This window comes from Bos mutus, chromosome X (assembly GCF_027580195.1).
Source record: "Bos mutus isolate GX-2022 chromosome X, NWIPB_WYAK_1.1, whole genome shotgun sequence".
NCBI classification, from domain to species: domain Eukaryota; kingdom Metazoa; phylum Chordata; class Mammalia; order Artiodactyla; family Bovidae; genus Bos; species Bos mutus.
The window spans coordinates 7134712-7398046 of record NC_091646.1 but is presented as its reverse complement, the minus strand read 5'-3'; the positions used below and the strand labels follow the sequence as shown (position 1 = coordinate 7398046).

The 263335-nt window shown below is 39.5% G+C and overlaps 1 protein-coding gene, 1 non-coding gene and 1 pseudogene across 13 annotated transcripts; 2 read left to right on the top strand and 1 right to left on the bottom strand.

Moving 5' to 3' along the window:
* Window positions 1-31432: 31432 nt before the first annotated feature.
* Window positions 31433-149996, bottom strand: THOC2 (THO complex subunit 2). 12 transcript variants are annotated; one of them, XM_070366240.1, is made up of 39 exons: window positions 149888-149996; window positions 134831-134889; window positions 130165-130256; window positions 127811-127862; window positions 121693-121763; window positions 120716-120837; window positions 120032-120165; window positions 107731-107897; window positions 88760-88852; window positions 85668-85823; window positions 84917-85089; window positions 83437-83632; window positions 73384-73425; window positions 72812-72942; window positions 72611-72712; window positions 68662-68758; window positions 67930-68023; window positions 67437-67517; window positions 64473-64569; window positions 62938-63055; window positions 61765-61944; window positions 60533-60697; window positions 55872-56147; window positions 54721-54862; window positions 53904-54061; window positions 52878-53006; window positions 52382-52513; window positions 52108-52292; window positions 51421-51599; window positions 51070-51172; window positions 49968-50398; window positions 49749-49807; window positions 48238-48369; window positions 43346-43483; window positions 42941-43010; window positions 42701-42858; window positions 40755-40831; window positions 40230-40275; window positions 31433-34453 (listed from the first exon to the last, which is right to left on the bottom strand). In XM_070366240.1, exons 1-38 carry the CDS (start codon window positions 149956-149958, stop codon window positions 40248-40250), a joined length of 4890 nt encoding a protein of 1629 aa, XP_070222341.1. In that variant the 5' UTR covers window positions 149959-149996; the 3' UTR covers window positions 31433-34453; window positions 40230-40247. The 12 variants fall into 12 exon arrangements, with proteins under 12 accessions (XP_070222341.1, XP_070222342.1, XP_070222344.1 ...); XM_070366241.1 differs by having other exon boundaries at window positions 31433-32224; XM_070366243.1 differs by having other exon boundaries at window positions 40230-40270; window positions 40756-40831.
* Window positions 33890-34704, top strand: LOC106701759 (tyrosine-protein kinase Fer pseudogene; annotated as a pseudogene).
* Window positions 105081-105187, top strand: LOC138986589 (U6 spliceosomal RNA). The gene has a single exon (XR_011463393.1). It is a non-coding gene; the product is annotated as a U6 spliceosomal RNA (small nuclear RNA).
* Window positions 149997-263335: the final 113339 nt, after the last annotated feature.

The following is a 263335-nucleotide window of genomic DNA, read 5'->3' as shown; positions in this document are numbered from 1 at the left end:
TTGTATGATAACTGATCACATTTATAAATTTTGTAAAAGATTACCATGAAATCTGTGTTCTGAAGAATGCCACCCTCCTTTCTAACCTCTGAAGAGAAAACCTCTTTCACTTAAAAATTTAATAGCTTTCTGGCTTACTTCAGTCTGTATAATAGGCTCCAGTTTCATCTACCTCATTAGAACTGATTCAAATGTATTCTTTTTAATGGCTGAGTAATACTCCATTGTGTATATGTACCACTGCTTTCTTATCCATTCATCTGCTGATGGACATCTAGGTTGCTTCCATGTCCTGGCTATTATAAACAGTGCTGTGATGAACATTGGGGTACACGTGTCTCTTTCCCTTCTGGTTTCCTCAGTGTGTGTGCCCAGCAGTGGGATTGCTGGATCATAAGGCAGTTCTATTTCCAGTTTTTTAAGGAATCTCCAGACCATTCTCCATAGTGGCTATACTAGTTTGCATTCCCACCAACAGTGTAAGAGGGTTCCCTTTTCTCCACACCCTCTCCAGCATTTATTGCTTATAGACTTTTGGATCACAGCCATTCTGACTGGCGTGAAATGGTACCTCATAGTGGTTTTGATTTGCATTTCTCTGATAATGAGTGATGCTGAGCATCTTTTCATGTGTTTGTTAGCCATCTGTATGTCTTCTCTGGAGAAATGTCTATTTAGTTCTTTGGCCCATTTTTTGATTGGGTCATTTATTTTTCTGGAATTGAGCTGTAGTGGCATTGAAACATGTATAAATATCATATATGAAACAAGTCGCCAGTCCAGGTTCAATGCACGATACTGGATGCTTGGGGCTGGTGCGCTGGGACGACCCAGAGGGATGGTACGGGGAGGGAGGAGGGAGGAGGGTTCAGGATGGGGAACATGTGTAATACCTGTGGCAGATTCATGTTGATATATGGCAAAACCAATACAATATTGTAAAGTTTAAATAAATAAATAAAACAGTAAAATTTTTTTTAAAATAAATGTTAAAAAAAATTTAATAGCTATAACTATCCTCTTCTTTTTTAAGCAATTCAAAAGAATACTTTTCCTATCCTTCAAGACATTGATTTAGTTCATTTTCCTTTGACTTTCAGGTATTCTCAAATAAACATAGCCTGCTGGTGCCTTGTGGAGTCTTCATGAATTAATATATCCATCCAGTCTGTTTTGCTGAGAAGAGTTTATAAACAAATAAAAGATTTTATAATATCCATTTTAAATTATGTTTGATTCTCTGTAAATACTATTGAGATAATGACTTGGGGGAAATCTGTCTTTTCCTAAACAATATTAAATAAAATTATTGTTCATCATAAAGACCACAAGGAAAACTCTTAGTTTTTATTGGTGTTAATGAATTCTAACATTCATATATGCTCTGTTGATTCTACAAATTGTGTTTTACTTTATTATCCACTTTTTCACTTCCTCTCAATGTGTGTCTAATGCTTATAATCTTCTTTCCTTTCTTTTTTCATCATTTCATTATCTATATTTTCTTGGTTATAGTGGTTCCTTTCTTTAATTTGTGACTTTTGATCTTCAGAGTGTTTGGTTTCTGTTGGATATAATGGACTTTTTAATATGTTGAAGTTCCTGCCAGTCTTCTTTTCTTCAGTTGTTGGTTTGGGCTGGCACTAGGATAGTTCCTTCCTGTCACATCCAAATTTTGGTTGGTCAATTAAATATTGAAGGAACATACACAAAATTAGGATAAAATTAAGGCATTTACAAGAGGATTTCTTATGCTACTGAATTATACTGAGCTACATAATCATTCGTTTTATATCAAATTACTCTTATGTTCTACACAATGATAGCTACATGTAGGCATTTTGTCACTGGAACACATTTCTTCAAGCCATTTTGTTGCATTAGTGGTGATTTTACATGCTATCCCATGCAAAACTTCCAGACTCCATCCAGACAACATGGATCATATATACTAAAATACAGTCCAATACATTGGGATGCATAAAACATGAGAATTCATACACATATGTATTGCTGGTAATGTTGCCATAGGTTTGAGCTTGCAAACACAGGAATTCTGATAAATTCTCTTTAGTTAGATTTCCACCAAAAAAAAAAAAAATAGAGAGAGAGAAAAATGTTTATGGTACATTTGTAATCATTCATCAGCATTATTGATTTTATTTCTGTCAGGCAAGAATTTATGTTTCGATTAGGCACTGATAAGAACCAAATGCTTCACATAAAATTTTTCATGTCTGGTAACTAGAATAACTTTCCACAGACTTTCCATAGTTTCTGGCTCTGCACATTTCAAATTCTACTTCTCTTCCACTAGCCACACTCTCTCTGTGCCAGATGACAAAGCTACTTTTCTTATTGCAGCCCAACCTCTGACCTTGCTGATTGGGCAAAAGGAGTATTCCTGAAAAACATTCCTATATTATCAGTAATTAACTATATACATAAATTATTTTGACTCTCATAAATAATATCTTACTAAACCCAAACTCAATGCATTTCCATCAACTGTTCAGTAGCCAGATCCCCAAAATTCTCACAGCCAGTTAAAGGCCAACAATCAACAACAGGGAAAATCCGATAGAAGGGAAGGTGGAATGGAAAGAGATGGAAGCCATAATTGGTTGCTATTAAAATATCTTCTGCAAATGTTTTTTAATTTGTTTTTAATTAATTAATTAATTAGGCTTGCTGGATCTTAGTCACGGCACACGGGATCTTTAGTTACAACATGCAAACCCTTAGTTGAAGCATGTGGGATCTAGTTTCCTGACCAGGCATCAAACCAGGGCACCCTGCACTGGAAGCATGGATTCTTAGCCACTGGATCACCAGGAAAGTCCCTGTAAACACTTTTTAAAAATGATAATACCATTTGATATATGTATACCATATTTCTGGTATGATATTGGTATATCACACCACTGTTTTTCCTTTCTGAAAAGAATTAGCAAAGAAACACTCCTTTTTATATTGAGATATAATTTACATGGAGCATTGTTGAAGTTTAAAGTATATGTGTTGATTTGATACATTTATATAATGCAATATGATGACAATGAAGCTTTAGCCAACACCTCTGTCATGTCACATAATTATAATTTCTTTTTTTATGGTTAGAACATTTCAAATCTAGTCTCTCAGCAATTTTGAAGTATAAAAGCATTATTGACTATAATCATTATACTCCGCATTAGACATGTAAAACTTATTATCTTCTAATTGTAAGTTTGCATCCTTTAACCACATCTCCCCAATTCCTTACCCTTTGGCCACTGGGCACTAATTATGTGAAAAATCTGAAGAATTATTGAATACATTCATTTTCCTTTTTTTCTCCCTTTTAAGAATTGAAGGGGACATATGTATACATATGGCTGATTCACGTTGATATATGGCAAAAACCAACACAATACTGGAAAGCAATTATCCTCCAATTAAAAATGAATAAAATTTTTAAAAAGAAATAAAAGAACTGAATCCTTAAAAAACTAAAAATATCAACAGAGCTACCATATAACCTAGCAATCTGGGAATTCCTGGGCATATACCCAGAGAAAACCATAATTCAAAGAGATATATGCAGTCCAATGTTCATGGCAGCACCATTTACAATAGCCAGGATATAAAGGCAACCTAAATGCCCAGCAACAGAGGAATGGATAACGAAGACATGGTACATGTATATAATAGAGTATTACTCAGCCATAAAAAATAACAAAATAATGCCATTTGCAGTACCAGAGATGGACCTAGGGGGACTTCCCTGATAGCTCAGTTGGTAAAGAATCCGCCTGCAATGCAGGATGCCCCAGTTCAATTCCTGGGTCGGGAAGATCCTCTGGAGAAGGGAAAGGCTACCCACTGCAGTATTCTGGCCTGGAGAATTCCATGGACTGTATAGTCCATGGGGTTGCAAAGAGCTAAGCACGACTGAGTGACTTTCACTTTCTTTCTTTCAGATGGGCATAGAGATTGTCATACTGAGTGAAGTAAGTTAGACACAGAAAGACAAATATCATATGATATCACTCATAGGTGGAATCTAAAAAAAGAGAGGTATAAATGAACTTATGTACAAAACGGCAGTAGAGTCACGGATACAGAAGACAAACTTAGGGTTACCAGGGGATGGTAGGGGCAGGGATAAATTAGGAGACTGGGCCTGACATACACACTCTACCATACATAAAATAGATAACTAATAAGAATTTGCTATATAGTATAGGGAATTCCACTCAATACTCTGTAATGGCCTATATGAGAAAAGAATCTAAAAAAATGGATATATGTCTATGTATAACTGAATCACTTAGCTGTACACCTGAAACTAACACAACATCGTAAATCAACTATATTCCAATAAAATTTTTAAAAAATACAACTGAGGAAATACTATCAGATCAGATCAGATCAGATCAGTTGCTCAGTCGTGTCCGACTCTTTGCAACTCCATGAATCACAGCACGCCAGGCCTCCCTGTCCATCACCAACTCCCGGAGTTCACTGAGCCTCACGTCCATCGAGTCGGCGATGCCATCCAGCCATCTCATCCTCTGTCGTCCCCTTCTCCTCCTGCCCCCAATCCCTCCCAGCATCAGAGTCTTTTCCAATGAGTCAACTCTTCGCATGAGGTGGCCAAAGTACTGGAGTTTCAGCTTCAGCATCATTCCTTCCAAAGAAATCCCGGGGCTGATCTCCTTCAGAATGGACTGGTTGGATCTCCTTGCAGCCCAAGGGACTCTCAAGAGTCTTCTCCAACACCACAGTTCAAAAGCATCAATTCTTCAGCACTCAGCCTTCTTCACAGTCCAACTCTCACATCCATACATGACCACTGGAAAAACCATAGCCTTGACTAGACGAACCTTTGTTGGCAAAGTAATGTCTCTGCTTTTGAATATGCTATCTAGGTTGGTCATAACTTTCCTTCCAAGGAGTAAGCGTCTTTTAATTTCATGGCTGCAGTCACCATCTGCAGTGATTTTGGAGCCCAGAAAAATAAAGTCTGACACTGCACTGTTTCCCCATCTATTTCCCATGAAGTGGTGGGACCGGATGCCATGATCTTCGTTTTCTGAATGTTGAGCTTTAAGCCAACTTTCTCACTCTCCACTATCACTTTCATCAAGAGGCTTTTGAGTTCCTCTTCACTTTCTGCCATAGGGCAGTGTCATCTGCATATCTGAGGTTATTGATATTTCTCCCGGCAATCTTGATTCCAGTTTGTGTTTCTTCCATTCCAGCGTTTCTCATGACGTACTCTGCATATAAGTTAAATAAGCAGGGTGACAATATACAGCCTTGACGAACTCCTTTTCCTATTTGGAACCAGTCTGTTGTTCCATGTCCAGTTCTAACTGTTGCTTCCTGACCTGCATACAAATTTCTCAAGAGGCAAATCAGGTGGTCTGGTATTCCCATCTCTTTCAGAATTTTCCACCGTTTATTGTGATCCACACAGTCAAAGGCTTTCGCATAGTCAATAAAGCAGAAATAGATGTTTTTCTGGAACTCTCTTGCTTTTTCTATGATCCAGCAGATGTTGGCAATTTGATCTCTGGTTCCTCTGCCTTTTCTAAAACCAGCTTGAACATCAGGAAGTTCACGGTTCACATATTGCTGAAGCCTGGCTTGGAGAATTTTGAGCATTACTTTACTAGCGTGTGAGATGAGTGCAACTGTGTGGTAGTTTGAGCATTCTTTAGCATTGCCTTTCTTTGGGATTGGAATGAAAACTGACCTTTTTCAGTCCTGTGGCCACTGCTGAGTTTTCCAAATTTGCTGGCATATTGAGTGCAGCACTTTCACAGCATCATCTTTCAGGATTTGGAATAGCTCAACTGGAATTCCATCACCTCCACTAGCTTTGTTCATAGTGATGCTTTCTAAGGCCCACTTGACTTCACATTCCAGGATGTCTGGCTCTAGGTCAGTGATCACACCATCATGATTATCTGGGTCATGAAGGTCTTTTTTGTACAGTTCTTCTGTGTATTCTTGCCATCTCTTCTTAATATCTTCTGCTTCTGTTAGGTCCATACCATTTCTGTCCTTTATCGAGCTCATCTTTGCATGAAATGTTCCTTTGGTATCTCTGATTTTCTTGAAGAGATCCCTAGTCTTTCCCATTCTGTTGTTCTCCTCCATTTCTTTGCATTGATCGCTGAAGAAGGCTTTCTTATCTCTTCTTGCTATTCATTGGAACTCTGCATTCAGATGTTTATATCTTTCCTTTTCTCCTTTGCTTTTCACTTCTCTTCTTTTCACAGCTCTTTGTAAGGCCTCCCCAGTCAGCCATTTTGCTTTTTTGCATTTCTTTTCTATGGGAATGATCTTGATCCCTGTCTCCTGTACAATGTCACGAATCTCATTCCATAGTTCATCAGGCACTCTATCAGATCTAGGCCCTTAAATCTATTTCTCACTTCCACTGTATAATCATAAGGGATTTCATTTAGGTCATACCTGAATGGTCTAGTGGTTTTCCTTACTTTCTTCAATTTCAGTCTGAATTTGGCAATAAGGAGTTCATGATCTGAGCCACAGTCAGCTCCTAGTCTTGTTTTTGCTGACTGTATAGAGCTTCTCCATCTTTGGCTGCAAAGAATATAATCAATCTGATTTCAGTGTTGACCATCTGGTGATGTCCATGTGTAGAGTCTTCTCTTATGTTGTTGGAAGAGGGTGTTTGTTATGACCAGTGCATTTTCTTGGCAAAACTCTATTAGTCATTGCCCTGCTTCATTCTGTATTCCAAGGCCAAATTTGCCTGTTACTCCAGGTGTTTCTTGACTTCCTACTTTTGCATTCCAGTCCCCTATAATGAAAAGGACATCTTTTTTGGGTGTTAGTTCTAAAACCCAAATACTGTAGATGTATATAAATAAGCCAATTTAAAATGTTAAGGGGAAAAAAAAAAAACCCTTTTGGTGCTGATATTTAACCTCTAGTTCAAATCACATATCGACTGGATAAGTGCTACAGAAAACAGCACATAACAACATAGAGAGGGAAAACTCTTTGACTATAAACTTCAACTTGGACAAAGTCTAGCTTGTCCAAGAGTGTAATATGATTCTTCCTCTATATGAATGTGAAGGATTTTCCAGGAAAATAATTTAGAACACTTCTTCCTATCTCCAGAGAGAATTAATAAATTTGATAATAAAGACATTCTGTTCTTCTTAACTTGCTGAGACTAACAAGTGCTTTTATAAACCTAAAAGAAAAGAACTCAAGAATTCCCACAGAAGAAACTGGACTCTTGATGCTTTAAATGTACTGACCTTTAAGAAAACTCTTCACACATAAAAACTTCCAATTCAGAAACTGACAGGCTTAGGTAGTCAAATGCTTGGATTCTAGGTTACAACGAAAGATTTTGGAATCTTAGTTGCAAACCATTAGTTGTAAAGGGTTGTAAAAAGACAGAAATGAAAATAGATATCAAGCTAGCACCAGTAATCATACACAAAAATATCTGTGAAGTATTTTTAACATTTTAAAATAACTATAAAAGAATTAATATATAATTCTATTTATCTAATATTCCTAATCAAGATGAATCCTCACACAAATCAGAGTGATTCAATAAATTTGGTTTTAAAAAAGCTAAATCTCAACTATATTTCAATTAAAAAAATGTTTAACTTATTTCATATTCAGAATCCCCTTCAAAACAAAGCTAAGTGTCTTCTTCCTGATTTTAGCAACATTGCATTATATGAAGTGAAAGTGAAAGTCACTCAGTCGTGTCCGACTCTTTGAGACCCCATGGACTATACAGTCCATGGAATTCTCCAGGCCAGAATACTGCAGTGGGTAGCCTTTCCCTTCTCCAGGGGATCTTCCCAACCCAGGAATCAAACCCAGGTCTCCCACATGCTTTACCAGCGGATTCTTTACCAGCTGAGCCACTGGGAAGCCCAATAATACTGGAGTAGATAACCTATCCCTTCTCCAGCAGATCTTCCCGACCCAGGAATGGAACCTGGGTCTCCTGCATTGCAGGCAGATTCTTCATTGCATTATATAAATGCAACAATTTTTAAAGAAGTTAAAATGAAGAGATCCAAGGACTACCCTGATGGCCCAGTAGTTTAGAATCTGCCTTCCAATGCAAGGGACGTGGGTTCAGTCCCTGGTGGGAGAACTATGATCCCACATGCTGTGGGGCAACCAAGCCCACATGCCACAGCTACTGTGCCCGTGTACCCCAACTACTGAGCCTGCGGAGTGGAGAGCCAGTGTTCCACAACAAGAGAAGCCTGCCCAGCACAATTAGGGAAGCCCCTGTGCGCCACAACTAAAGAAAGCCTGCAGCACCACAATGAAAAGCCCACTCACCACAAGGAAGATGCAGCGCAGCCAAAGGTTTTAAAATAAAATAGACTGAAGTGATCCAGAAAAAGTTAAAATGCTTGGTAACCATAAAAGTTTATTTTTAATTGACTATAACATATAAATGTATTTATTCTTCATAATGCTTAGATTATGGAGATAGATTAAACAAAAATCCAGGCAATGAAATGTCTTATAAGATTAACTTGAAAACTAATGTTTAAAGCTTTAGTGTGGTCATCTTTCATTATTTAATGTATGTGCATGCATCCAGATGTGTACATACTGAAATCCATTAAAACTATTTGATTTTAAACATAGAAACTTTGTGTAGTAGAGGACTGGGAACTCAGAAAGAAAAGTGGTCTTTGAGGATATGATTTGTTCTCAAACATGAGGGTATAAAATGTTATTTACTTTCTGCATGTTCTACCCAGATGGCAAAAGTTTGTTTGTTTTTCTCACCCTACCCAAATACAATCACTCAAAAGGGACTGTTAACTTTCTTGTTTTCATGCTGATTTTGCATACTTCAAAACTGTAAATGATTGTAATTAAACAGAACAATAAGGACTTTCACAGTTGTAAAGTGGCCAAAATTATTATTAATCTTCTTCATGTTACTTTAGTTACTATATTTTTTCCTGGCTAGTAACGCAGACAAGGCTGGGGCCACTTCTTTTTGGGGACATCTGTGTTATTAACTGGAAACTCTTGTTAAGGTTGCCCTTCTCTGAGATGGGCCACAAACACAAAGATTCGAAGTAATAAAATCATCAAGGTGTTCTTTTATACCCAAATTATAATCGGAACTTCCTAGATGACCACTAGGTAGCACCAAAGGCCTGCTCCTCCGCTTTGTAACCTGTTGCAAATCACTCACAAAAAAGATGTCAGAAATACTTAGGTATATTTGATATCCTTTAAATTGTTCAGTCACTATTTCTTCAAATATTTTTTCTATCCTTTTTTTTCTTCTCCCCATCTGGGACATCAATTACACATTCGTTGGACTGCTTAATATTCTCCCGCATTTCTCTTCATTTTTCTTGTCTTCTTGTTTTTCAAATTGATTCTTGAAACTGAGTCCATAAATTCTTTCTTCTGCCATCTCCTGTATGCTATTGAGCCCATCTAGCAAATTTATTTCAGTCATTATATTTTTCAGCTCTAGAATCTTTGTTTTTTGTTGTAGTTTCTATATCTCAACTGCAATGTTCTCATTCATTGGTACATATTCTCCTTTAATTCTTTGAAAATTTTCCTTTAATTCTTTGAACACACCTACAATAGACATCTTTTTTTTTTAATTATCCTTCAATTAAAAACAAATTTTTTTTTTCAATTTTAATTTAAAAAAATTATATATGTGTTCCCCATCCTGAACCCTCCTCCCTCCTCCCTCCCCATACCATCCCTCTGGGTCGTCCCAGTGCACCAGCCCCAAGCATCCAGCATCGTGCATTGAACCTGGACTGGCATCTCGTTTCATACATGACATTTCACATGTTTCAATGCCATTCTCCCAAATCTTCCCACCCTCTCCCTCTCCCACAGAGTCCATAATACTGTTCTATACATCAGTGTCTCTTTTGCTGTCTCGTATACAGGGTTATCGTTACCATCTTTCTAAATTCCATATATATGCATTAGTATACCTCAATGGTGAAAAATTGAAAGCATTTCCTCTAAAGTCAGGAACAAGACAAGGGTGCCCACTTTCACCATTACTATTCAACATAGTTTTGGAAGTTTTGGCCACAGCAATCAGAGCAGAAAAAGAAATAAAAGGAATCCAAATTGGAAAAGAAGAAGTAAAACTCTCACTATTTGCAGATGACATGATCCTCTACAATAGACGTCTTTAAGTCTTTGTCTGCTAAATCTTATATTTGGGCCCACTCAGAGTCAGTCTTTATTGACTGCTTTTCCTCTATCTCTGGGTCTTGCTTTTCTGTTTCCTCTCAATGGTTAGTATTTTGGGTTGAAAATCAGACATTATAGAAAATATGGTGATTCTGAAATCTGATACGTTCTGATTACTGAGTTTTGATTATAGTAGACAGTTAAGTTACTTGAACCGAAACTGCAAACTTTGCGTTGCTAGTGGTATGCAGCAACTTATATATCTACTTTGTTTTTATGGCTATCCACTTGTATTTTTAGCCTGACCCCCTGTGGAGTCTCCCATGTGTCTGCATAATTTGACAGTCTACTAAGAATTTGGACATAGGTGAAGTTCCACCTTTCCTTGCCTCTAAGGTTTCACGCCTAACTACCAGCTGTCCTGCTGGCATTGAGCTCTATCTATTGGCACTTCAAGTCCCTGGGCTTCAGTTTTCTGCTGCTTCATCTAAGCACAGATGGGAATACATTCAGTTAAAAAAGAAAAAAGCACTGCTAAGTATATATCCAAAAGAACTGAAAGAGGTGCTCAAATCAGTACACGTGCATGCATGTTCATAGCAGTACTGTTCACGATAGCACGAAGGTTGAGACAGCCCAAATGTCCATCAGTGGATGAATGGGTAAACAAATAGTATACACAGGCAAAGCAATATAATTTGGCCACTAGAAAAGAAATGAAGTACTGGTATCTGTTGCAACATGGATGACTGTGAAACCATTGGTTGTTGTTTCAGGAGCTCTGAAGAGCTCCAGTATCATAGTCCTTTATGTCTCAGTGCAGAAAGAATTCAGCAAGAGGCAAAGTGATAGATAACAAGTGATTTATTAGAATAGGAAGCTTATGAGGTTTACAAGAAGGTTGGTGAGAAATGTCATGCCCCAAGAATTTACCGAGCTACAGTTTTATAATCAAAGGAAAAGTGGGGAGGGGGAAAAGAACTTCTTTGTCTTTCTTGAGTAGATGTCATGCTTCCATCATCAGTTCCTCCTCCAGGTTGGGCAGAGGAGTTTTCTTGTCCCTCCATGGTCAAGCTAGGTCCACAAATTATTGTTTTTGTGTGTGCAGAGAGCATGGCCTAGGGCTCATTAACTAACTGAGCTCACTGGGCAGGATGTGGGGCTCATGTCGCCATTGTTTTATTGTTTGGGGGCATGTCACAAGTTTCTGCTGCATGGTTTTGTTGCTAAACAAGCCTGTTTGGTTTTGTGGTTAAGCAAACCTGCTCTCTTGACTAATTATTAACTTACAGAGGTCTCCTATATTTTTTTCTACCTGTAATCCCCTAGTGGGATTAATTATTTAATGATCTACTCTGTCCCTTTATTACTTTGTCCCTATCAACTGTAAGTGAAATATTATGCTAAGTGAAAGAAGCCAGACAAAAAGGCCACATATTACATGAATCCATTTATATGAAATATCTGGAATACATAAATCCATAGAAGTAGAATATAGATTGGTGGTTGCCAGGGGCTGGGGGAAGGGGAGGGTAGACTGAGTAGAAACTGCTTAGTGAGTAAGAAGTTTTACTTTGGAGAGACGGAAATGTTTTGGAATTAGATAGAGGTGGTTCACAACATTGTATACATATTAAATGCCACATTCAAATGGTTAGTTTATATTGTATGAATTTCTCTTCAATTATTTTTTAAATTATTTTTCAACATCACTAGCCATTAAGAAATGCAAATTAAGACCACAATGATATATAAATACATACCTATTAGAACAGCTAAAAGAAGATAACAACAATATCAAATGCTGGCAAGGATATGGAACAACTGGATCTCTCATACATTACTAGTAGGCATATTGAATGGAAGATCATAGTTTGGCAGTTTCTTATAAAATTGAATATCCAACTACCATATAACATGCAATCATATACCTGGGCATTCATTCCAGGGAAGGGAAATTTTACATCTACACAAAAATCTGTACACAAATCTTCACAGGAGTTTTATTTGTAATAGTCCCAAACTGCAAACAACCAAAATGACCCTCAGTAGGTGAATGGTTAAATAATCTGTGGCACATCCATTCTATGGGATACTAATCTGAAATAAAAAGGCATGAAATATTGAAAACACACAGATCTCAGGGGTATTATGCTAAGTGGGAAAAAAGCCAATTTCATAGGGTCAAAAAATCCACATGCTGTATGAATACATTATTTACATTCTAAATGTGATAAAATTGTAGTGATGGAAAAAAGATTTTGGTTATCAGAGGTTAGGAATGGTGAGGAGGGAAGGGTGACTATGATTATAAAAGGGTAGCATAAGGGAGATCTTGTGGTAACAGGATCGCTATTCATCTTGATTGTGATGGAAGTTACCAAAATCTACACGTGACAAAATGACATAGAACTATGCATGCATAGTCTATTGATGTCAATTTCCTGGTTTTGATACTATTTTACAATTATGTAAGATATAACCATTGGGGAAAACTGGGACTCATTGCAACCCCATGAACTGCAGCACGCCAGTCTTCCCTGTCCATCACCACATCTCGGAGTTTACTCAAACTCATGTCCATCAAGTCAGTGATGCCATCCAACCATCTCATCCTCTATCGTCTCCTTCTCCTCCCACCCTCAATCTTTCTCAGCATCAGGGTCCTTTCCAGTGAGTCAGTTCTCTGCATCAGGTGGCCAAAGTATTGGAGTTTCAGCTTCAGCATCATTCCTTCCAATGAATATTTAGGACTGATTTCTGTTAGGATTGACTGGTTGTATCTCCTTGCAGTCCAAGGGACTCTCAAGAGTCTTCTCCAACACCACAGTTCAAAAGCATCAATTCTTTGGTGCTCAGCTTTTTTTTTTAAATTTATTTTAATTGGAGGCTAATTACTTTACTTGGAGGCTAATACTTTACTAATGAATTTAATTTAATTAGTATTTAAAGTAAATACTAATTTAGTTTTTAAATACTAATAGTAATACTAATTTACTAAATTAACTATTTTGCTATTTACTTTACTATTATTTATTTACTTTCCTTTATTTACTATTATTTATTTTACTATTTCAGAGAAGGTGATGGCACCGCACTCCAGTACTCTTGCCTGGAAAACCCCATGGACGGAGGAGCCTGGTAGGCTCTTTCCATGGAGTTGGAAAAAGTCGGACACGACTGAGAGACTTCACTTTCACTTTCCACTTTCATGCATTGGAGAAGGAAGTGGCAAGCCACTCCAGTGTTCTTGCCTGGAGAATCCCAGGGATGGGGGAGCCTGGTGGGCTGCCGTCTATGGGGTCGCACAGAGTCGGACACGACTGAAGCGACTTAGCAGCAGCAGCAGCATTTACTATTTATTTTACTATTTACTACTAATTTACTATTTACTAAATAGTAAATACTAATTTAATTAGTATTTAAAGTAAATACTAATTAATTTACTTTACTTTAGTAATTAATTACTTTAATTGGAGGCTAATTATTTTAATTGGAGGCTAATATTGTGGGTTTTGCCATATTCACATGAATCAGCCATGGGTGTTTATGTGTTCCCCATCCTGACCCTCCCTCCCCATCCCATCTCTCAGGGTCATCCCACTGCACCAGCCCTGAGCACCTTGTCTCAGGCATCAAACCTGGACTGGCGATCTATTTCACATATGATAATATAGAGGTTTCAATGCTCTTCTCTCAATTCATCCCACCTCGCCTTCTCCCAGAGAGTCCAAAAGACTGCTCTATGCATCTGTGTCTCTTTTGCTGTCTTGCATATAGGGTCATCATTACTATCTTTCTAAATTCCATATATATGCATTAATATACTGTATTGGTGTTTTTCTTTCTGACTTACTTCACTCTGTATAATAGGCTCCTGTTTCATCCACCTCATTAGAACTGATTCAAATGCATTCTTTTCAATAGCTGAGTAATATTCCATTGTGTATATGTACCACAGCTTTCTTATCCATTCGTCTGCTGATGGACATCTAGGTTGCTTCCATGTCCTGGCTATTATAAACAGTGCTGAGATGAACATTGGGGTACACGTGTCTCTTTCCCTTCTGGTTTCCTCAGTGTGTATGCCCAGCAATGGGATTGGTGGGTTGTATGGCAGTTCTATTTCCAGTTTCTTAAGGAATCTCCACACTGTTCTCCATGGTGGCTGTACTAGTTTGCATTCCCACCAAGAGTGTAAGAGGGTTCCTTTTTCTCTATACCCTCTCCAGCATTTATTGTTTGTACATTTTTTGATAGCAGCCATTCTGACCAGCGTGAGATGGTACCTCATTGTGGTTTTGATTTGCATTTCTCTGATAATGAGCGATGTTGAGCATCTTTTCATGGGTTTGTTAGCCATCTGTATGTCTTTGGAGAAATGTCTGTTTAGTTCTTTGGCCCATTCTTTGATTGGGTCATTTATTTTTCTGGAATTGAGCTTCAGGAGTTGCTTGTATATTTTTGAGATTAATTCTTTGTCAGTTGTTTCATTTGCTATTATTTTCTCCCATTCTGAAGGCTGTCTTTTCACCTTGCTTATAGTTTCCTTCATTGTGCAAAAGCTTTTAAGTTTAATTAGGTCCCATTTGTTTATTTTTGCTTTTATTTCCATTACTCTGGGATGTGGGTCATAGAGGATCCTGCTGTGATTTATGTTGGAGAGTGTTTTGCCTATGTTCTCCTCTAGGAGTTTTATAGTTTCTGGTCTTACATTTAGATCTTTAATCCATTTTGAGTTTATTTTTGTGTATGGTGTTAGAAAGCATTCTAGATTTGTTCTTTTACAAGTGGTTGACCAGTTTTCCCAGCACCACTTCTTAAAGAGATTGTCTTTTCTCCATTGTATATTCTTGCCTCCTTTGTCAAAGATAAGGTGTCCATATGTGCGTGGATTTATCTCTGGGCTTTCTATTTTGTTCCATTGATCTATATTTCTGTCTTTGTGCCAACACCATACAATTTGATGACTGTAGCTATGTAGTATAGCCTGAAATTAGGCAGGTTGATTCCTCCAGTTCCATTCTTCTCCCTCAAGATTGCTTTGGCTATTTGAGGTTTTTTGTATTTCCATACAAATTGTGAAATTATTTGTTCTAGCTCTGTGAAAAATACCGTTGGTAGTTTGATAGGGATTGCATTGAATCTATAGGTTGCTTTGGGTAGTATACTCATTTTCAAAATATTGATTCTTCTGATCCATTAACATGGTATATTTCTCCATCTATCTGTGTCCTTTTTGATTTCTTTCACCAGTGTTTTAAAGCTTTCTATATATAGGTCTTTTGTTCTTTTAGGTAGATTTATTCCTAAGTATTTTATTCTTTTCACTGCAATGGTGAATGGAATTGTTTCCTTAATTTTTCTTTCTGTTTTCTCATTGTTAGTGTATAAGAATGCAAGGGATTTCTGTGTGTTAATTTATATCCTTCAACTTTACTATATTCATTGATTAGCTCTAGTAATTTTCTGGTGGAGTCTTTAGGGTTTTCTACGTAGAGGATCATGTCATCTGCAAACAGTGAGAGTTCTACTTTATCTGGATTCCTTTTATTTCTTTTTCTGCTCCAATTGCTGTGGCTAAAACTTCCAAAACTATGTTGAATAGTAGTGGTGAGAGTGCACACCCTAGTCTTGTTCCTGACTTTAGCGGAAATGGTTTCAATTTTTCACTATTGAGGATAATGCCTGTTGTGTGTTTATCATATATGGCTTTTATTATATTGAGGTATGTTCCTTCTATGCCTGCTTTCTGGAGACTTTTTTATCATAAATGGATACTGAATTTTGTCAAAGGCTTTCATTGCATTTATTGAGATAATCATATGGCTTTTATCTTTCAATTTGTTAATGTGATGTATCACATTGATTGATTTGTGCATATTGAAGAATCCTTGCATCCCTGGGATAAAGCCCACTTGGTCATGATGTATGATCTTTTGGTGCTCAGCTTTCTTTATAGTCTAACTCTCACATCCATACATGACTACTGGAGAAACCATAGCTTGACTAGATGGACCTTTGTTGGCAAAGTACTGTCTCTGCTTTTTAATGTGCTGTCTAGGTTGGTCATAACTTTTCTTCCAAGAAGTAAGCGTCTTTTAATTTCATGGCTGCAGTCACCATCTGCAGTGATTTTGGAGCCCCCAGAAATAAAGTCTCTCACTGTTTCCACTGTTTCCCCATCTATTTGCCATGAAGTGATGGGATTGGATGCCATGATCTTAGTTTTCTGAGTGCTGAGTTTTAAGCCAACTGTTTCACTCTCCTTTTTCAGTTTCATCAAGAGGCTCTTTAGTTCTTCTTTGCTTTCTGCCATAAGGGTGGTGTTATCTGCATATCTGAGGTTATTGATATTTCTCCCAGCAGTTTTGATTCCAGCTTGTGCTTCATCCAGCCTGGCATTTCGCATGATGTACTCTGCATAGAAGTTAAGTAAGCAGGGTGACAATATACAGCCTTGACGTACTCCTTTTCCTATTTGGAACCAGTCTGTTGTTCCGTGTCCAGTTCTAACTGATGCTTCTTGACCTGCATACAGATATCTCAGGAGGCAGTTAAGGTGGTCTGGTATTCCCATCTCTTTAAGAATTTTCCACATAGATAAAAGCATTATCAAGATCATATGTACTGTCCAAAAAAACTGACCTTTGGTGGGGGGGTTAATAGCTGTATTAAAATATAATTCACATAATACACAATGTGGACTACTAACCACTACATGATCATGGCCATATACCACATATTTCACACATGTAAATTGTACTGTTCAGTGTTTTTAGTGTATATACAGAGTTATGCAATCATTACAATAATCAATTTTAGAACATTTTCATCGCCCTCAAGAAGTAGGCTCTATATCCTTTATCTATGACCGTTTTACCTCCTAGTCCCCACAGACCTATACAACCACTAATTCACTGCCTACTTTGGACATTTTTTATCATTGAATCATAATACATGGTCTTTCAAGACTAGGTTCTTTTACTGAGCATAATGTTTTCAAAGTTCATTCATACTGTAACTCCATTCCTTTTTTATGGCTAAATATTATTTCATAGTATGGATATGCCATATTTTGTTCATTCATAATTTTTAATTGCATTGTATCTTTTTTATTATTGAACTATAAATTTGTTTATGTCATCCAGATACAAGTCCTTTATCAGATATATGATTCACAAATATTTTATTCCATTCTTATGAGTTGTCTTTTCACTTTGATAGTATCCTTTGAACCATAAAAGTTTTTACTTTTTATCAAATCCAAATTATGTATTTTTTTCCTTTTTTTGCTAATGCACATGGTGTGATATCTAAGAAACCACTGACAAATTTAAGATCATGAAGATTTACTTTTTTTCTTCTACAAGTTTTATAGCTTTAGCTGTTACATTTAGGTCTTTGATCCATTTCAAATTAATTCTTGTATATCAGATGAGGCAGGGGTCTGACTTCATCCTTTCACATGTCAATATTCAGTTGTCTCAGGACTACTTGCTGAAGAGACAGTTTTTCCTTCGTTGAACTGTTTTGGCAATCTCGTTGAAAATTAATGGACTGTAAACGTGAGGGTTTATTTCTAGGTTCTCAATTCCATTCCATTTATCTATGTTTATCCTTAAACCTGTGCCTCACTGTCTTGATTATTTTTGCATTGTCAACACTTTTGAAATCAGAAAATGTGAGGCCTCCAACTTTGTTCTTCCTCTTCAACATTATTTTAGTCATTCTGGGTCCCCTGAACTTCCATAAGAGTTTTACAACTACCTTGTCAATTTCTACAAAGAAGCTAGCTGGAATTCTGATACAGACTGGGTTGAACCTATAGATCAGTTGGGGAAGTGCTGCCATCTTAATGACAGTAAATCTTCTGATACATGACTATTGAATGTCTTTCTATTTATTTATACCTTATTTAATTTCTTTCAATAATGTTTTATAGTCTTAAGAATATAGTTTGCATCCTTGTTATATTTATTCCTATTTTAATCTTTTCCATTCTATTATAAATGAAATTGTTTTCCTAACTTCCAGCTTGTTCATTGCTGTTGTAGAGAAATGCAATTGATTTTTGTACATTAATTCTGTATCCTCCAACTTTGCCAAACTTGTTTACTAGTTCTAACAGTTTTTAGTGTACTAAATCATGTCATCTGCAAATGAGATAGTTTTACTCCTTCCCTTACAATTTAAATGCCTTTAATTTCATTGTCTTGTCTATTTGTCCCAGCAAATAGTGAAATGTTAAATAGAAGCAGTAAGAATGAACAGTCTTGTCTTGTTCCTCATTGCAGGGGGAAATCACAGTGGCATACACCCTTTACTTTTTGTTCATGTTACATGTAAGCCATGGGCTATTGGAGGGTCATTGCAACTATGCTCATTTCTTTTAAGCTTTACTCTGTAGACATAGATATCTTCTCATTCTAGGACCCAGCCTGACGTCTTACCTGAGCTATACTATTCTCTTGGCACAGGACAAAAACAAGAGGCCAAGCCAAACCACATAGTCACCTTAAACTGCTACTTGGATATGCCATGTGCCAAAGCCTATCAGTGGAGCTCAAAGTCAAATCTATACTCCTCCCACAAGAGGCATGGCAAGCCATCTGGCAATGGGTAAGGATCACAATCATCTTACAGGAATGGCGGAGAGTAAACAACTGTGAACAATGATATCATCTCCTCTATTGAGTCTATATTTAATTTCCATCATCTCTAAGAATTACAGAAAATGATTAAGCAATAAGTTCAGTTAATATCTTGACACAAAACACAATGAGTCCAGCTATTTTTTTATGACCTAGACCACTCTTTAGAAATTGTCCAATGTCACAGAGAAGACTAAGAAAAGTGATCTAAAACTTCAAAATAAGGAAAAATGATTGCATGACCTGTTGAATATCATGGCAGTACATTTTCTAATAAGCCTTTTGGTCACCTGACTCTCTCAAGGTTTATAACTTAAACTATCCACAGCGGATCAGAGTCCAGAAAATAATGTACTACAGTTCCTGAAAGAACAGAATCTCCTTCTGTGTTCAAACACCTCTTATTAAATATCTGACAGTTTTAGAATCTGTTGACAAATGAAGATCAGAAGTGAAAATGTGAGTCAATGAGAAAATTATTTAATTTATGCATGTGTGCACTCTAGAACACTTTATAGGAGCGTATTTATTGTGTAAAGTGAACCAGGAGTACCCAGGATAATGAACAAGTTAAACTTATAGGCTAATAGCTCTCTTGCCTCTAAAGGTCTTTGGATATAAAAAGAAAAAAAGGGGGGAGGGAATGAGTGTGCTCTTTTTATGCTTCGTTTTAGCACCTCTAATGTTTGCCATCTTACTTCACTTTCTCCCTGATCAAGCACATCCTCCCCACCCCAAAACAAAGTATCCTTCCATCCTCAAAAGAGGACATATTGCTAATAATGCTAACATTTAACTAAGCCACATTAATCAGAATTTTAATGGAAATTTATCACTTTAATTTTAGCATGTGTCTCAGTTAAGCCATTGAGTATGTTCTCCAAATTCAGTAGGTAAGTGTAAGTTTTGTTAACTGAACTGTGGTTTTAAAATGTCCTAAGGAAGCTTTCTGATGAAACATAAACCAAATCACTTATTTCACACCTCAGCAACTTTCATGCTTCACCAAGGCAGAGAATGCATGTTGGATATATATTTCTCACTTTGAGAAAGAGTTTAAACTCTGTTTGGACTGGTAGACAGTCAGAATTTCCCTGGACATATCCCACAGGGAACACTAAGATGTGGCTCCTGAAATATTCCTAATGACTTCATCTTTAAACATACTAGCTCTAAAATGATTGGGAGTGTGACTGCATGAAAAGTCCCTCTGGCTTAAATCTTCTATTACCCATAATGTTCTTTCTTCAAAGGTTAACCTATTCTTGTTCCTAGGACATTAGACATCTACCTTTTATGTCTGCCAAAAGAACTGAACAATTAAAAGAGACCCTGGGAAAATGTGCCATGTAAATTACCTCAGTGAGTGTTATTTAAATTAGAAAGAGAAAAAGAAGTGTTAGAAAAAATTTAAACTCCAATATATTTTTTTTATTTTATTTTATTTTTAAACTTTACATAATTGTATTAGTTTTGCCAAATATCAAAATGAATCCGCCACAGGTATACATGTGTTCCCCATCCTGAACCCTCCTCCCTCCTCCCTCCCCATACCATCCCTCTGGGTTGTCCCAGTGCACTAGCCCCAAGCATCCAGTATCGTGCATCGAACCTGGACTGGCAACTCATTTCTTACATGATATTTTACATGTTTCAATGTCATTCTCCCAAATCTTCCCACCCTCTCCCTCTCCCACAGAGTCCATAATACTGTTCTATACATCAGTGTCTCTTTTGCTGTCTCGTACACCGGGTTATTATTTTTAAGTTGCTTTAAACTCATATCAATCTCAAATTAATGGCCATTTCCCTGGTGGCTCAGACAGTAAAGAATCTGCCTGCAATTCAGGAGATCTGAGTTCAACCCTGGATCAGGAAGATCCTCTGGAGAAGGAAATGACAACCCACTCCAGTATTCTTGTCTAAAGAATCCTATAGACAGAGGTTACAGTCCTTGGGGTTGCAAAGAGTCGGACACAACTGAGCAACTAACACACAACTCCATCAAAATAAAAATAACCAGAAAGATAATTTTCTTTAGCAAACTCATCATCTGTCAAAAATAATAACATCAACCTTGAAAAGAAAAACCTCTATTTTTTATTAAAAAATATAGAAAAGGAGTGGCACCCATTGTTATATAGAGACCATTCTGGAAATTCATTTACTCAGGCTCCCTGGTGAAAACAAGCATGGCTGAATTAGCCTACCAGTCAGCTCTAATTTATCAACGGGTTGTGTCCCAAAATTTATCTGTAAGTCAACTGTTTGAAACTCACAACATATTTTCCCATGAGAACAAAGGGTAGTTAGGGTCTTAGACCAGCTCACAAAAGCTTATAGACTGGAAATCTATGTCAACTCTGGAACTTCTAATACCAGTCTGCAGGCTGGATCCTGATAAAAGTGCAGGAGGGAAAAGGAAAATGATTTCTTTTTCCCTTCCTGTTGTAAAGCAATTTAAAGAAGACTCCTCCAAAAGGCCAAACTTAGGTATAATGCTATCTGTTCCCCTAATAATCCTCTTCCAATGTCTTAAATCGTTTAAGGCTAACACAACCCCTAGTTTTATATTTGGTTGACATAGAAGAGAACAGGCTAAGCAGCAGGTATTTAGGGACTTGGCTATGATTTCTTGTATATGACATATAGACACCAACTCTAGATAAACTGGAATACAGAAAAAAGACCCTGTTTATGAATCTTGGGTGCATAGGTAGGGCCAGCCACAGGGGCAAGAGAAAAGTCCTGTTACCAAACCTGTACTCGGAGCAGAACCAGTAACAAAGCTAATGCTTGAGTTGTTGAAACACTTGTCTAGCGCTTTTCATACTCCTGTAGCTCAGGGTAGGTTTGGGTCCAGAGACCATGTCTGGGATTCAGTTTAGAGGTGGTTAATGGTCCAAGTGAGATGAGCTGAAGAACAGTGAGGACAGGGAGTCAAGCAGGTGATAATGACTTGTTGATTTGATTCAAAAGTTTCTATTCATTTGGAAGAAATTACAAACAGGTCAAATATTTATTGTGTACCCACACCGTGCCATGCACTGTGTTCAGTTGAGTTCAGTCGCTCAGTCGTGTCCGACTCTGCGACCTCATGAACTGCAGCACACCAGGCCTTCCTGTCCGTCACCAACTCCCAGAGTCCACCCAAACCCATGTCTATTGTGTTGGTGATGCCATCCAACCGCCTCATCCTCCATCATCCCCTTCTCCTTCTACCCTCAATCTTTCCCAGTATCAGGGTCTTTTCAAATGAGTCAGCTCTCCGAATCAGGTGGCCAAAGTACTGGAGTTTCAGCTTCAACATCAGTCCCTCCAAATAAACACCCAGGACTGATCTCCTTTAGGACGGATTAGTTGGATTTCCTTACAGTCCAAGGGACTCTCAAGAGTCTTCTCCAATACCACAGTTCAAAAGCATCAATTCTTTGGCAGTCAGCTTTCTTTACAGTCCAACTCTCACATCCATACATGACTACTGGAAAAACCATAGCCTTGACTAGATGGACCTTTGCTGGCAAAGTAATGTCTCTGCTCTTTAATATGCTGTCTAGGTTGGTCATAGCTTTTCTTCCAGGGAGTTAGTGTGTTTTAATGTCATGGCTGCAGTCACCATCTACAGTGATTTTGGAGCCCAGAAAAATAAAGTCAGCCACTGTTTCCACTGTTTCCCCATCTATTTGCCATGAAGTTAGGTGCTGGTATTAAATAGTCCCTACTTGTGGTGCTCATATTCCACAACAGTGTTGAAGAGTTCACAGGAACCAAACAAATCCTCATTTAAGAGGGAAAAGCACAATTGTCTCCAACCCACTATGACTTAGACTTCCAAAGTAGTGGCCTTATGTTTTGGAGGTGAGTGAACTGTTCCCTTGTGGCTCAGACAGTAAAGCATCTGCCTGCCAATGCAAGAGATCCAGGTTCAATCCCTCGGTAGGAAAGATCTCCTGAAGAAGGAAATGGCAACGCACTCCAGTATTCTTGCCTGGAGAATTCCATAGGCAGAGGACCCTGGTTGGCTGCAGTCCATGGGGTCACAAAGAGTCGGACATGACTGAGCATGCACAGATGATGAGAGATGAACTGTAAAAATATGACCAAGTTAACTATTGCAAGAATCAAACAATATCAACTGTGTCATATTCCTACAGTGAAACTGAAGGAAACAAACAAGTACAAAACCCAGAAGCTTAACTCCACAAATATGCCCAAGGCAAAACCACCAAGTGAGCTAGGTCCTTTTTGGCACCTTTCCTACATGTCCTTTTACCTTCAAGTAGCCATTATGCTGTGGCACTCTCCCAGGATCAGGCCATGTCCCTTTCTCTGACTTTCGCCCAGGTAAAATCTCTCAGTGCTTTCCTAGGTAACATGAGAGTATGAGGTACTATCATCAGAAACCATTTGTGCTTCAGTGCTAGTGAGAAAACTGACTGCCCTCTCCCACAATGCCTTAGTTTAATGAATAGGCACAACTCCAGAAGTGCTTGTAAAGTGCTTAATTGTGAGAATTTCACACACCACAGCTATCTGGTAGGGGTGATATTTTGGAATCAGGGCCTTTCAGTGCCCACTTAAACTTACCCATAGACAACTAACCACTTCACCTACGTATGTACAAAACAGATCTAGAATTAAAAACCTCTGGAGAGTTGATATCCCTTGGAAATCTCCATCCTCAGATTGTTAAAACAACCATTTGTGGAGCTCTGCATAAATATGGGGCAAGCACTACTGTATGAATGAACTCACTTAATCCTTAGGATGACCTTACGAAATGGTTCTCATTATTAGCCTCACTTTACCAATGAGGAAAAAGAGGCACAATTCATCTAAAAAAAAAGGCAGAGGAAAAGTAAAAAAAATGAGACAACAGGACAAATAGAAAACAAATAGCATGAAGTCAGATTTTAGCTTAACTATTCAATAATAACATTAAATGTACTGTCTAAACACTTGAATTAAAAGGCAGAGACTGTCATTGGATTGAATTAAAAAGCAAGAAAACCCATTTCAAATATAAAGGTAAAGGATGGAAAAAATATACCATGCAAATGCAATCAAGGGTATTGGCAGTCCAGTGGGTAAGACTTCATGCTCCCACTGCGGGGAGCATGGGTCTGATCCCTGGTAGGGGAACTAAGATCCCACAGACTGCACGGTGTGGCCAAAAGAAAAGAAACCTTCCGAAACTGTATTAATTTTAAAGTTGGTTTTAGAATGAGGAGTATTACCAGGGGGTATAGAAGAATACTTCATTTTGATAAAGAGGTCAATTCACCAAGAATATATAATCCAAAGTGTGCATGCACCTAATCGTAACGGTTCAAAATACAGGAACCAAAAAATGACAAAACTAAAAGAAGAAATAATTGTCACAATTATATTTGTAAATTTCAAAACACCTCTCTCAGTAATTGACAGGCAAGGCAGACAGAAAATCAGCAAGGGTACAGAAGATCTGGAATGCCACCAACCAACTTGACCTCATTGGCATTTATAGAACACTGCATCCAGCTAAAGCAGAATGCACCATCTTTTTAAGTGCATGCGGAATAGTCTCCATGGTAGGCCATAAATCAAGTCTCAGTAAATTTAAGAGGATTTAAATAAAGCAAAGGAAGTGCTTTGACCACAGTGCAACTAAACTATATATCAATAACAGAAGGATGTCTGGAAAATCTGCAAATATTTGGAAATGAAGCAACAAACTTCTAAATAACACATGGGTCAAAGAATAAATCCCGAGAGAAAAAATATTAATATTGTTATTAGTGGTAATATTTTGAGCTGTAGGAAAATGAAAATACCACACATCAACCTTGTGAGATGCAGCTAGATCAATGCTTAAAGAGAAAGTTATAGCATGGAATTAGTAAATGTTTATATAACCGCCTCACTAACCAACATCAGAATATGATGCAAGGAAAAGTAAAGAACAGAGTACAAAACCCAGGCCCAAATGCAACTCCAATCATAAAAAAATGAACCACTACAGATAAGAGCTAAAGAAGGTATAAGCGAAACCAAAAGTAGGTCTGAATTCCAAACTGCTTACCTTAGTAGTAGATGTTTGTTGATGATTCATGTCTAGGCTAACAAGAGGTTAGATCCAGGAAGGTAAGTGAAGGTAGGCTGGGGAAGGCAAGAGTGTTAGAGTGAACAAGAGCAGCATGTACTGGCTGAACCCAGGACAGAGGCTGTTACTCTTGACTTTAAAATATGTCTTGCTAATGATGGGTTTTCCCTGGGGCCTAATACACTTCTCTCCCCAAGCAACAGCCTCTGGATTGGTTCTGTCCCTAACTGAAGTAAGAACACAGGTGCTTGGGATTGTAGGCTAGTTAAACTGTTAATTCCCAAATATCATCTCCACATTATAATCACCTGAGGAACTGCCTTTAACACTCCTCCAGGCCTGCACTCCAAGAGACTTTGATTTAGTATATTTGGAGTGCAGGGTGCCTCCAAATATTTTTGATAAATTCTGACTCTGATGACCCCCCTGGTATAAATATTACCACTAATAACAGCTGCCATCAGTTACCGAGGACCTGCTATGTACTAGGTCCTCTTTACGTGCTTTTACATGCATTGTGAGATTTAACTCATGGGCAAAAAGGGCATTGTGAAGAGCAAGTGAGGAAGTTTAAGTGGAACTCATCCTCACTCAGAGAGGAGGAAAATCATCTTGACACAGAGGCAATAACTTTTCAATGATCTGTAATATACAAAAAATATGATTAAAACTTATTATGGTGATAAAAAGATTGGTGACATGAGGGTTAGTCATGAAAAAAGACTGAAAAAGTCTTTAGGAAGTGTGAAACAGTATATAAAGAGGTAAAGAGGTACAATCCAATCCCATGCTAGTATTGATAACAGGCTGGTGTGAGGGATTCTGCTGCTGCTAAGTCGCTTCAGTTGTGTCCAACTCTGTGCGACCCCATAGATGGCAGCCCACCAGGCTCCCCCATCCCTGGGATTCTCCAGGCAAGAACACTGGAGTGGGTTGCCATTTCCTTCTCCAATGCATGAAAGTGAAAAGTGAAAGTGAAGTCACTCAGTCGTGTCCGACTCGTAGCAACCCCATGGACTGCAGCCTACCAGGCTCCTCCGCCCATGGGATTTTCCAGGCAAGAGTACTGGAGTGGGCTGCCATTGCCTCTGGAGGGATTCTGCACTTTACCGAAATGGGCCTGAATTCTCGATCTCTTCTAGAGACACTCTCTCCTCCAGTGCCAACTTAGGGTGGAACCAGATCCCAAAAGACCTACACCCTCTAGGTCTGAACTGAAATAGGTTGGCTTCCTGAATATCTAAATCCTTCACGAAGTCTTCCCAGATCAACCTTTTGAGAAAAAGACTTCCCAAATCACACATAGTCTAAGGTCATTCTCACCCTGAGTACTCACCATCAGTTCAAAATGTAATTGGACCTCAGATAACATGTGATATGTATATCTTACTCATTTTACATTTCCTGCTGTATATCCCATAAGCACAACCTTTTGTCTGTATTAGTGACGCCTTGGATGAATTATCCTGGAAAGCACAAAAGGTGCCTGCATAGTAGTACCTAGCAGTGGTATATCTAATTACAATTTACAAATGTTTTTTAATAATGATGAAATGTAACTAGAAGGTAAGTACCACTACACACTGCACTGAAATAAAGATCATAAAAGCCTTGAATATAGTACAATATATCATTCTGGTTAAAGTTTCATGAGGACAGGGGTAATAGCTCTTTATCAGTCTGATACTCAAGTCCAAGGACATCTGTCATCTGACAAAAATCCGAGGTCATCTAAGTTAAAGTAACAGGTCATTTTCTAGCTCCTATCCCTGAAAAGAAGGCTATTTCTCATTTGCAAGGATGATTTCTCACGTTTATGTGCTCTGTACTCAGTCAAAATCTCCTCTTTCCTTTCTCCATTAAATACCTCCAGGACTTCCTGATGGTACAGTGGATAAGAATCCGCCTACCAATGCAGGAGACATGGGTTTGATGCCTGGTCCAGATTCCACATGCCGTGGAGCAACTAAGCCTGTGCGCCACAACTACTGAAGCCCGTGTGCCCAGAGCCTGCGCTCCACAAGAGAAGCCACGGGAATGAGAAGCCTATTTACCACAAGGAAGAATAGCCCCCGCTCACCACCACAACTAGAGAAAACCCAGGCGGAGCAACAAAGGCCCAGCGCAACTGAAAACAAACCAACAGAAAACTCCATTGAACAACACATCAAAGGAATTAAACTTTTGTTAGCCTGACCCATGCAGAAATGGTCATTATAGTCAATATTCCCACTATCCTCCAATATCCTCCTATTGTTATTCTCAATTACCATGTCAATTTGTGTTTATAACCCCAACAAAATCTGTATCCAATTAGCATGAATTAGCATCTTTTAAAGAAATCCTTCTTTTATTCTCAGCTCTAGAACAAATAAAGTCTCTTTGCCCCTGACAGGACCTCTAGAAATGTTATTAAAATTTTCAATTAAAAAAATTAAACATTTAAACTTGTTTCTGATAAGCAGTAAGATAGAATATTAAATGGCTGTAATATTAAAAGCTTCATTCTACCCAAGAGGCAGTCTTTAGAGATCAGCATCCACAAAAATGTAAACAAAACAAAGGCCAGGCACAGCTTGTAAACTAATGAGATCTTATGCTACTTGGATCATGAGAATCAAACAAGGATCACATGAGTTTTCGGATTTTTACAAACATGCTTATAAAAAGTAAGGCCACCATAAATCCCAGTTTAAGAACCTGGTCTCAAATATTCAACTGATTTCCTGGACTAAACCAAAGCATCAGAGACCTAGGTGCCTGAGATACGTATTTTGGTGTCATTGTAGAAATAGCCTTCATTTGAATGAACTGAGCTGTTGCCCATCAGCTAACATTCAGGGCTATTACAAGATACAATCCCTTCATCTCATTTACTGAAAAGACAAGGCTGTTTCTTTATGAGAATACAAAAGAGAAGCTCCTTTAGGTTTAACTGCCAGAAAATGTTATTCTCCACCATGACTCGCTTTTTATATGATGGACACTGCAATTTCTCTAATTGACCACATTAAATTCTCTGTGTGGCCTGCCAGGTTTTTCAGAGCCAATTCATGAATAAAGTGTACACAACATTTTGGAGTGTTGGCTTCACTTGGGGTATTATTTTCACCCCAAATTTGATGAGAAATCAAATTTTCTTATTTACTTTTAAAATATTGTACTGTATGCTTTTTTTCATAAATCCTTCTTGAAACATGGTAGAGTAGAAATAAAACCAAATCCAGGTTCGGTTAGAATAAGATCGAACCCAGGTCTCCCGCATTGCAGGTGGATTCTTTACCAGCTGAGCCGCAAGGGAAGCCCAAGAATACTGGAGTGGGTAGTCTATCCCTTTTCCAGGGGATCTTCCCAAACCAGGAATCTAACTGGGGTCTCCTGCATTGCATGTGGATTCTTTACCAACTGAGCTATCAGGGAAACCTGAGAAATAAAACAATTGCAACAATTACTGAAAAAAAATAAGCATGCTGGGATTTCCACTCATACTTGGTTAAAGCGTCTCCTTGAAATAGAAAATGGCTCTATTCCACTGACAAGTGACTTTCCAACAATAAACTGCAGATAGCCTCCAGATAATTTGACAAGGCAAGATGTTTTAACTTTTGCCACTACCACTTAAAACAATACAGATGAATGGATGACCATCTTCCAAGTTATGATCAACTTAAGATGGATTCAGGATTGATTGGGTATAGAGGCTTTTTAGAGTTCTTTAGAAGACCCTGAAAAACAAACCTGCCATCTTGAATCCATCTTTTAGAGACTCTGGGGCAAGTTACCAACCCAAGAAAATGCACATACCACAAATTGCATTCAATTTCTGGAGAGCCCATAGATATCCTTCGATTCCATTTATGAACCTAAAGTTAACAACCACTAGAGCTTACAGCCTAGGTCCTGAGAAATCCTGCATACATGATTCTCATGTAAAAGGTTCAAAGATAGATGAGAGATTAGGGATAGCTCCTGCTCACATTATGTAGTAATAAAAGTCATACTGCAATAACCACCTCAAAATATCCTGCTTTGTACGTCTTCATTCCACCTGATCACTGTTATGTAGAGTAAGTCCTGCCCCATCCAATCTCCTTACCTGGTTCCCCCACCTCCAGTGTTTGTTGTTTGCCTCCACTTTGCATTGTTGAACTTTGCTGTTCGATATTGGGATACATTCTTAAATAATTGTGGTCATGTTATACATTTCAGTGCATATTTCTTGCTTTATGTTTTTCACTAATGACATTACTTGCTGTGTATTTTACATTTATTTTAGACTAGGGAAATGATGTTAGACAAAGAGCAAATCCGAGTGAATTTTCTTATTCGAATTCAAAACAGGTCATAAAGCAGAGAAGACAATTCGTAACATCAAGAAGGCATTTGGCCCACGAACTGCTAATGAACATACAGTGCAGTGGTAGTTCAAAAGTTTTGCAAAGGAGACAAGAGTCTTAAAGATGAGGAGCATAGTGGCTGGCCATCAGAAGTTGCCAACAGTTGAGTGCCATCATCAAAAATGATCCTCTTACAACTACACGAGAAGTTACCCAATAACCTCAATGTCAACCATTCTACAGTTGTTCAGCATTTGAAGCAAACCGGGAAGGGTGAAAAAGCTTGATAAGTGGGTGCCTCATGAGCTGATGACAAATCAAAAAAATCATCATTTTGGAGTGTCTTCTCTTATTCTACACAACAGTGAACCATTTCTTGGATTGTGATGTGCGACAAAAAGGATTTTATATGACAACCAGTGATGAGCAGCTCAGTGATTAGACAAAGAAATTCTAAAGCACTTCCCAAAGCCAAACTTGCACCAAAAAAAAGTCATGGTCACTTTTTGGTGGTCTGCTGCCAGTCTGACCCACTACAGCTTTTTGAACCCCAGTGAAACCATTACAAATGAGAAGCATGCTCAGCAAATCGATGAGATGCACTGAAAACTGCAATGCCTGCAGCTGGCACTGGTCAACAGAATGCAGGGCACACAACCAGTGGTTCAAAAATTGGATGTATTGGGCTAAGAAGTTTTGTCCCATCTGCCATATTTACCTGACCTCTTGCCAACCAACTACCACTTCTTCAAGTAACTCGACAACTTTTTGCAGGGAAAACACTTCCACAACCAGCAGGAGGCAGAAAATAGCTGTTGACTCCTGGAGCATGGATTTGTATGCTATAGGAATAAACAAACTTATTTCCCATTGACAAAAATGTGATTGTAATGGTTCCTATTTTGACTAATAAAGATGTGTTTGAGCCTAGTTATAATGATTTAAAATTCAGGGTCCAAAACCGCAATTACTTTTTCACCAACCTAATAGAATAGGAAGTTCCATGAAGGCAGAAACTGTTTTTCTCAAGGCTGTACCTCTGGTGCATAAGAGGTACTCAAATATTTTTTTGAATAAATCTTCCATAGGATTCTCTGGAGCAGGTTTTTGGAAATAAAATTTTACTGGAACTCCATCATGCTCATTTATTTACATACATCCTATGGCTGCTTTCATAGTATAATGCTGAGCTGAGGAGTTCCAAATGGGTTAATATAAACCCACAAAGTCTCTAGTTCCTTACAGAAAGGTTGCTGACCCCTAACAGCACTCAACTGGCCTTTATCTCTCAAGCTAGAATTGGAAGCACTGTAGATATAGGAGTTAGGTCTTAATACTTCTTTGCCTGTAGAACAGAGGTGCCTTAAAATAGCTATCAAATACAGATTTTCTTCTTGAAACATAAATTTCTGCACAATTAAGTTCAAAGTTAGTACTTTTCATCCTCAATGCATTTCTAGCAAGGCCAAAAGCAAAAAAGCAAAGGTTACCTATGTCCAGTAAATTGGAGAACACAGCGAAGAGATTCTGATGCTAAGTTCTGGCAAATTTTCACAATCATGAAATCTTTAAAATACCAATGCAACATACCTACTGGAAAGCTTTTCCCTGGTATGTTTCAAACAAATGATTTTGAGGTGAACCATAGTTATTTTCTCACTGGCATAATCATTCGAACAATGTATCGTTTTTGTTTTTTTTTAAATGCCAGGCACATCATAGGTGCTCAACAGCCACTGAGTGGATCACTCTACAATAATCACTGTGCTCATCAATTTGCGAATTATAATTACCTGAAAGGGGGCATTGAGATTTATATTCCTTTGCCAATTCTAAAATATACTCAGCATGTCTCAATCCTTTTAAAAATCAAACCCTTTACTGTCATTCTCTACAAAAAAATTTATTTGTATAGGTATCATTGGGGTTCAAGAAACTGAAGAGTAAATGAATAAGTCTGGGCATGACTTCAGCCCACTTTCTACCCCAGGTGCAGAGGAAAGAAAATAGGATTTTCTCATATTATTGGATAAGATGTCTGTCATTTGGAAACATTGTGGTCCATGGACTAAGACACAAATAAGAAGAAAAGGGCTAGGAATCTTAGCTATTTTGAATAAGCAACAATATACACAATGATATACAATCATTTGAAAAAACTATTGTTTATTTAGAAAAAAAGGTTACATGGGTAGAATTAGATAGATAAAAAAATTTCCTTTTAAAAATGTCACTGTGAAACTTTTCCAGATGAAAGTTCAGCAATACAAAGCTTCTCTAACTGTAGAATTAAAACACATTTTTATTCCCCCCAACCCCTTGGTTTTTCTAACATAATTACAAGAAAAAATGGCAAGGGACAAGTGAGTGCTGGTACCATTTTTTTTTCAAACATGTTTTAATGTCGTACACGAACTATATAAAATGATTCCTAGGCATTGCATAAGACACTGCTCCCACTTTGTTTTTTTACTGACTAAATATAAAACAGGCCAAATAATAAGTTAAAATTGAGTTTTTAAATGAGGTAAATTCAAAATGGTTCAATAATTGTTTATTTTCCATTTCAAACAATAAAAAGGAAGCATCTCATATTGAAAAAAAAAAATAAACCCAGGCAATATTTAGTTACTCTAAAGTGAAATTCTGTACATATGTAACCTTATTTGCTTGTTGGAAACTGTATGCAGCACATTGTGCTAAAAATATGAAACAGTTAACACTTTCAGCCATTTACTGAAAATAAACATGTAGAAACTAAGCAACAAGTTAAATACAGTAATGCACAACTCAACAATTTTAAGTTTTCAGCATGGAGCAATAAAGCAGATAACTGAATAATTTAAGGAGATGCAAATGGGCCCTCTTCATTCATAATTCTTGGCAATCTACTCAGGAAAATAAATTTCTGGTCACAGCTGAACAATTCATTCCAATCTCACCTGAAAGAAACAAAGTGATTATATTGATAGATAAGAAAGGAAGCAGGGTGAGAGAAGTGACGGATGGAAGGCAGAGGAAGGACAGACCAAAGGAGAAGGGAGGAGAGAAGGAAGAAGGAAGAAAAAAGAGAAGGAAGATTTAAGAACGAAAATCAATGAGTTCTGTGAATAACCAATGCTTGAATTAAGTTCCTAGATAAGGATAAAATATTTGTGTATTTGTTATTGCCTACTTGGCATACTATGATAACTTGTATTTTATCTGAGAGAGAGGAAAGAGGGGAATGGGGGAAGGGAGGAAGGAAAAAATGAAATAGAAACAAGTAAAACATTCCACTGGGACAAGCAATAGCTTGTCAAAAGTAAACAACACATAGCAATGAAAAGGAACCAATTTTACATGATCAATAAAAAGAAAAATGACATCACATTTTTTCATAAGGACATGATTTTAATAGTTACTTATATTAAGATGCAATGTCTGCTAAATTATAAAAATTGCTTTAAAAATATATTGACTTAATTATACTCGTTTCCTTTATGTATTGACATTTTTCAAATACTGCATATTTGAAATAAATCAAAACATGATTATTACAACATGTGGCAAATAAGTTATCTGCCTAACATTGTTCTCATTCAAATTTTAAATTAATGCTTAAGGCATTAAATTTTACTGATGAAATACTACATTCACACATTTCATAAAATCAGAGCTAGAAGGGTCTTAGAAAATAATCACACTTGCATGAAATGCTGACAATAATTTACATATCATTTCTATACAGCATTCTGTTCACATCATGTATAATCTTGACATTACCAATTATAATTATAGATACACATATGTTGAACTTACAATTAATTTTAATACTTAAAAATCATTGTTCCTGTTCATCACTGATGAATGGATAAACAAAATGTGGTACACATTCATACAATGGAATAATATTCACTTATAAAAAGAAAAAAAGCTCTTATACATGCTACAACATGGATGAATCTTGAAAACATGATGCTAAGTAGAAGAAGCTAGACACAAAAGGCCACATATAGAATGATTTCATTTTTATGAAATGTCCAAAATAGGCAAATCCAAAAAGAAAATACTTTAGTTACTTCCAGGGGGAGGGGAAAGAGAGAACTGGGAGTGACTCTAACAGGTATGGGGTCTCTTTTGGGGAAGATGCAGATGTTCTGGAATTAATGGTGATAGTTACAACATAGTGATATATTAAAAACCACGTTGGCAAATTTTATTTTATGTGAATTTAACTCACTTTTTTAACTGCCAAAAAAGTTCATGTTACAATAAAGAGTATTGTATAATAAATGGTATCAGTATAAGAAATGGGTTCTCAATCATGCTGCTGCTGCTGCTAAGTCGCTTTAGTCGTGTCCGACTCTGTGCGACCCCAGAGACGGCAGCCCACCAGGCTCCACCGCCCCTGGGATTCTCCAGGCAAGAACACTGGAGTGGGTGGCCATTTTCTTCTCCAATGCATGAAAGTGAAAAGTGAAAGTGAAGTCACTCAGTCGTGTCCGACTCTTAGCGACCCCATGGACTGCAGCCCACCAGGCTCCTCCATCCATGGGATTTTCCAGACAAGAGTACTGGAGTGGGTTGCCACTGCCTTCTCCATCTCAATCATGAAGCTGTCATAATTACTGGGCAAGGGAAATTTTGATGACACATTTAGGGATACATTAAAACATAAAATTGGTATCACTGTTAGAACATGTGAAGATGATCTTTCCCAGGAACTGAAATTAAAATTTTTACAAGAGCCAAAATCCTCAAGCAATATAATCATACCAATATTGTAAAATTCATAAAAGTTAGCACACAAATACAGCCTATCTACAAAATTAAGAGACTTGTTCCAGGACGTGATTTCCTCTCCTTTCTGAGAAAGAAGGATGACCTAAACAGTGACATTTTTATTAGATGCTGCTTCTGGATGGCAAATCTCAGGTAAAAATTGTATACACAGGGACCTTGCTGCAAGAAACTGCCTGGAGGTGAAAATAATGTTCTGAAAACCAGTGACTTTGGAATGTCTCGTCAAGAGGATGGTGGTGTGTATTCATCTTCTGATTTAAAGCAGATTCCCATTAAATGGACAGCACCAGAAGCTCTCAATTATGGGAGATATCGTTCTGAGAGTGACGCATGGAGCTTTGGCATCCTCCTCTGGGAGACCTTCAGCTTAGGGGTCTGTCCACACCCTGGAATGACAAATCAGCAAGCACAAGAGCAAGTGGAAAGAAGATACTGGATGTCAGTCTCTCAGCAGTGTCCAGAATGTATTTACAAAATAATGCTGAAGTCTTGGAATTACAAACTTGAAAACCACCCCAAGTTCAGGGAACTTGAGAAAGAAATGTCATCAAGAAGAAAGTCACACAGTGATGAAACACTGCTAAACTCAGACTTTAGGACTCTATCTTCCAGCAGAGTAATATTTTCTTCTCATTAACAAGTCTATAAGGTTATTTTTTTTTCAACTATTTTTAAGAAATGTGTACAGCTTTAACCACTGTAATAAGAAAGCACAGGTTCTAAATGCAAGAAATCCCACAGATCTTTTCACATCGAGGACTGCTGATATTTCTCAAAGAGTTTCTACTTTAGGCTCAGTTCAGAGTTGGCTGTCCTTGACCCTAGACAGCTTTCCTCTCCCAGTACTATAAACTGCATTGGTAATACCATCTTTGCAGGACACATTTCCAAAAAAGGTGGCCTTTCACTGTGCTAAGACAAGATTACATTTGTAAACATCATTTTCCATTGGGAATTATTTGGACATCCTGGGGTTTTTTCTTCTTTGCTTTTGCCAGAAATAGGCCTTGCTGTTTTAGTAAGGTTGTCATTTCCCTATGTTCCACCACACCCTTCTCCTTTGTCTGGGTATCAGAAAACTATGTATGAAATGCCTTCAGAGAGTACCCTTTCAGAGCTGAGGTAGCTGATTTTCAATGCAGTTACTTTATAGAGAGCTGTGGCAGCAAGAAGGAAGTCTGAAACATAGGTCTGGGTGAAAGAGCAGCTAAACTGTTGATCAAAGTAGAGAACAAAGACAAACAGAATATCAGCCTTGTTATCAGAGCTACCCCTTTATAAACACATACACACACTAATTTTATGATTAAATTCACCAAAAAGTCCTAAGAAATGTTTCAGTAGTTCTTCATAAAAGAGCCCTCTGGATGGCAACAAAAGTTATGAGGAGAAACTACATAATACAAGCCCAGCAAATTAAAAGCTTATTCCTGGTTAATCCTAGTACCTGTACATACACATACACACACACACACACACACACACACACACACACACACACAGAGAGGCACCCACAAGCCAAGTAGAAAGGCACACATGGATAAAATTGACAGTTAAAAAGTCCAATGAACATTTACAAGGAAGAAAGAAGCTATAGGAGAAAGACAAAAGGACAGCCATCCTAAGCCCACTTTACTCCTTCACCTACCCTTAAACTGCTCCCTAGCAATTTTTATCATCACAAACACACTTCCTGAGGTATTCCAACTGGATAAAATGAATAGTTAAAACTAGGATTCTGTTGAACTGAATCTCAGCACATCCTGGGGTACCTCTCAAGATAAATGTGTGTATGGGGAGTAGCCACTCAGGGGTAAATGCGGCATTGGAGTCTTTGGGAAGTGCTCATGCCTGTGTACAGAGAAAGAACAGCATAGCACCTGAGTGAATATTTTGTCTGCCTTAAGTGGAAGAAAGGAAATGGAAAATCCCTCCTGTTCTCTCCAACTGTTTAGTGCCTATGAATATCAGTGCACAGAATTCAGTGATACTTTAAAGGATAAAAATGAAAAGAAAAGTAGTTTGGGTCTATCATTTCAATCTCCTAACAAAACTTTTGTATACCTTTAGTGGCAGCTACACACAGACCCAGATGAAAGCATAATAAACATGCCCTCAAAAAATATGTTGCAGCGCATAAAGCAACTTCTTAAACAGTATACTATCAAATGTTATGAATAAACTGAACCTTCCTATTGAGGGGAAAAAAAAGTCAATGATGTTTCTCAATTCCAAAAAGATACAGTTAACACTCTGAGTACATAATTCTTCATGTAAAGTTAAGAGTATCTGAAGCAGGTGGCTCAGTGGCAAAGAATCCACCTGCCAAGCAGGAGATGAGGGTTCCATCTCTGGGTTAGGAGGATCTCTTGGAGAAGGAAATGGCAACCCTCTCCAGTATTTTTGCCTGGAAAATCTCATGGACAGAGGAGCCTGGCGGGCTATAGTCCATGGGGTCGCAAAGAGTCAGACACAACTTAGCAACTAAACCAACACCCCTTGAAACATAGTAGGTAATAAAGAAAAATACTTGGTTGTCTGATTAGAAGGAACTGCCTTCAACAAGATCAACATCTAAGGAAAGGGATATGCAACACACTCATATATACATAGGAATCAGTGACTAGGATTCTAGGCAAGCTGATATACGCTTGTAAGCAGCGGGAAACTACTGAGAAAGTTAACTGAACACTCCCTACTCTACATATTCCTAAAATAAGCAATCTTTGAGCACTTAGGAGGTCAGTTTCTAAGTATGGACTGAAGAAGACTCAGAATGGGGATTACAAAATCAGTTGTTTATAGGGGCTACTATAAAGTGGAAACAAATGCAAGTGCCTGGGGCCTGATTGAGGCAAACTACAAAAAAAGACCCATTCTATTTAAGGGGGACAAGCACCTAGGCAGGTCCAGCTGATTGCTGCCATGCAGAAATGAGAACACAATGTTGCCAGGTGTGCCGGTTCTTCAATAGAAAGTAACATTTGGATTTTGTGTAACTATTCTGAAAATGTTAAATAACTATGCAAGGCCAAGAAGCTGCTGCTGCTGCTGCTGCTGCTAAGTCGCTTCAGTCGTGTCCGACTCTGTGCGACCCCATAGACGGCAGCCCACCAGGCTCCCCCGTCCCTGGGATTCTCCAGGCAAGAACACTGGAGTGGGTTGCCATTTCCTTCTCCAATGCATGAAAGTGAAAAGTGAGAGTGAAGTCGCTCAGTCGTGTCCCACTCTTCGTGACTACATGGACTGCAGCCTACCAGGCTCCTCCATCCATGGGATTTTCCACCCAGGCAAGAGTACTGGAGTGGGGTGCCATTGCCATCTCCAAGGCCAAGAAGGTATGTCTAATAATCCACATTCTGCCTAAGGGCTGAAAATTTGCAACCTTGGGTTTAAATGTTAAGAGTTAGGTTACACATAAGAGACAGAGATGACAGACAGACCTGAAAATATATTAGGCCTCGCTGGAGTGGAGTATTAGAATAGGAATGTAGTATACTACAAATACAGATGGGTAGCAGAGAGTTAATTGTTAATATTCTTTGAAATCAAGAATCCAGGATCGAAGTGCAAGTAGATTGAGTTTCTCAAAACATAGAAGCAAGTCTCAATTTAGCAATGTCTGGCTCACTAAAGGACTCTCAAAAGATAGCTGAACTCAATATTAATGAATTGAAGACCATATATATCAATTTAAAACTGAGACTCTAAAGAATGGTTCTAAGTGGAAATTTTTCATAGACAGGAATTTTTAAAGATTAAACTAGGGGAAAAGGTTAAAAGCAAAGAAGTTAGTTGTGTTCCAGAGACCAAATGAAAGAGAGGTAAGATGAATTTGGACAAAGACGTTAGCAAAAACAAGTAACAGGAAATACAGAGAACAGGCAAAAAGGATTTTGCAACTAAAAATTATGAAACAGGAAAAGAAGACTTTGGAAGGAATTTAATCTGGGTCACATTCATATATTGTATTTTCTTAACTCTAACATGATCATTTTAATGTTTCTGAAATCAGGGTGATACTTACAAATCAATGTCATTTCTCTATGTACTTTTCTCAAAAAAAAATAAACAAAAAACAGTTCTAGAAAGCAACAATGAATCTTACAATTAACGACATCTCTGAATCATGGAAATGTGACATATGTAGCAGTTCTCCTTTCTGTATAATATAAATTAAAAAGGGAGCAAGGAGCAGCAGATTTGAAGTGGCCTAAAGGTAAGAGATCAGTCCTGGGTGTTCATTGGAAGGACTGATGCTAAAACTGAAACTCCAGTACTTTGGCCACCTCATGCGAAGAGTTGACTCATTGGAAAAGACCCTGATGCTGGGAAGGATTGGGGGCAGGAGGAAAAGGGGACGACAGAGGATGAGATAGCTGAATGGCATCACCTACTCGATGGACATAAGTGTGAGTAGACTCCGGGAGCTGGTGATGGACAGGGAGGCCTGGCGTGCTGCAATTCATGGGGTCACAAGGAGTCGGACACGACTGAGTGACTGAACTGATACTGATACTGAAAGGTAAATGATGCCAATCAGAAATGATGAGAACTCTAAATGAAAAGGAACAGCATAAAGACTTGACCAACCCTAGAAGGTAACCAACAGAAGACAGCCAGAATAGCTTAAAAAAAAGGAAAAGTCTACCAGTGCTTCACAAAGAGTCTATGCAAGAAGAGAGATGTATAAAACCACAGTGACAGCTGTCAATGACAGTGACTGGCCCATTCCTAGTGAAGATACAAGAGGTAGAGCTTTTTTTTTTTTTTTTTAAGTAAGGGGACCAGGTGACAGCAAGAAGTTAAAAGCAAAAAGCAAAATGCCAACTAAAAGGAAGGTTATGGTGAAGAATAAAAAAAAGATTAAGAGTTTATCGTTCATCAGGGAAGACAGCTAGTTGTTAGGTAAAGGGATAGCTAGAATTTAAGAATAGGTAATATTTCTTTTATAATCTTCCTAATTTAAAAAAATCTACTAAATTCTTAAAAGCTCTCTCACAACTCTCATCTTCCCTTCTATGCTACTACGTAGAAAACAAGCACAAACTAACAAAACAGAAAAAGCACATAATCTGTCAGGAAATTACCTACCTGGCAACCTCAAATCCCTGCTTTGTAGCCAAAATAAACAGAGGACAAAATCCATACTCTAAAGTTCACTGCTTTATATGGAACAGGCTCTCAGACATTTCTCACTCAAACTGTAAACAGCCTTGGTTATCTATCCAGTTTCATAAAAGATTAGAAGCAGCAAATAATATTAGGAGGAAGGTAGAGAATGTAAGTACACTTGATGTCATTAAGAAGTGACAGCTAATACAGAAACAAGAAAATTGGCTATAAAAGATTCAAAAACTTCAATACTGCCATCTCAAACCATTAGCTGTAGAGGGCAAATCATGCTACATACCTCAATAATCCTAAGGCATCAGCAAACAATAACTTTTCAAATGATGATCTGAGTGCTCAAAAAAGATCATATTAAGTGTTCTGAACACTCTGTCCACTTAGATGGATAAAACATTTTTTAAAATTCATATAAGGTATAACTACTTTGAAAACAAAATTGCCTATTTTAAATTCCAAAACTAAAAGCACAGACCATATTTTTGGCTTTGAAAAACATGGGCAGTGATAGAGAAGCAAGAAACTTTAAGACAAAAAAAATCTCTGAACAACATGTCGGCATGAAAGGCAAAAAGATGAGAGAACACTAGCAGGCAAAAAGATCTACGTTTATGTATTGGCCATGTCAGGTAATATCTCTGTCACCCCCTTCATCTTAACCTCTAAAGAGTCTCAGTTTCTTCCCCTGTAAAATGCAGATACCACCACCACCTATAAGGTACTTTAAAAAAGTGATTAATTATCCAGAGAAGATGGGAATGAGTGGTGAAGAGAAAGCCAGATGTTTTTAAACACATCTTGATGCTTTAAAAAAGAAAAAAAAAAGGCATGACTAATCAGCAAGCTTAAAATGAAAACAGCTTAAAAATAACCATGAATCTTGTTTCACATCTTTACCCAAAGACCTGAGCATTATATTTAGGTGAAAAACTATAGTTGTGTCTTGCAAAAATGGATCTAGTTTCTTCAACATTATCATATCTCATTTTATATTTCTATCTTTAAATGAAAAAGAGGTGAGAGAACACTCACCTTGATTGAAAGTCTTCATTATCTGTGCTTGTCCGAGGACTTATGAGTAGATGACAAATTAAGGGAAAACAACTTTTCGGGGGGGCGGCGGGGGGGATTGTGTCTCGTCTTTTAGTCCAATCCCTCAGCCTACAGGCCTAACTGACTTTTACCAGCCTGGCACTCTCAGACTCTCCCAGCTCTGCTCACCTGCAGCATCATCTTGCCCTGCCATTCCCCATGCCCCCAGCCCAAGGGACTCTGTTTCCTTTCTTCCTCTTGGTGACAGAGCCAGAGGGACTTTAAATCCCTTGGTGGCATAAAACCACCTCAGTTACCAAAGAAGTTTAAAAAAACAATCAAGTCTCCCATTTCCATGTTTTATACATTTGAGAGGGTTAACTAGAGAGACTATTTAAAAGGTAGACCATTTTAAAAAGTCCTTAAGCATTTAGACACATATTACAAGGGTACAATTCTAAATAAGATCAGTATCAAAGTTTTCCATTATACTGATTAAAAAGATCTATAAGATGAAAAGGATATTGTTTCTTCTCTTCCTTTCCTCCTGAACTGTCCCGTTTCTCTTTCTTTTCTATCTTTTCTTTATCATGCCTGGACTCCTATAACGAATGGTAAATTAGTTGAGGAAGGGAAAACCAAATATAAAAATCAGCTTAAAATCCCTTTTCATCACCCACCAGCCATAAATTTTTCTTCAGACTTATTTAATATAACACCAAACGCACAAGCAAAACAAAACTGGACTTCATCAAAAGTAAAAACTTGTATACATCAAAGAACACTATCAAGAAAGTGAAAAGACAACCTACAGGACAAAATATTTGTATATACGTATCTCATAAGTGTCTAATATCAAGACTACATAAAGAATTCTTACAACTGGGCAAGAAAAAGACAAACAATACAATTTTTAAAATGGCCAAAGCATCTAAATAGATTTTTTCAAAAGATATACAAATGACCAACAAGTACATGAAAAGGTGCTCAACATCATTAGTCATTAAGAAAACACAAAAACAAAATGATAGTGAGATACTAATTCACACCCACTAGGATGGCTACAGTAAAAACAAATAGAACAGAAACGGAAAATAACAAGTGTTGGCAAGGATGTAGGGAAACTGGCACTCTCCTATATCGCTGGGAGAAATGTAAGCTGTGCAGCCACTATGGAAAACGGTTTGGTGGGCCCTCAAAAAGCTAAACATAGCATTACCATATAACCCAGATATTTCATTCCAGGGTATATACACAAGATCACTGAAAAAAGACATTCAAACAAACAATTCATAGTAGCACATAAATGTTCATAGCAGCACAATTGACAACAGCCAAAAAGTGGAAAACAGGACAAAAGTCCATCAAGTGATGAATGGATAAACAAGTATCATATATTCAAACAACGGAATGTTATTTAGCCATGAAAGGAAATGAAGTACTGATACATACACCACCATGAATAATCTCAAGAACATTACACTAAGTGAAGAAGTTAGAGACAAAAGGCCACATTATTATATAGTTCCACTTATAGGAAACAGCCAGAGTTTTTGATAAGCTCATAAAGAGTTCATAGAGATAGTAAGCAGATTCAGAGTTGTGAAAGGCTAAAAGGAGGGGGAAATGGGGAACGACTTGATGAGTATGTGGTTTCCCTTTGGGGTGATGAAAATGTTCTGGAACTAGACAGACGATGAGTGCAAAACACTGTAAATATATTAAATGCCACTGAATGATATACTTTAAAATGGTTAATTTTATGTTATATGAAATTTTACCTCAGTTTAAAATACTTATTTAAAAGGAGCAGCCTCCCTTTAAAAACCATCACCTTATAATTTTCAAAAACTGCTTTGAAGAACTATGAATATATGGCATATATGTTGATTAAATATAATGATGCTTTGTAAACACCTTAGTAATGACTTGCTTACTTTACGACAGATGCATGGGATATATTCTGAGTATTCTCCATTAGTATCTAAGAGAATGCACACTACACTTAATTTTAAAATCAAATATAAGATGTAAACATAAGTTTACTAGGAGAAAATGTTATAAAAGTGTGTTGAAAAATGAGAAAGACTTTATAACAGTGTAATGATCAGGGAGAATACATGTGACCATATTTTAATCTCATGACTAAAGAGAAACTGTAATAATTGTTGTCAGAGAAAAAAGAAAACACACTGAAACTCAATGATAAGAAGTAGGTGTGAGTGGAATGGAGAAGAAAGGAAATTCAGAAGTAATCTAATTCTACCCTCCCAGCAATTTGGGACTAAACTGCTTCAAGTTCTCCAAGAAAACCTGCCCTCCTCCAAAACCTCCTCTTCCCACCCCCAAATAATTAACAGAAAACTATTTGACTACCAAAAAAAAAAAACAAACCTCAATATTGGTTAAATTTTCTAATGGGAGATTTTCTAAGAAAATGTTTCATTGTTCCTTTTGTTCTCATAATTTACCTTTTTGCCACCAGAGGAGATTTTATCCATCTTTTCAGATTTAAATGAGTCGCCGCCTTTTTCTTTGCCTGAAGATTTTGACTTATTTTTTTCCTTGTCTTTCTCATTTGGATAAGGAGACTCACATGGACTTTCACTTTTGTGTTTTGAAACCCCCACTAAAATGATAAAAGAGAATCATGAAAGCCTTTTTCAATTCAGTTTGATGACTACTCGGAAAGTATTAATAAGTCTACCTACTTGTTCCATTTTCCTCTTTCCGCCTCTTGGTTAAGTCCGGTGGCACTTCTCGGTCATTGTTTGAGTGATCCTAGAACCAAGAATTGTGAACTACGTTGATTGAGAGTTTTTATTTTAAAGTACTACTTTTCTACAAGAAGAGCATAGCTAACTAGCATTGGAGAATATCTGCAGTAGTTTCACATACTTGGTAAAATGACATGATAGGCAAGAAGAGCTGGTAGAGATTATTAGGCTGAAGATCCTTATACTGTAGAAGATTCAAACACACTTTAGGGTGAAAATACCAGTTAAACACCAAATAATAGACTGTCATGCAACAAACCAGAACTTTAAATAAGACAACAGACACACTACCGTACATGATAATGAACTTTCCAAACTAGTTTTTAAAAAATTACAAACCCTTTTCCGCTCTTTCCTGTCCTTTTCATCTTTTTTTTCTCTTTCTCTGGATCTTTCCCTTGACTTGTCCAAATCTTTCTTGTCCATTTCTCTCTCCTTACTCTTGGACAGTGGTGGAGGAGTATGATTAATGTAGAGCTGTTAAATTAAGGCAATATTACTAAAGATTATTAGTTTTCCAGTATTGACATTTGCTCGATTGTTTATTTAACGAAAGACATTTGGTAGTAGACCCAAAGTCAAAATTGGTCAGCTGTATGGACTATGAGAGTTAAAATAAAAGGGCATGGCACAAATTATGCAAAGACTTCAATTCTTGACCTGGTAAATGTTTATCATTTAAACTCAACCAGTTCACTCCTCCCTCAACTGAGATTTTTATTAGTAAATTCACAAGCTACAGGTCCTTATATAGTTCTACTGTGAAGACCTATAGCCACCATCATTACAAGGGTTCATGTGTGAAAAATAGTTACTGGGCTTTCTCTACTATTAAAAAAAAAAAAAAAAACTCTACACAATCATGGGAATTTTAAAAAGTTTTACCATTCACTGATAAGCAATTGATGACAGTGAGGAAAATATAATATAAAACCTAGCTATGACTTTACTAATAAGTCTTTTCTGCCTCAGTATAAATCATAAATAGATTATTCCTTAATCACCGTTAAAGGCTGCATATTCTCTACTTCTGAAAGCACTCCAGTTTCTGTCAAGTAATCACAATTGACTGTAAAATTTGTCTTGCGCTGAGCTGTGTTTAGTCGTTCAGTCGTCTCCGACTCTTTGTGACCCCATGGGTTGTAGTCCGCCAAGCTCTTCTGATCATGGGATTCTCCAGGCAAGAATACTGGAGTGGGTTGCCATGCCCTCCTCCAGGGGATGTTCCTGAGCCAGGGATCGAACCCAGGTCTCCCACATTGCAGGTGGATTCTTTACCATTTGAGCCACCAGGGAAGCTCAAAACTTGTCTTACTGGCTCTAAAAAGCTCAGAAAGCCATATTGTCCATTGAGGTTGATGAAACAGACTGAAAAATAATGAACCAATGTTCTCTTTTGCCTATTCTTTCTCCAGTGAAAGGCCCATAGGCCATAAAATAGCCAAAGATCAAGGATGTGTTAATTCTAAAGAAGAGGTAATCTTACTTATACAAGTTGTAAATATGGAAATCTATTAAAAAAGAAAATATTAAGGAAATAATCAGACACCTAACCTTGTAGCATTTATAACTGTGCTATAAGCTTACATTTAACTTAAGACATTAAAAATGATTAGGCAGGGTACTGAACATAACTCATTACATAACTACACAATTCTAGATATACCTTGAGAATGAAAAGAACAGTGAGTCAAAAGTCAGATATTTTTACACAAACAAATCCTTTGGTATTCAAAGGAATACACAAAAAAAGACGGCCAACAGTTTGAGAATTAACACTTGTTTTTTAACACCACCAAATATTTTCAATTCAATTTGCTCAGAAATACTGCGATAGCAATGCATAAGTAGATTCTTTAAAAATTCAATGTATAAAAGTTGATGATCAACTGAAATAGACAAAATGTTTATTAATAACAAAGAGCAAGAGAATGAGAAACAATCATAAAAGTGCTTGTCCAAAAGGTACTCTTGCCAGGTACGTGCCCTAAATGACACTAAGATTTTCTAACTGAGGAGTTTATTCACACCTTAAGTCAATATTACTCATGAAACTGACAAGACAAAGAAAGCAATGTTATTGCAATACTCTTAGTGTAGTACTGCTTAGTTCTTCCAGTAAAATTTCTGTTTGTGATTATAAGTAAGTATGTGCACGCATGCACACGTGTGCACGCAGGCATGCACACACGCACACTCCTCCACAAGAATGAAATGTACCTAACTTGAATTCTGTATTGCAAGGAATTGGGAAACCTAGAAACTCTTAGTTTAGAAATGTACCAGTTCTATTCCTTCTTTCTATCCTTCTAAGAATAGTTGTGATGACAATACTCTTTTCTACAAAAACAGTCTCTCATTGCCTACAGAATAAAATGCATATTCCTTAGCTTGAGCAGTCCAAGCTCTTCACAAGCTTTGCACAATTCTATTCTACTATGGAGTAATCCAATGTACTCTAGGCTGTGGCTGCTGCTGCTCCCTAACACCCTGTACTTCCCAGCAGGTCTCTTCACTGGAACAGGTGTTCATTTTTATCTTAATCTCTTAAACTACTTTGACTTCAAAAGCCATCAGCACTTCAACATGCCCTCAACTCCACAAATCACTGTCCAGTGAACTCTTATTTTATATTAGCCTTTTTGGTGGCATGTATTCCTAATTAATATCATGTCATTTACTTTTGTCCATAACACAGTTTACAGGACAGCAGGGAAGCTAATTTCCCTTTTTCTACTTTGACATACTTCCCAGTGCCCTGGACACACAGTGAGTACTCAATACATATGACGATGGCCTGACATGTAGGCTCAGGTTTGGTTGTAGACCCTTGTTTTAAGATGATGAACAGAATTAAAAGCTGAAGTTTATTTTTTGAGGGGGGTTACTGCTCCACTCTGAAATTACAGAGAAGCTTGGTTTAAAGGAGCCTGCTATGCATACTTTATCCAATGTAAGTGCTAAGATTGCTAAATAAAAACACAATGGACCAAAACTAGAAACATGCCAACTGGAAACTGGGGGTAGAAGGTGAACTGACAGAAAAGATTTGGATACTAATTCATCTTGAAAAGCCAGGTCCATGTATTACTTTCACTATGGATTGAAAAATGAAAATAGCAACTATTTAATTTTTTAAAAAAAGAGGACCCTGGACAAAGTATAACTAAAAGATGAAACTAAAGCAGGGCAACATTTGTACATGTACAATAACAAAGTGACCTGAAAATATAGACACACACCTTTCAAATCCTCTATAAAGTAAAAGCTACCACAGGAACAGTGAGTTTATTTATAGATCATTCATATTAGAAAGCACTCAAAATCCAGAAAAAAAAAATTTTCTAAGACATTTATATGCTAGTAAACTTTCCTAGACACACAAAAAGCAACATCAACTACCATTCAGACTAGTGAACTTTGGATGCTTTAATATGTCCAAAGGCATAGAAGTTCATTTTAAATATTTACTGAACATCTAATCATACTGTCAGGCACTAAGGATCTGAAAAGTGGTATGTATCAGTCACAATTTTTACAAGTATATTCATATGCCATTTCTAAATGTTCCAACTGAATATGGAATAAATCTATGAGTTTTAAATGCCCACAAAATCACTATCTTTTTTTTAAGGGGAACAGGATCACCCTTGAATCACTATAATTTAAAAAATAAGACAAACACACAAAAGAAGTTAAGAACGCTTTCAACTACTATTGAAATATGGGTGCTAGGAATCAAGGAACTATTTTTTTGCAACTTTATTTTCATGGTGGTAAGAATACTTGAGGAACCTTAATTTTAGTACAAGTTCTGGTACTAACAAGTTATATGCCACTGGGAAAAGATCAGAAACTTTAGGCTGTTATTTGTTAAAAAAAGACACTGCTACTTGCCCTTCCTGCCTCACAACATCTATGATGAGTATGAAATGAGATAACATATGCTTATCTCATATGTTTTATTTTCAAAAGGCTTTCACAAAATGCAAGGAACCATAATCTTCATCATTGATTTAAAAATCCAGTTAAGTGTAACAGCAGGTTTCCAACTGCTTCAAAATATGTTCCAGGAAATATTCACAAGGTAACATTGTAAACCCATGAATTTAAAACAGCCCACACAAGCCACTGACGGTTAAGACTGACATACATACACAATCCCACTCTGGTTATAAAAATCTACTATACTGGAATACATAATCGATATAGCAAAATTTTTACTTTAAAAGAAACCATTCACATTTGATTAATACAGTATATTCTAAAAACAATGCTACAATTTCAGGACAGGCATATTGGCTAATCTAAGCTGTTAAAAATTAGTGCTTACTTGCCCAATATCCACAGACATTTCAATTTAAAGCTATAGTTCTAAAAGTGGTTAGTACTGTCAACTGGCTTTGTTCCCAAGATATAATTTTTTTTACTGGTCCACCAGTAAGGAATCATACTTAGCAGATATAAGAGGAGGCAAAGTAGAAAACCAAAGTGAAACAGGGTACAAATTTTATAATAATAAAGACAAAATAACATGAACATTGGACAATTCAACTATAATCATGAAATGAATGAACTCTGTAATAAGATACACAAACTGCACATTATTTTTAGTAGCAGAATATTCAAGAATAGGCAAGAATTAATACTGACATGTAAACACAACCATTGAGTTGAATATTCCCCTCCAAGAGAATGATTAGCTTACATTAACCATATTTTTTGATAATATGCCACAACTACCAAAAAGGTAGCTCGGCAGAAGTGACATAAAATGGGTTGACGTTTATGGGTTGAGATGGGCTCGGTTTTTAGAAGAGTTATGTGAATGCATCAGATATATCTTTTGGTCTTCTGGGTTATCTAAAAAAATTAGAAAACAGTCTGACAGATTTGTTTTGAGAAATTAAATAAGCCTACTCCCCCTTAAAAAAACCAACTCCCTCCGCATTATCTTAAACTTATTTTCAGATTTTGAAGCATAAAAGGATAAGGCATTAACAGCAAGCAAGGAGAGATTATAGGAAGGTTGCCACATTACATACATTTTGTAACAATTTCACTTAAAGGGATCATCCCCATTGTCATCCACTGTTTCAGTTTGTGATAGGTATTTTTAAAGGTTATTCCACTAGCTTACTGAATTTATTAGAGTGAGGGTATACTAAACAAATGAAGTAACGAATTTTTCTTTGTTTTACTTAGGCATGATGATTTTAAAAGACTCAAACCTTTGCTGAAGACTCCTTGAGTTCGATGAGACTGTCCTGTAGAAAATGAATGGAGATGACAGGTGAGCTGGCATAGTTCTCAGAACCCAGAGGAACTTTGGGAAGTATGGCTGTAACCTGGAAATAAACCATCTACTTCTTGTGAGGATAAATCTCGTGATGTCATTATTATATGAATATCAACAGTTAAAAAAAAAACTATGTAATGGAATTGTAATGTTTAAAAAAAACTCAATTATATGTACTCATTGTAACAAATAAAAATCTTTTTCTGCTCAGAATTTAAAAATAAATGTCAATGCCACATTTTTTTCAGAATACTGTATTTAAGCTACAGGTAACATTAAGCTTAAGAAAGCAAAATATTTTTTCCCCATAAAAAAGTTTAAGAGTGGAGATCACAACATTGTCTTATATTTTCATACTTTTTCTTTAATAGAGAGGTTTCAATCTTTACTTGTGACTCTATCATAAACATACACAAATTTTATTCTAGGCAGAAAACTCAGTGGCATTACATTAACAAGAAAACAAAATATATTCTATAAAAGAGTAATTAACTCTTTTCTTTTGCAAAGTGCCTCTAATTGTAAATCTCATACCTCCACAAAAAAAAAAAAAAAAAAAGACGTTAAAAAAAAAAAGAAAATGAAATTACGGTATTCAACCACAGTGCTCTTGATGAAGAATTAGTTAACTTACAGGTTTAAAAGTTCAACGTACTGCAAATTCAAAGATTCCATGAAATTAGATGACTTTAGAATTAAAATTAAATATGGAGCAAGGAATGGCTACCCTGAGTCTTCAAGAAGGCTACACCCACGATTTTGTGCTGCAGTTGAATGCCTGGGGTTTCTCTTTGCTGGGTGGTAGGATTGGATGCCACATCTGCAAGGTTCAACTTGTTGGGAACCCAATGGGTATAAACAAACCTCCAAGGGAAGATACAACAGAAGCTGCATGCTCACTGAATATACACAACTACAGGAGAACTGATCACCAAGGAGACTTTAAAATGGAACTCCTTTCAAGACTCCTTCTTAGAAGGCACACATCGGTGTGATGCTCATCAAGAAGCTTGATGAATTCAGAGGTATCTTGTTTATCTTGTATCATCCAGGAAGTCTTCAGTGATATATATTCTTCAATATTTATGCCGGAAAATAGGCTTCATTCTGCTGCAAAGATTCATTTGCTTGTAGCTACCATTGCACTCCAAAAAAAGACTGCTTAAAGCAGTGAGGCACTTCTGGGAAAAATTTCTCTTGCACTTTGAAACACTACAAAATTAGTGCTAGGTCCTTGAAGTTTTAATATTCTTATAAGAAAAATACTTGATAGGAAAAAAATATCAGTCCATCAATATGTAAAAAAAAAAATCATTTTCTAATGCAATATAAAACCTCCAGTGGCTCCAGTGAATACTTGGCACAAGACTTGAAGGAAGTCAGGACATGTATTCCAAACAGGTGAGCCTAACATGGACGCTGCCTTCCTCAGGCTATACTAACCTTTACTGTTGAGGAATGTGATGGAGAAGGATGGGTATCAATTTTGCGACGTTTCTGTTCTGTTGGGATGAAAAGAAATAGTCACAATTAAGGTATGTTTCCACTTTTCCCAAACACTTAAAAAAAAAACACCAACTTCTAAGATTCTTAAGTATTAGTTTCTCCCTTTAAATTACACCAAAGGTAAACAAGTAAAAAGAAAGACAAACTTAAACTTGCCCCTTTCAGGCTCTGTAATATCTGATCGGGGAACAGGTGATTTCAAGGACCCAGAAACTGGTGTTTTCTCTCCTCCTTTAACATTTTCCTTTGATTTCATTTCCTTTGCTATATCTCGTTCTCTGGATGGCTCCTTCTCTCTTTCCTTTTCTTGAGTTGACTTTGATTCTACATTCGGGACAGTGGTCTTGAATTTCTCATCTTTAGCTTTTTCTTCCTTCTTGAATTTTTCTTTCTCTTTGTCAGATTTAGGTGTTCTTTCCTTTGTCTCTCTTGCTTTTTCATCTTTATTTGGCCGTTCTTCCTTTGGTTTTTCTTTACCATCTTTACCAAGTACTCGGGCCTCTGGAGTAGTAGCTGGAGTCTTTTCTTTTTTCTCTTTTTCTTTCTCTTTTCCTTTTTCTTTGTCGTTTTCTTTAACAGTTTTGCTGCTTAAGAAGGAAAACATGAGATTTTAAGACAAAACGCCATAAAATATATTCAGTTATAAATCATAAAGCCTTTTTTTTTTTTTTTTTACTAACTTCAAAAATTTCAGAACTAAGAGTAACCCTTTGAAAACTAAAGGACAACTTTAAGACAAAAGGGAAGTACTTCTCTATCCAATAAATAATAACCAAATTCACAAACAGTAGATTAAGAAAGAGTAATTAAAGTGATGCTGGGCCTTTTTGTATATGTTCATAACCTTTGAGAATTAAAAGTAACAAAAACTATCCCATAAGACAACCCAGGGTGCTATGATCAGGAACTGGATCACTTAGTTGGATGGATCATTGGTCTAAATCAGTGTATGCTTCTCTCATATTAATTATTCTTACCTAGACTGTCCACAGCAAACACCCAATCATAAAAAAATTTTTTCAACTTCAACACATACATTCCCCTGCATATTCCAGTAGAGGAAACAAAGGCAGTTTCAACATTATAAAAAATGTGAGGAAGGTAAGCATATCATCAAATAGCAGTATATAGAAAATTTTTAAGTTCAACATAAATGAGTTTAATAGTATTCAACTATCATCCTCTTTCATTCATGTCTAGTGAGGTTGGTTAATCATATAAGAATTCAGAATTTTGGTCCAGAGCACAGTGTTCCTACCTGTTAGAGCCACTATTTCCATTACTTGAATTCCCTTTTGGTGTGGCACTAGAAGCTTTATTAACAGCTTTCACACCACACTGAGATCTCTCCCTTGATTTATCTGAAATAAAGGTAAAGCTTTATTTGACAAGCCCCAAGATGTAAATAAGTTACAATTTCACAGCAAAATGATTAAAGACTAGATAGAAAGAAACAAAGGAATGATCACTTCTTGGCAGTAACATACTCCTACTCAGGAAACAAAAAAGTAACACTAAGCCAGCATTTTACTTGTCATGGGATACAAAACATATCAGTTTCCTGGAGCAAAATGTATTACTTATAAATTCATACAAATAATAAGCATACCAGTGTCCTCGGTACTGCTTTCGTCTGACTTAGATACACTTCCGATCGACGATGAAGAAGGCCCACCACCAGGCCCATTTTGTACACTGGCAACTGCATTCCTCGGAGGGGGGTCTTTGTGATGAAACTCATTTTCAGGTATCATGTATGACTTTCTACTTTTCAACTGCCCAGAGTAGCTGAAAGTCGCACAAAGTGTTTAAATATACAAATACAAATCAAAAGGCACAAACATGGGGTTTAAAAGAATAAAATTAGCAAGTTATTCACTCTGATACTTGGTTCCAAAGAATAAAATAATATTAACTTTCAGTAAGTTCCTAAAGGTCTTTATGGAGAGCCTAGATGCTTTCTTAAAAATAAAAACCTCAATGTAAACTAATCCTTCAACTAAAATGCCTTTTTTCCACGACTGAAGAGCTGATAATTCAACTAATGATAAAACTGCATTTCCTTCAAGCCAAAATATGTTATGTATGACTTTTGAAACTATCATCCAGTACAGACCGGAAGCTAGTAATCAGAAGTGACAACTCTCACCAGCCTGTGGGAACATGATCGCATAATCTCCCATAATCTCCTGAAGTAAGGCAGAAGATAAACTTCAACACTGTAAAACATTTTAGAGTCTTCAGAATCCTTCTGTAATCTAGTCTCATAAATCACATTAAAGTATAATTCTGTTACCCCATAGCCAATGCATATAGATCTGGCCTCTTCTCTTTTTCCTCTTGGCAGATTTTATGCACTCTTCTTTCCAATGCCTGACCCAGATTCAAAACTTTTGGGTACCAAGGAAGTATTTTTGTTAGCACAATCAAGATATTCCTGATGTGAGTATATTCGCCTGTTTCAAGGCAATGTACCGAGGCCTACAACAAACATTTTAAGATCTGTTGTTATAAAAGCGTCAGGATGAAGGAGGAAAAAACACCTTTGAGAAGTACACATTTTTTCTTACCTTGGTTAGTTTGTAATGCCATTTGTGTACAACATGTCGAAAATTTTCATAGTCTAATTGATCAGCTTTATTTCCACCATCAAATCCAGTTGCTCGTAATATAGTAAGGAATCCTGGATAATTTCCACATTCCTAAGGGAGAAAATAGGCTGTCACTTTTAAAGAAAGATTCTGTCCTCCAAAACAGCAGAAGCTGAAACTGAAGTAGACTAGATTAATGATTCCATGGGAAAATATGACGTGTATCTAAATTATAGGTAGTTTTCACAGAAAGATTGTTGATTCAGTGACATTAACTTGAAATATTAGTTTGAGATAGGATAAAAATATAGCACTTTTTAATAATGAATGAACTGTGCTTAAATTTTAAACATTGTTTTACAACTGTATCTTGAACTCAGCTTCCCTTTTAAAACCAAACAACCCAGAACTTACTGGAAGTGGTCATTATATACATGGTAAATGGGTAAAATTTAATAGTCTTTGTTTCTCATACCTTTTCATATGTGGCTCTATCACTGTGCCACCTGGTCACAGTCTCTAACATGCAGCAAAGGAATCTCCCATATCGACTAGCTTCATTTTCAGTACAGCTTGCGACTGTGTAAATTATATCAGAGAAAACCTACAGAAAACAATGTGTGAAATGTGAAGACAGATCAAGTTCAAAATATTAAAAGACCATGTAATACCAATCATAATAAACTAAACAGGTAGGTTTAGTCTAAATGCATCATCCCCTCTTATCACAATTCCAAGACCTTTAAAGATTTTGGCTTTTGTGAAAAAATAGTACATTTATAAAGCAACAATAACAACAACAACAAAAACCCACTTTTATGAAGAAAGCTGATTTACAATGACAAAAGAAAAAAAATATCATTGTTATTACATCATAACTTTTTAACAGACTTAGCCATAGATATTAACGGGGTTACAGGGAGCAGTTAAGCAGGGTTAAGCAGAAGCAAGGCTGACAGAAACTAGAAATAGGCAGCTAAGAGGCTGTAACATAAATCAGATTTTTAAACCATAAAATGCAGTAATTTATTATTAAGAAAAAAGCCAGATGCAAAAATCTGTGAATGTGACCATACTAAAAAGTGTCCCGGCTTTTATATACGTGCAAAAGTGTAAGCTTTTTTGTTGTTTTTTGAGGGGTGAAGGTTAAGAATGCATAAACTCAAATGTAGAGTTAATGGATTAACAAGGGGGTGCTTATTATATATACCAGGCACTAATCAAAGTGCTTTTGTGTGTAATGACTCATTTAATCCTCACAACAATCTTATGAATCAGGTACTATTATCCCGTTTTACAGATAGAAAACTGAGGCACAGAGAGATTAAAAAACTTGCCAAAGATCATATAGCTAGAAAGGAGCAGAGCTAGGATTCAAGTTCAGGCACTTGGCTCTTGAGCTCATACTTTTAACTACACACAAATAATACCTCCACAGATTATAATGTTTAGCTATCTTTGTGTGAGACTTTTTTTAAAGGTTGCAATAAAAAGAACTTACTCGATCATAGCAAAGAAGTGTGGAAAAATTTGGAGTTTTCTGTTGATGTACCAATTCAACAAAACGAGCACAGTAAACAGCATCAATTGCTGAAAAAATACATCGAGGAAATATACACAGCTGTAGAAATTTTGTGATGGTCTCATTTTTGGTAGATTCTAAAAATAAGGGAAGAATATATTAAGTGGTAAACTTCTTCCTCAAGTGCCTCAAGGTCACTAAACATGACAACATTAACTTTAGTGTAGAGAATGCTATAAAACCACAAACTATTTATAGTTTGTAACCAAAAGGTCATGCCTGGGATAAGACTTTCATTTTCACTCTGTGGACATTTTTCTACCTATAATTTCTCCAGAAATAAGATTTTATACATACGAATTGAATGATAAGCTGCCAATATGATCAATTAATTTCATCACAAACTAAATCTGTTCTTTCAGTGAACATGTGAAGTCAACTCTGCATTAATGAATAACCAAAGAATGGGATGGGCTTCCCTTGTAGCTCAGTTGGTAAGGAATCTGTCTGCAATGCAGGAGACTCGAATTTGATCCCTGGGTCAGGAAGATCCCCTGGAGAAGAAAATGGCAACCCACTCAGTGTTCTTGCCTGGAGATTCCCATGGACAGAAGAGCATGGTGGGCTACAGTCCATGGGCTCGCAGAGTCGGAGACAACTTAGCAACTAAACCAAACAATGGGATAGTGAACACTGAGTTGAAATACAAACATAATACACTTCAGTACCTCCAAAGTTATAAACCTCTGCTTTTTTAATGTTAAGTGGCAGAAATGTAACAATTCCAACAACTTACTTGCTAAAAGCCAGTTGTCCTTTTCCAGTTTCAGTCTCTGCAGAACTCGCTGTACATGTTCCATCTGTTTCTTTTCTTCTTCAAGAAGCTTGTCCTGAAGGGCAGTACATCGCTCCTTCTCTTTTTTCTTTTTATTTGGAGGCTACAAAGTATAAGTTAGATACTTTTCTAACTATAGGCACATTACTTCTCCTTCTTTTAATTAAAAAATGTAAGGAGATAAATGCCAGTGTTTTATACTAATTACTTCAACAGGGATGTTTAGGAGTCCACTTGGATGTGCTTTCACCTCCAATCAATAAAGTCAGTCTTTGTACCCTACCAAAATAGGCTACCTTCTCAACAGGGGTACTTTTAGTCTGAGTCATAGAGTCATCTTGGATCCCTCCTTCTCTGTTTCAACATTCTAATTGCTTACAAGTCCCTTGCATTCCCACTACCTCCATCATAGTCTATGCTCTCAGTACCTCATAATGAATTACCCAAAAGCCACCTAGGTGGTCTACTGCCCCATGCCAATCCCTTGGCCTACCAAATGAATCCTTCATACCACTGTTATGAGCAAGCTTTTTAAAGTACCATTTTTACCATTATTGCTTCCCTGCTCAGGAATCTAAAATAGCTCTGAATTTGATCAAGCCTTCCTTTCTAACTTTCATTGCTCTACAGCACTGGGCACCATCCTAATCATTCAAATTTATCACTATAGTACAAATGGTCTCTTTAAACCTTAGATTACTTCACACCTTCGCTGAAGCTCTAGAGTCGCCAATTTGCCTCCATATTTCTAAATCTAACCTATCTTCAAGGCCTATTCAGTTTAAGACTCACCTCTTCAATAAAGTTTTCTCCTAAAGAATTCTCCTCTGGGGAATTCCCATTCTTCATGCAATTAGTAACACAGACCATTTTAAGTTGCTAGCACAGCATTCAGTAGAAACGCAAACTTGAATACCTTATGATTGATCATAACCTCCATGCACTCACCAAACCCCTGCCCCCACTCATGGAGAGATCATTTCTAAACCCACTTAGAAAAACATTATAAAATAACAAGATAGAAACCTGAGCTACTATAATTCCAAGATACAGAAAGTGTTGAATTAATACCATGAAGTTATTCTTCTTGAGCTACTAGAACAAAAACCTACCATTTCCTGATTGTCATCAATTGCTTTCATCTGGATTTTAAGTTTATTGACTTCCCGTTCATAGCTGGTATGTGGAACTGCAAGGTCATACATTGTCAATGACCAGAATGTAGCATAGAATTGAGGACTGATGTCATCCCAGACTTTGGAAACGTGTAAGGAAACCACTGCTTCATGAACAGGAGCCATCACCATTTCACATGATGTGATGTACTTATGGACTTTATGCTGCTGTTTACTTCCCTTCTCTGATTTTTTAAGTTCGTCATACTTTGACTGGAGATAAAAAAGTAAAAACACATACATACAATATTTATACCAATGACTTTCATAGTATAAAAACCTAGGTTCCCTTGAATGGATACACATATATATCTATGGCTGAATCCCTTCACTGTCCACCTGAAACTATCACAACATTGTTAACTGGCCATACTCCAGTAAAAAATAAAAAGTTACCAAAAAAAAACCTAGGTCCCCTTTTCAAGAATCAGAAAATAACCAATCAAAAATGTTGCAGGAAATCTAATTTCTTACCAACAACATTAAAGATAAATCATCCCTGGAAGCTGTTTCAATATTTAGTCCTATGATCTTACTAGGAGCTTTTCAGAAGATTCCTATTGCACAAGTTCCTGCTGAGTAAGTGAATAGGGTATGTGAGCCCCTTGACCGTTTCCTCCACTATACTCTTGCTGCTGCATCAAGGACTGAACAGGTGGGGTTTCCACTCCTGCTTTTGAAATATTCAAGGGAACCAAGTAGATGGTCTTAACACTAGGAACTAAGCAGGACAGCAAACCAAGACAGAATGTTTTATCACTACATGTAGCCCCTGTCATCTGTTATGATCTGTCAATTAAGAAGCTGGATTAACACAAAGAAAGGTTATGAGAACATTACCATAAGACTGCTAAGTAGGAGAACCAACTGTCCAGATCTCCCTGTGATTGAGAGGTTTCCAAGGATGCAAGACTGTAGTGCTGAAACTGGGAAAGTCTTGAGCAAACAAGGACCTACGGGTAATCCTATTGCTAAGCCAAATAAGATTTTCTCTGAATGACTACGGTATACTGAAGTTTAAAGCATATGGGAACTGACTTCCTAAAGCTTATTTTTTGGCTTGATTGGTTTGGGGGAGAGTCGGGATTAATTGTATGAAAAAAAGAATCTGTTAGTACAACAGAAGGGACCACATATTATCAATAGTTCATAAAATATATGCCAAGCATAAAAAAGAAAACAATACAAAGTAGAGTTGTTGCTACTGTCTCATGTCCTTCAGTTTAAGACGAAAGAGCTCTCATCCAGAAAACTGTCTGGGTTAGGCATCATCCCTGAAGATGAACCTAAGATGACATCTAAAACTAGCTGCTTCTTTATGCTAGAAAAGCACCTAAATCATTCAGTTTTTGCTAAACATGGAACCCAGAACTAGAAGGTCAGAAGTCAAAGGTCCTACTTCCAATTCTGCATCATGACAAGCAGAGTCTTGGCTCCTTACAATCCGGCTGCTGTTCCCACTGAGTGCTGCCATACTCTAGGCTCATTGGCTTGAAGGCACACCAAGTGCTCTTTGTTTCACAGGATATCTCAAGCAGAATAGAGAATCATACAATTATTTTAGAAGTGGGAAAAATTATCTCTTGTTATCCCCATTTTAGAGAGCACACTGATAACTACTGAGGCTACACATGACAAACCTATAAATAAAAAGAACATTACTTAGGAGAGAGGTCCCAATTACACCAGAAACCTGAGAGAATAGCAGCTGTGATAAGAAAGACTTTAAAATTTTTGATCCTACTGAAGTCCTATTGAAGTTAACTAATATGAACCTATGTGTGCAGAATGATATCTGCTGAGGTTCTAACAAAACAGAATAAAACAGTGCTGAAATTACCTGCATAAGATAGCTTATCTACCTGATTTGGTCATATTTAGAATATGAACTAGAGGGAAAGCCTTTCCTTGAGACCAGTGTTGCAAGGTGGGTCTCAACGATTAAAACCAGTATTCTTGCCTGGGAAATCCCATGGACAGAGGACCCTGGCATGCTGCAGTCCAAGGGGTGGCAAAGAGTCAGACAAGACTTAGTGAATAAACAATAACAACATGAGAATGTTATATGGTAGCCCTAGTCTCCCTAATCCTTTCATTCTGAATCTGTGACTTCTATTGCCAGGCACCCTCCTGGTTCCTATCTAGCTGAAAATAAAACAGGCTCAATCAGAAAAGATGGCTATACTTCATATTTGTTGAGGACAAATACTTCCTTGCCTAAAGTCAGTCTAACCCCTCTTCAAGCTCATATCTTCAGTCAAATTGATAAGTTTAACAGTTCTACAAAGTCACCTGAGGAACTAGACCTACGGAATAGAACTGATACTCACTGTTATTGCTGTTTTTTCTGGCTGTGCCTCATGGCATATGGGATCTTAGTTCCCCAACCAGCAACTGAATCCATGCCCCCTGCACTGCAAGCAGAGCCCTAACCACTGGACTGCCAGGAAGTCTCTGCTGTACCTCTAATTACTCTTTAACACTCTAACAATCTGAGCAGTATTTGGTTGGCTTAATTATTCCCAGGAGAGTCTGCAAGTAATCACTTTATGGAAGGGACCCAGCTGCCCTCTAATACTCATACTCTCTCATCAAAGGTTCTTCAAGGGGCTTCTCTGGCAGTCCAGTGGTTGGGACTTCACCTTTCCAATACAGAGCATGCAGGTATGGTCCCTGGTTTGGGAACGAAGATCCCACATGCTTCTCGGCATGGCCAAAAAACAAAATAGGTATTTTTAAGAGTGAGGGGTGGGGGGCGGTTCTCCAAGAGGGGCTTTTGCAAGAGGCAAAGTAAGGATCCCAAGGGAAGCTTGGCTGCCCAATCCTGTGCAACCAAGGTTGCCGAGGAATTCCCTTTCCAGGGGGTGGTATGTGGCCTACCTCTGACTTGGTTGTACAGCCACCTCTGTAGTTCTGAACTGTTTTCCTCTCAACCCTGAGAGGGGAATGACATTTCTTTGTTTAGATATTTTTATCTCTTAAGCAATATTTTCTACAGACTATGGAAAAAGTAGCTGTTGGTATGAATGATCTGCTCCATTTTCTGACCTGGAAATGCTTAGCCAACATCAAGCAACCAAGTTTTCCTCTTTGCTAGGGTTCAATATCACTGATTAGTGTGTTCACTTCTCAGTATAGTACACAGTAGGTCAGAACTTCTGAGATGAAGCAATTCTACCACCTCAGTCCCTCAAGAAATCAGGTCCTCTGTTGTATAGCTGAGACTGATATACTGGGGGTGGAGCAACAACACAAAATATACCTACACAAAGACAATATAAATTTTCTGGATTGAGAAGAGTCTGAAGGAGAAGCAACAACCCAATCTTACTCCCTTATTGTCTTTTTCCCTCTAGAGAGTAAAGCACAGTATTGCAAGCAATAGTTGAATCAATTAACATTTAGTTAGTTGTTAGAAGTTAAGTGTGAGACTGTAGCAGTTGATATGTAAACACTAATAGCTAGGTTTACAACTAAATAGGTTGATCAAATGATCAGTTAGATCCCAAATTTCTCAGCATGTTTTGCCAAACTCTAATATACAGCCCTGTATCCCTACTGGAACAAAGAAGGGATCCTAGTTAAAGAGAGGGGAACCAAGATCTTGCCTCAAATATGTAATGAAAGCCTTGCATAGTACAGACTTAAAAACAACAGATAAACAGAAGGGCCAGAATCCAAGCCTACACAAAAATGAAGAACATGCTTAGACTCTAGTCAGAGTGGAGAAGACCACAGTTTCCAAACAGAGGACTGACCATGGCCATGAGGAAAAAGGACAAGTAAATTCCTATTAGAGGTAATGGCTTTGAAGGGAAGAGTCCAGGTGGCAGATAGACAAGAAGAGGAAGGGCTTTCTCCTCTTACCCCACATCCTTACTTGATTTTCAGTACAGTCACTAAAGAGAGAACCTACTTGGGGGGACTCTAGTTTGCTTTTTGTTGTTGTTTGTTTTCATTTGTTTTTTATGTAGGTGGAGAGAAATAAAACAGGAACCATGAATATACCTTTCCTAGAAGTTACACAACAGAGAGTGCAGGAGTATTTACAATGTTTGGGGGTGGTTAAGTCTTTCAGTCTTTTCTTCCAAGGCAGTATGTGTAATAGCAAGTCAACTATCTGACAAGGATAACTGTCACTAAGGAAACTCACTAGGGGTGTTTCTCAGAATGATATGCCACATTCATCTGCATCAGAATCATCTAGTCTTATTTAAAAAAAAAAAAGCAAAAATTCTCTGGTAGCATTCAAATTTCTAAATCAGAATTTATGGACATGGGGTTAAGTTTTTAAGATGCTTCCCTGGTGGTTCTCTAATAATTTCCTGATGATCTGCACTAATGTTTAAAAACTATAGTTCTAGAGGATCTATAAGATATCAACTTGGACAACTGGTAGTGTAGTAACAGTAAAATTATAGAAGTAGAAGGACTTTCCTTTTTAAAAGGGTTATGTTCATTGACCACTGCTCAGAGCTGAATACTAACAAAAGAGCAACTCTCTAATAACCTATGTCAAACTACGCACTTACAAATAAAACAGTTAAGAAGTAATGTGGAATCATTCTTGAAATGGCAGCAAAAATACTTATACTTACCGAAATATGGTGTGCATACATTGGCCTAGACAGGAAAAATGCTGCATCATGAGGTGTGTGAAATTCATTACAGAGCACATCAATTGAAGGCACTCGCTTTATATAATCTTCTGTGCTTAGATTAGATGCTAAAAACCCACCAAACTGTACCAGGGTATCATGACACTAAATTTAAAAAATAAGACAAAAAACACAAATGTGCTAACATTTTATTAAACCAACGTAATGTTTTCCAAAATGACTAAGATGTTCTTTTTAACAATATTTTGATTAACAATTAAGAATTCAAATATTACTACTTGAAAGAACTTTGGAGATAATCCACAAACTTAATCATATAACCATATTACAAAAAATACACTCAGGTCCTGAAAAGTTGACTAATTTGAGAATTTTTTTAATATAAATTTATTTATTTTAATTGGAGGCTAATTACTTTACAATATTGTATTGGTTTTGCCATACATCGACATGAATCCGCCACAGGTGTTTTGATAGTCGACCAGGGTCTCAAGTTCACCACTTTTAGTGGTAAAATATATTTACCTAAATTTTATAGAACAATATTATGTATATACAAGTCAATTCTCTTGGCCCTTAAAAGTAGAAAATTTTATAAAACACGTGTGATTTTTTTATTACCTTGTAATATGGTGATAGTTAAACACATTTTTTAGGTTAGCCATAGGTTTTGGTGCTTAACGCATTATTGACTAGAGACGTATTACTACGTCTTTTGTCACCTGAATGTTATCGACCAGGAACACATCAATACATTCTTAGAGAGTGCTACAATTAACATCACTATGTAAAGTTGTTAAAGCTTAAAACTGATCAAGGGTTCATTGTACAATCTATGATTATCATTATTCACATTTTGTTAGGGTTTTGTTCTAAACTTGTGTATATTATAAATACAAGTTTATTACCATAAAATTTCCAAAAATGACAGAAAACCTTATACTATTATATCCCTAGAGCCATCTCTTAAATATCATAATTTGCACAGAAATTGTCCCTATTTCTAGAATGTCTATTTTATATATACATCATATGCCATAATATATATCATATATAATATATACCATAATATATATATATAAAATATATATACCATGGTATATATAATATATATGATGAGCAAAATGACATTTTCAAATTACATAACATTCTATATTTTCCATTATCAAGATTTAAAAACCCACAGAAACACAAAGGCCACTTTAACTTGCCTGATCATAGAGTTTTCCCACAAGTTTCAAATGTTTCTCTCCACCTTCCTGAAAGATTACCCCATTCCTCTGCTGAGCCATAAGCAAGCAGAGAGGAAGAGCAAGATCATGGTCTAATAGTGCATCCTTTAATCTCTGGGAGGATTTTTTCGTGTTTCTTATCTGGCCAAAATAACCACCCTGCAAAAGAGAAGACATACATTTTACTAGCGTACCAGTACATAACACATACCATCTGATTTGAAAAAAGAAAACAGGAAAGGTTTGGTTACAATCCTGAAGATAAAAAATCTCACACACCTTACAATCCTTCCCTCTCCTGACAAATTTATTTTATTGACACTATTACTGCCACTGGCTTTAGTCACTGGCTTAAAGATAACTGCCAATTGTCTTTAAACTTCTACATATTTTCCACTTTCTACCATGTGGTTCCTTATAAAGGATTATTCTTTAGTCAGTTCGGAGCAGATTCAACAACAGAGTAACTATGCTCAGATTTATGCCAGCTGGAGTATCAAGGACCACAGAAGATTTGATATTTATTTCCTTTTAGATGTATTACTATCTTTTATACTTTGTTTCAGCTTTTTTAAAAGGTTTAAATAACTAGAACATTGCCATTTTTAAAAAGGAGGTGGGGACGATTATAAGAGAAGGGTATGGCTTTGACATTTAGCTTTATGTACTTATTTGATGTTTAAATTCTTTATTATGCACAAGCATACATTTTTATTACTGTAGCTTTGTAGTACTGTCTGAAGTCTGGGAGGGTTATGCCTCCAGCTTTGTTTTTTTTCCCTCAAAATTGCTTTGGCAATTCTGGGTCTTTTATGGTTCCATATAAATTCTAGGATTATCTGTTCTAGTTCTGTAAAAAAAAAAAAAAAAAGTCCTAGATATTTTGACAGGGATGACATTAACTGTAGATTGCTTTGGGTAGTATGGCCATTTTAACAATGTTAATTCTTCCAATCCAAGAGCATGGAATATCTTTCCATTTCTTTGAATCATCTTCAATTTCCTTTATTAATGTTTTATAGTTCTCAGCATAATAAGTCTTTCATTTCCTTGGTGAGGTATATTTCCAAGTACTTTTTTTAATGTGAATTTAAAAGGTAGCATGCACCCAGTTTGAATTTTAAGTCACTAAACAAAAAGAGCAACTCTCACCTCAGCTTTTAGTTGCTCTCCACCAGTCATGGCTTCTAGTTGCTCCATTGTCATTTCTTCTGTAATTTCTATTCCTGCCATTTTTTGTACCACTTCTTTCAGTATAAGCAGGTCAAAACTATTTAGGAAAAATAAGAAACAGTCTACAGTTGAAACTTCAAATGTAAATCAGTTGTAATTAATACACTAAGAAGGAGGAATGGAGGCAGGGAGAGGAGAAAGGGAAAAAAGGAAGGAAATCCAAGTTCAAAGTTGCAATATTTGAGCCTAAGATGACAGTTTGGAGGTCTGCCTTAAGCATATTTATTACTGTGCCAACAGTCATTCATTTGAATTCTCTAAGTTTATGACTACTGATGAAAATGACACCTTATGACTTCTAAGATCTTCCTTAATTTGTTGAGTAATGAAGTAAAAACATACTTTTCTACAAAATAGATGCAGATGTGTTTCCAAAGAAAGGTAAACCTAAGCATACCCAAGATACAAGTTAACAGACAAAGGAACAGTGGTTTTTCTAAGACTCCTTTTTTCTTAGAAAGAAGAATGGTGGTTTTTCCAAGAGAGGAAGTGCTTACTCTCTCAACTTGCCTTGCTTCTCTAAACATAGTTTTTGAAAACAAGAGGGCCCTCATGCAAATTAGTATGCAACAAGTACCAATAAAATCTTTCCATTAGATGGTCACAAAAACTATATCACAGTACAGAAGACTGAACTAGAGATTTTAAAGTAACATGATTATTTTCCTGGCCTAAATAGTCACAGAAGAGTGAAATGTATGGGAATGGCCAACAGATCCTTAACATAGTTTTGTTTTTCTTTTTTAAATTTTTCCCTAAACCAAAACAATCTGTCAAGAATTACTTAGATAATACTTGTTTGAAGCACCAGAGAGCTTTACAGATTTGTTTGCTTTCTACCAGAAAGCTTTTGAAAATATTTTTCAATTCTTAGTCTAGTCAGTCTATTGCTGATGGGGTTTAATCTACATTCTAATTCAAACTCTAAGCACTGATATTAGTCCAGAATAAAATAATAAAACTGTTTATACAGAAAAGAGGACAGTGTCCAAAGATACATTAATGTTACCTATCTCTAAAGTTTAAATTCAAAAAATAGTTGTTTTAAAGATAGTACATACACCTTCAAAATAAACACATTCCTACCAAATGCTCAATGTAAAGGCTAATTCCTGCCCAGTAGCATAATCAATAGTGCAATATGTTTTGCCATAAGAGGATTTAAAATATATCAATCATTTATTCAAAAGTCTAATGCATAGTCAATATGAATTTTTTAATGAGTTACATATATAGCCAAATATTATAAAATTATAAAATTGTTTATATATGTAAGTTATAATTTCTTTAATTTCTTTTAATTAAAGAATTCCATGTAAATAAGTGAACAACTATTATTCTTAAGTCTACAACCAACAAATAGTTTTTCAAGATACTAGCAACCTCAATATCCCAATACCAGCAGAAGCAAATTAATTATTGAATTTCATTTACATATAATTTGCTATGAATACCTTTTGCCTGCCTTTAGCTGATTAGCCACATACTGAAGAAGACCAGCAAGATCAATTGGATATTTACGAAAAACTGCACCACAGAAACTAGCCAGACCTATATGAAAAAAAAAAAAAAAAGAAACAGGGCTTTTAAAAAAAACAGTTCGTAAAACAAAGAGCACAATATTAAGTGTCATTTCAACTAACTCAATTTCCAAAACAAAATGAGCTGGGAAAAACTGTTGCTGATGCCACTGAATAGAATTTTATAATTAATAATATTAAGGTTGGTACAAAAGCAACTGCGGTTTCAGACAGTGAAATTTTAAATCATTATAACTAGGCTCAAACACATCTTTATTAATCAAAATAGGAACCACTACAATCAACACATTTTTGCCAATGAGAAATAAGTTTGTTTATTCCTAAAGCATAAAATATCCATGCTTCAGGATTTGGCGAACTTCTGGAAAGCATTTTCTGCATCCTGCTGATTATGGAAGCATTTACCCTGCAAAAAGTTGTCAAGATGCTTGAAGAAGTGGTAGTCAGCTGGCGACAGGTCAGGTGAACATGGCAGATGAGGTGAAACTTTGTAACCCAATTCATTCAACTTTTGAAGTGTTGGTTGTGTGCCATGCAGTCAGGCATTGTCATGGAGAAAAACCGGGCCCTTTCTGTTGATCAATGCCGGATGCAAGCACTGCAGTTTTCAGTGCACATCATCAATTTGCTGAGCATAATTCTCAGATGCAATGGTTTCACCAGGATTCAGAAAGCTGTAGTGGATCACACCAACAGCAGACCACCAAACAGTGACCATGACCTTTTTTGGTGCAAGTTTGGCTTTGGGAAGTGCTTTGGAGCGTCTAGGTTCAACCACTGAGCTGGTCATCCCCAGTTGTCTTACACAATCCACTTTTTGTCACAGGTCACAATCCAATCAAGAAATGGGTTTTTGTTGTTATGTAGAGAAAGAGAAGACAACACTTCAAAATGATGATTTTTTGATTTGCCGTGAGCTCATGAGGCACCCACTATCAAGCTTTTTCATCTTTCCAATTTGCTTCAAATGCCAAACAACCACAGAATGGTTGACAGAGTTCTTGGGAAACTTCTTGTGTAGCTGTTAGAGGATCAACTTTGATAATCCTCTCAGTTGGTCACTGTCAACTAGATGGCCCGGCAGTGTGCTCCTTATCTTCAAGGCTCTTGTCTCCTTTCCAAAACTTCTTGAACTACCACTGCACTGTACATTCATTAGCAGTTCCTGGGCCAAATGCATTGTTGATGTTGCAAGTTGTCTCTGCTGCTTTACAATCCATTTTGAACTCAAATAAGAAAATCACTTGAATTTGTTTTTTGTCTAACATCATTTCCCTAGTCTAAAATAAATATAAACAGCAAGTAGTAAGTCATAAGCAAAAAAATAATAAAGTGAGAAATGCACATTAAAATGTTATATAACATCATTTTATACAAGTGTATAACCACATTTAAGAATGTATTTCAATATCAAATGGCAAAGTTCAACAATGCACAACTGCAATTACTTTTGCACCAACCTAATAGCTAATATTCATTGATCATACATATGCCAAGTAACTACTAAGCTCTTTATGTAATTATCTCATTTAATCTTTGCAATAATCATCTCAAGTTAGTATAAACCTATCAATAAGGAAAATTCTGGAACAGTTATGTCATGAAACTAGCTAAGGGTCACAGAGTTGGGTATGAGGTAGAACAGTGATTCAAATATTTAGGCCTGATTCCACAACCTGTGACATGAATTAGGACACAACGGAATCTTTCATATAACTCAGACTTGAATGATCAACAAAACACTTGCCCCTCAAAAGTCTGAGTCACAAAAAAAATCTCACTTTATCTAGGAATGTGCCACCAGTTGTGGAGGTGCAAGGAAACATCACCAGACCAAGAAGCAAACAAAAGACCAATGTAGCCAATAGTCTTTATCACATTAGTAGGGAGAAAATCCCAGTCAAGACAAGAGGAGGATACCCTAGTGAAGTCAAGTGATCTGCATCCTTTTCAATAATTATTTGCTGAGCACCTAAAGGATAATGCACAAAACACAGGTCCTGGTCTCAAGGAGCTTACATTACAGAAAGATACAGAAAAGTAAACTAAAATAACTATGATGAATCAAAAGCTACACAACAGTACCAAAGAGGGACATTTTATTCCGACGTTTCGGGTGGGAGGTGTTAACAGGGAAAGCTTCCCAAAGAAAGTGACCTGAAATCTACTGAATAAGTAGAAGTGTGCTGGAAGAGATGAGTGGGCATGGATGTGTACCCCCAAGAAGAGGGAACAATATGTGCAAAAGGGCCATGGAAAGTGCAAGAAGTTCACTTTCCATGTGAACTAGAATATTAGGGAGGGGCAAAAGATGAGGCTAGTATAGAAAGAGGACCTGATTCCAAAAGAACTTACTTGTATGATATAGTACAGATTGCAGACTTCAAAGGGCAATGGAGAGTTACTGAAGATTCAGCTATTAGAGACACAACTGGTTGAAAGAAAATGTAAATGGCTGCTAGAAATCAAAGGCACAAGGGGAAAAAACCCAATGCTAGGGCTTTTTATGAAACAACCAAGTTTTTGTTCTTTTAAGGTAACTGGAACCTCAGGATAGAAAGGAGAGATGGAAGAAGAGTTCCCTTAAGATTAATTCTTCTAAAATAATAGAATGGATGGGAACTTTCATCTCCCAAGTAATGTTTCTCCAAATTCTATCACAGCCAATACTGATCTCTTGAGTTAGAAAAGGAATAAATACCATATGCACCTCCTTACACAACCGAGGACTTGAACCCTCTGTAGAACAAGCTGAGTGGTTAGACAGTCTCAAAAGCTCTTGACAAATAGATTCTTCTTAGCATAAGTAACAGAATACATAGCACGGCAGTTAACAACGGATGGAAATTTCATCCTTGGAAAAATAAAAATACTTACTCTGAAGCCAACTTGAGATGGTTGTGTCGTCATGTTTCATTTTCTCCTTTTCTGGATTAGCTAAAGCTTCAATGATACAATCTTTCATAAATTAAGAAAAAATTTTAAGTCATTACATCTCTAACAATGACTTTTAGCTAAGAGAACAATAAAATGCCACCCTTTGGAAAAAAAGTTAATTGTTAGCTTCAATTTATTACAAATTATTGAAAAATACACTCATTATAGTACCAACTTTTCTTTTTAGCAGCCTCTTTTCCATCTTTTAGCATGCAAGATAGAATCTAACTATATCAAAGATTTTTGGTCATCTTAACATTATCTTTCCCAATATACAACCCAGACACAAACTCCAGACTGGCCAATCTTCCAATCAGCCATCTGAATCAACCTCAGATGGTTAGGAAAGGAACTTAGAATGAAAAAAAAAAAACATTCACCACTACAACCTATGAAATGTAAAACCTATGAATTACTTCATTTGAAAGGATACAGGCCAAGACGTCATAATTCAACGAAGTGAGGTATTTCAATGAATCTACTACAGGTGTTATCAAGTTATCATACTTCTGTATTTGTGACAAGATCTGGAAGATGGCAACAAAGAATAAAAGGCATTAACTAATCAAAAGAGAACTTTTACTGTGCTAACTAAATAATGGCTAGTCTTTTTTATTTTTCAAAAGAAATAATACTTAGTTTCCTTCCATTGTTTTATTATATAAAACCTACTATTTTATCATTTCCTAAGAAAATATTTTCTTAGGACACATTTTCCAATTAGGAAATAATTCCAGGACATCCGAACTTGAATTTTGGAATTATAGAGGCTAGACTGACGTCAAATGTGTTTTAGAAATCACATTCTAAATATGAAAGTGTTACATCTGAATCGCAATGAAATGCTGTTCAAGTGTTTCTAAAAACTAAATCAACAAATAATGTATTAATGTATTTATTAATGTTTTTGTAACTCAAAATGTGATACATGAGACAATGTCAGAGAATCTGTTTATAGCAACAGCATTGTCACATATTACTAGAAAAGTAGATCAATGTGTTAAGTATATAGCATACTAAATTTTACTTTTAGAATAACCATACAATGGTTCATTTGCTAAAGATTTTTCCCCTAAAACTATCATTTTTTAAGCTACATCATTCTATTTCCACTTGTGCTAATTTAAAGACAACAAAAAGAAAAATCCCTGAAAATAATATTAACCTCAAAACATACATAATCAAACAAAATGGTTGGATTGCTGTGGCTCAACTTCCCAATTTGTCTTCCAGAAGGCTTCACATTTTCCTTGGTTAGACGCCTACAAGAGGAGAAAAAGGTGGCAGGGATCATCTTAAGTAATTTCCCTTGTAATGTTGGTAGCTTTGTTACACATGAAAAAAAATTTATTTCCCATATATCCAAAATGGATCCATGTAAACCACCACCCTCATCATATGCTTTACTGCAGGACTTGAGCTATTTTGATTAGGCATTCTCCAAGAGGGTATTAAACTTTTGTATTAATGCTTAACACTTATAATATACACATTTTCATTTTACAGTAATAGTCTAATAAGCATTAAAACTCTTAACGTACTCTGCTGCTGCTGCTGCTAAGTCGCTTCAGTTGTGTCTGACTCTGTGCGACCCCAGAGACGGCAGCCCATCAGGCTCCCCCGTCCCTGGGATTCTCCAGGCAAGAACACTGGAGTGGGTTGCCATTTCCTTCTCCAATGCATGAAAGTGAAAAGTGAAAGTGAAGTCGCTCAGTCGTGTCCGACTCTTAGTGACCCCATGGACTGGAACCTACCAGGCTCCTCCATCCATGGGACTTTCCAGGCAAGAGTACTGGAGTGGGGTGCCGTTACCTTCTCCGTACTCTACAAGTACATAAAACTCTTCTTACAGAGAATAATTATTTCAGATTTAGAAGGGCTCACGATCAGTTTAGGGATTAAGATAACAAATTTGGTGTAATACATTGAAATGCCTCATGTCATCTGTCTTAGTGACCCTAAAAGAGTGATAGCCAAGATTGCACTTGATACAGGAAGTTCTCTGATTTTCATATTCAAAGTAATCAAGTCCTGAAAAATTAATTCTACTCTTTCCTTTCTCTTTAATTCACCCTCTACTAAGTATTCTTTTACTAACATTTTGGAAATTTATATCTATGAAATGCTTACAAATTCAAAACAATTATTACACAGGATCTTAAACTCTTCTGATAAGACTATTACATAATAAATCTAGAAACTTGAAAAAATAACAAGTGACAGCTTTCTAGAATGAAAATATAATGAAGCAAATAATGAATGTAGTTGACAGTTCAAGGAATGTGACCATTCTGGAAGTGACAAACTATAATTATCTTTAAAAACTTAAGACAAAACTGATACATTAATCAAAATTATTTTATCAACTGCTTCCCTTTCCCATTCTCTATGCCCAGTTTCTTTTTTTCCCATAGAAAAGAATGACTCATCAGTTTTAAACTTTGGCTATACTCTGTTCCACTTTCAAGCTTACCACCACCTGCCCTTACTTCTAACCCTACTATTTCAGGTAGCCCTCCTACTTGACAAAAACAGCCATTTCTTTCCCATTTTTTTATTTCATTTCTTTCTGCTTCCTCCCTCCACCAAAAAAAAAAAAATTATAATAAAAGGAATATTCTCTTGATTATGTCTTCCCCTCAAGCAACTATGGTGCTTGGCATATGGAACACAATCAATGAGCATCTGTGGAATGAATTACTGGATGTCCTATAGAAAATTCATGTTTTAAACAGTAATCAAAACTGGTGAAATTCTCAAGTAATAAATTAATGATTTCATTCTCAAAAAATTCAATGAATACTAAAATCATACTGTTCAAGGCTAGTGTAACAGTTACAGCTAACAAAAAAAATCCAAATACATGAAAAATTCTGCACATATTGTTCTGTGATAAACATGTATATTAATTTACTTATTCATTAATTCATATTAATGTCTTCTATGATGGGCAGAGTGCTAATCACTAGAAATACAAAGATGTGTAACAGTTCCTGCTCTCAAGCTCAGTTCAGCTGGGGAGGTAGATTTAAAACAATTAAAAAAAAAGTTTTTTTCATAAACAATTAGAGCAACTTATAGAACATTACTTATTATACACTATCAATAGTATAAAAAGAGAGGGAATAATATATTTGTATCTATTTGCATATACATAAAAATATCAAATGATAAATAAGAAAGTAAACAGTGGCCACATTTTTTCCCTTGGGGGAACTGAGTGGACAGGGTGAGAGACTTTTTACTGTCTACTTTTTCATATCTACTAAAATTTAAAACATGTGAATGTATAAACTAGTAAAAAAAAATTAGATAATTTTAAAAAGAAAAATAATCATAGCAATATACATAAGCAGTATGATAGTATTTATATGCATATTTAATAGTGGCGGCACAAATAAAGAACAATCATCGGACTTCCCTGGTGGTCCAGTTGTTAAGAATCCGCCTGCCAATGCAGGGGACACGGTTCGATCCCTGCTCCGGGAAGATTCCACATGCCGAGGGGCAACTAAGCCCATGCACCACAACTACTGAGCCTGCACACCCTAGAGCCCGTGCTCTGCAACAAGAGAAGCCACTGCAATGAGAAGCCCGCGCACCGCACTAGAGAAAGCCCACACGCAGCAATAAAGACCCGGCGCCCCAAAAACTAATTAATTAAATTTTTAAAAAATCTATTTTGCTTGGTGGTATATGCAATGGAAGGCTTCACAGAGGTGACACTGGAGCCCACCATCCAAGGGTGAGGTCACCAGATGGAGAGAGGAAAAGAGGTAAGGGAAAATCTGTATGAACAAAAAAAATATATGCAAAGAAAAAGGAGACCATAGCACATTCAGGGAAACATACGTGGGGCTCAGTACAGCTAGAGGTAAAAGTGACAGGAAATGAGGATGGAAATAGTGAGAGACAGATCATGGAGGTGCTCTTATATCACCATGCCATGAAGTTTGACATATAACCTGCAGGCAATGGTTAGTCACCAAAGGATTTTGAAGAAAGAGAATAATACAAGGCACTATAATACTCCAGCTGAAAGAACTAAGTAAGCGGGGGTAGAGAGTGGAAGAGACAGATTCAGTATTTAATACATCATTAAATAATCCATATAAAGCACTTAGTTCAGTGTCCATCACATATAGTAATGGCTTCATAAATATTAGCTATTATTAAGCTAGAAACCCTACTTGGGGAATTCTTAAAAGTGGAACTCTTTCGGAAGGAGCAGTTCTTATATCACCTCTTAACATGCCTTCCTTTCCTAACTTCCATGAGGTGGAATAATTTGTTCTCTTCTCAATTGTCCCAGAGAACTTTATACATGCTGTGTAACAGCCATCTATTAAACCAGACTGTGATTGTGCACACACGTGTTTCCCTAGTAGACTGCAACCTAGGATAATATCACTAGGCAAAGAAAGTCTCACTGCATACTGTTTAATCTAGTTAAACTAAAATGCACTACTTCTAATTAGAATAACCATACCACTGCTCTAATGTAAAAGAAATGACAAAAAACAGCCTTGCTGAAAATCCTTGCAATGCAGCAGTGTAATTAGTATCTAAACCAGTACTGATTTGAAGTATACAATTTTCATAATTAAACTTCAGTTTACTAGGAACTAGGAATAACATCACTCATGTTTTTAGTGACATGAAAATAAAGCACACAAATTTAAAAAATGGAAATGTTTCAAAAGTTGAGTCCCTAAGGAGATAGTTCTGCATGACTCTACTAGATCTTCCAAAAAGGGGGGAAAAATGCTAGCAGAAATTCCTAGAACTTTTGACTATCTTGTATAAGCCATTGGATGTATTACCCAAATTGAGCAAAGGCCACAGTATGCCCTCCTTTAAAAAAAAATCCTATAATTCATCCTATAAAGGATTTTTATAGAGTTTGTAGCTTTGCAAAATGACACCTACAAAAGCTAATATTATAGTCAAAACAAGCTAAAAACCACAAAAATTGGTAGTCTATGGGAAGTATATAATCAGCTATACCATTAGTAAATACTCCTGGGCATCCTCAAAACTGAAACTCAGACAAGCTGGCTGAAAGAAAGTAAATCAGATCCAGATATTAAGAAGAAAAATAAATTAAAACTTACTTCATGATATATTTGGCTCTGTCTATTGTTTGAGCTTTAACTTTTACTAAAAGTGGATGACTGTTGTAAGTTTCATTCTTCCACTGGCCATACAGACGATATCTTTAAAAATGATGAGATGAAGAATTATGAAAAGTTAAACATTTCAAGGTTAGTGCACTAGAACTGTTTAACTAAAAATACAAAATATTATATATTTACCTATGCTGATATGGAAATGTTTTAAACATTCCCCATAGTTCCTCAGACATACAAGCATTGCAGTCCATCAAAGAAAGAGATGGAAGTAATACCTGGTCAGTAATGCTAAGCAAACAGCTAAGGATAACTTCCTAAGAAGAAGGGAAGAAAAGTTATTTCAGTAAGAGGTGCATACTAATCCCTCCCCCCAAAACAAATTTATGTGAGCCTTGGAAAAATTGCCATTCTTTGATTTCATAACACACCATATCTAATTCCCCACATTATCACTGTACTTTTCACAATGTATTTGTGTTTCTCTATCTAAGAAAGCAAATGAGGTGAGGGAAGGAAAGGTGTAGCAAGAATAAGGGACTTTTTATCCCTTTTCCTTTCTTGAACAAGGCAATCCTCAAAAACAGGAAGCTGTCAATCTTAAAAGATACTTTGTATGATAAGCCAAAAGCTATATTCAACATGTACAAGTATAAAATAGTTATTCGCATAGGTGATTAAAGCTTGTTCACAGTAAAATTCACTGTATGCTGTACCTAGACAAACATTAGACACATTGGACTTTTCTAGTCTCTTACCGTTTTTTCTTTATCTTCTTGTTTGCTTCCATCAGACTGAAACTAAAATTAAAAAAAAAAAAAAACTATAAATAAAATGCAAAAAGATTAAGATTATGCTGTTGCAACTTCATTTCTAATTCAAAAAACAATCAACTTGCATGTGGTTTTGAATTCTTTCCTAACTTGTTACACACATGTAGATTTTACATATAGCCATTATTACAAATTAACATTTTAAATTCTTATCTATATTTCTAACTTTCAAATAATTTGTAACATTCATGAATTTTAAATGCCAGATTTATAAGCCAATTTTTTCCTCAACCTCATTATCACAGACCTACCACATCCTAAAACTGATCTGAATATTTATTATAAAATTGTAGCAAGCTCAATTTGGTTATAATGCATTTACAATTCTCCCTCCAGACATTCTAGTTTTCTCCCTCAGAATTGGTAAAATCTAACACCAAAGCAATAACAACAAAAACTAAACGCAAAGAAAATTTAAAGCTACATTTTAATTCACCACTACTTAATCCTCACCAAGAAATAAGCCCAAAAATATTACTAACATTGCTGACAAAGACCAAACCACTTCCTAACTTAAACAGACTTGAACAAAATGGCCTGGGTCCTTATTTTATCAGGGATTTGCAGGTGGGCTGCTGAAGTGCCATGTCTGACAATGCTGCCTATTCATTCAAAATGAAATCATAACATTTGTGTGTGAATATTCAGATGGAGTGTTGTGGGGAGTGTGCAAAGGCCAAACGGACAGCTGAAGAACTGATACTCAAGGACAATCGAGATTTCTGGAAAGGATTTAGCTCAATATCCAGTGTGAGAAGGGGGAAAGCAAATAAGCAGCTCACATACTTTATTGGTAGATAAGTATATTTTGTGCATGTGTGTTTTCATGATTGAGTAATTTAATGGGTGTTACTACAGGGAAATCTAACTTCCATGCAACATTTTCACATAAGACTAACTCAGGGACAGTCATATTACTTTAACAGGAAAACAAACAATCACATTTTTTTAAATTGGCAGGGTAAAAAATATGGCTCCCTTTCACAGAAACAATTTAGGCATCAACATATATCCTGGTCAGCAAATAAGGAGTCTGGTTATGAAGAAGTGGCTTGGCAGAAAACAAACTAGACAGTTGCTTTTATTTTGTTGGGAGGAGGGGGGTAATCTTCATGGCATACTGGGTGTACCCTGGGAGGCAGAAATAAGGGTATGTCATAATTGGAAGAATTAGGTTTACAGTGTATTGTGTTGGGGATAAAGGCAGTTAAGTTACTCTTTTCCTAGCATCAGTTCAGTTCAGTATACTACAATTCAAATGAACCTAAAAAAGCTACATGCAGTTTTCTCCATACTAATAAGACATTTTCCTAGTTATTAAGCTGTCCTAATTCCCTTACTAGATACTTTCATTAGTTTTTAATGTTTATGTATCAATTCTCTGGATTTCACAAACAGGAAAATTTGAAAGAGAGAAAGAAATATGGAAAGCACAATGAAACTATCTACAAGAACAGTAAGAAAATGTTTCTATCAAAGGCTAGTTATAATAAAGATGAACAAAAAAATATCAAGATAGACACACAGGTAAAAGTGATTTTCTTTACACATTCCACTTCCTTGTTTCCTTTAGTTTAACTTAATATGCTTTTTAATTCAGAGCACATACAAAACTCTCCATTCCCACAAAAGAATACTAAAAGCTTTATTGAATGGTCAGGCAGAAGTGGGAGAAAGGATGGGGGTGGACAAAAGATAATCCATTCTTGCGTTTGTTTACTATGTTCCAGGCACTGGGAATTCAAAGACGAGCAGGAGAATGTTTCTATCTTTGAGGAACTGACAAAGATAGTTCTTTGAAGATCTCTTTAAGACCAAAACTAGGCTTACCAATGTACTATTAGGAACTGAATTTTTAAGTCTGAATAAAATTGAGCACACACAATTATGTCTACACAGACCATCAGCTATGAATGACCCCAAGCAGGTTTCATTCTTGCCCTACAACGACAGAGTAGCGGTCAGGGCTACATAACAGCACTGAGCACACAGCCCCCCACATACAAAACAATAGGTTCATCAAGAAGCGGCTTTTGGAGAGTTGAAAAATAAAGGTTGGGGAAAGTCGTAGATATAACTAGATAAATTACTTTTTTTATTACTAATGTACTATTTTTAGTACTTTTTACTCATGAATGTTTCAAATACTAAAGTAGTAGCATACTGGAGTATACTTTATCTCAAAAAAGGGAAAAAATGAAAAATACTTAAATTTAAGCCTAGATTAGAATTCAAAGCTACATTTAAATAAGTCATGGCATTATTTTCAACATCCTTATTTTTCTTGTTCTTATTAGCTATCATTCACTGAGTACTATGTTCCATGGAATGGGCTAAGAACTTCAGATTTGTCTTAAAACTACTCTATGAGAAAACCTTTTGATAGAGACTCATCACAGTAACTTAAAATAGGAAAATATAACCTATAAATTAAAAGTAATGGGAACCTGAGTTTATCAAGCCTGGAGAAGAGATAACTGAATCGTCTTTCAGTGTTTTGGTTCAAAGTCTTTTTAACTTTCAATCAGAAATTCTTAAAGACTTTACAAAACACTTAGTTAGAAATAATCCCTTAACTTTGATACTACATCATTTATGAAATCACAGGGTAGGATACTAAATGAAAAGTACTATCTTCCACCACATTTCTTTTTCAGTCAAGACAAACCTCTACGAAGATGCCGAACAATGTCTAATATGGTCACCCACACACAAGATGACGTAAGTGCTGGCTCAGTTTTTATCCCAGGGTAATTTTTAAATGTTAGCTCTCTTTTACACACTTTGAATTATCTTTTCTGAAACTAAACACTGAGGTTCAATTTCAGGAAACAGAGCGGAGTTACAAGAGTTAAATCAAGTGTTTGTTTACTGCATGCATGTGGTCCACACTAAAAATTCTACTTTCTTTTCTTGTATAAAACATAGTTTTTAAAATTACACTGTTTGTACATAAGAGTCTCCATTTGCCTACTAATAGATTTAAATGTCTGCCTCTCCTTGTATGTTTACATACCCCTCCCAGGTAAAAAACATAACTAATGGGAAAAATTAAGATCCTATTTGTAATTTGTTACATAGTAATTTATTACTATGATTCTATACCTTGTTTAGAATTGCCACAGATATTAATACCTAAAATGACTTCAGTTCAAACTAATTATTATAGGGGATAATACATATATAAACATTCTAACAGTTTTTCCCTGCTCAGACTCATTAAACAGCAAGGGTATTGTAGATCAAACTTATGCTCCAATTCTAGATTGCCAATGAGAGCAGTGTCTGTGTCCATTTGGACAATAAGAATTATAATGAAAAGTTCTGATTGTTTTTAAAATAGTTTACAAAATTTGTTTCTATTTTTAAATGGACACACGTCCATAACTACCCTTAACAAGTTCATTAAAACCCAGCAACAAAAATGTCCTTTATTTGAAAAAAATTCTTTGATTATTTATAACAAATCAACAATGAGGGGGGAAAAACATTTAATACTACAATGTAAAGAAGCTAAAAGCATTCCCATATAAAATCTGCTGAGGGAAATGAAACTGCTACTTTAAAGTGGCATCTTATATTTAAAGACAGAAATAGATTAAACTATATTTAACACTTTCAAAATTCACCAAAGACAGTGTAGCAATAGCTGACATAAGTGATAACTTATTATGATCTTAAAAATTCATGACAACTATTTTTAACTCTAAAATTGAATACCTAATTATTAGAATCTAATTAATGTTTCAGTTCAGTTCACTTCAGTTGCTCAGTCGTGTCCAACTCTTTGCGACCCCATGAACCGCAGCACAGTCCTCCCTGTTCATCACCAACTCCCGGAGTCCACCCAAACCCCTGTCCATTGAGCTGGTGATGCTATCCAACCATCTCATCCTCTGTCGTCCCCTTCTCCTCCTGCCCTCAATCTTTCCCAGCATCAGGGTCTTTTCCAATGAGTCAGCTCTTTGCATCAGGTGGCCAAAGAATTGAGTTTCAGCTTCAACATCAGTCCTTCCAATGAACACCCAGGACTGATCTCCTTTAGCATGAAATGACTGGATCTCCTTGAAGTCCAAGGGACTCTCAAGAGTCTTCTCCAACACCACAGTTCAAAAGCATCAATTCTTCAGCGCTCAGCCTTCTTCACAGTCCAACTCTCACATCCATACATGACTACTGGAAAAACCATAGCCTTGACTAGACTTTGTTGGCAAAGTAATATCTCTGCTTCTTAATATGCTGTATAGGTTGGTCATAACTTTCCTTCCAAGGAGTAAGCATCTTTTAATTCCATGGCTGCAGTCACCATCTGCAGTGATTTTGGAGCCCAGGAAAATAAAGTCTGCCACTGTTTCCACTGTTTCCCCATCTATTTCCCATGAAGTGATGGGACCGGATGCCATGATCTTCGTTTTCTGAATGTTGAGCTTTAAGCCAACTTTTTCACATTCATGTTCATCAAGAGGCTCTTTAGGTTCTTCTTCACTTTCTGCCATAAGGGTGGTGTCATCTGCATATCTGATGTTATTGATATTTCTCCCAGAAATCTTGATTCCAGCTTGTGCTTCTTCCAGCCCAGTGTTTCTCATGATGTACTCTGCATATAAGTTAAATAATTAGGGTGACAATATACAGCCTTGACATACTCCTTTTCCTATTTGGAACCACTCTGTTGTTCCATGTCTAGTTCCAACTGTTGCTTCCTGACCTGCACACAGATTTCTCAAGAGGCAGGTCATATGGTCTGGTATTCCCATCTCTTGAAGAATTTTCCACCGTTTATTGTGATCCACACAGTCAAAGGCTTTGGCATAGTCAATAAAGCAGAAATAGATGTTTTTCTGGAACTCTCTTGCTTTTTCCATGATCCAGCGGATGTTGGCAATTTGATCTCTGCTTCCTCTGCCTTTTCTAAAACCAGCTTGAACATGTGGAAGTTCACGGTTCACGTATTGCTGAAGCCTGGCTTGGAGAATTTTGAGCATTACTTTACTAGCGTGTGAGATGACATATCTCATTTGATTCACACTGCAACCCCAGGAGCTAGACAAGACAAATATAATTACCACCCATCTCTGGCTTAGAAAAATGACTCTCCCTCCCCTAATAGCTAACAAAAAACAATAAATATCAAGTCAAGATTCTAAAGTAGCTGCTTCATAAACTAGAACCAGTTTAAGGATGAATGGTATTAAGGTACAGTCTCCCCCTAGTAACCCAAATTTTTATTATGAAAACGTCTAAGCTTACATAAAAGTTGAATCAATGTATGCTATCCATGAACATCTATATAGCTCCTATGTACATTCAACAATTAACATTTGCCTTTTTTTCTCTTGACCAAAAAAGTTGCAGACATGATCTCAAAAAACTTCAGTGTGCATCTCCTAAGAATAAGGACATTCTTCCACATTACCCCAATTATCATTATCACAACTTCCTACTATCACCTACTGGGTTAGCCAAAAGGTTCATTTGGGTTTTTCTAGAACATCTCACTGAAAAACTGAAACAAACTTCTTGGCCAACCCAATAGTACCCAACCTGACCCTTTGACTCCAGGTTTCTCTATAAACTTTATCTGTGAATCAATTTAGAGCATTTTGGAGAAGGAAATGGCAACCCACTCCAGTACTCTTGCCTGGAAAATCCCATGGACAGAGGAGTCTGGTAGGCTACAGTCCATGGGGTCGCAGAGTCAGACACAACTGAGCGACCTCATTTTCCTTTCCTTTGGCTTTTTTTTTACCAAAGTCCAACATAAGAAACAGTCAAATAAAGAAACTAGTCAGACAACTGAATTAAGATAACAGAGTGAAACATAAACAGAACTTCTCTTCCCCGATCCCTAATGCAATAAACAAAGTATAGTTTACTTTTTTTTTAATGTCCCCAAATCACCACCAACCAAGCAAGAAAAGAGCAAATTATGCTGTTAATTTTAAGGGGATGCAAACACAAACACACACAAAGATTCTAAAGTACAGTCAATGTGGTATGGTGCCTGCCCTTAACCCAATCCCCAGAAACAGTACTGAGCAAGGAAGGTAAGTAAATAAAATCCTTTAGGCAACAAGACCTACAAGGTAAGTAACTAGCCTGAGGAAAAACCCTTCTGAGTAGCAGCCCAGCAGGACTCTGGGTGCTAAGGCTTGCTGTCTCTCAAAGGAACTGAGCTCAGACTAGGGAATCAAAGTCCAAGGGAGCTGGATACCCACTTGGCTGTGCATGCCTAGTATACAATGTGTAATCTGTCTCAGAAGACAAAACAGAGGTCCCCTATATGATGGCTGTACTCAGCCTCACGGAGCTCATTCACTCCCTATTCCAGACTACAGACAAGTCGCTCAGTCATGTCACTCTTTGTGACTCCATGGACTGTAGCCAGCCAGGCTCCTCTATCCATGGGGATTCTCTGGGCAAGAATACTGGAGTGGGTTGCCATGCCCTCCTCTAGGGGATCTTCCCAACCCAGGGATCAAACCCAGGTCTCCCACATTGCAGGCAGATTCTTTACTGTCTGAGCCACCAGGGAAGCCCAAGAATACTGGACTGGGTAGCCTATCACTTCTCCAGGGGAACTTCCTGACCCAGGAATTGAACCAGAATCTCCTGCATTGCAGGCAGATTCTTTACCAGCTGAGCTACCTGGGAAGCCCCATATTCCCCCTTTAGAAGGAACATTAAAAAAAAAGAAGAAAAAAACACCATGGTTAAATTTCAAGCTAGGCAACTAAAGTCTTTTAAACCTATAAACACATAATGATTTGTTATAGTGAAATATTTTTAGGGTAAAAAAATGAACCAAAATGCTAAGTCAGATCATTGGAAAGATGCACTTTTCCTACCACAACCTTAGAAATGAGAGAAGATAGATTTCTTTCCACACTGGGATCAAAATAAACTTTTTCACCTTCCCTTCTGCCTTTCTACCTCTGCAAAAATAGAGACTGGAGTTAGGGGCCAGGCACCAGGCACAACTGTGATAGAATGAAGACAAATGAGGGCTACAATGGAGACGGCGGAGAGGAAGAGTTTTAGCACCTGTGTATCTTAACAATATTGTATCTATATATGTTTATACATATGTCTACATATGGGACTTCCGAAAGTTTGATGTTTGAGCTCCTGCTTACAAGTTTATGATACTCATAGCCAGAGAAAGAATTTCAGAACAAGACATCTGAACATTAAGATTTTCAATGAAAAAGAATAACATTAGTGGGTGAAAGTAAGATGAGAAAGAGGCTGTCTACATTGTCTCAGAGGCTGTCTACATTGTCTCAAAGTATCTCCCCACAGGATACATATTAACAACAAAGGGAAAAAGAGTAACTATACACTGGAGAAACCTGGCAGCCATCACCTTAACCAAGTGATTAATGCTAACATCACCAGTAATGGGACAAATTGACTTTACATGCTTCTCAGTATTACACACTGGGGAAACACAACCCGTGTTCTTTGAACAAGCACTAGTTAACATGTCTCATCCTTTTCAGACTATAAGATCAACATAATGAAACACTGTTATAGTTCTCTTATATGAATATATGCTATATAATAAATATCATGTATAGTAATGAACTACTTAGCAGATTTCTTTAGCATACCTTTGTACAATATAAATTTGTTAATATTTAAAAAAATTATCTACCAGCTAAGTATCTAAAGCTAAATGAAATAGGTGTCAAGTGATTAAAACACAAGAGTTGTTAATTTTCTATGCAGTTACTGTTGTCAAAAATTAAAAATTAGGTGCAATCACCAAACACTGGAGAAAACCACATTTATGCTTGTAACAACTTCCAGATTTCTACAGTTTTTTGGTTACACTGCTTTACAACTGAAAAGAAATCACGCATTCTTTAAGACCTTGGTTAGGCAAAGACCTCTTAGAACACAAAGCACAAACTATAAAAGAGAAGTGCTACTAAATTGGAATTAATCAAAATTTTAAACTTTTGCTTTTCAAAAGACAGTAAACAAAATGACAAGGCAAATCGGACTGAGAATAAAGGACAACTGAATTTAAAATGGGCAAGAGATTTGAATAGACATTTCATTAAAGGTGATTATAAATGGCAAGTATGAACATAAGAAGATGCTCAACATCACTGATCATCAGTGAAACATAAATTACAACACAAAAGATAGCACTACACACCCATTAGAATGACTAGTATTTAAAAGACTGACAATACCAAATGTTGATGAGGATGTGGAGCATTAGGAAGTCATATACAATGTTCCCAGGAGTGCAAAATGGTACACACGTGTTGGAAAAGTTTGACAAAAAGTTAAACATACACTTACCCATATGGCCCAGCAATCCCAATCCTGGGGAAACAAAAACATACACTCCCCCAGAAAAAAGACTTATAGAAGAATATCCATAGCAGCTTTATTTACAATAGCCTCTAATTAGAAACAACTCAAATGCTCATCAACTAGCAAACAAATAAACTCTCGTATGTGTATATAATGAAATGTTACACAGCAATAAAGAACTACTGACACATACAACAACTGAGATGAATCTCAGAAGCACTAAAGGTGGAGGAAACCAGACAGAAAAGAGTACATTCTATACAAGTCCGTTTATGTCAAACTCTAGAAAAAGCAAAAGCACAGTGACAGAAAGCCTACCAGCGGTTGTCAGGAACCAGCAATGAAGGGAGGGAAATGATGGCAAAGAGGCAAGAGGAACTTGCTGGGATGATGAAAATATCCTATATTGTGATTGTGGTGGTAGACATACAACTATATACATCTGTCAAAATTCATCAAATTGCATACTTAAAGTTGGTGAGGTTTACTGTATATAAATTATAACTCAAAGCTAACTTTAAAATATAATAATAAGCCAAGACACAGAAGCAACCTAAGTGTTCATCAAGAACGAATGGAGAAAAATATGTGGGTCTGTGTATCTGTGTATGTACATGGACACATACAGACACACACACACACACACACACACACAATGGAATATTACTCAGCCATAAAAAAGAATGAAACAATGCCATCTGCCACAAAATGGATGGACCTTGAGATTACCATACAAAGTGAAGTAAGTCAGAGGAAGACAAATATAGATCACTTTATGAGGAATCTGAAAAGATGATATAAATGAACTTATTTACAAAACAGAAATAGACTCACAGACATAAAATAAATTGGGAGCAAAGGATGAACAGATGCACACTACCATATATAAAATAGATAAGGATTTACTGTATCTGACAGGGAACTATATTCAGTATCTTTTTAATAAACTATAATGGGAAAGAATAAAAAAATGGTATAAAGATATATACATACATATGTATAGCCAAACCACTTTGCTATACATCTGAAATTAATATAATATTGTAAACCAACTCTACATCAATAAAATAATAACAGTTTCCCTTGGAGTAGTGATTAGGAGAGCATCTAAGGAAAACTCTCAAGTGTTAGTACTGTTCTATCTCTTGATCTAAGTGGTAGACACATGGCTATTTAGTTTGGAAAAAGCCACTGAGCTATACAATTATGGTTTGTGTGCTTTCTGTACCATGTTTTACTTCAATAAAAAGTTTACTAAAAAAAAAAGAATGGATCCTGAACAGTCTGAAGTCTGAGGCTAAAGGGACTTCACACAAATAATGGCAATGATTCAAAACTGCAGCCAATAAAGTAAATGAGCAGAAGAAAAGCAAGAGGAAAGAATGTTCAAATAACCACAATTATAAGAGGATTCAAAAAGCAATCACATGTCCAAACCGTATTTTTCTATCTGGAGGGCTTGACTGGATTTAAGTTTTTATATATAAATGGTTGGGACACATTGACTTTGTCCAAATCTTACTCAGCATAACATTTTCTTAAGTTTACTTTCTTTGTATTTCTAGAGATACACATAACACAAATATACTCAGAACATTTTCATTCTATAATTTAGCTTTCTGCTCAAAAGAAAAAAAACTTACTAACCTCCTTCATAAATGACTTGCCTATCCGCACCACTTTTGCGAATAAAATGGGATCGTGAGAAAGGTGGGGACCAAGGTAACAGAACATATTGAAGACGTCTCTCCTCAAATCTTCAAAGCTCTCTGCTTGTTTTGGTGCTCTCTTATTTTGCAAAGCACTAACAGGTGAGCCTTTAGCACCTTTAGGAACGCCAACTCTACAAAAAGAAGAAAAATGTATATATACTATGCAATGCTCCATTTTAAGTTAACACAGTCATATTATAAAACTTTTCTTACTCATATTTGCTTCTTCTATTTCATTTGTGCTTAACTTCATTATACCACATAATTTAATTGGTAGAAAAAGACAAAAACAATACTCATTTGAAAAAACTCAAGAGCTTAGGAGACCGTTTCAAATTAAATGCATAAGAAAAGGAAATTAGAGTAGTGTAGGTTCCATGTAACAGGTAACATATTCATACATCACATGAACTTGGTTTTTAATTAAATTTGGTCAGGATCAGGAATTTGGATATGGGAATGGGGAACAAGGGATGGACCTCAGAGACACAAAGATGAAAGAGAAAAATATGGAGATAACATCACTGATTCAAGTCAATAAACATTTCTCAACCTGACTTCCACTACCTAGACTGAGTGTGAGGTAGGTGAGCAGCATCATGAAAGAGGGTATGTCACGCTAAAAGGACAGCATGCCCAGAGTTCTCACCTGCTGAGCAGGTGTCCCGCTGTGGAGTCACAGGGGTCACTCTCTGAAGAAGAGCCTTCACGGTCCACAGCCCAGCTGGCACTCAAGGCAGCAGCCAGCAGCTATGCACGAGTCACAAAGCTGGGGCTTTGGGGGCAGGCTCTGATCTGTGGGGCTGAAGCCAGCACTGCTGCCAGTACTGCTCCTAAGTATCCTACAAGTAGGTTGAGGGCTAGAGGACTGGTTGACACAGTAACCAGGGATGATGAGAGAGGCTGCACTAGCAATTTCCAGAAGAGCAGCCTATATGCCAGAAGAGACAAGGCAAGCAGAGTGGCACAGACCTCACTCAGAGCCACTCAACCCAAGATAGAGGAAAATTACACTAGGTAAAAACTTGAGGAATTTTCTCCTCCCCGAGAGAGAAGGAAAAGTCAAAAACAGAAGAATGGAGTTTTCACTCTCAGCGGAGCAAATCCAAACTAGAAATCTAACATGTAGTTTTTAGACTACACTGCAGCACAAATTTTGCCTGGTGTAGGTGACAGGAGACAAGTCACTGATTAATACCTGCCAGAAGGATACGCTCTGTGAACATCTCTTATCTTCTGATAAAACAATTTAAAATATATGCTTGATTGAAAAAAAAATAAATAAATAAAATAAAATATATGCTTGATTGAATTAAAATATATGCTTGATTGAAGGAGACAAGGTAAATATGCAGATTTTATTTTGTAGTCCTAAACTCTTTCTACCTCAATTAGTAAACCATATGGTAACATACCTTCGATAGAGAGGCTCAATAGTTATATGAATCAGCTTGCAAATAGCAAGGGCTATTAGTTTATGTGAAGCTGCATAGTATGGAGGCATCTGATCCATAATGCTCTGCGCATGCTGCCAATCACCAATCTTTAACAAGGCTTCCAACAAACCAAGTTTTTGGTTGTCAGGTGGCTAAAATGGAACAATTATAGCAAAAATACTCAGAATACAGACACCAATAAATATTTAAATATTTTTCATTTAAAAAACTAAGCCAAATAATACAATGTATGTCAACAACAGTTTCCATTCATGGCAAATTCAACAGTATTTTCTGGAAAGCACAATCAAGTTTTTTAGTGACTGAAAAAAGGAATAACAGGATCTGCTTTTTCATTTAGCAGACAAAACAACAGTTTACAGACTTAGAATTAAATTCAGTTCTACTTAAGGTTCTACTGTGCCACAGGAAACTAGAATTCATCTTTGAGAATCCCTTCAGGACTTGAGAGACACTATACACAGAGCACAAATATAGTCAATACATGTGTGATATTATCTAGAATACATTCTGCAATTTATATAGGAAAAAACATGACAGCCTCATTTGGGAGGTGCCAAAACCATGTTTGCAAATTAGTATTCCACAAACTAGCTTTCATCACAATCAAAACTAAGAAATTATTCTTCCACAAGTTGATTAACCATCACAAGTTGAATTTCATAATTCTAAATCCAGAAGACAACATTTACCAGAATAAATTATATACCTTCTCCACTTTCTCCTCTTCTTTTTCCTTTTCTTTCTCTCGCTCGTCAATTTTATCAGAAGACAATACAACCATTGTAAGTTTTCTAACGATCTGCTTAGCTTCTACAATTTCTCGTTTGTGTTCATCCATAATGCAATTATCAGCTGGAAGAAGCTAAAAATGGTTCATTAAAATTTCATAAAATAGCTAATACTATTTGCACATATAAAAAGCAAACACTACTCTCAATTGATAAAACTGTACATAAGAAGTCTGGTCTATTTATGACTATAATTTCCCTTCAAAATAGGTTTCCCCCTAATTTTCATATTAACCTGACAAGGTTAAATACCTGAATTTTGTACACTTTTTAAACTCAGGTAGCAATTCAAAGTTTCATCTCTTCTGTTAGAGGTCCTAAATTAATATAATACTACAACAGTAGTGCCTACCATTGGATTTATTAGTTTATCCAAGAAAATGCGTACCTGTTCAATTAAAAATGTCAGAGATTTCCCCTTTAAAGGCCAAACTCCAAATTAAATAAAATACTATATACAGATCCAATCTGGGAGAGGTAAACTACTGATTTACATAATGGGGCAAATTTGATTCCTCTAAATGAAAAATCTTAAGTCAAAAAATTATGAACAGCTTGACATCTCACTTTTCATTTTCTAGACACCTATTTGACTTAAGTCACAAACTAGTTTTTAGTTTATTACAAAAGAAAAAGTATCAAGTGGATAGTTGACCCTCCATTATGAAAAAAAGGATCAACTATCTCAAGTACAGCCATCTTGTATGAGTGGAAGATGGTTAATATGGACATTTCATAAATAGACACATATCCAACTAACCATTATTGAGTCATTTTTGCTAGGCACTATGATGATAGCTCACTATTCCTGCCCCTAGAAATGCAAAATCTATTTCAATAGATAAATCTAACACTAACTAAAAAATTAGTAAATAATAAAAGGAGACACAATGAGGGGCTTCCCAGGTGGAGTGGTGGTAAAGAATCTGCTTGCCAATGCAGGAGACACAAGAGATGCAGGTTCAATCCCTGGGTCAGGAAGATCCCCTGGAGTAGGAAATGGCAACCCTCTCCAGTATCCTTGTCAGGAAAATGTCATGGACAGAGGAGCCTGGTGGGCTATAGTCCATGGAGCCGCAAAGAGTTGGACACGACTGAGCACATGCACAAGGAGACATAGTGAAATATTAAACTACATACTATAGACTTTATCCCATCAGTCAAAAAAGGGGAGTGGAAGAAAACTCATTATGGACTGGTGCAAGGAGGTAAGCCAGACTTTTTCTCATTCCTTATTCTCTCCACTGCCAATCAAACCCATTTTTATTGCTCTACTTATATACCTATCATATATCTACCACAGATTCTCATCTTTTACCTAGTCTACTTCAATTGCCTCTGAAATCTCCCATTACAGTGGGTTAACTCTAAGTTTTTAATTATAGTTCTCTCCATTTCTAGTCTTGTGTATTTTGAAAATATGGTATTAGCTATATATAAAGGTTATAATGATTATGTCTTTCTAGTAAAAACAACTTTATTATTATAAAGTGATTCTCTCTTCTGTCTGACAAGAATAATTTCCCTGGTATATTTTCCCACCCTTTTACTTTCAACCTTTCTTTGCCCTTAGGTTTTAGAAGTCTCATGTAAACAATAAACTGGTTTTTAATCCCATCTGAAAATCCCTGTCACTTTAACAGGAATACTTTTAAACTCTGCTTATACTTACAATTAAGCTGAAAATATCAGTAATAAATCTATCATCACTTTTGTACTTTCCATTTGTTCTAAAGTCTACATTTGCCTGTATAAACTCATACTTATGTCTTCAGATTCTTCTTTTTCTAGCCAGTTTTTCATGTTTTCAGTTTGTACATCCTTGTCTACACTAAATCTTGAATGGCTGTCTACTATCAACAAGAAAAAAATCCAAACTCCTTACCATGGCCCCTAACAGCCCTTCACAGTTTGGCCTCCAGTCTACTTCTCCATCCTCATTTCCCCTACATATCATCCTAGGCTCCAACCACTGTGAGCGTCTCAGTGTTCCCCTAAGGGGATAATTAAATCTTTTCAAACCTCTTGCCTTTATATTCAGTTAATTCTACCGACAATGCTTTCCACCTATTTAAGCCTGGCCAACACCTACTCATCTATCAAGTTCCCAGTTGAATGTCAGTAGTTTGGAGAAGCCTTTCAAAATCCCTCAATGACAGAGATGGTCACTACCTATTTTGAGCCCTCAAAGCACTATGTGACTATTTCCAATAAAGTACTTATAGAATGCAAAATGTTTTCTCCCTTGCTAGACTATGACTGCTTCCAAGAGACTGATGAAATTTCATTCAGCTCTGTAACCATAATATGTAATGACAGGCAAGGAAGTTAGAAGTTAGAAAATGATTTCAAAGGCAGTGAAGATGATGTCAGTTTTGAACAGTTCATAGATATCCTAACGCACAACCTAATAAAACAAGAAATTCTATACTACAAACCTAGTGTTTTCAAACTGACAGGCTAAGCTGTTGCTAAACTAGAGGTCATCTATCACAACCACCTACACATTCCTCTAGATCCTGCAATAAAAGCACAATATTAGTCATCTATTATCCAGCAGTAAAAACACCAGAGAAGCTATCTTTTAAAAGTACATGAAAAGTACCAAATTCATCCTGAATCCTCAAAATTAACATTTAGAGGAAAAGGAAGAACTATTTAGTTAATCCCATATTTCCCATAATCCGTGTATAATATAGAAGTCTAAAACCACATTGATTAGAACTTGGCCTCTCTCTCCATGACATATGCCTTGATGACAATTAAGAACTTTAACTTCACAGTCCACCTTGAATTCTGTAGCAATGACAAAAGGTATTTCATTTCCATGGTTCCAATAAACTAAATTCATTCACTTTAAAAAGCAAACACAAAGCAATAATGTAATAGGGCTTCAAAAATTAAGACTTGAGAGTCTAGAACCAATCTTGGAGTGCTATATGGCTACCTCCTCCTCTTCCCCACCCCTGGGATGAATAACCAAATATTCTTAGCAACCCACTTAACTTACATGTACATAAAGATCATCTAAATCAATAAGGTTAAATTGTAGAAGTACGGCTGCAACTCTGTATAAAGATGAAGGAGTCTCTCCATTTGGTTCCTTGAAAAACAAAAGAAAAGTTTCTATTTAGTGCAAAAAGTACAACTAAAATCTATCTTTTTAATCTACCAATAATTAAGAACAATTAGACCAAATAACTCTAGGGCAAAAATAAGCTTCATTGCTCTTCCTGAACATGAATAACATCCGAATTCAGGACAAATATAATCATGTGACTATCTCTTTTCACATTGGTACAACTGATGAACACAAGAAACACAGTTTCAAAAATGGACACACGCTAATATTTGAATAAAATCTGAAACTTGTGAGATTTTATACTGCATAATACTTTGGGTTTCTGTTTATATGTGGGTTTTCTTAACTTGCTTTTTCAAGTACTTCTCAGTGGAGTTGCAGATAGACAAGACTGACAAATTTGGAAGTGTGGAACCATCTGTGTCTGCTTTATACTCTTCTCCCAGTTCTTGTATTTCTTGGGTTCTGTGCTAAGTATATCTGCTTGTCAGCTGACTTCCCCTTCAAAACGGGTGTCTGTACTTCTTCCCTGGTAGCTCAGACAGTAAAGAATCTGCCAATAATGCAGGAGACCTAGGTTTCATTCCTGGGCTGAGAAGAGCCCCTGGAGGAGGAAATGACAATCCACTCTGGTATTCTTGCCTGGAGAATCCCATGGACAGAGGAACCTGGCTGGCTGCAGCCCATGGGGTTGCAAAGAGTCGGACACCACTGAGGGATTAACACTGCTACTACAATATTTATTACACATGGATAATCAAACATTTTAAAACTAGGAATGGCCAATCCCAGGCCAGCTCTATTGGTCCTACAGAGAAACAGATGGATCTCTGTCATCAAGATGACTTGCGCTTAATTTTTAAATGGCTTGGGGTCAGATGAATAGAAGAATGAAGTGAGGACAACTGGCAATTACTAAATGGCCCAATGCAAATAAAAAGCAAATGGTGACAATACATTATGTTCTGCTTCTTTTGTTTTAATTTAAATTTATTTTATTGGAGGCTAATTACTTTACAATATTGTATTGGTTCTGCCACACATCAACATGAATCTGCCACAGGCATACATGTGTTCCCCATTCCTGAACCCCCCTCCCACCTCCCTCCTGTACCATCCCTCTGGGTCATCCCAGTGCATGAGCCCCAAGCATCCTGTATCGAACCTGGACTGGCAATTTGTTTCTTATATGATATTATACATGTTTCAGTGCCATTCACCCAAATCGTCCTACCCTCTCCCTCTCCCACAGAGTCCAAAAGATTGTTCTATACATCTGTGTCTCTTTTGCTGTCTCGCATACACGGTTATCGTTACCATCTTTCTAAATTCCATATATATGCGTTAGTATGATGGCTCAGATGGTAAAGCATCTGCCTGCAATGCGGGAGACCCGGGTTCGATTCCTGGGTCAGGAAGATCCCCTGGAGAAGGAAATAGCAGTCCACTCCAGCACTCTTGCCTGGAAAATCCCATGGACGGAGGAGCCTGACAGGCTACAGTCCATGGGGTCGCAAAGAGTCAGGCACGACTGAGCGACTTCACTTTCACTTTCACTTTCACTTTTCACTGTATTGGTGTTTTTCTTTCTGGCTTACTTCACTCTGTGTAATAGGCTCCAGTTTCATCCACCTCATTAGAACTGATTCAAATGTATTCTTTTTAATGGCTGAGTAATACTCCATTGCGTATATGTACCACTGCTTTCTTATCCATTCATCTGCTGAGGGACATCTAGGTTGCTTCCATGTCCTGGCTATTATAAACAGTGCTGCGATGAACACTGGGGTACATGTGTCTCTTTCCAATCTGGTTTCCTCAGTGTGTATGCCCAGCAGTGGGATTGCTGGGTCATAAGGCAGTTCTATTTCCAGTTTCTTAAGGAATCTCCACACTGTTCTCCATAGTGGCTGTACGAGTTTGCATTCCCACCAACAGTGTCAGAGGGTTCCCTTTTCTCCACACCCTCTCCAGCATTTATTGCTTGTAGACTTTGGATAGCAGCCATTCTGACTAGTGTGAAATGGTACCTCATTGTGGTTTTGATTTGCATTTCTCTGATAATGAGTGATGTTGAGCATCTTTTCATGTGTTTGTTAGCCATCTGTATGTCTTCTCTGGAAAAATGTCTGTTTAGTTCTTTGGCCTATTTTTTGATTGGGTCGTTTATTTTTCTAGAATTGATTAGGTCCCATTTGTTAATTTTTCCTTTTATTTCCAATATTCTGGGAGGTGGGTCGTAGAGGATCCTGCTGTGATTTATGCCAGAGAGTGTTTTGCCTATGTTCTCCTCTAGGAGTTTTATAGTTTCTGGTCTTACATTTAGATCTTTAATCTACTTTAGGTTTATTTTTGTGTGTGGTGTTAGAAGGTGTTCTTGTTCCATTCTTCTACAAGTGGTTGATCAGTTTTCCCAGCACCACTTGTTAAAGAGATTGTCTTTTCTCCATTGTATATTCTTGCCTCCTTTGTCAAAGATAAGGTGTCCATAGGTGCATGGATCTATCTCTGGGCTTTCTATTTTGTTCCAGTGATCTATATCCTGTCTTTGTGCCAGTACCATACCGTCTTCATGACTGTGGCTTTGTAGTAGAGTCTGAAGTCAGGCAGGCTGATTCCTCCAGTTCCATTGTTCGTTCTCAAGATTGCTTTGGCTATTCAAGGTTTTTCATATTTCCATACAAATTGTGAAATTATTTGTTCTAGCTCTGTGAAAAATACTGTTGGTAGCTTGATAGGGATTGCATTGAATCTATAGATTGCTTTGGGTAGTATACTCATTTTCACTCTATTGATTCTTCCGATCCATGAACATGGTATATTTCTCCATCTATTAGTGTCCTCTTTGATTTCTTTCACCAGTGTTTTATAGTTTTCTACATATAGGTCTTTAGTTTCTTTAGGTAGATATATTCTAAGTATTTTATTCTTTTTTCTGTTGCAATGGTGAATGGAATTGTTTTTTAATTCTCTTTCTGTTTTCTCATTATTAGTGAATAGGAATGCAATGGATTTCTGTGTGTTGATTTTATATCCTGCAACTTTACTATAGTCATTGATTAGTTCTAGTAATTTTCTGGTGGAGTCTTTAGGTTTTCTATGTAGAGGATCATGTCATCTGCAAACAGTGAGAGTTTTACTTCTTCTTTTCCAATTTTGATTCCTTTTATTTCTTTTCTGCTCTGATTGCTGTAGCCAAAACTTCCAAAACTATGTTGAATAGTAGTGGTGAAGAGTGGGCACCCTTGTCTTGTTCCTGACTTTAGGGAAATGCTTTCAATTTTTCACCATTGAGGATAATGTTTGCTGTGGGTTTGTCATATATAGCTTTTATTATGTTGAGGTATGTTCCTTCTATTCCTGCTTTCTGGAGAGTTTTTATCATAAATGGATGTTGAATTTTGTCAAAGGCTTTCTCTACATCTATTGAGATAATCATATGGCTTTTATTTTTCAATTTGTTACTGTGGTGTATTACATTGATTGATTTGCAGATATTGAAGAATCCTTGCATCCCTGGGATAAAGCCCACTTGGTCATGATGTATGATCTTTTTAATGTGTTGTTGGATTCTGATTGCTAGAATTTTGTTAAGGATTTTTGCATCTATGTTCATCAGTGATATTGGCCTGTAGTTTTCTTTTTTTGTGGCATCTTTGTCAGGCTTTGGGATTAGGGTGATGGTGGCCTCATAGAATGAGTTTGGAAGTTTACCTTCCTCTGCAATTTTTGGAAGAGTTTGAGTAGGATAGGTGTTAGCTCTTCTCTAAATTTTTGGTAGAATTGAGCTGTGAAGCCGTCTGGACCTGGGCTTTTGTTTGCTGGAAGATTTCTGATTACAGTTTCAATTTCTGTGCTTGTGATGGGTCTGTTAAGATTTTCTATTTCTTCCTGGTCCAGTTTTGGAAAGTTGTACTTTTCTAAGAATTTGCCCATTTCTTCCAAGTTGTCCATTTTATTGGCATATAATTGCTGATAGTAGTCTCTTATAATCCTTTGTATTTCTGTGTTGTCTGTTGTGATCTCTCCATTTTCATTTCTAATTTTATCGATTTGATTTTTCTCCCTTTGTTTCCTGATGAGTTTAGCTAATGGTTTGTCAATTTTATTTATCCTCTCAAAGAACCAGCTTTTGGCTTTGTTGATTTTTGCTATGGTCTCTTTTGTTTCTTTTACATTGATTTCTGTCCTAATTTTTAAGATTTCTTTCCTTCTACTAACCCTTGGGTTCTTCATTTCTTCCTTTTCTAGTTGTTAGGTGTAGAGTTAGGTTATTTATTTGACTTTTTTCTTATTTCTTGAGGTATGCCTGTATTGCTATGAACCTTCCCCTTAGCACTGCTTTTACAGTATCCCACAGATTTGGGGTTGTTGTGTTTTCATTTTCATTCGTTTCTATGCATTTTTTGATTTCTTCTGTGATTTGTTGGTTGTTCAGCAACGTGTTGTTCAGCCTCCATATGTTGCCATTTTTAATAGTTTTTCTCCTGTAATTGAGATCTAATCTTGCTGCATTGTGGTCAGAAAAGATGCTTGGAATGATTTCAATTTTTTTGAATTTACAAAGGCTAGATTAATGGCCCAGGATGTGATCTATCCTGGAGAAGGTTCTGTGTGCCCTTGAGAAAAAGGTGAAGTTCATTGTTTTGGGGTGAAATGCCCTATAGATATCAATTAAGTCTAACTGGTCTATTGTATCATTTAAAGTTTGTGTTTCCTTGTTAATTTTCTGTTTAGTTGATCTATCCATAGGTGTGAGTGGGGTATTAAAGCCTGCCACTATTATTGTGTTATTGTTAATTTCCCCTTTCATACTTGTTAGCATATGTCTTACATATTGTAGTGCTATGTTGGGTGCATATATATTTATAATTGTTATATCTATTTCTTGGATTGATTCTTTGATCATTATGTAGTGTCCTTGTCTCTTTTCACAGCCTTTGTTTTAAAGTCTTTTTTATCTGATATGAGTATTGCTACTCCTGCTTTCTTTTGGTCTCTATTTGCATCAAATATCTTTTTCCAGCCCTTCACTTTCAGTCTGTATGTGTCCCCTGTTTTGAGGTGGGCCTCTTGTAGACAACATATATAAGGGTCTTGTTTTTGTATCCATTCAGCCAGTCTTTGTCTTTTGGTTGGGGCATTCAACCCATTTATATTTAAGGTAATTACTGATAAGTATGATCCCATTGCCATTTACTTTATTGTTTTGGGTTCCAGTTTATACACCCTTTTTGTGTTTCCTGTCTAGAGGAGATCCTTTAGCATTTGTTGGAGAGCTGGTTTGGTGGTGTCGAATTCTCTCAGCTTTTGCTTGTCTGTAAAGCTTTTGAATTCTCCTTCATATTTGAATGAGATCCTTGCTGGGTACAGTAATCTGGGCTGTAGGTTATTTTCTTTCATCACTTTAAGTATGTCCTGCCATTCCCTCCTGGCCTGAAGAGTTTCTATTGAAAGATCAGCTGTTATCCTTATGGGAACCCCCTTGTGTGTTATTTGTTGTTTTTCCCTTGCTGCTTTTAATATTTTTTCTTTGTGTTTGATCTTTGTTAATTTGATTAATATTTGTTGGGGCGTTTCGCCTTGGGTTTATCCTGTTCGGGACTCTCTGGGTTTCTTGGACTTGGGTGATTATTTCCTTCCCCATTTTAGAGAAGTTTTCAACTATTATCTCAAGTATTTTCTCATGGTCTTTTTGTCTTCTTCTTCTGGGACTCCTGTGATTTGAATGTTGGGGCGTTTAACATTGTCCCAGAGGTCTCTGAGATTGTCCTCATTTTTTTTTAATTCGTTTTTCTTTTTTCCTCTCTGATTCATTTATTTCTACCATTCTATCTTCTATTTCACTAATCCTATCTTCTGCCTCCGTTATTCTACTATTTGTTGCCTCCAGAGTGTTTTTGACCTCATTTATTGCATTATTCATTATATATTCACTTTTTCATTTCTTCTAGGTCCTTGTTAAACCTTTTTTGCATCTTTTCAATCCTTGTCTCCAGGCTATTTATCTGTGATTCTATTTTATTTTCAAGATTTTGGATCATTTTCACTATCATTATTCGGCATTCTTTATCAGGTAGATTCCCTATCTCTTCCTCTTTTGTTTGGTTTGGCGGGCATTTATCCTATTCCTTTACCTGCTGTGTATTCCTCATCATCTTGTTTATTTTTCTCTTCATCTTGTTTATTTTGCTGTGTTTGGGGTGGCCTTTCTGTATTCTGGCAGTTTGTGGAGTTCTCTTCATTGTGGAGTTTCCTCACTGTGGGTGGGGTTGTATGGGTGGCTAGTCAAGGTTTCCTGGTTAGGGAAGCTTGTGTCAGTGTTCTGGTGGGTGGAGCTGGATTTCTTCCCTCTGGAGTGCAATGAAGTGTCCAGTAATGAGTTATGAGATGTCAGTGGGTTTGGAGTAACTTTGGGCAGCCTGTATATTGAAGCTCAGGGCTGTGTTCCTGTGTTGCTGGAGAATTTGTGTGGTATGTCTTGCTCTGGAACTTGTTGGCTTTGGGTGGTGCTTGGTTTCAGTGTAGGTATGGAGGCATTTGATGAGCTCCTGTCGATTAATGTTCCCTGGAGTCAGGAGTTCTCTGGTGTTCTCAAGATCTGGACTTAAGCCACCTGCTTCTGGTTTTCAGTCTTATTTTTACAGTAGTCTCAAGACTTCTCCATCTATACAGCACCACTGATAAAACATCTACGTTAAAGATGAAAAGTTTCTCCACACTCAGAGAGGTTCACAGATTTACATGGAGAATAGATGAGGGAGGAGGGAGTTAGAGGTGACCCCAGTGAGATGAGGTGGAATCAAAAGAGGAGAGAGCAAGCTAGCCAGTAATCACTTCCTTATGTGGGCTCCACAGTCTGGACTGCTCAGAGATGTTCACAGAGTTATACAGAGAAGAGAAGAGGGAAGACGGAGACAGAGGTGGCTAGGAGGATAAAGGGGGGAATCAAAAGGGGAGAGACAGATCCAGCCACTAAGCAGTTCCCTAAGTGTTCTCCACCGTCTGGAACACACAAAGAGATTCACAGAGTTGGGTAGAGAAGAAAAGGGGGAGGGAGGAAATAGAGGTGACCTGGTGGAGAAAAAGGAGAGTCCAAAGGGGGAGAGAGCAGTCAAGCCAGTAATCTCGCTCCCAAGTAAAAATGAGTACTGAAGATTGGGTTCTTAAAGGTACAAAATTGATAACAAATACCAAAAAGCAAAGATTAAAAATCTAGAGTAGAGGTTGGCTTTTCAAAAATACAATATTAAAGGAAAAAAAAGAAAAAAACAAAGTCACAAAAATTATAAATATATATATATGAAGTTTGCTTTAAAAAATAGGGTCTCTTTTTTTTGCAAAGTAATAGGTTATAAAAATGAAAATTAAAGGAGTAATAGAGGACTTAAAAAAAAGAATGATAGTAAAAATAGAAAAAATATATCTAGGACTTTCTCTGGTGGTGTTGTGGGCAGTGTGGGGTGAGTTCATTTTCAGATAGTTCCTTGGTCCGGCTTATATTTCTCAAGATCTATAGACCCCTTCCTATGTAGTCGGTACTAACTACAGGGTTTTAATCTATTGCACCTGTCACTTCCAAGGCTCTTCTGTTTGCTGGTCTCCAGTGTCTCATTTCTGCCCTAACACAAGGGGGACATGGTGGACACTTTTTTAGGCTCACTTGTTCAGTCACACTGTGGGGAGGGAGGGACGCTGCAAACAAATAACACTGGCATGTGCTCGCAGTGTCTCAACCACACTGGGCCTGCCCCCGCTCACGGCACATGAGCCCTCCCTGCCCACACTGCTTAGGCTCTAGGTTGCACCACTGGGAACCATCGGAGGCTTGCCCTGGGCTGCATGGACCTCCTAGATCTAAGCCACTCAGGTTCAGGCACTCAGGTAGTCCTCAGAGGTGCAGACTCGGTTGGGCCTGCGTTTTGTGCCCTTCCCAGGTCCGAGCAGCTCAGGTGTTTGGTGAGCGCGGTCGCTGCGACTTATTGCCTCCCCCATCCCTGCTGCTCAGGTTTTCTGGCTGTACAGCTGGCGCACCTTCTCAGGCGGATGTTGACCGTCCAGAACCCCAAGAAGTCTTAGTTAGCAAAGAAGCCTGCTTGCAGTTTGGTAGTTAATGTCTCTCTGGGGCTGTGATTGCCCCCTTCCAGCTCTGGCTGCCTGTCACCGGAGGGGGATGGTCTGCAGCCGGCTAGCTCTGCTCAGTCCTTTGTTCTGTGAGCAGGCCTGGTGGTGTCTAAGGTTAGGGCTTTTCGCGTGGTAGCTATCCCACAGTCTGGTTTGCTAGCCCAAGTTAGTTCCCTCAGATTGCTCTTGGGGCATTCAGGCCCGGTTCTTACTCTAACCAATGCAGCCCGGGGCCTCCCTCCCCAGCCCCTGCTTGCTAGTGGGGGTGCAGGCATCTGCACTGCTTCTCCGCTGGGGGAGTTACTGTTGGGCACGTAATCTGTGGGTTTTAATTATTTATTTATTTTTCCTCCTGGTTATGTTGCCCTCTGTGGTTCCAAGGCTCACCACAGTGAGAGTGTTTCCTGGTGTTTGGAAACTTCTCTCTTTTTAAGACTCCCTTCCCGGGATGGAGCTCCGTCCCTACCTCTTTTGTCTTTTTTTTTGTCTTTTATATTTTTTCCTACCTCCTTTCAAAGACACTGGGCTGCTTTTCTGGGTGCCTGCTGTCCTCTGCCGGCATTCAGAAGTTGTTTTGTGGAATTTACTCAGCGTTTAAATATTCTTTTGATGAATTTGTGGGGGAGAAAGTGGTCTCCCCGTCCTATTCCTCTGCCATCTTAGGACCGCCCCCCCATGTTCTGCTTCTACTCAACACTGATCTTTATGAGTAAACCTCCTCCCATAATTGTGATATGTGTTATGCACATATGAAGCTAATGAAACTAACAAATACATTTTAAAAGGCATTATTTCACCATGATTTTTAAGACAGATTAAGTCCTCAACTTAACAACAGTTTGATTTTAATTGTTTTTAAATGGCTATTTTAGTATCAAAACATTTTTTCCATGAAAACAAATGGTGGTCATGGTTTCAGAGCAAAACCACAAAAGCTCACTGACTTGAATCCACCAGGAATATTCACATTTCCCCCATGAACTCTGCTTAAGTGTGCCACAAGAAGCCTCCAACTCTCAGGGCCAAATGTCAATTCCTGTACTCTGATCTTCATATCGCTCTGCACAATCCCTGTTCTGTCCTCTCTCATGCATCCACATTCTTAAAGAACTTCTATGGAATCCTCTGGAATTCAGGACCCATCCTCAGCAAAACCCCCTATGCCTTGAAACTCTTCTCTAAATGTATCCTCTCAACCTCTCCTCCCCCCTTTCACCTTAACATTTGAACAGAGCCTAGCATTCACTAGGAACACCACTCCCACTGTAACCCAGTCAAGTGGTGGCTATTTTCCCTGGACCCCTCACAATACTAGGACTGGAGGTAGGGTATGAATCATCTTTTTTTTATATTTGTTTTCAGACTATTCTCCATCATGCTCCCTAAAGCCCACCCAGCTTTGAATTTTCTATTGCTCACTATCCTTCACTATTCTTGTGATCTAGTTTCATTCCGCTGTGGTCCAAGAAAATATTTTGCATGATTTCAATGTTATAAATGTATTGAGACTTGTTCTGTTGTCTAATATAAGGTCTATCCTGGAGAATGTTCCATGTGTACTAGAGAAGAATGTGTAATTTACTGTTGTCCAATGGACTGTTCTATATATGTCTGTTAAGTCTAACTGGTTTACAGTGTTGCTCAAGTCCTCTATTTCCTCTCTGATAATTTGTCTAAATTTTTCTATCCACTAATGAGAGTGGGGTATGGAAATATCCAATAGTTACTGTAGAACTGTCTATTTCCCCCTTCAACCCTGCTAATGTTTGCTTCATATATTTTGAGGCTCTGTTTGGTACATATACAGTTATTAACTGCTTTATGTTCCTGATAGGCTGACCCTTTATCAATATATGTCTTTTGATATCTATTATAAAAAAATTTGACTTAAAAGTCTATATAGCAACCCCATCTCTCCTGGATACTGTTTGCATTGGTTATCTATTTACATACTTTCGCTTCCAATATATTTGTATCTTTGGATCTTAAAGTAAGTCTCTTATAGATAACATATAGTTGAATCATGCTTTTTTTCCCTCTCATTTTATTACAATGAATTTTAACACTATAGAAAAGTCATGTGATCTTGGTGGGTCTGGATCTTGCTTTTTTATACATTCTGCCAAATGCTGCTTTTTAATTGCAAAGTTTAACCCATTTGCATTTAAATAATTGGTAATGAGGAAGGACTTCTGCCATTTACTGTTTCCTGTCTTATTTTACTGTTTCTCATTTCCTCCATCACTTTTTTAGTATTTTTTTAAATTCCCTGTTCCTTTCCTCTTCTATTTATTTTTTAAGTATTTTCTTAATGGTCACCTTGAGTGTTAACAATTAACATTCTAAACTTATAATAACATATTTTGAATTAATATCAACTTAGCTTCAATATTATACAAACTGTGCATCTATAAATCTCTATCCTTCCCCCCTTTATATTGTCACACATTGTGTGTCAACTAGATTATAATTTTTGTTTTATTCTTTTGTCTTTTAAATCATATCAGAAAAAAGGAGAAACTACAAATCAAAAATTACAATAATATTGGCTTTTATATTTAGCTATGTAGTTACATTTACTAATGTTCTTTATTTTTTCATATGGCTTGAAGTTACTGTCTAGTGTCCTTTCATTTCAATCCAAAGGACTCACTTTAGCATTTCTTGTAGGGCAGGTCTGCTAGCGATGAACTCCCCCAGCTTTTATTTTGGAATATCATAATCTCTCATTTTTGAAGGATAGTTTTGTTGGATATAGAATTCTTGGTTTCATTCTTTTAATACTTTACATAGTCCATTCCACTGCCTTCTGAAGAAATCAGCTGTCAATCTTATTGAGGTCACTTGTATGAATGAGTCACATCTGTTTTGCTGCTTTCAAGATTCTGTCTTTGACTATTTTATATATATATATATATATATATACACACATATATAATATACTATATTATAATTTGACTATAATATGTCTCAGTATGGATCTGAGTTTATCCCATGTGGTGTTCCTCAAGTTTCTTAGATGTGTAGATTCATATATTTCATCAAATTTGAGAAGGTTTCCACCATTATTTTTTCAAATATGCTGTCCTTTTCTCTCTCTCTCCCCTCTGCCTCTGGGACTCCACAATATACATACTGACACACTTTTTTTTTTTTTTGGCTACACCATATATGGGATCTTAGTTCTCTAAACAGGGATTGAACCCAGGGTCACGGCAGTGAAAGCATCAAGTCCTAACCACTGGACAGCCAAGGAACTCCTCACATATTGGTATACTTGATGGTGTCCCATAGGTCTGTTAGGCTCTAATATTTTTCTTCATTCTTTTCTGTTTCTGCTCCTCAGACTATATAAGGCACCACTGGACACTGTGTGGCAGGGTATACCATTATCCAAAAGGTATTTTTAGGAGATTCCCATGGATGGGATCTTCCCTGGACTCCCTGGTGGCTTAGATGGTAAAGCATCTGCCTACAATGTGGGAGACCCAGGTTCAATCCCTGGGTCGAGAAGATCTCCTAGAGAAGGAAATGGCAACCCACTCCAGTATTCTTGCCTGGAAAATCCCATGGACGGAGAAGCATAGTAGGCTAGTAGGCTATAGTCCATGAGGTTGCAAAGAGTGGGACAAGACTGAACGACCTCACTTTCACCCTAGCCCGAGGGATGCTCCCAGTCAGGCAAAACAAAGACAAGCCCTTGCACCAATCCTTCAGGGAGTAGCCAGACAGGCCAAATTCTTTGAGAACAATTCTTTATATCCTCAGGCATTAGCAATCTGTACTAGGAATGCCTGCTTTTATCTTCACAGCTACCATCAATCTGGGTGTGAGATAGTAGGCAGGCAATTTAAAATGCCACAGAGCTCTCTTATCCCAAACAGCAGCTTCTTTCTTCACCAAATCATTTCTTGGTTGTTTAAGTTTTTACTAAATTCCAGAGTTCTGTGAAAGTTGACTGACAGTTTTTTTGCCAGTTCATCAGTTGCTTTTCTGAAGGGACAGAGCTCTGAGTTCTGTACTCTGCCACTTTTAGTTATGTATTATTGTTGTCATCTATGGACCCCTGGGTCACTGCCCTTTACTTAGCAATGAATGACCTTAGCTTTTGATTCAGTGTCACTTTCTCCAACTCTATTCCTTTCTTAATTTTTAGAGATTATCATATACATGCTAGTGATACTTCCAACATGCTGGTTTCTTAGTTCCTTGAATTCCACTCTTGCAAAGACCTCCTCTACTCTATTTTAGCCATTCACTCCATATCCTAAATTCTAATATTACCAATAGCTACAACTCCTCAAAGTACTAATTTCACATATCCACCCTCAAGTGGGTCCTTAATGTCACTGGCCAATTATACTCTTATTTCTCTAGTCCATTCACTCTCATACTCTCTTACGCAACTATTTCCTACTTTCTCTTCTAAGCTCCAATACCTCCTCTATCATTCCCTTTCTCATCTGATGAACTTGCTTTCTATTTCAGCATGAAAACTGGATCAATCAGCAGGACCTCTACAAATTCTCACCATCAGATCTATCCACCTACCATCAAGTGTACCCACATATGCTACCTTTCCACCTGTTATTATATGTGAATTCCCTGTGGTCCTATATAAAGTTCATCCATCACTTACGCTATAAGCTGCATTCTATCTTATTCAAGAACACTAATCCAATAATTTGCTCCTCTTTCTCCTACATCACCAGTTTTCTTTCTGTTCAATCATTCCCATCAACACATAAACAGTCTCTCTCCTATCTTCAAAGAAAATCTCGAGTTCACTTCCTCAGTTACCCCTCCATTTATCTGTGCCTCTCTGTAGCAACTCCTTTATAGAGTTGTCTATTCTCATTGTCTCTAATTCCATTCTTCCCATTCTCTTTTAACATCACTCAAACTCTACAAATATGGCTAGTTTTGAACTCCCTGCTAATAAATCCATTTTTCAGTCCTCATCTTAAATGACCTGTCAGAGACATTTAACAGACTTGATCACTCCTTCTTCCATTTAGCTTCCAAGATGCTATATTCTTGTTTTCCTCTTACCTTACATGTGTTCCTTCTATATCTCCTTTGCTGGCTCCTCCTCTTTTCCCAGGCCCTTTAACATCAGAGTACCCCAAGGCTCAGCCTTTGGTTCTCTTATCCAACTTAATGATTTCATCCAGTATCACAACTTTAAATATCATCTATGTGCTTTTGGCACCCACATTTCTATCTCTAGCCCTTTCTAGTTCAAGTGCTTTCTCCAGCACACCAAATCCAATATCCAGTTATTTGCTCAACATCTCCACTTGGATATCTGAATCTCTAACAGGTATTTCAAACTTAAGATGCCCAAAACTGAATTCCTGATTCCTGCCCACAGTACTCCAAACTCATTCCACCTGAAATTTACCCTATCTCAGTTGATGACGAAAACTATCTTTTTAGCTGCTCAGTCCAAAAAAAAAAATTTAGGACAGTCTCTAACTCTACTTTCTCACATTCTATATCTAATCCATCAGCAAATACTATTGGCTCTACCTTCAAAATATATTCAGAACATTATCTACTTCCACTACTACCATAACCATATTGATTCTTTGAAAACCTAAGTCAAAATGCATATGTACACACTCTTTTTGTCTCTCTTGTCTCTTTCTCACACACACATCACTCATGTCACCATTAGATGTGTCTACTAAAGAAACTCCTTACTCTGATGGCTAGTAATTAATGTGGGGGAAAAAATGAAGTATTTGTCTGTCTTTCTAGTAGGAACTGTACTGCAGAATAACCAAACAACTCAAGTTAATAAGGGACAACTGATGGCTCATAAACGTAGACGGCAAGATAAAATTAGTGAACCAACAATTTGGAACACCAAAGGAAATAACTGACTCAAAAAACTGCCATCCATGTAGTTACATTACACTTAATGAAAGATTGATGAAAAACTGGATATTCACATGTTACCAAATATCAACCTACAGATAACTTGCTGTTGACAAGATGGGGAAATGTCATTGTATAATGGAGGGATTATATTGTCATCAACTTACTGAAATATTAGAAGTCAGTATTAGATGCTATGCAATATGAAACATATAACACAACCTATGAAGTATTTTTGCCACTAATATTTTACCTGAACATAGTCGAGCCTTTAGCCCTAACTTCAAGCATATAAGAAAAACAGGGGATAAAGAACAAATTAAACCAACCACAAAAAGCAATTAGATAAATCCAAAAGGTGGAGTCCTCTTTGGGAATTTCTCTTCAACAAGTGACTGCCATTAATGGAAGGGGTGGGGGAAATTATTCTAAACTGAAAGAGAGTAAAAAAATCCCCAAAATCAAATATTATATTTGTGTGGTCTTTGACTGGATCATCATTTGAACAAACCAGGTGTAAAATGCATTTGGGGGACAACTTGGAAAATCTAAATATGGTCTGAGCTATGATAGCAGTCTAGTTAGATATAAAATTAGTATCATGGTTGTATAGAAAAATGTCCTTACTGTTAAAAAATACAAATTAATGTATTTAGGAGCAACCAACCATTCATGATCTGTAATATAAATTAACATTTCCCCCCCAAATTATACCAATGTGTTAATAAACATACTTCTAGGTGATAGAGTTAAGGGTATTCACACTATTCACTCTTTTCTATATGTCTAAAAATGTTCATAATAAAATTAAAAGGTAAAAGAAAAACAAAATGAAAAAAACTACACCAGATCATATCATTCAAAACCTCCACTGGCTTCACTGGGCACTGGAAGTCAGAAACCTTGCACCAGTCCACGTGATATGGTCCCTCATCTTTGACCTCAGCCACTACCGCTCTCCCACTCAATCACTCTCATCCAGCCACACTGGTCTCCTCGCTGTTATTCAACACATTAGGCATGCTCACACCTGAAGACTGTTGCCCTAGCTGTTCTCTTTGCCTGGAGGCTCTTCCAAATATCTGCAGTTTACACTCTCACATCATCTGTTTCTTTGCTTAAATAAACTCACCTTTTCAAAGAGGTCTACTCTTACTTTTTTGTTTAAAATTGCCACTTCACCACTCTAGTACTCTCATTCTTCCTTATGCTGCTCTCTTTCTTCTTTTGCCCCCTCTCATTGATCACCTTTGCTTAGAATATAAGCATCATGAAGGCAAGGATTTTTATTTGCTTACATATGTAGTCGCAGCACTTAGGACACTACCTGACACATAGGAGGTGTTCAGTCAATATTCCTTAAATGAGTATATTAGGGTTATAATAGTGCATAACACCATGGTACCGCTATTACTGTGTTCTGAATCAAGAAACCAAAAAGCTGGGACAAGAGTGAGAGTCATCATCTCCTTCCTCTTCCTGTGGCAAGATAAACCCAGCCAAGTTTGTCTTTCAGTATCCTCACACTTTCTAGTACTCCTTTCTTCTTGCCCTTCGTGCTGACCCTAAACCCTCTATTCCAGCAATCTCTGTTAAGGGAACTGAATCAGCCCAATTTTCCAAAGTCTGTTCTAAAACTGCTTATATCCCTACCAACTTTCCAAGTCAAGACATCCAGTACAGGTAATCCCAGGTTGAAATCAGAATAAAATCACTCTGACTTTATAGCAGAAATAATTACCTTTGCCTAGAAGTCCTAGCATTAAGGGAAAAAAATTAAAAGAACCCTGTTAATCCCAATAACTTCCAATTGGTGAAAATATGGGTTGTGGACAGGGGGAGTAAACATTTTCAGGAAGTGATGGCAGGGGGTTGGGGTGGGTAGACTTAGGCAAGAGACCAGTACACAGGGTGAGCATACATGCTTAGGAACCAATTCCCCAGGTTAGAAGCCCTCAGCAGTTCTTGATTTTCGTGGCTTTTCCTACTTTACCTCACCAGAATACAAATTATCTAAAATCTCTTACATTTCTTCCCCTGCCCTCAGTGGTCCTTAAGATTACAGATTCCCAAAATAAGATTGCTCAGGCAATAAAAATAAGCAAATGGTGTTATACAGAACAATACCAGGGTTACTCTTTCCAATAATAGGTTATTTCTAAATCAAATATTTTTTGGTTGGGCATTTCTTATGTAAGACAAAGGCCCCATTATCTACTTTTTTTTAAAAAAGGATCATTCCGTGCTCGCTTCGGCAGCACATATACTAAAATTGGGACGATACAGAGAAGATTAGCATGGCCCCTGCGCAAGGATGACACGCAAATTCGTGAAGCGTTCCATATTTTTTGAATGGATAAGAAAGCTGTGGTACATATACACAATGGAGTATTACTCAGCCATTAAAAAGAATACATTTGAATCAGTTCTAATGAGGTGGATGAAACTGGAGCCTATTATACAGAGTGAAGTAAGCCAGAAGGAAAACATAAATACAGTATACTAACGATATATATATGGAATTTAGAAAGATGGTAACAATAACTCTGTATACTGAGACAGCAAAAGAGACACTGATGTATAGAACAGTCTTATGGACTCTGTGGGAGAGGGAGAGGGTGGGAAGATTTGGGAGAATGGCAATGAAACATGTAAAATATCATGTAGGAAACGAGTTGCCAGTCCAGGTTCGATGCACGATGCTGGATGCTTGGGGCTGGTGCACTGGGACGGCCCAGAGGGATGGTATGGGGAGGGAGGAGGGAGGAGGGTTCGGGATGGGGGAACACATGTATACCTGTGGCGGATTCATTTTGATATTTGGCAAAACTAATACAATTATGTAAAGTTTAAAAATAAAATAAAATTAGAAAAAAAAAAAAGGATCATTCCAACATTGGTTAACCCCCAGGGATATTTTAATTCAGTTCAAAAAGTGCTACCATTATGAGGAATAGTCTCATACAGAAAGTTTTAATTCTAAAACTGATATTCAACTAACAATACTATATTAAGCAGTAGGTCATCATTATTCACTGCAATAAGCCCTGAAACCCTCAGTCTCCAAAGTCCTAACCTATATTCTAATTAATCATGCTCAAGTTAAATTTCAGCTACCCTGTCACTTCAGCAGTTGGCTTCATGTTCTCAAATCCAAAACAATCAAGGTGCAATTAAACACCTGAACTTCTCTTTCTCTATACTAAGAGTAGACTCCCTGGCTGCCAGCAGGAATAGGAATGACTATCATCACTAATTTTTAAACAAAGGTGAAATGCCCTTGCCCCAAATCCTTGACACTTCTCTTGTTTGGTACCAAAAAGCTATATGCTTTTAGTTCTGAACTAAGTTATCTTCTGGAACATTATAGAGAAATGGAAAAATTAAGATAACCAAAGGCAGTAGGTGGATTATATTTGAGAATCCTAAAAGAAGCTGTCCTTCTATCCTGAACTTGAGCTCTCAGGGATAGGAATAGACACTCTTTTCCAGAGTATCCTCAGTGCTTAACACAAAGCAACAACATACCATAAAAACTCAGTAAATGAGTATTTCCTGACTAGTTGAAAATCCCAGGCAGGTAGACAAATCAGAAAAGCCAGACCAGAAAGACAACAGAGGCCTTATTACATTAAAATCCGCCACGCTATTGCGAAAATTATCTTCCTAAAACACAGATCATTCAACTTTTACTACAGGCTAAGCAATAAAATCAATCAAGAGAAATCAGTAAAATATAGACCCTGTCCTAAATGACTCACAACCTAGCAAAGGAGACAGACACAGTGTATTCCAATATAACCTGATAAGTGCTAAAAGTCTGAGTTAAGTTTTATGAGAACAGAATTTAAGAAGTGACTTAAACTCTGCATGGGTGAAGTGTCCACCAAAAACTTTTATAGTTCAAGAAGTACTTGATCTTAAAGAATAAATAAGAATTTACAAGATGAAGAAAAGACAGATGAAAGGGGTGGGTAAGTACATTTTCCAGTTATAAGGAACTGCATTTAGACAAAGGTCTATACATAGCAATGCCCATACCAAAGTTCAAGTAACAGCTAGTAATTTAATATGACTAGAATATTAGATGTGACTGGAAAAAAATTACTAAAGATAAGGCTGGAAAGAAAGAATGGGACTAGATTGTGAAGAGCCTTTTCTGCTACATTTAGAAGTTTGAATTTCATCCTGCCAGCAAAGGTTTTTAAGCAGTGTGTTAATTAGATCTCTTTCAGCATGTAACAGTAGTACATCCATAATATGAAAGATGGATTGAAAGAGAAATAATCAGAGACCACAGATCTGCAAGATAACTACGCAGTGGTTTAAGTAAAAAATGATGCAAGATAGGCCTCAAGAATTTATTCATATCCATAAAAAATTTCAATGGTAACTACCCATATGATAAAATTCTAACTCAACACAGCATTCAAGGCTCCTGACAATCTAAAGTTGTGCCAACCTTTCCAACCTCACTTCCTGTCCCTTTTTCCCCCATATCTTACAATCCAGCCACATGAGACTAAGTACCATTTCTTCAACTTGTTATATACATTCTGTCTCCCATGTCTTCATTCACACGCTATTTGTTACTTCTGCACAGACAACTCTCAACAAACTCGTACAGCCTTCAAGCACCAGGTTCCAAAAAAAAAATGTTATATCTGTAAGTCTTCCCTGACTCCATCTCTCTCAAGGCAAAAATTTATTAGGCTTTCTTCGAGACCTTCACATCACATCATTCATACCACTAATGTAGTTTCTTATCCCTTCTACTAAAATGGCTGAGCTGAAACCAATCGTTTACAAATAAAATTCAAAGTAAATTTGACATATAAAATCACAAAATTTATACACACACACATATACATACACACACATTTTTTTTTTACCTGATAAAACTTGAATTTGAACCCAAGAATATGACACAGTGTTTGCGGTTCACACATACTCATGTAAGATTCTAATAAAGATATAAAGAAGTCATCGTGTTCTGGCCTGCATTCAAACACTTCTAAAATGACATCCAGAACTCTATTGGGATCCAGATTAAAGCATCCTGTAACAGATGAGATATACACAAATTCAAAAGTGATTATACATCATTTCTAGAAAAATCATTAACTTTCAGGGACAACTTACATAAAATAAAGACAACTTCTTTTACAAGTTTGCCTTCTCTGCCCCAGAGGGAAATCTTCATTTTCAAGGTCATCAAGACAACCCCCCACATTTTACAGATAAGAAACATGACTTTCCCAGGATTACAGAGCAGATTACTAACACAGCTGAGCCCAGGACCCTGTGACGCTAAGTGAACCTTCTATGCCACATTATCTCATCAATTCTTGTTTACTCACACTAATGAAAGAGATTCACATTTTTAATTCTTATCAAAATATGAAAATCAAACAACGTGTTTTACAAGTTAGACAACTTTTATGCAGAACTATTTGGAATGTGGATAAACAAGTTAGAAGCTCAGGTTTGTGAAAGTAGAGCATCATTTTTAGAATCATATTTTAGTTTATCTTATATACACAACAAAGCTACAAAAAGTAATTATATATTGATAGTTTTTGGCAGTAATTCTAAAGGAAATCAGGTACACTGCTGATACTAAAGATATGAGAATACCAAGGGGCTGGGGACAAAACACAAGCAAACAGAGAAGTAAGAAAACAATCTAGGTAGATCAGGAAAGAGAAGGGAAAGAAGCACTTAATAGGGACTGATGGTTACTTACCCTTGCTAATCTCCTAGAGTAAGTTAAAAAGGCCAATAGACATGAATTTAATAAACATTCCTATCAGCCACTCTACTCTCAATACTATTATTACCTCTATTTGCATTCATCTTCAGCTGTTACTATAATCATATTATAGTGCAGTTAGACCCTATGTGCATTTGAGAATGCAACCATTTACACATAATAAACAATGCAAAATAAAAAAGACAAATCATTTAAATGATATAGTCAAAAACAGATCTTGCTGTGATTTATGTCATAGAGTGTTTTGCCTATGTTTTCCTCTAAGGGTTTTATAGTATCTGGCCTTACACTCCCATTGGTGGGAATGTAAACTGGTACAACCACAATGGAGAACAGTATAGAGGTTCCTTAAAAAATTAAAAACAGAACTATTAGGTTGGTGCAAAAGTAACTGTGGTTTTGCATTGTTGAACTTTGCCATTTGATATTAGAATGCATTCTTAAATAAATATGCTTATGTTCTGTATCATTTTAACGTGCATTTCTCACTTTATGTTTTTTGGCTAGTAACTTATTACTTGCTATTTATTTCATATGTATTTTAGACCAGGGAAATGATGTTAGACAAAAAGCAAATTTGAGCAATTTTCTTATTTGAATTCAAAATGGGTCGTAAAGCAGTGGACACAACTCGCAACATCAACAACGCATTTGGCCCAGGAACAGCTAACAAACATACAGTGCAATGGTGGTTCAAGAAGTTTTGCAAAGGAGACAAAACCCTTGAAGATGAGGAGCACAGTGGCTGGCCATTGGAAGTTGACAACAACCAAATGAGAGGATCATCAAAGTTGATTCTCTTACAACTACATGAGAAGTTACCCAAGAACTCAACGTCGACCATTCTGTGGTGATTTGGCATTTGAACAAATTGGAAAGGTGAAAAAGCTTGATAAGTGGGTGCCTTGTGAGCTGACCTGCAAATCAGAAAAGTCATCACTTTGAAGTGTCCATCTTCTCTTTTTCTATGCAACAACAACAAACCACTTCTCGACTGGATTTTGACATGCGACAAAAGTGGATTTTATACAACAACCAGCGATGACCAGCTCAGTGACTGGACCAAGAAGAAGCTCCAAAGCACTTCCAAAAGCCAAACCTGCACCAAAAACAGGTCATGGTCACTGTTTGGTGGTCTGTGTGTGCCAGTCTGATCCATTACAGCTTTCTAAATTCCAGCAAAACCATTACATCTGAGAAGTATGCCCAGCAAATTAATGAGATGCATGGAAAACTGTAACGCCTGCAGCCATCAATGGTCAACAGAAAGGGCCCAATTCTTCTCCACGACAACACCCAATTGCACAGCACACAACCAATGCTTCAAAAGTTGAACGAATTGGGCTATGAAGTTTCACCTCATCTGCCATATTCACCTGACCTCTCGCCAACCAACTACCACTTCTTCAAGCATCTCGACAACCTTTTGCAGGGAAAATGCTTCCACAATCATCAGGAGACAGAAAATACTTTCCAAAGTTCACTGAATCCCAAAGCACAGATTTTTATGCTACAGGAATAAACAAACTTATTTCTCACTGGCAAAAATATGTTGACTGTAATGGTTCCTATTTTGATTAATAAAGATGTCTTTGAGTCTAGTTATAATGATTTAAAATTCAGGGTCCAAAACCGCAATTACTCTTTCATCAACCTAATACCATAAGACCCAGCAATCCCAATCCTGGGCATATACCTGGAGAACACCATAATTCAAAAAAAATGCATGCATCCGAATGTTCGTTGAAGCACTATTTACAACAGCCAGGATAATGGAAGCAATCTAAATGTCTATCAACAGATGAATGGATAAAGATGTGGTACATATATACAATGGAATATTACTCAGCCATAAAAAAAATGAAATTGTGCCATTAGCAGAGACATGGATGGACCTAGAGGCTGTCACACAGAGTGAGTCAGAAAGAGAAAAACAAATATTGCATAATATCACTTATATGTGGAATCAAGAAAAATGGTACAGATGAACTTATTTACAAAGCAGAAATAGAGACAACAGATGCAGAGATCAAACATATGGACACCAAGGGGGAAGGGGGAAGTGGGATGAACTGGGAGACAGAGACTGACACATACACACTACTATGTATAAAATAGATAACTAATGAGAACCTACTGTATAGCACAGGGAACTCTACTCAAAGTTCTGTGATGACCTAAATGGGAAGGAAATCCAAAAAAGACGGGCTATATGTATATGTATAGCTGATTCACTTTGCTGTACAGTAGAAACTAACACAACATTGTAAAACAACTATAATAAAAATTAAATTTTAAAAATTAATTTAAAAAATAAATGATATAGTCAATTTCATCCACCATTCATCTCAAAATAATATATGCTGATGACCCAGAGTGAGCACATCACTCTGCTGTTCCCTCAGTTTATATCAGTTCCCTTATGCCTTGTGAATGGAATTCTTGTATTTTTAATAACAGATTTTTCATTAGGCATAGCCCCTAATACAAGCTAACCACTTCATCTGCGGCAAGCAAATAAACACTGATTTATTCTAATGCTGGAGCAAAAAAGAACACTGTCAATTGAGGGAGAGTTGTTGGATCTAATCACTGTACATTATGGATGACTTAGAGGATTTTTCAAAGAAAATTCTTATATAATGTATTAATGATTTCTCTATTAAAGAGTTACTTTTATTATCTCCACACTTAAGTGTATTAAATGCTATAAAGCTAATGTCTAATTTGCAGTATCTTAGCCATCACTTAGAAAACCAAACCCTCCAAATTTAAGTATTTCTTTCTTCCTTTTATGAAACCAAAGCTTAGAATACATTTTTCTTCCACTTCTCATACTAAAGAAAGAAAGGACCAATACAATGATCATCTTATAGAAAAGAGCTCGACTTTCATAAATTCTCCAGAGATGTTTACCTAAAGCTCTGGGAAGAAAACTTCTGAATATTTTTGCCTTTCCTTGCACCCTCAAAAAGTATGGTCTATGAATGTACTCCAAAATAGCAACTGGAATTTTTAAATGCTGCTGGTGGAAATATACAATGTAAAATAGTATGACTACTTTATAAAATCACCAGCTTCCTTAAAAGTTAAACTTAACACCTACCATATGACCCAGCCATTTCATTCCTAGGTTTTACCTCAAGAGAAAAAATGTTTATGTCCATATAAAGACCTATACACAAATATTCACAGCAGCTTTATTTATAATAGGACACTCAAATATCCATCAACAAGTGAATGGATAAAATGTAGTACAGTATAACTGTAAATATACAGTGGAATACTACTCAACAATAACAAGAACGACTAATACAAGCAACGACATGGATAAATTACAAAATAATTATGCTGAATGAAATAAGTCAGACCAAAAAAAAAAAGCTCACTGTATGATTTCATTTATAAAAGAACTACAGAAAATGTAAACTAATCTATAGTGTAGGAAGCAGATCACTGAACTTTCCTGGTGGTCCGGTGGTTAAGAAGCCACCTGCCAACGCAGGGCACATGGGTTCAATCCCTGCTCCAGAAAGAGTCCACATGCCATGGGGTAACATGGCATGCCCATGCACCACAACTACTGAGCCCATGCTCTAGAGCCCACAAGCCACAACTCTTGCTGCCTGCATGCCCTAGAGTGTGTGCTCTGCAACAAGAGAAGCCACTGCAATGAGAAGCCTGCACAAAGCAACTGGAGCCTGCTCACCACAACTAGAGAAAACCCATGTTCAACAATGAAGACCAAGTACAGACAAAATATTTTTAAAACTTTACAAATTAAAAAAAATGCAACAGCATTATAAAAAAGAAAGCAAGCAGATCATTGATTATTCCGGGAGGAAATAGGGAGTAAGGAGGAATGAAATACAAAGAGACAAGAGGAAATTTGGAGGGTGGGTGATAGAAATGTGCATTATCTAGATTGTGGAGATGTTTTCACAAGTGTATATATGTGTTAAAACTCAATCTGTACACTTTAAATACACACATTTTATTGTACATCAATTATGCCTAGATGGGCTTCCCTGGTGGCTCAGAGGTTAAAGCATCTGCCTGCAATGAAGGAGACCTGGGTTCGATCCCTGGGTCAGGAAGATCCTCTGGAGAAGGGAATGGCAACCCACTCCAGTATTCTTGCCTGCAGAATCCCATGGACAGAGGAGCCTGGTAGGCTACAGTCCATGGGGTCCCAAACAGTCAGACACAACTGAGCGACTAACACTTCATGCCTAGATAAAGTTGAAAAAAAAAAAAAAGCTTTCAAACTGCTATAACACTAACAATAGAGTATGGAAGTAGGATCTAGCAAACTTTCCAACCTTATAACTGCTCCTACATTTACTAAACATAAAAATTCACTCAACTAAATAAAAATGAACAATGCTCTATTCCATCAGAGAACAAAAAGATACATTGAATATATTTTAGAAAAAAATGTTAGCTTATAATTACCCATTTAAGCTACAGTCCACAAAACTTGTGTATAAGGACTAGAACAACAACATACTACATGGAAATGTTGTGTTTCATTCATACTGCTTTACAGTTTATATTTTCAATGTGTTACAGAATGGACCATTGATATGTTTTGTTTAAGAGTATTATTTCACAAAGGTTATTTTACAGTGATCTGTAATGTCAACCAATTTCTTTCTAGAAGCAATTTAAGGTTGTAACCTAGACGAACAGGACGCAACATTTATTTATAACAGATGACAATGTTTGCATCTCTTACCAAAAAAAACCTGGCTTATGAGTTTTCTGTTATATGTCTCAGGTGCCATAAGTTAGTCCAATCAATTGGAATGACCTATGCTACACAATGGGCTTTCCCAGTGGCTCAGACGGTAAAGAATCTGCCTGCGATGCAGAACAGGATTTGATCCTTGGGCTGGGAAGATGCCCTGGAGAAGGAAATGGCTACCCACTCCAGTATTCTTGCCTAGAGAATCCCATGGAAAGAAGAGCCTGGCAGGCTACAGTACATGGGGTCACAAGAGTCAGACACAACTGAGTGACTAACACACATATGCTATATAACAAAGAAAAATAAACCAAACGAAGGATTAGAAAATCATTTTTTAAATGGCAGAGTTTTGCTAATAACAGTTAAGCTATTTCATATACAATTAAGATTTTAGTATCAATAAGTAAGCTTAAAATGTACAAAATAATTTTTTTTCTAATGGCAACTGTGGTAGAACAGGCAATCTTGTGCTCAAACATCTTAAAAAGGCTTTTATCTAGCCCAAGCATTGATAGTCATGTCATCCTGAGAAAGAGCATAAGCCTACCCGCTACCTCTATATCAGGTACATTAAGCAATACACACACACACACACACACACACACACACACACACACACACACACACATGCTTTTTCAGGAACAAACAGGGAACCATATGGGAAATAACATTTTAAATAGTAGACCTGTAATGGCCATGGATTCATTCCTTCATTTAAATAAACATTAAGTAACTACCCACTCCAGTACTTTTGCCTGGAAAATCCCATGGACGGAGGGGCCTGGTGGGCTGCAGTCCATGGGGTCGCTAGGAGTCGGACACGACTGAGTGACTTCACTTTCACTTTTCACTTTCATGCGTTGGAGAAGGAAATGGCAACCCACTCCAGTGTTCTTGCCTGGAGAATCCCAGGGATGGGGGAGCCTGGTGGGCTGCCGTCTATGGGGTTGCACAGAGTCGGACACGACTGAAGCGACTTAGCAGCAGCAGCAGCAGCAGCAACTACCCACTATGTACCAAATGCTTGTGATACAGAGATTAATAAAATGCCTTCCCTACCCATAACAAAAGTTCACAGATTTTGGATGATACATCTTCGGAAAAAATGCAATGAAAAGTAACTGAATGTTCCCCAAAGATGGATAAGATGGCCAGTATTAGAGCAACTAACTGCAATTAGAGGCAAAAAACATGACTAAAGTGACAATGGTTCTTTTAGGGACAGGTCAAATTGAGATTCTTAACAGAAACAGAAAGACCTTGGTAACACTGCAAACATGACTGGGAGAGACGTCCAGCCTATACATTTTCGACAATAAAACAGAATGATAGCTTCAATTATCATGTTCCTGACAGAATAAACCTTATAAGACAAAAAAAAAACCATGTTCTTAACAAAAGGACATGATGTAGCTCTGGCATGTAGAATTACTTAAGAAGCAGGCTAAGCGGTGGTCTGAATGTTTTTTGTACTTCCAAAATTCATGTTGAAATTCTAATGCCCAATGAAATGGTATTAGGAGATAGGCTCTTTGAGAGATGAATAGGTCATAAAAGTATAGTCTCATGAATCAGAGTAATGCCCTTAGAAAAGAGAGCTCCTTGCCCCTTTTACCACATGAGAATACAACAGTAAGTTAGCAGTCTGCAACCCAGAAGAGGGCTGTCATGAGAACCCAACCATGCTGGCACCCTGATCTTGGACTTCCAGCCCCCAAAAATGTGAGAAATACATTTCTTTTGTTTATAAGCCCCACAGTCTATGGTATTTTGTTACAGAAACCTGAATGGACTAAAACAGGCTAATGAAAACTTATGCTAGACTATTTCTAAGAAATAGTTTTGCAAAAAACTGCACATTTCAAGGCAAGAACCAGAGAAGCAAGATGCAGAGCAATGCATCCAACAAAATAAAAGTATAATAGTTAAAACAAAAAACTATACTTAAGAACCCCGATTGCTGTCTTCCTTTTCTTAGTAGAGATAAATGACTTCTTTGTAACTCATGTATAGGAAAGAAACACCAAAAAAGCAAAGCCTTAGGTAAAGGAAGCAGTCAACTGGTTTCTGCTTCCAAGGGATAGGAGAGTGTTGATACAATAAGAAGCGTCAAGGCTGAAAGGCTCTTATATGCAAACTGATCTGAAGACAGAATACTAAGTACATTCAAGACAATGTACTCAAAGGGGTTAAATGTCCCATAATCTGCCAAAGAATAAAATCATTTGACTTGGGGTTTTGTTTTTAATATTTCTCTGGTCACTTAACAAGCAACTAAGAGGGCTTGGGAGACTGGAGGAGGAGAGACTCTCACCCAACCCTTCCCACCTCCAGTCAGATTTACAACCTTGGACACCAGGTGACAAATGAAGGTCCTGAGGTTTGGCGAAGAGGGCTCTGATTCTGCATGAGAAGGAAAGGATCAGAGAGTCAAAGCCAAAAAGATCCTGGGCCACTAAACCCCAAACCAGCAAGAATCATTTTCAGTCTCCAAAACTAAACTCAAGCTAGCTCCATGACTAATTTTTAGACATAACTTTTTATTGACAGCAGCAATCAGCATACCACACCCTATGGATCAAACCCATTCGATTTTTGTAAGTAAAGTTGTGCTGTCACAGACACTCCTTTATTTACACGTTGTCCATGGCTGATCTCACACTACAATGGCAAAAGCGAGTAGCTGCAACAAAAAACATATGGCCCACAAAGGAAAAAAATATTTACCATCTCATCCTTTACAGAAAAGGTTTGCTGACCACTAATTTAGAAGAAAGAAAAGGAAAGAATACCTACTAGTTATTACTTTTTCTGAAGGGCATACAGAAGAATAGACATCTTATAGTTTAGTTCAGCAATCAAAGGAGTCCATCTCTGGGAGTTTCTCGGCAGTCCAGTGGTTAGGACTCAGCACCTTTACTGCTAAGGGCCCGGATTGAATGCCTGGTAGGGAAAAGATCCCACAAGCTGCTTGGCATAGCCAAAAAACAGAGAGTCCATCTCTGATATTCTTTTCCCTAATTTATAAAATATGCTTTTTGCCATCTTGATGTGAGGATCATCTGTGAGGCATCTATGACATGGCAGCTCAAAAGCCTAATAATCACTATACATTCCTATTAAGTTTCTCAAACTTACTGTCAGACTTGAAATTGCAACCACCAGATAGACTCATAACTGTTCCTAATCCTTGCTTGCTTGCAGTAAACAGCCCAAGGCTATCTGACAGAATATAAATACTGTTTTTCATATTTAGGACATAAAATTTTGATGTGCCAGAATCTTTTAGGGAGCAAATGACTACCTTTTAATTATAGAATGATAAATAAGGATTTCTCCTGATCAGACCAAGTACCCTGAAATATAAGTGTATCTAAAATGCAAGCCTCCCAAACCAGATACCAGTTCTGTCAGTGGCTGGTGAAGGAGATCAGACCTGAGATAGCTTAGGTATTATCTGTCTAGATTGCTCCTAGAGAGAAAAAAATGGGAACAAACAAGAGGAAACTCATCCAAAGATGTCATGAAAAGCAGGATGCTATGTTAGTGAACTCCTCTGGCCAGATGAGACAAGGACTACCTAGAGTCTGCACTGAGGAATCTGGTAAACTCTAACACTGAGAGAGTGAGTACTCAGTCTGAACTTCAACTATGAAAAATTTCTTTCTCAGACAATGGGGGAGGAGAGGAATCAGCTAGCCAAAGAGAAACAAACACTGAGCCAGGGAAATGAACTTTCTCAAATCCTCCATGTTGCGAGAAAGAGGCTAAGAATCAGTATAAGCTATCCTAGAAAAGGGGACGGAGAAGGCAATGGCACCCCACTCCAGTACTCTTGCCTGGAAAATCCCATGGGCAGAGGAGCCTGGTAGGCTGCAGTCCATGGGGTCGCTAAGAGTCAGGCACGACTGAGCGACTTCACTTTCACTTTTCACTTTCATGCACTGGAGAAGGAAATGGCAACCCTCTCCAGTGTTCTTGCCTGGAGAATCCCAGGGACGGGGAAGCCTGGTGGGCTGCTGTCTATGGGGTCACACAGAGTTGGACACGACTGAAGTGACTTCAGCAGCAGCAGCAGCAGAAAAGGGGAAACATTCATTTGTTTTTCAACTAGTATTTATTCAGCACCTACGTACCAGGCACTAAGGTTAGAGGTACTAAACGAAACACAGAAAAACCCTCATTCTCATGGAACTTACTTACATTCCAGTGGGGCTGTGGCATAAAATACAGCGCATATTATATGGTGCCAAATGCTCAGAAGGAATATAGTGAACAACAGGGAGTGTTGCGGTGGGGGTGAGGTAGCCAAAGAAGTCTACACTGCAGAGGTGGCATTTGAGTGCTTCTGGGCTATCGTGCTTAGTAGTACACCTGACAGACTAGAATAGAGGGTTAGCCCAAGAAATCAAATTCTTTAAACTCATGGAATATCCATGTGAGTCATGAGCTTACAGCTGTGATTGCCACTGTTCTTCAGATACAGTAACATAACCTGTTCTCTATGGGGATAAAGTTCAAGAGAAGAAAGTACACAGTGTATGTTAGTCTCAGTTAGATAAAAGCATACAAAAATCCCTCTTTGAAATGTTCCCAAAATAACAAAGAACTAATAAAGTATAAACTCAAGGACAAAAAATAGAAGGAACAAGACAGACAAGAGATGTCAACAAACAAGCAGATAAAGTTTTTAAAAATGTGAAGACCTCATACAGCACAGAACTTTTATGTAGGGAATACCATTTTGACAGTACATGGCAGGATACAAGGAAAGACAAACCTATAGCAAGGTAGTACTGACAAACACCTCAAACTAGATCAAAATGCTGCAGGAAAAATGTAGAGCCTACCCTGGAAAGAACAGAAAGGAAACCCTACAGGTGGTTTTTTTTAATGGGTCACTGCCACACAATTTAAGCAAGCAAGCGCCCTGCAGCCCTAGGGGATTACCAGTCTTGGTGTTAAACTGACAATAGAAGTAGCAAAGAGACTTAATCAGCTGCCAGAATAAAACTTACTTCAAAGAAAAGGGTAAATTTAAACTAAAAGCTCCTTATCTCTATACCAGTTGGTCACCAAAAGCCTAAGTTAAAAGCAAAGATAACTGTAGTAAATCTAGTTTTATCTGGATCCCCAGTGGAGAAAGGAGGAAAGGACTAGGATACCTCCTCTCTCTTAATCATACACAAATTTCAAAACCACAGAAAATAACAGAATTGAGCATAAGCATCCTCTAAATCCTCTGGAGAAGGGAATGGCAACCCACTCCATTATTCTTGCCTGGAGAATCCCATGGACAGAGGAGCCTAGTGGGCTACAGTCCATGGGGCCCCAAAGAGTCAGACACAACTGAGTGACTGAGTGGACATATCCTCTAATAAAATATAACCAGTGAAGGACTTCCCTGGTGATCCAATGGTTAAGAATCCACCTGCCAACACAGGGGGCGTGGGTTCAATCCCTGGCCTAGGAGGACTCCACGCGCTACAAGGCAACTAGGCCTGTGCACCACAACTACTGAACCCACCTGTCCTGGAGCCTGTGCTCTTCAACAACAGAAGCCACTGCAATGGGGGCCCATGCACTGCAACTAGAGAAAGTCCCATACAGAGCAACAAAGACTCAGCACAGCCAAAAATAACAAATAAATTAAATACATAAAATTTTATATAAAACTAGTGAAGCAGAAAATATGACTTCTCCAACAGGTTTCAAAACTTAAGACATCCAAGTGTTGCAAAATCTTCCTTGAGATAGCATAACACCTAACAAATAGCAAAAATTCTTTCCATTCTTGAAAAATCAGAAGTACCTTATTTTTCTATCATTCATTCCTCCTTTCTATAGAAGCCAACTATTTCTTCCAAATGCTCAATACAAAAAACAACACTAGGACTTCCATGAAGGTCCAGTGGTTAATAATCTGCCATGCAGTACAGGGGATACTGGTTCGATCCCTGGTCAGGGAACTAAGATCCCAACATGCCACCGAGCACTCAGCCTGCATGCTGCAACTACTGAAGTCCGTGCACTCTGGAGCCCGCACGCCACAACTAGAGACCTTGCACACCACACTCCAGAGTCCAAGCGCTGCAACACATGACCCAACGAAAACACCACATGCTGCAAATTCAGATCCAATGCAGTCAAATAAATTTAAAACCAGAAAGAACAAGGCTAAAGAAATTCTATTCAAAAGGTAGGGAAAATAATACTCTCCTCTTTGTTACTCTTTTACAACATCCGCTGCACTTACTTTTAACAGATAAAATGTGTATCAAAGTTGCTTAGTATTTTTAAAATCAAGTTCAAAAGAACTGAACATCTCCACATTTCAAGAGTTCACCAAAGATTTTATTAAAGTTTTACTTTTGCTTACTTTCTGCCCTCCATAAAATTATTGGAAAATATCTAAAAATTAAAGATAGAAATACTAGAAAGCAGAAACTAATGTAAACACAAGGGTAAGAGTACCAAAAAGATTTCTTACAAATGTTATCTCAAATTTTCTTCTGTTGATAATAATCTTAAAAGTACAAGCTGGACACTTCTCTCATTTCTTAATTTAAAAACAAAGATCTATAGAAAATGCACTAAGTTTGTCTTTATGAATATTCTTCAACAGTCAAATTTATTCTTAGTAACACATACCATATAATGTACATCTTACCTATTAAAGATTTGATATTTTCTAAGATTAAATCACTAGTAATATTTCCAGATAAATCTTGCCCCAATTCAGCAATCAGCTTGGCATAACCTTCATTTTCTTCTCTTAACAAATTAAATTTTTGCTGCTTATAACTGAAATTAGATAAACATCATAAAGCAGATAAAATTAATTTCAATTAACAGGCCTGCATAAGATTAATGTATTATTTTCATTGAATTTTCTTACTCTTATATTAAACCACCAAAAGAACAGTTGTTAGAAGTTTACCTCTTTGTATATCTTTTAGGATAGAAAATAACAGTGATTCATAAGAGACACCCCAATATGAATTACACAGGGGAAACCAGCTACACAAGGAAATGATACTGCTAACATAACACTATCTCCATCATTGACAAGAGTATACTCTAGGTGTAAATTATTTTACTGGTAGTAATAAAAATATCGATTATTTTAACTTCCAATAAGGAAAAAAAAATTAACATTAGTTTCACACAGGTAAAGTTCACTGCTGACTCAATAACCATAGGCCACTCTTAGAAAGAAAAAACACGAGACACACTCTAACAGCAAAAACAACAAAAGTCTTCAAAACACCTTTAAAAATTTCTGGTATTCAACATGGGAAGTAAAAAACATACACAGGCACTTGATCTGCAACATAAAAATGCATGTACTTACAAGAGTTTTGTCTTGATTTTAACTGACTTTTGATTGAATTGCTGTGATTGTTTGATAAGCCCTAACGATTCCAATGTTTCTGGATCCAAGCGTTCCTTTAGAACTGTGTCTGAAACTAAATACTGTATTAAAAAATATTAAAGGCCATTTATTCCTCAGCATTCCAACTATGCATCCACAATCTTAAAACATGCAAAATAATTTTCTCAAATAAGAATATTAAAATCATATTATATATATACACATATACAACTTTATAAAAAGGCTTAGAACTTCAATTTAACAAAAATGATGACTCTCAAAGTATTGAAAAATACAACACGTAGCTTTTTAAAACTTCACTAAAAATTATATGCATGCTCTCCATAGGCTACAAATGACAAGAACTACAGATGTAATTCTGATTAAAATTAAGTCTGATTAAAATTGAATTTTCTTTAAAATAATGCAGCACTTCAGCCTTCTTTCGTTTCTACTGTTTAAGTCAGATTCTAGTGCAGCAAAGACAAGGACATTATTCCAGATCTGAGTAATGCCATTCCTCCTTGGTTCTAAATTTATGAACATAAAATGGTTTACTAGACAATGATTATGACAAGTTCTAGAATTTATTATTTTTAAACTACCTCCATTCTTTTTCTCCTTGCTGAACAGTTTATGAAAAATCATTCAGTTTAAAAGCTGTCCACATCATTTCTACTCATCTGATAGATACTTACCTTTTCCTTAGTTAGAAATTTTCTAGATCAGGAATACCACCGAAGTTTCTATATGCATAGACAGTTTGATACAGTAGCATGCCTATTTCATAGAAATAGCATGTCTAATTTTACAAAGCATTCCATTTCAAAACCCAAGTCTCACCTGATAATGAACAGTCAACTGAATGTCAATATCCTTTTCCATTAACACAATTAATTGTGATTACAATCATTCCATAAAAAATTGAGAAATGGAAAGTATTTTTAAAAACTTACCAAACATGCTAATACCAATTGTGTAAAATAATCTCTCTTGCTTTTTTCTTCTAAACAATTTGTTTCAATATCTACAATGATGAAGGAAAAAAAGGTGAAAGTTTGATGACTGATTTTTCTAGACTACAGAAATATAACATACCTTGCTTCTTTAAAACTAGCTAAATTTAAAATACCTCATTCTGAATTGCGGGGAAAAGTTTAAACTGTGATAAGCATAAGCTGTCCTTCATACGAATATGAATAATTAGAATTAATTTCTCACGATATTGAAGACTGACCTTGTGACCAATGGCATATCCATAAAATGGTCAGTTGATTATGGAGCTATGTGCTAAGGCACTGGAAGCAACAAAGCTTCAAAAAACTACTGCTTTCAAAAAAAAAAATGGAAACATTCAGGAATTTCCTGGTGGTCCAGTGGTTAGTACTTGGTGTTTTCACTACCCAAGGCCTGGGTTCAACCCTTGGTTGAGGAACTAAGGACCCACAAGTCGTGTGGCATAGCCAAGGGAAAAAAAAAAGGAAACATTCAAGCAAAGTTTAAATGACCACGTGTCAGAGACAATAAGGTGGAAAATTGAACTGGGTGACAACAAAGATCTCTTCTAATACTAAAGACGCTATTATTCATGAAGATCAAGCCTTTGACTGACAACATTGGTACCACGTACCATGTTCTAACCAAGCTACTTGGTCACCAACTCTATGAAAACTGTATTAAAAGATTTTTTAACATCTTATTTTGAATTACAATTCTAATCAGCAAAGAAAAATTCAGTGAAGGTTTCATTTTCTTCCTACTTAAATATTTTTTTAAGAAAATGACACCTCCTTGAGCTTCAGTAAGTTATTCAAAGAATTTGTCAAACAATTTTCTCATCTAAAGTATAGAGGAAATAAACAATTAGTTCTAAACACTAAGCATCAAAAACTTCAACCAGGATTAGCAGGATTACCAGATTGATCTCAGAATTATTGTTTTAACTGATTACACACCATTACTTTGCTTTAAAAATCAACTTATATTTAAAATGTACTACAGAAAAAGGCACCCATTTTAGTGATGCAATAAAAATTCTCCTCTAAGAGTTCTAGGGTTCCCCTCAGACAGACATTGTATCACTGCTTTCCTTCAGTTTACTTTCTATTGACATCACTAAGAATCAAAAGAGAAGAGGATCTATTGTTAAACACATCCACATTTTCCTGGCCCTTCTCCACTTTTCCTTCTTGGAAAGTGCCATTTTCCAATATTCTGACTACTATAGCTAAGCACACGATCAGATCAAGGGTATTAAGGGAATTTCAGCGTGCTATTTATACACCCTGTAATGTACTGTAAATTGCAGTACAATCGCAATCCCTCAGTAAGACTTTAAATTCATGTGCATCTCATCAATCTTTTCCAGGGACTTCCAAGTGGTCTCCCCATTAACTGGTTTTCTGGTCCCTCCCCAGCCTAGAACTTCAAACACACTGATCTTGAGAGGTCAGGACTAAATTGGGCCTCTTCTTTAAACTAATATCTATCTACTCTCCAAGGCCCTACAGTCCCTAAGATCTACCTCCAAAGTCCCAAAAATGAGAGTACTTGGGTAGCAGGTTCATCTTCTACAAACCAAATATATTCTCCTCTTAGCCACCAGACCTGATTAAGATACAACTCTCTGGGTTCTGACCATGTTAGGAAATGCTTAATGGGACCTCAGTAAATTTCTTAGCTAAACTATCTCAATCATCAACACAGGAATCTATTATCCCAATTATGCGTTCCCTATTTACTTTATTCTTTCTATTCTTCTAACTCATGAAACTATTCCAATAAATTCATATACTATTCCTGACTCCTCAACCCCAAATCAGCATCAAAGTTCTCTTTAATTTCCCTCTGATTTTCTAAAAAGTCCTCAGTCATTTAAAACTCTAGGCCCACTATTACCAATCACCTAACCCAGCTCAGATGTCCCAACAGTGCATCAAGTTACATCACACTTTCCTTTTGAGTTAATATATTAATAACTCTCAGGCCCGTTCACCTTACACGATTAGTCTTTTAAAGGAAAATGCTATCTCAACCAGGAAAATACAGCACTGATTTCCCTTATAATTGTCAAAATATTAGAAAGATAACATGATGCAGTAAAAACATCATGGACTCTAGAACCAAAAATACCCAGGTTCAAACTCTGCCTTACTAGCTGTGTGGCCTTGAGAAATTACTTTCTTAAGCTTCAATTTTCTGATCCATAAACCTACCTTACCGAAAACATTAAATGCTTAACATAGAGAAGATGTTCCAAAATGGCACCTATATTATTATCAGTTATAATCATTATAATTATCATGATCATTATCATTAGAGATAGCTCGCGTTCTTACTCTTATTCCCCTATCTTGGTCTGGGGTCACCCTGGGATCATTTTTTTTCTGCCAAGGGTAGGAGTGGGTGAGTGAGGGGGGCAGGTGTGGGAAATTCTCTTTCCAAGTTTGCCATCCTAATCTTGCTTGTAAAAATGGACTGGATAGGCTAAAAGAAATTTCCCAAGAGCAACCAAACACCATCTTCATGAATTCATGTTATTAGTAAAAAGCACTGACTTGTAACAATAATTCTTATTACTACACAACTATGAAGAGAAAATATATCCTAACAAGTCAATAAAAAAAATTGATAAGCTGATAACTGATTACCCAGAGAAAGACAAAAATATATTTCTGACACTATCAAGGACTAACAGCTTCCACAAACTGATATCTACAAATCATTCTTTCAGGCTTATAAACGTATCAGTTCAGTTCAGTTGCTCAGTCGTGTCCAACTCTTTGCAACCCCATGGACTGCAACACACCAAGCTTCCCTGTCCATCACCAACTCCTGGAGCTTGCTCAAACTCATGTCCATCAAGTCAGTGATGCCATCCAACCATCTCATCCACTGTCGTCCCCTTCTCCTCCTGCCTTAAATCTTTTCTAGCATCAGAGTCTTTTCTAATGAGTCAGTTCTTCACGTCAGGTAGCCAAAGTATTGGAGTTTCAGCTTCAACATCAGTCCTTCCAATGAATATTCAGGACTGATTTCTTTTAGGATAGACTGGTTGGATCTCCTTGCAGTTCAAGGGAATCTCAAGAGTCTTCTCCAACACCGCAGTTCAAAAGCATCAATTCTTCGGTGCTCAGCTTTCTTTATGGTCCAACTCTCATATCCATACATGACTACTGGAAAAACCATAGCTTTGACTAGACAGACCTTTGTCGGCAAAGTAATGTCTCTGCCTTTTAATATGCTGTCTAGGTTCGTCATAGCTTTTCTTCCAAGAAGCAAACATCTTTTAATTTCATGGCTGCAATCACCATCTGCAGCGATTTTGGAGCCCCCAAAATAAAGTCTGTCACTGTTTCCACTGTTTCCCCATCTATTTGCCATGAAATGATGGGACCGGATGCCATAATCTTTGTTTTTTGAATGTTGAGTTTTAAGCCAGCTTTTTCACTCTCCTCTTTTACTTTCATCAAGAGGCTCTCAGTTCCTCTTCACTTTCTGCCACAAGGGTGGTATCATCTGCATATCTGAGGTTACTGATATTTCTCCCGACAATCTTGATTCCAGCTTATGCTTCATCCAGCCTGGCATTTCTCATGATGTACTCTGCATATAAGTTAAATACACAGAGTGACAATATACAGCCTTGACCTACTCCTTTCCCAATTTGGAACCAGTCCATTGTTCCATGTCTGGTTCTCACTGTTACGTCTTGACCTGCAGATTTCTCAGAAGGCAGATAAGGTGGTCTGGTATTCCTATCTCTTGAATAATTTTCTAGTTTGTTGTGATCCACAGTCAAAGGCTTTGGCATAGTCAATAAAGCAGATGTTTTTCTGGAACTCTCTTGCTTTTTCTACGATCCAATGGATGTTAGCAAGTTGATCTCTGGTTCCTCTGCCTTCTCTAAATCCAGCTTGAACATCTAGAAGTTCTTGGTTCACATGTGTTGAAGCCTTGCTTGGAGAATTTTCAGCACTACTTTGCTAACGTGTGAGATGAGTGCAATTGTGAGGTAGTTTGAACATTCTTTGGCATTGCCTTTCTTTGGGATTGGAATGAAAACTGACCTTTTCCAGTTCTGTGGCCACTGCTGAGTTCCCCAAATTTGTTGGCATATTGAGTTTGAGTGCAACACTTTCACAGCATCATCTTTTAGGATTTGAAATAGCTCAGCTACAATTCCATCATCTCCACTAGCTTTGTTTATAGTGATGCTTCCTAAGGTCCACTTGACTTTGCACTCCAGGATGTCTGACTCTAGGTGAGTGATCACAACATCGTGGTTATCTGGGTCAGTAAGATCTTTCTGTATAGTTCTTCTGTGTATTCTTGCCACCTCTTGTTAATATCTTCTGCTTCTGTTAGGTCCATACCATTTCTGTCCTTTATTGAGCCCATCTTTGCATGAAATGTTCCCTTGGTATCTCTAATTTTCTTGAAGAGATCTCTAGTCTTTCCCATTCTATTGTTTTCCTCTATTTTTCTGCACTGATCACTGAGGAAGGCTTTCTTATCTCTCCTTGCTATTCTTTGGAATTCTGCATTCAGATGGGTATATCTTTCCTTTTCTCCTTATAGTAAAAACAATTTTTTAAATTGAAACTTGACTCATGTTGTATTTATTTGTAATATAATATCTTTAGCGCCTGCTCTAAAAATTAAAATCAATCAATCCAATAGATAGCAAAGACAAATACTTTATCATCTAAATCAGGAGTTTTAAGATTGACAGAAGGCACAATTAATAATTATGCCAGGGAAAACAAAACAGAAAGGGGACACACTGTCATCCAATCAATTGTCTGCTCTTTTCATTTATCACTCAGTCCACATACATTTTGACCTGTTCATAACATTACTGATGTTATAAAATCTTAAACATCATGAAGGATCAAGGACCAGGCATTTAGATTTGTTGCAAACAAATTCCAGATTCTCAGTAAGACAAATTAAGTAACCTATCTCATTCTAAGAGTTAAGATTAATGAGCTAAAGTAAAGTAATTAATTCCAGCCTGAAAAACTCTCAGAGAATAAGTCTTATTTTAAAGTGAATATTATAATGTCTGGTAATGTTTTCTAACAGATCAAAGTTACAGAAAGTTAAAGACTGATGTGGAAAACTGTGCTCAGATACTTTAATTCAGATTTAAAATCAGAGAAATATATTTGTAATATACATTATTTTTCAAATCCATGCTTCCCATGGAGGGATACTACCTCTTGTTCCAAGTCAAAGAAATTCTATTCTTATCTTGCACGTGAAAATGAAAGTCACTCAGTCGTCTCTGACTCTTTGCAACCCAATGGACTACACAGTCCATGGAGTTCTCCAGGCCAGAATACTGGAGTGGGTAGCCTTTCCCTTCTCCAGGGGATCTTCCCAACCCAGGGATTGAACCCAGGTCTCCCATATTGCAGGCAGATTCTTTACCAGCTGAGCCACCAGGGAAGCCCAAGAATACTGGAGTGGGTAGCCTATCCCTTCTCCAGGGATCTTGCATGAATTCTTATTTATTCTGGACAAAGAGAGAAGTTTTATTTCCAAAGCTGGTTTCTCATCCTCAAAAACAAAAGTATTTTTGATTTCTCTGGCTCTTCTTGCTCTTTTTAAAATTAAAAATCAAAAGAGTACAATAGCAAAGTAATTATCTCTTGAGTGTCCTAAGTTTGATATTCTGACATTCATTGATAACCTGCATTGAATAATATTAATTAGGTGGTTACTAAAATCTGAATAATTCAGACTAACTTCAAAAAACCTGGATTTTTAAACCTGAAATGACTTAACTTAGCTCAATTTTATACAAAGATACATTTGGAAAAATTCAAACCATTTAAATTATAAACTAGAACTATTTAAATATAGTGATTAAACTCACATTTGACTTACAATACTATATTCTCTATAAAGTAAAAAAAATATAATCTAGATTTGTAGAAACATTTGTAAAATCCTTAGCTTAAAAAAAAATATTTTATTTAACAAAGAACATTAATTTTCCAAACACTTTTTACAAGTGAAATAAATGGTATTTATAAGTGAAATTAATACAGGCTTATTAATACCTACCTAATATGCAGAATACATCAGCAAGAATGGAGGGCATATCCTCACGAAATTCCTAATTTAAAAAAAATATAATTATTCATAGTAAACCCTAGAATAGCACACTAGCAAGTATTATGGGTTCACAATAACACTCTTCAGTAAAACTTAAAAACAAAACCCTAATACCACTATGTTGACAAATAAAATTCTTCAAGTTTCATAATACAGAGAAAATTAAGACAGGGAGATAATGGTTAGAAAACCTGTTTAAATGTCTACCATGAAATAACTTAAGTTAAAAAAAAAAAAGAACCTTAAACAAGCACCTCAAGAAATAATAAAAAACACAAATGAGTAACATTTTTCCAATGAAGTTTCATGTCAGAAACTACTGGAATTTGGAGTACCTTACACCTATCTAAAGTAAGTGTTTAAAGTGGTACATTTTTCATCTAAAACTTTAAATGCTGTGCTCGTACCTGAGTCAACACTGACCTAAGCAAAAATCATAGTATTCAGAACAGAAATCTGAAAAATGCAATAAGTACAAGCAGTTGTCTCATAACTCAAGATTCTCTGAAGATGAAAATAATTACCAAAAAACTGTATTTTCCTTATGCACTGATGTTTGCAGTCTTTGGAGAAATGGATCCAACATTTATAATAGATTTGTCTCCTGACTTCACACTCCCATGCCCAATTTTAGAGCCATTTTTCATTAGTAAGGATCACTGTTCAATTACTGCAATTAGTTTGCTGGCACTATAGCAACACTAAAATTAGCCTATTTTCAGAGAGTAAAGAAAAGAAATATAATTCTAAAGGAAAACCTGGCAGCTGTAAGAGACACAAGATATGTTTCTGTGGCTAAGATAAGGGACAGTGCAATATGGGACTATGAGAATCTAGCCATGACAAAGGTTCCAGCTGCAGAAGTATATATATTACTAAGCACTCAAAGAAAGGGAAGCTAAGTAAGAATGAAACACATTAAGTTCATTTGGACTCTTCACTCTCAATAAGTGGGAAGAGTATTAGAATCAAATTCCATTAACACAATAAACCCTATACTCATGCTCAATTTACAGAATGAAATGACCTTAATTGCCAATCAGACATTAGTCTTTTCTTAAGGGCTATGAAATCTGGCTATGTCTACTTGAATGAAAGTGCTCCAAAATAATAGAGCAAGACAAGAGTTTTCAAACACAGAATATCACTTATTGAAGAAATAGACTACTTCTACATGAACTAATCAGACAGAGACAGTTTAGGCGTAAAAGAGAAACTCATACTGAACCTCTACTGCTCAAATATATCTCAATGGGGGAGGATGGGGGGAAAAAAATCACAACAACTAAACACAGAAATTCCTTAAGACTGTCCTTGGGAAAGCAGAAAAATCATACAAAGCTAAAGGCTACAGACATTTAAAGCCTACAGAAATTCATACGGATATCGAGAAACTCCAGGTACCACCTCAAAAATACTTATTATGAAAGCTGTTCTCAACTGTACATGTAATTTTATTTATACAAGTGTAAAACCCAGCCTAGTAAAAATAAAATATCACTTGTAAAAAAAAAATGAAACTTAACCCCTGCTGTACAATAAACATCTTTACAATTTGAGAGTTCATCTTTCAATTCAAATCCCAAACAACCACGAAAAGTATCTTGTCTGAATCTAATTTAACCTTTCTAGTAAACAAAAGTGTGTGTGTGTTAGTCGCTCAGTCGTGTCTGACTCTTAGTGACCCCATGGACTGTATCCTGCCAGGCTCCTCTGCCCATGGAATTCTCCAGGAAAGAATACTGGAGAGGGTTGCTATTCCCTTCTCCAGGGAATCTTTCCTACTCAGGTCTCCTGCATTGCAGGCAGTTTCTTTACCAACTGAGCCACCAGGGAAGCCCACTAAACAAAAGAGTGAAACAAAGGTTTTTTCCTCACCTTTAAATAGCCACTGAAAGGTGAGGAAAAAAATCTAGTTAGTATTTTCTAAAGCAAACATGAAAATTAGCATTAAGTTAGAACCATACAACTTCATTTTAAAATAATTTCATCCTCAGTTTTTAAAATATATTTAATTTCTAAACATAACCACAAACAAAAGAAAATGTCTTGTTATGTTAATATTGAGAGAACATTCTAACCAATTTTTTTTATAGATGTTTTTGCCCTCCCAGCTTACCTAATACTTTCTGCTCTACTCATAGCCACAGAAAAAGATTAAAATACCTATATAACTGTCCAGTAACAATGGCTTACCATTTTGAATAAAATAAAACACAAGTTATATACTTCAGTATCCCTTGTATCAAACACACAAAAAAATGTTAACAATTATCAAATTAAAAAACCATACGCATACTTACACTGATGTCACTAAGAACATTAGATGCCTGTTCATGCTTTAGATTTCCTTTAATGACGTGGTATGATAATTCATAAAGAGCTTGCTGGAAATCTGTCAAACATAAAAGAAAGAGTGTAAGGACACAATCTCTTAAACATGAAAGGTAGACTCTCTAAGGGAAGACCTATGTATTTCCTACTTTCAGATTATTATAAACACCAATAATGACTAAGAAAAATATATTTCTAATGCTTTTCTCTAGCAGATTTTTTCCTTTTATTTTCACAAAAACACAATACTTAAAGAGTAGAAAAAGGCATGCTACGGTTCATGGGGTCGCAAAGAGCCAGACACGACTGAGCGACTGAACTGAACTGAACTGAACTGACTGCACTACTGTAACATAACTACTGCCTGAGCACCTCCTTCCAATCCTTTTCTGTATGTCTACATATTTTACATACTTGCATTCAGAGTTCACATCATTTGGTACTCTGATTCCCCGACAAACACTTTTAAAAATATTTCCTCCTAGTACCAAAGTCTACGAAATTATTTTTAAGGACTGCATAGAACTCCAACAAATGAATATAAATTAACCATTCTTCTCACCAAGAGATTTTGCAGATTTTTCTAACTACATTCAGATTATAGTTAATTCAATCTCAGGGCTACACTGACAACAAACAGGTAAGGAATAACAGTAAATATAAAACCCATACCCTGTCAGAGAAATTTCTTCCCAAACCTAAACCTCAATTTTTCCTCTATTTCCATCAGAATTCAAACTAAAATATATTCAGCCCTCTGTATCCACAAATTCTGTACCCATGAATATGAAGGGCTGACTTTATTCACTGTACTATGCAATTTTATATAAGGGACTTGAGAATACTCGGATTTTGCTATTTGAGGGGGCTCCTGGAACCAATTCCCTGTAGATACTAAGGGATGATCATAATTACATATGTACATACAGACAAAAAAAAACAGCAGTCCTGTGAGAACTGTCAACCACAAGTACAGTTGTCTCATTCACAATTAGCATAGCCCCCCTTTCCTGGAGGAGTTTTGGGAGGAGGTAGGAGTTAATGGTCAGGTGAACATATCCTTCCAGCTACCTTTTTCTTTAGTCCCAAACACTAAAATCTTTATCTCCTTCCTCTCTTTAAAAGTAAGAAAATAAGTAACTCTAAAAACATTAATGTAAAACAAAGTCAGTTTATAACCCCCTTGAAGGAAATCAAAAAATCTTTCAGGGCAACACAGCAAGTTAGGAAATCAAATATTTAGGAGTTTCCCGGTGGTCTAGTGGTTAGGGGAGAAGTCTGCCATGTTTTCGACATAAAGTTTCTATTTTGCCCTTTGAAATGTGTCTCCTCGGGAGCTATTTTGAGACACTGGAATGCAAACAAGTTGCTTCTCTTGTTACTTGCGCCCCCCAGTTTTGCCTAAGATTTCAGTAATAGCGGTTGATACAATGTCAGCACTGGTGGTTTCGAGTGCTCCCCAGGGCGATTGCTTTCTCCTAAGAGCAATTGCACCCCACTCCAGTACTCTTGCCTGGAAAATCCCATGGACGGAGGAGCCTGGAAGGCTGCAGTCCATGGGGTCGCTAAGAGTCAAACACGACTGAGCGACTTCACTTTCACTTTTCACTTTCACGCATTGGAGAAAGAAATGGCAACCAACTCCAGTGTTCTTGCCTGGAGAATCCCAGGGATGGGGGAGCCTGGTGGGCTGCCGTCTATAGGGTCACGCAGAGTCAGACATGACTGAAGTGACTTAGCAGCAGCAGCAACAGCAATGGCACCCCACTCCAGTACTCTTGCCTGGAAAATCCCATGGGCGGAGGAGCCTGGTGGGCTGCAGTCCACGGGGTCGCTAAGAGTCGGAAACGACTGAGCAACTTCCCTTTCACTTTTCACTTTCATGCGTTGGAGAAGGAAATGGCAACCCACTCCAGTGTTCTTGCCTGGAGAATCCCAGGGACGGGGGAGCCTGGTGGGCTGCCATTTATGGAGTTGCACAGAGTCGGACACGACTGAAGCGACTTAGCAGCAGCAGCTAGTGGTTAGGACTCGGTGCTTTCACTGCCATGCCCTAGGTTCAATTCCTGTACAGGGAACTGAGATCCCGCAATCCATTCAGCTCAGCCATAAAAATAAAAAAATGTTTAAAAGAAATTAAATACTTAAAAATCTTCTCCTTTGGTCTACTTACTACTAGCCACAAAAAGGAACATAATAGAAATCAAAACTTGTATCAATCTCCCCTTAAACAATGAAAATAGTATATTATAATGAAATTAATTTGTTCACTAAATTATTCACAAAAGAAATATAGCCAGATTATTCCAATTCCTCATGAAGGATTCATTAAATATATTCTACCTTTCTCACAAATATGCCTTCATTATGCTTATAATAAATTCATAAAAACTAAAATGCAAAAGAAAAATCTGTTACTATGGTAGGAATATGAGGTCATTTTGATGCTTTCAATTAGCATTAATAAAATGCTTTTGTAACAAATAATATTCATTTGAAATTATCCACATAACTAAGATTTTTTAAAAAGCAATCACTCACCGAAGAACAAAACAGCTGAGCATCATAAACTAAATTCCCGTAAGAATATGGGCTCACAGGGGCTGAGGGAATTCTAACCTTAATCAAAGGAGATTAAAATAGAGAACAAATGGCCCAGGTCATTTTGCTGACACTGACACCAAAACAATCACAATGTAATCCACAAAGTAGCAAAGACAGTCCCCAATTCACATGTCATTTAAATACCCATTTAAATGACTAGGAACTCCTGCTGTATTTTATCCACAGAAACAGTACGTGATGTCTTAGAGACTACCAAGGCTAGTCCACAAAACCCTGCTAAATCTACACTAAAATTGAAAAACTTTAGATTTACAATGGGGAGGAAAATTTACAACTCTTATACAGAAAAGAATAAATGCTAACATTTCAGAAAAAGCAGCTTTAAGAACAGCCACAAGTAAAAGGGATTTCTAGAGATTCTAGACATTCTTTGTGAAATATGAGCATAGCCACTAGTTATGTCAAATATCACTAGGAATGCTCATGTTCATCAGCCATCCTTACTATGTTATTTTATGGGGGGGGAGGGGACTTATAAAAAGAACTTATAAAAGCAGCAGCATGTGCAAGGGAAACTGCCTTCCTGAAATGAAATCAATTTGGAGAGAGAAGCAAAAAGAGAAAAGACAGAAGGAACAATATCCAAAGTCAATGCCCCTGAGATATACAAAGGAAATTCTAAAGAAACAACATTCAGTTCCCTGCAAGTAGGCAAGAGCAAGAAAGAGAAAGTGAAAGTGAAGTGCTCAGTCGTTTCCGACTCTTTTGCTACCCGTGGACTGGAGCCCACCAAGCTCCTCCATCCATGGGATTCTCCAGGCAAGAATACTGGAGTGGGTTGCCATTTCCTTCTCCAGGGGATCTTCCCCACCCAGGGATCAAACCCAGGTCTCCCACATTGCAAGCAGACGCTTTAACCTCTGAGCCACCAGGGAAGCCCAGAGAACCCTCACAATTGAGCCAATGAGGCCACACCCCTACTAATTTGAGTTTCATATGTGAATCAGAACAACCATGCAAGTTAACAATAGTCTGATAGTTATTAAAGATCTAAATTGTTTCATTTAAAACTGTTAAGAGTAACCACCCTGTTATGCTATTTATAGTTTTGCTGAGAATGTTTTTTTTAACCCACTTAAGGTTTCAAACACAAACAAGATACAAGTTAACTGAGAAGTTAGAAACTTGTTTCAAACATAAGGAGAGGGAAAACTATCCAGTGCTTTTAAAAAGGACTCTTTTTTTTAGTTTCTTACTCTTCTGACAGTCAACTGACTTATTCAAAAATGGCATTGTATTAACAACCTCAAAAATCTTTATGAATGATCTGAAATTTTAAAAGCAGGATGACTATAAAATAACTTTGGGGATTGAGCAAGGAGTTTTAACAAGTCTTACCCAAATGACAGAAAGAAAAATGGTTCATTCACTCATTTGAAAATGCTTTCTACTCAAAAATCCAAATGTTCTTCAAAAAAGTATATATTTTCATATTAAGATAATATTTAATTTTTTGATAAAAGGAAACATTTACAGAAAATCAATAACTTATTTAAAATAGAATATTGATTATAAGTTATTTTTCCAGATTGGAAAAAATGTCATTGATTATACCCCAGTGAAAGCTACATATGAAAATGGTTTAAATTACTGGGCATCATTGCTTTTGTTTTTGCCCCTCCTTTTCTGAATCCATATATCTAATTTTAAATTCAAAAAAATTAAACAGTAAATCCTTTAAAATAACTAAAAATTTACATTCAGTTTAATTGCATAACACTTTACTTAATAAATCATATTTGAGATATGCAGTCATAAACAACTCCTTTGCTTGTAATGTTTTCCATGACAACTGCCTTTAACAAGATCCCCAGATACCACCTAAACATAACCAGCTTTAGTAAAAACACTGAACCTCAGTTTCTGCAAGTTTCCTAGCACAAACAAGATCAGAATTAGTTTCTCTTTCCATGCTAGCTCTTCTATTTATAAAATTTAATGGAAAACAGGGTATTTTATTAATTTTGACCAAGCCAAATCTCATAGCTATGATATTTTTAAAAGTCTTACCTCTATAAGTTGAACTATCGTGGCTTTTATTTTCACTGAGGATCCGGCATAAATGTAAACTAGAATAAAACAAATAATCTGTATTAATTTCTAATTCTAACACAGATAATCCTTATACAGCAAATTCTATCAACTAAAAACATCTGGAAATGTATTACACATTTTAAGTCCATTAGTTTATAATTTAAATAAAATAAACCTAAAAACCATAATTGGAAGATGCTAATGAATCAAGACATTATTTTGAATGAAAACAGGTAAATAAAAGAATGAAAATCAAGCACTTATTCTGACTTTTGTATACAAACGAACAGTTGATAAGAAATGCCTCTGTTAGTATTTCAGCTAACAAAGGTATGATAGAACAGCACCATTTTTAAGTCCCTAATAAATTTAAGGATCTAGGCATCTATCAATGGCTGTTCACATCCTAAGACGCAATCAGATATTATGTGCCTCCTGATCCTAATGCAAGAATACACCACCACGTATGAAGTTGTCTTTGAGGAGGGGGAGCAAAACTTAAATACAAACTGTGGGAAACTCTATAGGACAATGGCCCAGTCTCTTCAACAAATATATTACAAGGAAAAGATGGTGGGGGAGCCTCAGGGTAAAAAAGGCTTAAGAAGTACATCTATTGCAATGTATGCACTTCCCTCGTAGCTCAGATGGTAAAGAATCCGCCTGCAATGCGGGAGACCTGAGTTTGATCCCTGGGCTGGGAAGATCCCCTGGAGGAGAGCATGGCAACCCACTCCAGTATTCTCGCCTGGAGAATCCCCATGGACTGTAGCCTGCCAGGCTCCGCTGTCCATGGAATTTCCCAGGCAAGACTACTGGAGCAGGTTGCTATCTCCTATTCCAGGGGATCCTCCCGACTCAGGGATCGACCTGCTTCTCTTACGTCTTCCGCATTGGCAGGTGGATTCTTTACCGCTGAGACACTTGGGAAGCTCCATTAAATATGCACAGATATATATATTGAAAAATACTGAAATACATCAAGGTTAACATGGGTTTATTCCAAATACACAAAGTTGGTTCAAATTAATTTACCACATTAAACTTTTAAAATCACAAAATAGTTCAGAAAGTTTCTATTATTAGTTTTCTGTCTTTTTATGCATAAACATTTGACAAAATTCAATAACCATTCACTATTTTAAAAAAACTTTTTAAAAATTAAGAGTAAGAAAAAAAGTTGTAACTTGATAAGTAGCAGTTCTGATAGTGTGGTTCACAAACCCCTGATCCCCAAGACAGTTTCTGGCATTCTGCAAGGTCAAAACTATATTTGTAATAGTACTAAGACTGCATTTCCCTTCTTACTGTACTGACATTCGCACTAATAATTCAAAAGCAAAGGAAGGTGAGACTGCTGGCACCTTAGCATTCATTAGGGTAGTAGCACCAAACTGTCTCACTGAATTCTTCACAATCAGGAAGTCAAAGAATAAAAAAACAATTTTTTTTAAGAAATCAAAGAATAAAGTCAGTCTCATGTAAGATGTCACCAAATTGTTTCATTACATCTCTCATGATCATTCACACAAACAAAAGCCAGTTTCACTTAAGAACGTCCTTGATGGGAGTGGCTCAGCAAGATGGCAAAATAGGAGGTCCCAGGCCTTCCTTCCTCCCATAGAAACACAACTCAACAATACATATCCACAATTCCCTTTATGAGAAATTCAGAAACAGTTAAGAGGCTCCTGCACCCCAGGCAAGAACTAAACCAGCTGCATGAAAGCTCCTAGGAAAATACATGATGCTTTTTCACCATGGTCCCTACTCCTGGCACAGCACCGCATGACTGGAAGGTAATTCCCAATTTCCAAATTCTCTCTGAGGAGGGAAAGAGAAGACTGGACTATATATACATCTAACGTTCTTCCGGGGCAGGGGCAGCGAGGGGGTTCGGGGGGTCAGGGAGGTGCCCAACAGCTTGGCAATCTCTCCCTCAAGGGAGAAAGAGAAAACTAGAGCGTGTGCCCAGTATTCCAGCTTTGGGGGAGGGGGCACTACCTGAGAGACTGGTTTCTGTCTAGCCTGACTCGGGGCACTGATGGTACCCAGCATACTCTAGCTGCCTGGGAGCCACTAAGAACAAAAAAAAGCTGGGTGGCATGCATGCTGCTGCTTCAGAGGACCCTAGAGTACAACAGATGGACACCAGAGGAAGCGAGAGAGGGAAAGCTTGTAGAAAATCCCTCTAATCTGGAATCTACACATTAGGCCAGAGAAGACACATCCAGAGAAAAATTTGAGAGGCTCCCAGAATCTACAGCCAAGCTGATTGGTAAAGGCCTTTCCTTGCACTGAAGCAGTCCATAAAGCCTGGGATAAAAGAGTGTTTTTTCAAATGCAAAGATAACCAACACAAAACTACAAGGAACATAAAGAAACAGGTAAAATTGGTCCAATAAAAGGAACAAAATTTGTCTTCAGAAACTGATCCTAAAGAATTAGAGCTATGTGGATTATCTGACAACGAATTTAAAATAACCATCATAGAGATGCTCAGCGAGTTCAGGAAAATGATGCATGAAGAGAATGAGAATGACAAAAGGACAGAAAATTTTAAAAGAACCAAACAAATTCTGGCGCTAAAGAACACAACTAAACTGAAAAATTTGTTAGATGTTCAACAGCATTATGGACAGTCATATACAAAATAACGAAATTGGATACTTCTTACATCATACACAAAAATCAACTCAAAATAGATCAAATACATAAAAATAAGACCAGAAACTGTAAAACCCCTAGAAAAAAACAGGAAGAAAGCTTCATGACATTGGTCTTGGCAATGATTTCTTGGATGTGACACCAAAAGCACAGACAATGCAAGCAAAAACAGTCAAGTGGACCATCAAACTAAAAACTGTATGCACAGCGAAGAAATGACAAACAAAATGAAAAGGCAGGGGACTTCCCTGATGGTCCAGTGGTTGAAGCTCCATGCTTCTACTGCAGGGACACAGTTTGACCCCCGAGGAGCTAGGACGCTGCATGCCTCAAGTTGTGGCCAAAAAAAAAGAAAAGGTAACCTATGAAATAGGGGGAAAAAATGTTTGTGAACCATCCATGTATCTGATAAGGGGCTAACATTCAAAATATATAAGAAACGCCTACAACTCAATAGCAAGAAAACAACCTGATTAAAAAATGAATTGTTGTTTAGTCACTAAGCCATGTCCGACTCTTGCAACCCCATGGACTGTAGCCTGCCAGGTTCCTCTGTCCATGGGACTCTCCAGGCAAGAATACTGGAGTGGGTTAAATAGACATTTTTGCAAAGAAGATCTACAAGGGTCTTTCCCTGGTGGTTCAGTGGTTAAGACTCTGCGCTCCCAATACAGGGGGCATGGGTTTGATCCCTGGTTGGGGAACTAAGATCCCACATGTCGCAAGGCATAGCCTAAAAAAAAAAAAGGACAGACAAAATGGCCAATAGGTTATGAAAAGATGCTCAACATCACTTATTATCAGAGAAATGCAAATCAAAAACAAAATGAGCTATCACTCACACTTGTAAAAGTGGTCATTATCAAAAAACTGCAAGCAAACAAATGACATCTGATAAAGGACTATTATCCAAAATATACAAATAACTCTTAAAACTCAACAATAAGAAAACAACCAACCAATTTAAACATGAGCAAAGACCTTAACTGACATCTCATCAAAAGATATACAGATGGCAAATGAGCATATGAAAAGATGTTCCACATCATACATCATCACAGACATGGAAACTAAAACAATGAGATATCACTACACACTTATTAGAATGGCCACAATCTGGAACACTGCCAACACCAAATGCTGGTGAGGATGTGGTGCAACATAACACTCAATCATCTTTAGTGGCAAGGAAAAATGGGACAGCCACACTGGAACACAGTTTAGTGGTTTCTTACAAGAGTAAACATACTCTTACCTTACAATCCAACTCTCTCACTCCTTGATATTTACCCAAAGGAGAGGAAAACTTACGTCTACACAAAAACCTGCACAAGGATGTTAACAGCACCTTCATTCATAACTACCAAAGCTTGGAAGCAACCAGGATGTCCTTCGATAGGTGAATGGATAAACAAACTGGTACATCACACAATGGAATATTATGCAGCACCATACAGAAATAAGCTATAAAGCAATGAAGCTATGACAAGACATGGACATGGGAAACCTTAAGTGCACATTAATCAGTCAACAAAGTCAATCTGAAAAATCTACACAGTGTATGTTTCTAACTATATGTCATTCTGGAAAAGGCAAAACTATGGAGACAGTAAAAAGTTCAGTGGTTACCAGGGGCTAGGAAGAAAGATGAAGAGGCAGAACACAGAGGATTTTTAGGGTAGTGAAAATACTCGGATACTATAATGATGGATGCATGTTATTATGGTCTAAACCCATAAAATGTGCAACACCAAGAGTGAAAACAAAGGTAAACTATGAATTGGGGGCAATTATGATTTGTCAATGCAGATTCACCAATTGTAACAAATGTATCACTCTGGTGGGGAAATGTTGATAATGTGGGAGGTTATGCATGTGTGGGGACAGGGGGTAAATGGGAAATTTATGTACCTTTTTCTCAATTTTTCTGTGAACCTAAAACACCTGTTTTTAGAAAGTAACAGAAAATAAGTGTTAGGGAGGATATGAAGAAACTGGAAACCTTGTGCACTGTTTGTGGGAATGTAAAATGGTGAATAGTACGGGAGTTCCTCAAATAAGTAAAAACAGAACTACCATACAACCCAGCAACCCCACTTCTAGGTATTTACTCATAAAAGTTGAAATCAGGGTATCAAAGAGGTATTTGCAGTCTCATATTTATTGCAGCATTATTCACAATAGCCAAGAGATAGGAAAAAACCTAAATGTCCATCAAGAGATGAGTACATAAAGAAAACCTCATGAATATACAATGGAACGCTATTCAATAATAAATCCTGTCATATACAACAACATGGATGAGCCATGAAGATAGTATGCGAAACAAAATAGCCACAGAAGGATAAATACTACATGACTCCACTTATATGAGGTATCTAAAGTAATCAAGCTCACAGAAGCAAAAAGTAGAATTTCAGTGGTTGCCAGGGGCTAGAGGGATAGAGAAACGGGAACCTGCTGTTCAATGTGTATAAATGTCAGCCATCCAAGATTAAAAAGATCTAAAGATCTGTTGTACATTGTGCTTATCGTTAACAATACTGCACTGTTTACTTAAAAATGTGTTAAGATTTATCTGTTATATGTTTGTATCTACAATAAAGAAAATGTCCTTAATGAATTTTATTAAATCCTAGCCCTGAGAACATGTTTTTTTTAGAATACATATTTTTAATATTCTATGTGGCAAATTGGAACGTATACATAAAACATTTTTGTCACACACCAAAATACCATGGTTGTCTCCAGGAAAATCACTTATGCAATTGTTTGAATTGTGAGCTGAACTAGCTGCTTTTTCACATAACACCATTTTTACTTGAAAGTGAAAGTTGCTTGTTCAGTCGTGCCCGACTCTTTGCAACCCCATGGACTATACAGCCCATGGAATTCTCCAGGCCAGAATACCGGAGTGGGTAGCCTTTCCTTTCTCCAGGGGATCTTCCCAACCCAGGGATCGAACCCAGGTCTCATGCATTGCAGGCAGATTCTTTACCAGCTGAACCACAAGAGAAGCCCTTTTTACTTGAAAGAACTGACAAACTATGGGTATTCAGATTTGGGTCTTTGGCCGGAGTTTTCTCAAAAATGAACCAAGTGAGCCAGTCACTTCAAGGGAAAAAGCTGAGAGTGTCTGTTGCCAGTGATAAAAGGTAAGTTTTCAAACAAAAATTAGAATTTTGGAAAACTTTAATCTGGCACCATGGACTTGGCTAGTTCACAATTCATAAAAACTTCCCTGATTAGTTCAGTGATGATACTAAAGAATGTGGTTTTTTTATATTATACAATGCATTGTGTCATATTTGGAAGTGCCGCATCACTGGGTGAACCAGTATTTTCCAACTGACCAATGCATGATTCTGCAAAATAATACATGGGTAAAACAGATTCCAAGTAAAAGAGAGACAACTGGATTTCAATATAACAACATACAGGGAGTACACAGATATGATTTTAGGTTTGGCATTGCAACAAACCATTAAGAAACTACCATTTGACAAATTTTGACATGATATTAAAAAATATCTACAACTGTCTGAAAAGACTACTAAAATTCTCTTCCTTTTGCCAACTATTTAAGTGTGAGGCTGAACTTTCTTCATATACATCCACCACGACAATATATTGCAACCCCCTACTTCACAGCACACATAAAAATCACCTCCAGTTAGGTAAGACTTAAAAAGGGAAAGCAACATAATGTTTCCAGAAAAGTCATAGGGTAGTTCATTAACCTTAGAATGGAGAGAAACTAGTAAACACAAAAAAGTACTACTCAGAAAGTAGAAGACAGATACATTTAACTACATTAAAATGAACAACTTCTACTCATTAAAAGTCACCACTGTACAGTGGAAATACAAGCCTAAGAATAACAAAAGAGATTTGCCACACACAGTGTAACCCACTGAAAGAACTACAATTTATAGAAAGAACTACAAATCAATGAAAGAAATGCGAACAATCCAATCGAAAAATGGAAAAAAGATATAAAGAGATCTTTACCAATAAACCAAAGTCCAAATCACCAATAATATACAAAAAGACGCCTATATAGCACATGGAACTCTGCTGAGTGTTACAGGGCTCCCTAGATGGGAGGGGAGTTCGAGGGAGAATGAATACATGTGTATAGCTGAATATTTTCACTGTTGTGAAACTATCACAACATTGTTAATTGGCTACACCCTAATACAAAATAAAAAGTAAAAAAAAAAAAAAAAACAGATGCCTATGCTACAAATGAACGCATATGCAAAACAGACTCAGACACAGAAAACAAACTTGTGGTTACCAAAGGAGAGGTGTGGGAAGGAGCAGTTTAGGACTATGGGATTAACAACTGCTATGTATAAAGTAGTTTGTTAGTCATAGTAGTATAAAATAGCTTCCTCCCTGGTAGCTCAGCTGGTAAAGAATCTGCCTCCAATGCAGGAGACCCTGGTTCAATTCGTAGATTGGGAAGATCCTCTGGAAAAGGGTTAGGCTACCGACTCCAGTATTCCTGGGCTTCCCTGGTGGCTCAGATGGTAAAAGAATCCGCCTACAATGTGGGAGACCTGGGTTCGATCCCTGGGTTGGGAAGATCCCCTGGAGAAGACAACCGTTACCCACTCCACTACTGTTGCCTAGAGAATTCCAGGGACAGAGGACCCTGGTGGGTTACAGTCCACGGGGTCACAAAGAGTCAGACACAACTGAGTGACTTTCACTTTTCATGTATAAAATAAACAACAAGAACATACTGTGTAGCACAGAGAATTGTAGCCATTATCTTGTAATAACCTGTAAATGCAGTATAATCTGCAAAAATACTGAATTACTACTTTGTACACCTGAAACTAATAATGTAAATCAACTATACTTCAACTAAAAAAAATTGGAAAAAATGCCTATGAAAATGTTGAAGAAAATAACATTAGATATGCTGCTGCTGCTAAGTCACTTCAGTCCTGTGCGACCCCATAGACGGCAGCCCACCAGGCTCCCCCATCCCTGGGATCCTCCAGGCAAGAACATTAGATATATACATTGACAAAAAATTTACAGTGTGACAATGTTAGATGTTGGGCTTCCCAGGTGGCACAGTGGTATAGAATCTGCCTGCCAATGCAGGAGACACAGGTTGATCCCCGGGTAGGGAAGATCCCCTGGAATAGGCAATGGCAACCCACTCCAGTATTCTTGCCTGGAAAATTCCATGGACAGAGGAGCCTGGAGGGCTACAGTTCATGGGGTTGCAAAGAATCGGACATGACTGAGCAACTGAGCACATAGCACAATATTAGATGTTAGCCAGGATGTGAAGGTGAACTCTCATACACTGCTGATGGGAGTATATTCGGAAATAGTATGGCAGTATCTAGTAAAGTTGGTGTGTGTGCACCTGTGTACACCAAAATACCTGTATAAGAATGGCTCTATTGGCTTTGTTGCTAACAGCCAAAAACTCAAACAATAAACTTGTTCCTCAGTAACGTAAGAGATAAAGTATGGTATAGTTACACAATGGAGCATCTTATAACTATGAAAATCAAAGAACTGCAAATACTCGCAAAATACAAATGAATCCGAAAGACATAATGTTGATCAAAAGCAGTCAGGAACAATTAGAACACATCCTCTACGATTCCACTTATATGAAATTCAAAAAGAACAAACTTAAACTTCTTTGGTAGCAAAACTGTAAATAAAAACAAGAGAAAGCCATAAACGTCAGTTACCACAGGGGAGGTAAAAGAGTACAAAAAGGAAGGGGGATTATGTTGACTAGAGCTGGGTATGAGTTACATGAGTGTGCATCTTAGTGATTCTTTGAGCTCTACATTTAAATTTTAGGCACTTTTCTGTATTCTTTTAATTTCACAATTAAGAAAAAGTAATTGTTATTACAAGCTGTACAAAACTCAAACAAAAAAAGGAGAACCAACGAATGCATATGTTTATTTTTTTAAGTCTAGCAATCCAGTCAATAAAGCAAGTAACTATAAAACTGACAGAATATGCTTATATATCACATCTAAGGTGAAATATGATGCCACATTACAACCATCCGCAGAGGGATTATCTACTTTGCAGATTATGCATGCCCTTGCAGTTCACCTCTCTTGTGTCTTTTATTTCACGACTCCATCATCAGGATAAGCAGGGTAAGGTTCAATGGACTTTTCCAGGTCAAAAATTCATCTGTAGGGCTCACAAAATTATTTTCAAAACCAAAGAATAAAAATGCCTTGCCAACAGACAACTATTAATAAATCTGCATAGTTTGAAAATCTCGTTTAGCTGTTAGTTTTTAATCAACTCCTATTAAAAGAACAAAAATTTTCGGAGAGCACCTTAGAAATGGTAAAATAAGGCAGTTTAAGTTTGACTCCAAGTACTTTCAACTATTTCTCCTGAGAACCAGATAGGCCTTCCAATGTGCTAAGACAGTGGGTAAGCTTTTAATTTCTCAAAGTAAGTTAAACCTACAACGAGCTTATCTCAAATATGAAACAAAATCAGTCTTCATTACATTAGGCAATACAAAAATATCTGCTTCAGACTAGCATCAGAGAATATAACCTAAAAATGCCTGACACCTAGCTCCTTTTTGTTCAGAGTAAATATGTAAGAGAGTGCATCAAGGCTGCTTCAGTATTTGCCATAAAGTACTGAAACAATCCCCGCCCCATCCCTCCCCCCTTGGTTTTCACTGTCCCCATAGGTTCAATTCCCTTTAGAATGTAGTAGCAGGAAATATTGCATCTTTGACAGAAGAATGCAAGGAAATCCTGTAACTCATCTTTCCCTTTGTACCCTGGCTACTAAAAAGCAAGGTCAAATATTCTTTCTTACAGTGAATCTGTCTGCTTATTCACATTTTCAACAGCTTCATTTTCTATTTGTTTTAACAAGCTTAATGCAGATGTCTTTTGCTATAATCCTTCCAGAGGGGAGGGGCAAATGTCAGTGTACCAAATCCCACTTAATCTAATGGTACAGTCATTGTTACATAATTTTTAAAAATAACTGAAATGTAATTCCATCTTGTCAGTCACAAAAGCTACAAACATATTCATTAGGATGCAGATGATAATGTCATCATGAACTATTAATTACCATCTTAAAGACTCACTCAAACTGTGTAAGGAATCACTGATGGGTTATTACATTATATAAAGCAACTTATTTGTGTAACTTTTATTTCCCTAGTATAAAATACTTCTTCCCTAGTTGTTGGAGGAAACTAAAAACTCACTAAGAATGTTCCCCCCATCAGTAGATTTGTCCCAGCTTTTCCCCTAAGTTCTTCCACTAACAGAAGATCATGAAGTACCCTTAAAGGGACAATCCTGTTTCAGAATGCTGCACGTCTTACTACACCTCTTGTACAGTTTAGTACTCTATCCTAAATCTTAAAAGAAGAAAAACAAAACTTGAGCAGTTGCCCATTTTAATATGGCTTTAAAAATAATCAAATATTCTGCCTTGGAAAAAATTCAAATGACTATTTTAGTCCCTTAATAACCTCCAAATAATTGGGTTTACCATTTTTTCCACTTTTATGACAGTTTGGTGCTACAGTGGAGATGCAACCTCAGGCCCCTGAGAACAAAGAGTCTACTTTTTGTCAAAGATATATGAAATTTAAACGGAATAAAATGTCTTAAGTTCTTCCAAGGACTTAAGTATTTTGTGAATACTCTTTAACATGAGTATTTGACTGTCCATCTTACTTGATCCTATTTTCCAGTAAAGAAACACAACATAAGCCTGAACTATTGGATTATACGCAACATCTCAAAGCTGGTTCTACATATAAACAATTGATAGAGATCTGTGCTTCAACTAATTTTTAAAACAAAACAAAAGGTGGCTAAACTTTGTTAAGCAAGTGTTACCTCTATTATCATTGACAGGAGACATAACCGCAAAAAATGAGTATTGGGACATGTAGTGTTATCTCGAAACATGTATTTAAGAAAATGAAAATATGCACTTACGAGGAGGAAAAGGAACAGGAAATGTTAAAGACAACAGAAGTTCCTGCACACAAGTACATTAATAGCACTCATGCTACCTTAGTTAAAGAACAATTTTTCTAACAAAAAAAGAAAGCAGTAGCCTGGAAAAACCTCCTGATACTGCTACATTTTCTGAAGAATGAATTTCTCTTACAGGGAAATAGACCAAGACTTATACTTGCAAACACAGGTCAAAATGAGAAAACGAATGCCAAATGAAGACTAAGACATGAAGAAATGGTTTCAGATAAAGCTTCAGATGAACTTAGAGCACGTTTTGAAGGGGAAAAAAGACAAATACTAAACAAAAAATTTCTTAGACTGTTGGCTATAAACTCCCTCCTCCTACTTTGCTCCAAAAAATTCAGGTCAGACAACATTTAATGAACATCCAAATGCCCTTCCTTAAGTTCTGGAATATGTCAAATCATCCAGTAGCAGATGAAGAAAACAACGGCAACCAAAACATTTGGCCATTAAATTTTAAAACTGTATTATTGCCTGTGGGTGTGTGTGCTCAATCATGTCCAACTCTCCGCCACCCCATGGACTGTAGCACACCAACCTCCTCTGTCCATGGAATTTTCCAGGAAAGAATACTGGAGTGGGTTGCCATTTCCTCCTCCAGGGGATCTTCCCAACCCAGGGATCAAACCCACATCTCCTGCATTGGCAGATGAATTCTTTACTGCTGAGCTACTGAGGAATAAGGTAACACCCAACAAAAATTTGTTTGATATGTAAATTTTTTTAAGAAAAAGAATCAAGTTATTTAAACAAATACATGATATTTAACAAATGTAAGTATTTTGAAATAAGTATTGACAGGAGGCTAACATCTTCAGATTAAGAGCTTGGAATATAAATCCTCCATTAAGGTTGCTTGTGACACAAAGAAATGCTGGGCTCACTGTGTTAAAGATGTCTACTAGAAATAAAATTCTCCCCTAGATCCACCAGTACATGCAAGTTTATTAGCTTAATCATGGCAAATCCTATGATAATATGAAATAATCAAGAAACTTAAGCTCTAATTCCAAAATTAAAGTGATTAAATCCGTATCTTGCATATGTCACAGAATTTCAAAGAGTTTGCATTAAGATGTGAAACTTAGAGTAAATCTAAGTGTTACTGCAAAGGACACTTAATTATGTTTTCAGAGTCCTTTGTGCTTTTGCTATCTCTTGGAAAAGATCACTTTAAGAGTTCTGTAATTTACCATTAAAAACATAATCAGTATCTCTGGAAATAGGTTAGCTAGTTATGTGATGGACCATTCACATGGGCAAAATACAGTTTTTCTTTTTTCCCTAGTTATCTAACAAAACTTACTCTTCAAAGCCAAGACTTTCCATCTTAATTGACAGCTGCTTTTCTTTTCATGAGGCACAAATAAGAATTGCCCTCTCAATGTTATAAAACGCCCCATACAGCTCATATGTCCCTTTAACACTGTGCTGCTGAACTTGATACAACTCCCAGAATACAGACTTATAGAAAGTAACGGACAAGAAATGAACTTACACCTCATGAAAAATATCATGACTTTTGGTCAACTTAAAGCTCATCTGTTAACTTTTCTCATTAAAAAGGAAAAATCCACTGAAGATATAATTTTAAATACTGATCAATCTTAAAAGCCAAATATGTAAATGGATTCACTAATAATTTGGTAGCACATTATCTTTTTAACATTTCTGGTTGCTGGTTCATATTTTAAGAAGCTGTTTCCAGAGAAAGGAAAAGATTTTTTTGTAATATATTTATAATACCATTTTTTTATAATAAAATGAAAATGCTAACTCTATCGTTAGCAAGATAAAAAACTCCAAAGTTAGACTATATGCAATAAAGTTTCCAAAGAGGGAAAAGAGGTCAAATGAAGACTAAGTACTGGATGGTGATGAGTTTGACTATTTAAAGTATTTCATTATGTCACCCAACTATTTAAAATACTTCATTAATGTCACACGACTCTCTTCATGTAACAGAACAGTTATAAAACTGACTATACTGATCTGGATCTACTATAATTCAAACTACATTCCACAAGCCATGCAATAACTTCATACACCTAAGTTCGAATAACAGTTTTGAAGCAGCTCTTCAAAAACACAGAAATTACAATGGGTAGCATGGATAATGTAAATATGCATAAAGTGAATCCAAAATACCAATTCTGACTAGATACTTCGAACTCCTACATGACTTTTTCTTCAACCATTGCCAGTCAAAAGCCAAGCAGAATTTTACCTCCTAGCCCTAATACCACTCACTCTAAGATGGGAATAACAGTAAAACTGTCAAAAACAGCTGGAAGGAGCAAGCTAAGTAGTCCACAAAGATGACAATCCCCAAATAACTAAGTTGACTTTAAGAGTTAACAAAGTAACAATCAACTGTGTACCCGTTTGCGTGGGTGGGCGTGGGGGGTGGGAATGGGGTGGTTATCCTACTCTCATATAGATGAAAATGATGCTTTGCTTTGGTAACTTCTCATCCTGCCTTCCCCGCACACAAGGCACTTTAACAGCTACTTGTTAACTAGCACGTACAAGGATGTGCAAAATGTTCCTAACAGTTAAAAGTGAGTGGTTATCAAACAGACTTCCCTGTCAGTTCATAAAACAATAAGCTCCCTAAGCAGACGCTAGAGCGGCTGGAGGGAGGGGGATAGAGGACGGGGACGGGAGGGTTGACCCAAAAGAAACGTGAGACACAGTCCCCACTCTTAAAGGATCACTCAATTCGTTGGAGTACAAGAGATTACATGAAGAATCAGAGACGAATTAATTGCTAACCTGAGTAGTACAGACTTTTAAGTGCAAGATCTGTTCAGAGAAGTTGAAATATTAAAGACTGCAATAATAATATTACTTGTAATAGTAGTTATCACTTGAGCACTTACTATAAGCCCAATGCTTTACAGGCATTAATCTTCGCAACAATCCTTTGAGTATTTATTATTCCCAATTTACTCAAGGGGAAACGGTCACAGTGGCTAAGGAACTTACCCAAGGTCACCTGGCTAGTTAAGTGGCTAAAACTACCGCCTACCCAGGCGATCCAATTCTAGCGCTCACACTAAGACTTCGAAAGTAACGCGAGTGCGGACGGGGGCTGGGGAGGGTCATGAAGGCTGGCGCGAGTCATGTAGGCTGGCGCGATTACACGCGCAAGGTCCGGCAACACGTTCCCCGCGTTTGGTCCCGGTACCGAAGTTCTAAAAACCGTATTTTTCGCACGGGCAACCGTAAACTGACTACTGGGCAGGGAGGGGAGGGGAGGCGGGGGGGCGCAACCACGCGGAAAACAGCTAATGAAGAGTTAATCTCATACCCGGCTGAGCTTTAACTAATAAAGCGATCCAGAGAAAGACATTCGCAATAAGTCATTTGTTTTAAAATCTGGGGTTTGTTCCGCCGCTTAAACGAATTTTCCCCCCGAGACAGACAGAGCCGAAATTTGGGGCAAGGAAATCACGGGTTATGGCAGATTACGGTCTTCTGTGTTACGGAAAGAAAGAAAGAGGAAAAACACCCAAGTTTTATGACTACAGGAAACACGTTATTCTAGGTACCCGAGAACCTTGGAGAGTTGCCAAAATTAGTTGCAGTCCCAGGACAAAATGGGGTTTAGGAAACATTTAATGACGAAAAAGTTGATTCCAAGCCGAAATGGCCCTGAGATGGAAAGACAGAGCAAAGAAATGCAGGTAGATCTTGGAGAAAGCGGCGATGCTTGCTACACTTCGCCCATGGACAGCGGCGCCGCGAGGGGCCGGGACGGTCTGGGGACCGTCTAGGAGACCGCTCCTCAGGAGGGCGAGAGGTGCCAAGCGGGGTCCTTCTCGATGCCCTGGGCGGAAAGGAGGGGAGGGAGTCCGGGACAGTCCGGACTTCGGGCAGAGGAGGCGCCGGGCTCCGAACTGCAGAGTCGAACGGGTGCAGAGTAAAGAAATGGGACAGAGAGAGACGGAAAGTCAGAACCCTCCTGGCGCGGCCCGGTAAAGAGAAAGGAGCCAAGTGAGCTCAGCGAAGAGGGGGACAAAAAGAGACGGAGCGAGAGCGCGGGGACCCGCAGGGACAAAACGGGGAGTTCTGCTAAGAGGCTAAAGAAAGACAAGCTCTGGCGGGCAGCGGGGCTTTAAGAGGAGCCCAGGAAAGGTAGGAGATCGGCGGCAGTTACCAGCACCTTTCCTCCCCGAGTTCGAAACTCCCAGTCAAGCATCCACACCCGTCACCCAGATGGGGGAGGGGACACCTCTCCCCACCTCCCCCCAAATGTGAGAGCACTGCTGACGCCCAAGCCCGGCCCGGCGGAGCGCTCGCCTCCAGCCCGGACACTCACAATTCGCCTCTCCCTGATTTCTCCCAGTTCTTTATCCACTCTACGGGAACCACCACGGTTGCGGCCGCCATCTTCCCCTCACTAGTAGCAGAGGCCCGGATGTGTAGCACGCGAGCGAGGGGTCAAAGGGGAGCACCGCCCACGGGGAATGCCGGGAGCCGCGAGTTCGGTTTTTTTATTTCCCGCCCCACTTTCCACCCCACCCTGCGGAAGCCCGAGGCTCTGCCACCAACCAGGTGGCTGGGACCCATGGGTCCCGTCGCAGAGTGACTACGCCGGCCGCGCCCTCTGCAAACCTGGCCCCACTTCCCTTTAGAGCAGAAAAAAATGCCATCCCCAGGCCAACTCGTAGCCTTTATCTTCTTCCCTCGTCTCTACTCCAGACCACTAAGTCAAACTTGTGTTTTTAAAGCACCTAATGTGTGCTAGACACTGGGGATAGAGAAATAATAAGCCATGATTCCTACCCTCAAGCAGCTCAGTCTGTGGGGAAGACAAACATATAAGCAGATCAATTACAATACACCCTGCTGACAGCTGAGATCAAAGAAATTAGTCGGGGGAAAAGGCAGCCGATTACTTTGCACCAGGCATTTTGCTGTTGCTGCTGCTGCTGCTGCTAAGTCGCTTCAGTCGTGTCCGACTCTGTGCGACCCCATAGACGGCAGCCCACCAGGCTCCCCCGTCCCTGGGATTCTCCAGGCAAGAACACTGGAGTGGGTTGCCATTTCCTTCTCCCATGCACGAAAGTGAAAAGTGAAAGGGAAGTCGCTCAGTCTTGTCCGACTCTTAGCGACCCCATGGGCTGCAGCCTTCCAGGCTTCTCCGCCCATGGGATTTTCCAGGCAAGAGTACTGTAGTGGGGTGCCATTGCTGTTACGAGGGTTATAATCTTACGAGAGAGCAATCGGCCTGGGGAACACTCGAAACCACCAGCGCTGACACGGAATCAACCGCTATTACTGAAATCTTAGGCAAAACTAGGGGGCGCAAGTAACAAGAGAAACAACTTGTTTACATTCCAATGTCTCAAAGAAGCTCCCGAGGAGATACTTATTTCAAAGGGGGAAATAGAAACTTTACGGTCGGAAAACATGACAGACACCCTCCTAATTCTGATAAAAATAAGCATTCCCATGCATTAGACAAATGGGCGTCATATGCCTCCTGATAAGGTGCTAAGAAAAACTCTAACCAATTTTGTAGTATTCATCATACCAAAATTCGCATAACCTGAATTTAATCACGAAGGGCCATCAGGCAAGCCCATATTAAGGACAGTCTAACAAAATTATTGGCTTGCATTCTTCAAAATCATCAAGGTCACTAAAGACAAAGACATATTGAGGAACTCTTCCAGATTAATGAAAACAATAGAACTGATCCCCAACCAAAAAAATTATTTTGCTAAAAAGGAGTCAATTGACCAGATTAGAATATCTGTAGATTAAGTAATAATACTGGATAAATGTCCACTTAATACTCGTTTTGTGGTTATGCGCAAGTCCTTAAGAAAATATGACATATTTAGAGATAATTGGGGCATTGTGCTGCAACTTTAAAATGTTTCAGAAAAGAACGAAGGATGATTAAGCAAATGTAAAATATTAACGTTTTAGGAATGTGGGTAAAGGACTGAACAGATTCTCTGTTCTGTTTGTGCAGCTTTTCAAAGTAAAGAGGTCTTTTTAAAAAAAGTGCTTGAAAATTTAGAAAATACAGACATAAGAAATGAAGAAATTCTACCATACATGTATTAATGTATGAATTTTAGAACTAATATCTTCTCTATTTGGCAAGTTTTATCAAATGAACCAGGTTCATTTGCATTGAAAACCTGTTCAAGGGACAGGCTGTATTTAGTATAAGTTCAGGGAAATGCTACATTGTTCATTATGAATGTTTTTCATCAGCTATATCTAGTCTCCTACTGTCTTGATTCTGAAATTCTAAAATACACCATTCAGTTTCAATGACATCTCCAAAAAAAGAAAAAAAACTTTTGCGACTTCAAGGAGATTCAGCGATATGAGCTCCCTCTGAGCTTTTCATTTTTCATTATTCCCAAAAACTAAGAAATATTTTTAAAGTGAACAGAGTGGTATAGTGAATCTTCATTGTACCATCATCCTCCCTAAAAAGTTTAAAATCATTGTTACAGGATGGCTTCTGTGATCCAAGAAGAACTATTCTGTTGTTGATGTATACTTCACTGTATAATCTACAGCAGTGGGCAGTATCCACATTTAGGGTCAGATAATTCTTTGGGGAAGGCAGGAGGAATCCTGTGCATTGTAGAATGTCTAGCCTAGACCCACTAGATGTCAGTCACACCTCCCACACCAGTTGTTACAACAGTATTTCCAGACGTCACTCAATGTCTCCTGGAGTATAAAATAGCCCCCTGTTGAGAGCCATTGAGCTATAATATTCTGCCATATTGTGGTTTACCTTGCCACTGTATCACAGTGATTTCTTCTTCCAAACACTGAACTGTGTGCAGCATGCATATTACTCAGTATCCCACAAATGTGGTATGATCTGACTCCAGTGATGTCCTTTGAGGTTTTCCCCTCTCCCAGAGCCTGAAGAACTATTTTTACATGGTATGATGACTCCTTTAGGAATTGCTCACAACTAATTGCCTTTCTTGCTCCATAAGACTGCAAAGCTATCACATCTTTCACATCCTTGTTTTGGCTTGCCTGTTCTTTGCTATCAGCATCTGGCATTGTCTCAGCAGCTGGGAGTACTGTTCCCTGGTGATCTCACTGGTTCTTGGGTACCAATGGACTAGACGGAGAGTGAGATCTATGGTGAAGGCTAGGGATTGGGTAATTTCAATATTGAGAGTCTGATGCATGGAGTGACTGGTTGCTTTTAGGTAATTGTAAGGTCAAGCAATTTTTTATCATCTCGGTGACAATAGATAATGGGACCCAGAAGGAAGCACATGAAAGCAAAACAAGACAAAATAAATAAAATAATCAAAAAATGAATGCAAAAGCCATGCACTTTGTGGGACTGTCCCATGAATGCTGAGTATTAGTAATGGGTTTTTATTAACTGAAGACTTAGTTATGTTAAATATACATATTAAATTTCTAGGATAACCACTACAAACATAATCATATTGTTTATCTTCCAGACTATCAGAGGGGGGAAAAACTAAAGAGAGAAAGAGAAAGAAACCAATCAATCCCAAGAAGGCAAGACAGGAAGGAAAATTTTTTTAGAAAAGTGGATTAGAGGAAGAAATTTAAATCTACCAATTTAAACTTAAAGATATCAATAATTCCATAAAATGTAAATTAACAAAATACTCCAGTTTAAAATAAAGATTATCAGTCTGGGTTTAAAGAAGTCTAGCTATTTTTAAGAGACATCTCTAGGGGCTTTTCCCTGGTGATCCAGTGGTTGGTAATCCATCTTGCAATACAGGGGATGTGGGTTCGATCCTTGGTGAGGGAACTGAGATCCCACATGCTTCGGAGCAACTAAGCCCCTGCACCACAGCTAAGACACAATGCAGCCAAATAGATAAATAGTAAAGAAAAAAAGAGAAACACAGGGACACAGAAAGTTTGGAAGTAAAACTAATGGGGAAAATACACCAGGCAAATACTAAGATCAACAAAAATTGAACTGTTATAGCTAGATTAATATCAGATAAAATAGACTTCAAGGAAAAAAATAATTACCAAACTTTGAGGATTACAAAATATTGATAAAAATTTCAGTTCACCAAGAAAATGTAACCATCCTAATCTTGAATATAATCAACCACTTTGAAATATATGAACATATAACATATCTACAAAGAGAAATAGACAAATCTACCACTGCAGTGACTCTTTAATTCATCTCTCCTAGAGACTGATAGATAAAACAGAATAAAGAAGTCCATAAAGATGTAGACTATTTGAACATCAAATGAACAGGTTTGATGTTAGATATACAAAGAATTCTGTACCTAGCAACTGGAAAATAAACATCCTTTATAAGAACACATACAAACTATACACTGATCAAAAGCACCTAGCCAAAGGGACGAGTGAGGGTCAAACATTTATCCCGGGCTTCACTTGCCAAACCACATGCTCAGGTATGCTGCTGCATTCACCTTAAGAGAGGGCACATTTTCCTCATTCACATAAAGGCAGTGTGTCAGTGAGTGAGTGGTAGTCCAGCACATAGAACATTTATGATAATTCACCACATACTACATTTAAAAAGGCAAATGGCAACAGATTTCAAAGAATCAGTCTTATATAGTTCACATTTACTGACCACAATGCTATTAAACTGGAAATCAACAACAGAAAGCTTAACAAAAAAACCCTATGTTAGAAAATGTAAAAAGATACTTTGAAATATGTCACAGGTCAAGGAAAAAGTTCATACTAAAAACTAGAAAAAAAATTTTTTTAAATAAAAATTAGAAAATACTCTGAACAGAGAAATAATAGAAATATTACATATCAAAACTAATAGAAAAAATGATGCATTGCAGCTAAAGTGGTATTTAGAAATTTATGCTCTTAAACCTTTGTATTACTAAAGAAACAAGGCTTGAAAAATAAAAAGCTAAGCATCTAATTTAAGAAGTCACAAAAAACAATACAGAATAAATAGAAGAAAGCAGAAGTAAGGATATTTTTAAATAGAAAATATTAATAAAAAGAAACCAGCCAAAAAAATCAAATAAAACCCCAAATTGGTTGGTTGAAAAGTCTAATAAAACAGACACACCTCTGACAAGACTGAGTATATAAAAGAAGAGAGAGGTACATATAAACAAATATTAGGGATTGTATCAGTTTGGTTCATGACAGAAAACAGATGACATACTCAAAGGGGATAATTAAAGAGAATTTAATAAAGGAACCATGCACAGGAGTGTGAGCAAGATTTGTTGCTGTGATGTAGTTGCTAAGTCATGTCCAACTCTTTTGTGACCCCAGTGGACTGTAGCCTGCCAGGATCTTCTGTCCATGGGATTTCTCAGGCAAGAATACTGGAGTGAGTTGCTATTTCCTTCTCCAAGGGATCTACCCAACCTAGATATGGAGCCTGGGTCTCCTGCATTGGCAAGCGAGTGGGCAGGATTAGGGAAAACCAAAAATGGATGGTAAAATACCTCCTGATTAGCAGTACTGGGAGACATTAGCACCCCTAAGCCTGAAGGGACAAGTGGAGGGAGCGGTTCCCAAAAACTATGGAAACAAAAAATGAGATAATAAGGAAAGGAACATTCAACAGGAAGTGTGGCCTTCTGTCAAAGAATAATTACCAACTCACGTCCTAGCAAGGAGGGAGTCTGGGGAATAAATACCCTGACCTTTCTCTCCTTTCACCATTTTGTCTCCTGCTGATACCTCCCACTGGCTGATGGCTACCGCAAGCCATAATACAAGGGACCATGGAAACATAGTTAGTATGTCTCAGGGGACAAAGCAGGGTGGAAAAGGATGGAAAGTGGATTTTGAAAGGGAAAACAGAATTTCCAGCACTTTTGCTGGAAATGACCATTCCTTTTGCCCCTCCACACCACTCCTGCCCTTTGTCCAGATGAAGAACCCGTGGCCTCAAACAAAATGGACAAAGTCCCATTAGCTACTGTATCAGTGCACGGTGATATCAATTTGTTCATACTCCTACATGAAATCTAAAATATTAGCCACTAAAAAGGTATATTTTGGCCACCTGATGCGAAGAGCTGACTCATTTGAAAAGACCCTGATGCTGGGAAAGATTGAGGGCAGGAGGAGAAGGGGACGACAGAGGATGAGATGGTTGGATGGCATCACTGACTCAATGGACATGGGTTTGAGCAAGCTCCAGGAGTTGGTGATGGACAGGGAGGCCTGGCGTGCTGTGGTTCATGGAGTCGCAAAGAGTCAGACATGACTGAGCAACTGAACTGAACTGAACTGAAAAAGATAAATAAATAAAATAAAATATTAACCACCAGTAGTGCTTTTTAGATAAAGCAGAAGGGAAAACATAGTTGCTGTCATCCTGTTTCTTGGCTGGAAACAAGCTCAGAGTTGATCATCATAGCTTCCTTTTCTGCTCGCCATTCCATGTTTCCTTTGCCCTTTGTCAGCATCTTAGTAGGACAGGATATATTACCTGGTGGAATGACCTAACCTTCATCCCTACAGGATCTGACTTCCTATAATCTCACCTTGTCTGGATTGCCGGTTTTCCTTGACCAGTACTATTGAGCAAGGGAGTGATATGACGCACTCCAGTGAAGCCCCTGGGTTCTAGACATAGTTCTCCTTGTCTCCATGGTGTAGCAGCAACCTAATCTGCCTTTGCTAATCAGGATAGACCACCCTGGTCTATATAGTACCCCCTGTCTGGCCATTAGTTCAAAAACATTAGGAGCACAAAATGGCCAGAGAGAAGTATCAGCTTCTAAAACAGGAATGCTGGTGCAAGCATTTCTCCCTGAGGCATTAGAACCTCTTAACCCACTGAGTCCAAGATGTAGGGATAGGAAAAAAATTAGTTCTCCAGTGAGAGGGGTCATTCCCACATCCACCTCTTGAATCCTGGACCCACACCTTCAGTCTATGAGGGAGATGAAATGATGTATTGGCTACCGATCTGAAGCATGTACTAGTTTCTGTCGGCCAGTACCCTGAACTTGCAGGCTGTGGCACCATAGCAGCCTTCAGCAGGAAATGTCACCGTTCTTTCAAGCCAGTTGTTTCTGGGTGGTGGGACATGTGATAAAACCAATGAATTCCGTGGGAATGAGCCTATTGCCACACTTCCTTTCTACTCAACTGAGTTCCTCTGATGCAAGCAACTTTAGGTGGGATACCATAGGGATGAATCAGGCATCCTGTGAGTCCACATGGTGGTGCTGGCAGAAGCATTGCAAGTGTGAAAAGCAAATCCATATTTGGAATATGCTTCTATTCCTACGAAGGCAGTGGGTGCTTCCTCGGTGATGGAAGGGCTCAGTGTAACCAGTCCACCAACAGTGACTATCTGGTCTTCCTGGGGAATGGTGCCAGCTTGGTGCCTCAGTGTTTGGTCTGCTGATAAGCCAGCTGCCAATTCAAAGTAGTGGTAGGCACATGAGCACTGGTGAGGGAAGACCCTCAGCAGACAACCCAGTCCAGCTGCCATGCCCATTTTGTATACGCCTACTGAGCAAGAACGAGGGCAGTTGAAGAAAGAGGCTAACATCAGGACAAGACTTCATCTATCCACCAACCTCTTTACTAGACCTCCTAATCACCAAATTTCTATCTTTTTCTTTCCTCACATTTCACCATCCAGCCAGCTCATTAGCCTCTGCCCTTGAATCAGTCTGCATCAGTTTATTGGGGCATTTCTCCTTCCACCAAACAGACAATCAGGTGTCTCTTTGGGATGTACTACTTGGGAGGATTTTCCTTTACCTCTGTCTTTAGGAGCCATCTCTGAGTAGGGCTGTCAGACAGCTGTGTCCCACCTCTACCAGCTGCCAGCCTACCATGGAGACCCATCTATAAACCCACGGGCCTACCTTTTCTTGTTCTGCTAAATGATAGTAGAGGACTCTCCTTAGGCCATATGTGTGCACTGATGGAGAGACAATGGTGCGGTAGGAGCAAGCAACATCGAGTCTGAGCCGCTTCCTCATTCATTTTGATTTTTATCTACTAGAATCTGATTTCATACACAATTTCCATTTAACAATGCAATGCTGCTACACATGACTATTTGACAATGGAGTGGATTAGAAAACACACAGCTCATAATAGGCCGTTGAAATCAGATAGTCTCTTGGTGTCCTGCAGTCAGGAATTCAGTGACCACCAGGGCCTGGTAGCCATCTAGGTGTTACCTTTCAAATGGGAAGTAATTGTCAAGTAGGGAAGCATGGCTTACTTCAACAACCAAAGGGACTGTGCTGTGCCACTTCTATTGAGGCTTTGTAGAACATTTCTGTCACAGATTCCTCCAAAACCATCGGGTCTGCAGAGTCCAAAGGCCCAAGTAACAGAGCAGCACACAGTGCAACCCAGATCTGCTGCTTTTCTTCCTTCAGATCCCACCCAAAATTGGCAACTTTACAGGCTGCTTGGTAAATGGGTCAGAGCAGCATGCCCGAATATGGGAGATGTTGCTTCCAAAATCCAAAAAGGCCTACCAAATATCAGTTTCCTTCCTTGTGATAGATTGCAAGGAAACAAGAACTCATCTCCTTAGAAGAGAGATCCTGACATTGCCTGGATCACTGGACCCCTATAAATGTCATCCATTTAGCAAGCCCCTGAAATTTCATGGGGTTTATTTCCTGTCCTCTGGCCCTAAGGCATCTAGGTGCTTGATTCTTCCTGCCCCTCAGGCTCATTAGTATAACGCCATCAATGTAATGGACCAGCATTAAGTCTGTGGGATAAAAAGACAATCGACTTCCTTCTGGAGTAAATTGTGATTGAAAACAGCATAGTGTAACATAGCCCTGAGGTAAGAGTGAGAGCAAAGTATTTCTGATTATCTCTACTGATTGTATTTGCTAAGGCAGCACACAGAAATGCCAGAAGCTGTGTTGATGTACTCAATAAAAGTACCACCGTGGAACCACACTTGCAATTGGTGTCACCACCTTATTAAATTAACAATAAGCCAGAAGCATCCTACAAAACTTCTATGGCTTTTCCCACAGGCCACACAGGCAAGTTACACAGGAGCATGTGGTTGAAGTCATCACACTTCCAATTTTCAAGTCCTTGGCGATGGCTCTAGTCTTTTCAATTGTACCGGGAATTTGGTATTGCTTTGGTTTCCTTTCTTGGCAATAGGGGTGAAAGGAGCGGGAAGTACAGTTCCAGAGGATGCCACTTGACCCTTCCTATGGTAACAGCCCTCCCTCCTGGGATCACTGGGTTAGAAATACGTGTAGTAATTCTGCTGAGATTCCTACTGAAACAAGCTCAGACCAAGGCTTAATTTATCACCTGACTCTGGAGATGGACCACAGTAGCATACTGGGCTTCCAAGAATTGGCAATGAATTCAGAGTCATATGGAGAAGGCAATGGCACCCCACTCCAGTACCCTTGCCTAGACAATCCCGTGGACGGAGGAGCCTGGTAGGCTGCAGTCCATGGGGTCGCTAAGAGTCAGACACCACTGAGCGACTTCATTTTCACTTTTCACTTTCACGCATTGGAGAAGGAAATGGCAACCCACTTCAGTGTTCTTGCCTGGAGAATCCCAGGGACGGGGGAGCCTGGTGGGCTGCCGTCTACGGGGTCACACAGAGTTGGACACGACTGAAGCGACTTAGCAACAGTAGCAGTAGCAGTCAAAGTCATAATCTGATAACCTTAAAAGATTGTGGCTATTTCCTTTTCCCTGGTCGTGGTCCCCTAGCAAATGACCACAGGTCCCAGTCTGAGGAAGGACTTAGAAGATGTTCAGATTACATCTATGATAGCATTGCAGCAGGATTCTTTCTCAAAGAGATCTCGCCTCCCTCTTAATCAAGGGGCCCCAGATCAGTGAACTGGCTTAGTAGATCTGGGAACAGAGTCAGGGTTCAGGAGTCTGCAAAAATTCTGCCCATCAGGCCTATAACGTTTCTGCTTCTATATGTCACCTAGGGTATTTCATAAACAATCATCCACTCCAACAGATGGAGGTCAAAACACTCTGATACCACTCTATCTTCATGCTTTATTATGTTAATTGCACCCACCTTAGTTCTGCCAGTTAAGTGCCATCACTTGCACTCTACCACTTGGATCCTATTACTCCTACGGAAATCAGGGAGCCCAGTTCCACTGGAGCATCTCTTGCCATCATCTCTGACCTACAGAGGATATTCTGCAGAGCTTTTCAGCAATGCTAGCATTCATCTCACCAATGTATATCTTGAAGCCTCAGTATAGAGTGTCCTCCCAGTAGGGTAACCAGCTTGTCCCAATTTCCCTGGATATGTCACAGTTTTAAAACTGAAAATCCCATAATCCAGAAACCCTACTGCACAGAAAACTCCATGAGCATAGTTGGAGGTCTGCACTGAACAGGTCACCCATAATAAATATATCTGCTTCAACACTCCCTTCTTCATGGGCATTACAGGCTATACTGAAATCCAGTGATTCTTATGGGAGTGCAGACAATGAAATGCTGCAGAGGTTGATCGTAAGGAGAATCAGCCATCCTCGTGAGGTAAATACCCCAGTGGAAGTCACTGGGCTTTTATGCAGAGGAAGGCTGGTACTGTTAGACAAGGGATAGAGGACCGCTTCCACTGGCAATGAAGGTTCAGGGGGACTTGGAGTCTACATTTTTCTCAGCTTCATCTGTTTATGCCCAAATATTTCCCTCCAATATGTTAGGGTCCTGATTGTTCCCTAGTCATATCCTTAGCTAACTTGGCCTAGGAGTCCTAGCTAGGCAGTAACTCTAAGTGATGCTCTAACTCTTCAACAATTTAATCAGTCCCTGAGCATAAGCTGCATAAGCTGCAGCTCCAGGAGAATAAAGACTCCTTTAAAATGGGGCTCTTGGATTTTCTGCCATGATCTGAGTTGTGCATTCAAGGCTTTCCATTTGTCCTCTTTTTCTGTGTGAGCTCTCTACAAGCATCAGAAGCAGTTAGCCCGAGCCACATCCATCGCAATCATCATTGTCGCCATAGGGACTAAGTGCTCCAACCACTTGATTTCCGAAAGCTTTGCCCTCCACTTGTATTTCATTTCAAGCCACCGTGGGTGATAATTTGAGTAATCATCATTCAGTGCATGCCACGCATTTCAAGTGTCCTATTTCCCTCTAGAAAAGAGGTGGTCACAGATTGCATGCTTTAGGAGGCTGAAGCTGAAACTGAGTTAGGCGTGCCAATGGGTTACTGGAGAGCAAAACCTGTAAAGGAAATGAGGAGGTGGGAGGATGAGGCAGACAGCAGAGGTGGGCAAAGCAAACCCAGATGCGAAGGATGTATTGATTCCATTAAAGACAACTCACAGTCCCCTCCACGATGGAGGGGCTCCAATGTAATCAACTTGCCATAAGGTGGATGGCTAGTGCCCCTCGGTCTCTGGTGCTGTCACCATGGTTCTCTTCCCTTGGCTTCTTGGGCACTCAGCAGTGACAGGAGCTAAGTCAGCCTTGGGGAGGTGAAACCCCTCTGTTGGGCCCAGGTCTAGCCTCCCTCCCTTGTGGCATAACCACCTATTCATGGGCCCATTGCACTAGTGGTAATGGCTAAGGAGAAAGGTTGGCTGATCTACCTGGATGGGGAGTTTTTTTGTTTTTGAGGGTTTAAAAAAAACTTTTTTTAATTGAAGTATAGTTGATGTATCCAACCTGGCTGTTTTTTCACATCCTCTGCAACAAATGCTCTTTGGGGGATATATAAAATGAGACATAAATGTTTGTGCACTTTGAGCCCACTCCCAGGGGTCCACCTACATAGCTTTTTCACAGACTTCCTTGCCAGTGGTATTCCAGCATTGTTCCCTCAGTGCCTCTCGTGAGCCAAGAAATTGGCCACTTCCCAGGATTCACGGTATATCCCTATATCAGGCTTCATCTCCCTGCTTACAAAGTGAATGACCATGGGTACTGCCCACTGGAATGATTTCCCTTCAGCAGATAGGAAAAAGGGCAAGAGAAACAGACAAGCATTTTATAGAGGAGGCAAGATGAATTTAGTTAGAGAGATGCAAAATAATATCATATTATACATTATGCCACTGTGTTAGCAACACTTCAAATTTCAGTGTCCATATATGATGGTTTATGCGGATACAGCCATACTGATTCATGTATGTATTGTCTATGGCTGATTTCCCAATACAACAGCAGAGTTGTATAGCTGTCTCAGACCGCAAAGCCAAAAAACACTTACTGTCAGCTCCTTTTCTAGATGGTAAAGTTTAAGAAAACTTCAAGTTTAAAGTAAGTTAAACAGAATTTCAACATTTGTATCTCATTTAGAATGTTCTTAGGAGCAGCAAAAAGGAAACAATAGAGAAAAGAATCTTTCTACCTGGAAAAGGTATCTAGGAAGAGAGCTAAGGGGTGAGGGGGTGGGTGATGACTAAGAAACAAAGCCAGAGTCAGTGATTCTCAAACTTTAGTACATATCAGAATCCCCTGGAGAGCTTGTTAAAAACACAGACTGGTGCACCCTACTCCAGGGTTTCTGATTCAGTAGGTCTAGGCTTGAGAATCTGTTTCATTTTATTAATTTTTATTGGAATACAGTTGCTTTACAATGTTGTGTTAGTTTCTGCTGTATAGCAAAGTGAATCAGCTCTATGTATGAGATTGCACTTGTAGCAAATTCCAGGTGATGAGGATGTTGCTGGTCTGGAGACCACACTTTGAGAACTGCTACCCTAAGAATTAGAAGTGGTTACTAAGCTGAGGTACTTCAGCAACCTGCATCAGAATCACCTGGATTTCTGGCCTCATGGGGCTTACATTAATGTGGAGAAGTGATATAGCAAATAAACAGATAATCTCATATAAAGCTGAGCAAGGGAATGGAGAGTGATGGGGCATGCTATCTAAGACAGGCGGGTCAAGACAGGCCTCTTTAAGTAGGTAACATTGGACAGAGACCTTAGTGAAAGAAGAGAGCAAGCTATTAATATGTAAATATTAATTAATACTAATATGTTAATATCTGAGAGAAGAGTATTCCAGGCAGAAAGAACAGACAGTGAAAAGACCAAGAGGTGGGAATGTTCTTGGTGTGTGTTCCTGGAAAAAATCAAAGCCAAGAATTTGACTCTGTTCTTTCTAGTTCTTTGTGTTCTTCCTTTTCCAGGGCAATAAGTGTCAGTTATTCTCTATCATACATACCAGGTTATACAATACACACTGTTCTGCATTTTCCCATAATAATAAATCATGAGCATTCTTTCATGCCATTACATTTAAGATCAGCAGTAGGGGAGAAATCATACTATAAATCTGTAATTACAAATGGTGAGAAGTCCTAGTGAGACAGAGCAGACACTGTTGTTCATCTAACCCAATTCCCACTCTAGCCAGAATGTTAGCCAATAAGGCAAAGTGGGTTGTGGTAAGCAAATATTGGCCCTCCCCCATGCACACACATCACATCCTAATCCCCAGAACCCATGAATATGTTAGGTTACATGGCAAAGGGGAATTAAGGTTGCAGATGGAATTAACCTTGCTAATTAGTTGACCTTAAAACAGGGAGCTCATGCTGGGTTATCCAGGTGGGACAATGTAATCACAAAGATCTGAGGGCCAGGGTCAGAGAAGGAGATGTGATGACAAAAACAGAAGTCAGCATTGTGATCACTGGCTGTGAAGATGACAGGGCACCCTCTAGAAACTGGAAAAGGCAAAAAACACAAACAGACACTTTCCCTAGAGCCTCCAGAAAGAATGCAAACGTGCCAACACTGTCTTTTAGCCTAGACCCTTCCAGACTTTAGACCTTCAAAACTATAAGGTAATCAATTTGTTTTAAGTCACTGAATTTGCAGAGATGTGTTACAGCAGTCGAAGGACATGAATGTGTGGCTTCTTTCCTGATATAGGTGTTGTCCATTCCTTTTCTTCCTTACACTTGCCTTGGATGTAGAGCTATAAAAATCATTTGGTGACATTGAGGTAAAGGCCAGAGAACTGCAAAGCCATCAGCCTTGACACTGTTGGGCTGCTGAATAAATGCCAGCAGCCCCTGACCTTCAGGCTTCCCTGGTAGCTCATCTGGTAAAGAATTCGCCTGCAATGCAGGAGACCCTGGTTTGATACCTGGGTCAGAAAGATCCTCTAGAGAAGGGATAGACTGCTCCTGCTGCTAAGTCACTTCAGTCGTGTCTGATTCTGTGCCACCCCATAGACAGCAGCCCACCAGGCTCCCCCGTCCCTGGGATTCTCCAGGCAAGAATACTGGAGTGGGTTGCCATTTCCTTCTCCAATGCGTGAAAGTGAAAAGTGAAAGTGAAGTTGCTCAGTCGTGTCTGACTCTTAGCGACCCCATGGACTGCAGCCTACCAGACTCCTCCATCCATGGAATTTTCCAGGCAAGAGTACTGGAGTGGGGTGCCATTGCCTTCTCCAAAGGGATAGACTACCCATTCCCATATTCTTGGGCTTCCCTGGTGGCTCAGATGATAAAGAATCTGCCTGCAATGCAGGAGACCTGGGTTCGTATTCTTGGGTTGGGAAGATCCCCTGGAGGGGGCGGGGGTGGGGAGGGATGAATTCCCAGTGTATACAGCATCAGTGGACTGCAGTACCAAACCTCCTATTTTAAAGTCTGAAAGAAGAAATCTTCCATCTTCCAGCCCCTTGGCAGCCAGTGCACAGAGAAACATTCTTACCACAACCAGAAAAAGGATACATAAAAGGAAAAGATTGATACTCTGTATTAATGCACCTCCCCCAATCCCCTGGGTATTCATTGTTTCCATCTGGGCTAAGGACTTCTTACTGCAAGCACCTGACTCTCTGCTTGAGGAATTCTGGCCACGGGAGGGTGTCTAACCAGTGTACACAGCAAACCAGGGGTAGCAGGGAGTTAAGGTCCATAGGAGCAACTCTCAAACCATGATGGACACAAGTGGGGGAAAACTGTCCCAGCTTCCCTGTTCCCTGGGTGAAAAACTCGGAGGCATGTTCTATTTAGTCTTTCTGAGGTCCTCATGGAAACCAGTCCCAATTGCTCAGAGCACTAACCTGCTCATTAACAGACCTGGTATTGTTTTTCAAGTCTTCCATGTCTCACTTCCCTCACTCCCCTCCATAGCTTCCTGGGATTATCTTCCAAGTAGCCTGGTCTCAAATACTTCTCTCAGGCTCTATTTCACCCAAAGTAAGACAGTTCATACAGAACTAGTCCTTTGAAATAGACCTTCAGGATGATTCTGGAATTGGATCACTTGTAGAACATATGAACAGGAAGACCTCATTACTAGCGCTGGTAATCCCTTGTGTGTGGTCAGCCCACTCAAGATGGCTGGTCTCCATTGACTAAGGTATGTACATTTCTGGAATAATACAAAGTAAAGACTGAAAAATGAAAATAATTAATAAAAAAAAAACCTATACAGCATAAATAAATGTCTTCCTAATGAAGAAGAAAAAAAAGATTGCTGTTCTCTTGCTCTCTGTACATCCCTGTGAAACCAGGGCCTGCTTCACCAATACCTACTCATGTGACTGACCTTCCTATGTACTTGCCCCAGAACCCAGCTAGTGACTTTTCTTATCAAAGGGGCAGTAAGGGGCAAGCCCTCTTCTGGTTTTCCTGGCAACCAAAGAGCCCACCTGATGTCAATCCCCCTATAACTGGCAATCTCCCCCTCCCCCATAAGCAAAGACTGTTGCCACGTCCTGCCTACCATCCGCTCCACACAAGGACGGGATGTGGCTCCAAGACCTTGCTTCAGAAGGGTAAGCTCCCCCACCCATTAAAACCATTGATGTCTCTGTCGCTGACTCGGGGCTCTTTCTTCAGTCTTGAAACTGGGCAAGTACAGGTCTTGTAGGCCTTGAGGGTGTAGCCCAACACTTGGCATGTTGTTGGATCACAAATGGTGCGACTCCCACCCATGCTGAATTGGGATAGGGTAACAATGGAAGGAAATGCACTGGTTTGTGCAATAGCTTTAGCACTTGAAAAATGGAAACGTTTTAAGAATCAGGGAGTTGGTTTGCTATTGTAATACCAATAGCTATTGCTATTTTAATAGCCTTAGAAACCCTAAAAGAAGCAAATGATAGGTCTGGGCAGCCAACTATTAAATTGAGGAACAGAAAGAATCCACCTGCAATGCAGGAGACCCAGGTTTAATCCCTGGGTTGGGAAGATCCCCTGGAGGAAATGGCAACCCACTCCAGTACTCTTGCCTGGAGAATCCCATGGACAGAGGAGCCTGGTGGGCTACGGCTCATGGGGTCACTTAGAGTCAGACACGACTGAGCGACTAAACATCAACAACAACGTGGAAGCAGAAGGCCTTCATCAGAACTTTTTTTTTTTTTCATGTCTTCCAAAAAAGGGCAGTCTGGGCTAAAAACCAGGCCCTGATTGATTATGAGGGTGGTTGAATTATACAGAGGATGGTGCTTGTCTTCCTCAAGATCTGCTCGCACCTTGGCACACTTATTCTACAGACAAATAGATAAGGGCCATTCTTAGCATGACTGAAGCAGGGAAATAGTGTTTCACCTCTGAGAGAAAAGACCATTCCCTTGGTGAATATGTATTTGCAGGAATCCAGAGAATAAACCTGGGAATCGGGGGGCTTCCCTGGTGGTTCAGTGCTAAAGAATCCACCTGCCATTGCAGAAGACATGGGTTCGACCCCTGATCTGGGAAGATCCCACATGCCACAGAGCAACAAAGCCCCTGTGCCACAACTATTGAGCCCGTGCTCTAGAGCCTGCCAGCTGCAACCACTTAGCCCACGCACACCTGGAACCCATACTCCACAACCAGAGAAACCACAGCTATGAGAAGCCCACACACGACAAGTAGCCCCTGCTGGCCGCAACTAAAGAAAGCCCGCATGCAGCAATGAGGACCCACTGTAGCCAATAAATAATTCATTAAAAAATAAATAAACCTGGGATTGGATCTTGAGGGTAGTGGACCAGGGAGGAATATAAAGCTGAATATGGCAGTTTATTGATATTGGAACACTCTCCCATGACTCAGGATTAACATCCTGGCAAGGATACCTGGAGCCAGTCCTAGTATGCTGTTAGAACTGATAGAGACAAAATAAAGGGACAAAGTAGGTAATTGGTTAATCCCACTAGGGAATTACAGGTAGAAAAAATTATGGGAGGCCCCTGTAAGTTGTTGATTATGCAAGAGAGCAGGTTTGCTTAACCACAAAACCAAGCAGGCTTGTATTGCAGCAAAACTATGCAACAAATGTGCCCATGAAACAATAAAACAATGGTGATGTGAGCCCCACATCCTGCTCAGTGAGCTCAGTAAGTTAATGATCCCTAGGACATGATCTCTGCACACATGAAAACAATAATTTGTGGACCTAGCTTGACCATGGAGGGACAAGAAAATTCCTCTGCCCAACCTGGAGGAAGAGCTGATGATAGAAGTATGACGTCTACTCAAGAAAAACAAAATTCTTCTCCCCCTCCCTACTTTTCCATTCTAAAACTGTAGCCCAGTAAGTTCTCAGGGCGTGACACCCCCTTGCCCGCCCTATTGTAAGCCTCACAAGTGTCCTAAGAAATCACTTATCTCTCACTTTGCCTCTCTGAATTCTTTCTGTACTGAGACATAAAGGACCAGGAGCTCTTCAGAGCCCTGGAAACACCAAACAGTTTCAGAATGGCTCCTTGATACTTGGAAACAACAAAGTCTATATAGTAAATGAAGTGGAGTTGTTGGAACTGACTTGACAAGGTTTTGAGAGTCGAACCAAAAGCTCATAGAGGTGGGCAAACTAGAATGACTTTATTATGTAAGAAAACATACCAGTAGACCATGTCCCCAGGGCTACCCAGAGGACACTTCTTTTGTTAAGACAGTAAAAAAATGTGTTATTGGCATTGTTGAAAAACTCCATGGTGGCTACCTACTATGGCTCATGACATGGTAGATTTGTATGTAATTAGGCTCCTTCGGAGAAGGCAGTGGCACCCCACTCCAGTACTCTTGCCTGGAAAATCCCATGGACGGAGGAGCCTGGTAGGCTGCAGTCCATGGGGTCACTAAGAGTCGGGCATGACTGAGCGACTTCCCTTTCACTTTTCACTTTCATGCATTGGAGAAGGAAATGGCAACCCACTCCGGTGTTCTTGCCTGAAGAATCCCAGGGACAGAGGAGCCTAGTGGGCTGCCATCTATGGGGTCGCACAAAGTCAGACACGACTGAAGCGACTTAGCAGCAGCAGCAGCAGGCTCCTTGGTGTCAATGGGGAGAACAGGCATCTAGGATTGTAGAGCCCAGGTGGCAGCAGTTAACTATCAGAATCAAGGTGAGTATAATGACCATAATGGACAGCAAGCCTGGAATGGCAAAGGTGGGGCTTGAACCTGCAGGGGTTTGTAGAGATGGTAATAAACTGTGGCCTTCCTAGGAACAATATAGATGGCAAGCTGTATTAGTTCACTAGGATTACCATAATGAAATACCACAGACATAGTAACTTAAACAATGGTCATTTATTTTCTCACAGTTCTAGAGGCTAGAAGTCCAAGATCAAATTGTTTCAGTGTCAATTTCTTCTAAAGCCTCTCTCCTCAGCTTACAGATAGCTGCCTTCTCACTGTGTCCTCAAAAGGTCACCCCTAAGTCTGTGTATTGTCTGTGTCTGAATTTCTTCTTCTTATAAGGACACCAGTTACACTGGATTTGAGCCTACCCAAATGGTAAATGACCTCATTTTACCTTAATTATCTCTTTAAAGGCTCTATCTCCAAATATGTCACATTCTGAGATGCTGGGGGTTTGGCCTTAAACATATGAATTTTGTGGGGATACATTTCAGCCCCTAACAGAACTCAAAAAGGTATTGCCTATAAAACTGAAAATACATATATATATAATAAGCCAAGAATACTTGAGCAGTAAACTGTCAGTTACCACAATGGAAAAATCATGATCCTTTATCTAGTTTCCATCTCCAAGCAGGTTCTCAGACCCAGAGCTGATCAACTGAAAATACATAGTTATGAAGCCAGCATTTCTGCCTTATCAGGACCTAAGCCATTTATCAGGGTGACTATACTGTGAGGCAAGAGGAATCCCCATACTTTAAGGGTACTGATATCAGGGAATCCAATGTACCATCAAGGAAGTGGAGTCCTGGCCCAAGTCTCACAATGAATCCAACGGATTATTTCTCTGGATTGGAAGAGACGTACCCAGCAATTAGAAGAACCCTCAGATTATTCCCTCTCAGGGGGACTTCCCCGGTAGTCCAGTGGTTAAGACTCCATCCTTCCACTGCAGGGGGCACAGGTTCGATCCCTAGTTGGAGAACTAAGATCCCACATGCTGTGCCACGTGGTCAAAAAGATTAAAAAAAAAAGACTTCCCTCATGGTCCAGTGGTTAAGACTCCACACTCCCAATGCAGGGGACACAGGTTCAATCCATGGTCAGGGAACTAGATCCCACGTGCCACAACAAAGACCTGGTGCAGCCAAATGAATAACTCAGTAAATAAATATTTAAAAAAAAATATTCCTTCACATAACGAGCAAAAGCTTATGATAGAAATGGCTAAGTGGAAGCTTCTGAAACTCACTCACTCAGCCAAAATAAGAAATGATGCCACATCCTGGCTGAACTGGCAGGGAGTGGTGCCACATTCCTCAGCTCCCGCCTGGGTGAGACAACTTTGAGGTGTGCTCCACAGTCACTTAGAAATCCCCGGTCAGACTGAGCACCAGTTGCCCACAGCCATGCCTGCTCACTCATGCACCCTGCATTGGTTTCCATCCTTCCCCACCTCACTCTTCTATTTCTCTACCAAAGCTTCCTAGGATCACCCCCCAAATAGACTATTTGCACTTAAATCCTTACCTCAGGGTCTAATTCTGGGAAAGTTCAACCTAATGCATCCTCTTTTTAGACTCTTGTTTATACTAAAAAATGTACATATAGAGGGTTTTTGTTGCTGCCATTGTTGCTGGTTGTTACCCAAAAAATTGTGCCAAATACACTATTCCACAATAATCTCTTTTCATTTTATGATGCTTTATGGAAATTCTTCCAGGTCAATAAGTTGTTTATCTAATTAACATTTTAATAGCTGTGTCATATTCCATAATAAAGGCATATCATTTTTCTGTTGCTAAACATTCAGATAATTTCCAGATTTGCCTCCATAAACAATGCTGCCTAAGCATTCTTGGACTTTTAACCTAATGAATCAGTACTTCTATTTATATATGCTGCTGCTGCTGCTAAGTCGCTTCAGTCGTGTCTGACTTTGTGCGACCCCATAGACGGCAGCCCACTAGGCTCCTCTGTCCCTGGGATTCTCCAGGCAAGAACACTGGAGTGGGTTGCCATTTCCTTCTCCAATGCATGAAAGTGGAAAGTGAAAAGTGAAAGGGAAGTCGCTCAGTCGTGTATGACTCTTAGCGACCCAATGGACTGTAGCCTACCAGGCTCCTCCAACCATGCGATGTGATAAACTCCAAAATTAAGGATTGCTAGGTCAAAAGGTATGTGTGTTTTTGTTTTTAAAACCTTCCTCCAAATTTCTCTCTAAAAGGGTTCCAGTAACTCAATTCCCACCAGGAAAGTTGAAAATGACTTTTTTCCCAGTCCTTGGTGGCATGAAAGTGAAAGTGAAAGTTGCTCAGTCGTGTCTGACTCTTTGCAACCCCATGGACTATACAGCCCATGGAATTCTCCAGGCCAGAATACTGGAGTGGGTAGCTGTTCCCTCCTCTAGGGGATCTTCCCAACTCAGGGATCAAACCCAGGTCTCCCGAATTATGCGTGGATTCTTTATCACCTGAGCCACCAGGGAAACCTGAGAATACTCAAGTGGTAGCCTATCCCTTCTCCAGGGGATCTTCCTGACACAGGAATTGAACTGGGGTATACTGCATTGCAGGTAGATTCTTTACCAGCTGAGCTACCAGGGAAGAGTTGTTTAGTCACTAAGTTGTATCTGACTCTTCTGCCACCCATGGACTGTAGCCCCCCAGGCTCCTCTGTTCATGTGATTCTCCAGGCAAGAATACTGGAGTAGGTTGCCATTTCCTCCTCCAGAGGATCTTCCTGACCCAAGGATCGAATCTGTGTCTGTCTCCTGCTTGATGGACAGATTCTTTACCACTGAGCCATCTGGAAAACCCCCATACAATGTTATTACTCCCTTAATTTTTAATCTAAAGGATGGAAACAGCATCTCATTGTTACGTAATTGTTTTCATCACCACTAGGGAGGCTAAACTTCTTTTCATTTACTATCAATAGCCATTTAAATTTTCTCTTCGTGAATTGTTTATTCACATCTTTTGTTCATTTTTTTCAATCAGACTTTTATAAGAACTCTTGATGTATTAGGAATATCACTCCTACATGTATTGTATGTGTTGCAAACACTTTTTCCAAGTTTAGAATGGGTCATTTGACATTTTTTATGTTGGAAACATAAAAAATTTTTAAAATCTATATAGTCAATCATGTCTATCTTCTTTAATGGCTCCTGGATTTTGTGTCTTTAATTTTAGAAAGGCACATTGACCCCTCAGAATGTTCTCCTACACCTCAATAAATCCCCAAGTTTTCTTCAAATATTTGTTATTTCTTTGGATAAAATTGTTCACCCAACTTTGTAGATCACTATGGTGGGAGGAAGCTAGGATGGATTCAAAGGTAGGATGGATTCAAATCCTAGTGCTAAAGCTAGCACTTTAATGCAATGATTTGATAAATAGATGTTGGCACAATTGGGCATCCACGTGAAATAAAACAGAGCCATGACCCTATATCATGCCATGTGTGCATGCTGAGTTGCTTGAGTCGGGTCCGACTCTTTTCTACCCAATGGACTGTAGCCCACCAGGCTCCTAGGTGGAGCTGGGATTGAATCCACTAGGATTCAAGTGGTAATGGAGCAGACTCGGAGACACCTATGTGAACTCATGTTTAGCTTAATATAGTATGAATACTTACATATGAAATATTTATAAATATGTGTATACACTCTGGCAGACTTCTCTGGTGACTCAGTGGTAAAGAATCTGCCTGCCAAGCAGGAGATGAAGGTTCGATCCCTGGGTCAGGAAGATCCCCTGGAGGAGGAAATGGCAACCCAGTCCACTATGCTTGCCTGGAGAATTCCATGGACAGAGGAGCCTGGTGGGCTACAGTCCATAGGGTAGAAAAGAGTTGGACATGACTGAAGCAACTCAGCATGCACTCATGGCATTGTATAGGGTCATGGCTCTGTTTTATTTCATGTGGATACCCAATTGTGCCAACATCTATTTATCAAATCATTGCATTAAAGTGCTGATTTCTTATCTATCAATTTACTTTGCATATTTGGATTTTGTTTCTGGACAATAATACTCCACTGATGTCTTTATATTCCTGTACTGATACTGTACTATTTTAATTATGGAGATTTTATGATACTTTTAATATCTGGTAAAATATACTTGCAAGTAATACCACAAAGGACAAATTTCCATAGTATATCAGACCCTCGCCCCTTGCATTGGAAGTGCAGAGTCTTAACCACCAAAGCCAGGGAAGTCTCTGAATATAATTTTCTAAATAGCATAATTTGTCCCTTTTTTTTTTTTTTTTTTTTGGCCCTCAGCCATGAAAGCTTGGAGTCCTAACCACTGGACAGCCAGGGAATTTCCACTCATTATTTTTTCTAATGTGAATTTCTATTGTTTTAGCTGTAGTAAAATCTAAAACCTGTGAGGGAGAGAGAGAAGAGAGAGAAATATAGTGGTACAAATAAGATGAAAGTTAATTTTTTTCTTACACAGTCGTTGACCAATCCAGGCTGGAGCAACGCCCTTGCTCCTCTAAGTTATTAGTGACCCATGTTCCTTTCATCTTATTGCCCTGCCATCTACTGGGGTGTTGTACTCATGAGCACAATTGAAGCAGAGTCACACTTATTTCTATATTCCAGCCTCTGTGGAACAGGTTGGAAGAAAAGTCTACGGTGAATAAGCTCCTTTTAAGCAACTGAGGGGTACACTGACCTCATCATGTCTGAGCACATTCCACTGGTGCAAACAGTCATATGGCTGCACTTAACTTCAAGAGAAACAGGGAAACATACTCTCTCAGTCATGTCCTTAGCTAAAACAGTATCTCCAAGAAATAAGAGAATATTTTTTGAAGGTAACAATCCACTACACATATTATTTTTCTTCTTTTACTGTATTGGTTATAACATCCAAAATAACACTGAATAATAGTGATGACAGCAACCTTCTCTCATTCATGATTTTAATGAACCTGACTATTTATTCATCATTTAGTATACTGGCTGTTGAGTTTTGGTAAGCAATCTTGATCACATTTAAGTAGTTTCTTTTAAGTTCTATTTTACTTTGAATATTTATTAGGAATGGCTGCTGAATTCTTAAATCCATTTTCAGTTTCTATTGACACAATATTATATGTTTTCTCTTGTAATTGTTTCATGTCATGAAGAAGGTGATAAACTGCCTAATGTTGAATTATCTTTGTATTTGTGAAATAAACACCACTTGGTCATGGACTGTTATTCTTTTGTCACACTGCTAGATCGGTTTATGAATATTTTATATGGAATTTCTATGTATTTTGTACAAATATTATCATATTTTAATAACGTATTAGTATATGTAAGGCTATGCTAGCTTTACAAAATGAATTTGGGATCTTTCCTTTTTTTTTTCCTTTTTGTGGTGTTAGGACTGCTGCCAGTCTCTGAACTGTTTGTTACCAGTCCATGATGAGATAAGTACAGAAACTGAAATGGTTTAAAAACTTTTATAGCAATTTGACATCGCTATGACACCCAAGCAGTGATCATCAATGAATAATGCACTCAGATTTTGTAAATCTTTTGTCCCTATGTTAAATTTGTTTTGATTGTATTTTTTGAAATGTAAAATGTAATTTATCTTTGAGGAAGCTTAAAATTTTTAAGTTGAACTTGCTTTGCTTATGATTTCGTTTTTCTAGTTATTTTTATTGAATTCTACAAAAGTATATATCCACGATAATTGTAACTTAAAAAAAAATTAGTCCTTCATGCAGATATTTTGAAAAACACTGGTCTAGAATGGATGAAATAACGTTAAAATTATTTGCTTTGAAAGGTTAGCTAGAACTTATTTGTAGAGTTAACTGGACCTGCTGACTTTCCGTTCTCTTCTATAATTAGTGCTCTCTTTGAGTTTTCTTTCTTGCGTCAGTTTTAGTAGTTTATGGTCTGCCAGGAAATCAACCATTCCTTTGATATATTCACACTCTATATTCCCTTAAAAAGTCTTTTAATACCCTCTATATCTATCTGCTTTTTGGTCTACGTTATCATTAATAATATTTTACCCCCCCTTCCTCCCTCCCCTCCCCCTTTTCGTCTTTCGTACCGCAGACCGGCTAGCCTGGAGTTGATTGTGTTTTGTTTTTTGTTTTTTTTCTTTCAAAAAAAAGAAAGAAAGAAACCGGCTTTGGGGAGCGGGCGGGCGGGAGCTGGGCGGGTGTGGAGCCCGGATACCCGCGTCACTCGGAGCGGAGGGAAGGCGGGGGCAGGGGCGGCTCGGTGGCATCACACCAGCCAAGGAGAGGCGATAACTCCTAAGACCCGAACCAGGGTTTTCCGGGTTTGGAGAAGGAGCGGCGAGCCCCATCTTCCGGCATCGCCGCCCCGGATGCTATCTCCTCCTTCTTTGTCGCCGCCTCCTCCTTCTTCTCCTCCCCGCCCCCAACCCCCACCCCGGGCCGGCTCGCGGTGCCTGGTCCCTCCTGATGCCGCCGGCTCTCGGTTCCTCCTCCTGCACCACATATCCTACCGAGTGATGCGGCGGTACCCAGTGGTACGCAGCCGCAGGACCTCAGCCGAATGTACAGCTGGAAGGTTGGCATTCACCCTGTCGGTCAACAAAAAGACACGCCAGAGCCATTATCACAGCTGGTACTGGATGACTTACTGCGGGTTTTGTTGCTGCCCGGGCTTATGGCGTTCCCTGTGCTCCTGTGTCTCCCTGCACTTTTCAGTGTGGAGGGAGACAGGACACCTCTGTAGGACCTCCCTGTTAACCGGTAGATTTTTGGAGAACTGAAGATGAGCACTGTATTGGCATACATTTGTCTTATACTGTTAAAGCCATGGCAAGCAGTAAGATGGGAATGCCATCATCCCTGTGCTGCCTGGAACTTGGAACGAGTCAAAAAAGTAGGAATACAGGTTGTTTTTAGGGCTTCCCTGGTGGACCAACTGGTAAAGAATCCTCCCGCAATGCAATGCGGAAGACCTGGGTTGGATTCCTGGGTTTCAAAGATCCCCTGGAGAAGGGAAAGGCTACCCACTCCAGTATTCTGGCCTGGAGAATTCCATGCCCTATATAGTCCATGGGAGAAGGCAATGGTACCCCACTCCAGTACTCTTGCCTGGAAAATCCCATGGATGGAGGAGCCTGGTAGGCTGCAGTCCATGGGATCGCTAAGAGTCGGACATGACTGAGAGACTTCACTTTCACTCTTCACTTTCATGCACTGGAGAAGGAAATGGCAACCCACTCCAGTGTTCTTGCCTGGAGAATCCCAGGGACGGTGGAGCCTGGTGGGCTGCCGTCTATGGGGTCGCACAGAGTCGGACAAGATTGAGCAACTTTCAAGTTCGTTACGTTCAGATTGCTAAATCGTGTTCGGCTCTTTGTGATCCCATGGACTGTAGCCCACCAGGCTCCTCTGTCCATGGGATTTTTCAGGCAAGAATACTGGAGTGGGTTGCCATTTCCTTCTCAAGCAGATCTTCCCCACCCAGGGATGAAACCTGTGTCTCCTGCATTCGCAGGCGGGTTCTTTACCACTGAGAACCAGAGAAGCCCAGGAATTCAGGAAACTACAGTAAATACCTAGCATAGCACAGTCCAATAGAAATATAGTGGGAGTCACAAAGTAAGTTAAGTGTGCATTTTAAATGCTCTAAGAGCCACATTTAGAGAGTTAAAAGACAGACTTCTTTGGCAGTCCAGTGGTTGACTTTGCCTTCCAATGCGGATTGTATGGGTTGATCCCTGGCTGGGGAGCTAAGATCCCATATGCCTCAGTGTCCAAAAATCCAGAAGATAGAAGCAATGTTGTAACAAATTCAATAAAGACTTTAAAAATGGTCCATGTCAAAAAAAAAAAAAATCTTAAAGTTAAAAGAAACAGGTCAAATGAATTGCAATGTCTTTGCTCCAATATATCCAAAATATATCAATATTTATCAGTATGCAAGTCACAAGATATTTCACATTCTTTCTCCTTTTTCATACCAAGTCTTTGACATCTTGTGTGTATTTATACTTTCAGCACATTTGCAATTGGATTAGCCACATTCCAAGTGCTCAAAAGCCACATGTGGCTACTGGTCACCATACTGGACAATGCAGTTTCTTCTATTTCTGTCATATGCCAAAGGTTCTGAACAGTTACTCTTGTGAATCTCTGAAGGCAATTATGGATCCATTGACTATCTGGAATCTAATCTAGATGAAACGTGTAGGAGCACTAATAGAATAGTTGGACCCATATACTTTAGCAATTCCTTGAAGAAATTCCTTAATACAATATATGTAATATACCTTACCTGCTGTTATTAAATGTTATCACAAAACTCCAGAAAATTGGAATGACTGGGAGCTTTTCCTGTTTGAATAATGCCCAGTCAGATCAGTGTAAAAACTGGCAGGAAATCTCAGTGAGTTGGGCAGCTGGAGCTCTGAATCTTCAGGGGACACTGAAACTTCAAACAGAATATTTGTCTTTTATTTTCTGGTAGGAATAGCCCTCTCTTAATTTCAAGTCATGAAAAAGTGTTTCCTTATTTGCAGGGTGGTAGAAGGAAGGCTCGCAGAAGGCAATGGCACCCCACTCTGGTACTCTTGCCTGGAAAATCGCATGGACGGAGGAGCCTGGTAGGCTGCAGTCCATGGGGTCGCTAAGAGTCGGACACGACTGAGCGACTTCACTTTCACTTTTCACTTTCATGCATTGGAGAAGGACATGGCAACCCACTCCAGTGTCTTGCCTGGAGAATCCCAGGGACGGGGAGCCTGGTGGGCTGCCGTCTATGGGGTCGCACAGAGTCAGACACGACGGAAGTGACTTAGCAGCAGTAGCAGCAGCAGAAGGAAGGCTGGCATCTCAAGTTTGACTTTAGAGGGGAGGGATAAATTAGGAGATTGGGATTAATACATAGACACTACTATATGTAAAATAGATAACTAATAAGACCTACTGTATAACACAAGGAACTCTACTCAGTATTCTGTAATAATCTATATGTGAAAAGAATCTGTAAAAGAATGGAGATAGGTATCTGCATAAGTGAAACAACTTTGCTGTATACCTGAAATTAACAACATTGTAAACCAACTATTCTCCGATATAAAATAAAAAATAATTAAAAAAAAAAAGTTTGACTTTAAAAGATGAGGAATTTAAAGGCCCCACCATGGAAGACAATTCTTTGAATGCTTGTTTTTGCCTGATATATCATTTAACAAATTATAAAAGTCCACTATTTCCAGATTTGTGCATGCATATTCCACTGAAGAACAGTTTTGCAAACTGTGTACACAGAGAAAGAAGTGGAAGCTTTAATTAATTAAATTAATTTTTAAATCCAACTTTTGATTTGGGGTTTTATGAGGCTTTAAAATTTTTTAAATTTATTTTTTAGCTGTGCTGTGTCTTCGTTGCTACACGAAATTTTCTCTAGTTGTGGAGAGCAGGGCTACTCTCTAGATGCAGTGCTCGGGCTTATCATTGTTGTGGCTTCTCTTGTTGCAGTGTGGGTTCTAGAGCGTGAGCTCAATAGTTGTGGCACCTGGGCTTAGTTGGCTCTGCTGAATGTGGAATCTTCCCAGAACAGGGATCGAATCCACATCTCCTACATTGGCAGGTGGACTCTTCACCACTGAGACACAAGAGAAGTCCATGAGGTATTTTTTTTAGTACCATTTTTGTAGGTTTTGTGGCAGACATAGGGAGGTGCAGCTCAGATCCCACTTCAAGAAAGGAGTAATGGTCCAGGTGCTGCTGCTGCTGCTGCTGCTGCTGCTGCTAAGTCGCTTCAGTCGTGTCCGACTCTGTGCGACCCCATAGACCGTAGCCTACCAGGCTCCGCCATCAAGGAGTACTAATAGCTGTTAGCATCTTCAGAATTCACCTCAGATTTTGAGCTGAGGGTCAAACTCCTCTCTGGATGCCCAAAGCTAATGACCTGGCAGTGTGGTGGCACTGTTCTTGTTGTTCAGTCACTCAGTCATGTCCTCCAACTCTTTGCGACTCCATGGACGGCAGCACCCCAGGCTTCCCTGTCCTTCACTATCTCCTGGAGTTTCCTCAAACTCATGTCCATTGAGTCGGTGATACCATCCAACCATCTCATCCTCTGTCACCCCCTTCTCCTCCTGCCTTCAATCTTTTCCAGCATCAGAGTCTTTTCCAGTAAGTTGGCTCTTCGCATCAGGTGGCCAAAGTACTAGAGCTTCAGCTTCAGCATCAGTCCTTCCAATGAATATTCAGGACTGATTTCCTTTAGGATTGACTGGTTTGATCTCCTTGCTGTCCAAGGGACTCTCAAGAGATTTCTCCAACACCACAGTTCAAAAGCATCAATTCTTTGGCACTCAGCCTTCTTTATGGTCCAACTCTCACATCCGTATATGACTACTGGAAAAACCATAGCTTTGACTGACTATACGGACTTTTGTTGGTAAAGTGATGTCTCTGATTTTTAATATGCTGTCTAGGTTTGTCATACCTTTCTTTCCCCAAGGAGCAAGTGTCTTTTAATTTCATGCAGTCACCATCCACAGTGATTTTGGAGCCCAAGAAAATAAAATCTGTCACCGTTTCCACATTTTCCCCATATATTTGCCATGAAATGATGGGACCAGATGCCATGATCTTGTTTTTTGAATGTTGAGTTTTAAGCCAACTTTTTCACTCTCCTCTTTCACCCTCATCAAGAGGCTCTTTAATTCCTTTTCACTTTCTGCCTTTCGAGTGCTATCATCTGCATATCTGAGGTTGTTGATATTTCTCCTGCTGGGCAGAGCCTTTTCTGCCCAAAGAAGAACTTTCTACTGGGTAGTCTTTGCTATGGAGCTCCCCAGTGGGCTGGCAGGGACTTTGTCTTCATAGATGTTACTCCTCAATGAAGATTTTGGACCCTTAATTCCTCAGCATCTGTTTCCCAGAGAACTCAACCTGTGACAATTTTCTGTTTCACTAATTTGAGCTTTATCCTTATTAATTCCTGCTTTTGTTTTCTTTTAGTAATTTTATAGTTTGCAGCTGTGTTCTTAGTATTAATATGTTACTTATTTTACATATTTTCCTTTTTTTAAATACTAAAAGCATGTAAAATGGTGGACTTCAGGGCTTTTAGGGCAGTCATGTACCGACTCAATGGACATGAGTTTGAGTAAACTCTGGGAGTTGGTGATGGACAGGGAGGCCTGGCGTGTTGCAGTTCATGGGGTTACAGAGAGTCGGACACGACTGAGCGACTGAATTGAACTGAGCTGTACCTTCTAACTCTCCACAGGACTCATCTCTGTTTTTACATCTAGCCACTTCCTACATTTACATCACCAACCTAGGCCCTGAACATATTTGTGATTCCTGACTTATAGCTATAATTTTCTTCTTCTGAATAAAGCTTTAAGTGATCCCACAGCTTTTGATATAAAACATTCATCTTTTTGTTAGTTCCTAAAGATTGTATCACTTCCATTTTTATTTTCTCTTAACCTAGGACTAAATTAATGTTTCTTGACTTCCAAGTAGTAAAGATATTTTGGCTACCTTTTATTTATTTCTAATTTTATTGCATTATAATGAGAAAGTGTAGCCCCTAAAATCTCTTAAATTTATGAAGTTTTCTCTCTGTGATGAAGCACACAATCGAAGGACATTAGAAAATAATTTACATTTTTAAATGCATAGGGACATATATAAGATTATACATTGTTGCTTGTTGGTTAGATTGATCAGATCATGTATTCTCTAGTTTATTTTTTGTCTACTTGATCATTTAAATTCTGAAAGAAGTATATGTAATAATCTCCCATTATGGCTGTGTTTTTTTAATCAAAATCTTCCTGTGTTTCTTAGAGTTTTTGCTTAAATCTTTTAAAAATAATGTTGTTTATTTATTTAAACTTATTTATTTTAATATCATTTAAACTTATTGTTTTAAATATTTATTTTTGACTGTGCTGGGTCTTCGTCGCTGCACGGGCTTTTCTCTAGCTGCAGTGAATGGGGGTGACTCTCTAGTAGCAGGGGCACTCTCAGTGAGTGGGGGCCTCTCTAGTAGCGGGGGCAACCCTCTAGTTGTGGTGCATGGGCTTCTCCTTTGTGGTGGCTTCTCTTGTTGTGGAGCACAGGCCCTAGAGTGTGTGGGCACATGGGCTCCGTAGTTTCAGCTCCTGGGTTCTAGAGTACAGGCTCAGTTCTTGTGGTGCATGGGGTGTTTTCAATCTTAAGCCACTGTAATAATTTAGTACATAAAGGTTAATTGTTCATCTCTTCATCAAGGATTGAATGATGTATGCTTCCATCTATCTTGTTTATTGCTTTCAGTCTTGAATTCCACTTTTTAAAAAATAACATGTAGTGGCAACACACACTGAGTCTCTGTGGGTCAGGATTACAGACATGGGCCAACGGGGGTCATCTGCCACAGAATCTCTCAGGAGATTGCAATCAAGGTGTCCACTCAGCTTTTCTGACAAGCTGCAGTCAAAGTGTCAGTGGGGGTTGCAGTCTCGTCTCAAGGCTCAGCTGGAACAGGATCCACTCCAAGCTCACTCACATGGTTGTTGGCAGGATTCAGTTTTTTGTTGGCTGTTGGACTGAGGGCCTCGGGTCCTTGCCAGGTGGCTCTCTACATCAGAAGACAAGAACAGCCAGAGAGAGAATGTAAGCAAAACAGAAGCCACACTCTTTCATACCCTCTTTATGAAAGTGACATCCCATCACTTCTGCCATAGTCTATTCATTATAAACAAGTCGTTAGGGCCAACACACACCCAAGGGGAGGAAATTAGGTAAGGGAAAAAATACCAGGAGGTGAGGATCAATTGGGAGCCATTTTAGAAGCAGCCTGTCACAGCTGGGTATAGCATTTTTAGCTAATGGTTCTCTTTTCCTAGCATTCTGTAGATGGTATTCCAGCGTTTTCTAGCTTTCTGTGTCCTAGATGAAAAGTCCAATCCTAGTTTGTTTTTCTTTGTTGGTGTATCATTCAGAGTCTCAACAGAAAATAGAAACTGCTCTGAATATTTAAAATACAGGAAATGGGGGAAAATTGAGAGAGTAGCATTGACATACACATACTGGAGAAGGGAATGGCAAACCACTTCAGTATTCGTGCCTTGAGAACCCCATAAACAGTATATATATATACTGCTGCTGCTGCTGCTGCTAAGTCGCTTCAGTCGTGTCCGACTCTTAGCGACCCCATGGACTGCAGCCCACCAGGCTCCTCTGTCCATGGGATTTTCCAGGCAAGAGTACTGGAGTGGGGTGCCATTGCCTTCTCCATATATATACTACCATGTGTAAAATAAATAGCTTGTGGGAAGCTGCTGTGTAGCACAGAGGGTGGGAGGGGTGTGTGGGTTGGAGGCTCAAGAGGGAGGGGATATATGTATACCTGTAGCTGATTCACATTGTTCTACAGCAGAAATAAATGCAACATTGTAAAGCAATTATCCTCCAATTTTTTAATAATTAAATAAAATAGAAGGAATAGAAATTTTGTAGTCCAATGGGTAGGACTCAGTTCTTTCACTGAGGTGGCCCAAGTTCAATCCCTGGTCAGGGAAAGAAGATCTCACAAGCCATGCAGCACAGCTGAAAAAAAACAAACAGGGAATATAAAAATGCAGGGAATGGATTATGCAAGTAACAGAAGAGCTAAAAACCAAACAGGGGACAATGAGTGACAACCAGAGATTAAGACTAGCAGAATATCCCAATCTGTGGTAAATGGTTTCAGCTGGCAACCACGAAGGGCTAGTGATAAGGTAAGAAAAGGTTTAGAGTCGGGTCTTGGTCCTGTTAGGTAGGTAGAATAGGGAAAAGGAGTCCAAAATGGCGGTGGCTAAAAGACAAGGAAGGTCAAAGGAAGGTCCGAGGACCAGAGTGAAGACTTCAGGCAGAACAAACAGCACTCCTAGCTAAGCCCAATTTGCATAGGGCAGGCCCAGGTGAAGGAAAAAACATATAAAAGTAGGAGCCAAAGCACTTTCTCATGGACTCTCTCTCCCGCGTGTGTACGCTCACTTGCATGCGCGCGTGCACTCTCTCTTTCTCTCTCTCTTTCTCTGTCTCTTTCTCTCTCTCTCTCTCCTGCTATCTTCTAAATAAAATAGAGCTGTAACACTGATTTGCTTAAGAGTTGTAGCACGGTTTGTCCAAGACCCAAGAGCTGTGACACTCCAAGGGCTTTAATGTCCATTGCTCCAAATCTTTGTTGTGATGAGACAAAGAACCGAGAAACATACACTAGTGTGAAGAGATCCCTGGGACCTCTTCCTTTTCCTTCCCTGGGACCTTCCTTTAGGTCCCTAGTCCTAAAGAGGTCCCTGGGACACCGTGACCTAGGTATACTGAGGAAAATGCTCTGCTGTTGTCTGCTCATTTGTGACTGACAGGTCAATCCTGTATGCTTATGCATGTTCAACAGCAGGTCCAGGACAAAATTACACTGTTTTCTTTGACTCCCAGGTTTTTCTCCTACATTTTTTTGTTCTTGTTCATTTCCACTCTGTTCCTTCTGTTAACCCCAGAAAATTGCTTTTATTCCCTTCTCTCTAACCCTTACAAATGTTGGCTTTTTATTCCCAACTTATAGCTAAACCATCTCCAGCTCATCGTCAACACCATGGGGAAGTCTTTGTGCCGTTTCTTTGTAACAACTTCTGGGCACTAACAACTGGTTGGGAGACTCCCTTGGAAGGGATAGCATCTAAAATCATAAGTGCAAATCTTGACCAAATTTTATGGTGGATTTTGACTTAAGGGTAAAATTTTGGATAAAACAGGAGTTAGACACATCATCTCAGGTTTGGGTCTGAAATGGGTCAGATGGCATCAATCCCAACCAATACCCCCTGGGTCTTATCCTACAAGATTGGGAAAGATTTGGACTACTGGCATTAAAACCAAAGAAACTTGTTAGGCTATGTAATCATGTTTACCCACAATGTGAGCTAGAAAGCCAAGAAAAGTGGCCACTAAATGGGTCCCTGAGTTATGACACTATATTGCAGCTAGATTTATATTGTAGAAGGAAATCTAAATGGAGTGAGCTTCTATATGTTCAAATTTTCATGGCCTTGTATATAGACAATGAGACCCACAAGGGACTTAAGGTGTGTGTAGCTCGGAGGGATAATTCTAGTAAGGACACAAAGATGTTTTAACTTTAGGGCCATCCAAAGTAGCTCATCTGGTAAAAAATCTGACTGCAATGCAGGAGACCTAGGTTCAGTCCCTGGGTTGGGAAGATCCCCTGGAGAAGGGAAAGGTTACCCACTCCAGTATTCTAGCCTGGAGAATTCCATGGACTGTATAGTCCATGAGGTCACAAAGAGTCGGACATGACTGAGCGACTTTATGTTTCACTTTACTTTCAAAGGTTAAATCCTTTACAAAGAGGAGCCAGAGCTACTCTTCCCATACTGGGAGGTACCATTGCCTCAGGGGAAGACACAGCTAGGGATGAAAAGAGGCCCCACCCATATTCAGGAATCTCTTTGTACCCTGAGTTACCCAAGCGGCCCATCCTTAGCTCAGCTAGTACTATCAGTGATATAAGTTACCAAACAACTGCCCCTACAGTTTTGCCTCTGAGAGAAGTTCCTGATGGAAATCCAGGAACAATAAGAGTCTATGTACCTTTCTCAATGTCTGATCAAAGTTTGGCAGAGGACAACTTGGGAAGTTTTTCTGAGGATCCTGAACGTTTTACAAAAGTATTTACCTGACTAGTGAGATCTTTTGATCTCACCTGGGAGGACTTACAGATTTTACTATCCCATTGCTGCACTCCAGAGGAAAATAATACTGGCAGCCAGAGCCCTTGCAGACCAACTGGCAGCCCATGACAGGACCATGCAGTGCACTGGGTGGGGAAGGACACTGTCACTGAGGCAAACCCACAATGGAGTTACCAGCTAAATACTAGATAGACTGGATCATATGATTAACTGTTTAATAGAAGGCATGAAGCGGAGAAGGCAATGGCACCCCACTCCAGTACTCTTGCCTGGAAAATCCCATGGACGGAGGGGCCTGGTAGGCTGCAGTCCATGGGGTCATTAGGAGTCGGACACGACTGAGCGACTTCATTTTCACTTTCCACTTTCATGCATTGGAGAAGAAAATGGCAACCCACTCCAGTGTTCTTGCCTGGAGAATCCCAGGGACAGAGGAGCCTGATGGGCTGCTGTCTATGGGGTCGCACAGAGTCAGATACGACTGAAGCGACTTAGCAGCAACAGCAGCAGAGGGCATGAAGAAACTTACAGTAAAACCTGTTAATTATGAAAAGGTGAAAGAGGTCCAACAGAGACAGGATGAAAATCCTGAAGTCTTCCAAAGGAGATTCAGTTCAGTTCAGTCGCTCAGTCATGTCTGACTCCTTGCGACCCCATGAATAGCAGCACACCAGGCCTCCCTGTCCATCACAAACTCTCGGAATTCACTCAGACTCATGTCCATCGAGTCAGTGATCCCATCCAGCCATCTCACCCTCTGTCGTCCCCTTCTCTTCCTGCCCCCAATCCCTCCCAGTATCAGAGTCTTTTCCGTTGAGTCAACTCTTGCATGAGGTGGCCAAAGTACGGGAGTTTCAGCTTTAGCATCATTCCTTCCAAAGAAATCCCAGGGCTGATCTCCTTCAGAATGGACTGGTTGGATCTCCTTGCAGTCCAAGGGACTCTCAAGAGTCTTCTCTAACACCACAGTTCAAAAGCATCAATTCTTCAGTGCTCAGCTTTCTTCACAGTCCAACTCTCACATCCATACATGACCACTGGAAAAACCATAGCCTTGACTAGACGGACCTTTGTTGGCAAATGTCTCTGCTTTTCAATATGCTATCTAGGTTGGTCATAACTTTCCTTCAAAGGAGTAAGCGTCTTTTAATTTCCTGGCTGCAGTCACCATCTGCAGTGATTTTGGAGCCCCAAAAAATAAAGTCTGACACTGTTTCCACTGTTTCCCCATCTATTTCCCATGAAGTGACAGGACCGGATGCCATGATCTTCGTTTTCTGAATGTTGAGCTTTAAGCCAACTTGTTCACTCTCCACTTTCACTTTCATCAAGAGGCTTTTTAGTTCCTCTTCACTTTCTGCCATAAGGGTGGTGTCATCTGCATATCTGAGGTTATTGATATTTCTCCTGGCAATCTTGATTCCAGCTTGTGCTTCTTCCAGCCCAGCATTTCTCATGATGTACTCTGCATAGAAGTTAAATAAGCAGTGTAACAATATACAGCCTTGACGTACTCCTTTTCCTATTTGGAACCAGTCTGTTGTTCCATGTCCAGTTCTAACTGTTGCTTCCTGACCTGCATACAGGTTTCTCAAGAGGCAGGTCAGGTGGTCTGGTATTCCCATCTCTTGAAGAATCTTCCACAGTTTGTTGTGATCCACACAGTCAAAGGCTTTGGCATAGTCAATAAAGCAGAAATAGATGTTTTTCTGGAACTCTCTTGCTTTTTGGATGATCCATCAGATGTTGGCAATTTGATCTCTGGTTCCTCTGCCTTTTCTAAAACCAGCTTGATCATCTGGAAGTTCACAGTTCACGTATTGCTGAAGCCTGGCTTGGAGAATTTTGAGCATTACTTTACTAGCGTGTGAGATGAGTGCAATTGTGCGGTAGTTTGAGCATTCTTTGGTATTGCCTTTCTTTGGGATTGGAATGAAACTGACCTTTTCCAGTCCTATGGCCACTGCTGTGTTTTCCAAATTTGCTGGCATATTGAGGGCAGCACTTTCACAGCATCATCTTTCAGGATTTGGAATAGCTCAACTGGAATTCCATCACCTCCACTAGCTTTGTTTGTAGTGATGCTTTCTAAGGCCCACTTGACTTCACCCTCCAGGATGTCTGGCTCTAGGTGAGTGATCACACCATCGTGATTATCTTGGTTGTGAAGATCTTTTTTGTACAGTTCTTCTGTGTATTCCTGCCACCCCTTCTTAATATCTACTGCTTCTGTTAGGTCCATACCTAACAGAAATTTCTGTTCTTTATCGAGCCCATCTTTGCATGAAATGTTCCCATGGTATCTCTAATTTTCTGGAAGAGATCTCTAGTCTTTCCCATTCTGTTGTTTTCCTCTATTTTTTGCACTGATCGCTGAGGAAGGCTTTCTTATCTCTTCTTGCTATTCTTTGGAACCCTGTATTCAGATGCTTATCTCTTTCCTTTTCTCCTTTGTGTTTTGCTTCTCTTCTTTTCACAACTATTTGTAAGGCCTCCTCAGACAGCCATCTTGCTTTTTTGCATTTCTTTTCCATGGGGATGGTCTTGATCCCTGTCTCCTGTACAATGTCATGAACCTCCGTCCATAGTTCATCAGGCACTCTATCTATCAGATCTAGTCCCTTAAATCTATTTCTCACTTCCACTGTATAATCATAAGGGATTTGATTTAGGTCATACCTGAATGGTCTACTGGTTTTCCCTACTTTTTTCAATTTAAGTCTGAATTTGGCAATAAGGAGTTCATGATCTGAGCCACAGTCAGCTCCTGGTCTTGTTTTTGCTGACTGTATAGAGCTTCTCCATCTTTGGCTGCAAAGAATATAATCAATCTGATTTCGGTGTTGACCATCTGGTGATGTCCATATGTAGAGTCTTCTCTTGTGTTGTTGGAAGAGGGTGTTTGCTATGACCAGTGCGTTTTCTTGGCAAAACTCTATTCGTCTTTGCCCTGCTTCATTCTGTACTCCAAGGCCAAATTTGCCTGTTACTCGAGGTGTTTCTTGACTTCCTACTTTCGCATTCCAGTCCCATATAATGAAAAGGACATCTTTTTTGGGTGTTAGTTCTAAAAGGTCTTGTAGGTCTTCATAGAACTGTTCAACTTCAGCTTCTTCAGCATTACTAGTTAGGGCATAGACTTGGATTACTGGGATATTGAATGGTTTGCCTTGGAAATGAACAGAGATCATTCTGTTGTTTTTGAGATTGCATCCAAGTACTGCATTTCGGACTCTTTTGTTGACCATGATGGCTACTCCATTTCTTCTGAGGGATTCCTGCCCACAGTAGTAGATATAATGGTCATCTGATTTAAATTCACCCATTCCAGTCCATTTTAATTCGCTGATTCCTAGAATGTTGACGTTCACTCTTGCCATCTCCTGTTTGACCACTTCCAATTTGCCTTGATTCATGGACCTGACATTCCAGGTTCCTATGCAATATTGCTCTTTACAGCATCAGACCTTGCTTCTATCATCAGTCACATCCACAACTGGGTATTGTTTTTGCTTTGGCTCCATCCCTTCATTCTTTCTGGAGTTATTTCTCCACTGATCTCCAGTAGCATATTGGGCACCTACTGACCTGGGAAGTTCCTCTTTCAGTATCCTATCATTTTGCCTTTTCATACTGTTCATGGGATTCTCAAGGCAAGAATACTGAAGTGGTTTGCCATTCCCTTCTCCAGTGGACCACATTCTGTCAGCCCTCTCCACCATGACCTGCCTATCTGGGGTGGTCCCACAGGCATGGCTTAGTTTCATTGAGTTAGACAAGGCTGTGGTCCTAGTGTGATTAGATTGACTAGTTTTCTGTGATTATGGTTTCAGTGTGTTTGCCCTCTGATGCCCTCTTGCAACACCTACCGTCTTACTTGGGTTTCTCTTACCTTGGATGTGGGGTATCTCTTCACGGCTGCTCCAGCAAAGCACAGCCACTGCTCCTTACCTTGGACGAGGAGTATCCCCTCACTGCCACCCCTCCTGACTTTGAACGTGGAATAGCTCCTCTAGGCCCTCCTACGCCCACGCAGCCACCACTCCTTGGATGTGGGGTTGCTCCCCTTGGCTGCTCCTGCACCGTCGCAGCCTGGCACTCTCGGCCGCTGCCCCTGACCTCGGACGTGGGTAATTCCTCTTGGCTGCCGCCCTTCGGGCATGGGGTCCTCCCAGCTTCTGCCCCTGACCTCAGACATGGGGTAGCTCCTCTCGGCCATGCTATGTGCACCATCGCAGCCACCCGTGCTAAAGGAGCTGCTCCAAAGGAGATTCGTGGAGACTTTTAGGATGGGCCCTTTTGGCTATGCATTTCATAGCCCAGTCTGCCCCAGACATCAGGCACAAAATTCAGAAAGCAACTGCCGGTCCTCAGACTTCAGTGAATGATTTGCTCCAATTGGCTTATTTGGTTTTCAGTAATAGGGATATGGGTGAAAAGGCTGAACGCACCCAGAGAAATATGCAAGAGACCCAAATGATTGCAATGGCTTTGTCTGCTCAAAGACCACCAACTAGGAGGCTGCCCTTTCTGGACCAATCTGGTCCTGGCGGACCACAAGGTCCATGGGTACCCATACAAGGCTGGTGTATCCTGTGTAGACAAAGGGGCACTGGAGGAAGGACCGCAGTCAATGTGTCCTTTGCAAGCAGCCAAGGCATTGGGAGAAGGAATGCCCCAGACGCCAGAGAGCGACGACAGGGGCCCCTCAAACACTGATGGTTTTGCAATCAAAAGACCGATGAGACCCAAGGCCAAAAGTGTCTCTGCCTAGAAATACTGTCTACATAACTAATGTTCAGCCTTAGGTGATCATTGATGTGGCTGGCCACTTGGTAGAATTTCTTATAGACACTGATGCAACCCTCTCAGTCTTAACCCAAAGGATTGGAAACCTTAGCAATCATAAGGAATATGTAATGGGGTTGTCAGGGAAGAAACAAGGACACAATTTTCTGGAGCCTCTTTTGTGCAATGCTAATGGTTAGTTGTTTTTACACTCAGTTCTGTTTGTGCCTGATCGCCCCATCCCTTTAATGGGAAGAGATTTATTAACTAAGTTAGGGGCCATTCTGTTTCTAGAAGGGGAAAGGAACCACCTCATCACCAAATGATTTTAACAGAAAACAGAAAGGGACAGATTGAATCTGAAGTTGAAATAGAAGACTTAATAGGCCCTGGAATGTGGAATATCAGGGTTCCAGGTCCAGTCAAAGATGTCCAGCCAGTGGTTACTATACAAGATCCTCAAGAATAGCTGTTGTTCACTGTAGGGGACATCAGTCTCAGATTCCCAGGTCTGAAATTGGAAAGGGAAATCACCAAGCTGACCAAGAAGCAAAGAAAGCAGCTTACATACCGCAGGCAGTTTTAAAAGTCCTAGGCTTGATAGAGGAAATGCCACAACCTGGCTATACCAAGAAAACTGGGCTAAAAATAGGGGGTTAATAAGTCTAAGGGGATGACATATGTTACGTGAAAAGATTATGATTCCACAAGCTCAGCAATGGAAAGTAATCAAGGCTCTATATGAAACTACCCACTATGAATGTGAAGCTCTTTGGAAAGCTCTTTGGAATTTACTACAAAGATTGCTTGTGGGTAAAGAAATGAAAATGGTAGTGGCCCAGATTATGAAATCATGTGACACGTGTTTACAAAATAATCCTGGAACAATGCCACCCCCTCCTCCATTATTTAGACCCATTCAACACCAAAGAAACAACTGAGAACTGGCACATTAATTTTACTCAGGTACCCAAGTCCAGAGGATACATATATTTATTTTTAAAGGTAGACATATTCACTGGATGGGTACAGACTTTTCCCATATGGAAGAAAAGGTGTTAGGAGTAACAAAGAACTTGATCAAAAAGATAATCCCACCTCTAAGATTACTTCAATATATACAAAATGATAATGAACCTCTCCTAGATTTAGGAATTATTTTAGAAAAATGGTTTGGTTTCAAGAGATCATGGCTGAAATTATGGAACAGGAATTATGAGGTCTCTGTGTTTATGTGTTCATAAGTGTCTATATGTGTGTTATAGATGTGTGATATTGCCAAAAGTTAATTCATAAAAGAACTCCATTTAATTGACTTAAAGGAAATTAAATACTCATACAAATACTCAAAAATACAAAATAATCTGGCCAGAATGACTTTCAGGCTCATGTTATCTGAAAAATGTTCAGGACAAAATTGAAAGTGGTTTAAGCTTTTTGGTGCAATTAATATAGGCAAAGAGTTACACATGATCCAGATTTTCTAAGATTGGATTAAATTTAGTTGGGTAAATGGATTTTGTTCAGTTCAGTTCAGTCGCTCAATCAGGTCCGACTCTGTGACTCCATAGACTGCAGCAAGCCAGGTCTCCCTGTCCATCACCAAATCCCAGAATTTACCCAAACTCATATCCATTGAGTCGGTGATGCCTTCCAACCACCTCCTCCTCTGTCGTCCCCTTCTCCTCCTGCCCTCAATCTTTCCCAGCATAAGGGTCTTTTCAAATGAGTCAGCTCTTCACATCAGGTGGCCAAAGTATTGGAGTTTCAGCTTCAGCATCAGTCCTTCCAATGAACACCCAGGACTGGTCTCCTTTAGGATGGACTGGTTGGATCTCCTTGCAGTCCAAGGGACTCTCAAGAGTCTTCTCCAACACCACAGTTCAAAAGCATTAATTCTTCAGTGCTCAGCTTTCTTTATAGTCCACCTCTTACATCCGTACATGACTACTGGAAAAACCATAGCTTTGACTAGACAGACCTCTGTTGGCAAAGTAATGTCTCAGCTTTTTAATATGCTGTCTAAGTTGGTCATAACTTTCCTTCCAAGGAGTAAGCGTCTTTTAATTTCATGGCTGCAGTCACTATCTGCAGTGATTTTGGAGCCCCCCAAAATAAAGTCAGCCACTGTTTCCACTGTTTCCCCATCTATTTCCCATGAAGTGATGGGACCAGATGCCATGATCTTCGTTTTCTGAATGTTGAGCTTTAAGCCAACTTTTTCACCCTCCTCTCACTTTCATCACGAGGCTCTTTAGTTCTTCTTTGCTTTCTGCCATAAAGGTGGTGTCATCTGCATAGCTGAGGTTGTTGATATTTCTCCTGGCAATCTTGATTCCAACTTGTGCTTCATCCAGGCCAGCGTTTCTCATGATGTACTCTGCATATAAGTTAAATAAGCAGGGTGACAATACACAGCCTTGACGTACTCCTTTTCCTATTTGGAACCAGTCTGTTTTTCCATGTCCAGTTCTAACTGTTGCTGCCTGACCTGCATACAGGTTTCTCAAGAGGCAGGTCAGGTGGTCTGGTATTCCCATCTCTTGAAGAATTTTCCACTGTTTATTGTGATCCACATAGTCAAAGGCTTTGGCATGGTCAATAAAGCAGAAATAGATGTTTTTCTGGAACTCTCTTGCTTTTTCTATGATCCAGCGGATGTTGGCAATTTGATCTCTGGTTCCTCTGCCTTTTCTAAACCAGCTTGAACATCTGGAAGTTCACAGTTCACGTATTGCTGAAGCCTGGCTTGGAGAATTTTGAGCATTACTTTACTAGCGTGTGAGATGAGTGCAATTGTGCTGTAGTTTGAGCATTCTTTGGCATTGCCTTTCTTTGGGATTGGAATGAAAACTGACCTTTTCCCGTCCTGTGGCCACTGCTGTGTTTTCCAAATATGCTGGCATATTGAGTGCAGCACTTTCACAGCATCATCTTTCAGAATTTGAAATAGCTCAACTGGAATTCCATCACCTCCACTAGCTTTGTTCGTAGTGATGCTTTTTAAGGCCCACTTGACTTCACATTCCAGGATGTCTGGCTCTAGGTGAGTGATCACACCATCATGATTATCTGGGTCATGAAGATCTTTTTTGTACAGTTCTTCTCTGTATTCTTGCCACCTCTTATTAATATCTACTGCTTCTGTTAGGTCCATACCATTTCTGTCCTTTATTGAGCCCATCTTTGCATGAAATATTCCCTTGGTATCTCTAATTTTCTCAAAAAGATCTCTGGTCTTTCCCATTCTATTGTTTTCCTCTGTTTCTTTGCACTGATCACTGAGGAAGGCTTTCTTATCTCTCCTTGCTATTCTTTGAAACTCTACATTCAAATGGGTATATCTTTCCTTTTCTCCTTTGCTTTTGGCTTCTCTTCTTTTCACAGCTATTTGTAAGGCCTCCTCAGACAGCCATCTTGCTTTTTTGCATTTCTTTTTCTTGGGGATGGTCTTGATCCCTGTCTCCTGTACAATGTCACAAACCTCCATCCATAGTTCATCAGGCGCTGTGTCTATCAGATCTAATCCCTTAAATCTAAAGGCCTTAAATCCTAGGGCTTCTCTTGTGGCTCAGTTGGTAGAGAATCCACCTGGATTTTGTTAGGAACAGACTAAGACAAGACTGGATTTGGTTTCTCCTTCCAAAGTATTCTTGAAATGCTGCTTTTGACAAACAGATTGAGATGAGTTTCTTAGCCTGTGAGTGATTTGTATTTGCTTTTGAGCTCTTTAGGGAAAAAAATCTTTAGGTTAGGGAATAAGTATTGTCTTCCAGTGACTTATGATCTTATCTGACTAAAAACTAACTTTGGAATGTTTAAAGGGCTCCTGAGGTATCCTCAAAGAGAAATATTTAACTAGGGTTATTTAGTATGTTATGTTAAATGTGATTGTTTGTAATTCTGGTTATTGTAACCAAACTTTATCCCACACTGTAATCAAATATTTGACCATACTTTTTTAGTCTTTTGTCATTTATAGATATTTCTGTATACTGGTGCTGGTACAAAAATGCCTCATCATCAAGAAGATACATAGGAGGACTAAGGAACCAGTTACAACAGTTCTACATCAAGATGATCGCCATGTAGGGATTTCATCCCATGTGGACTAAAACAAGGAGCTGCCCAGCCCCTGGGGACCCTAGATCAGGTATCTAGGGATTTTTACTCCTTTATAAGCACGGTCAGATGATGCTGTGAAAGTGCTGCACTCAATATGCCAGCATATTTGGAAAACATAGCAGTGGCCATAGGACTGGAAAAGGTCAGTTTTCATTCCAATCCCAAAGAAAGGCAATGCCAAAGAATGCTCAAACTACCGCACAATTGCACTCATCTCACACGCTAGTAAAGTAATGCTCAAAATTCTCCAAGCCAGGCTTCAATAATACATAAACCATGAACTTCCAGATGTTCTAGTTGGTTTTAGAAAAGGCAGAGGAACCAGAGATCAAATTGCCAACATCTGATGGATCATCCAAAAAGCAAGAGAGTTCCAGAAAAATATCTATTTCTGCTTTATTGACTATGCCAAAGCCTTTGACTGTGTGGATCACAACAAACTGTGGAAGATTCTTCAAGAGATGGGAATACCAGACCACCTGACCTGCCTCTTGAGAAACCTGTATGCAGGTCAGGAAGCAACAGTTAGAACTGGACATGGAACAACAGACTGGTTCCAAATAGGAAAAGGAGTATGTCAAGGCTGTATATTGTCACCCTGCTTATTTAACTTATATGCAGAGTACATCATGAGAAACACTGGGCTGGATGAAGCACAAGTTGGAATCAAGATTGCCAGGAGAAATATCAATAACCTCAGCTATGCAGATGACACCACCCTTATGGCAGAAAGCAAAGAAGAACTAAAGAGCCTCGTGATGAAAGTGAAAGAGGAGGGTGAAAAAGTTGGCTTAAAGCTCAACATTCAGAAAACGAAGATCATGGCATCTGGTCCCATCACTTTATGGGAAATAGATGGGGAAACAGTGGAAACAGTGGCTGACTTTATTTTGGGGGGCTCCAAAATCACTGCAGATAGTGACTGCAGCCATGAAATTAAAAGACGCTTACTCCTTGGAAGGAAAGTTATGACCAACTTAGCATATTGAAAAGCAGAGACATTACTTTGCCGACAGAGGTCTGTCTAGTCAAAGCTGTGGTTTTTCCAGTAGTCATGTGATGAGATGGTTGGATGGCATCACCGACTCAGTGGACATGAGTTGGAGTAAACTGTGTAAACTGAATTGAGTCAGGGTTGTCGCCCCTACTCCGCCTTGAAGCAATTACAGAAGATGGATCTTCACCCTTCTGCTTCCCATAAGAATCTGGGAGTTAAATCTCTGAGGGGGCAATGTAACAGGAGGGAAAGAAGCAGGGCACAACTTTTGAAAGCCCAAGAACACAACATAAACTGAATAGAATCAAATGGTACCAAGTTGGCAGATAGGACTAGAACTTGATTCTCAATCATCAAGTGAAATGACACACCCGGAGGTGCCATGACACTTCCAAGGCAGTGTTAAAAGACCAAGGACTGGGCAGTGGCCCAAATCCTGGAAATCTCCACCCTTTCCCAAAAATAGTTGGAATAATCCTCCCACTCATTAGCATGTGAAATTACCCAGCCTATAAAAACTAACCATGCCAAACTTCGGGGCCACACTCGCCCTCTGTGATGGCCACACTCTGTCTGTGGAGTGTGCTTCTCTCTGTATCTGAATAAACCCACTTCTTACCTATCACTTTGTCTCCCACTGAATTCTTTCTGTAATGAGAGATCAAGAACCTGAGCTTCAGGAGGTCCTGAAACCAGGTACCGTGGATTTTGGCTGGGTTCGAGTCCTAGCCACATGGGTTTGAGTCCCAAACTGGGTTTTGGCTGGGTTCGAGTCCCAGTCTGTCATAAATGGCTTCACTTTGATATCTCTCTGGAAAAAACTTAGTTTCCTTTATGTAGGTTTTACAGTCTCTTCATTAACATAGTATTTATTGGGCACCTATAGTGTGCAAGGCACTGTCTAAGATACTGCACATAAAAAATAAATTTAAGAAGTCCCTGTTTTCATGGAGCTTGCAATCTAGTGGGAGAGGAAAGAATATGTTAAAAAACAAATAAACATATAACAACTGGCGACAAGTCCTAAAAGAAAATAAAGCTGGATAGGAGGATAGACACTAAAGGGAAAGGAAAGGTATTTTATGTAGAATGGTCAGAGAGGGCCTGTCTGATAGGTGAAACTTGGACAGAACCACTGTAAAGGAGGTAAAAGGACCAGCAATGTGAGTATCAGGGTAAAGAGCATTACAGGCAGTAAGTACAAAACCCCAAGGCTCAAGCACGATTGGCTTGTTTGAGGAACAGCAAGAAAACCAGTGTTTCTGAAGTACAGGCGATAAGATCTGAGAGGTAACCAGGGGTCAGGTTATGTAAGTCCTTGTAGGTCATGGGAAGGACTTTGAATTTGATTCTGAGTGGGCTTCAAAGTACTGGGAGGTTTTAAATAAAGAAATGTCAAGCCTGATTTATTCCTTTAAAGGATCACTGTCATTTCTATGAGGGGGGCAAAGGTGGAAATTAAATGGGAGGGAAGGGGGCAGGGCACAACCTTTAAAAGAATGACTTGGGACTTTCCTGGTGGTCCAGCGGTTAAGAGTCCACCTGACAGTGCAGGGGACACAGGTTCAATCCCTGGGCTGGGAGGATTCCTCATACCTCAGGGCAACTAAGCCCACGTGCCACAGCTACTGAAACCTGCGAGGAGTAGAGCTAGTGCTCTGCAACAGGAGAAACCACTGTAATGAGGAACCCGAGCACCACAACTAGAGAGTGGCGCCCACCTGCCGTAGCTAGAGAAAGCCCTCATACAGCAAGAAGACCCAGCACAGCCAAAAACAAATACATAAAAGAACTACAAAAAATAAAGAATGACATAGCCATAGGACATGACATACATGCTTAGAACCAACTAAGTCCAAGATGGCAGAGGAGACTTCCACTAAACCCTGATCCTCAGTATACACTCATTGTAACACATTAGCACTCTAAATGACACACCCACAGGCGCCATGACAGTTCCAAGGCCAACCATAAAAGATCAACTAGTGTGTGGTGGCCCAATTCCTGGAAATCCTCACCCCTTCCCCAAAATAACTGGAATATTGGTCTCGCTCATTAGCCAATGAAATTACCCACCCCTATAAAAACTGACTTCCCTGGTGGCTCAGACAGTAAAGCGTCTGCCTACAATGCGGGAGACCTGGGTTCAATCCCTGGGTCTAGAAGATCTCCTGGAGAAGGAAATGGCAACCCACTCCAGTATTCTTGCCTGGAAAATCCCATGGACGGAGGAACCTGGTAGGCTACAGTCCACGGGGTCACAAAGAGTCGGACACGACTGAGCGATTTCACTCACTCATAAAAACTGACAACTACATACCCTGGAGTTGTTATTCACTCACTGAGTCATGTCTGACACTTTTCGACCCCATGAACTGCAGCATGCCAGGCTTTCCTGTCCTTCACCATCTCCCAGAAATTGCTCAAACTCATCCATTGAGTCAGTGATGCCATCCAACCAAATATCTCATTCTCTGTCATCCCTTTATCCTCCTGCCTTCAATCTTTCCCAGCATCAGGGTCTTTTCTAATGAGTTGGCTCAGTCTCATACCCTGGGGTGGCTCTTGCCTTCTGAAATGGCCCACACTATCTGTAGAGTGTGTTTCTCTCTAAATAAATTCACTTTTATCTGTAACTTTTAAAACATTTGGTTTTGTTTGGGGGGCTATGAAAAGCTCCAGTACCATAGTCCTGTATGTGTCAGTGTAGAAAGAATTCAGTGAGAGGCAGTGATAGATAAGAAATAATTTATTTGATTAGGAAGTTTGTGAGGTTTACAAGCAAGTTGACAAGAAATGTCATGCCCCAAGAACTTACTGAGCTACAGTTTTATAATCAAAGGAAAAGTGGGGAGGGGGAAAAGAACTTCTTTGTGTTTCCTGAGTAGATGTCATGCTTCCATCATCAGTTCCTCCTCCAGGTTGGGCAGAGGCGTTTTCTTGTCCCTACATGTTCAAGCTAAGTCCACAAATTACTGTTTTTATGTGTGCAGAGAGCATGGCCTAGGGACCATTAACTTATTGAGCTCACTGGGCAGGATGTGGGGCTCATGTCACCATCATTCTATTGTGTGACGCATGTTTCATGCTTCTGTTACATAGTTGTGTTGCTAAACAAGCCTGCTTGTTTTTGTGGTTAAGCAAACCTGCTCTCTTGAGAAATCGTTAACTTACAGAAGTCTCCCGTATTTTTTCTACTTACAGTCCCCTAATATGATAAACTATTTAATCATCTACTTTGTCCCTTTACTCCCTATCAACTTTGTCTCTCACTGAACTTTTTCTGTGATGAGACATCAAGAACCTGAACTTCATCAAGTCCTAAGATAAGGTATGTGATCTCAGTTGAAAGACCATGAGTTCAAGTCCCAACTTGAGTTACACAGTTTTAGAAGCAGAAAGAAAGTGAAAGTGTTAGTCACTCAGTCCTGTCTGACTCTTGTGATCCCATGGATTGTAGCCCACCAGGCTCCTCTGTCCATGGGATTCTCCAGGCAAGAATACTGGAGTGGGTTGCCATTTCCTTCTCCAGGGGATCTTCCCAAGCCAAGGATCGAACACAGCTCTCCCACACTGCAGGCAGACTCTTTACCCACTGAGCCACCAGGGAAGCCCTTATGAAGCAGGGAGACCAGTTAAGTCCAAGAGACAGATGATGGTAGCTTGTGCCAAGTATGTGTGGTGGGGGGAAGTAGGGGACTACTGGTTAGGGTATTGTATGGTCAGAACACAAGTGAACCAGGACCTCTTCTATTCATAGGCATTTGCCAATGCACAGGGCTTTTTTGTTTGTTTTTTGGCTGCCCTGTGCAGCTTCTGGGATCTTGTTCCCCAACCAGGATGGAACCCATGCTCCTTCCAATGGAAGCTCGGACTCTTAGCCACTGGACTGCCAGGGAAGTCCCGAAATGGTAAATTTAATTTTTTTATACAGAAAAATAATTAATGACACAATAGCACATAAGCTGGAGGGAATTAAGTGGATTTAATTGTTCCCAAGTGGCACAGTGGTAAAGAATCCGCCTGTAGCTTCCATCCCTGGGTCAGGAGGATCCCCTAGAGAAGGGAATGGCAACTCACTTCAGTATCCTTGCCTGGAAAATTCCATGGACAGAGGAGCCTAGCTGGCTATAGTCCATGGCGTCGGAAAGAGTCAGACACAACTGAGCATAGCACAGCAGCAAGGTCTTTGCATTATCTGGGAGAAAGAGAAAGGTAAAGATTAATATTAGACTTTGATAAATCAAGAGTCATGTTATAATCTCTATGGTAACCATAAAAAGAATGTTTTAATGGTATAATTTTGAAACTAATGGGAGTGAGAACTGAATGATTTTTTATTTAATGTAACTAGTCCAACAGAGGAAAAACAATATAAGGGAACACAGAACAAGTGGTATTAAGAGACAGTACATTAAAAAGATGAATGTATGCACATTAAATTACATTAAATGCAAATTGACTAAATGCTTCAGTTAATAGTTAAGATTGTTAGACTGAATTCACACAGGTACATACACACAGTTCAATTCAGTTCAGTCGCTCAGTTGTGTCCGACTCCTTGTGACCCCATGAATCGCAGCACGCCAGGCCTCCCTGTCCATCACGAACTCCCGAGTGACTGCAGCCATGAAATTAAAAGACACTTACTTCTTGGAAGAAAAGCTGTGACAAACCTAGACAGCATATTACAAAGCAGAGACATCACTTTGCCAACAAAGGTCTGTATAGTCAAAGCTGTGGTTTTTCCAGTAGTCATATTATGAATGTGAGAGTTGGACCATAAAGAAGGCTGAGCACCAAAGAACTGATGCTTTTGAATTGTGGCGCTGGGGAAGACTATTGAGAGTCCCTTGCACAGCAAGGAGATCAAACCAGTCAATACTAAAAGACATCAACCCTGAATATTCATTGGAAGGACTGATGCTGAAGCTGAAGCTCCAATACTTTGGCCACCTGACACAAACAGCCAACTCATTGGAAAAGACTCTGCTGCTAGGAAAGATTGAAGGCAAGAGCAGAAGGGGACTACAGAGCATAAGATGGTTGGATAGCATCACTGACTCAATAGACATGAGTTTGAGCAAGCTCTGGGAGATAGTGAAAGACGGGAGCCTGGTGTGCTGCAGTTCATGGAGTTACAAAGATTTGGACATGACTTAGCAACTGAACAACAACAAACACCACCCAAAATAAAGCTAATATAAGATATTAATGTCAGGATAGACTTTACATTTAAAAAATATTAAAGTTGTAGTCATCTCATTCACCAGGAAGATGCAACACTTCTAAATATTCATGCACTCAGTAATATTAATTCAAATTGTATGAAGAAAAAACTGACAGAATCACAAGGAGAAATAGACTAACCAATTATATAGGATACTTTTAACATCTCTCAGTAACTGATTAAACAAGTAGACAAAAACAATTTAGTAAGGATATAAAATATTCAAACAACACAGTAAAGAAACTTGACCTATTAAACATGTATATAACGCTGTACCAAACAACTACAGAATATATTTTTTCTAGCTTTCATGAAACATTTATAAATATCATAAACAAATCTCAACAAATTTCAAAGGATTTAAATTGTATAGATTATATCCTCTAAGATCTCAGTGAAAAATGTGCTAGAAATCAATAACAAAAATATTGGTAGGAAATGTCCATACATTTTGAAACATTCTTCTAAAAAGCTATGGGACAAAGAAGGAATCTTAATGGAAATTAGAAAATATTTCAAGCTGACTGATAACAAAAACACTGAACAGAAACTCTTGTGGGCTGCAATAATTACAGGAATATTTGATTTAAGTGTATATATTAGAAGGGAACAAAGGCTGAAATTTCTTGAGAAAAGTATGTATCTCATGAAATTTTTTAAAATAACAGAAAAATATACCAAGGATAGAAAGGGAGTCATAAAGTTAAAAGTGGAAATTAATGAATAGAAAACAAGTATACATAGAGAAAATCAACAAAACCAAAAGTTGGCTTTTTTAAAAAGATTAATAAAATTTATATGAAAATCTCACTCCTGGTGAGATTGATTTTTTAAAAAAAGACAAACATAATCAATTGATCAATATTAAGAACATAAGAGAACACCCATAACATATGGGTGTTGCAGTTATTTAAAAGATAAAATATTACAAGGAACTTTATACCAATGACTTTGAAGTTTTGTGTGAAATTGATAATTTCCTAGAAAAAAATAACTTGCCAAAATTAAAGAAAAAAGTAGATGAGTAAATGGACCTATAAGTACGAAAGAAATAAGATCAGTAATTTAAGCTTCTCATAAATTTCAGGCCCAGATGGCATCATAAGTAATTTCTACCACATATTCAAAGAAGAAAACATTGCAATTCATGCAAAGTCTTCCAGAGAATAGTTAAGGAGGGAGGGTGCCTTCTCTAATTACTTTCGATTCTAGCTAACCTTTATACCAAGTCCAAAAAAAGATAGTTTTAAAAAAGACAAAGTTCAAGTTAACTTGTATCACAAGTAGTATAGCAAAATCCTGAACAAAATATTAGCAAATTGAATCTCATAGTATAAAAAAGGAGTGATGAGGATACTGGGTTTATGTTAAGAATATAAGCTTGATTTAAAATAAAAATTAGGCAATGAATTTGCCACATTACCTGATGAAAGAATTATTATATGATCTTATCAGTAGATGCAGAAAAAGCATTTGACAAAATGATGAAGAAAAACTGTAAGCAAATAGTAATAGACTGGAACTTCCTTAATCTTAAAAACCTGTAACAAGCATCAAACTTAAAAGAGAAATATTGAAAGTTTTCTCTTTATATATCAGGAATCAAACAGTGGTATTTGCTATCACTATTTCTATTTGACATTATGCTGGGCAGAAAGCAACATAAGAAATAAAAGATTTAAAGATTGGAACAAAAAATTTAAACTGTCATTATTTTCAAATTATATATTCATGTACATAGAAGATCAAAAGGAAAATACAGTAAATTACTAAAATTAGAGAGTTTAGCAAGGTTGCTAGACACAAAATGAGTATTCAAAAACAAAGTATAAAAGTATTATAGGAGTAAATCTTTGTGACCATGAGTTAGGCCATGAAAATAGATACCACATCAAAAGCACAAATGACAGGAAAAATAGGTAAGTTGGATTTCATCAAAATTTTAATCAAAATTTCATCAAAATTTTGTACAATGTTAATCACCACCAAGAAAGTGAAAAGACAACCCACACAATCTAACAAGGGACTTACATCTAGAATACATAAAGAAACTTAAAGCCCGACAACAAAGCAACAAATAGTCCAATGAGCAAAGGGCTTAACTAGACCTTTCTACAAAGAAGATATACAAATGGCCAATAAGGACATGAAGAGACTCTCAACATCAGTTATCATAAGGGAAATGCAAACTAAAACCACAATGAGATATCACTTTATATCCACTAGGATGACTATACTAATTAAAAAAAAAGAGAGCACAGGAACTTCCCTGGTGGTCCAATGGTTAAGAATGTGCCTTCCAATGCAGGAGACTCAGGTTCCATCCCTGGTCGGGGTACTAAGATCCTATGTGCCACGGGACAACTCAGCCTGCGAGCCACAGTGAAGACCAAGCACAGCAAAAAAAAAAAAAAACAATAACAAGTGTTGGCAAGGATGAGCCAAGGAAACTCTCATACATTGCTGATGGGAATGTAAAATGATACAAGCTAGTTTGGAAAACAGTCTGACCATTCCTCAAAATGCTAAACATAGAGTTCCCATAAGGCCCAGTAATTCCACTCCTAGGTATATACCCAAGAGAAATGAAAACATGTTCACACAAAAACTTGTACATGAATGTTCATGATAGTCAAAAATATGGAAGCAACCCATATGTCCATCAACTGAATAATGGAAAAACAAATTATGGTATAACCATAGAATGGGATATTAATTACTGATAGCTGCTACAATATGGGTGAAATGTGAAGATATTTTGCAAAAAGTCAGTCACAAAGGATCACATACTATATTATTCCGTTAATATGAAATGTCAGGTATTTACATGAATTGTGAGGAAGAGAGAGGGCTTCTGCAGGGTACCAGCTGTAGTTAAACATGATTAACATCACCCAGAGTTCACACTCAGGAGAAAGTCCCACCCTAAGTAAACACTAACAACAGGTTTGAGACCTGGTGATCAGAGCGCTGAGAGTCAAAAGGAAGGGGCCTGAAAACTGCAGAGGACACAAGGTTTAAGAAGGAAGAAGGCAGTAACAGAGAAGGGAGGGGTATGCACTGGAGAAATCAGAAATTGAAATGACCCCTCCCCCCAGCACCATTTATTAAAGGAAATGTACTTTCTTGTATCAACAGAAGAGGGTGCTCTTGAACCAATAAACAAATAAGGCATTCAAACACTTTTTTCTGTATAATAGCATCAGATGCCATTGCTGAACCAGGAACTTTCAGTACAGTTTATAAAGATTAGAAAAAGGATCTCAATGTTTGCACAAAGCTATTCTAAAAAAAAAAAAAAAAAAAAAAAAAGGTGAGAATCAAAACTTTTCAACTGAGGGAGTTCCCTGATAGTCCAGGGGTTAGGACTCTACTTTCACTGTGGTGAGCATGGGTTCCATCCCTGGTCTGGGAACTAAGATCCCTCATGCTGTGCAGTGCAGCTAAATAAAACAAAACTTTTCAGCTGATAAAAATAATCACACACACACAGCCCAGTAAAAACCACTGCAAAACAGAGAAAGTTGTGAATGAAATATATTAAAGAATTACAGATATGAAGGAATATTATGAATCAGAAAATTTTAAACTCAGAAACAAACAAGTGAGTGCTGACTGAGGTCAGGAAAGAAATTGAAGCAAAAGACAGAATTACCTTAGAAGACTAAATTACAAAATACACAAGGGAGAATAGATATGATTGAAAAAGAAAAGGAAAGAAAGAATGAGAATGAAAAAGAGCCAAGTGAATCAAAACAAAATAAAGACATAAAGAGAAAACTGATAGATATATCTGGAATCCCTTAAAAACGAAAATCAAAAAAATGGAAAAGAACTAATATTTAACATAATCTTAAACCTTTATGGAAATAAAAGAACACCCGATTCTACATATTTCTAGAGCCCATTGTGTAATTGGGAAAACTGACCATCAACTCATAGACATAGTCTAGTAAAACAGACATTAATGGTAAAGAAAAAAATCTTTTGCTTTATAGATAAAGCAAAATAAAGAGTAACTTACAAGAAAAGAAAATCAGATGGCAGCAAACAACTTGCAGGATTATAGAAAGGAGGACAAGAGTGAAGAAACATTTTCAAGAAATTCAAGTAAAAATAAAAATGCGGGCCAAGGATTTCAGTTTTTTCTTTTTTCTTTTATTTTTTGGCTGCACTGGGTCTTCGCTGCTGCTCGAGGCCTGTAGTTGTGGTGAGCAGGGGCTACTCGTAGCTGCGGTATGCGGGCTTGTCACTGTGCTCTTGTTGCAGAGCGTGGGCTCTAGGGCGTGCAGGCTTCAGTAGTTGCGGCAAGTGAGCTCAGCCGTCGTGGTGCACAGCCTTTGCCGCCCTGAGGCATGTGGAAAATTCCCAGGCCAGGGATTGAACCTGTGTCTCCTGCATTGGCAGGCGGATTCTTAATCACTGGACCACCAGGGAAGTCCGGATTTCAGTTTTAAACTTGGAAGAACTCAAGAGATTTTGTATGTGAGAACTCTTTCTGAGGATTCTATTACAGGTCCACTTTCATCCAACTAAGAGATGATTGGCAAATTTTGGCAGAAGAACAGATAAGGAGAACTGGATAGGTATAATTATAAATCGAAGACAAATATGAGGATAAGAGTTGAAGAACATTTTCTGACAATATAAAAATACAACTCAAGGAACTCCCCTGGTGGTCGAGTGGCTAAGACTCCAAGCTCCCAATGCAGGGGAACTGGATTCAATCTCTGAGCCGGGAACGAAATCCCACATGCCACAACTAAGACCCCGCACAGTCAAATAAATAAATAAACAATTTTTTTTTAAAGAAACACAACTTAAAATGTGAGCAAAAGAAAAATGTAAAATATTTTTGATGATTGCTACATAGGTCATAGGTGGGCGTCAAGGGTTATCAGTAAAACTAACAGACCAAATAGTAGAAACCTAGGTGGTAGGAAAATGGTGACTAAGAGCTGAGATCCTTAGTTATTTTAGCATAGCCCTCTCATGCTCTGACTCTTGTGGTATCTTCTCAATATTTCAAGTATTAGATAGGCTCTGTGTTCATTCCTCTCTCTCTTTCTCACACACACACACACACTGCCACCAGCTCAGAATATTCATTACATAACACTTCTCTATTCTATGTTTTGTGATCTTATGGTGACACACACACATTCTCAGCCCACAAAAAGGAATATTTTACCTTCCTGCTTAGCCAGCTGTCTCACTTCTAGCCAGGGAATCCAGCTCCAATTCAGCCTGCCAAAGAGCTTTATTTACACAGTTTTACACAGCACATTTGTCAGTAGGGGCAGCATCCCTGCCTCCAGTCAGAGGAGATATTGAAAGGTTATTCTCTATTCCAAGAGGTTGTTGGAATTTAAGGTTGTTTAATTCTAAGCTGCAACAGTTTGCTTTAGGGCTTACTCAGTTGATTGCTACTCAAACCATAAAAGAGCAGATAGGAGGTAGTTCAGAAAAAAAATATGAAAGATGATGCTGTATTTTTGAGGTCAAAACATTTTTTATCATGTTAAAGCAATATCTATCTATTCTTGTTTCACTACGGTTTTATGAAATATTATCATAAAGAAATATTGAATTCTCTCAGATGCATTTTTTGGGCATATATCAAGAGGATCATATGTTTTCTACTTTTCACCTATTAATAAAATACACGTAATATTAGTATATTTCATTGTAGTGAAGCATCTTCACTTTTCTAGAATGAATTCCCCTGGGTCATGATTATTAATACATGATGATATTCTCTTTGTTAGTATATTATTAGAGTTTTTTTAATTCACTTTTTTGGGGGGAGCTGTGCTGGGTCTTTGTTGCTATGCATGGGCTTTCTCTAGTTGTGGTGAGCGGGAGCAGGGGCTACTCTCCAATTGCAGTACGTGGGCTTCTCATTGCAGTGGCTTCTCTTGTTGCAGAGCACAGGCTCTAGATGCACAGGCTCTGTAGTTGTGGTGCACAGGCTTAGTTGCTCACGGCATGTGGAATCTTCCTGGACCTGGGGTCGAACCTGTGTCCCATGCATTGGCAGGCAGATTCTTATCCACTGTGCCACCAGGGAAGTCCTTATTAGAGTTTTTGCAGTAATATTTTTAGTGATATTTCATCACATTTATTTTGAACAATCCCTTTTTCTTGATTGATTTTTTTCCTCTACCAAATCATCTCTTTCTATCAAGAGTAGAGCTTATATACATACCACAGCCCAGTAACCACAAACAGTCCCTGTTCAGTCTAGGATTCCTTTATATACCATGTTTCAACCCAACCCAAAGGAGCCTTCATACAGCTTACATTCCTTAACCACAAAAGCCAGTGAGCTGGGAGACGGCCGTCTGTCTAGTTCAGGATCCTTATATAGATCAGTCAGTTCAGCTCAGTCACTCACTCGTATCCAACTCTTTGCAACCCTATGGACGGCAGCATGCCAGGCCTCATGGTCCATCACTAGCTCCCAGAGCTTCCACAAACTCATGTCCATTAAGTCAGTGATGCCATCCAACCATCTCATCCTCTGTCATCCCCTTCTCCTCCTGCCCTCAATCTTTCCCAGCATCAGGGTCTTTTCAAATGAGTCAGTCCTTCGCATCAGGTGGCCAAAGTATCGGAGTTTCAGCTTCAGCATCAGTCCTTCCAATGAAAATTCAGGACTGATTTCCTTTAGGATGGACTGGTTGGATCTCCTTGCAGTCCAAGGGACTCTCAAGAGTCTTCTCCAACACCGCAGTTCAAAAGCATCAATTCCTCCATGCTCAGCTTTCCTTATGGTCCAACTCACACATCCATACATGACTACTGGCAAAACCACAGCCTTGACGAGACAGACCTTTGCTGGCAAAGTAATGTCTCTGCTTTTTAATATGCTATCTAGGTTGGTCATAGCTTTTCTTCTAAGAAGCAAGCGTCTTTTAATTTATTGGCTACAGTCACCATCTGCAGTGATTTTGGAGCCCAAGAAAATAAAGTCAGTCACTGTTTCCATTGTTGCCCCGTCTATTTGCCATGAAGTGATGGGACCAGATGCCATGATCTTTGCTTTTTGAATGTTGAGTTTTAAGTCAGCTTTTTCACTCTCCTCTTTTACTTTCATCAAGAAACTCTTTAGTTCCTCTATGCTTTCTGCCTTAAGGGTGGTATCTTCTGCATATCTGAGATTATTGATATTTTTGCCAGCAATCTTTATTCCAGCTTTTGCTTCATCCAGCCTGGCAATTCACATGATGTACTCTGCATATAAGTTAAATAAGCAAGGTGACAATACACAGCCTTGATGTACTCCTTTCCCAAACTGGAACCAGTCCATTGTTCTGTGTCTGGTTCTAATGATTGCTTCTTGACCTGCATACAGATTTCTCAGGAGGCAGGTCAGGTGGTCTGGTATTCCCATCTCTTTAAGAATTTTCCACAATTTGTTGTGATCTACACAGTCAAAGGCTTTGGCTTACTCAATAAAGCAGAAATAGATGTTTTTCTGGAACTCTCTTGCTTTTTCTATGATCCAACGGATGTTAGCAAGTTGATCTCTGGCTCCTCTGCCTTCTCTAAATCCAGCTTGAACATCTGGAAGTTCCCGGTTCACATGTGTTGAAGGCTTGCTTGGGGAATTTTCAGCACTACTTTGCTAACGTGTGAGATGAGTGCAACTGTGAGGTAGTTTGAACATTCTTTGGCATTGCCTTTCTTTGGGATTGGAACAAAAACTGACCTTTTCCAGTCCTGTGACCGCTGCTGAGTTTTCCAAATTTGCTGGCATATTGAGTGCAGCACTTTCACAGCATCATCTTTTAGGATTTGAAATAGCTCAACTGGAATTCCATCACCTCCACTATCTTTGTTCATAGTGATGCTTCCTAAAGTCCACTTGATTTCGCATTCCAGGATGTCTGGCTCTAGGTGAGTGACCACACCATCGTGGTTATCTGGGTCATGAAGATCTTTTTTGTACAGTTCTTCTGTGTATTCTTGCCACCTCTTCTTAATATCCTCTGCTTCTGTTAGGTCCATACCACTTCTATCCTTTGTTGAGCCCATCTTTGCATGAAATATTCCCTTGGTATCTCTAATTTTCTTGAAGAAATCTCTAGTCTTTCCCATTCTATTGTCTTCCTCTATTTCTTTGCATCAGTCACTGAGGAAGGCTTTCTTTCTCTCCTTGCTATTCTTTGGAACTTTGCATTAAGATGGATATATATTTCCTTTTCCCCTTTGCCTTTAGCTTCTCTTCTTTTCTCAGCTATTTGTAAGGCCTCCTCAGACAGCCATCTTGCCTTTTTGCATTTCTTTTTCTTGGGGATGGTCTTGATCACTGCCTCCTGTACAATGTCACAAACCTCCATCCATAGTTCTTCAGGCACTCTATCAGATCTAATCCCTTGTATCTACTTGTCACTTCCACTGTATAATCGTAAGGGATTTGATTTAGGTCATACCTGAATGGTCTAGTGGTTTTTCCTACTTTCTTCAATTTAAGTCTGAATTTTGTAACGAGGAGTTCATGATCTGAGCCACAGTCAGCTCCCAGTCTTGTTTTTGCTGACTGTATAGAGCTTCTCTATCTTTGGCTGCAAAGAATATAATCAATCTGATTTCAGTGTTGACCATACTTTCAGTGCCTATAAATACCTTCTCAGCAAACAGCCTAAATCCACACTATGACTGTATAAGAGGAGACAGCTTTCACCAAGAATGCAGTAGGTCCATACCCATATACATACCAGGGCTTAACACACCAGCCCTAGGCCAAAGCCAAGCCTAAACCTTTAACACTACTCAGCAATTATGGAATACACTGTCCCAAGCACTTGGTTTATATGCGTGTCAATACAAAACACAGCTTAGCCACACACCACCATTAAGCACAGTTGGAAAGACCTCTCAGACCTGGCCTTGACTTTATCTCTGCTCCTGTAAGCCATAATACAAATCTCACTCATATAAGTGCCCAAGCCCTGGAGAAGGAAATGGCAACCCACTCCAATATTCCTGCCTGGAAAAGTTCATGGACAGAAGAGCCTGGTGGGCTGCAGTCCATGGGGTCACACAGCTGAGCACGCATGCATGAGGTAGGTGGAGAGAGATGGGCTGGTAGCAATAAACAGATTAAAAAGTGCCCAAGAAAGGACCAGCAATTCAACTCTCCACATCACTTTTGTTTATACCTATAGCTCATTTGTGTTTGTTGATATATAGTATTCCACTGGATGAATACGGCACGCTTTAACTATTCTCCTCTTGAGGGACAGCTTCTATATATACTATATATACACACACACCCTGGGACACATAAGAATGCATTTATGCTGGTTATATCCCTGGGTGGAACTATTCAATCATAAAAATATGTATATTCTCAAATTTAGTAAATAATAACATACTATTTTCTAAAGTGATTGCAATGATTTAAAAGTCCCACTGTTGCTCCCTGTTCTTGGCAGCCATTACCAATGTCAGGCTTTTCATTTTCATCAGTTGACTAATATTGCATTGTGGTTTTAATTTGCATTTCCCTGATTAGTTATGAAGTTAAACAACTTTTCATGTTTTTGTTATCTATTTGGATATACAATTTTGTGGAGTGACTATTCAAGTTTCTAGCTTTTTTCTATTGTATTTTCTATCTTTTTTCTTATTGATTTGTAGGAGTTATTTATTCATTTTGGAAAATAGCCCTTTTTCTACTAGATTTATTGCAGATGCCTACTCCCATTCTGTGACTTCTCTTTCCATCTTATGGTATTTTCTGATGAAAGGAATTTCTTAATTTTAAAGCACTCAAACTCATCAATACTTTCTTTTATGATTAGAACTTTATATGTCTTTTAAAGAACTACTTTCTTACTCCCAAGTTTTCCCTTTATTACCTTATAAAATCTTTACTGTTTAGTCTCTTACATTTGGATCTTTAATCTACTCAGCAGTGATTCTGTGTATGGTATGAGGTAGGGGGTCCAATTTCTGCTCTGTAATGCCATCTTGTTTAAACAGTGTGCACATTTGGAGAAGTCTGTTTCTGGGCTCTCTGTTCTGCTTCACTGGCTTATTATCTTTCCTTGTTTTAATATCACACTATTGTCATAAAAAATCTACAAATGATAAGGGCTGGAAAGAATGTGGGAAAAAGGGAACCCGAAATGTAAATTGGTGCAACCACTATGGAGAACAGTATGGAGGCTCCTTAAAAAACTAAAAATAGAGCTATGATATGATCCAGCAATCCCACTCCTGGGCACAGAACTGAAGAAAATCATACTCAAAAAGACATGTGCACCCCAGTGTTCATAGCAGCACTATTTACAATAGCCAAGACATGGAAGCAACCTAAATGTCCACCAACAGATGAATGGATAAAGAAGATGTGGTACATATATACAGTGCAATATTATTCAGCCATAAAAAAGAATGAAATAATGCCATTTGTAATGACATGGGTGAAGCTAGAGATTGTCTTACGGGGTGAAGTCAGACAGAGAAAGACAAATATCATATGATATCACTTACATGTGGAATCTAAAAAATGGTACAACTGTATTTATTTACAGTAGATTACAGATGTAGAAAACATACTTATGGTTACCAGGAGGGAAAGTTGAGGTGGGAGGGGAGAGATAAACTGGGAGATTGGGATTGACATACACACATTACTTCATATAAAACAGACAACTAATAAGAACCTACTATTATAGCATGGGGAATTCTACTCAATACTCTGTAATGACCTATATGGGAATAGAATCTAAAAATGAATGGATATATGTATAACTGATTCACTCTGCTATATAGCTAAAACTAACATAACATTGTAAATCAACTATACTCCAATAAAAATTAATTTGTACAGTACCTCAAAAATGTATCACATGATTAATCAACATAGCTTTAAAATAAGTCTTGGTATCTGGTCAAGCAATTCCTCCCACCCTGTTCTTCACAAGTGCCTTGGCCCTATGGACTTCTGTATAGATCTTTAGATCAGCTTGTCAAGTTCCACAAAGAAAACCTTCTGGGGTTTTAACCATAATTGCATTGAATCTATAGATCATTTGACTTTTTTTTGGTTGATTTGCAACCTGCAGAATACCCCAGGTGAAATTTGAAACTAGACCCTGTTCATAGAGGGCAAGCAGAGACCAACAAAAGAGGCAGACCACTCCAGATGGATTGGACTTCCAACAATATTTGATCTTCTAATCCATGAATACAATATATCTCTTCATTTGTTTAGATCTGCTTTAAAGTTTCTTAATAAGGTTTTATATTTTTTTCTATAGGGTATGTAAGCTTTTCCAGTTGTATTTGTTTTAAGGTTTTTTCAACATTTTACTATGAAATTTTTCAGAAATATAGAAAAAGTGAAAGAATTTTACAGTAAACACCCATATACACACCACCTTGATTTTACCAGGAACATTTCACTATACTTGCTTTATTATGTAACTATTCATCTCTTTTGGAGAAGGGAATGGCAATCCACTCCAGTATTCTTGCCTGGAGAATCCCCGTGGACAGAGGAGACTGGCAGGCTGCAGTCCACGAGGTTGCAAAGAGTCGGACATGACTGAGTGACTAACACACACATTCATCTCTTTATCTTTCTATCCATCCATTATTCCATGTTATTTTGGGTGTATTTCAAAGTAAATTACAGACATCAGTACACTTACCCCTAAATTCTATAACAGAGTATTCCAAGTGTTTTTCCTTTTTATGATGCCACTGGCATATTGTACCTTTTGTTAAATTTTTCTATATGTTGCCATTATGTGAGGAAAAACTGTATTTTGTATGCAAATATCTTCTATCCAGCATTCTTGTTGAATAGTCTCACTAACCCTAATCATTGATTTGTATTACTTTTGGAATGTTTACATACAGAGTCAGGTCATGTACAAATAATGAAAATTCTTGTTTGTCATCTCAAAACCTTATATCATTCTTCCCCTTCCTGCACTGCACGAGACCTTCACTACAACATTAAAGAGAAATGGTGATGTTGGGGGCATCTTTGTCATGTTTATGATCTCAATTGCTCATCATTAAATATGATGAGGGGTATAAATTTTTTTCAAGATCTTTATCAAAGACATTCACTTTTCTCTATTTCACTATTAGCTTTTGTCATGAATGGATATTGGATTTTATGTTTTTTCTGCATCTTCTGAGATTACCACATGTTTTCCCTTTTTAATCTGTTAGTATGGGCAATTAAAAATTGACTCCCTCACATCAAAATACCCTTGAATTTCTGAGAATAAACCCAACTTATTCAAGATATAATATCCTTTCCATCACATATTGCTGGACTTGGTTTGCCAAATCTCAGCTTCTACGTTCATGAATGAGATTGGCCTGTCATTTGCCTTTCTCAAACTGTCCTTGTTGGGTTCTGGTATCAAGGTTATAGAAGCCTCATAAAAGGAGTTGGGCATGTTATTTCTAGTCTGTAGAAGAGACTGGAGCTATTTCTTCTTCAAATATTTAGTAGAACTCAATTGTGAAGCCCTTCATACCTAGAACTTTTATATTATTTGAGTTTTCTATTTTTATACCGTATCAACATTCAAAAGTTGTGTTTTCAGAAAATTCGTTTTACTTAAATGTTAAAATGTATGACATAAAGCTGATCATGATATTCTTTTATTATCTAAATATCTTCTAGATCTTGAACTAATAAACTGCTCACTATATTAGTAGCTCTCTGATGGTTTGAAAAGTATCTTTTTACATGCTTTGTCTACCATTTTTCCTTGTTATTCAGAAGGAAAGTTGGTCTGAATTACCTGATCTGCCTTTACCTGATGTGGAAGACCTTAAGCAGTTCTTCTTAAGATTTCAGGCATAAATTTCAGAGCTGTACAAAGTCAGGTTAGTGGGCACAACGGAAGTGGTGCCTTGGACACTATTTCATAATGCTGCTGCTAAGTCACTTCAGTCGTGTCCGACTCTGTGCAACCCCATAGATGGCAGCCCACCAGGCTCCACCGTCCCTGGGATTCTCCAGGTAAGAACACTGGAGTGGGTTGCCATTTCCTTCTCCAATGCATGAAAGTGAAAAGTGAAAATGAAGTTGCTCAGTCGTGTCCTACCCTCAGCGACCCCATGGACTGCAGCCTTCCAGGCTCCTCCGCCCATGGGATTTTCCAGGCAAGAGTACTGGAGTGGGGTGCCATTGCCTTAATGCAGTGCTTCCCAATCTTTTTCTTTTCATGGTATTCATAGAAACTGATATTTAGGGCACCCTGTCATAAATGGATAGACAGTTCATGGCCAAAGACGATTCATCTCGAGGCTCTGGAGTACTAGTCCTTGCATGGCCATCCTGAGGACTAAGTGGGGCAATACCTCAGAACTCCTAGAACCCAGAAGGGGCACAAAATTTAGGAAACTTTTTCCTAACTCTTCCCTTCTTTCCCCTCTCCAGTTTATACTTCTCCCCTTTGAATTCCCCATTCAGGAATTATTCGCCCAAAACTATACCCACCCCATCCTTGAAATCCATGCCCTCTCTCCACAAGAAAATGAAGTCCTCACTCCCTCAATCCTGTGGCCCCTGCAAAACCAGCCATTCTGGCTTCAACTGGTTATCAATGACTATCTCCCATGCCCAATTTCTCTGGGCAATACAGGCTAGGAGGGGTGATTTTTGTCCCAGTGCTGAGCATAGGAAAAAACATTATGGCTTCTACCTGGTTTAAAGCTGCTTTTTTTTCCCTTAAAAGCATCTAAAGTCACAGACAACTCTCTACTGCTTCACAGAAAGCCTTGGAGCAGAATACACTAAGAGGGGATCTCTCAAATGAGGGTTTATAGCTACAAGTAGATACAGTAGCATATTAAAAAGCAGAGACATTACTTTGCCATCAAAGGTTTGTCTAGTCAAAGATATGGTTTTTCCAGTAGTCATGTATGGATGTGTGAGTTGGACTATAAAGAAAGCTGAGCACCAAAGAATTGATGCTTTTGAACTGTGGTGTTGGAGAAGACTCTTGAGAGTCCCTTGGACTGCAAGGAGATCCAACCAGTCCATCCTAAAGGAAATCAGTCCTGAATTTTCATTGGAAGGACTGATGCTGAAGCTGAAACTCCAATACTTTGGCCACCTGATGCGAAGGACTGACTCATTTGAAAAGACCCTGATGCTGGGAAAGATTGAGGGCAGGAGGAGAAGGGAATGACAGAGGATGAGATGGTTGGATGGCATCACCGACTCAATGGACATGAGTTTGAGTGAGCTCCGGGAATTGGAGATGGATCAGGAGGCCTGGTGTGCTGAAGTCCATGGGGTGGCAAAGAGTTGGACACAACTGAGCAACTGAACTGAACTGAGATACAGGAGCAAACTCCTATGCAGCTTCTGCCTATAATAGAATTCATGTACATACACACAGGGCTTCCCAGGTGGCTCAGCAGTAAAGAATCCACCGGCAGTGCAGGAGCCACAGGAGACATGGGTTCGATCCCTGGGTCGGGAAGATCCCCTGGAGGAGGGCATGGTAGCCCACACCAGTATTCTTGCCTGATGAATCCCATGGACAGAGGAGCCTGGTGGGCTATAGTCCAAGAGTCAGACACGACTGAAGTGACTTAGCACGCACGCACATACACACATCAGCCTGTGAGCCAGGAGACACATCCTACTCACACCTGAGCCCATGCCCACAAATGGCTCAGAACACAAGGAGACACCACATGAGTCCTTACCCACGACTCAGCAAGCAGGAGCGAGTCAGTCTATAAGGTCTGTGTTAGGGCCGACACAGGCACTACCAGCAGTCTCTCGCTAAGACTGGGCCTGTGTCATTCATATATACATATACATATACATGTACATGTACATACCAAGCATATCATGGGAAAGCCAGGCCTAAGGCCCAACACTCACTGTTGCTCTAACATGACAACATGGCGGCCACTGCTGAGAACAGCCGATGGACATCCACTGCCCAGCATATGCAAACCAAGTTGCTATTCCACAGAAAAACCATTCACAGGAAAAGAGAGCAGAATGTGAGACCCCCAGGCAGACAATTCATCACGTCATCATTGATCACATAACTGAGAAATCTGCACTCAGTTCAGGGCTTCTGTAATGCCCACTGTTTAGCACCAAAAGGTGCTTTCCTGACTCTTATCTGTGGTACCTGGTTGGGGGATGGGACACTGGGTCCCAGCTTCCTCCATGGAACTCCCTCTTCCTCCAGGTCCCTGGATTTGGCTCCTGCCTCTCCCCACTTCTCTGCACAACCCTGGGCCCCCCCATACCCCCATGGACAATGATCTCTGGGCCCCTGAGGACCTCCCCCTTCTTGGCACAGCCCCCAGGTGTCCCTCCCCAGGAAACCTTGACAGACCCCGCCCCCAGCACCCGGACTCCCCTCTCTAGCCCTGTGTGACCAGCACTCGACACTTGGGGTGGACAGCTCTCCCCTCTAGATCCTAGGTCCTCGCGGGCAGGAGCCCCCTGTTTCCCACTGCTGGGTCCTCACAGCGGGGCTTGGTGTCCGGCTCTGAGCCAGGGCTTGATGCACCCGGCTACCCCTGCAGCTGGAGGGATCCCTGAGACCCCAGGAGAGCAGGAGAGGAGGCGCCCGGCCCCGCACGTGGCTGCGGGGGAAGCTGCTGCGGGGGGATGCGGAGGTCGTCCCAGGAGGCCTGCTCCGGCTGAGTGGCCACCTCTAATGACCCCGGTAAGGGCTCTGTAAATGGGTGTTGAATCAGCGGAGAGGCGTCCTGCAGGCTCGGCGATCAGGAGAGGCGTGAAGGGCCCTTGAATCCCGCTGTTAGTGAGGATAATTTGGTGAAGAGTGAGGCTCTGGGCGGCGGGAGGGAGACGCGCCCGGCTGCACGAGACTGAGCAGGAGTGCCCCAGGGTCTCGGGTCAAGTGCAGGGCTCCCCACCCCGGGGCGTCTGGGCACTGGGGGTGGGGGGGCCGGGCCTCTCCCTGCGGGCACAGTCCGGGTCCTCTCCACACGAGGGGGGTCCACATTCCCTCACGGGTGTGAGGGGCGCTCTCCCGCGTTTCCCCAGAAACCCTGGACAGAGCCCTGGGCCGGACAGATGGTCGTCCGCGGCGGCGCGGGAAGGCGCGCGGGTCTTGAACAGGGCGCCCTTCCCCTCTGCTGTTTAGAGCGGAGGGCACTAACGGGGCCTTGGTCAGAGTCGCAGTCCCCCCAGGATGTGCCAGAGGGGACTGAGGGTCTGCACGGGGCTTGGGGGTGGGCTGAGGGCTGCCTGGAGGTGACATGGATTGGACCTTCTTCCGGAGGAACTGTCCTCTAGGAGCTGGGTCTCAGCTCTGGTTTGGGGTCCCTGTGCTTGGCAGCTATGCTGTGAGGGTTCATGCTGTACTAACCATCTGTAAGGGTAGAGCCTTAGGTGCAAGCTGCAGATAATGAGAAACTAAATAAGCCTGAAATTAACCCTGAGCTGTTTTGCCAAAGTTCTTAACTGATACTAGTCCCTGGTCAGAGTGTAATATATATTGATTACTAGTGTGGCTTTGTGACCATGGGTTCCAGAAATTTCAGGGCAGTTTGCACTACAATGTCAGCATTATTTTACTCCTTTTACATTGAGAATAAGTTCACATAACATAAAATTTGCCAAAGTGTACAAGTCAATGGTTTCTAGTATAATCACAATATTATATAACTATCAGATCAGATCAGTCGCTCAGTCTTGTCTGACTCTTTGCCACCCCATGAATCGCAGCACGCCAGGCCTCCCTGTCCATTACCAACTCCCGGAGTTCATCCAGACTCACATGATCGAGTCAGTGATGCCATCCAGCCATCTCATCCTCTGTCATCCCCTTCTCCTCTTGCCCCCAATCCCTCCCAGCATCAGACTCTTTTCCAATCAGTCAACTCTTCGCATGAGGTGGCCAAAGTACTGGAGTTTCAGCTTTAGCATCATTCCTTCCAAAGAAATCCCAGGGCTGATCTCCTTCAGAATGGACTGGTTGGATCTCCTTGCAGTCCAAGGGACTCTCAAGAGTCTTCTCCAACACCACAGTTCAAAAGCATCAATTCTTCAGCGCTCAGCCTTCTTCACAGTCCAACTCTCACATCCATACATGACCACTGGAAAAACCATAGCCTTGACTAGACGGACCTTTGTTGGCAAAGTAATGTCTCTGCTTTTCAATATGCTATCTAGGTTGGTCATAACTTTCTTTCCAAGGAATAAGCGTCTTTTAATTTCCTGGCTGCAGTCACCATCTGCAGTGATTTTGGAGCCCAGAAAAATAAAGTCTGACACTGTTTCCACTGTTTCCCCATCTATTTCCCATGAAGTGATGGGACCGGATGCCATGATCTTCATTTTCTGAATGTTGAGCTTTAAGCCAACTTGTTCACTCTCCACTTTCACTTTCATCAAGAGGCTTTTTAGTTCCTCTTCACTTTCTGCCATAAGGGTGGTGTCATCTGCATATCTGAGGTTATTGATATATCTCCCAGCAATCTTGATTCCAGCTTGTGTTTCTTCCAGTCCAGGGTTTCTCATGATGTACTCTGCATAGAAGTTAAATAAGCGGGGTGACAATATACAGCCTTGACGTACTCCTTTTCCTATTTGGAACCAGTCTGTTGTTCCATGTCCAGTTCTAACTGTTGCTTCCTGACCTGCATACAAATTTCTCAAGAGGCAGATCAGGTGGTCTGGTACTCCCATCTCTTGAAGAATTTTCCACAGTTTATTGTGATCCACACAGTCAAAGGCTTTGGCATCGTCAATAAAGCAGAAATAGATATTTTTCTGGAACTCTCTTGCTTTTTTTCGATGATCCAGCGGATGTTGGCAATTTGATCTCTGGTTCCTCTGCCTTTTCTAAAACCAGCTTGAACATCAGGAAGTTCACGGTTCACATATTGCTGAAGCCTGGCTTGGAGAATTTTAAGCATTACTTTACTAGCGTGTGAGATGAGTGCAATTGTGCGGTAGTTTGAGCATTCTTTGGCATTGCCTTTCTTTCCAGAACATTTTCATCACTCTAGAAAGAAACCCCATATCTCCCAATTTCCCCCTCCCTCCAGCCCCTAGCAACCACTGAGCTACCTGCTCTCTGTCTCTATGGATTTTCCAATTCTGCACATTTCATATATATGTAGAATCACACTATGTAGCCTTTGTGGCTGGCTTCTTTTACTTAGGAAAACACTTTCAAAATGCCTTCATGTTTGCAGTATGTGTCAGTACTTCATTCTTTTTATGACTGAGTAACATTCCATTTACGGATATACCACATTTTGGTTATCCATTCACCAACTGATGGACATTTGTTCCCTCTTTTTCGTTGTTATGAATAACGCTGCTATGAACATTCATGTACAGGCACACCTCATAGATAGTATGGGTTTGGTTCCAGATCACTGCAATAAAGCTAATATCCCAATAAAGGGAGTCACATGAGGTTTCCCAGGGCATATGAAAGTCATATTGACACTATACTATAGGCTCTCAAGTGTGTAATAGTATTAGGTAAAAAAAAAAAAAAAACACAATGTACATACCTTTAATAAAAAATATGTTATTGCTAAAAAATGCCAACCATCATCTGAGCCTTCAGCGAGTTAAATGTTTTCACAATGGTAATGTCAAAGGTCACTGATCACAGATTACCATAACGACTTTAATAATAATGAAAAAGTTTGAACTATTTTGAGAATTACTAAAGTGTGACTCACAGACATGAAGTGAGTAAGTGCTGTTGGAAAAATAGTGCCAGTAGAATTGCTGGACGCAGGGTAGCCACAAACCTTCAATTTGTAAAAAACATAGTATCTACAAAGAGTAATAAAGTGAACTACAATGAAGTGAGGTGTGTCTGCACAAGTTTTTATGTGAATTTATGTTTTCCACTTTCTTGGATATATACCTAGGAGTGGAATTACTGGGTCATATGGCAACTCTGTATTTAAAATTTTAAAGGATTTGCCAAACTATTTTCCGAAGTGACTGCACTATTTTACATTCTCACCACTATGTCTGAGGGTTCCCATTTCTCCAGATCCCTGCCATTATTTTTTCCCATTGTTTTTCATTTGTTGTAAAATTATATCCATCCTAGTGGCTGTGAAGTAGTATCTCCTGAGTCTGGTTGTCATCTCCCTAGTGAATACTGACATTGAATTTTTTTTCTTCGCTTATTGGTCATTTGTAGGTCTTCTTTAGATAATTTTTTTTCAGACCCTTTGACCATTTTAAAATTGAGTTATTTGGGGACTTCCCCAGTGGTCTAGCAGTTAAGACTCTGTGCTTCCAATGCAGGGGGCACAGGTTAAATTCCTGGTCAGGGAACTAGGATCCCACATGCCATGTGGCCAAAAATAAACAAACAAAAAAACTCAGAAAGAAATAAAACTGGGTTATTTGTCTTCTTATTGTTGCACATTATAAGAGTTCTTTGTATATTCTGGATACTCAAGCACTTATTTTTCACAGTATTGAGATGAATGATTTGCACTTGGTCTTGACACCACACACCTTCTTCCGGCCCAGGGCTCTGGGGTTGAACTTCTGTGGTCCCTGATCTGAGAGAGAAAGTGTCCTGCCGTGGCCCTTACAAAGGACACTTGGAGCTTGCTGCTGGCCTGGCCACTCTCCTTTCAAACAGCCTTTGCCTGTGATGTGTAGCCCCACTTTCTAGCTCTGTTGCACCCTTCTCCTGTAATAATAAACCATACAATTGTAAGAATTGTCATGGTGGGTCCTCTGGGTCTTTTTCAGCAGCCCAACTCGGTTTAACTACTGGGACTGTCAAGAAGGGGAGTTGTGGCTGCTTGTTGCCTGGAGACTTTTGAAAGCAGTTGGACTGTAGAACTAAGCCACACCAGCATGGTAGGAAAGAACTGAAATGTGCCACCTAGACAGGAGACATCTAGACATGAGAGAGGCCCAAAGGCTGTCTGATTTCAAAGCCCATGCTTTTCATCACTTGTCTGTACTCCTCTCTGTCTCTTTGTTAGGGATTCCTGTCACAAAGGGAGTCTTCCTGTTTCATAACCTTGTCTCTCTTCTCAGAACTGATACTCAGAATATTTTTTCCTTCTTCCCTCTGTCCTCATCTCCCTCTCCTGTTCCCTGCTGCTGCTAAGTCACTTCAGTCGTGTCCAACCCTGTGCGACCCCAGAGACGGCAGCCCACCAGGCTTCCCTGTCCCTGGGATTCTCCAGGCAAGAACACTGGAGTGCGTTGCCATTTCCTTCTCCAGTGCATGAAAGTGAAAAGTGAAAGTGAAGCCGCTCAGTCGAGTCCGAGTATCCTTATTCCCTGCCCCGTCCCTTCTTCCTTCTTTGTCTTCCCTGCTTCTTTCTTTTTTTCCTTTATGTTCCTCCCTTCCCTCCCTTCCTCCTTTACTCTTTTGTTTTTATTTTCCTTCCTTCCCTTCTCCCTTCTATCTCTCCTTCCCCTCTCCCTCTTCTTTCATCCTTCCTCTTCGTCTCTCCCTCCCTTCCTCCTTCCTTCTGTCTGTCCCTCCCGCCCTCCTCATCTACCATTGGGTTTCTCCCATTGTCTGTTCTGTCATCTTGCAGTCCTAGGTCAAAACCTTGCTTAACCTTCTACTTCACAATATCTTAGAAAAACTGGACCCAGAGTTTCATGTTAGCCTCCTGCCAGAAGCACGGCTGGAAAAGCATGGAGAACGCTCCCTAGCCCACCTCACAAGTACCTGACAGACAGGGTGAGATAGCAAACCGAGAGCCTTGCCCATGAGAGGAAAATTACGGATATTTTCCATGGATCTCCTTACAGCCCACCCCCCAAATCCATGCTCCACTTTTTTCTACCGTGCCCTGTGCCCCAGGAGGCTACCCCTTCCATAGTCTGTAATGAGCTCCCTTGCCCTCTGGCTTCTGGTTAGGTTTGGCCAGTGGCAAGCACTGATGTGAGATTAGAGGGTGAGAAGAAAGAGAAGTTAAGGTATTGATTCTCTCTGCCCCCTTCTTGCCCAGCCCTGGTTGTAGAAAGGGCTGTTCCTCAATGGCCGCAACTGCTCCCAGGCAGCCTTCTTGTTCTATTCCATCTCTCACCGGGCTCTTGTAGTACCTCCCTCTTTACCTCTTTTGCTTGAGGGGTGATAACAACTTCCTTCTGACGCTTCTCCAGCACACTTTAGCATCCCTTATTGCTTCCCTTATTCTTGCCCATATCTTCAGCCAAGTCACCTCAGATAAATCCTTTGAGTGTGTCATCTATTTTGTTGTTGCTGTTTAGTTTTGGGGGGCTTTTCATTTTGGGGTTTGTTGTTTTTCAGGGGGATGTGTTTTATTTTGTTTCTCAAGGGGGTTTGTTTTTTTTTTTTTCTGTTAGGGGGCTTTGTTGTTTATTTTCTTTTTAGGCTGTGCCCTGTGGCATGCAGGATCTTAGTTCCCCAACCAAGGATCGAACCTGCACCCTCTGTGCAGTGGAAGCACAGAATCTTAACTACACTGGACTGTCAGGGAAGTCCCTGTCTGCTTTTGTTTTTATTCCAGGACAAGAAATTCCTTGCCTGGCAGTGAATTCAATCTGCCCTAGAATGGGGGCCAGGACAGTGCCATTTGCATTGAGTCTGGGGCTTTCCTCCCTATTAAGTGACAGTACATCAGAGCCATGGACTTGGGTCCTAGAAAAATCGACTAATACAGATCTGAAGTAAGGGTGCAAAGGACATTTATTCTGTCTTACAAGGCTCTTGGGATTTTTGTGGAAAAGGGAGGTAAGAAGGCCAGGCTTCACTAGGACTACCAGGCCCTAAACAAGGAGGATGGTACAGAGTCAATTCTACTCCTGCTTACCCCTGGCTGGTCTACAGGGGTCAGAGGTGCTCTGAAACACATACTTCATGGCAATAAGCAATCATATCTGAAACAAAGAGAGTGATCAATCAAGATGTCACTTTAGTCCTTTGTAGGGCGGTGAGAATACTGGGTGTTTCCTTTGCTTGCATTGTTCCCAAGGCAACTATTCGGCATCCTTCATGATCTCCTGGAATGTCAGTAATCATCTAAGAAAATGACTACTGTGGGTCTCCTGGTCCATGTTAATTGTTCCCATGGCCAGAATTCAACCATGTCTGGGCATGTCTTCTCATAACCTGGAGGGGCAGGCAACACAAAGATATTTTTTGCATCAGTAACAAATTGCTCAGGGCACCTGTGTAAAGGAGGTTTGCATGGGCACCAGGGGAGACATGAAAATAAAGAAGATGGTACCCAGAAGATGCTGGGGTATTGATTCCCTTGCCCAGCCTCAGAGACACATGTTTGAGCCCTATAGGGAGAAAGGCTAATGGCATAAGCTGGTGGATCTGCTTCCCAGCAGACGTGTAATAATGTGGGAGGGGAGCATTACCCTGACACCTCGATCATTTGCAGCTTCAGTGATATAAGGAGGCTATACTCGACACAGATGTTCTGTGTGATGAAAATTATGAAAAACTTGGAAGTAAGGCAAAAGGATGTCCTTTCCATGTCACAGTCCAACAGGCTGCCCAAAGATTATGTGTCTACAGGAATATGTTTTGTTTGACTTACTATTTACTATTGATTACAGCCAAGTCTCTCTGAAGTCTCTGTTAACTCGCAGACTGTTTGTAGAGATGCAAATGCTTCTGTCAAATAGAAATGATGGCCTCCAAGCTAACAGTTGGATTTCCCTATAGGACATTAAACAGTATTGTATCGAAATCAAACTTCATAGTTTTACTTTAGAATTATTTCTTTGAGTGCCTATATTCTCCTTTATTTATTTGTTGTACTGGGTCATCATTACTGTGCGGTGGCTTCTCCTGACACAAAGCGTGGGCTCTAGGGTGTAGAGGCTTCAGCAGTTGTGGCGTATGGGCTTGGTTGCCCCAGCAGGTGGGAATCTTCACAGACCAGGGATTGAACCCATTTCCTCTGCATTGGCAAGTGAATTCTTAGCCACTGGACCACCAGAGATGTCAAAATTCTCCTTTGAACCAACTTAACATACTGCTGTCTCCTCATTAATGAGTTAAATATTTATAGGGGCTTATTCTATATTTTATTGGAGAAGGAAATGGCTACCCACTCCAGTGTTCTTGCCTGGAGAATCCCAAGGATGGGGGAGCCTCGTGGGCTGCCATCTATGGGGTCGCACAGAGTCGGACACGACTGAAGTGACTTAGCCGCAGCAGCAGCATTCTATATTTTGTATGTCACATATTTTTAAACCTTTGTATTAGAGTTTAGCTACTTTACAATGTTGCATTAGTTTCTGCTGTACAGCAACATGAATCAGTTATATGTATACATATATCCCCTCTTTTTTTAAGATTTCCTTCCCATTTAGGTCACCACAGAGCACCGAGTAGAGTTCTCTGTGGTATACAGTAGGTTCTCCTTGTCACATTTTCAGTTTTCTAAAAATTATACTTTGACAGTGGACACGTAGCTATGGCAAAGGTGAAATACTCTTTAGGTGTTTAATTGAACAGTGGATATCAATGAGAGGGCTGAGGCAAGTGAGGAGAATGATGGGTGCCATAAGGTAACGACAGCTGAAAGAAAGGTTCATGAGGATGTTAAAAATATCCCCTGGGGACTGCCAGACATGACTTGGTGAAGCAAACATTTTACCTAAACTTCCTGATTTCGTCTTGATTGTGAAGGCAGAAGGAACTGAGAAAAGGGAAGCTGTCCAAGTTTCACTGAGATATTATTTCCAAACCTTTTCATGGAAACTTCTAGTTGGATATCCTTTGGCCAACTCGAACTCATGTCTAAAACTGTACTTCTTTTTCCACTCAAACTTATTTCTACCATTTTCCCCACTTCTTGAATGGCAACTCTTCTCACCCAGTCCTTCAAGCCTGAAACTGAAAAGTCATCCTGGACTTCTCTAGACTCTACATATAATCGATATGGTCAACGTAAATAAAAAGGTAAACTGAGACAGCCTCAATTTACCAGAAATTTAGTTTATTTGCGAATAGCAGAGAAATTGCAATTCAAGAAATGCAAGCTGTATCAAGCTACAGGTGAGTCCCTTGAGGGTTCAGGGTGGGCTCCATTTACGGGCAAGGAGTGCAAAGAGGAGGATGTCCAGCCAGAGTGCAAGCAGCAAGTTCACTGGCTTGAGGATGGGGAGAGATATTCGTTGGTCAGGAGATAAGTCTCTGTCCTCTGGAAGTCAGGCATTTATAGGAAATCAGTCTCTCGGTTAAGTTCCATTCTTCTGAGGACACATGCCTGAGATTCTCTATTTCCAATCCTCCGGTTCCATTTCAGGTTGAAACCCTCTCACAGTACCCAAGTCTTAACTAATTCTGTCTCATAAACATTTTCCCCTTCCTGCTACTGTTTTAATTCAGTTCTTTATCACCTCTCGCTTGATTAGCCTCCTCACCTGACTTAGGTTTCAGCTTTCTTATCACTCATCCTGCCCGTCTAGTTTATACAATGTTGCCAGTTTCACCTCATTAAAAAATATTATAATCATGTTACTCCTCTGATTAAAACCCTTCAAGGGGTGGGGGATGGGGGGAAACCCTTCAAGGGAAGCCAGTGTAGAAGTGGAGTTGATGGAATTTGATAACCAAGTGAGTTAAGCAATCCAGGATGTGAAAAGAATCTTTAACGTTTTTACTGCCTATAGGGTAAAGTCCAGTCCAGGCTCATAACACTAAGGCGATTTACACCTGCTCTCAGTTTACTTTATCAGTCTCATCTGAAGATGAGACTCCCTAACAAACACCCTATACTATGATTATATCGCACTTCTCACCATGCTCTTCATGCTTCCTAGTCTTTGTGGCCACTGTTCCCTTTGTCCCAAATGACCTCATCTCTCTTCTCTGCTAAGTACATTCCCATTTACCTGTCAAACTCCTCCAGGTGGAACTCACTGGTGTCTCCTTAAGTTTGGCACCATAGATGCCTTAATCCTGACACTGGTAGCCCTTGACCTGCTTACCAGCCAACTGGTGGTCACAACTCAATGTCCTCCTCCACCATGTGACAATAAAAGGCAATATCTGACCCTAGACAGGCTCCTGTACTGGGGTGGGGTAAGGGAATACTTAAAGGACATTATTAGGTCAACTGCTAAAATTGGAATATGGGATAATAGATTAAAGTATTGTATCATGGAAATTCCCTTATGGTCCAGTGGTTAGGACTCTGTCTTCCATTGCAGGTGGCAAGGGTCCAATCCCTGGTCAGAGAGCTAAGATCCCACAAGCTGTGTGGAGTGGCCAAAAATAATAAAGTGTTGTATCAATGTAAATTTCTGAAGTTGATAATTGGATTGTGGTTAAAGTAAGAGAATATTACCATACTCTTCAGAAATATGCACTGAAGTATTTAGGGGTGAAGGGCAATGATATGTAATTCTCCCCAACAGTTCAGGAGAAAAGATAGACAGAGAGATAGGTAGATCATACAAATGATAAAGCACATGGGGTAAAAAGTTAACAAGTGAATCTGGGGTAAAGATGCTCGAGGAGGTCATCAGGAGGAAATGACTGCCAGTTGACCCTGGGCTTGGACGAGCAATGGGAGGCTTCTTATCCCCTCCCCTGCTTGCTTGGAATGTACATTCTGCCCACTGCTCGCATAGCCAGAGGCGGTTCAAGGCCAGAGCTCTGAGAGAGTGAGGTATTGAGACCACCTGGACTGAATAAGTGACTGAGCCCAGTTTGGGCCTCTATGTAAACTTTTAAGATTCTGGCAGGTGGGTGTGGAGATGGGTTTGTTTTGGGACCATCCAAGATGAGCCTCCTATGTAAGTTTCCTAACTTACAAAACCTCCTCCTACCAGTCTGGGGTGGTCTGCCTCTCTGTTTGCTCTCTCCTTGCCCTCTGAGGACAAGGCACCAATCTCAGATTTCACCTGGAGAGCTCCAGAGGTTTTGAACCGACAAAGGGGTTTATAACTGTTCTTTAAACTATTCCTTTAAAAAAATGTATTGGCATCTAATTGCTTTACAGGACTTCACCAGTAACGAATCCACCAGCAGTGCAGGGGATATGGGTTCGATCCCTGGGTTGGGAAGATCCCTTGGAGGAGGAAATGGCAATCCACTCCAGTATTCTTGCCTGGAGAATCCCATGGACAGAGGAGCCTGGTGGGCTACAGTCCATGGGGTCTCAAAGAGTCAGACAAGGCTGAAGTAACTGAGCATGCACAGTTGCTTAACAATGTTGTGTTAGTTTCTGCTGTACAGCAAAGTGAACCAGTTATACATATGCATATATCCCTTCATTTCTAGATTTCCTCCCCATTTAAGTGACCACAGAGCATTGAGTAGAGTTCCCTCTGAGTGCATGCATGCTAAGTCACTTCAGTTGTGTCTTGACTCTTTGTGACCCCATGGACTGTAGCATGCCAGGCTCCCTTGTCTATGGGATTCTCCAGGCAAGAATACTGGAGTGGGTTGCCATGCCCTCCTCCAGGGGATCTTCCCAACCTGGGGACTGAACCCGCATCTCTTACATCTCTAGCACCACCTGGGAAACCTAGAGCTCCCTGTGTTATAACAGAAAGTTCTCATTAGTTATCTATTTTATACATTATATATATATATATATATATAGTCTGTATATGTGTGTGTGTGTGTGTGTGTGTGTGTGTATATATATATATAGTTGTCCCTAGTGGCTCAGCTGGTAAAGAGTCTGCCTGCAATACAGGAGTGAAAGAAAGAAAGTGAAGTCACTCAGTCATGTCCGACTCTTTGCGACCCCGTGGACTGTAGCCCACCAGGTCCCTCCGTCCATGGGATTCTCCAGGCAAGAATACTGGAGTGGGTTGCCATTTCCTTCTCCAGGGGATCTTCCTGACCCAGGGATCGAACCCAGGTCTCCTTCATTGCAGGCAGATGCTTTAACCTCTGAGCCACCAGGGAAGCCCAGGAGACCTGGGTTCGATCCCTGGGTCAGGAAGGTCCCCTGGAGAAGGAAATAGTAACCCACTTCAGTATTCTTGCCTGGAGAATTCCATGGACAGAGGAAGCTGGTGGGCTACAGTCCATGCAGTCACAAAGAGTTGGACACTACTGAGTGACTATATATATATATATGTGTGTGTCAATCCCCACCTTCCAATTCATCCCACCCCTTCTCTTTATACTATTCTTATTCTAGCACTCTTGCTGTATGTTTGAAATTATCTCCAAATAAAAAGTTTTTAAAATCATACAATAATACCTTTATCAGAGTACTTATATTGTGATTGTAGCTCCAGTAGCCTATGAGCAATCACAGATACGGACTGCTGCTGCTGCTGCTGCTAAGTCGCTTCAGTCGTGTCCAACTCTGTGCGACCCCATAGATGGCAGCCCACCAGGTTCCTCTGTCCTTCACTTTCTGCATGAAAGTGAAAAGTGAAAGTGAAGTCGCTCAGTTGTGTCCGACTCTTCACGACCCCATGGACTGCAGCCTACCAGGCTCCTCCGCCCATGGGATTTTCCAGGCAAGAGTACTGGAGTGGGGTGCCATTGCCTTCTCCGAGATATGGACTATGATCCATCATTTCCAGGGAGCATGCCTTCACAGGACAGGACAAATGGTAGGTATGCTATGCATGCTTATTGATTGACCATAAGCATTAGCAAATGCGTTCCCTGCAAAGGGCGTACTGATAAGGGTTAATCTCCTGGGTGATGTGTTAGAGGTTCAAGCAAGTTAAGAAATGTCTGCTGGTGCTCACAGCAAAACCATTTATAGGTTTCTTGATGTTATCGCCTCTTGCCTTTAGGGGTTGGTTTGACATTACAGGGATACTTCTGCAAAGGAAATATCATGGATTCCTCAATTCTGAGTATGTTAAGGCTTTCCTAAAGTAAAGCCCAAACTGTGTTATGCTGATTGTGTTGAAATTTTAAAGCCCAAACTGTGTTGTACAGCCTGTGTTGAAATTTACCATTTCCTGTTGTTTCTATAATTGAGCAGACACCCTGAAAAATTTGTGAACACTCCCATACCACCTTCACAAAAAGGTATGATTGTAAGCCCCAAAGAGGTCACATGATTCACAGAGGCAACTATTCAAACAAGTGCCTGCTCCATCACACCTGCCTCTAATTAAGAAAATGACTCATCAGTACTGCATGATGGGTAATTTTTTTTAGTGGTGCTTTTCTTTTTAAGCTCTTTATTTATTTATTTGGCTGCACCTGGTCTTAGTTGTGGCACATGGGATCATCCAGCTTCCTTGCGTCATGTGGGATCTTTAGTTGCGTGTGAGATCTAATTCCCCAAGCAGGGATCAAACTGGACCCCCTGCATTACGAGCATGGAGTCTCAGCACTGGATCACCAGGGAAGTCCCTGTTTTTAGTACTGCTTTTGACTATCAAAGAACCATAATACAATCATTCATTAAATTTTAAATAAAATTTGTTGAGTATCTACTATTTGAGGGGTATTGTCCTGGTCACTCAGAGAAGGCAATGGCACCCCACTCCAGTACTCTTGCCTGGAAAATCCCATGGATGGAGGAGCCTGGTGGGCTGCAGTCCATAGGGTCGCTAAGAGTTGGACACGACTGAGTGACTTCACTTTCACTTTTAACTTTCATGCATTGGAGAAGAAAATGGCAACCCACTCCAGTGTTCTTGCCTGGAGAATCCCAGGGACAGGGGAGCCTGGTGGGCTGCCGTCTATGGGGTGGCACAGAGTCGGACAGGACTGAAGCGACTTAGCAGCAGCAGCAGCAGCAGCAGTCCTGGTCACTGAGGATACAGTAGTGAACAAAACAGTGTCCTGGTGTCATGGATGTTACAGTCCGGTAGGGGAGACAGACATAAGACAAGCAAGCACATCAAAGATTACTTTTGAAAAATTCAAAATTTCAAGAAAAAAATAATAGATTCCTGGGCGTAAGGCTCAGTGTTCCTGGAAATTATTTCTTTAGGAAATTTGAGTGTATACATTTTGTGGTTTCACAAAATTATCAGTTAGAGAGTCTATATATTAGTATCTCCTTCTTGAATTGAAAATTAGTGCTATTGACTTGTCATTAATAGAAGTAATGGAATTAATTCTTCAGGAATTTTCTCAGTAATATATGAATGAACCTGTGTCAGTTAAAACATCCAGCAGGAACAAATGACACACTCAAATGTTTTGAAAGAATCATTTGATAAGGCATCTATTTACAAAATTTAGATAGGGTATAGAGAATCCACAAGTGATATTCCAAACCCGAAACTAGTAAGGCTGTTAACAGTCTTAAACCTGAAGCAGCAAAGGGAGAGAGTGATTTCTTGAACTTGGGTGTCGGGGAGAGCAAGCACCAGGTGGCAAGGGCTACGAGACAAGAAGAGTTATGACCTTCAGGTGACAGAAAGAGCCAGCTTACTTCCAGAGACCTCTCAGGGGAAAAAAAATTCATAGAAATAAGTACCCCAGTTTCATTCTTCTGCATCCTTGCCATTTCTTGCCAGTCTTCCCCATTGGCCAAGCCGCACTGGAAACCAGATGCAATGGGGCTCACCAATGCATTGAGTTGGCCAAAAAGTTCATTTGGGTTTTTCTATAACATCTTACCATCAATATATATGGGCTGGTACAGAGCAGAGTGAGGCTTCCCAGGTGGCAATAGTGGTAAATAACCTGCCTCCCACTGCAGGAGACAGATCCCCTGGAGAAGGAAATGGCACCCCACTCCAGTATTCTTGCCTGGAGAATCCAATGGGCAGAGGAGCCTGGTGGGCTATGGTCCATAGGATCGCAGAGTCAGACATGACTGAAGCGACTGAGCATGCAGGCATCGAGCAGAGTGGAGAACACATCAAGAGGAGCAAATCATGAAAGGAAATGCAGCACAGGTTCCCATTACTCTTTTCTCATCACAGCCTAGGTCTTTAATATTAATTTTTAATTTATTTATTTGGCTGGGCCAGGTCTTAGTTGCAGCATGCAAACTCTTAGTTATAGCATGTGGGATCTAGTCCCCTGACAAGGGATCGAACTCAGATCCCCTGCACTGGGAGTGTGGAGTCCTAGCCACTGGACCACCAGGGAAGTCCCACCTAGCTCTTGAACTGTTTGCTTCAACCTACACTGCATTTTATTTTCTGACCGGTTTCTGACCTTATCATCTCACAACCCCCTTTTCTTATGTAAAACTGAAGGTCATCTTTGGAAGCTGATGCTTCTCACTGCTTCTTACTTGTGACTTCTGGCTTCCCTTCCTCCCTCATCCCATGGACTAAGATGTTTTCATCTGTTCTGGATAACCTTGCCCATTCACTCTGGAACACTGAGCAAAGGTGCTCAGAGCAAGAACCCCTGTTATATTTGCTTCAGCCTTGTGAGTGGTGACAGGATGTGACAGGTGAAATGGGAAGCGCTTATTTGTGTCAGACAAATAACTCAGTCATCACTCCAGTTCTGTTTACCTCCATCCCTCTGTCTTGCCTGACAGCCGCACCTATGAGTAGATTAGGATCCTGGAGAACAAACACACTGGACTCCAAACAAAGGTTCAAAGGATACCTCATCAGAGGTGAGAAGAGGAGCAACTGGGGAGACTATATGAACTTGAGGAACTAGTATTTCTTGCCCATACTGGATGAGGACATTTTTAAAGAGGGCAGGCTCGTAAAGAGTTCTGGCATGCCTGGGAAAGACAAACTCCAATTGCAATGTAGTAGTTACCTCTGGCACCCCACTCCAGTACTCCTGCCTGGACGGAGGAGCCTGGAAGGCTGCAGTCCATGGGGTTGCTGAGGGTCGGACATGACTGAGCGACTTCACTTTCCTGCATTGGAGAAGGAAATGGCAACCCACTCCAGTGTTCTTGCCTGGAGAATCTCAGGGACGGGGGAGCCTGGTGGGCTGCCGTCTATGGGGTCACACAGAGTCAGACACGACTGAAGTGACTTAGCAGCAGCAGCAGTTACCTCTGGAGTGGGAAGATAAAGAGATCCAGAAGTACAGAGGGAGCTCCAAATGGGGCTATATTTTATTTCTTAATAACTGAAAATCTGAAGCATGTATAAGAAAATTCTAGAATTTCATGGTGGGGTGCTAATTATGAAATGCTTTGTACTCTTCTCTATGTGGCAAATACAGTTGAGGAGAGGAGAACGGGGGGAGGGGGCTGCACCCCACACATGACCAAGGAAAGCAGACATGATGGAAAGAATAGTGTAATTAAATTATCTGTCTGCTAGTCCCCAGTGGTGTTCTGGGAGTGTGTTCCTTCAGTCCAGCCACAGGCAGAGGCCTCATGGGTGCTCTGAAATCATGATGACACTAGCAGTTTGGAGACCTGATGAAGTTTGTATTCCTAGCTTTGCTCTACAAAGGAGGTAGTTCCATGTAGTATTGGGTTGGCCAAAAAGTTCGTTTGAGGTTTTCTGTATGATGTTATGGAAAAACCCAAACGAACTTCTAGCCAACCCAATAGCTAGAGGCCAGTCTGATAAAGCCAGCCTGCCCAGGTTTAGGTCTTGGCTTGGGCACTTTCTGGCTGTGTCACTTCACCCCTCTGTATCTCAGTTTCCTCATCTGTAAAACGTGATGAGAATGTCAACCCAGGTCAAGAGGTTGTTGAGAAGAGTATGGCCACAGACTGAATTTTATTCTGTTTTTATGCTTTTCTTCTCTCAGACAAGCTGAAGTAATGGGAACAGTCCTCTCCACAGGGATTGGAACACTTTTTCTGTAAAGGACCAGATAGAAAACATTTGAGGCTTTGTGGGCCATGTGGTCTCTACCCCAATTACTCAGCTCTGGTGTTGTGCTGAGAAAGCAGCCATTGACAATATATAAACAAACTAGTGTGGCTGTGTTCCAATAAAACTTTACTCATAAAAATAGGCAGCGGGCTCATGGGCTATGGCTTCCCTGGTAACTCAGCTGGTAAAGAATCTGCCTGCAATGCCGGAGACCCCAGTTTGATTCCTGGGTCAGGAAGATCCGCTGGAGAAGGGAGAGGCTACCCACTCCAGTATTCTTGGGCTTCCCTGGTGACTCAGCTGGTAAACAATCTGCCTGCAATGTGGGAAACCTGAGTTAGATTCCTGGGCTTGAGAAGATCCCCTGGAGAAGAGAAAAGCTACCCACTCCAGTACTCTGGCCTGGGGAATTCCATGGACTGTATAGTCCATGGGATCGCAAAAAGTTGGACATGACTGAGTGACTTTCACTTTCATGGGCTCTAGTGTGTCAACTCTTTCTGTAGCATGTTTTATTTATTTTTAATATTCGTTTACATTATGGTTTATTATAGAATATTGTATATAGTGCCTTGTGCTATACAGTAGGTCCTTGATGTTTATCCATTCTATATATAATAGTTTGTATAGTAGATATTTGTAGATAGTTTGTATCTGCTAATCCCAAACTCTTAATCCATTCCTTTCATCACCCCTCCTCCCCCATGGCAACCATTAGTTTGTTCTCATATCTGTGAGTCTGTTTCTCTTTTGTTATGTTCACTAGTTTGTTGTATTTTTTAGACTCCACGTATGAGTGATAGCATACAGTATTTGTCTGACTTGCTTCACTTAGCATAATGCCCTCCGAGTATATCCATGTTGCTGCAAATGGCAAAATTCCATTCTTTTTTATGGTTGAGTAATATATGTATGTGTATGCGTATATACATATACACATATGCTTTATCCATTCCTCTGTCGATGGATATTTAGGTTGCTTCCATGTCTGTAGCATGTTTTAAATGCTTGGACACTCCACTTCTCTCTCAGAATGATGGCCTAGGCTATTTGAGCAGAGTGACACATGTCCCTAGGCCCTGGTTGTACCCTTGCAAACCTATACTGTACCTCCCTTCAAAAAAGCAAAAAGTATGTTTTCTTAACACAAGCTGGGACCACACCTCTGCCTTCCTTAGCAGAGTCTGCTTGTGACCTTCCAGTTGAATTACCCCAAGACTCAGGGCTTGGTCCCTATCAAGAAGCTTAAAGCAATCTCACTTCAGCCACACCATTGCTACTTTAGAAAATTCTCCATTCTTACTGAGGAAATATGGAAAAGCTCTAATTGGGATACGTAAAGCCCGCCCAGAACTCAGGGTGCACAGTCCACAAGAATTCGATCATAAATAATAGCATGTCAGACATTAGTTAGGTAGAAGCCAGACACACACAGAGAAGGCCACTGTCTAAAAAAAGGCCAGTTTACCTCTTCCCAGTGTGCCAGGGGATAGCCATAGTCCATACCATTATCTCTAGCACAGTCAGGATCAGTTCAGTTGCTCAGTCATGTCCGACTCTTTGCAATCCCGTGGACTACAGCATGCCAGTCTTCCCTGTCCATTACCACTTCCTCTAGCACATACCCCAGGAAATATCATCAGCCAAGAAGACATGGCACAACATCACTGCCAAGGACAGGACCCACACATACCCAGGCAGCACTTCCCAAATCAGTTTGTGTCCAGGCCTGGATTTACATCCAACCGTCAGCTAGACATACTGTGAGACAACAGCCCCTGACACCCAGTCATATTCCCCTGAGGGGGCTGGCCTTGCTGAGACCAGAGCATGGACACCTCCGCACTCAGCACACCCTTGCCTAACTCCCTTCATAGGGCAAGATGAGTAAGTAACCAAGACAGACTCAAGCCACATCCAGATACAGAGGCCCCAGCTCAACACCATGCAGAATGGTCTCAGCTTAATCCCACGACTTCATGTGCACACTTACTGGACACAAGGTCCCCCAAATAAGGCTCAGGCCTGGCTCAGCTCCAGGCGCTTTTGAATAAATAAATATACCAAGCACAGGGACCCCAAACCAGAGCTGAGACCCAGCTCTTCGAAGACAATCCCTCCGGAAGAAGGTCCAATCCATGTCACCTCCAGGCAGCCCTCAGCCCACCCCCAAGCCCCGTGCAGACCCTCAGTCCCCTCTGGCACATCCTGGGGGGACTGCGACTCTGACCAAGGCCCCGTTAGTGCCCTCCGCTCTAAACAGCAGAGGGGAAGGGCGCCCTGTTCAAGACCCGCGCGCCTTCCCGCGCCGCCGCGGACGACCATCTGTCCGGCCCAGGGCTCTGTCCAGGGTTTCTGGGGAAACGCGGGAGAGCGCCCCTCACACCCGTGAGGGAATGTGGACCCCCCTCGTGTGGAGAGGACCTGGACTGTGCCCGCAGGGAGAGGCCCGGCCCCCCCCCGCCCCCAGTGCCCAGACGCCCCGGGGTGGGGAGCCCTGCACTTGACCCGAGACCCTGGGGCACTCCTGCTCAGTCTCGTGCAGCCGGGCGCGTCTCCCTCCCGCCGCCCAGAGCCTCACTCTTCACCAAATTATCCTCACTAACAGCGGGATTCAAGGGCCCTTCACGCCTCTCCTGATCGCCGAGTCTGCAGGACGCCTCTCCGCTGATTCAACACCCATTTACAGAGCCCTTACCGGGGTCATTAGAGGTGGCCACTCAGCCGGAGCAGGCCTCCTGGGACGACCTCCGCATCCCCCCGCAGCAGCTTCCCCGCAGCCACGTGCGGGGCCGGGCGCCTCCTCTCCTGCTCTCCTGGGGTCTCAGGGATCCCTCCAGCTGCAGGGGTAGCCGGGTGCATCAAGCCCTTGCTCAGAGCCGGACACCAAGCCCCGCTGTGAGGACACAGCGATGGGAAACAGGGGGCTCCTGCCCGCGAGGACCTAGGATCTAGAGGGGAGAGCTGTCCACCCCAAGTGTCGAGTGCTGGTCACACAGGGCTAGAGAGGGGAGTCCGGGTGCTGGGGGCGGGGTCTGTCAAGGTTTCCTGGGGAGGGACACCTGGGGGCTGTGCCAAGAAGGGGGAGGTCCTCAGGGGCCCAGAGATCATTGTCCATGGGGGTATGGGGGGGCCCAGGGTTGTGCAGAGAAGTGGGGAGAGGCAGGAGCCAAATCCAGGGACCTGGAGGAAGAGGGAGTTCCATGGAGGAAGCTGGGACCCAGTGTCCCATCCCCCAACCAGGTACCACAGATAAGAGCCAGGAAAGCACCTTTAGGATGTGCGGCTGGTGATCTCAGGAGAGGCCTGAGGTCAGAGGCCAGCTTTTGAGGGAGGTGGGGCGGTAGAGGAGTGAATGGAAAGTGAAGAGTTAGTGGTAGGGCTACAGACTGCTCTTGTAAAACTTGGCTCTGATACGAATAGAGAGAGGAGTAGAAAGGGCTGGCTCTTGTGTTAGGGATAGAAGAGGTGTCACAAGTTATGGGGGTGGAGGTGGGCGTTGGGAAAGGACCCCGTGGGAAAGGAGTAGATGACACATGGAGAGAGAGAAGAGAGGGTTCTGACTAGGGATGGGGCCAGGCGGGCTGCAGGAGGTGAGATGAGGTCCTAGGCGGAACCATGTCTCATTTGTTACCCTGAGCAGCTGAGAACGCAGTGCCTGTCCTGAGGGGTGGCATATGCACAGAGCCTGGTCTAAGCAAAGATGTCCTGTGTCTTGTTTGGTAGGGGTCCATGGAGGGTGCAGCCCTGCAGGCAGTTGTTCCAGTTTGTTCTGCTGAGCAAGTAGAGGTGTGGGGCATGGCTGGGGACTCTCATCATTTACCAAGCTCTGTGCAAGGATCTATGTTGAGGTCTGATTGGGGTGGCCCTTCTCAGAGTGTCCTGAGCAATGACTTGGGCATGACTCATGTTCTGATGGTTCCTGGCATGCCAAATAGGGGTGTGTGGACTTAGCCCTATAAACCCTCTGAGGTTGTATTGTCTGTCTGGCTCTTGTTCTTGTTTGGAGTCGAATCTGGCCCTCAGTGTGTTATGCTTTGGTATGAGAATGGGTTCTGGCCTGGCAGATGGCTATTGCATGGAGGTCTGGTTCTCAAATAAGAGCTGGCTCCTGGTTTGCTGAGCAGTGTGTGGGTCTGAGCAGTGAGCAGTGATCTGAGCAGGACAATGTCAAGGTGTATTGAAGGCTGAATAGGTTTCATGAGATACAGCTGTCCCCACATGTGGTGAAAGGTGATCTATGTATGTACTGTGGCCAGTGCATGAGCTTTCACTTCAGCTTGTGGAGTAGTGCTGGGAACACTTGCATGGACTGCCTTGCAACGTACTGACTAGCAGTGAGATATAGGGCAAAGTTGGTCCTAAAGGGTTAAGCACTGTTAAGTGTATCAGCCTTGGTCTGACTTTGGGTGGGGGAAGGCCTTGTGGTTTTTTAGCTATAGGTTCAGCCCCAGGAAGGGGACATATTATAATATAGGAAGTCCCCTATATACATTCCAACAGGGCATTCATAAGTCCCATTTGTTCATAAGTCCAACAAAGTTAGCCTAGGTACCCAGCTAACACAATTGTATTAACCCAACTAACAAAGTTAGCCTAGGTAACCAACTAACACAATAGCATTGTACTGTAATAGGTTTCTAATACATTTCACACAAATAGGACATAAAAAGCAAACAAAAAATAAACAAAGCAGTTTTAATCTTATAGGACCTTGAAAAGTACAATAGTGCAGTACAACTGTCATACAAGGGCTGGCATGGAGTGAACAGGCAAGAAGAGTCACTGACTGGAGGATGGAGAGGAGGTGGGAGATGGCAGAGCTGAAGGATCATCAGCAATAGGAGAGGGAGGGCAAGCTGCAATTTCACTCATGCCTGATGCTGGTGGAACACATGTTTACATCTTTCAAAGTTCAAAACTTGAAAGTTCGTATGTAGGGGACTTCCTGTATGATGAGTGGTGGCTGGATATGGGTCCCTGTCTGGGTGGATGCTACACATCCCATCAGCGGTATGACCAATGTGCCCATTTCTGCTGGAACAGCATAAACTACTCCTTCACAAAGCAGGTTCATTTTGAAGCATCTATGGTTTTCACACACAATACTTCATTCTTCCTATATCAGTCACATCAACAGCTTTAACTTGCAGGTCAGGCTGTCCTCCCCAACATTCATTCTGCCCAGGTACTAAGAAGCCTGGATAACAAACAAGTAGTGAGGACCTTCCCTTTCACAGTTCTCATGAACTCTGCCTTTCCTCTTTGGCTTCTCTACCAGTCACTCCTCTGCCATCCCCAGTGGTATTTTCGGAAACCCAGAGTACCCTTACTGTCCTGGTGGTACCAGCTCTCAAGAGAGTACATTTCGCTTGTGTGCTGGATTGAATAGTGTCCCCCCAAAATTCATGTCCATCTGAAACCTGTGAATGTGATGTCATTTGGAAATAGGGTCTTTGCAGAGGTAATCAAGTTTAGATGAGGTCATACTGAGTTAGGATAGACTGTAAATCCAATACGACTAGTGTCTTTATAGGAAGAGACGCTTTGGGCACAGACACAGAGAGGAGAATGCCATGTGAAGACAGAGACTGGAAAGATGCATCACAAGCCAAGGAATGCTGACAACCATCGGGAGTTAAGAAACCAAGAAGGGTACTTCCCCAGAGCCTTTGTAGGGAGTGTGGCTTGCTGGCACCTTGATTTCAGACTTCCAGCCTCCAGAACTGTTGGAGAATAAATGTCTGTTATGTAAAACCACTCAGTGGAGAAGGAAATGGCAACCCACTCCAGTATTCTTGCCTGGAAAATCCCATGGACAGAGGAGCCTGGTGGGCTACAATCCTTGGGGTCACAAAGAGTCGGACACAACTGAGTGACTAACACTATGCAAACAGTGCTTAACTTTATGAAGGGGACTTTTAGTTGACATGGGAAGGGCTGGAATAGAAAATGTGTACAGTTGGCCCTCTTCATCCATGGGCTCCGCATCTGCGAATTCAACCTATGGCAGATCTGCATATGCAGGATCCCATGGATTTCATGCATATGGAGCAAAAAATATATAAGTGGGCCTGTAAATGTTAGCTTCCCAGGTGACGCTAGTGGTGGAGAGCCTGCCTGCAATGCAGGTGATATAAGAGACACAGGTTCGACCCCTGGGTCAGGAGGGTCCCCTGGAGGAGGGCATGGCGACCCACTCCAGTGTTCTTGCCTGGAGGGTCCCATGGAGAGAGGAGCCTGGTGGGCTACAGTCCATGGGGCCGCACAGAGTCTGACATGACAAGTGACTTAGCATGCACGCATAGATATTAGCAGCTCTACCATCCAATAAAGGATGCTACTACTTGAAGTCAGAACTAGTGTCTGTGCTCAAAATGAAAAGTTTTCTACAATAAATTTGCAGTTTCCTTTAAGGTTCCCCACCCCCCCCACCCCCCTCCACCCCCTGCCAAGAAGCCTAGACATTAGAGAGGGAACTAATTTGTTCATGGGAAAAAAATAATAAAGTGCTTTCACTGACTGCTGTTAAAAAAAAAAAAAAAAAAACACTCAGTTTCAGGTAACTTGTTACAGCAGCCATAAGAAACTGACACATTGTTTCTATTTCTTTTTGGTTAGCCGCTGCCTAAATGTCAAGGATTTCTTTTATTTATTTATTTTTGGGTGCACTGGGTCTATGTGGGAGCCTCATTGCGGTGGCTTGTCTTGTTGTGGAGTACAGGCTCTAGGTGCACAGGCTCAGTGCTTGTGACACGTGGGCTTAGTTGCTCTGTTGCTTGCGGGATCTTCCCAGACCAGGGATCGAACCTGTGTCCCCTGCATTGGCAGATGGATTCTTAACCACTGGATCACCAGGGAAGTCCCGAGGATTTCTTTTAATTTCTCTAATTATGCTCCTCTTTGGACTGTGCTGTGCTGTACTTGGTTGCTCAGTCATGTCTAACTCTTTGCAACCCCATGGACTGTAGCCCGCCAGTTTCCTCTCTCCTCTTTAGACAAGTGAGTATAATTTTAACCATCTGGATTTCATCAAACGTCTACATCTGTTAAGCAACTGGGACTGTTAAAATATTACCAGTGCATGTTAGCCAAAAAAGTGAAAGTGAAAATCACTGAGTCGTGTCCAACTCTTGCAACCCCGTGGACTATATAGTCCATGGAATTCTCCAGGCCAAAATACTGGAGTGGGTAGCCTTTCCCTTCTCCAGGAGATCTGCCCACCCTAGGAATAGAACCAGGGTCTCCTGCATTGCAGGCAGATTCTTTACCAGCTGAGCTACCAGGGAATCCCTATTTTAGATAGGATTGATATTGCTTTTATAGTGTAACAAATGAATTTGAAAATTTACCACCTATTTAAAGCACAGAGAATCTTTTTTTCTAAGAGAGAAAGTATTTAAAAAATTCCTGGGGAAGTGTCTTGCATCAATCCTGCTTGCTCTGGTTTCTCCTCTTATTGATTTTAATAGTATAGTTTTAGTCCATTTTCTGTAAATAAATTCACTTCTTATTTTAGAGAGTTACTATATTCTCATTTAGAATTAAATTTCTACCAATTACTTACTTGGATTTGAGGTATTATATTTGATGGAAAGGAACCAGATATATAACTTATTCTTCCATCTCCTTCTTTTCTTTTTTATAGTTATTTGCTAGCCTACAAAACATTCTCACTTTTTTGCTTCATTCCATATCAAACACTCCAACAATATGCCTTCTACTACCCTAAATTTCCCCCTTCTCATCTCCTTTTGCCAGTCCCCTGCCCTGTTCCAATTTCTCTACTCCCTCTTCGTACCTACTAAGTGCTGTTAAAGAAACTGTCTAAATCATACTACCTGGATTCTGTACAAAGTCAGGCTCCAAGATGCCCTAATGGGTCTTAATGAATGGCCCTTGGAGTCCAACTCAAGAAAGGTATAACCTTTGGGTCTAAGGCAACCCCCTGGCTAGCAAATGGTTTGCCAGGATCCCTACATCACTTTGGGCTTCCCAAGTGGCACTAGTAAAGAACGTGCCTGCCAATACAGGAGACATAAGAGACGTGGGTTATTCAATCCCTGGGTCGGGAAGATCTCCTGGAAAAGGGCATGGCAACCCACTCCAGTATTCTTGCCTGGAGAATCCCATGGACAGAGGAGCCTGGTGGGCTATGGTCCATAGGGTCACAAAGAGTTGGACACGACTAAAGCGACTTGGCGTGCACATGCCTTACTTAAAACTCACTGCTTAACTTATGCAATGTGATGAATCCTCAGTTTATTCCTTGAGCTTTAGTAGCTTGCTGGTCTCTCCTTACTTGGATCCCAGTTACCTACCTGTTCACTAATCCATTGCTGAGTGCTGAACCTTGCCCAACACTTGTCAGTTGCCTTGACTACTGCCGTGCCCAGCCAGGACTTTGACTTTTCCCCAAGGAGCTTTTTAAAACATCAAACTATTAAGCCACACACTGTGCTAAATGACTCACATCCACTATCATTTTTTTTTTTTTTTTTTTTGGCTGCCTTGGCTGGCATGCGGTGTCTTAGTTCCCAGATCAGGAATTGAACCTGCATCCCCTGCAGTGGAAGCACAGTGTCATAATCACTGAACTGCCAGGGAAGTCCCTCACATCCACCATCTTGTTTAATGCTCACAGCAGTCATGTGAGGTCTCAATTACCCCCTGAACTTCAGCCAATGACTGTGCCTTCCATTACACAGAAAAGAATGAGGACATCCACATAAGCTTCCCCAATTTCCTTCTTCTTGACCTCAAAGTCTCTCTAGATCTTCAACTGCTTTCTTTCCTTTACTTCCATGATGAAAACTTGCCAAATGGGGAGAGACAGAAACAGAGGGACAACTGAGAGATAGAAATGGTCAATCCGTGGTCTTGAGGAGTACAGACCTTCATGGAGTCCATGAGGATCAGCAAAGATGTCTAAAAGGAAGCACCAAGAGCCTGCCAAGGAGGTTCAGAAAGCTGTCGTCCAAGGAGATTTTGAAATAGGAAGACAAGGAAAGAGCTCAGTAAGGTTTGGTGGGTTAAGAGTGTAGCATTTCTTGTGGGGCACCTACTGACTTCTGAAAACACCCTTCTTTTTCACGTGGGGTCAGCCAATGTGTAGAGACGCTCAGTCTTCATCTTTTTCAAGGCACTACTCACCTGCCAACTTAATCACTCAGATGGTTTTGATTGTATCTCTGCAACTACCACTTCTACCTTGATAGCACCAGACTTTCATGAGTTTCCCTATAATGATTCCAAAAGTCCAAGTTCCCCACTGTAGTCAAGTGCCTCAGCCTGCCTTAGCTTTGAGGAAAGTCAATACAACCCTCTTTACATCCAGTCATATTTGGCCACCACCCAAGATGAAGCCCCCTGATCATCTGTCGTCTCTCTTCCTTTCATCTCCATCCTGCTCTGTACTTCCGTGAAAGTGAAAGTCATTCAGTCGTGTCCGACTCTTTGCGACCCCATGGACTATACAGTCCATGGAATTCTTCAGGCCAGAATATTGGAGTGGGTAGCCTTTCCCTTCTCCAGAGGATCTTCCCAACCCAGGGATCAAACCAGGGTCTCCCACATTGCAGGCAAATTCTTTACCAGCTGAGCTATCAGGGAAGCCCTCTGTACTTTGGTACTACCCAAATTCCCAATACACCTCTCCCACCCAGATCTTTCCACTTGGCCCTAGGGAATTCTCATTCAAAGATAGACAGACTCTCTTCCAGGGGAACTCTCCCACTTTCTGGCCTTGAATTAAACATGGTCCTCCCCTCAAGATACCACTTCCATTGCACCTCCCTCCAGTGAACAATGCTCATTCATTTATTATTCACATATTATAGTAGGTATTCTCCTGTGTCATCACTGCTTCCAAGCCCATAACTCTTTCAATATTGCTTCCTTAAAGTTTATACCATCCATTTTCTCTTCTTCATTGCCATAGTCTAATAGCTTCCTGGCCAGCCTCTCTCTCCCTGTCTCTCATTGGTTGAATATGTTGACACTTGACTCACAGTCTTCCTCTCTAACAAACTGGCTACCATCTTGAGCAACTTCAGTGTTCCTATCAACAAGCATTCATCTTGGGCGCCTAGTGTTTTTTGGGGAGGGGGCATTCTAAAAAGGCAGTATTTGAACAGCCTCAGCTGACTAAACTTTGTGGTTTCTTGGTGGTTACTCAATATGAAATGTCTCCATTTGGACAGAAACTCAGCCTTGTTCAGGACAGAGAGTGCAGGATGATTGTAGTTGAGTAGAAATTCAATAGATCTGAATTCTTCTCTGAAGCAGACTCAGACTCCAAGTATATGAGATGGTGAGATTTCTGGGGAAAGCAAGAGTTGCAGCAGACTGAATCTAGGCTTATCTGGTGGGTGGCACAATATTCAGATCAACTCTATTACAAAGAGACTACCCTCTGAATTAAAGTTTCATGATGTTGATAAGTAAAAAATGTGATTTCAGTAAATATTTCCTGAGCATCTGTTATGACCTAGGTACTGTCCCAGGAGCTGAGAAAAGAAAAATGGAGGGAAAAAATCCTGACCCCATTGCTTACATCGGTTCATAAATGCTTAGCATAAATCATTCATATGTCAAATTGAAATAGTGATATGCACTTCATAGAATTGTTGTGACTTTTAAACGAGATAATTCATATGAGGCACGTAGCTCAATAAATGGTAAGTAAATGGTAAATCAGCCCTGGGATTTCTTTGGAAGGAATGATGCTAAAGCTGAAACTCCAGTGCTTTGGCCACCTCACACGAAGAGTTGACTCATTGGAAAAGACTCTGATGCTGGGAGGGATTGGGGGCAGGAGGAGAAGGGGACGAAGAGGATGAGATGGCTGGATGGCATCACTGACTCAATGGACGTGAGTCTGGGTGAACTCCGGGAGTTGGTGATGGACAGGGAGGCCTGGCGTGCTGTGATTCATGGGGTCGCAAAGAGTTGGACACGACTGAGCAACTGATCTGATCTGATCTGATCTGAAATGGTAAAAACATGGGGCTACTGTGAACTCTTCTGCACCTCCTGAGTATGACCACCAGGTGTCAGCCTCCCCTAGCTAAACCCTAGCAGGCCAAAGGTGACCCGGTCATCTACCCCCTCCAACAGGAGAGGAAGGCACAAAGGACTTGACAGCTATTTGCTCCTCACCTATTCCCGATCAGAGCTACTTAGGTGCAGAAACTTCTTAGTACTGATTTCAGGTGAGGACTTGGGTGCCCACAGAGTAAGCCCAGTTGGAAGGGTTCTGCAGTCTCCCTAGGCACCACAAGGCGGAAATGACCAAAATTTGGTCAAGGAGAAACAGAAAAAGGACATTAAAGGCAAAGAGGGGGCAAAGCCAAGCCAATTCAGGAAAAGGCTAAGGAGAGAATGAAATTGGAGGATGAAGTGACAGAGAGGGAAAGATAAAACTTTTCTTATTTCATCACCTCTCCAGGGCCTTGCCCAAGGCCTTGCCAAAGCCCTCCAGCATTTAAGCCACCAACAACCCAAAACTCCCACCTCCCAGGCTCCTGCCACACGTCAAATCCCTTTTAAATCCTTGTAATCCCACTGATTCTCTAGCTAGCTTTCTCTCGGATATATTTCAGAGAGGAGCTTTCCAGTCCCTGGCAAAGAACTCATGATTCTTTTTGAGCCCCTGTAATTTCTACTTTGTATCTGAGCTGCCATATTTTCCAGACTTCCCTGTTCTCCTCATTAGAAACTCTATTTCCATTTTTTGAAAGAAGCTTTTTCCTCCTTACAATAGCCGCTTTGACTTGCCAGTTAACCAAGTTGCATATTTTGTTTCCCCAGTGCCTAGTATTTTTGATCGTTGGCATATATTTTCTCAGGCTTCCAATACTGTATTTTTTAAATAGTTCACAGGCTTCCTGTGGTGTATTGACTTTTTGAATGTTAGTCTTAATTTTTCCTAATGTCCTGTAACATGTAGCATACCCAAACAGGAATAGGCCCTGTTCAGATACCATCCTGAAGCAGAACTGTTGACTTAGTGTGCTCTCTGTGGACAGAAACTGGCCTGCAACTGGTTTTCAGGTCCAACCACCAGTTAAGAGCTCTTTCCTTCACATAGAAAGAGGTTTTTGCTCAGGAATTTCTTAAGGGGGAAAAAAAAACCTAAGGAATGAATTGAGAAAATCGAACCTATACTCTATGTAAAAAATTTGAGAATGATATATGTGTGCCAGTTGCTCAGTCGTGTCCAACTCTTTGCAACCCCATGGACTGAAGCCCACCAGGCTCCTCTGTCCATGGACTTCTCCAGGCAAGAATATTGGAGTGAGTTGCCATTTCTTTCTCTGGGGAATCTTCCTGAGCCAGGGATCAAACCCAGGTCTCCTGAATTGCAGGCAGATTCTTTACCGTCTGAGCCACCAGGGAAAAATAAAATCTAAAGCATACTGCATTTAATGTAAAGACAAAATTGTGAACTACCTTTAATTCCTTGTCTCCCTTAGCAGTGTTGGCAAAGGGAAGTGAATCCATTTCTATGGCAACACAAGGATTCTAGGAACTAATGTATCTGGCTACCTGAAAAACCTGAACTTGGATTTCCTCCAAATCATGATCAATCCAGGTCATTGCCAGATCACTTAAAAGAGGCCTGGGACCTTCTACTCACCCAACTGCTGCTGTTTCTATTTATTGTCAATAGAGAAATAGCCTTATTAGGGAAATAACTCTGCTATGGTGACATTGCACATAACCACATAGGCAAAGGCTTGGACTGTCTGAGCTTTGGCAGAATGCCTTTTATCCTCCTGGAACACAGGAGAACAGGAGCCTGTAAGGGGCTCCTACAAGGCCATCTCCCACTGGCCTCCCTACCCACCCTGGGAGGCTGTCATGAGATTGTTTCTCATGCCACCCTGGTTCTGATGATGTATGAAGCTTTCTGTCTTACACCTTCATAACATGTCTACAAGAACATAAAACCCCTAATGACACCTCAGCTCCTCAGGACAACTTGTTCTAGTGTTGTCCTTTTTAGTGTGGGGGAAAGGATCACAGAGAACTGGCACCTTAGGCTTATTCTTCTTTTGCTATCTACTTAAGGAGTAAAATGTCTGAATCTAGAAATGACTCGCTGGAGCTTATCAGCAAATAAATCTGGCCTTGGTCTTGGCTTGTCTCTTGTGTGAACTTGACAAGTCTTGAACCATTGCACACAATTAAGCTGTGACTGCACCAAAAGTATGTGGATTGAGGCCATAGCTGATTCCACTGATAAGATCTGAGTCCTCCTACTTGCTGGAGGCTCTTGCTGTTTCTAACACTGTGTGTGTGTTCAGTTGTGTCCGACTCTGCAACCTCATGGACTCTAGCCTGCCAGGCTCCTCTGTCCATGGAATTCACCAGGCAAGAATATTAGAGTGGGTTGCCATGCCCTCCTCCAGGAGATCTTCCCTACTCCAGGGATCGGACCCTCATCTCCTGTGTCTCCTGAATTGGCAGGCAGATTCTTTACCTCTGCGCCACCTGGGAAGCCCAAAATTTGACATTCCTCCCCGTCAGGCAATCAAACCCCAGTTTCCCACATGACAGGTGGGGATACTCACCACTATACTAATTAGGAGTGGGGCTACAAATTGATCCCCTTCTTTACACCTCAGCTAAGATGGCCTTCGAGACACAATAACATCTCCAGCACTTTTTTTTCCTATTTTTAAAAATTGAGATATAATTTGCATAAAATTATAGATTTTATTTTTAATGAAGGGTTTTTATTTTTATTTACTCCTTTTTTTAATATTTGTTTATTTGGCTGTGTTGGATCTTAGTTGCATCATTTGGGATCTTTCCTTCCTGCACAAGGACTTTCTAGGTGTGACACTCAGGTTTAGTTGCTCCAAGGCATGTGGGATCTTAGTTCCCCCACCAGGGATGGAACCTATGTCCCCTGCACTGCAAGGCATCTTAACCACTGGACCACCAGGAAAGTCCCATAATATACATTTCAAGTGTATTTCTTGATGAGTTTTTGACAAATATATATACCCACATAAGAATCTCTGCTGTCAAGATATAGAACATTTTTATCACCTTGCAAAATCCCCACTCAAACTTGCAAATAGTAGATAAATAAGTCCTAGTGATCTAATCCACAGCATAGTGATTATAGTCATCAATACTATATTATAAACTGTGAAGTTGCTATGAGACTAGATTTTAATTGTTCTCACAACAAGAAAGAAATAATAATTATGTGACATAGAAAGTGAAAGTGAAGTCGCTCAGTCGTGTCCGACTCTTTCTGATCCGTGGACTGTAGCCCACCAAACTCCTCTGTCCATTGGATTCTCCCGGCAAGAATACTGGAGTGGGTTGCCATTTCCTTCTCCATGTGACATAGAGGTGTTAGCTAACACTACAGTGGTAATCATATTAAAATAAATAAATGTATCAAATGCCATATTATACACCTTAAACTTACACATTATATGACAACTATATCTCAAATTTTAAAAGTTCCCCCTTGCCCATTTCCAGTTACCACCATTATCCCCCAAGGGGCAACCACTGGTTTGATTTCCATTTATAAATGCTTCATATATTGGAGTAATGATAATACTTGGTTGGCCAAAAAGTTCGTTTGGGTTTTTCATACGCATCTGGGGCTTCCCTATTGGCTCAGACAATAAAGAGTCCACCTGCAGTGCAGAAGGCATGAGTACAATCCCTGGGTAGGGAAGATCCCCTGGAGAAGGAAATGGCTACCCATTCCAATATTCTTGCCTGGACAATCCCATGGACATAGGAGCCTGGTGGGCTACAGTCCATGGGGTTGCAAAGAGTCAGACATGACTGAGTGACTAAGCAAGCAATAAAAGCATTTAATAATAAATATTTCATATAAATGTACTTATAATTTATGAACTCTTGTATATGGTTTCTTTTGCTCAACTTTATGTTTCTGAGATTCTACAGTTTGTTGTCTATATCAGCAGTTTCTTATTTTTAATTGCTGAGTAGTATTCCATTGAATGGATGTGCCACAGTTTTTTTATCCATTCACCCAATGATGGACAATTGAGTTGTTTATTAACAAAATGGCTATGATTATTTGCATATAATTCAACATTGTTTTGAATCCTGAAGAAGTGCCCATATGCAAGCATCTTCTTTTCCTTTTATTATAGAATACTTCAAACATTCAAACAAATATAGAGAATAGTAAAATAATAATAAGATATCTCTGTAACCATCCATTCATTTTTCCCCTTTTATATATGCTTTATTTTTTAGAGCAGCTGTAGGTTCCCAGAAAAACTGAGCAGAAAGTACAGCATTCTCGTATACCCCTTGCCCCATGGATATGTAGCTTTGCCTATTATCAACATCTCTCATCAGGGCAGTACATTTGCTACAACTGATGAACCTACACTGATACAGCATAATAACCCAAAGTCCATAGTTTACATTAGGATTCACTCCTGGTGTTGTACATTGTATGTGTGTGTGTGCTCAGTCACTCAGTTGTGTCCAACTCTTCACAACCCAGTGGACTGTAGCCAACCAGGCTCCTCTGTCCATGGAATTTTCCAGGCAAGAATACTGGAGCAGGTTGCCATTTCCTGGTCTAGGGGATCTTCCTGACCCAGCAAATGAACCTGTGTCTCCTGCATTGACAGGTGGATTTTTTTTTTTTTTTTTACCACTAAGCCACCTGGGAAGCCCTATACATTGTATAGAGTTAAACAAATGTATAATGACATATACATACGTATATCACCTTGCTCTGTCAACTGAGAGAGCTTAGTAGCAATGAGAATCCAGTAGCAATAAGCACATCTAACACCCAGATCTTGGTTTCTAATACCAATAAAAGCAACGAGGGCTCCATAGAGAAATGACTAATTCTAGAAATGGGCCAAGAAATATACAAGAAGAACCTGGATCATCTTGTAGTGCCAGAAAGTAAGGACATGCTAAAAAACAAAGAAACAAAGAACCTACACAATGATGATAAAGTGAAAGTGAAGTCGCTCGATCGTGTCCAATTCTTTGCGACCCCATGGACTGTAGCTCAACAGTCCATGAAGGAAGGAGGAAGGCTCCTCCTTCCATGGGATTTTCCAGGCAAGAGTACTGGAGTGGGTTGCCATTTCCTTCTCCAGAGGATCTTCCTGACCCAGGGATCAAACCCGGGTCTCCCGCATTATAAGCAGATGCTTTACTGTCTGAGCCACCAGGGAAGTCTTTGGCCTCTGGCTATTATGATGCAATGATGCAATGATGATGAAGGTATATTAAAGGGACACAGGAGTCAGATGAATGAATTCCCTTTAGCCAAATCTAGAACAATTTGAGCAACCAAATAAAGTGGTATTTATCCATTAGTCTATACTGATATAAACAAATGATTGAATAAATAAATAAATGGAGGAGAAGGACTAAATATCACATGCAGAAGAATTCCAAATAATTTATGTAGCTATTCCACCCTCACAGAGATAGAGCATGACTACCTACTCCTTAGTGTGGGCTAAGCATAATGACAGCCTTCCAAAGAGTACAGTATGGAAATGGTCTCAAACGAGTAACTTTACAGTGAAGTAATCTGAAAAACACTACCTCAGCCAGGTGATCAAGATCAGCATCAGCAGTGGTAAGTCATGTTGATAACATCTACCCTTCATATGGCGTGATGAGAATAAGACTTTACCTCTATGTCCTTCCTCCTTAAAATACATAACCCCAGTTTAATCATGAGAAAAATATCAGACAAATCCCAACTGAGGAACATTCTACAAAATACCTGAGCAGTACTCCTCAAAACAGTACTGTACCAGTACTCCTCAAAAGCAAGAAAAGTTTAGGAAAATATCATAGGTAAGAAAAGTGTAAGGAAACCTGACAACTAAAGGTAACGTGGTAACCTAGATGGGTTCCTGGAAGAGGAAAAGGACACTAGGTAAAAACCAAGGAAATCTGAATGAGATATGTACTTATTCAATAATAATGTACCAGTGTTGACTCATTAATTGTGACAAATGCACCATGCTACTTACAAGAACTTAATAATAGGGGAAACTGAATGTGTACTAGTACATGTTACCTCTTTGTACTGTGTTTGCAATTTTTCTTTAAATCTAAAGCAATTCTAAAATAAAATGTTTATTCTTTAAAAATGTTGCATATCCAGTTGTAGGCACATTCTGCAGAACCAATTTGCCTGTTGTATAGCACAGGGAATATAGCCGATATTTTATAGTAACTAAATGGAGTATAATCTATAAAAATATTGAATCACAATATTGTACATCTGAAACCAATAAAATATTGTAAATCAACTATACTTCAATAAAAATAAATAGATATAAATAAACGAAATCTCTAAAATCTAAAAACAAACAAAAACCAATTTGCCTAGACTCTTCAAAAAAGTCAATGTTATGAAAGGCACAAAAAAGGCAGTGGAACTTTACTAGACTAGAGACTAAAGGAAATGACAACTAAACATAATGTGTGACATTTGAGTGGATTCTAGATGGAGTTTAAAATAACACTAAAGAACATTATTACAATAATTGGAGAAATTTTAATACAGATGGTAAATGAGATAAAAGGAGGATGACAAGCATTAAAATGCCCTGAATGTGATCAGTATATTGTGGCTATGTAGAAGAATGCCTTTACTTTAGGAAATACATGCTGAAGTATTTAGGAATTAAGTGCAATTTGCTCTCAAATGACTCAGAAAAAGAGTACTGTATATTTACACATAGATAAAGCAAATGTGTGGAGAAGGCAATGGCACCCCACTCCAGTACTCTTGCCTGGAAAGTCCCATGGACGGAGGAGCCTGGTAGGCTGCAGTCCATGGGGTCGCGAAGGGTCTGACATGACTGAACGACTTCACTTTCACTTTTCACTTTCACGCATTGGAGAAGGAAATGGCAACCCACTCCAGTGTTCTTGCCTGGAGAATCCCAGGGACGGGGGAGCCTGGTGGGCTGCCATCTATGGGGTCACACAGAGTCGGACACGACTGAAGCGACTTAGCAGCAGCAGCAGCAGCAAAGCAAATGTGGCAACATGCTTATAATTGATAAGGGGTATGTTCCATTATTCTTGCAACTTAGTATTTTAAAGGTTTCAAAATAAAAAATTAGGAGGGATAATCATGTTGCAAAGAACATTTTTGCACATATCTTCTTGGGCACATGAAACTCTAGGTTATACTTAGAAGTAGACTTTCTGAGTCATAAATATGAGCATCTGTAGCTTTACTAGATTTTGCTTAATTACTCTCCAAAGTGGTTATATCAACTTATACTTCCTTTACATTTCACTACATCTTCACACAACACTGTCAGTTCTCATTTATACCAATCTGATGGGTGTAAGTGTCATATTATCGCTTTTCCCCCAACATTTTGTTATGAAAAAAAATTTAAACACATAGTAAAGTTTTTTTTAAAAAATATGCAGTGAATCTGGGTGGTGGCTGTATGAGCATTTTGTCCTAGTTGCTTTATCACATGTCTATCCATCCCTCTATCCATAATTCAATCCATCATATTTTATAACACATTTAGAAGAAAATTGAACACATCAGTATACTTCACTCATAAACGTGTCAGCATGCATATCATTAGTGAGAATTCATATTTCCTTACATATTTTTAAGGTAAAATTTATTTACAGTTGAATATTTAAACCAGAATAATATATTCACTGAGTTCTAACAAATGTATATACACCTGTGTGGCCCAAACCTCCATTGAAATATAGAACAGTACCGTCACCCCTAGAAAGTTCCCTAATTCCCCTCCAAGTCAGTCCCTGGTCCCACTCCCACCAGGTAACACTATTCTGTTTTTTTTTTTTTCATGATAGATTAGTTTTTAATCTGTTCTGAATATAATAGGTACTCTTTTGTGAAAAATCTCCTTCAGCCAGCGTAATGTTTGTGAGACCCACCCAGGTTGCTATATCTGTCACTGGTTTGTTCCTTTTTATTGCTGAGTAGAATTCCGTTGTATGCCACAGCTTGTTCATCCATTTTTCTGGTGATGGACAATTTGTGTCTTCTCTGTGTTTGGCTTTATAAATAAGGCTGCTAAGAACATTCTTGCCAAGTCTGTTTGTGGACATATCTTTTCATCTCTCTTGGGTTTTAATCTGCATGTCTCTGATTACTAATGAAACTGAACATATTTTCATATTAAGCATCTTTCATTTTATACATTATCTACTTGTATGATTTGTTCATTTTTCTGTTGAGCTGTTTGTCCTTAATTTTCTAACTAATTTTTATTGGAGTATAGTTGCTTTACAATACTGTGTTAGTTTCTGCTGTACAGCAAATGAATCAGCTTCATGCATGCATATATCCCCTCTGTTTTGGACTTTCCTTCCCATTTAGGTCACCACAGAGCATTTAATTTTTTTTAAGAAATTCTTTATTTGGATGATAATTTTGTATTTCTTACATGTTGCAAATATCTTGTCTTTCCATTTTGTTTATGGGATGTGTTCTTATGTAGAAGTTTTAAATTTTAATATAGCCAAATTTAAAACTTTTTCCTTTACATTTAATACTTTATCCATCTTGTCTATGACACTGATCTTTGGTCTAAGGCACACAGTCCCTGGGGCTTCCCAGGTGGCGATAGTGGTAAAGAACTCACCTGCCAATGCTGGAGATGTAAGAGATGTGGGTTTGATCAGCGGGTGGGGAAGATCCCCTGCAGAAGGGAATGGCAACCCACTCCAGTATTCTTGCCTGGAGAGTCCCATGGACAGACGAACCGGGTGGGCTACAGTCTATGGGGTCACAAGAAGCTGGAATGACTAAAGTGACTTAGTACGCAAGCACGCTCACATTCCCTAGGGGTATGTGAAAACTTTAAGATATTTAATATGGATGACTTTGAAGGAATTGATTTCTAGATATTCAACTTCCATACTTATTCTTTCTTAAAACTGAAATATTTCAGAATGCCTGTTTAGTGGCCTCATTCTGGGTCTCTTTTTTCATCTTTCCTTTCACAAAATTCTGTGTTCATTTTCCCTAACCTGAATTTAATATTGTTCATTGTCCCAAGTAGAAAACCTCTGGTGAGCCAAACAAAGAGGCAAATCAAAATATTTGTGTTAAACAATATATATATATATATATATATAGGTGTACACACACACACATATATGTGAAATTATAGAAAAGGGAAAATAAATTCACAGTGAAAGCAATCAGAACAGTGGTTGCTTCTGGGGTGGAAATGAAGATTGACTGCCTCAAACAAACAAACAAACAAAACCACAAGAGCAAATAATATGCATGTTGAAGTATTTAGGAGTAAAGTGTAGAAATGCCTGAAACTTATTAATACTTTGAAATGCATTAAAAACATAAGAAGGATTGATGGACTGATAGAGGGCTGGGTAGATGGAAAGACTGTTGTTGTTCAGTCACTAAGTCGTGTCTGACTCTTTGTGACTCCCTGGACTGTAGCATGCCAGGCTACCGTGTCCTTCACTATGTCCTGGAGTTTGCTCAAACTCATGTCTACTGATGGAAAGATAGGTAATAAAGAAAACGTAGCAAAATGCTAATTACAGTATCTTGGTGCCAAGAATATGGATTCAGTTCAGTCGCTCAGTCGTGTCTCTTTGTGACCCCATGAACCACAGCACACCAGGCCTCCCTGTCCATCACCAACTCCCGGAGTCCACCCAAATCCATGTCCATTGTGTCGATGATGCCATCCAACCATCTCATCCTCTGTCGTCCCCTTCTCCTCCTGCCCTCAATCTTTCCCAGCATCAGGGTCTTTTCAAATGAGTCAGCTCTTCGCATCAGGTGGCCAAAGTATTGGAGTTTCAGCTTCAACATCAGTCCTTCCAATGAACACCCAGGACTGCTCTCCTTTAGAATGGACTGGTTGGATCTCCTTGCAGTCCAAGGGACTCTCAAGAGTCTTCTCCAACACCACAGTTCAAAAGCATCAATTCTTCAGTGCTCAGCTTTCTTTATAGTCCAACTCTCACATCCATACATGACCACTGGAAAAGCCAAGAATATGGATACTTGTGTACAATTCTATCAACTTCTCTTTCTGTATTTTTATATATTTTATTTTTTTGGCCAAGCCATACAGCCTGTGGGAACTTTGTTCTCTAGTCAAGGACTGAACCCTCACCCCACGCACTGGAAGAGCAGAGTCTTAACCACTGGACCACCAGAGAAGTCCCCTCTATTTGCTTTTAAATTTCCATAACAACATATTAGAGGAGAGGAATAACATGTAAAAAACTACTGATGCTCAAGAATTCTCCTCTAATTCTCTTGTGTCTTTCACTGCTCCTAAGAAGTCCATGAGAACAAAGCAATAAGAGTTTGGGTAAGAAACATTGAAGATGGTAATGCCTTATTTCATCTAGGCAACATCTATCTTAGAATTAGAATTCAGAAATGAGATAGTTTTTACAAGGAATGCATTAACACATTTTTATTTGAGTTTCAAACAGACTTTTTAAAACAAAATAAGTCTCATTTGACTTTTTTTATGAATAGAACTGATGCTAACAATTAGAATATATGGTGGACATTTTACATAAACTGCATAAACTTAAACCAGCAGCTCCCACAAGTTTTGAAGAAAATAAATTTAAAGCACAAGATAAAACAGAATCATTTTATTTTAAAATACTATATTAGCAAAAATTCATTCAAATTAACAGTATTTTCATTTTTCCAGCCCTTTCTGAACATACCAGGTTAAATAAATTTCCTCTAAGCAAAAAAGTAAATAGCTATAGTTATCTAAAAAGTCATCTAAAAAGTCTTTTCGGTATAGCTACTAGAAATGGAGAAAGTGAATGACTCTAGTGAAAGAGTAACAAATCCGTTTGCAAATCAGGTGGTTTCCAATCCTTTGCTTCCAACAAATTTGAAGGAAAATCTAATTAGGAAGTCAGACAGCAGACCATAAAAAGACATTTCTGACAGATCACTATGTGATTCTGGCAAACAACTCAGAGTTCAAATAATCAAATTACATTGCTATTACAATACCATTAATACTTATATTCCTATATTCTTATATGTTTGAGCAAGTTTCTCAGTGTATCTATCTATAAAAATAAAAACATTTTGGTTGCCATTTTCTTCTCCAGGGGATCTTCCCAACCTGGGGATCTTCTCAACCCAGGGTTCAAACCTGGGTCTCCCACATTGCAGGAAGATGCTTTACAGTCTGAGCCACCAGGGAAGTAAAAATGAAAACAAATAGAATTGAAACTGAATTCTCATTCTAGCAGGAAGTAGTATTCATCCATACATACATGAGAGGAAAAAATCCAGCTCATTCAAGAGTGCATTTTCAAATTGGGCTTTTAATGTTTTCAATTCATTAATCAAAATGTCTAGAATATTCATGTTTTGAGAAATTTCATGCCAATAATAATGGTTGTGAGTGAAAGTCGCTCAGTTGTATCCAACTCTTTGCAACCCCATCGACTATACAGTCCATGGGATTCTCCAGGCCAGGATACTGGAGTGGGTAGCCATGCCCTTCTCCAGGGCATCTTCCCAACCCAGGGATCAAACCCAGGTCTCCCACATTGCAGGTGGATTCTTTACCAGCTGAGCCACAAGGGAAGCCCTAATAATAATGGTTACAATAACTCAATCCAGAGAATCATTTTTTTTATTATTACTTTTTTTGGGGCCACGTGGCATGACTTGCAGGATTGTAGTTCCGTGATCGATCAAACTCATTCTGTTGCAGTGGAAGCCAGGAATCTTAATTATTAGACCACTAGGGAAGTCCCTCACAGAAATTCCTGATAGTTAAAAACTTATAGGACATAGCCTAAAATTTTATTTTATGTATACATTTTTTTTGCTGCAAAGAAATAAGGTGATCAAAAAAATACTAGTAAGCAAAAAATATATCATATTAAGATAAAATTCTATGAGAAAAGTGGAATGGAAAAATGAAGTAAAGACAAAAATAGATATAAATTTTCTGACTGTTAGAGAAGAACTTATTCCTTTAATTTTCAAATGGGTGACAATGAGTATCAAATCACCATAGTATTTAGATTTCGTATTTAGATTTCATCTAAAATAACCACGGATTTGTTTTTAATGCCAACATTTAGAATACATTGGAAATTATATCCTGTGTAATTATTTTAACTCTATAATGGAAACATTTTTATGTCACCATTAAACACATGAAAGAAGATGCATAATTTTTCAAAATTCTTTTAGAGATATGAGAGCAAAAAAACACAAAAATCACTAGTCTAAAAAATCTTTTTCTACCCTATGATGCACTTATAATTTCTTAAATTTTCTATAAAAATGTAAAAGTTTTGCTTCTTATATTTATGTCTAATCAATATTTATATCTCTAATCAATTTGGAATTGACTTTTTTGTAGAATGTCAAGTAGAGAAATATATTTTTCCCAAAAACAAATCCCAGATAGACGCAGCATCATTTCTTGACTGGTCGATTTACTCTTTCCTCACTTATTTGTAATGCAACCTTGGTCATATATCAAGTTTCCATTCAGAAACATGTGGGTCTATTTCAGCCACTCCTTTCTATTTCGCTGGACTCTGCCTCTGTGTGAACCATATCACGTTGTCTAAATCACTATAGCTTTTACAATAAGTCTTGATATCTAGAAGGGCAAGTCCCCACAAGTTTGTCTTCTTCCTCAAAAGTGTCTTGGCGATCCTTCACTGTTTGATTTTCCGTATGAGTTTTAGAATTAGTTTTCCAAATTCCATTAAAATTTCTGTTGGAATTTTTATTGGGAAATGCACAGGATCTAAATTTAGATTCATTGGGGAAATTTATCTTCATGATACTGAATTTTCCAATCCATGAATATTGTGGTGGCAAAGACAGCTAGTTGTCCGCCCAAAATTCATTCTCTTTTCCTTCCTAATAGAACTCTGATTTATTCTGGGTGGAAACCTACCCAGATAAAAGAACACATGTTTCACTCTTCCTTGCAGCTAGGAATAGTCAAAGAGGTATAAGTCCCATAAGGTTTCTGGGAAGGGCCTTTAAAGGGCCTTTAAAGATGGGAAGACATGACTCAAACTCAGCTTCTGCCTCCTTTCTCTCACAAATATCCCATTTTCACAACTCTTGAAATCATGCCATTACACTCCATTCACACCACCACTGCCTCTGCTGGGACCTTCCTCATTTCCTGATTACTGCATTCACTCACCTCCTAAGTCGTCTCACCACCACTTCCCTCTGCCCCATCCATCCTCTACTTTACTATACCAGGATGATTTTTCTAAAACCCATTTCTCATCATTTCACCACCCTACTTAAAACTTTCTTGATGGTTTTCTTGCCTCCAGTAGTGGTTCTCCAACCTGGCTGGAAAGCAGATTTGGAAAGCACCAAAATCAACTGGAGAGCAGGGGGAAGCTTTACATCCTTCCCAAACAGTCTGGGGCTTCCCTGGTGGCTCAGTGGTAAAGAATCCACCTGCCAAGCAGTAGACATGGTTTCAATCCCTGGGTTGGAAAGATCCTCTGGGGGAGGAAATGGCAACCCATTCCAGTATTCTTGCCTGGGAAATCCCACGTACAGGGGAGCCTGCAGGCTACAGTCCATGGGGTCGCAAAGAGTTGGACACGACTTAGCAACTAAACACACACACACACACAAACATAGCCCACATTCACTGACTATGAATCACAGGAGGAGGGAGTGTCCCTTGCAAATCAATAGTTTCAAAAAGCTCTTCAGGTGATTCCAATGCATCACCCTGTTTGGGAACCACTGACTTATATGATAGAAGCCAAATTATTCAATGTGCTGCAAGGTGTTAGGGACTGAACTGTGACTCCCCAAAATTCGTATGTTGTAGTCCTAACCCCCTAGTACTCAGAATGTGACTATATTTGGAGATAGGGTCTTTGAAGAGGTAATTAAGTTAAAATGAGGTGGTTAGGGTGGGCCCAAGTAAAATATGACTTAAATCTTTATAAGAGGAGAGTAGGATACAGACACACCAAAAGGGAAGACCATGTGGAAATACAGGAAGAAGAAGGCCATCTGCAAGCCAAGAGAAGAAATTTCAGAAGAAACTGAACCTGCCAACATCTTCATCTCAGACTTCCAGCCTCCAGTACTGTGAGAAAGTGCGTTTCTAGTGTGTGGGCCACCCAGTCTGTGCTATTTTGCTATGGCAGCCTGAGCAGACAAAAACACAAGGGTTTAATCCTGGCCCTGGTTACCTCTCTAGAGCCTCACTCTGTCAGGCTCCATCACCCCGTCCATCATCACCTACCCAACACCTCCACCACTTACTAATTTTGAGACCTTGGGCAACCTAACCTCTCTGTACCCACTTTTCTTATCTGTGAAATGATCATTTATGTAAATGCATTGAACACAATGTGAACGTATAAAAGGCTTCCCAGTTGGTACAGTGGTAAAAAAAAATCCTCTTGCCAATGCAGGAAACGCAAGAGATGTGGGTTTGATCTCTGAGTCGGGAAGATCCCCTGGAGAAGGCTACCCATTCCAGTATTCTTGCCTGGGAAATCCCATGGACAGAAGAGCCTGGTAGACTACTGTCTGTGGGGTCGCAAAGAGTTGGACATGGCTGAGAGGCCAAGCAGGCATGCATGAACATATAAAATATTCAATAAATAGTTAGTGGCTACATTCTAGCCCCAAAGAATCTAGCCATTCTCTAAATGGATGCTGTCTGGTTTTCCTTCTGTGACTTAGCACATGCAGACATGTCTGCTTAGAATGCCTTTCTCTCACTGCTTCATCTAGCTGTTTCCTGGTTGTCCTTTGAAACTGAATTCCTGGTGCAGCCAGCTCTTCCCCATGTCCAGAGCCCCACTCTGGGCTCCCACAGCACCCTGTGCTTGCCTCTACTAAGTGAGAAGCCACTGCAGGTTCTCAAGGTGCAGGACCGACCCGGTCTGGCTAATTAACTTCTATATGCCAGGTACCATTCTAGGTTCTGAGTCAAAACGAGAATAAAAAGAACTCTTAGCTCATGGGTTACTGAGAGGATTATAAGAGATAAAGTGTGCCAAGGACTTAAGACAGTGCCTGACATATGGCAAACACTCAGCAAATGCTATTATTATCTATCTATATTCAGTACACTACCTCACATCCACTGACGTCTTTGGCCTCTTGCTCAGTCTTCCACTCTAAACACAAATCCCACAACTGCCCTGGTGATGACCCCTCCAAGAGGCTAGTCTCTCTCCTGGACCTCGACTCCAGGAGCTTTCAACTTTCACCTCTACCCTACTCCAGGCGTTCTGTGACAGTGTCCTGACCTTGACTTTGTTGTTAGATTTTTGCAGACTGAATATTAGATAAACATATGAATAGACTCATATATAGAAAGCTCAGGTGGAATTTTCCATTAGCTTAAGACTGTGCTCTTGTTTCAAACAAACAAGCCTCTTCTCTATGACTGGGTCCCCAGCAGACGAAGGCAGAGAAGGGAAAGGGAAGGCTGGTTGAAGATGCTAGTTTTGCCAGTACAAGATAAGGGCAAATCACCTTTATGACTGCTCAAAGAGAGGAGATTACAGTCCCAGTCTTAGTGGAAACAAGGAGCGGACAAGAAGTTAGTGATCAAGAAACCGGAGCAAAAGTCAGGAGACTGAGAGGCAGTTACAGTTAATAGATACTGTCCAACATGAATGACCTTCACAAAAGCTTTTTTCTGAGGATGAGTCAAGAGTAATCCTATGCGGGTATGTTGCAGAGAAGAACCAATTCTGACTCCATGCTGGAACTGTTTCTTTGACTTGCTTTCATTGCTCCTATTACTACAATCATACACAATGGCCTGCCTCAAAGGACCCTGCCCCTCTGCCTGACTGTTAAAGTGTCTTTGTTCAGTTCACAGAGAGATAATCTGGCCTTGCCCATTTGTGAGTGGCTGCAAGAAAGAAGAGATTAACACACCTCTTCCAAAAGCTGGCCCTTCCTGGAGATGTTTTGCAAGACTGAAGACCCTTTTTACTTGATTTCCCCACTGCCTCTCCCCCTCTATTCTGCCTTTTGACTTTAGTTCCTCATTGTTTTTCTCTCTCTTGCTCTATCAAAGAACCCGGCATCTAGACCCTGACAAGATGGTTACTTTGAGACATTGGTCTGCCATGTTCTCAGTCAGCCGGCTTTCCAAATAAACTCGTATTCCTTACCTCAGCACCTCATCTCTCAGATTCATTGGCCTGTCATGTGGTGAGCAAAGAGAGTTTGGACTCGGTAACAGTTATACACTCCTTCCTGCCAGAAACAGCTACATAAAATTGATGGCTCCAAGGGCAAGGCTCACCCCACCTCCTTTCACTCAAGGTAATTCTCTTCTGTATCTATTGATTTGGACGATCACTTATAACTTCATTTGCAAAAAGTATTCTAGTGCTAAAGGCTTCCCTGGTGGCTCAGTGGTAAAGAATCTGACTGTCAATGAAGGAGATGTAGGTTTGATTCCAGGGTTAGAAGATCCCCTGGAGAAGGAACTGGCAACCCACTCCAGTATTCTTGCCTGCAAGATCCCATGGACAGAGGAGTCTGGGGTGCTAGAGTTGAACATGACTGACTGAGCACACATACCACACACATTCTAGTGCTAAACCTTTGCTGTTTCCCTCAGTAGATAACTACATAGTTTACTTTCCACAGAAGCCAGCTGCCGTTGAGGTATGGTGATCACTCTCTACATTCCTCTCACCTTATCTACATCTCAAGACTTGAGTCTCTTAGTATGTATCCTTTTTCCTCCTCAAGGCTAATGCCATTACTCATGGTTGATCCCATATCTTTCTCATTTCCTCTGAGTCTTTGTGCCATCAAATTTCCTTTTTCCTGTTAGGTTGCTGCTGCTGCTGCTAAGTCGCTTCAGTCATGTCCGACTCTGTGTGACCCCATAGACGGCAGCCCACCAGGCTCCCCTGTCCCTGGGATTCTCCAGGCAAGAACACTGGAGTGGGTTTCCATTTCCTTCTCCAATGCATGATTAAACCATATTAAATTGCTGTTTGGGACATTTACCAATGGTGGAATATTGGCAATTTCATATGGTTCAGACTAATATAGCTTTGTTCTTTCCCTCTCTAAATTTTCCTTCTCCTCAACCAAAAACAATAACAACAACAACAAAAATCCTTGGACAAGTTGGAGTAACCTCTCCATGGATTGTGGTTTTTCTAACTTCACACCTCTATGTGTCCCTAAATAGAAAACCTAGATTATCATACCCCAGATATATCTGCCTTTGGTGTTCACATCTCCCAACTGACAATGCACCCAAGTATTTACCAAGGGTCTGGCATGTTTATGAAATTTTTGTTCACTCATTCCACAAATATTTTCTGAATATCTACACTGTTGCAGGCACTATTCTAAGCACTTGGAAAATCAGTGAACAAAACAAAGATCTTTGTTCTCTTAGAGCCTATATTCTAGCAGGGGTGGGAGGAAGGGAACATGCGATAAACATAATCAGTAAGATAACCAAATGGCATGTTAGAAAATGAAAGATGCCAGAGGTAAAAAGACAAAATAGAGAAGGGAAGGGAGATAGGCAGTACTAAGAGGAAAAGTTATAATTTATTTGTTAAAGTATAGTTGATTTAGAATATTGTGTTAGTTTAAAGTGTACAGCATAGTAATTCATTGTTTTGTTTTTTTACAAATTATATTCCATTATGGGTTATAAGATTGCTCAAAAGTTTCCTGTGCCATATAGTAAATTCTTGTTGTGTACCTGTTTTATGTATAGTAATTTGTATCTATTAATCCCATGCCCCTAATCTGTTCCTTCTCCCCTTCCTCTCCCCTTTGGTAACCATAAATTTGTAAGTCCATTTCTGTTTTATATATAGATTCATTTGTATTATTTTCTAGATTCCACATATAAGTCATATCATATATTATAGCATTTGTCTGGCTTACTTCACTTAGTATGATCATGTCTAGGTCCATCCATGTTACTGCAAATGGCAACATTTCATTCTTTTATTCCATTATATGTATACCACATCTTCTAAATCTAATCATCTGTTGATGGACACTTGGGTTGCTTCCATGTCCTGGTTATTGTAAATAATGCTTCTACAAACATAGGGGTGCATGTATCTTTTCAAATTAGTGTTTTTGTTTTCTCTGGATATATCTCCAGGAGTGGGATTGCTGAATTATGCAGTAGTTGTATTTTTAGTTTTGTTTTTTTTTTGCCATGCCACATGGCTTGCAGGATTTAATTCCCTGACTAGGAACTGAACCCAGGCCACCACAGTGAAAGTACTATGTACTAACCACTGGACCACCAGAGAGTTCCCTATTTTTAGTTTTTTAAGTAGACCCCATACTATTTTCCATAGTGGCTGCACCAATTTACATTCCCAACAATGTGTGAGGGTTCTCTTTTCTCTATATCCTTTCCAACATTTGTTATTTGTAGACTTTTTGATCATAAACATCCTGACCAGTGTGAGGTGTTAACTCATTGTGGTTTTGATTTGCACTTCTCTAATAACAAGTGATTTGAGCATCTTTTCAGGTGCTTGCTAGCCATCTGTATGTCAAAAAATTGTAATTTTTAATGTGGTGGCTGTGGTAGGTCTTACTGAGAAAGTGACTACTAAGTGAAGACTTTAAGGGAATGCAGGATAGCCATGGAGATATCAGGGAGAAGTGTTTCAGGTAGAGTAAAGAGCAAGTGCAATGATCCTGAGGCAGGAAAGCTATTGGGGCAAGAGAATAGAGTAGTAGGATATGAGGACATAAAGGTAAGAGGGATCCTAACTGTGTAGGGCTTTTGTATTTGTTATACTGTTGATGTTCAGTCGCTCAGTCATGTCTGACTCTTTGTGACCCGTGGACTGCAGCACATCAGGCTTCCCTGTCCTTCACTACCTCCAGGAGCTTGCTCAAACTCATGTCCATAAAGTTGGTGATGCCATCCAACCATCTCATCCTCTGTCCCCCCTTCTCCTCTTGTCCTCAGTCTTTCCCAGCATCAGAGTCTTTTCCAATGAGTTGACTCTTCACATCACGTGGCCAAATTATTGGAGCTTCAGCTTCAGCATCAGTCCTTCCAATGAGTATTCAGGGTTGATTTCCTTTAGGATTGACTGGTTTGATCTCCTTGCTGTCCAAGGGACTCTCAAGAGTCTTCTCCAGCACCACAGTTCGAAAGCATCAAACTGCCTAGAAACAAATTGTCCTAATATTTTGTTTTTTAAAACAAAACACAGGAATTCAAGAGTGGCATGGCTGGCAGGTTCTGGCTCTGAGGTTTTGTCCTGAAGAATCCTCTTCCAAGGTGGCTTACTCATGTGATTGGTTGGCAAGTTGGTGCTTGTTTTGGGTGGGAGAGGAGGAGATGAAAAGGGGAGGACTCAGTCTTTTGCCAGGTGGGTCTCTCTAAATGCTGTTTGAGTATCCTTATGACATGGCAGCTGGCTTCCTCCAGAGCAACCAATCCAAGAGACAGCAAGGCAGAAATCACGATGCCCCTTATGACCTAGCCTTTATGATACACTGTCACTCCCACTGTATTCTATTGGTTACACAGATCAGCCCTAGTTCACTGTAGATGAGACTACCCAAGCATGTGAAGAGCAAGAGGTAAAGATTCAGTTCAGTTCAGTCAGTTCAGTCACTCAGTCATGTCTGACTCTTTGTGACCCCATGAATTGCAGCACTCCAGGCCTCCCTGTCCATCACCAACTCCCGGAGATCACTCAAACTCATGTCCATCGAGTTGGTGATACCATCCAGCCATCTCATCCTTTGTTGTCCCTTTCTCCTTCTGCCCCCAATCCTTCCCAGCATTGGAGTTTTTTCCAATGAGTCAACTCTTTGCATGAGGTGGCCAAAGTACTAGAGTTTCAGCTTTAGTATTAGTCCTTCCAAAGAACACCCGGGACTGATCTCCTTTAGAATGGACTGGTTGGATCTCCTTGCAGTCCAGGGGACTCTCAAGAGTCTTCTCCAACACCACAGTTCAAAAGCATCAATTCTTTGGTGCTCAGCTTTCTTCACAGTCCAACTCTCACATCCATACATTACCACTGGAAAAACCACAGCCTTGACTAGATGGACCTTTGTTGGCAAAGTAATATCTCTGCTTTTGAATATGCTATCTAGGTTGGTCATAACTTTCCCTCCAAGGAGTAAGCGTCTTTTAATTTCATGGCTGCAATCACCATCTACAGTGATTTTGGAGCCCCAAAAAATAAAGTCTGCCACTGTTTCCACTGTTTCCCCATCTATTTCCCATGAAGTGATGGGACCAGATGCCATGATCTTAGTTTTCTGAATGTTGAGCTTTGAGCCAGCTTTTTAACTCTCCTCTTTCACTTTCATCAAGGGGCTTTTTAGTTCCTCTTCACTTTCTGCCATAAGGGTGGTGTCATCTGCATATCTGAGGTTATTGATATTTCTCCCGGCAATCTTGATTCCAGCTTGTGCTTCTTCCAGCCCAGCGTTTCTCATGATGTACTCTCCATATAAGTTAAATAAGCAGGGTGACAATATACAGCCTTGACGTACTCCTTTTCCTATTTGGAACCAGTCAATTGTTCCATGTCCTCGATTACTGGATATCATCTTAGTGGCTGGCTACCACAGCCTTTGTAGGCCATTATAAATCTGTGGTTTTTACTTTTAGTGAAATGGAACCATTAGAGGGATGTGAGCAGAGAAATGACAATAATCTGACTTCTCGGGATGATACTTTCAAGAAAGATAAAAGGATCATTTGAGGATGCAGGTGATACTTAATGATCTTCCCCTTGACATGAAACATTTTCATTCAGAACCTCTCAACTCAGTACACTAACCTGTAAGGGAGCCCACGTTTGTGAAACATGATTCATCTGTCAGTCTAATTCATCTGTCTGTCCCTACAGCATATTTGTTTGTCCCTAACAGAAGCAGAAGATATTAAAAACAGGTGGCAAGAATGCACAGAAAAACTATACCAAAAAAAGATCTTAATGGCCCAGATAACCACGATGATGTGATCACTCCCCTAGAGCCAAACAACCTGGAGTGCGAAGTCAAGTGGGCCTTAGGAAGCATCACTACAAACAAAGCTAGTGGAGGTGATGGAATTCCAGCTGAGCTATTTCAAATCCTAAAAGATGATGCTGTGAAAGTGCTGCACTTAATATGCCAGCAAATTTGGAAAACTCAGCAGTGGCCACAGGACTGGAAAAGGTCACTTTTTCTTTCCAATCCTGAAGAAAGGTGATGTCAAAGAATACTCAAACTACCACACAATTGCACTCATCTCACTCATCTCACGCTAGCAAAGTAATGCTCAAAATTCTCCAAGCCAGGCTTCAACAGTACATGAACTGAGAGCTTCAGATGTTCAAGCTGGATTTAGAAAAGGCAGAGGAACCAGAGATCAAATTGCCCAAATCCATTGGATCATAGAAAAGTAATAAAATTTCAGAAGTAGATGTTTATCTACTTCTGCTTCATTGACTATGCCAAAGCCTTTGACTGTGTGGATCACAACAAACTGTGGAAAATTCTGAAAGAGATGGGAATACCGTACCACCTGACGTGCCTCTTGAGAAATCTGTATGCAGGTCAAGAAGCAACAGTTAGAACCAGACATGAAACAACAGATTGGGGAGGACAGGGAGGGAAAAAAAAAAAAAAAAAGAAACAACAGATTGGTTTCAAATTGGGAAAGGAGTAGATCAAGGCTGTATTTTGTCACCCTGCTTATTTAACTTATATGCAGAGTACATCATGTGAAATGCCGGACTGGATGAGGCGCAAGCTGGAATCAAGATTGCTGAGAGAAATATCAGTAACCTCAGATATGCAGATGAAACCACCTTTGTGGCAGAAAGTGAAGAGGAACTAAACAGCCTCTTGATGAAGGTGAAAGAGGACATGAAAAAGCTGGCTTAAAAGTCAACATTCATGGTC

Excerpts from the sequence above, each read along its gene's own strand:
- THOC2 (XM_070366240.1), bottom strand. The coding sequence starts at position 149,958 with ATGGCGGCCGCAACCGTGGTGGTTCCCGTAGAGTGGATAAAGAACTGG. Across the intron at positions 120,838-121,692 it reads AATTGGTATTAGCATGTTTG|TATTTAGTTTCAGACACAGT; the intron begins GTAAGTTTTTAA and ends TTTTTAATACAG. Across the intron at positions 53,007-53,903 it reads CACTTCTTTGCTATGATCGA|GTTTTCTCTGATATAATTTA; the intron begins GTAAGTTCTTTT and ends TGTTTTCTGTAG.